General features: G+C 46.9%; 3 protein-coding genes across 15 annotated transcripts; all 3 read left to right on the plus strand.

Annotated features, from left to right (window-relative positions):
* The first annotated feature begins 18847 nt into the window (after positions 1–18847).
* Positions 18848–76963, plus strand: LOC147105034 (lamina-associated polypeptide 2, isoforms beta/delta/epsilon/gamma-like). Of its 7 annotated transcripts, XM_086011060.1 has the most exons (9): positions 19450–19516; positions 42695–42817; positions 53655–53778; positions 55187–55312; positions 55789–55887; positions 60913–60948; positions 64118–64197; positions 72150–72217; positions 72351–76963. In XM_086011060.1, the coding sequence occupies exons 2-9, from the start codon at positions 42815–42817 to the stop codon at positions 72697–72699; spliced, it is 885 nt and encodes a 294-aa protein (XP_085867186.1). In that variant the 5' UTR covers positions 19450–19516; positions 42695–42814; the 3' UTR covers positions 72700–76963. The 7 variants fall into 7 exon arrangements, with proteins under 7 accessions (XP_085867187.1, XP_085867185.1, XP_085867186.1 ...); XM_086011061.1 differs by lacking the exons at positions 19450–19516; positions 42695–42817 and adding an exon at positions 18848–19058; XM_086011059.1 differs by lacking the exon at positions 42695–42817 and having other exon boundaries at positions 19391–19516.
* A 30184-nt stretch (positions 76964–107147) lies between these two features.
* klhdc8a (kelch domain containing 8A) lies at positions 107148–167589 on the plus strand. Of its 6 annotated transcripts, none has more exons than XM_086011066.1 (7): positions 107148–107258; positions 122843–123348; positions 124550–125100; positions 128346–128510; positions 129050–129265; positions 133753–133854; positions 136724–138795. In XM_086011066.1, the coding sequence occupies exons 3-7, from the start codon at positions 124725–124727 to the stop codon at positions 136921–136923; spliced, it is 1059 nt and encodes a 352-aa protein (XP_085867192.1). In that variant the 5' UTR covers positions 107148–107258; positions 122843–123348; positions 124550–124724; the 3' UTR covers positions 136924–138795. The 6 variants fall into 6 exon arrangements, with proteins under 6 accessions (XP_085867192.1, XP_085867189.1, XP_085867190.1 ...); XM_086011063.1 differs by lacking the exon at positions 107148–107258 and adding an exon at positions 107529–107691 and having other exon boundaries at positions 122840–123348; XM_086011064.1 differs by lacking the exon at positions 107148–107258 and adding an exon at positions 107529–107691.
* A 12358-nt stretch (positions 167590–179947) lies between these two features.
* On the plus strand, positions 179948–228197 carry nuak2 (NUAK family, SNF1-like kinase, 2). Of its 2 annotated transcripts, XM_086011070.1 has the most exons (8): positions 179948–180585; positions 181602–181935; positions 199816–199936; positions 210002–210153; positions 215746–215811; positions 220526–220645; positions 221663–221795; positions 223679–228197. In XM_086011070.1, the coding sequence occupies exons 2-8, from the start codon at positions 181672–181674 to the stop codon at positions 224785–224787; spliced, it is 1965 nt and encodes a 654-aa protein (XP_085867196.1). In that variant the 5' UTR covers positions 179948–180585; positions 181602–181671; the 3' UTR covers positions 224788–228197. The 2 variants fall into 2 exon arrangements, with proteins under 2 accessions (XP_085867196.1, XP_085867195.1); XM_086011069.1 differs by lacking the exon at positions 179948–180585 and having other exon boundaries at positions 181360–181935.
* Positions 228198–288358: the final 60161 nt, after the last annotated feature.

Below are 288358 nucleotides of genomic sequence, written 5' to 3' on the forward strand. Positions count from 1 at the left end.
GGACAGAAAATAGATAGCTTAGGTGTATGCAGACTTAAAGTGACAGTCAAAGACAAAGTGCATCATCTCATGTTTTCTGTTGTGGCTGAAGGACTTGATTCACTACTAGGTGACAAAGCTTGTGAGGACTTAGAACTGGTCAAGAGAGTCTACCGTATAAACTGTGCCATAAGCAGACCAGATGACTCAGTGGATTCCGTAGTGAGTAATTTCCAGGATGTGTTCAAAGGATTTGGAGTTCTACCATTCACGTACAAGATCCAGCTAAAGGAGGATGCTCAGCCAGTGGTACATGCTCCACGGAGAGTTCCAGCGCCCCTGCGTGACCGGCTCAAGAAAGAGAACTGGACAGAATGACCACACTAGGAGTCATCAGGAAAGTCGAAGAGCCAACAGACTGGGTTAACTCCATGGTATGTGTAAAGAAAAAGAACAATGATCTAAGAGTATGCATGGATCCAAAGGACTTAAATGCAAACATAAAATGTGAACACTACCAGATTCCCAAGCGAGAAGAAATCACCAGTGAAATGTCAGGTGCCAGATACTTCACAAAGCTCGATGCCTCACAAGGATTTTGGCAACTAAAACTGGATGAAGAGAGCACCAAATACTGTACCTTCAACACACCATTTGGCAGGTATTGTTTCCTCAGAATGCCTTTCGGGATAATATCTGCATCTGAAATCTTTCATAGAGCGATGGAACACATAATTGAAGGTCTGGAAGGAGTTCGGGTCTATGTTGATGACATCATCATCTGGGGCTCCACACTGAAAGAACACAATGAGAGACTGAATAAAGTGCTACAGAGCATACGCCGGAATGGACTGAAGCTCAACAAAGCCAAGTGTCAGTTTGGCGTCCAGGAAGTCACTTTCCTAGGAGATAATCTATCTGGTAAAGGAATAGAGCCAGATATGGAAAAAGTAAACGCCATACTCAACATGCCCCGACCCACTGACAAAAAAGGAGTGCTACGCATCATGGGGATGATAAACTTCATTGGAAAGTTAATTCCTAACTTGTCAGCCAAGACAGCCTGTCTGCGAGACCTGCTACATAAAACAAATGAGTTCACATGGACAGAAAGACATGAACAAGAGTGGATAAACCTCAAAACAGTGCTGACAACCACACCTGTACTCACCACCTTTGACCCAACAAAGAGAATCAAAGTGTCAACGGATGCATCAAAAGATGGCCTAGGCGCGGTCTTGCGACAAGCAGAGGGTGAAGATTGGAAGCCTGTTGCCTATGCCTCCAGGTCTATGACTGATACTGAGTGTCGATACGCCCAGATTGAAAAGGAATGTCTAGGCTTGGTAGTTGGACTAGAAAAGTTCCATGGCTACATATTTGGACTTCCCACCTTCACAGTTGAGACAGACCACTGCCCACTGGTTGCCATCAGTTAAAAAAAAAAAAAATCTGAATGAGATGCCTCCAAGGATTCAACGACTCATGATGAAGCTGCAAAGATATGACTTTGAACTGATCTACACACCAAGCAAACACATAGTGTTAGCAGATGCACTATCCCGAGCACCCACAATGAGTCATGTGAGCTCTACTGAGGAAGACGTGGATGTTCATGTGAGTATGGTCACTGCTGCACTGCCCGTGTCAGACACAAAATCAAAGCAAATAGCAGAAGAAACAGTAAAAGATACTTTTTGTAACACTGTAATAGAGAACATTCATCATGGTTGGCCAAAAGGTTCCTGTCCAAAGTACTATCACATCAGGTCAGAGTTAAGTGTCGTAAGTAGACTATTACTAAAACAGAACAGAATAGTCATTCCACAGGCTCTACGTCAAGACATGCTCAAAAGGATTCATGAGGGACACCTCGGAATTGAAAAATGCAAAAGGAGAGCAAGAGACACTGTTTATTGGCCTGGCATAAATAAGGACATTGAGAACATGATAGGCATATGTGAGACATGTCAGAAGCACCAAAACAAACAAGCAAAGGAACCAATGATAGTAGCTGACTTACCAGGTTGGTATGGACCTCTTTCATTTGAATGGTAAAGACTATCTAATAGTGATTGACTACTATTCTAACTATCCTGAGATGGCGCTGCTCTCAAGCACATCAGCAAGCAGTGTCATAATGCATGTTAAATCCATCTTCGCCAGACATGGAATTCCCAGGATTGCCGTTAGCGACAATGGTCCGTGCTTCAACTGTAAGGAGTGGAAACAGTTTGCAGCACATTATGACTTTCAGCACATCACATCCAGTCCTTTGTATGCTCAGTCGAATGGTAAGGCAGAGAAAGGTGTTCAGCTACTGAAGAAAGCAACAGAAAGCAAGTCTGATCCTTATCTCACCTTGCTGAGCTACCGAGCCTCCCCTTTAGACTGTGGTTCTTCACCTGCTGAACTCCTAATGGGTCGCAAGTTGCGCACCATGCTACCCTGCTGTGCAAAAGAAAAGCAGAGTAAGGAACTGAGACAGAGACTTCAACTGTTAAAGCTGAAACAGAAATCACACTATGACAAGTCATCCAAAACTCTGAAACCATTGACAAGGGATGATGTTGTCAGGATTGAGGATCTAGATGCACGGAACAGGAAAGCTACAGTTCTTGAGGAAGTCGGACCAAGGTCATACACTGTTAGAACTGAGGAAGGACAGATTCTCAGGAGGAACCGCCGTTCCCTCCTGAAAACACAAGAAACTATCCAAGAGCAAATCGATGACAATGCTGCAACTGAATCTTGTCAATCACCACCAGAACAATCTAACACAAACACACATACAGGCTCTCATGAAAACACATCAGACTTACCTGTGCTGAGAAGATCCACACGTGAAGTAAAAAAGCCTGATAAGAAAACTATAATAAAAGAATGAAAAGCTTAGAGTTCATAAAGTAAAGCTTTGAAAATGTGTTGACTGTTGTGAAGATGTTTATGTCGTTATGATTGATTGATAATTGATTTTGTTTAACCTCTAAGGAAAAGGGATGTAATGATCAGTAACATGTCATTCTAGAATGGTACACTAGGTGGAGCTGTATGTTTTGTAATGGGGCTACCCACAAGGCAGTAGTCAAGATGGATGCCTGTACACTAGTCCACATGGCTGAATAAATGACTAGCTCAAGCTAGCTGTTCATAATGAAAACGTCTATTTATTTATGAACATAACAAGTGTCTACTGCTTTTCCCTCCTCATAGAATCATAGAAAGTTACAGCACGGAAGGAGGCCATTTCGGCCCATCGTGTCCTAGCTGGCCAACAAAGAGCTATCCAGCCTAATCCCACTTCCCAGCTCTTGGTCCGTAGCCCTGCAGGTTAGAGCATCCCTAGTGCACATCCAAGTACTTTTTAAATGTGGTTAGGGTTCCTGCATCTACCACCCTTTCAGGCAGTGAATTCCAGATCCCCACAATCCTCTGGGTGAAGAAATTTCCCCTCAAACCCCTTCTAAACCTTCCACCAATTACTTTAAATCAGTGCCCCTTGGTTTTTGACCCCTCTGCTAAGGGAAATGGGTCCTTTCTATCCACTTTATGCCCCTCATAATTTTATACACCTCAATAAGGTCTCCCCTCAGCCTTCTCTGTTCCAAGGAAAACAGAGCCAGCCTATCCAGTCTTTCCTCATAGCTAAGATTCTCTACTCCCAGCAACATCCTTGTAAATCTCCTCTGTACCCTCTCTAATGCAATCACATCTTTCCTGTAATGTGGTGACCAGAACTGCACGCAGTACTCTAGCTGAGGCCTAACTAGTGTTTTATACAGTTGAAGCATAACCCCCCTGCTCTTGTATTCTATGCCAAGGCTAATAAAGGCAAGCATTCCATATGCCTTCTTAACCACCTTATCTACTTGCCCTGCTACCTTCAGAGATCTGTGGACATGCACTCCACGGTCCCTTTGTTCCTCTACACTACTCCGTGTCCTACCATTTAATGTGTATTCCCTTTCCTTGTTGGCCCTCCCCAAATGCATTACCTCACATTTCTCCGGATTGAATTCCATTTGCCACTGTTCTGCCCACCTGACCAATTTATTGATATCTTCCTGCAGTCTACAGCTTCCTTCTTCAGTATCAACCACACAGCTGATTTTAGTATCATCTGCAAACTTCTTAATCATACCCCCTATATTCAAGTCAAGATCGTTGATATATACCACAAAAAGCAAGGGACCCAGTACTGAGCCCTGCGGAACCCTACTGGAAACAGTCTTCCAGTCACAAAAACACCCATCAACCATTACCCTCTGCTTCCTACCTCCGAGCCAGTTTTGAATCCAACTTGACACTTTGCCCTGGATCCCATGGGCTTTTAACTTTGTGACCAGTCTGCCATGTGGGACCTTTTCAAAAGGCTTTCCAAAATCCATATACACTACATCAAACGCACTATCCTCATCTACCCTCCTTGTTACCTCCTCAAAAAATTCAATCAAGCTTGTCAGACACGACCTTCCCTTAACAAATCCTTGCTGACTATCCTTGATTAATCCAATGTAAAGTGTGTCTGTAATCCACCCTTTGCTTTGCGAGGGTGCATATTAGTCACCCCTACTTGGTATTCTTCCTCAGCCCTTCCAGCTATACTGGCTGCTTGGGTTCCCTTCTAATGGTCAAGTTATGTAGAACACTGCAAACACAACAGTTCTTTGAGACTTTCTTGGAGTTGTGGAGTAGGACTCTACATGATTTATGCTTCCATTGGAAGCATTTCTGCAGCATCCCAATAATACGTTCTATAAGAATTTGGATGGAAACATGAGCCTTGTCTTACTTTTTTTTAACCTTGTGGGGATTCTGACTAGTGTCATTAGCCAGGGCAGCAAGCGGTATCTCTGGTCCCCTAGCAATACATTCTCTACTCCTTCAAGTTGTGGTACCATCAACTGTCACAAGATTTTTAAAAAAGCATCATGGCTACTGCCAGAATATCTTGCAGTCACCTACATTATTTGCTTGTGGTGGTCCCAGACCACCTGCATAGTGAATTAAATCCTTTTCAATTCATATATGCCACGGGGTTATTTGCTGTTAAGATGACAACATGAGTAACTTCAGTGATGTCCTGTGCCTTTTGGAACCCAGCTACCAAGTCAAAGTGGTAGGCCCTCCTCTAGTTGTTCCCTTCTTTCTATTGCGAAGTGACAAACATGTTGCCCTTGCCAAGCAAATGTGCAGTGACCTGCTTTATGTAGCGATGTACAGAGAATTGACTTACCTGACAAAAGTGGCTTGGAAAGAGCCTGTTGCATAAAGTTCAATGTGGTGGTAACTTTAACTGCAGCAGCCAGGGCTGGATGTTGCCGGCAGTTCATGCTCCAGTATATGGCACAACTTGGTGACTGCTTCCCTCCTAAAGCTTAGATGGAAGAAAACAGGTCTCTTCTGATATTCCAGGGCAGTATGATGCAATTTCTGAGCCACCTGCAGGAGGGTGCCAGCACATCTGCCAAACCTCCCTTCTTCAGGAATTTCTCTTCCTACAGCTATTGGCAAGCCCAATGGTATGTCCTTGCTCAGTGGTGGCAGCAAGAATCCCACTGTGGGAGATGTGTACCAAAGGAGTACGGAATTAAAGGAAACCAGCAGTCAAGAAAGAAAAAAATCACTAGCTCTAATGGACAAAGTTTAGTCATTCCAAACGTTTTAAATAGTGAAGTTTTTCAACGCACAGCTTGGAGGCCTCGCAGCACCTATTTCACGTGCACTCCTTGAATCTAGCGCTGCGCTGAAAAATACACCTGGAATCTGGAGTGGGACGAATTGACATCCATTAACATATACAGGAAACTTTCGATTTACCGGCACCTAAATAACCGGAAATCTCAGTTAACCGGCAAAATTCAGGAGTAGGTTCAGGTAACTTTTATTACTTGCCTTCCTCCATCTGTTGCTGTGCAAGGGTGTGGCTGCAGCTGTTGCTAAGCTACAGAGATGCTTGCAACTTGTGGCCATTGTTCTGAACCTGTGGGTTTGTTGCTTTATACGGAGCTCTCGGCTCCGTATCTTTTACTATAGCTTTCGGCTATCCGGAATTTTTGATGAACCGGCACCACGTCAGTCCTGTCCGTGCCGGATTTTTTAAAAGTTTCCTGTAATTTAGTGGTGTGCAACAAGACCAGTACATGCTCAAAAGATCATCCTCCAAAATTGAATTCTCCCGCGGAATTGGGAGTTCGGTGCCAATTAAGCTGAGGTCTGCCTTTCCAATTATGTGGGCCATGCACGCTCTCAGCAAGGGGCCATTCCCCGAACAAAGCACTGTGGAACTGGCCCTCTGATACTGACTTCAAGGGCGATGCACATTGGACTGTTTATAGCATAGATTTACCACAGATTGTTTGCTGTGCTTTATTGACCATTTGATTGCTACGAGATCTTGTATTACAGCGCATTTTTAAAAAATGATTTTATTCAGTTGGAATTGGTACATTTGCACAGGTTTGTTGTGTTGGAAGGCGGCAGCGGAGGACAATAAACCTCTTCAGCAGATGGTATTTGTTTTGAGCTGCAGCTGTTCCTTTGTTGTAAGCAAGTCATTTGCGGAATCTCGTACCTGAAAAATCCCTTGCCACATTTAAACCCCTCATTGTATAAGCAGAAACCCAAAACATTACCGAATATTAAGACATTAGTATGCTTTCATTTTTTAAATTTAAAAATAAGTTATAGTATCATAATGAAGTTTTTTTTTAAATAATAATTCGTTTTCAATTTCTTTTTAATAGAGATGTTCTTGAGCAGTTTTCCCCAATCAGCTTATATGCGAGAGGTAGTGTATAACACATCAGGAAGGTCCAAGATTCAATCGCTTGATGAGTTATCTGATCTTCGTAAAGCAGTTAGGAACCTAAATTGGTCTGTGCCCCTGGGTTAGTGACTCCTGTGAAAGTGCACAGTGGACAGAGCAGGGACACACGGAGGTTGGTTGTGATGCCTTTCACAGTTGACTAGTCCTGCTAATGTCCTCAGTCTAGAATTGCCACTTGAGCAAGATACCAAAGACTGTCTGGCTTCTGTGGAATCCTGCCCCAGCATGAGTTAAGTGCCTTTAGGGGAGCAGGGAAGAAAATTGAAATGATGCAAAAGAGAAGCCCTAGGGCATCTCAAAGCCAGGAGGTCTTGACTTCCCTCTGATCAGCTGGAGTGATGCATGTGATAATGAACCTGCAATGTCAGTCACTGTTCCATGGGCAGTGAAACAGACAATGTGTTGATTGATAATGGTCCTGACGCGGTTGGAGGAGTGCTACTTTACATGAAATTAATATTTTAAAATAATTATATTTATGATTGATACATTGGTGGGGCTAGAATCACCTTCCTCTGGTTTACAGAGAAGTCCTCAGTAGTTCTAGCAAGTGTGTAAATATATTCTCCCTCCTCCACCCAGACAGATAAGTGTGTGTGTGTATATCATTACTCCGCCCCCCTTCCCCCCCCATGTTTGCATAGTTTTGGGCATGTAAATAGATATTTCAAGCTACATGGAGAAATAAGCAAGCATTCTTGTTTAGAACTTGCTGCCAGTAAAAATGTGTAATTGATAAAGTTGCCTATTCTTTTGTAGTGCCTCATAATTAGCAGATCCTCCCTCCTGAAGTTAACTGTCTGGACATATTGGGTTTTATTTTCCTCTGGAGTTATGGCAACTCCCTGCTGCAACATCTGAGATTACCCATTGGGCATTCAATATGCTCACCTGAATATTGTGGGTATATTGTAATAACGTGCAAATGACAGAAATGCATCATTTGATGTATTTTCATATTTTGTAGCAGCACTGGACACTAGGAATGCATGTGTTCCTGGTGTACAGCATTGCTATGGCATGTGAAGAGTGACTTAAATTTTAAGTACCCCAAAGGAAGTGTAATCAATCTACCTCTACCTCCTTCTAGATCTACATCTACATTATCTCTGCCCCAATTTTTTAATAAACATTTTTGAGCAAAAAAATACTTATTTTTAGCCTACCCTGGAGAACCTGTCTGGTTAGCTTCTCCTGAGGCTTACCGCAGCAGCTTTACTCCCTGCCATGAGGTGGGCACCTTGATGCAGGCAGGAATCCCGTTGGGAGCCCACAAAACATTAAATTGAGTCTGGCTGCAGGAAATCGGCCTGGATGGGCAGTGGTCCTGCCATGCTGAAGTTAGGGGCCAGAGGAAAAATGGCCCTATGATCTATAGCACATGGTGAACTGGAAATGAAAGCTGCATTGTTCCACATAGGCCTTCATTTTTATTTGAATTAAATTCTCCTTTACAATCTAATTTTCTCCTCTTCTACAATGGATGTGGATCTAGATAATCATATTAACTCATTTTTTGTCTCTCAACAATCTCTCCCAATGTCCTGTTTCAACACCGCTCTCAGGAACGTTGCAGTATCCTGCTCCACGGTGTGACGGGGTACGGGTCGCCCCCCTGTAAATTCCCCACACAATGAGCACCTGATTTTTTCCATCATACCATTGTGGACAGTTGCCAAATTTGACATTAAATTTTGCACGATAAGAGAAAATAAAAGTAGGAGGAATATTTGTATCTAATTTTCCGCGGAATAACCGTGGTTCCGAACAATGATTCCTTCCTTCTTTTGCTGGATAGCAAGAAACAAAGAGGTGGAATAACACTGAATTCTAACCCAATCAGCATCCCACAGCCAGGAATGAAAGCTAGGAGGAACATGAAGCAGTAAATTGGAAAATGATCATAGCAAAAGGAATGGGCCACAAATGGCCCCATGCTGTATTACAAGCAGGGCCAGTGGAAAGTTGGGTCTATATACATACACTTGCATATCAATGGAAATAGTTCAGTATTTTGTTTAGCTTGTGCTGTTGCAGTGGTTATAATCCTATCGGCTCAGTGTAAGGGATCCATCCAGAATGTTAACAAGGGTAATTAAACACATTTCTCGTAAGTATCTCCAGCAGCTTCTGATTACCAACTGTTAGTTTTTAATCACTATTTATTTATCTAAACTGAAATTTTAAAAAACGTCGTGAGACTGATGCAGAAACCTAATGTGGGGCAAGAGAGGATCCGGTGATTTGATATACACAGTTCTTCTGCAGTGTCCAGTGTGTGATGTGCGGGCGCATGATGACAGTTAATAACATATTTAGTTGACAAAAATGGAAAATAAAAATGCTGCTTTCCGTGGTTTTCAAGCTATTGGGTATTTTGTAAACGTTACCAACTCGTGACAGTTTTCGTTTTCAGAATTGTATTCTAATGAAGTTAAAAGTTTGGCTGATAGTATCACCTGGTCCTGTGGGGTTGCTGCACAAACATAGGTTCTTATGAAGAGGAGGTGGCGGGGTTGCAGGTAATAACTAAATTGGTGACCGGGTGAAATTCAGTCCAGTGCTAGATAATCTACCGGTATTGCAATCAAGCTGATCTTGAGGTAATCTAGGAAGTCAGGTGTCTTCAGCTTGTGGTAAGATTCCTATCTACTGATTCAATTTTAGATATTTTTGAAGCATTTTGCACAATGCAACTAAATCCCGATCCAGTACAGGATGAGCGTCCAAAATCTGGAGTTCTGGAATCCGGACTCCAGGATGCTTGGTGGCAGGGTCATCCGGAATCCGTAAAATGTTCCGGATCCGGACACCCTGAGGGAGGCTTACCAAAAACTGGAAATATCGCAACCTGGGCCCAGGCATTTCCAGACTTGGCACGTGTTTCTGATGTCTGGAAATATCACAACCTGGGCTCTGGCGTTTCCAGACTTCGGACATCAGAAACACGTTCCGAAGTTTGGAAAAACATGAAAACCAGCTCGGCCTCGTTCCCGAGGTTGCCGGATTCGGGACGCTCAACCTGTATTAACTCTTCTGTGATTAAAATTTAAATGGAGTTGCAACATGCAGTGTCTTGTCAAAAAGGGTGTGGTGTATTTCTTGGACCTACTAAGTTATTCATTGTTCTTCCTGCTTTTCGACAATGCAGATATGGAGTGGAGTACCAAGGGAGGACAAACAGCTATGACAATCTGTTTGTCACAGGCAGAGATTATACTTCTTTGTCAGAAGGAGAAGTAAAACCTCTGCCTAAGACCAACCGCTTGTGTTTTTTTTATTCATTCACAGGATGTGCGTGTCACTGGCAAGGCCAGCATTTATTGCCCATCCCTTAATGCCCTCGAGAAGGTGGTGGTGAGCTGCCATCTTAAACTGCTGCAGTCCATGTGGTGAAGGTGCTCCCACAGTGCTGTTAGGGAGGGAGTTCCAGGATTTTGACCCAGTGACGATGAACAAACGGCGATATATTTCCAAGTCAGGATGGTGTGTGACTTGGAGGGGAACTTGGACGAGGTGGTGTTTCCATGCGCCTGCTGCCTTGTCCTTCTAGCTGGTGGAGATTGTGGGTTTGGGAGGTGCTGTTGAAGAAGCGAGTTGCTGCAGTGCATCTTGTAGATGGTACACACTGCATCCACGGTGCACCGGTGGTGGAGGGAGTGAATGTTTAAGGTGGTGGATGGGGTGCCAATCAAGCGGGCTGCTTTGTTCTGGATGGTGTCGAGCTTCTTGAGTGTTGTTGGACCTGCACTCATCCAGGCAAGTGGAGAGTATTCCATCACACTCCTGACTTGTGCCCTGTAGATGGTTGAAAGGCTTTGGGGAGTCAGGAGGTGAATTACTCGCTGCAGAATACCCAGCCTCTGACCTGCTCTTGTGGTCACTGTATTTATGTGGCTGGTCCAGTTAAGTTTCTGGTCAATGGTCACCCCAGGATGTTTATGGTGGGGAATTTGACGATGGTAATGCCATTGAATGTCATGGGGAGGTGGTTAGACTCTTGTTGGAGATAGTCATTGCCTGGCACTTGTGTGGCACAAATGTTATTTGCCACTTATCACCTGGAGTGTTTGCAAGTTTTCTAAAGCTATGATGGATACTTCATTTTATAAAGTACTGCTTTTTGCCTTGCTGCATGCAGGCATGGACTGCTTGAGTATCTGAAGTTGTGAATGGAATTGAATACTGTGCAATCATCAGCAAACATCCCCACTTCTTGATGAAGCAGCTGAAGTTGGTTGGGCCTAGGACACTGCTCTGCGATACTCCTGCAGCGATGTCCTGGGGCTGAGATGATTGACCTCCAATAAGCACAACTATCTTCCTTTGTGCTAGGTATGACTCCAGCCAGTGGACAGTTTTCCCCTGATTCCCATTGACTTATTTTACTAGGGCTCCTTGATGTCACACTTGGTCAAATGCTACCTTGATGTCAAGGGCAGTCACTCTCACCTCACCTCTGGAATTCAGCTATTTTGTCCATGTTTGGACCAAGGCTGTAATGAGATCTAGAGCCAAGTGTTCCTGGCGGAACCCAAACTGAGCAGCGGTGAGCAGGTTGTTGGTGAGTAAGTGCTGCTTGATAGCATTGTCAATGACCCCTTCCATCACTTTGCTGATGATTGAGAATAGGCTGATGGGGCGGTAGTTGGCCAGATTGGATTTGTCCTGCTTTTTGTGGACAGGACATACCTGGGCAATTTTCCACATTGTCTGATAGATGCCAGTGTTGTAGCTGTACTGCTGTACTGGAATAGCTTGGCTAGAGATACAAGTCTTCAGCACTGCAGCCGGGATGTTGTCGGGGGCCCATAGCCTTTGCTGTATCCAATGCGCTCAGCCGTTTCTTGATATCGCGTGGAGTGAATCGAATTGGCTGAATACTGACTTCTGTGATGGGGACCTCGGGAATAGGCAGAGATGGATCATCCACTCAGCACTTCTGACTGAAAATGTTTGCACACGCCTTGTCTTTTGCACTCACGTGCTGGGCTCCGCCATCAGTGAGGATGGGAATGTTCATGGAGCCTCCTCCTCCTGTTGGTTGTTTAATTGTGCACCACCATTCACGACTGGATATGGCAGGACTGCAGAGCTTTGATCTGATCTAAAAACAGAAAATGCTGGAAATACTCAGCAGGTCAGGCAGCATCTGTAGAGAGAGAAACAGAGTTAACGTTTCAGGTCGATGACCCTTCGTCAGAACTGGAAAAAGTTAGAGCTGTAACTGGTTTTTAAGCAAGTGTAGGGACAGGGAAAGGGGGGAGGGGAGGAAAGAACAAAGGGGAAGGTCTGTGATAGACTGGAAGGCAGGAGAGATTAACGAGCAGGGTGGATAAGAGTGAGCCAGTGGATGTGGTGTATTTGGATTTCCAGAAGGCATTCGATAAGGTGCCACATAAAAGGTTACTCCATAAAATAAGAGCTCCGAGTTGGAGGTAATATATTCGCATGGATAGAGAATTGGCTAACTAACAGAAAGCAGAGAGTCGGGATAAATGGGTCATTTTCCGGTTGACAAACGGTAACTTAGTGGGGTGCCACGGATCGGTGCTGGGGCCTCAACTATTTACAATCTACATTAATGACTTGGATGAAGGGATCGAGTTTAATGTAGCCAATTTTGCAGATGATACAAAGATGGGTGGGAAAGCAAGTTGTGCAGAGGACTCAAAGAATCTGCAAAGAGATATAGACAGGATAAGTGAGTGGGCAAACATTTGGCAGATGGAGTATAATGTGGGAAAGTGCGAGCTTATCCACTTTGGCAGGAAAAATAAAAAAGCAAATTATTATTTAAATGGAGAGATTACAAAATGCTACAGTTCAGAGGGACCTGGGGGTCCTTGTGCATGAAACGCAAAAAGTTAGCATGCAGGTACAGCAAGTAATCAAAAAGGCAAATGGAATGTTGGCCTTTATTGCAGGGGGTTGGAGTATAAAAGCAGGGAAGTCCTGCTACAACTGTACAGGGTATTGGTGAGACCACACCTTGAGTACTGCGTACAGTTTTGGTCTCCTTATTTAAGGAAGGATATACTTGCATTGGAGGCAGTTCAGAGACGATTCACTAGGTTAATTCCTGAGATGAGGGGATTGACTTATGAAGAAAGGTTGAGCAGGTTGGGCCTATACTCATTGGAATTTAGAAGAATGAGAAGTGATCTTATTGAAACATATGATACTGAGGGGGCTCAACAAGGTAGATGCAGAGAGGATGTTTCCCCTCGTGGGGAAATCTAGAACTCGGGGGGGCATCGTTTTGGAATAAAGGGTCGCCCTTTTAGAACTAGGTTGAGGAGGAATTTCTTCTCTGAGGGTTGTAAATCTGTGGAATTTTCTGTCCCAGAGAGCTGTGGCGGCTGGGTCATTAAATACATTTAAGGTGGAGATACAGTTTTTTGCAAGATAAGGGAGTGAAGGGTTATGGGGAGCGGGCAGGGAAATGGCTTTGAGCCCAAGATCAGCCATGATCTTATTGAATGGCGGAGCAGGCTCAAGGGGCCAAGTGGCCTATTCCTGCTCCTATTTCTTATGTTCTTAAGACAAAAGGGATGATGGTGCAAGACAAAAGGAGATGGTAATGGAACAAGTTAAGAAGTAAAAGATGACTCTAGATGAAGTGTAAATGGCAGTGGCAGAATCACCAACAGCTGCCATGTGAGAGAAAAAAATTGGGGCCGGGGTTATAGTCTGAAATTGTTGGAACTCCGTGTTGAGTCCAGAAGGCTGTAAAGTGCCTAATCAAAAGATGAGGTGCTGTTTCTTGAGCTTACCTTGAGCTTCGTTGGAACCGTGTAAGAGGCCGAGGTTGGAGAGGTCAGAATGGGAGTGGAGTGGCGAATTAAAGTGACAGGTGACCGGAAGCTCGGGGTCACCCTTACGGACTGAACGGAGGTGTTCCGCAAAGTGGTCGCCCAATCTGCGTTTGGTCTCCCCAGTGTAGAGGAGACCGCATCGTGAGCAGCGAATACAGTATACTAAATTGCAAGAAGTACAAATAAATCGCTGTTTCACCTGGAAGGATGGTTTGGGGCCCTGGATAGTGGAAAGGGAGGAGGTAAAAGGGCAGGTGTTGCATCTCCTGCACTTGCATGGGAAGGTGAAGGGGAAGGGATGTTGGGGGTGATGGAGGAGTGGACCAGGGTGTCGCGGAGGGAGCGGTCCCTTTGGAATGCTGAAAGGGGAGGTGAGGGGAAGATGTGTTTGGTGGTGGGATCATGCTGGAGGTGGCGGAAATGGCGCAGGATGATCCATTGAATGTGAAGGCTGGTGGGGTGAAAGGTAAGGACAAGGGGAACCCTATCGTGGTTCCGGGGAAGGGGTGAGGGCAGAAGTGCAGGAAATAGAACCACAATAGAGGGGAATTCTCGGTTGAGGAAAAAGGAAGACATAGCGGAAGCATTGGTATGGAAGGTGACCTCGTCAGAGCAGATGCGGTGGAGACGGAGAAACTGGGAGAATGGAATAGAGTCCTTACAGGAGGCGGCGTAGGAGGAAGTATAGTCCAGGTAGCTGTGGGAGTCGGTGGGCTTTTCGTGAATGTTTGTCAATAGCCTATCCCCAGAGATGGAGACAGAAGTCGAGGAAGGGAAGAGTCAGAGATGGACCATGTGAAGGTGAGGGAAGGAGGAAATTGGAAGCAAAGTGAACAGAATTTTCTAGTTCATGGCAAGAGCAGGAAACTGCACCGATACAGTCATCAATGTACCGGAAAAAGAGCCGAGGGAGGGGAACCTGAGTAGGACTGGAACAAAGAATGTTCCACAATCCAAAAGGCAGGCATAGCTAGGACCCATGTGGGTTCCCATAGCAACACCTTTAATTTGGAGAAAGTGAGTGGAGTCAAAGGAGAAGTTGTTCAACGTGAGAACAAGTTCAGCCAGGCGGAGGGGGGTGGTGGTGGAAGGGGACTGGTTGGGCCTCTGTTCAAGGAAGAAGCGGAGCGCCCTCAAACATCCTGGTGGGGGACGGAGGTGTAGAGGGATTGGACATCCATAGTGAAAAGGAGACTGTTGGGGCCAGGAAACTGTTGGTGGCAGGGGGCGTCGAAAGAGTCGCGGATGTAGGTGGGAAGAGACTAGACAAGGGGAGGAAAAAAGAGTCGAGATAGGAAGCGATAAGTTTCGTGGCGCAAGAACAGGCTGAAACGATGGGTCTACCAGGGCAGTCCTGTTTGTGGATCTTGGGAAGGAGGTAGAAGTGGGCTGTGCGGGGTTGGGGAACTATGAGGTTGGTGGCCATGGAGGGAAGATCACCAGAGGAGATGAGGTCAGTGACAGTCTTGGAAACGGTGGCTTGATGTTCGGTAGTGGGGTCGTGGTCCAGGTGGAGGTAGGAGGAGGTGTCAGAGAGTTGCCGTTCAGCCTCCGCTAGGTAGAGGTCGGTTCGCCAAACAATAACAGTGCCACCCTTGTCAGCAGGTTTAATGACAATGTTGGGGTTGGATCTGAGAGAAAGGAATGCTGCAAGTTCAGAGGGAGGTAGGTTGGATTGGGTGAGGGGAACAGAGAAATTGAGACAGCTGATGTCACGCCGGCAGTTTGCAGTGAAAAGATCTAGAGAGGTTAAGAGTCCAGAGGGAGGGGTCCAGGTAGCGAGAATTCTGAAAATGGGAGAAAGGGTCAACTGTGCGGGGGGGAAGACTCCTGGCCAAGGAAGTGGGCATGGAGACGAAGGCGATGGAAAAAGAGCTCAGCATCGTGCCGAGCTCGAAATTCATTGAGGTGGGGGCGTAAGGGGATGAAGCTCAGGCCTTTGCTGAGGACTGATCATTCGGGGTCAGAGAGGGGGAAGGTCAGAGGGGATAGTGAAAACACGACGGGGTGAGATTGGAAGATGGGATGGGGTCAGAGGAAAGTGAAGGGGAAGAAGGAGGGGCGTTGATGTCCAAGAGTTGTTGAAGCTTACGATCCTTGACACCTGAAAGGAAGAAAAAAAGTTTTTGTTAAAGCGCCAGATGAGGCGAAGGATAAAATGGAACTGCGGACCAGGACAGCTTTGAGATAGTGAGTCGGTGCTGCTGAAGAGAGAGGTCGAGAGTGTACGTGTGGCAGCGCATGGTGTTCAGCGTGGATCTCAGGATACGGCAAGAGCAGTGGTTTGAGGAACGCTGAATATCTCTGAGATGTCTGTAATCCTGGGTGGATCCAAAACATGAAGGGTGGAATTTCAGTTGGAATCCACGTGGAATAAGTCTGATTCGGAGACAGTTGCTGAGGAAAGAGATGTGGCTGTGGAAGCGAGTTTTGGTAGATACCTGATCAAACACGAGAAGGGAAACAGAAAGCAATGACGATGAACAGGCTAAAAGAGACAAACGGAAATTCCGCCGGAGAGAAGAGCAGAACTTCTTCAAGGTGGGCATTCCTAGAAGAGAAGTGACAGTGAATTAAACACTAATACAAAAGCAAAATACTGCTCTGACCTGTTGGTTGTGGGATCACTTAGCTCTGTCTGTAGTATGCTGCTTCTGCTGTTTAGCATGCACGTATTGTAGCTTCACCAGGTTGGCAGCTCATTTTTAGTTATGCCTGATGCTGCTCCTGGTATGCTCTTCTACTCTCCTCATCGAACCAGGGTTGGTCCCCTGGCTTGATGGTAATGGTAGAGTGAGCGATATGCCAGGCCATGAGGTAAAATAGATAAGGGAGAACCAGTGGATGTGGTGTATTTGGACTTTCAGAAGGCTTTCGATAAGGTCCCACATAAGAGATTAGTGTGCAAAATTAAGGCACATGAGATTGGGGGCAAGGTATTGACTTGGATAGAGAACTGGTTGGCGGACAGAAAGCAAAGAGTTGGAATAAACGGGTCGTTTTCCGAGTGGCAGGCAGTGACTAGTGGGGTACCGCAAGGATCGGTCCTAGGACCCCAGCTGTTCACAATATATATTAATGATCTGGACGAGGAAATTGGATGTAATATCTCCAAATTTGCAGACGACACAAAGCTGGGTGGGAGGGTATGCTGTGAGGAGGATGTCGTGAAACTCCAGTACGATTTGGACAGGTTGGGTGATTGGGCAGACTCATGGCAAATGCACTATAATGTGGATAAATGTGAGGTTATCCACTTTGGTGGCAAAAACAGGAAGGCAGATTATTATTTGAATGGCAATAGATTGGGAGAAGGGGAAGTGCAAAGAGACCTGGGTGTCGTTGTGCACCAGTCGCTGAAGGTAAGCATGCAGGTGCAGTAGGCGGTTAAGAAGGCAAATGGTATGTTGGCCTTCGTAGCAAGAGGGTTCGAGTACAGGAACAAGGATGTCTTGCTACAGTTGTACAGGGCCTTGGTGAGACCACACCTTGAGTATTGTGTGCAGTTTTGGTCACCTTACCTGAGGAAGGACGTTCTTGCCATGGAGGGAGTGCAGCGAAGATTCACCAGGCTGATACCTGGGATGGCAGGAATGACGTATGAGGAGAGATTGTGTCGATTGGGCTTATACTCACTGGAGTTTAGAAGATTGAGAGGGGATCTCATTGAAACCTATAAAATTCTGTCAGGTCTGGACAGACTAGATGCAGGAAGGATGTTTCTGATGGCTGGGGAGTCCAGAACCAGGGGTCATAGTCTAAGGATAAGGGGTAAGCCATTTAGGACTGAAATGAGGAGGAATTTCTTCACCCAGAGAGTGGTGAACCTGTGGAATTCTCTGCCACAGAGGGCAGTGGAGGCCAGTTCATTAAATATATTCAAGAAAGAGTTGGATATATTTCTTGGGCTAAAGGGATCAAGGGATATGGGGAGAAGGCAGGGACAGGGTACTGAATTTGGATGATCAGCCATGATCTCATTGAATGGTGGAGCAGGCTCGAAGGGCCAAATGGCCTACTCCTGCTCCTATCTTCTATGTTTGTATGTTACAGTTCTGCTGCTGATGGCCCACAGCGCCTCATAGATGCAGTTTTGAGCTGCTACATGTTTTGAATCTATCCCATTTAGCACGGTGGTAGTGCCACACAACACGATGGAGGGTGTCCTCAGTTTGAAGACTGGACTTCGTCTCCACAAGGAATTGTGCAGTGGTCACTCCTACCAGTACTTTCATGGACAGATGCATTTGCAACAGGTAGATTGATGAGGACGAGGTCAAGTAGGTTTTTCCCTCGTGTTGGTTCTCGCCACCTGCCACAAGCCCAGTCTGGTAGCTATGGCCTTCAGGGCTCAGTTAGTAGTGGTGCTACCGAGCACTCTTGGTGATAGACATTGAAGTCCCCCACCCAGTACATTCTGTGCCCTTGCTGCCCTCGGTGCTTCTTCCAAGTGGTGTTCAACATGGAGTACTGATTCATCAACTGAGGGAGGGCGGTAGCTGGTAATCAGCAGGACGTTTCCTTGCCCATGCATGACGTGATGCCATAAGACTTGGTGTTTGGGGTCAATGTTGAGGACTCCCAAGGCCACTCCCTCCATTCTGTATACCACTGCCGCCACCTTTGGTGGGTCTGTCCTGCTGCTAGTACAGGACATACCCTGGGATGGTGATGGAGGAGTCTGGGACATTGGCTGAAAGATACGATTCTGTGATTTTGACTATGTCAGGCGGTTGCTTGACTAGTCTGTGGGACAGCTCTCCCAATCTTGGCACAGGTCCCCAGTTGTTAGTGAGGAGGGCTTTATAAAATAATAACCAATATGACAGGACTTTCATTATTCTTTTATGTGGATGTATTAAAAATCACAATTTAATTTCACTAGAGTATCTTATTTTTAAATATACACTAGCTGAGATTCCATGATATTCTGCACAGTTAGACTGGGGGTTGCAACACATTTCTGATGTTTAACTGCCAAATTGGCTTTCCCATTAAGGCCATTGATCAGGTACATTCCCTTTCAGGCCAATGGGCAAGTTATGGTAAGTAGGTGCCACTTGATGGCCTTTTTCATGACTCCATCCGTTACTTTGCTAATATTAATTGGCAATGTAGTTCAAGTGGTAGAATGCATGCTTTGCATATGAGGCCCGAGGTGGACGTATAAGATCCCATGGCATTATTCGAAGAGCAGTTCTCTTCAGTCTCCTGGCTAATATTTATTCCTCAACTAACATCAGTAAAATTATCTGGTCATTATCGCATTGCTGTTTGTGGGACCTTGCTGTGTGCAAATTGGCTACCACATTTCCTACAGTACAACAGTGACGACACTTCAGAAGTACTTCACAGTTTGGGACGTTCTAAGGTCGTGAAAGGTGCTCTATAAATCGAAGTTATTTCTTTATTGCGAGTAAGCTGATAAGATGGTAATTAATTGGGATATATCTGTTCAGATTTTTATGGATAGGACGTACCTGAGCAATTTTCCACATTGTTGGGTAGAGGCTTGGTGTACGGCTAGTTTCTGATGTTTTAGTACTACAGCCAGGATGTTGTTAGGGTTAATAGATTTTGCTGTATCCAATGCACTCAGTCCCTTCTTAATGGTCTGAACTCTAGCATCTATGTTGCTGGTGGCCTTGGGAGAGTGTGGTGTTCAGGCAAACCATTAATCAGTGTACAGCGCGTGTGGTTTCTAGACTCTTATCACAGAGTTTTATTACAGTATATATTTTCTTTGATTTGGCTGCGAAGGAGTTAATAAGTTTGTCCAATGGGTTTCCATTTTCAATCGCGCGTCCAATCCGCCTTGAACTTGTTTTCATGTGCAGTGTGTAATTCGTACTTGCGGGTGTGTAGTGGGATATTACATGCTGTTTCCTTGGTTAGTGTCTCACCCTAATTTTATAAATAAAAAGAGCGGTTTGACCCTCGTGCTGAATATGTCAGATATTGGGGAGAATCAGGATCCGTCTCATTTAACTAAAAGCAGACTGAAGAGTGAATTAATGGTTCACAACGTGCCTTTGCCGCAGAGGGAGCAAAAGAAAGAGGTTTATGTGCAGCTCTATTTAAAACACATTATTTCTAAGAATAAGTCAGAATTAAGGGCGGATTTTTCCAGCGACGAGGAGGATTCTTCCGAAGTTAAAAGCACCGTGAGTTTAGGGAACTCGATGTGTTTGTGTATGTTTTGTACGTGAGCGTGGTTGTCAGTATTAAAGCATTTAGGTGGGCTCCGAGTTACGAGATTTGAACCCTTTCCTGGGCCGGGCTCATTGTTAGCATTCCATAAATCTAGGCTGTATGTGTGTGCAGTTCCTTGTTCGAAGGAGATTTGTGAAAAGTTTGTGTCTCTGTGTTGGTTGCACTTATATTTGCTGCTCTTTTTTGTACTATAAACTGGATGTTTGCGTTATTGTGTATCTTAAAATATATATAATTTCGTGAATTCTTTTAAGAGTATGCCGTTATTGAATTTTGTTCGTTTTTATTCAAGCCCCTGCGTTTTCAAATGGCTGAGTTTCATGCATAATATAATCCATAAATTGAAACGTCGAACTTAAATATATTAGGTTTTTATTGGTTGGGGGTGGTAGTATGTAGGATAATGCATAGTCTGCAGTGAATTTTATTTTAAGACACTGACCGACCTAGAGATGATGTCCCAATCTGACAGCAAAGCTTATTAATGACATTAAAGCTACAAAATGGCCGTTACTCCTCGGAGCCGATTCTCGAGTGTGGGGAACTGCAATACAGAAACTTTCTTTTTGACTTGCTGGCAGGACTACACCCAGCAGTTTCCTGCGTTGAATCGTGTGATTTTTTTTTTTTTACGTTTTAAACAGCTAGTGCTAATAACAATCTTGTGGTTGGGGGGAAGAGGACGTTGAGAAATTGCTAAATTGACCTAATTTGTTGAAGCTGAAATATTTTTGGGGTTTAATGACTGTATCCAGTGATAATTGCACAGACGGTTTCCCCATTTCTATTATCAACAGCTGAACCACCTTTCTTTCTCTTCCCCCCCCCCCCCCCAGCGATAAACTTTTAATACAAAAGCAAAATACTGCGGATGCTGGAAATCTGAAATAAAAACAGAAAATGCTGGAAATACTCAGCAGGTCAGGCAGCATCTGTGGAGAGAGAAACAGAGTTAGGTCGATGACCTTTCGTCAGAACTTTTAATGTTAACTATGCTATCCTTTGCCACAGGAAAGTTTACAAACTGCAACTCATAGGCCACCTGTGGCCCCCCAAGCTATGGCAACCCAGCCCTCAAAACCCAGGCAACTCCATCCTAATTGTGGTTTTATTTCTCATTTGTTGGTTTGTCCTATCTGAATTTTGCAGACCTGGAGTTTTGGAAAAGGCTGTTTTTAGCATTGTTGCTGGAATTGGTGGATAAATAATAAATTGGAATGGCATCAGAAACTTGAAATATATCCAAAGTAATCAGAATGTGGACTTAAATTTTATATATGGTTCCTGAGGCTCCATGATTTGCACCTCAGATGCCCACCATGCACAAAACTTGGAGACTTCTGACCAAGACCACATTAGTGGCTAGTTACAGAGTGGCAGTGGCACAGGCATGTTCTCTGTCTCCCTTCTTAGTTCAGAACTAGCACTTGGGAGGATGGAGTGGAGGGAGACAAAATACAAGTGAACTCTTCCCACCCCCCACTCAATCAAATTTGGGACCATTTTTTATACAAATACTTTAAATTTAAAGATTCAGTGGGTAAATGCATTTTAGGTAGACCTTTTGAAAATCTAATCAAAATTGGACAGGAGTAAGTGCAGGCAGAAGTTTTCAATGAGTGATGACGTTCCCCAGCTTAACATCAATTGGATTGAAGATATTGTTTTCGGCCAACGCCATTACTTCCACTTCCCCATCACTGATTTCATATCCCTCGTTGCACTTGCACTCGAGCTGAACCAGACTGTTTGCAATGTTATCATCCTGTTTGACTATAAGCTGAGCTTTAAATCCTACATCCTATTCATCACCAAGCCGCTTACTTCCACTTTTGCAACCTTGACCCTCTCTGGCGTCTCCCACGAAACTGTTCTACATGCCTTTAACACTTCCACTGTTGACAATTCCTAACGCCCTCTTTGTAGCCTTCACCTACTCCCTCTATAAACTACAGCTTGTTCAAAACTCTGCAGATTTTGTCTTGTCCTGCTTGCCTACACCCCCATCCTTACTGACCTTCATTGGATTCTTTCTCTCCCTCTCCTCCCTTTGGCTTGGTATCCTAATCAATATTTTTATTCTAGCTTAGTGTTCACTTCCTTACGCATGTGAGGAAATTTTTCACACAGAATAATCAACGCATGAAATAGACATCCAAAAAGAGTAGTGGAGGCACGAACGCTGGATTTAAAAAAAAGAAATAATTCAATGCTGAAATGGTTTTTTTAGGATCTTTCTGGATGGATGAATTGCGATAGGCTGAATGGCCTGGTTTATCTGTAACTACCTTATGAACTGGGTGTAGATAAGCAGTATGTGAATGGTTTTTACCCAGCATTGGCACATATGGATTAGAGAATTCGCTTATGCGTGTACAAACTTAAAAGGGGCATTCTCTATATTTCTCGCTCGATTTCTCTTTGTTTTCTTTTTCTCTCTCGCTTTTTCTCTCTCTCGCTTTTTCTCTCTCGCTTTTTCTCTCTCTCTCGCTTTCTCTCTCTCTCTCTCTCTCGCTTTTTCTCTCTCTCTCGCTTTTTCTCTCTCTCGCTTTTTCTCTCTCTCTCTCGCTTTTTCTCTCTCTCGCTTTTTCTCTCTCTCGCTTTTTCTCTCTCGCTTTTTCTCTCTCGCTTTTTCTCTCTCGCTTTTTCTCTCTCGCTTTTTCTCTCTCGCTTTTTCTCTCTCGCTTTTTCTCTCTCGCTTTTTCTCTCGCTTTTTCTCTCTCGCTTTTTCTCTCTCGCTTTTTCTCTCTCGCTTTTTCTCTCTCGCTTTTTCTCTCTCGCTTTTTCTCTCTCGCTTTTTCTCTCTTTTTCTCTCTCTCGCTTTTTCTCTCTCTCGCTTTTTCTCGCTTTTTCTCTCTCTCGCTTTTTCTCTCTCTCTCGCTTTTTCTCTCGCTTTTTCTCTCTCGCTTTTTCTCTCTCTCTCTCGCTTTCTCTCTCTCGCTTTCTCTCTCTCGCTTTCTCTCTCTCGCTTTTTCTCTCTCGCTTTTTCTCTCTCGCTTTTTCTCTCTCGCTTTTTCTCTCGCTTTTTCTCTCTCTCTCGCTTTTTCTCTCTCTCTCGCTTTTTCTCTCTCTCGCTTTCTCTCTCTCTCTCGCTTTTTCTCTCTTTTTCTCTCTCTCTCGCTTTTTCTCTCTCTCTCGCTTTTTCTCTCTCGCTTTTTCTCTCTCGCTTTTTCTCTCTCTCTCGCTTTTTCTCTCTCTCGCTTTTTCTCTCGCTTTTTCTCTCTCTCTCGCTTTTTCTCTCTCGCTTTTTCTCTCTCTCGCTTTTTCTCTCGCTTTTTCTCTCTCGCTTTTTCTCTCTCTCTCTCGCTTTCTCTCTCTCGCTTTCTCTCTCTCGCTTTCTCTCTCTCGCTTTTTCTCTCTCGCTTTTTCTCTCTCGCTTTTTCTCTCTCGCTTTTTCTCTCGCTTTTTCTCTCTCTCTCGCTTTTTCTCTCTCTCTCGCTTTTTCTCTCTCTCGCTTTCTCTCTCTCTCTCGCTTTTTCTCTCTTTTTCTCTCTCGCTTTTTCTCTCTCTCTCGCTTTTTCTCTCTCGCTTTTTCTCTCGCTTTTTCTCTCTCGCTTTTTCTCTCTCTCTCGCTTTTTCTCTCTCTCGCTTTTTCTCTCGCTTTTTCTCTCTCTCTCGCTTTTTCTCTCTCTCTCGCTTTTTCTCTCTCTCTCGCTTTTTCTCTCTCGCTTTTTCTCTTTTTCTCTCTCGCTTTTTCTCTCTCTCGCTTTTTCTCTCGCTTTTTCTCTCTCTCGCTTTTTCTCTCTTTTTCTCTCCTTTTTCTCTCTCGCTTTTTCTCTCTTTTTCTCTCTCGCTTTCTCTCGCTTTTTCTCTCTCTCGCTTTTTCTCTCTCGCTTTTTCTCTCTCTCTCTCGCTTTTTCTCTCTCTCGCTTTTTCTCTCTCTCGCTTTTTCTCTCTCTCGCTTTTTCTCTCGCTCGCTTTTTCTCTCGCTCGCTTTTTCTCTCGCTCGCTTTTTCTCTCTCTCGCTTTTTCTCTCTCTCGCTTTTTCTCTCTCTCTCTCGCTTTTTCTCTCTCTCGCTTTTTCTCTCTCGCTTTTTCTCTCTCTCGCTTTTTCTCTCTCGCTTTTTCTCTCTCGCTTTTTCTCTCTCGCTTTTTCTCTCTCTCGCTTTTTCTCTCTCTCGCTTTTTCTCTCTCTCGCTTTTTCTCTCTCTCGCTTTTTCTCTCTCGCTTTTTCTCTCTCGCTTTTTCTCTCTCGCTTTTTCTCTCTCTCTCGCTTTTTCTCTCTCGCTTTTTCTCTCTTTTTCTCTCGCTTTTTCTCTCTCTCGCTTTTTCTCTCGCTTTTTCTCTCTCTCTCGCTTTTTCTCTCTTTTTCTCTCTCGCTTTTTCTCTCTCGCTTTTTCTCTCTTTCTCTCTCTCGCTTTTTCTCTCTCTCGCTTTTTCTCTCTCGCTTTTTCTCTCTCTCTCTCGCTTTTTCTCTCTCTCGCTTTTTCTCTCTCTCGCTTTTTCTCTCTCTCTCGCTTTTTCTCTCTCTCGCTTTTTCTCTCTCTCTCTCGCTTTTTCTCTCTTTTTTCCCCCTTTCCCATGATACCTGCTGGAAGGAATCAGGATTGGGAATACTGGCTAAGATTGGCTAACTCAGCACAGACTGGGAATTCAACCTGTTATCCCTGGTCTGTACATGTTGTATTTGCCATCTGCGCTATCGGGAGATGTGTCTTATAGATATTATTAATCCAATGCTTAGATCTGCATTTGCAAAGGTCTGTAGAAGAGCGTTGCTTATTTTTGGCCTTTGTTGTCTTTAGTGGGGGCAGAAATGTAGCTTTATGGCAGAATTCAACAAGAAAGACTAACCGTGACAGTGAGTTTTTCTAGTCATACATAACTGGAAGGCATCTGGTTCAATCTCTGGCCTGTGTTGAATTAGTTGGTCTTATTTCAGGCAAAGACTATTTCTGATTACTAAATGGTGATTGCTGCTGGAAGTGCGCATGTGCGGTTGTGGAGTTAGTACAGGATCAGATTCAGCTGTGGTGCTTGCCACAGTTTAGTAACTGTCAGTACTTCAGTCAAATTCACACATGAATATTGACCACTTGAGGGAAGTACCAAAGGTTCCCAGGACCAGTAGAGCTGTAACCCAGCAAGCCTGGAGGAGGAGGAACAACAAAGAACAGGAACTTAAATTTATGGTAATTGAGTGTGGTTTTCATCGAATCATAGAATAGTGCAGTATAGAAGGAGGCCATTCGGCCCATCGAGTCTGCGCCGGCTCTTTCGAAGAGCAATCCAGTCAGTCCCACTCCCCCGCTCTGTCCCCATATCCTTGCCATTTTTTCTCCTTCAAGTATTTATCCAATTCCCTTTTGAAGGCTCCTATTGAATCTGTATCCACCACCCTATCAGGCAGTGCATTCCAAATCCTAACCACTCTGTACAGTAAAGTTTCTGAATATTTTGGATGGCAATACTCTTCAGTATTAGTGTGATTACGATGCTAATAGATCTCACTTGATTTTCTTCAATGTTGATTGTATGATGCAGTTTACTGTAGCCTCAATTGCACACTGTAGGGTAGATTACCGGCAGTCGGAAATAAATTTCATCATATGAATGACCAATGAATTTGCATACGTCGGGCGTCAGACGTCGACCACCTTGATGGCACCGAATTATTAGTTTTAAAACACTAATTTTGACTGCAGTGACCCCAGGCTGTGGGGTGGGAGGGTGGAGGAAGTGAGTTAGAGCTGCCAGTCATAATTGCTGTGCAGTAACCAGTGCTGGATATTGCATGGCTGAATTGGTTGAAGCTAGAAATACACTAGGCTGTATTGCCTCCATACTTACTTTCTAGGCCCATGCACGAAGATTGGCTCATTAGGAAAGGTACATGGGGCAGGGCCTGGAATTTCCACAGGGGTTCGTCCAATCTCCTGTTGTAACTATAGCAGAAGATCGGGGAACCCGTGTGGAACATCTACCCCATAGATTGGCAATGAATTTCCAGTGGCTTTTTTTGTCGTCCTATTAATCAATAGATTTCATTCTGGTCCTAGTGAACACCACAGAGCACCAAAGTGGTTATCTTCTGTACTGCGAACCTCTGTCGGCAAAAAGAGAACCAAAATAAAACTACACCATGAATGTCGTAATAAATAGGTGTCTTGCAACTAGCATAAGTTTGGCGTACTTGTACCTGACTTATCAAAATGATATTTCAGCCAAAAAAATTACAACTAAAAATGTATAGAATGTGCCAGTCAAGAAGTAGCTATCTTTTTTTTTAAAAGGTTAATCAATGAAATAGTTCAATATTTTTTTGAAATCATTTTGGGCATCATCTTGGTTTGTCAGTCACCTCAGGAGACCATCGTGAAAGTAAGGTTTCTAAAATAAGAAAAACATTAAAAGTAATTCATGACCAATTTAAACTTGCCTATACAGTTCACTTGTATGCATTTGAATTTCTTCAAGTGTTTCTGTACAGAGGCTTTTCCCTGTATTAGAAGCCTGGGATGTAATTTTGCTGGATCCCCAGGCTAAAGCCAAGCTGGAAGCTCCTGGAATGCACTAGTGTCACGCTGAGAGATTACAATTCACAAAATGCCTCTTGCTGTCCTCAGTCTGCTAGACAGAAAGGGCAGAGCTTACAAACTAAGAACTTGTATTTATATAGCGCCTTTCATGACCTCCAGGACGTCTCAAAGCAATTCACAGCCAATGTACTGTAGTTCTTTTCAAGTGTTGTCACTGTTGTAATGTAGGGAAACGGGACAACCAATTTGTGCACAGCAAGTTTGTAGTGTCCGTGTGTAGATAAAGACACTGAAGACAGGAGTTGGTTCATAGGTATTTACTAAGCAAGTCTGGGGGGGGTTCTAAAGGATATACACAATACACAGGCTTATATAGCCCAAGTGGCAATTATCGGCATTACGCACACCTGGGGCTCTTAAAGGCACATACACCACAATTCCTCCCCTTCTAGCTAACTAGTACATCATATTTTAAGTAATTATTAATTACATGTTATATGCAAAATAATATACATTGCTGTATTAATTAATTATAAGTTAGTCTCTCAGGAGGCTTCCTGACTCGGTCCGGATAACGCCTCGGGGGTGTAGTAGGTTCTTCTGGCAAGGCTGATTCGGCTTGAAGGCCAGTGTCGGGTTCATCGGGTTCCAGTATCACCGGATCGGAGGTAGATATGGGTATCTCTACTTCATCGTTAGATGTATAGCGTGGTGGTGTAGGTTGTCCCTTTTCGGATGACTTGATGATTTGGTCCGCATGGCGCCTTATTATGCTTTCTCCGATGTCCACGGTATACATCAGTGGTCCTAGTCGTGTGCAGATAGTTCCAGGCTGCCATTTCTCGGTATGGTAGTCCCGGGCCAAAACCGGTTGGCCTATCTGGAAGGCCCTAGTTGGCCTTTCATTCATGCCCTGAAACTGCCGGTTCTCCACGTCCCTTCGGATGTTGGGCTTGACCAAATCCAGCCGGCATCTTAGGTTTCTATTGTAGAACATCATGGCGGGAGTTTGGTTTGTAACCATATGTGTTGCATTCCTATATGCAAATAAGAAGTTATCCACCTTGTGCTGAAGTTTTATGTCTTCATTACCCATGGCCTTTATGGCCTTCTTAAAGGTCTGGACAAACCTTTCAGCCAATCCATTGGTGGTGGGATGGTATGGGGCGGACGTGTAGTGCTTTACCCCATTGTTCTTTAAGAACTTTCTGAATTCTTCGGACACAAATTGCGGTCCATTATCAGAACATATCTGTTCCGGCAGCCCATTCCTGGCAAATATGGTCCTTAATACTGTGATGGTTTTTTCCGTGGTGGTGGAGGACATCTTTATTACCTCCGGCCACTTGGAGTGTGCATCAACCGCGATTAAGAACATTGAGTCCATAAATGGACCAGCAAAGTCGATGTGCACCCTTTGCCAGGGAGATGAGGGCCACTCCCATGGATGTAGAGGGGCCTGTGGCGGAGCATTTTGGACCTTCTGACATCCTAGGCAGCTCTTGGTCATGTCTTCGATGTCTCCATCGATACCTGGCCACCATACAAACGCCCTAGCTAGGTCCTTCATTTTCACTCCACCCAGATGCCCCTCGCGAAGCTCCTTTAGCACTTTATCCTGGAGTTTGGGTGGAATCACCACTCTGGATCCACACATCAAGGTTCCTCGGCACACTGACAGCTGTTCTCTTCTTTGTGAGAATGCTGGCAACAGTGGTTCGCCATGTGCTGGCCATCCCTTCATTGTTAAATCGTAGACCCGTGAGAGAGTAGGGTCATTTCTGGTCTCCCTTTCAATGGCAGAATTTGTCACCGGTAGACATTCCACTATGGTAGAGTGGAATATCTCTACTGGGTCTACTGTAGGTGCCTCTTTTATCGTTGGCAACGGCAGGCGCGATAAACCGTCAGCATTCCCATGCTGTTTTGACCCTTTGTATTCAATGTTGTATTGGTGTGCCCCTAGAAAAAGGGACCACCTCTGTAGTCTTTGTGCTGTCATAATGGGGACACCTTTCTTAGGGTTGAATATGGAGATGAGGGGTTGATGGTCAGTCAGCAAGGTAAATTTTTGTCCGTGTAGGTAATGGTTGAATTTCTTCACTCCCCATACCAGGCTGAGTGCTTCCCTGTCTATCTGGGAATAGTTACGCTCAGCTGAGTTCAATGAGCGTGACGCAAAAGCTATCGGCCGTTCCGAGCCATCAGGGAATCTATGGGACAATACCGCTCCTATGCCGTAAGGGGATGCATCGCACGCCAGTCTGATTGGTAGTGATGGGTTGTAATGAGCCAAAACTTTCTCGGATGTGATTAAGTCTTTACATTTATGGAAGGCACGTTTACAGTCTTCGTTCCATTTCCAAATCACTCCTGTGTGTAGAAGATCATTAAGAGGGTGTAGAATAGTTGATAAGTTTGGTAAAAATTTATGATAGTAATTTATTAATCCCAGGAATGACCTCAATTGTGAAACATTTTCAGGTGCTGGGGCTTTTATAACTGCTTCAATTTTTTCAGGTGACTTATGCAACCCTTCCTTATTAATTATGTGGCCACAATATGATATCTGATTTTGGAAAAATTCGCACTTGGGGCGATTTGCTCGTAGGCCCCGTTCTTTCAGCCTAGTGAGCACCTGCTCCAAATTGGCAAGGTGCTCGTTGTCGTTTTCTCCTGTTATAAGGATGTCGTCTAGGTAGCATTGAGTCCCCGGAATCCCTTGCAGGACTTGCTCCATAGCTCTTTGCCAGATAGCTGGAGCTGATGCTACTCCAAAAACCAGTCGATTGTACTGGTACAGGCCTTTGTGTGTGTTTATTGTGAGATACTTTTTAGAGGTCTCCTCAACCTCCATCTGTAGATATGCCTGTGCCAAGTCAATTTTTGTGAAACGTTTTCCTCCGGATAGTGAGGCGAAAATATCTTCTATCCTCGGAAGAGGATACTGTACCGTGTGAAGGACCGGGTTTACAGTCACCTTAAAGTCCCCACAGATGCGAATTTTTCTCTGTTCCTCAGAGTTATTTTTCAATGCTTTTTTCATGACTGGAACGATGGGTGTTGCCCATTCGCTCCAATCTATTTTGGATAATACGCCTGCCTTTTCCAAATTCTCCAGCTCTGCCTCGACTGCCGGACGTATTGCGTATGGCACCGGTCTTGCCTTAAAAAATTTTGGAATTGCTGCATCTTCCACTTTTATTGAGGCGGTGATGCCTTTCAAGGTTCCTAGTTTCTCTTGAAACACTTCTTTGGCGTTGGCCAAGATGTCTTTTAATCGTTCAGGTATGATGTCATCATTGTTTTTTTCCTTACTGGTCACCGTCAGTGCCTGAATGGAGTGCCAGTCTAAACGTATCTTCCTTATCCATTCACGTCCCAACAACAGTGGACCACCATCTTGTAGAATGTATAAATACAACTTTTGTATTTCTTTGCCGTTGTATACCACAGGCACCTTTATTTTTCCTTTGGGGTATACTTTCTGCCCCGTACATGTTTTTAAGATAATGGATGTGTCTTTTAGAGGTATATGCGAAAATAGCCTCTCGTAATCTCGTCGATTTATTACGGTTAGAGCTGATCCTGTATCTAGCTCCATTTTAACTGGGGACCCTGCTATTATGAGGGTAACCCAAATGGTCTGGTAATCTTCATTGGCAATTACATTATGTAATTTGAGAGAGCTTAGTCTCTTGTTCCCGGAGTCGCTATCGCTCTTCTGGTCTTTGGAGCTACTGTCCGTCATCATTTGTACCTTTCTGTGCTTTTCCTTATTGATTCTTTTCCCGTTAGTGGATTTTTTATTTTCAGATCGGCATACACGTGGAATGTGTCCCATCTTTCCGCATCGCCTGCATGCTTTTTCTTTGAACCAGCAATCCCTCTGGTCATGGTTGGATCTGCCGCAGCGATAACATCTCTCGAAACCCCGTGTCATTTCATGGGTGCCGAAGTCCTGTGGCCTTTGCTGTATCTTTGCCGCTCCTATTGCACTGAAAGCCTTGTCCAGTGTTAAATCTTTTCCAGAAGATACCTTTTTTTGTGTTTCTACACTTAGGGGATCGCAGATGAATTTGTCTTGCAGAGAATCTGCCAGTCCTGCCTCGAATTGGCAGTGTAGGGTATCAACAATCTCCTCAAAATTCTTGTCCATCGGTTCGGCTGGAGTGATTAAGTTGCGTAACAGCTTGTATGTTTCTGCGCCCATTAGATCCAGAAGCACTGAAGCTTTTTTTTCATCTTCTATTCCATTTGTGGTGCAAAACACCTCCACTCTTTCTACATATGTGGTCCAATCCTCTATCTTGTTATCAAAAACATCAATATTGCCAAAGTTAGGCTCTGTTTCGTTATCAAAAGCATCAATATTGCCAGACTTAGGCATTTCAAAAAAGATATGGCGCTTCTCGCGCGCTTTTTTTTCTCTCTGTAGCAACGATATGGCGCTTCCTGCGCTTTCCCGCCGCTGTTACCGATAACAACGCTGTTTTACTGTGGTTTCCGTTTATTCACTGTTGGAGACTCGTTCCCGACGGAGGTCTAAACGCTGACCTGTCTCCCGAGTGCACCCTCCCAGTCCGTTATTGCTTGCCTCCGATTTTGCTGCCTGTCTCAGCTGTAGAGCCTGCCACTGGAGCCCCAGCCTGACGCCCAGGAAGGATTAGCGCAGTACCTGCCACCAGCTTGGCCAGCTGGTGAAACCACAGTTTCTCTTACTTCCTTGAGTCTTCTGGACGCTGGAGGAATCGATGTCCTTGAGGTGCTGCCGAATTGCAGGCAAGTCCGTTTCCACTTCGTCGCCACTGTAGTGTCCGTGTGTAGATAAAGACACTGAAGACAGGAGTTGGTTCATAGGTATTTACTAAGCAAGTCTGGGGGGGTTCTAAAGGATATACACAATACACAGGCTTATATAGCCCAAGTGGCAATTATCGGCATTACGCACACCTGGGGCTCTTAAAGGCACATACACCACAAAGTTCCAAACAGCAATGAGTGAAATGACCCGATAATCTGTTTTTGATGGTGTTGGCTGGGAGAACAGCCCTTGTTTGAATAGTGCTATTTGATCTTTTGCATTTACCGGAGAGACAGAAGGAGCCTCGCCTTAACATCTCATCTGAAACTGGAAGTTGTAGCTCATTCTTTGACTGGTTAGTCTTTCTCTCAATTCTTTTATATTTTATAAAGGGTACATCCAGATTATATGATTTGCACAAACAATTTTTTTTCTCGTACAGCTTTTTGATTGGAAATCAGATCGGGGGAGAGGGAACCTCGGAACACCTATTATTTATTATGTTCTCGACACTATTAACCCAGCAACTTCCTGCTTCTCTCCCAGTCCGGTGCTTTTTAAAAAAAATTATTGCGCACACATCTGTTCCCCAGCCCTGGTCTTCCCTTGTGCTGTATTCCCTCATGGTCTGTGCTCTTTATCCTCACCCCCTCTGCCGTGTTCTGTTCGCTTGCTTGTTTGCTTCCTCCCTCCTACTGCCCCCACCCACTGCACATTCCTCTCCAGCCCTTCGCTGTGTAGTCCCAACTTGGAATAAGACCATGCCAAACATCACAACTGCCACAAATCTCAGGCCCATGAGCAAAGTTTAGAATGCATCCATCACACCAGGCGTCACACATTTTCACACATGCAAGTATCTAGTGCTGCTTTGGCTTTTTTTAAAAAGCAGCAATCATTCTCTGTGGTTTCTTCAGAGCTTTGGGAGGAGCCTGAAATTTACATGCAACTGCCAATCTATAGATAAACCGTCACTCTATTTGAACTCAAGTGCACCTAACAGGAATTAGATCTTGATGACATAAAGGGACAGATGTTACTCACAACTACACCTTTTGTATGTTAAATGGTATGCTGCTGCCTAATGGAAAAAAGGTGTATCCTGTGACATACCAAGAAATCTGCTAGCGTATATAATACTAGCTGGGGAGCCCCGCGTTGCGAGGGCAATTTTGGGGCGCTTGGTCTCCCTGCCCCTGTGTGTCCCCCCTCTCCCTGTCATGTCCTCTCCCTGTCCCCTCCCCCCCCCCCCACTCAAAAAACTAGTAATTTAGAGCTTGGAGAAAGGGAAATGTCCAACATAGGCACAAGGTATCTGTGCTTTAAAAAAAATCCATCTTAAAAACATTACCTACTTATTAAACAATTCAAGGCTAAATTCTGGAGCAGTACAGAGGAAAAAATCTAAAGTGGAACCATTTCAAATTACTAGTGAGCTTTTTAGTGAAAAATGGTTGAATTAAATTTACCTAGCCTGATTTTTTTAAACTGCACAGTTATCGGTTTGGGCAGTGTTATCAAAGTATCATTGGAAACCTGATGTATAACGTAGGGATCTGAAACCAGAGGAAAATGTTCTAATTGTAGCGAGATTTGTTTTTGTCTGCTCATCAATGTGAAGGCTGTCTGTACTGGGAAAAGAACATTTTCTCATTTTAATACCTGGTGTCAGCATCCAGCCCTTCAGTGCCAAGTGCAACATGATCAGACACGTTCTGATCATTGCAAAAATGTATCTTCATTACAGCCATATTTTTCTTTGCTGTGTTTGGGCTCACACCCACTTCACTAGCAACTAAGGTAAGACTAATTCCAAACCCATTTCACCTTCCAGCAGCAGAAGGAGCAAACTTTCATTGTCAGTCTGGGCTGGATTCAAACAATACAATACAATACAAATCGCTTTATTGGCATGATAAGGTACATCTTATGTTGCCAAAGCATCAAAATATATTTATGGTTGAACACATAAACGCGGTTCCATTCATACAGTGTATAAACAGGTATATCCCTGAGTTTATAAATATATTTTCGCCTTGTTTATATATACTCTTGTCTTAGTTTACTGGTTGTCCCTCTGTTCATGGCAAGCTGTAACATAGTGTGCCGCCAGTGTTACACAGCTTCTCTCCTCCCCCAGTAGGAATGGGAGTTTTTGGTTGTCAGTCAGATTTCTGAATTCAGGGCATATTTGTGAGAATTTTTGATAGAAATTCTCTCTGATGCCCTGATATTTTCCACAGGCTGTGAGGAAGTGCATCTCTGTCTCAACTACTCCCTGACTGCAGTGAGAGCATATCCTGTCTTCTCTTGGCAGCCTGGTCTGCCTGTGTCTGCCTTTTTCGATCGCTAGGCTATGTTCGCTAAGTCTGTACCTTGTCAAGGTTCTTCTCAGTTTGTTATCCTTTACCATGGTCAGGTAATCAGCTATGTTGTATTGTCTGTTTAGGGCCAAGTAGCAATTGAGTTTGCTTTGGGTTTTTGTTGTTTCTGCCCAATATGACAGATATTTTTCCTTTTGCTTAGCGACGATTGTGTTGGGTCGAATTCTTTGTGTTACCCTGTCACTGTCCTGGGGCTGGTTATTGTTAGTATTGTTATTAGTTACTTTATTGAGTCCCAGGACTAGTTGACTGAGGGTATTCTTCTTTATGGTCAGCTCTTGGCATTTCAGGGCGTCGTAGTGATAGCATTGGGGGTTGCTCATTTGTAGGTGATTCCAAAATTTGGTGGCTCTTTTTTGGATAGTGATTATTAATGGGTATTGGCCTAGTTCCGCCCTGCATGCGTTGTTTACTGTTTTCCTTTGAGTCCGGAGAATACTTTTACAGAATTCCGCATGTAGGATCTCAATTGGGTGTTTGTCCCATTTTGCAAAATCTTGTTGTGTTAGTGGTCCCCAGACCTCACTGCCATAGAGTGCAATTGGTTCAATTACTGATTTGAACATTTTGAGCCAAATGCTAATTGGGATTTCTATTTGGATTGATTTTTTGATGGCATAGAAAGCCCTTCTTGCTTTCTCTTTCAGTTCATTCACAGCCAGTTTGAAGTTTCCCGTAGAACTGATTTTTAAGCCCAAGTATGTGTAGTGAGTGGTTTGTTCAATTTTGGTTGTTCCTACTGTGAAATTTATTGTGGGTCCATGTTGTTTGGATCTTTGCTGGAACACAAGGACTTTGGTTTTTTGGGGATTTATTGTCAGGGCCCAAGTCTGGCAGTACGACTCCAGCAGGTCCAGGTTCTGCTGTAGACCCTCCTTAGTTGGTGACAGCAGAACCAGGTCGTCGGCATAGAGGAGGAATTTAACCTTGGATTCATATAGGGTGAGGCCGGGTGCTGTAGATTGTTCAAGTAGTTTTGCCAATCCATTAATGTAAATATTAAAGAGTGTCAGTGAGATTGGCGAGCCCTGCGTCACCCCCCGCCCCTGTGGGAAGTATTTTGTTTGTTTGTCTCCAATTTTAACTGCACATTTATTGTTTGTATACATTGATTTAATTACATCATATGTTTTACCTCCTACCCCGCTTTCGATAAGTTTCAGGAATAAACCGTCATGCCAGATGGAGTCGAAAGCCTTCTGGAAATCTACAAAGCATGCGTAGATTTTGCTTTTGTTATGGTGAACGTGTTTGTCAATTAGGGTCTGTAGGGTGAAGATATGATCGGATGTTCTATAGTTTGGCAGGAATCCAATTTGGCTTTTACTCAAGACATTGTGCTCTTCAAGGAAGTTTATAAGTCTTTTGTTTATGATGCTACAGAATACCTTCCCCAGGTTACTGTTTACACAGATGCCTCGATAGTTGTTTGGGTCGATTTTGTCCCCACTTTTGTATATGGGTGTTATGAGTCCTTTGTTCCAGATGTCAGGGAAATAACCGACACTCAGAACCAAGTTGAAGAGTTTTAGGATAGCCAGTTTCAGTTTGTCGTCTGCGTGTTTAATCATCTCGTTTAGTATGCCGTCTGTCCCGCAAGCTTTTCCTGGTCGCAGGTCCTTGAGTTTTTCAAGAAGTTCTTTTTCTGTTATTATGGCGTCTAGCGGGTTTTGGTTATCTTTTATGGCCTTTTCAAGTTTTTTGCGTATTTGGTGTTGCTCTGGTCCTAGTGTGTTTTTCTGGTATAATTTTTCAAAGTGGTTTACCCATGTGTCCCCATTTTGAATGGACAAATCGTCGTGTTGTTTTTTGTGTAGTGTTTTCAAGTTGTCCCAGAAACAATTCGACTCAATGGATTCCTCCATGGAGCTGAGTGTATTTTTAATAAATTGCTCTTTTTTGGTCCTGAGTGTGTTTCTGTATTGTGTTAGCGTCTGACAATAAGTAAGGCGTAATTCCTCGTTTTCTGGATGTCTGTGTTTTTGGTTTGATAGTTTTCTAAGTTTTTTCCTCATGTTATGGCAATCATGGTCAAACCATTTTTCATAGTTTTTTGTTTTGGGTTTGTTCTTGCGAGCTTTCAAGTTTGCATTTGTTGCCAAATTATCAAAAATATTGTTTAGTTTACTAACTGCCCGGTTTACGCCTTCTTTATTGTGAGTGTATATGTTATCCAGAAAGGTGTCTAAGAGAGCTTGAGTTGATGCATTGCTAATTGTTTTCTGGTATTTTTCCGTGTCGTTTTTGGCCCATCTGTACGATTTTTTGGTGTTGTACAGTTTACTGGGTTGTGTTTCTATGTTGTTTGTTTCTGTCTTTTTGAGAAACATAGTAATTTGACTGTGATCTGACAGTGTTGTTTGTGGTTTGACTGTGAATGCTCTGAAAGAGGATGGGTCCAAGTCTGTAATCATATAGTCTACTGTGCTGCAGCCAAGAGGTGAGCAGTAGGTCGATCTTCCTAGGAGGTCTCCTATGAACCTACCATTGACAATGTACAGACCCAGGTTTCGACAGAGCTGTAGTAGCTGTTTACCGTTGGTATTTGACTGCTTGTCGCAGTTATGCCTGTATGGAAGGGAAGGGATGTCAAAGTGGTTATTCCCGAATACGTAATTGTTTCCCTGATTATTGGTGAAGTCTGGTTCTTCGCCCGTTCTTGAATTGAGGTCCCCACAGATCAACACGTTCCCCTGGGCCTGGTATTGGATAATTTCCCCCTCCATGTTGGAGAAGGTGTCCTCTTTGTAGTACGGGGAATCGATTGGAGGGATATAAAGTGCGCAAATGTAAACATCTTGGGTGTTTGAGATAATCTCCCTCTCAAGTTTGAGCCACATATGGTTTTCGCCCTTTTTTATAAATTTGATGTAATTCTTAAGTTCTGTTTTAAACCAGATCAGTATGCCTCCGGAGTCTCTGCCTTGGGTTACACTTGGTAATTTATTGGAGGGGACCACTAGCTCAGTGTACCCTTGGGGACAGCCGGTGTGTCCTTTTCCTTTATACCAAGTTTCCTGTAAAATGATAATATCTAGATCTTTAGTTTCCTCTATGAACTCTGGGGTCCTACTCTTCACTTCTCGCAGTGAAGAGCGTAGACCTTGGATATTCCAGGTCGAAATATATAAGGATTTCATGTTAAGTTTTATCTTTTTCTATGATAGGTTAAAGAGTGGTACGTGTTTGTCGTGTCTAAGTGTGGGGAAAAAAAAGATCACCCCAGTTGTCTACAAAAGTTAATACAATTTGGTTACAGTTCTTTCTATTAATTAGTCCTTGATCCATAAGGCGGAAGTAGATGCTGCTGCACTTCTGCTTATTGTCTCTTAATGGATTGTTTCTGTCTGAGGTATTGCGTACGTCCTGTGCATCTCTCCCTCTGTCTGGCTGGTAGCGGTCCTATTCCCCTGTGGGACAGGAGTGGTGCAGGTCTGATAATGTTGTTTTGCATGGGGATCCTCTCCGGTCTCGGTTGGTGTGGTGGTGGTCTTTGTAGTGTTCCTGATATGTACCCCGCTGATCTCTGGTGGTCGGGGGGGGGTCCTCTTGGAGTCTGGGTATGGACCCGGTTAAAAGCGACGTCCTTCAGGGCTTTAGCAAAGATCGATATTTTTTGCCTTTGGATGTGGGCGTGGTCGTAAAGACATTCTTCATCGAGGGTGGGGTGTTGGGCCAGGTGTATGTTGTGGTTTGATTCACATTCTGTTGCTATGCTGGCATTTATCTCATGAATTGTGTTGTTGTTGAAGTCTGTTCTCGGCAATATTGTGGAAACAGTGATTCTAGTGTTTGGAAATGTACTGCTTGCCTTCCTAATCATTGCTCTGAGCGATGTTGCTACCTCTTTCTGTTTGGCCTTTAGGTCATTTGTGCCCGTGTGTATTATTATGTGTTGGGGGGAGCCTAATCTGGCTTTGGTCAGCCATCCCATGGCTCTGTCTGTTGTTGGGCACCAAATCTTTTCTACTTTACTTCTAGGGAAGAGCTTTTTCTCCCATAGAAATTTCCCATTTGAGTCTATGAGTATTACGACGTCAGCCTTGTTTGTGTTTACTGTCTGGTGGCTTTCGTCTGGACTCATAGTGTGTGTGCTGGGCTGGGGTGTCTGGTGTGTGCGTACCTCTTGTGAGCGGCTCGCTTGTGGTTCCATGGTGGTGGGGGAAGATTGCGAGTCAGCATGCTGGTCGGTCTGTGTGGCACCCCTTGTATTGTGTGTCTGTTGCTTTTGTTCCGTGTGGGAGTGCAGCCGTTCCGTCCGGCTCTGTCTTGTCTTATCTCTAGTCTCTGGTTGCTGGTCTAATGGTGTTTTCTCTCCTCTATGGCTCTCTTCTTTTTCCTGCAGCTCTTTCACCTGATTCTTAAGTAGATTCACCTGGTTATCAAGTCTATTCAGCTCTCTCTTGTGTCTCTCCCTCTCCTGCTTTTGTTTGTCATTCAATTTGAGGACCTCCTCTCTAAGTTTAACCATCTCTATCTCTAATTGATAAAATTTATCTTTTGGTTGTATCTGGCTGTGTGATCCCGGGGTATGTGTCTGGTCGGCCCTGGAAGGCTCACTCACTTCCTGGCTAAGCTGGTCGGCCCTGGAAGGCTCACTCACTTCCTGGCTATGCTGCTCTTCTCTTGGTGGGCTGGGAATGGTAGGGGAACTATGTGTGGCTTCCTCCGTGGTAGTTATGCTGGGGTTTGTCAGTTGTATCGTGTGGCTGTGGTTCCCCGGGGTTAGTGTCTGGTTTGAACTGTGTGGCTCGTTCATCCCTTGACTATGCAGATTTTCTCCTGGTAAGTTGTCAATGTTGGGGGGAGTGCGGGCCACTCTGGGGCTGTTCATTCCCCTCGTAGTTGATCTTTTCAGTGTCCTGAAGGCCGTTGCAAATTTGTCGAGGTTGCCTTGCACTAATATTGTTCCGGTATTGTACGCGTTGACAGTCGTGATTGAACTGTCTCCTGGTGTGTTAATTTTCATTATGGACCCATTTGCGGTATTTTTTAGCTTAACACTGGTATAGTGTGATTTTATTGCTCTGATCCAAGCCGCTGGCTGATCTGAGTAGAATATGAGGTTACTTTTTGTCCCATTGTTGTAACAGTCAGTAAAGAGAGTTTCTGGTTTTTCTCTCATCTGAGCATGCTTGATCGTTTTTATAGCTTTTTTTGTGGTGTTGGGGGGAATCTGGAAGCGGGGCTGTTGTGGATCTTCTGATTCGCTCATTTTTGGTAAAGTATTGTTGATCTTAGAATAAGCTTTTCTGGGGCCCCGGGTTTGGTGTTACCCTCTCCCTGTTCGCGAACTTTCCCGGTCCCCCTCTCCGACCCCGTGGTCCCTGGGCCTCGGCTCCTGGGTTCACCCTTCTCAGGTCTGAGTCTGTGAGCCACTGTTTCCCGGTGCCTTCGGGCTGTTCCCCTCCCCCTCAGATGTCTCTGGGCCTCTGTTTCGGCCTGGCTCCTCGGGCCTTTCCCTGGGCCTCCCTCCCTGGGCCCTGTACTCACGGTCTTGGTTGCGAGCCTTCTGGTTGCTCTCCTTCTCCTCAGAGGTCTCTGTGCCTGCTGGCCTGGCTCCTCGGGCCTTTCCCGTGCTGGATTGTTGGGCTGTGGCCCGAGTCCCCTCGGCTGTGCTGATTGCTGTTGCAACCTGCTGTGCCATCCACTTCACTTTGTGAATTGAATAAACTGGGCATTGTATTATTATTTTTATGTAGTGTTACTATTTTGAAACTAACTAAAAGTTAGTCATATAGGGTGATTGTAAAATATTTCAACAATTTTTGTTTCTTGTGGGTGAAATAAACATCAAGATGCAATGGTCTGTGGTTCTTTTTTAGTTTGGGGTGGAGGAGGGAGAAGAACGGATTTCAACCACGATTGTGTTTTTATGAAACTATCTTGCAGATTATTAGATCTGTGGTAAGTGCACAAAACAAATCTTCAAATGTATCCTCCCTTACTGTAAGTGGAATACTACTGCCATATACCATCTGAATAAGGTAGTAAACTGAAGGGCTAATTTAAGGTTGAGGTGGGAGAGGGGAGGGGTAATCCAAACTCTGTATATGTATGTCAACTGGATTTTAGTTTGTAGAAAAATAGCTCTAGTTGTATATGTTTTTCATAGATTTCTAATATACAGTACCCTTTATTTAATCGTGCTATTCTTTAAAAATATTAATTTCTGACCTTGGTGATGTACCCTCTAACTTTTGGGGATAGAAATTGGACACCGCTGCACCTGTTTTTTTTTCAGGTGTAGAACTGGGACAAAAAGCACCAATTTCCCGGTGCTGTCTCCCGCATCCCAAGGACGCCTGAAATAGGGCAGACACTACTCGGGTGCCAGCCTAGAACAGGTGTTGGGCCCCTTGCATATGTCAATTGGGGGGGGTCGCCTAACATCAGTTTTGTGACCTCTTCCAAAAATTTATGACTGAACCGAGCATGCGACCAGCTCGTTTTTTTTTTAGGTGCTCCCTTAAAGGGACTGCTGGAGGCCAGCAACAAAAAAAGCAAGTTTTATCATTTAAACTTGCCTTGGTGAGGGGGGGGGTGCGGCAGGCACGAAGCAGTGCTTCTCCTGGCTCTGAAGCATTACTGCGGGCTGCTGCCAGCCAGCACTAGTGCATTTCCGTTCTCTTTCTTTCCACCCCCATCCCAGGACTTGCCCAAGGCTGCATGGAGACCCAATTTGGCAATTGCCGGAAATATGCTGATGAGGCACATACTTCAATCGCATCGCCTATTTCAGGCCTGAAAATGGGCCTAATTTAATTGTTACCCCTTTTTTGCCTTCACTTTTAATTCCCTGCAGTTGTTACATCAGAATGGGTCAGTGCAAACTTAATTCACAATTAATTTAACTTCATGAAATTTGATCTCTGGATTTTCTGCTTTATTCCCTCATACATTTTTGCTTCACTGTGCTAAAAATTGGGAGGGAAGAATTCTGCGTGGGAATAAACTGAAGCTCCAGCTCGTCGGGACCCTAGGGAGCATAGTTATTTTAGTAACTAGCTCTTAAATGGCCATTATGCATACCTGAGGGTTTAGTTACAGTTTGATGCCAGCCAAATTCTGCTGGCCTTGCAGAGCACAGCAATGTTTTATGTGCAGATAAAAATCAAGTATATGTGTTGACTTATGTAATGAAATTAAAAGTCTAGCTAATTAATCCCTATAGTTGGCAGCCATTCCAAAAAAAGTGATATAACTGTGCAGTGATATAACTGTGCAGAGATCAGTACCAAGTAGCACTTGATTTATTTTCCCTCATTCACTTCTCTTAAATTGGGAATTTTGTGCCAGCTTGTAGATATCAGCTGGGTCTTACAATCATGACCTTTCCAAAAGGGGAGTGAACAGTCGGCGGTATTTTGCTTCTCTCTTTTGAGCAACGATATCCTCATGTGATTTTTGAAAAGGTATAAACGCTTCTAATATCGGCACCACCACAGAAGCCAGTCTTCAGCCAGTTCGATTCACTCCACGTGATATCGAGAAACGGCTGAGCGCTCTAGATACAGCAAAGGCTGTGGGTCCTGACTACATCCCGGCTGTCGTGCTGAAGACTTGTGCTCCAGAACTAGCCGCGCCTCTAGCCAAGCTGCTCCAGTACAGCTATAACACTGGCATCTATCCGACAATGTGGAAAACTGCCCAGGTATGTCCTGTTCACAAAACGCAGGACAAATCCAATCCGGCCAATTACCACCCCATCAGGCTACTCTCAAACATCAGCAAAGTGATGGAAGGTGTCGTCGACAGTGCTATCAAACAGCACTTACTCACCAATAACCTGCTCACTGATGCCCAGTTTGGATTCCGCTAGGACCAGTTTGCTCCAGACCACATTATAGTCTTGGTCCAAACATGGACAAAAGAGCTGAATTCCAGAGTTATGGGGAGAGTGATTTGACCTTGACATCAAGCAGCATTTGACCGAGTGTGGCATCAAGGGGCCCTAATAAAACTGAATTTAATGGGAATTGGGGGGGGGGGGGGGAGCTTTCCACTGGCTGGAGTCATACTTAGCACGAAGGAAAATGGTTGTGGTGGAAGAAGGTCAATCATCAGAGCCCCAGGACATCGATGCAGGAGTTCCTCAGGGCAGTGTCCTAGGCCCAACCATCACAACCATCTTCAGCTGCTTCATCAATGACCTTCCCTCCAACATAAGGTCAGAAATGGGGATGTTCGCTGATGACTGCACAGTGTTCAGTGCCATTCACAACTCCTCAGATAACGAAGCAGTCCATGCCCGCATGCAGCAAGACCTGGATGACATTCAGGCTTGGGCTGATGAGTGGCAGGTAACATTCGCGCCACACAGTGCCAGGCAATGACTATCTCCAACAAGCAAGCGTCTAACCACCGCCCCTTGACATTCAACAGCATTACCATTGCTGAATCCCCTACCATCAATATCCTGGGGGTCACCTTGACCAGAAACTTAACTGGAGCAGCCACAAATACTGTGGCAACAAGAACAGGTCAGAGGCTGGGTATTCTGCAGTGAGTGTCTCACCTCCTGATTCCCCAAAGCCTTTCCATCTACAAAACACAAGTCAGGAGTATGATGGAATACTCTCCACTTGCCTGGATGAGTGCAGCTCCAATAATACTCGAAGCTCGACACCATCCAAGACAAAGCATCTCCCAAACATGCAACTTCTACCACCTAGAAGGACAAGGGCAGCAGGTGCATGGGAACGCCACCACCTCCAAGTTATACACCATCCTGATTGGAAATATATTGCCGATTCCTCATCGTCGCTGGGTTTAAATTCTGGAACTTCCTCCCTGACAGCACTGTGGAAGTACCTTCACCACACAGACTGCAGTGGTTCAAGAAGGCGGCTCACCACCACCATCTCGAGGGCAACTAGGGATGGGCAATAAATACTGGCCTTGCCAGCGACACCCACATCCCATAGACAAATTTTTAAAAAAGACTTCTGTGACTTCCAGTACTGACTAAATGTAGTGGTGCCCTCTTCAGATCAAATCAATTTAATTTTCCAGAGAATATTTAATCTTTAAAAATGGATTTGCTCAGAAGCCATAACTAATGAGAAAATAAATGTTCTGATGGGTTTTATGGGACACCGGGAGAACTCCTGTGCTCTTTTTGAGTAGTACCATGGGCAGATAAAGCTTTTATTTAACGTATTATCTGAAATGCGGCTCTCCCTCAGTACTGCACTGAAGTGCTGGCCTGCGTTGTGGAGTGTCTCGAATCGGGTTTGAACCCACGACCTTCTGGCGCGAAGGCAAGAGTGCTATCACTGAGCCGAGGCTGACTCCATTCGTCGATCATGGTAATGTCTGCAAATTTGAACTTGTTATATTTTAATACCTGCGCGCTATGCCAGTTGTATTTTTGAGGTGTGTGCGTCACCAGATTGTAGAAGTACCACTTGCATTTATGTAGCCCCTTTAACTTAAGAAAATGTACGAGGTGCTTAAAAATAGTGTAATCCGGCATAAATTGACACTGAGCCAAAGAAGATTAGGAGAGTTGACTAAAGGCTTGGTCAAAGAACTAAGTTTCAAGGAGGAGAGAGAAGTGGAGAGATTTAGGGAGGGCATTCTAGAGCTCTGAATGGCTAGATGGCTGAAGGCATGGCCACCAATGATGGTGCGAAGAGAGTGGGGGAAGGCTTGAAGCCAGAGTTGAAAGAACTTTCTGTTCTCTGAGGTTAAAGAGATGGGGAGGAGTGAGGCAATGGAGTGATTGAACACCAGGATGAGAATTTTAAATTTGAAGTGTTGGTAGACTGGGTGCCTCAGTGTACGGCAGCGAGCACCGAGGTGATAGATGAGTGCAAATTGATACGGGTTTAGATACGGGCAACAGAGGTTGGATAAGCTCAAGATTATGGAAGATAGGTCATCCAGGAGAGCGTTGGAATAATTGAGTCTGGCAGTAACAAAAGCACGGATGAAACTTTCAGCAGCAGATACGGTGATACAGGAGTGGCAACAGCTGATGTTACGGAGGTGGAAGTAGGTTGTCTTTGTAATGGAGAGGTTGTGGGGTCGGGAGTTCGACTCCGGGTCAAATAAGGCACTGAGGTTGCGAACAGTCTTGTCCAGCCAGAGACAGTGGCCAGGGAGGGAGATGGAATCGGTGGCGAGGGAATAGAATTTGTTGTAGTGGCAACAATGGCTTTGGTCATTCCAATGTCATTAAAACCTGCCTCTTTGACCACTCATCCAGGCAAGTGGAGAGTATTCCATCATACTTGTGCCTTGTAGATGGTGGCAAGGCTTTGGGGAGTCAGAGGTGAGACACTCGCCACAGAATACCTAGCCTCTGACCTGCTCTTGTTGCCACAGTATTTATGTGCCTGGTCCAGTTAAGTTTCTGGTCAATGGTGACCCCCAGGATGTTGATGGTTGGGGATTCGGCGATGGTAATGCCGTTGAATGTCATGGGGAGGTGGTTAGACTCTCGCTTGTTGGAGATAGTCATTGCCTGGCACTTCTGTGGCGTGAATGTTACCTGCCACTTATCAGCCCAAGCCTGAACGTCGTCCAGGTCTTGTTGCATGCGAGCATAGACTGCTTCATTATCTGAGGAGTTGTGAATGGCGCTGAACACTGCAGTCATCAGCGAACATCCCCCTTTCTGACCTTATGTTGGAGAGTCATTGATTAAGCAGCTAAAGATGGTTGGGCCTAGGACACTGCCCTAAGGAACTCCTGCAGCGATGTCCTGGGGCTGTGATGATTGACCTTCAACTACCACAACCATCTTCCTTTGTGCTAGATATGACTCCAGCCAGTGGAGCGTTTTCCTCCTGATTCCCATTAACTTCAGTTTTACTAGGGCTCCTTGATGCCACACTCGGTCAAATGCTGCCTTGATGTCAAGGCAGCTCACCTCGCCTCACCTCTGGAATTCAATTCCTTTGTCCATGTTTGGACCAAGGCTGTAATGAGGTCAGGAGCCGAGTGGTCTTGACGGAACCCAAACTGGGCATCAGTGAGCAGGTTATTGCTGAGTAAGTGCCGCTTGATAACGCTGTCAATGATACCTTCCATCACTTTGCTGATGATTGAGAGTAGACTGATCGGGCGGTAATTGGCTGGGTTGGATTTGTCCTGCTTTTTGTGGACAGGACATACCTGAGAAGTTTTCCACATTGTTGGATAGATGCCAGTGTTGTAGCCGTACTGGAACAGCTTGGCTAGAGGCGTGGCTAGTTCTGGAGCACAAGTCTTCAGCATGATAGCTGGGATGTTGTCGGGGCCCATAGCCTTTGCTGTATTCAGTGCACTCAGCTGTTTCTTGATGCCACGTGGAGTGAATCGAATTGGCTGAAGACTGGCTTCTGTGATGGTGGGGACCTCTGGAGTAGATCATCCACTCGGCACTTCTGGCTGAAGATGGTTGCAAATGCTTCAGCCTTGTCTTTTACACTCGGGTACTGGGCTCCACCATCATTGAGGATGGGGATATCCATGGAGCCTCCCCCCGTTAGTTGTTCCATGGTCCACTACCATTCACGACTGGATGTGGCAGGACTGCAGAGCTTCGATCTGATCCGTTGATTGTGAGATCGCTTAGCCCTGTCTATAGCATGCTGCTTTTGCTTTTTAGCATGCATGTAGTCCTGTGTTGTAGCTTCTCCAGGTTGGCACCTCATTTTTAGGTACACCTGGTGCTGCTCCTGGCATGCTCTTCTACACTCCTTATTGAACCAGGGTTGGTCCCCTGGCTTGATGGTAATGGTAGAGTGAGGGATATGCCTGGCCATGAGGTTACAGATTGTGGTGGAATACAATTCTGCTGCTGATGGCCCACAGCGCCTCGTGGATGCCCAGTTTTGAGCTGCTAGATCTGTTCTGAATCTATCACATTTATCACCGGTGGTAGTGCCACACAACACGATGGAGGGTGTCCTCAGTGTGACATAAGAACATAACATAAGAACATAAGAAATAGGAGCAGGAGTAGGCCAATCGGCCCCTCGAGCCTGCTCCACCATTCAATAAGATCATGGCTGATCTGATCCTAACCTCAAATCTTCTATCACTCTGCATCCACCCGAACCCATGTGATCTCCCGGGAGAGGCGAAAAACCAGATAAAGACCCAATGGCCAATTTGGGAGAAAAAAATCTGGGAAATTCCTCTCCGACCCATCTAGGCGATCGAAATTCTTCCAGGAGATCACTCTGTCCCTATATTTTCTACAGTACTTACCTTCTGTAAAGGCGATCTCCACCCCAGTCAGGAACAGGAATAAAACCATCTCCTGAAATCTAACAGAATTAGAACACAGTAGGAGCAGAACAAGGCTACACGGCCCCTGGGCCCGCTCCACTACCCACAGGGCCATGACCATTCCGAACCCAGACTCATGTCCAATTTCCTGCCCGCTCCCCGTAACCCTTTATTCCCTTTACTTCTAGGAAACTATCTATTTCTGTTTTAAATTTATTTAATGATGTAGCTTCCACAGCTTTCTGGGGCAGCAAATTCCACAAACCTACCACCCTCTGAGTGAAGAAGTTTCTCCTCATCTCAGTTTTGAATGAGCAGCCCCTTATTTTAAGATTATGCCCCCTAGTTCTAGTTTCACCCATCATTGGGAACATCCTCACCGCATCCACCCGATCAAGCCCCTTCACAATCTTATATGTTTCAATAAGATCGCCTCTCATTCTTCTGAACTCCAATGAGTAGAGTCCCAATCTACTCAACCTCTCCTCATATGACCACCCCCTCATCCCCGGGATTAACCGAGTGAACCTTCTTTGTACTGACTCGAGAGCAAGTATGTCTTTTCTTAAGTATGGACACCAAAACTGTATGCAGTATTCCAGGTGCGGCCTCACCAATACCTTGTACAACTGCAGCAATACCTCCCTGTTTTTATATTCCAACCCCCTAGCAATAAAAGCCAACATTCCATTGGCCTTCTTAATCACTTGCTGCACCTGCATACTAACTTTTTGAGTTTCGTGCACCAGGACCCCCAGATCCCTTTGTACTACAGTACTTTCCAGTTTCTTGCCATTAAGATAATAACTTGCTCTATGATTTTTCCTGCCAAAGTGCATAACCTCACACTTTCCAGTATTGTATTCCATCTGCCAAATCTCTGCCCACTTACTTAGCCTGTCTATGTCCCTTTGCAGGTTTTTTATGTCCTCCTCACTCACTACTTTCCCTCCCATCTTTGTATCATCTGCAAACTTTGATATGTTACACTCGGTCCCCTCCTCCAAATCGTTAATATAGATTGTAAAGAGTTGGGGACCCAGCACTGACCCCTGCGGAACACCACTAGTTACTGGTTGCCAATCTGAGAACGAACCATTTATCCCAACTCTGCTTTCTGTTAGAGAGCCAATCCTCCACCCACGCCAGAATATTACCCCCAATCCCGTGATTTTTTATCTTGAGCAATAATCTTTTGTGTGGCACCTTGTCAAATGCCTTTTGGAAGTCTAAATACACAACGTCCACTGGTTCCCCTTTATCCACCCTGTATGTTACTTCCTCAAAAAACTCAAGCAAATTTGTTAAACATGACTTCCCCTTCATGAAACCATGCTGAGTTTGCCCTATTAAATTATGTTTATCCAAATGTCCCGTTACTGTCTCCTTAATAATGGACTCTAACATTTTACCAACCACAGATGTTAGGCTAACAGGTCTATAGTTTCCAGCCTTCTGCCTACTACCCTTTTTAAATAAGGGTGTTACATTAGCAGTTTTCCAATCTGCCGGGACCTTTGCTGAGTCCAGTGAGTTTTGGAAAATTATTACCAATGCATCCACAATCCCTACCGCTACTTCCCTCAAGACCCTGGGATGCAAGCCATCAGGGGATTTATCCGCCTTGAGTCCCATTATTTTACCAAGTACCACTTCCTTAGTGATTTTAATCGGATTTAGTTCCTCCCCCCCTAGAGCCCCCTGTTTGTCCAGTGTTGGGATATTCTTAGTGTCCTCTACTGTAAAGACTGATACAAAATAATTGTTCAGTGTTTTTGCCATCTCCATGTTTCCCACCATTAATTTCGTCTCCACAATGACTGTCGGTGGTCACTGCTACCAATACTGTCATGGACAGGTGTGTCTGCGACAAGTAGATGCCTATAAACTCGTGGTCTACAGAGCAGCAGTGATACCCGCCCTGCTGTATGCCTCAGAGACATGGACCATGTACAGCAGGCACCTTAAAGCACTGGAGAGGTACCACCAATGCTGCCTCCGCAAGATCCTGCAAATCCATTGGCAGGATAAACGCACCAATGTCTGTGTTCTCGCTCAGGCCAACATCCCCAGCATCGAAGCTTTGACCACGCTCAATCAGCTCCGATGGACGGGTCACATCATCTGCATGCCCGATAAGAGACTCCCAAAACAAGCGTGCTACTCGGAGCTCCGACACGGCAAGAGAGCCCCAGGCGGGCAGAAGAAACATTTCAAGGACACCCTCAAAGCCGCTTTGGAAAAAGTGCAACATCCCCACTGACACCTGGGAATCCCTGGCCCAAGACTGCACAAAGTGGAGGAGAAGCATCCAGGAAGGCACCGAACACCTAGAGTCTCTTCGCCGGGAGCAAGTGGAAACCCAGCGCAAGGAGCGCGTGTCAACCCAAGCACCCCACCCACCGTCTGCCCCACCTGTGACAGGCTGTAGGTCCCGCATTGGACTAATCAGTCACATGAGAACTCGTATTTTTAATGTGGAAGCAAGTCATCCTCGGTTCAGAGGGTCTGCCTAAGAAGGAGAGAGGCGAGGACGAGGTCAAGTAGGTTTCCCCTCGTGTTGGTTCTCTCACCACCTGTTGCAGGCCCAGACTGGCAGTTGCCCTTCAGGGCTCGGTCAGTAGTGGTGCTACCGAGCCACTCTTGGTAATGGACATTGAAGTCCCCCACCCACCAGAGTACATTCTCTGCCCTTGCTACTCTTGGTGCTTCTTCCAAGTGGTGTTCAACATGGAGTACTGATTCATCAGTTTAAGGAGGGTGGTAAGTGGCAATCAGCAGGAAGTTTCCTTGCCCATGATTGACCTGAAGCCATGAGACTTCATGGGGTCCGGAGTCAATGTTGAGGACTCCCAGGGCCACTCCTTCCCGACTGTATACCACTGTGCTGCCACCCCTGGTGGGTCTGTCCTGCCGGTGGGACAGGACATACCCAGGGATGGTGATGGAGGAGTTTGGGACATTGGCTGAAAGGTATGACTATGTCAGGCTGTTGCTTGACTAGTCTGTGGGACAGCTCTCCCAATTTTGACACAAGTCCCCAGATGTTGGTGAGGAGGACTTTGCAGGTCGACTGGGCTGGGTGTGCCGAGGTCGATGCCAGGCGGTCTGTCCGGTTTCATTCTTCTTGTGTTTCGTAGTGGTTTGTTACGAAATGGTCCTATATAAATACGTTATGGTTGTAATTAGAGGAAATTGTGACTCAGCCAGGACTGGATGTTGGACAAGCAGGCTGACAACACCGGCAGTGGAGGTTCAAGAGAGTTAGTGGTGAGGTAGAGCTGGGTGTCATCAGCGTACTTATGGAACATGTCATGTCTTCAGATTATGTCACTGAGGGGCAGCCAGTAGATGAGAAAGATGAGGGCCAAGAATAGATACCGCAGTATTGCACTAATCTTACAGTAATGGTAACAAGATTTGTTTTAATGAGGGGTTGAGGATCTATTCATGTCTGAAGTGATAAACTGAAAATGGATTTGGCATGGAATTGTATTGTGGCCTAATCGTTATGTGGTGTAATTAATATCGCTGAGTTCCAAACTAAGAAAGATGTTGATGCTGTTTGGGATGCATGCCCGTATAAACCACCTGCAGGATTCTTGACTCTGAATTTTGCATATGTACTGCCTGACACTGTTTGCGTGTGTCTGTGGGCGCGTGTCCCACAGCATGCCCTGCACATGCCAGTGCGTTTACTATCCTTAATCTAGCTGCCGCACCACTAAATCTGTACCACGGATTGCAAATACCTGGTTCTTAGAAATAGTTCAGAATTTGTCTATAGTGTACAAACAATGACTTGGCACAGCTGTATTTCTTTTCCTGTAATATGTCCCCGAATGAGACTAAGGTCCTACTTTACAACTTTTATAGAAACATAGAAGATAGGAGCAGGAGTAGGCCATTCGGCCCTTCGAGCCTGCTCCGCCATTCAATGAGATCATGGCTGATCATTCAAATTCAGTACCCTGTCCCTGCCTTCTCCCCATATCCCTTTAGCCTTAAGAAATATATCAACTCTTTCTTGAATATATTTAATGAACTGGCCTCCACCGCCCTCTGTGGCAGAGAATTCCACAGGTTCACCACTCTCTGGGTGAAGAAATTCCTCCTCATCTCTGTCCTAAATGTCTTACCCCTTATCCTTAGACTATGACCCCTGGTTCTGGACTCCCCGACCATCAGGAACATCCTTCCAGCATCTAGTCTGTCCAGGCCTGACAGAATTTTATAGGTTTCGATGAGATCCCCTCTCAATCTTCTAAACTCCAGTGAGTATAAGCCCAATCGACACAATCTCTCCTCATACGTCATTCCTGCCATCCCAGGTATCAGCCTGGTGAATCTTCGCTGCACTCCTTCCATGGCAAGAACGTCCTTCCTCAGATAAGGCGACCAAAACTGCACACAATACTCAAGGTGCGGTCTCACCAAGGCCCTGTACAACTGTAGAAAGACATCCTTGTTCCTGTACTCGAACCCTCTTGCTACGAAGGCCAACATACCATTTGCCTTCTTAACCGCCTGCTGCACGTGCATGCTTACCTTCAGCGACTGGTACACAAGAACACCCAGGTCTCTCTGCACTTCCCCTTCTCCCAATCTATTGCCATTCAAATAATCTGCCTTCCTGTTTTTGCCACCAAAGTGGATAACCTCACATTTATCCATATTATAGTGCATTTGCCATGTTTCTGCCCAATCACCTAACCTGTCCAAATCGTACTGGAGTTTCATGACATCCTCCTCACAGCATACCCTCCTACCCAGCTTTGTGTCGTCTGCAAATTTGGAGATATTACATCCAATTCCCTCGTCCAGATCATTAATATATATATTGTGAACAGCTGGGGTCCTAGGACCGATCCTTGCGGCACCCCACTAGTCACTGCCTGCCACTTGGAAAACGACCCGTTTATTCCAACTCTTTGCTTTCTGTCTGCCAACCAGTGCTTTCTGTCCGCCAACCAGTTCTCTATCCAAGTCAATACCTTGCCCCCAATCCCATGTGCCTTAATTTTGCACGCTAATCTCTCATGCGGGACCTTATCGAAAGCCTTCTGAAAGTCCAAATACACCACATCCACTGGTTCTCCCTTATCTATTTTACCAGTTACATCCTCAAAAAATTCCAGTAGATTAGTCAAGCATGATTTACCTTTTGTAAATCCATGTTGACTTTGTCCGATCCTGTCACTGCTTTCCAAGTGCTCTGCTATTACATCTTTTATAATGGACTCTAGCATTTTCCCCACTACCAATGTCAGGCTTACCGGTCTATAATTCCCCGCTTTTTCTCGACCACCCTTTTTTGAATAGTGGGGTAACGTTAGCTACCCTCCAATCCATGGGTACTGTTCCAGAGTCTATCGAGTTCTGGAAGATGACCAGCAATGCATCTACTATTTCTAGGGCCACTTCCTTAAGTACCCTGGGATGTAGATTATCAGGCCCTGGGGATTTATCGGCCTTCAGTCCCATCAATTTTCCTAACACCATTTCCCTACAAATACTGATTTCTTTCAGTTCCACCCTTTCATCAGACCCTATGTTCCCTGGTATTTCTGGGAGGTTATTTGTGTCCTCCTTTGTGAAGACAGAACCAAAATATGTATTTAGTTGGTCTGCCATTTCTTTGTTCCCCATTATAAATTCCCCCGATTCTGACTGCAAGGGACCTACGCTTGACTTCACCAATCTTTTTCTCTTCACATATCTATAAAAGCTTTTACAGTCAGTTTTTATGTTCCCTGCAAGCTTACTCTCCTGTTCTATTTCCCCTTTCTTAATTAATCCCTTTGTTCTCCTTTGTTGAATCCTGAACTGCTCCCAATCCTCAGGATTATTGCTTTTTCTGGCCAATTTGTATGTCCTCTCCTTGGATCTTATGCTATCCCTAGTTTCCCTTGTTAGCCACGGTTGAGTCATCTTTTTTGTTTTATTTTTATGCCAAACTGGGATGAACAACTTCTGTAGTTCATCCATTCGGTCTTTGAATGTTTGCCATTGCCTATCCACCACCGCCCCTTTGAGTGCCATTCCCCAAATCCTACCCAACTTGCTCCTCAGACCATCGTAGTTTCCTTTATTTAAATTGAGGACCCTTGTTTGAGTCAACTACTTCATTCTCCATCTTAATGAAGAATTCGATCATATTATGATCGCTCCGACCCAAGGGGCCTCGTACAACAAGATTGCTAATTAATCCTTTCTCGTTACATAATACCCAGTCTAAGATGGCCTAATCTCTGGTTGGTTCCTCGACATATTGGTCCAGGAAACCATCCCGTAAACACTTCAGGAATTCCTCCTCCACAGTATTGTTACCAATTTGGTTAGCCCAATCTATATGTAGATTAAAGTCACCCATGATGACTGCTGTGCCCTTATTGCACGCTTCTTTAATTTCCCTTTTAATGCCATCCCCAACCTCCGCCTTACTGTTTGGAGGTCTATATACCACTCCCACTAATGTTTTTTTCCCCTTAGTATTTCTCAATTCTACCCATACAGATTCCACATCATCAGAGCTAATATCCTTCATTACAATTGTGTTAATCCCTTCTTTAACCAGTAATGCTACCCCACCTCCCTTTCCTTTTTGCCTATCTTTCCTGAATATCGAATACCCCTGGATGTTGAGTTCCCAGTCTTGGCCATTCTTGAGCCACGTTTCCGTAATCCCAACCAAATCATATTCGTTTACCTCTATTTGCGCAGCCAATTCATCCACCTTATTACAAATGCTCCTCGCATTAAGACACAAAGCCTTCAGGCTTGTTTTTTTAACACTCTTGGACCTATTAGAATTATTATTTACTGTGGCCATGTTTGATTTAAACCGTTGATTTCACTGATTGCCACTTTTGTTTTTCTCCTTCCTATGATTGCCGGAAATATAGTTTTGATATTTTGCCACCTTTTTGTGTATGTTGCTTTCTCCCCAAGCCTCCCTAGTTGCTGTGCAATTTACTGAAAGATAAATATGCCCTTGAGCACCAATTAACAATGGAAAATAAAGTTTTTATGTAGCATTATTTGAGTATTGACATGTTTTGAATACAATGTGTGCATTTCAAACCTTGTTAACTGTCTTTTAACAATACTGTGCAGATTCTACTGCTCATTAGCTATGGGCTGTGAGTTATTCCACCAATAATGAATGTTAACTATTCCCTTTAATAATTTAAAGCACTTCTCTGAATTCACGAGTGTCCTCGTCACCTGCTGGGAAAATTTCAGTCTTATTTTAACCATTGCCTTTAACACTACAAAATTCTGTTCTGTCTATCACTTGAGGTTCTAATGTTTTTCTAAAGCTACCCACTTTATAGGTTTGTTAAATTATTAAAACTTAATCAGATGTAATGTTGACATTCGTCTACATGAAATTTTAAACATTCATTTAGTTGGCGCTGTGCAGTTTACTGAAAGATAAACACCGCCTCAAGCACCAATTAACAATGGAAAATAAAGTTCTTGTTTTTATGTAGTAGAATTATTGTATGTATTCTATAAAGTATTATGTTTTTGAATAGAATGTGTGCATTTCACACTTTGTGCACAGTATTGTTAAAAGACAGACACAATCTACTGTTTACAAATTGGACACATACACAAAGGCACTGGTATGTGCTTTCAAACTAAATTTTTATTTGATGGATCTATTTGCATCAGTGATTATTTCCTTGTGTCATTGCATGTTTAGTTACTAGTGCGATTACGCTACTGATTTACATAACCCCTCCTGTAAGATGCTTTTTTGCACGTGTGTACTGTTACTCACATCTCTAGACAGCTGCTTTCTGTGTTAGAAGAGAGTTTTTGCTCTGGGTTTGTTTAAAGGCTAGTGGTACTGCAGCCTTTGTTGCAAGTGCTATTAAACTTTCCATTTGCCTTTTTGTTTTCCTTGTAACTAAGGAACTGCCCAAACTAAAAGCGGCAAACGATAACAATACAAATACAATGGATGTCACGCAGCTGAACACTGACGAGTTGAAGGAGCAGCTTGTAAAACATGGAGTTACACCTGGTCCTATTGTGGGTAGGTACAAAATATGTTTCCCTACTGCTCAGTCGCAGCATTTGTTTCTGAACACAAAAGCAATGGGAATTTTTAAAATAAACCTTGCTGTGATGGTTATTGTATGTAGAAGTGGTCACTTGTAGACTATAATAGGACAAAAGGCTACTTGAAGCCAGCCAGTTGGATGCAGCCAGGTTATTGTTCTGATAATGACTCCTGATAAATACATTCGGCAAGGAATCTGTTTTTAGTTAGAGAGCTCCGGTGAGCAACATTAAAATGGTGGCAAAGCAAAATACTGCGGGTGCTGGAAATCTGAAATATAAACGGAAAATGCTCAACGGGTCAGGCAGCATCTGTGGAGAGAAAAACAGAGTTAATGTTTTGGGTCGATGACCTTTCATCTGACGAAAGATCATTGACCTGAAACGTGAACTCTGTTTCTGTCTCCACAGATGCTGCCTGACCTGAGTATTTACAGCATTTTCTATTTCTATTAAGATGGTGGGATTGTCGATGTGTATATAAACCTTATGATTGTGACAAACTACAGTATTTCAAACCTGGCTAACAGTTCGGCATTGGCTGATTTTTAAAATTCTCATCCACGTGTTCAAATTCCTCCACAGCCTCTCCCCTCCTCATCTCTGTAACCTTCTCCAGCCCTACAACCCTCCGAGAACTCCACGTTCCTCCAACCCAGGCTTCTTGTGCATCCCCGACTTCCTTTGCCTCACCATTGGTGGCCGTGCTTTTAGCTGTCTAGGCTCTGGCATTCCCTCCCCAAACCTCTTTGCCTCTCCACCTCTCTCTCCTCATTCAAGATTCTGCTTAAAACCTACTTCTTTTGACCAAGCATTTGGTCACCTGTCCTAATATCTCCTTTGGCACGGTTCAAAATTTGTCTGATTACACCTCTGAAGTGCCTTGGGGTGTTTTACTATGTCAAAGGTGCTATATAAATGCAAGTAGTTGTTGCTCTGTTTCTGTAGAAATGTTCTTGATTTTGAGTAGTGTAATAATTTAGTGATTCAAGTTCGTAGCTGTAATTTCACCCACATGCCAAGTTCTTGCTCTCTATACTAAGTAGTGCCATGTGGTGATCAAGTTTATTCCCTTGCCTTGCATTTGAGCCTGATTGTGCATGTCTGTCTGTGTTAAACAGAAATATAACTTTTAAATGTCATTGCTTTTTTTCCTATTGCACTGTGGTCTTTTATTTTCTCTCTTGATTTCCCATTTTTTCCTCTTCTACAATTGAAATTTGGCCCCAAACGGACATACAAAATCACCCAGATTTTGCCACTTTCCTTGAATGCACGCTTGCCTGCTGCCATTCTTCCAAATATTACACACGATTTTTTTAAAATAATCATTCCTCGGTGTTGATTTTTGTTGACTTGCTGCCTTCTCTACCCACTTGTAGCCACTACCAGGATGGTTTATGAGAAGAAGCTGCTGAAATTGCTGGGACAGGGTCCTGCTGTGCCCCCACTCAAGCAAAACGGAACTGGAGATGTTGACCAATACTCTGACAGTGAAGAGGAAGACGGTAAAGTCACCTTTTTTAGTATAAAGGCAAAATGCTGCGGATGCTGGAAATCTGAAATATATACAGAAAATGCTGGAACTACTCAGTAGGTCAAGTAGCATCTGTGGAGAGAGAAACGGTGTTAACATTTTCCAGTTCTGACGAAAGGTCATCGACCTGAAACATTAACTCTGTTTCTCTCTCCACTGATGCTGCCTGACCTGCTGAGTATTTCCAGCATTTTCTGTTTATATTTCATTTTTAATACCTTTGTATGTGGTCAGCGTCACAGTTGGAGTACATAAGTAGTAATGTCTAAAAGCTGGAAACGCACAGCAGGTCAGGGAGCATGTAAAAAAGAACCTTTTCTAACGTGACTGTTCCTTCAGTAGAGCTCCGGTTGATAAGAACAGAAGTAGGTAGGATCAAGAAAAGGCCTTTTCTTGCCTCATGTTCAAAACTTTCTTTAATGACTCACTGACTGCTTTTGTTTCCAGCCTCCTCTGGTGGCGAGCTTGTTTCTCTACCTCCTGCTGAATCGGAGTGTCACTTTCCAAATGCTTCAGTCAAATCGGCATTCGCTGCACCATGCACAGGTCCGGTCTATAAATTAACAATTCCTTAAGTTGTTCCTGAAAGAGAAATTGCATTTTATTGAGTTGCCATGTGTCATGTGAAAATGTTACTTTTTAATACTGTCTCTTAAAGCAAAGTGTGCTCTACTTTTTAAAAAGGCACCTAGACAAATGGTGGCTATTATCTAAATGGATGTTGTTTCCCGGAGACTAAACAACCAGCAACCTCTGACATTGCAGCGCTGCCTCAGTTCAGCACTGACGTGTCAGCCTAGATTCTGGAGTGGGGCTTGAACCCAGAACCTTCAGAGTCAGGCAAGCGTGCTGCCACTGAGCCAAGACTGACTCTCAACTCAAAAATTAGTTAAGCGATTCCAGTCACCAAAGACTGTTCTGTATGAACATTTTACTGTGGAATAAAGCAGTTTTAGCGTTTCATATCTGGCCTCATCTTACCAAGTATTTGCTCGGTCCACCTGTGAAGAGATTGAAGAAGCACACTTGTGAAAGACATGAGTACCCAGTCCAAATTACAAGGCGATGCTATTATTACATCCTTGGATTGCACTGTCAGATAAGTAAATATAGTGCGGTGTCGGTCTGCTTCCAGGAGTGACTGGCGAGCTTGAACTCTGGAAGGTATCCATGATGGGCCTGAATTTGTAACACTTATGTAATCCTCATGCTAATCCCTATAAAAGGGAGATAGCTGTTAACATCTGGCTGTGCACATGGTTGCTGTGCTTCATGTTTTAAACTTGTGATCAGAGGCAACCTAGGAGCGCACATTTTGGAGTCTGTCCCACTGCCTCTGTTAATTTATAAAGTTAATGCTCAATAAATCAGTGATGTGGCCTTGAGACATCACTACATGTACAGCTATCTTCCATTTCATAGTGTTTAGGATTGGATGATAATTCAGTAGAAAATATTTAATTTGTGTCTTATAATAATGCCACCTGATTCTCTTTTCAATGATGTGAACAAATAAAATGCCTGAGTTCGGGGTGAATTTTATAATTGTCCTGTTGGGGGGGAAAAAAAGGTTGGAGATTTCATTTTTGGCAACTACTGTCTACATCAAAGACGTCGTTAAGTATAAAACAGGTAGAATAAAGTACCTTGCCCCATTTGTATTGCAACCTAAAATGACATCACCAGGACCGGATGGGATGCATCCTAGGATGCTGAGGGAAGTAAAGGTGAAAATTGCGGCGGTACTGGCCATAATCTTCCAATCCTCGGATACAGGGGTGGTGCCAGAGGACTAGGGAATTGCAAATGTTACACCTTTGTTCATAAAAGGGTGTAAGGATAAACCCAGCAACTACAGGCCGGTCAGTTTAACCTCTGTAGTGGGGAAGCTTTTAGAAACGATAATCCGGGACAAAATTAACAGTCACTTGGACAAGTGTGGATTAATTAAGGAAAACCAGCACGGATTTGTTAAAGGCAAATCGTGTTTAACTAACTTGATTGAGTTTTTTGATGAGGTAACAGAGGTTTGATGAGGGCAATGCGGTTGATGTGGTGTACATGGACTTCCAAAAGGCATTTGATAAAGTGCCACATAATAGGCTTGCCAGCAAAGTTGAAGCCCATGGCAGCATGGATACGAAATTGGCTAAGTGACAGGAAACAGAGAGCAGTGGTGAACAGTTGTTTCAGACTGGAGGAAGGTACGCAGTGGTGGTTTCCAGGGGTCGGTACTAGGACCACTGCTTTTCTTGATATATATTAATGACTTCAACTTGGGTGTGCAGGGAACAATTTCAAAATTTGCAGATGACACAAAACTTGGAAGTATAGTGAACAGTGAGGAGGATAGTGATAGACTTCAAGAGGACATAGACAGGCTGGTGGAATGGGCGGACACGTGGCAGGTGAAATTTAACGCAGCAAAGTGCGAAGTGATAGATTTTGGTAGGAAGAATGAGGAGAGGAAATATAAACTAAAGGGTACAATTCTAAAGGGGGTGTATAAACAGAGAGACCTGGGGGTATGTGTGCACAAATCGTTGAAGGTGGCAGAGCAGGTTGAGAAAGTGGTTAAAAAAAGCATACGGGATCCTGGGCTTCATAAATAGAGGCATGGAGTACAAAAGCAAGGAAGTTATGATGAACCTTTATAAAACACTGGTTCGGCCTCAGCTGGAGTATTGTGTCCAATTCTGGGCACCGCACTTTAGGAGGGATGTGAAGGCCTTAGAGAGGGTGCAGAAAAGATTTACAAGGCTAGTTCCAGGGATGAGGGACTTCCGTTGCGTGGATAAACTGGAGAAGCTGAGGTTGTTCTCCTTGGAGCAGCGAAGGTTGAGAGGACATTTGATGGAGCTGTTCAAAATAATGAGGGGTCTAGATAGAGTAGAGCGAGAGAAACTGTTCCCATTGGCAGAAGGGTCAAGAACCAGAGGACACAGATTTAAGGTGATTGGCAGACGAACCAAAAGGCGACATGAAAAACTTTTTTATGCAGATTCAATCGTGGCTTTCAAAAGGGAATTGGTAAGTAGCTGAAGGAAAATTTTTACAGGGCCTCTGGGAAAAGGCGGGGGAGTGAGACTAGCTGAAGTGCTCTTGCAGAGAGCCGGTATGGGCTCGATGGGCCGAATGGCCTCCTTGTGTGCTGTAACTATTCTATGATTCTATCCTTTACTGTGCGAGCAATGCATTTCCATTTCACACACAAGTCCTATCTGGGACAGATTGTCACTTCGTGCCAAATATTTAAGGTGTGGATTCTTACCTAGTAGGATTGAGTCCATGTAAACTCAATTCAATTAGAACCCTAACAGTCTTTTGACTGGTTAGCATTGGTCTAGACTGCAATTTAATTTTCATCCCATAAGTAAAAGAACAATATATAAATCAACTGTGCCACTTAATCTCTATACAGCCTAAAGTTTCAACTTGCCAGTGCCTATCAGTTTGTTGGATGCATCCATCAATTGCTACCAGAACGGAATGAGGAACAAAAGCAGGGTGATAGAAACATAGAAGATAGGAGTAGGCCATTCGGCCCCTCGAGCCTGTTCCGCCATTCAATGAGATCATGGCTGATCATCCAAATTCAGTACCCTGTCCCTGCTTTCTCCCCATATCCCTTGATCCCTTTAGCCTTAAGAAATATATCGAACTCCTTCTTGAATATATTTAATGAATTGACCTCAACTGCCTTGCGTGGTAGAGAATTCCACAGGTTCACCACTCTCTGGCTGAAGAAATTCCTCCTCATCTCAGTCCTAAATGGCTTACCCCTTATCCTTAGACTGTGACCCCAGGTTCTAGACTCCCCTGCCATCGGAAACATCCTTCCTGCATCTAGTTAGAATTTTATAAGTTTCAATGAGATCCCCTCTCATTCTTCTAAACTCTAGCGAATATAAGCCTAATCGACCCAATCTCCTCATATGTCATTCCTGCCATCCCAGGTATCAGTCTGGTGAATCTTCGCTGCACTCTCTCCATGGCAAGAACATCCTTCCTCCGATAAGGTGACCAAAACTGCACACACTACTCCAGGTGTGGTCTCACCAAGGCCATGTACAACTGCAGCAAGACATCCTTGCTCCTGTACTCGAATCCTCTTGCTATGAAGGCCAACATACCATTTGCCTTCTTAACCGCCTGCTGCACCTGCATGCTTACCTTCAGCGACTGGTGCACAAGGACACCCAGGTCTCGTTGCACTTCCCCTTTTCCCAATCTATTGCCGTTCAGATAATAATCTGTCTTCCTGTTTTTGCCACCAAAGTGGATAACCTCGCATTTATCCACATTGGGCAGATGCATGGCAAATGCAGTATAATCACCCAACCTGTCCAAATCATACTGGAGTTTCTCTGCATCCTCCTCACAGCACACATGCCCACCCAGCTTTGTCTCATCTGCAAATTTGGAGATATTAAATCTAGTTCCCTTGTCTAGATCGTATAATATATATTGTGAATAGCTGGGGTCCTAGCACCGATCCCTGCGGTACCCCACTAGTCACTGCCTGCCACTCGGAAAAAGACCCGTTTATTCCAACTCTTTGCTTCCTGTCTGCCAACCAGTTCTCTATCCAAGACAGTACCTTACCCCCAATCCCGTGTACTTTAACTTTGCACGTTAATCTCTTATGCGGGACCTTATCGAAAGCCTTCTGAAAGTCCAAGTACACCACGTCCACTGGTTCTCCCTTATCTATTCTACCCGTTACATCCGCAAAAAATGCCAGTAGAATAGTCAAGCATGATTTACCTTTTGTAAATCCATGTTGACTTTGTCCGATCCTGTCACTGTTTTCCAAGTGCTCTGCTATTACATCTTTTATAATGGACTCTAGCATTTTCCCCACTACCGATGTCAGACTTACCGGTCTATAATTCCCCGTTTTCACTCTACTGCCTTTTTTAAATAGTGGGGTAACATTAGCTACCCTCCAATCCATGGGAACTGTTCCAGAGTCTATAGAATTTTGGACGATAACCAGCAATGCATCTACTATTTCTAGGGCCACTTCCTTAAGTACCCTAGGATGTAGATTATCAGGCCCTGGGGATTTATCGTCCTTCAATCTCGTCAATTTTCCTAACACCATTTCCTTACAAATACTGATATCCTTATGCAAACTAACGTGTAATATGCGGAAGATCTGGTAAGGGTACGAAGGTGGAGCTTTAAGGAAAGATCCTTGCTTACATTTGTATCATTTCAAATTACATTTTTGAATTTTTCAATATTTGTCTTCCCATTCATTTGTTAACTCCGTGTTCAACATTGAGTTCTGAGGATCCCAGATGTGTTATAATAGCCTGTATTTACATAGAGCAGCCACTGTGGAATGGTAGGTTCCTGATTCAGCATATTGATGTACTTGCATGTTGTATCAATGAGTTCAAGATCCCAAAATATGTATGATTTGATCATTTGTTAAATGGATCAAATGTTCGTATCTGCTAGAATTCCTGACTCATCAGTTCTAAAATGTTTACTGTCATTTATGTAGCATCCACTTCCTGAACATTTTGATTTTTAATTGAAAATTCTAATTCTGTTTTACAGACTTTCCTCCTGAGGGCTCCACACACAACATAATTGGTGAGTTGAAACTAAGTTTTGTATTGCAGGCCAGGCATTCTTATTTGCCTGAACAGACTATTTAAAATTTATAATAGCCCCAGTGTCGATTTATTTACTCCATAACATAAGATGCGGTTTCTCTGTATATTGCATTGGAGTCCGCTGTCTATTTCCAGCATTTGTCTGCCTGTTTAAATGCTTGCTTAAAGAGATCTTTTAGAATAAAGACCGTAAGGGAGTTTCAGCTCAGACTTTCTAGTAGCGAGATACCCATTTTGATGTTTTATGCGAAAGGTTGTGTTATTCCATAGATGGAATTATTTGCTTGCAAGAGCAAAAAGGTGCCTTTTAGGCTTTTAGTGCAGCTGGATGTAAACCAGATATTATACTCTCATTGTATCATTGGATTATGCTTGGGATTGTACATTTTCCTTAAGATTTTTGGTAAAATTTCACAATTATTTGGAAAAGAAAACCGGGGTCTCTGCATTTAGGAAGGAGAAAAAATATTGACCCTCTTGCTGAGGTACAGTCTCACAAGCACCCTCCAGTACGTTGTGCAAGCGCGCGAAAGTCATGGTCGACTCTTGATGGTGAGCATCGGTGGGCTGTTTCAGAGCAGGAGTCCAATCCTGCCCTCGCTGAATGTGTGTCTGCAGATGCACTTCGAGCAGTGGCTGGAAAGGCAGCAGAAGCAGGCTCCCTGGTCAACTTCTACCCCCACCCCCCCTAACCTGGAGCAGTCCAGTCACATGTACCCAAATTGCTGCCCTGGCTGACATCAGCTAATTGAGCATGTACTGTGCCCTTCCTCTTTATTGGATGATTCTATACACTTATGGCCAATATGAGATGTTTTTGTTTGGTGTGTGCTCCTCTAAATAGTCACAAAACATAAGCAGTGGCCTGGAGTTTCCTCCGTGGGAGCAACCCAAACGTTCGACCCAAAAATGCACCCAACGTCGTGCTATATTCTTCCTATGGTGTGGTGTCCAGAACTGCTCAGTACTCCAGGTGTGGTCTAACCAGCCTCTGCCCCTACACTTTAAAAACCTGTTGCGTCTCCAACTTTTTCCAGTTCTGACGAAGGGTCATCGACCTGAAGCGTTAACTCTCTGTTTCTCTCTCCACAGATGCTGCCTGACCTGCTGAGTATTTCCAGCATTTTCTGTTTTTATTTCAGATTTCCCGCATCGGCAGTATTTTGCTTTTGTAGTGGTCTAAACAGGGTTTTGTACAGCTGCAGCATAACCTCTACCCCCTTGTATTCTAGTCCTCTAGATATAAAGGCCAGTATCCCATTAGCCTTGTTAATTATTTTCTGTACCTGTTCCATGACATTTTAATGATCTATGTACCTGGACCCCCAAGTCTCTTTGGACCTCCACTGGTTTTAGCTTTTCACCATTTAGAAAGTACCCTGTTCTATCCTTTTTTTTTGGTCCAAAGTGGATGACCTCACATTTGCTTACATTTAAATCCATTTGCCACTGTCTGGCCCAGCCATTTAATCTATCGATGTCCCTTTGTAATGTTATGCTTTCAGCTATACTGCCTACTATACTTTGTGTCATTGGCAAATTTGGATAAATGACTTTCTGTGCCATCATCTAAGTCATTAATAAATATTGTGAATAGTTGAGGCCCAAACATAAATCCCTGTGGGACACCACTAGTCACCTCCTGCCAATTTGAGTACCTACCCGTTATCCCGACACTCTGTCTCCTGCCGCTTTATAAAGGGTTATAAAGTGTTATAAAGGATAATAATTTATAAAGGGTTATAATGATTTATAAAGTATTATAAAGGGATTTTAATGGGTTACAAAGGGATATAAAGTCATTAAGGGTCATAATGATTTACGAAAGGGTTATAATGATTTATAAAGGGTTATTAAGGATTATACTGATTTATAAAGCTCCATCTACAGTGTCCCATCAGATATTCCCACGGCTGGTACAGCACGGGTTAGATACAAAGTAAAGCTCCCTCAACACTGTGCTGATGTCAAGTTACACCTAAGTAGCTTCCCAATGCCATTGGATTACGCCCAAAACTTAAAATGGGTGGAAATCAGCGTAAATAATCGGCCCCAAGAGAAGTGCCAAATCCACACCATATATTTCTGCTTTAAATAGGAAAATTTAAGTTTCAACTCATTTAACCATCATTTCAGGTACAGCATGTTTAGGAACCTACAATCGGGGAAGCTTTTCAATTTATAATGTGACATACTTGTGGCATAAAAATACAAAAGGGACATTTCTCCACTACCTTCGCTGTCGGGAGGGATACCTGTGTGTCTTGTCTCTTTTTTGCTGGTGACCACTGTTCACTGAGTCTGTCCGATGGACCGACTGTCCAGATTAACAACACAGACAATCTGGTGCCTGTGTTAACCTGCACCTTTTACACCTCTACACTCCACAAAAAAACCCAGATAGTGTGAGGAGTCACACTCTACCAAATGATTGGTTATGACCATTTAATGTGGAAACCTAAAGACGGACAAGCATTTTGTTCCGTGCTTTGATTTTAAGAGACTTTGAATTTCTCAGGCTCTTTCTGTGGATTCTGTGCAACCTGTGCAAATTTGGAGCCCTAATTATGATCCATGCTAGTGATCTCGTTCACCTTTTCTATAATTCTGAAATTATGAAACCAAGCTAATCAACATTCGCTTACAATCAAGATAATTTTGGCACTGCTTTTAACTGATTTGCATTGCTTTTGAATTACTGAGGCAATCCATTATAAAGTAGCATGCGATGCCTCTAACTGTTCCCGACTTTTGTCGTCCTCTTTCATGGCATCCTTTGAATCGCCTTGTCCTGTAACGTCTGCCTTGGGTTGCTAGCATGCCAACATTTACTATGTTCCTTCTGAAGTTCCCCTCTTCATTATTTTATAGAAGGCATTTAACTCATTTTAAAATGTGAGTTAACTTCTCCACTTAATTAAAATAGGACATTAAAAGTCTAGATCTTGGACATTGATCATTATGTTTTGGTTTGGGAGACCGCACGTAATGTAGAGTGGCCTTGTGATGGCATAACCCCAACTGCTGATCCTGAATCACAAACTTGCCTCTTTGAATGGTATAGCTGATGGCAATATGGGTAAATCTCCAGTTATGCTCTATTTAGGAATTTGTGATAATCACATTATCAATGTATTTCTGTTTAGATTCTCCATATCAAAGACAAAACACAACGAAAGTCACTGTCACAGCTGCAAGTAGTACAAGCAAATCGGAACTAATCCAGGTAATAATGAACATATAAATGTGGTTCAGTAATGTAACTGAACATATCAGCTCACTAATGGACCCTTTCCATTTGGCTGGTCAGTCTCGTCTGAGTAAATTTCTAAAACGGACCACTCCCATTAAGAAAATATGTGAAGGAAGCAGAAGGGAGGAAGTACTTTTGACTGCAAACTCCTGCTAAGCGAATGCATTCTTTATCATCATGTACTATTTATCAACACCTCACCTTTGATTATTTTATACATAATAAAAATTGAACATGTATTTGGATTTTCAGAAGGCCTTCGATTGAAGTACTGCATAGTAGACACCGATCAGAGCACATGGGACTGTAGGGGACAAGTAGCAGAATGGATAGCAAGCTAGTTACAGAACAGAAAACTGAGAGTAGGAGTTAAGAGTAACTACTCAGACTGGCAAAAGGTGGGAAGTGGTGTTCCGCTGGACCCACTGTTGTTCACAATTTACATAAAACAATTTGGACTCTGGAATTTCAAAATTTGGAAGACAACACCAAATTGGAGTTAGAGTTAATGAAGACTGTGACAAAATACAAGAAGGCATTAATAAACTTGCAGAATGGACATGCAATTGATAAATTAAATTCAGTATAGATAAGTGCGAGATGCTACATTTTGCTAGGAAGAATAAGGAGGCCACATACTGCTTGTAAAATAAGTCTAAATGGGGCAAAGGAATCTAGCCGACAGATACACAAGTCACTAAAAGTAGTCATGCAGGTTATTATGCTTTTTTTTTTAATAAAAATGGATGAGCTACAGAAATTGTTCATCCCAGTTTGGCATAAAAATAAAACAAAAAAGGTGACTCAACCGTGGCTAACAAGGGAAATTAGGGAGAGCATAAGATCCAAGGAGACGACATAAATTGGCCAGAAAAAGCAATAATCCTGAGGAATGGGAGCAGTTTAGGATTCAACAAAGGAGGACAAAGGGATTAATTAAGAAAGGGAAAATAGAATATGAGAGTAAGCTTGCAGGGAACATAAAAACTGACTGTAAAAGCTTTTATAGATATATGAAGAGAAAAAGATTGGCGAAGTCAAGCGTAGGTCCCTTACAGTCAGAATCAGGGGAATTTATAATGGGAAACAAAGAAATGGCAGACCAACTAAATTCATACTTTGGTTCTGTCTTCACAAAGGAGGACACAAATAACCTCCCAGAGATGCCGGGGAACATAGGGCCTGATGAAAGGGTGGAACTGAAAGAAATCAGTATTTGTAGGGAAATGGTGTTAGGAAAATTGATGGGACTGAAGGCCGATAAATCCCCAGGGCCTGATAATCTACATCCCAGGGTACTTAAGGAAGTGGCCCTAGAAATAGTAGATGCATTGCTGGTCACCTTCCAGAACTCGATAGACTCTGGAACAGTACCCATGGATTGGAGGGTAGCTAATGTTACCCCACTATTCAAAAAAAGGTGGTCGAGAAAAAGCGGGGAATTATAGACCGGTAAGCCTGATACCGGTAGTGGGGAAAATGCTAGAATCTATTATAAAAGATGTAATAGCAGAGCACTTGGTAAGCAGTGACAGGATCGGACAAAGTCAACATGGATTTACAAAAGGTAAATCATGCTTGACTAATCTACTGGAATTTTTTGAGGATGTAACTGGTAAAATAGATAAGGGAGAACCAGTGGATGTGGTGTATTTGGACTTTCAGAAGGCTTTCGATAAGGTCCCGCATAAGAGATTAGCGTGCAAAATTAAGGCACATGGGATTGGGGGCAAGGTATTGACTTGGATAGAGAACTGGTTGGCGGACAGAAAGCAAAGAGTTGGAATAAACGGGTCGTTTTCCGAGTGGCAGGCAGTGACTAGTGGGGTACCGCAAGGATCAATCCTAGGACCCCAGCTGTTCACAATATATATTAATGATCTGGACGAGGGAATTGGATGTAATATCTCCAAATTTGCAGACGACACAAAGCTGGGTGGGAGGGTAAGCTGTGAGGAGGATGTCGTGAAACTCCAGTACGATTTGGACAGATTGGGTGATTGGGCAGAAACATGGCAAATGCACTATAATGTGGCTAAATGTGAGGTTATCCACTTTGGTGGCAAAAACAGGAAGGCAGATTATTATTTGAATGGCAATAGATTGGGAGAAGGGGAAGTGCAAAGAGACCTGGGTGTTCTTGTGCACCAGTCGCTGAAGGTAAGCATGCAGGTGCAGCAGGCGGTTAAGAAGGCAAATGGTATGTTGGCCTTCGTAGCAAGAGGGTTCGAGTACAGGAACAAGGATGTCTTGCTGCAGTTGTACAGGGCCTTGGTGAGACCGCACTTTGAGTATTGTGTGCAGTTTTGGTCGCCTTATCTGAGGAAGGACGTTCTTACCATGGAGGGAGTGCAGCGAAGATTCACCAGGCTGATACCTGGGATGGCAGGAATGACGTATGAGGAGAGATTGTGTCGATTGGGCTTATACTCACTGGAGTTTAGAAGATTGAGAGGGGATCTCATCGAAACTTATAAAATTCTGTCAGGCCTGGACAGACTAGATGCAGGAAGGATGTTTCTGATGGCCGGGGAGTCCAGAACCAGGGGTCATAGTCTAAGGATAAGGGGTAAGCCATTTAGGACTGAAATGAGGAGGAATTTCTTCACCCAGAGAGTGGTGAACCTGTGGAATTCTCTGCCAGGTGGAGGCCAGTTCATTAAATATATTCAAAAATTGGATATATTTCTTAAGGCTAAAGGGATCAAGGGGTATGGGGAGAAGGCAGGGACAGGGTACTGAATTTGGATGATCAGCCATGATCTCATTGAATGGCGGAGCAGGCTCGAAGGGCTGAATGGCCTACTCCTGCTCCTATCTTCTATGTTTCTAAAAAGCAAACAAAACACTGGGTTTCACTTCTAGAGGGATAGAATAGGGAAGCGGTAAATTTGTACTGAACTTTGGTTAGACCACACAGAATACTGTGTATAGTTATTGTCTCCCTATTATAAAAAGGATATAGAGGCACTGGAGAAGGTGCAGAACTGAGAGACTGAACAGGCTGGAGCTCTTTTCTCTAGGTGACCTGATAGAGGACTTTAAAATTACGAAGGGGTTGGATAGGAAAGATGTAGAGATGTTTCCACTGGGACCAAAACTAGGGACCATAAATATAAGATAGTCACTAATAAATCCAATAGGGAATTGAGGAGAAACTTCTTTACCCAGAGAGTGGTAAGAATCAGGAACTCACTACCACAGGGAGTAGTTGAGGCGAATAGCATCGATGCATTTATGGGGAAGTTAGATGGTCATATGAGGGAATAAAGGAAGAAAATTAGGGAATAGAAACAGAAACTGCTGGAAATGCTCAGCAGGTCAGGCAGCATCTGTGGAGAGAGAAAGAGTTAATGTTTCAGGTCAATGACCTTTCATCAGAACTGAAACGTTAACTTTCTCTCTCCACAGATGCTACCTGACCACCTGAATATTTCCAGCATTCTGTTTTTATTTCAGATTTGCAGTATTTTGCTTTTGTCGGCCTATGAGGGAGTTGGGAATGGAAGGTTATGCTGATGGGGTTAGATGAAGAGGGGTGGGAGGAGGCTCGTGTGGAGCATCAATGCTGGTTTAGACCAGTTGGGCAGTTGTTTCTGTGCTGTAAATTCTATGTAACTTTTTTCTTGATTGCAATTGTAACCACCTTTTACAATAGAGCTAATAGATAGTCTGGACTTTAGGAATTGCACAGCTCTTAATATGATATTCACCAGTTAAATTAATCACTTCTTTCAAGGCGTGCGCCTACATCTATTTTAGTAACCAGTATGACTTTGTGCCACCTTAATTATACCTCATCAATATTAAATGCATAATTACATTTGCAGTGAGGATGTTCCAGTGGAATCTGCACTTGCATATTAATTTTATGGACTAATGCATCCAAGAACAGAGATAGATAAAAAGGGATTGAAAGTTCTTGCAGCACTCCAAGAACTAAATCTGTATGCTATTTATCAGATCTATAATAAATCTGTTAGCCTGACAGGAAATGCTTTCAGTTAAGATGAGATGAAGAGAAAGTGGTACAAAAAAAACTTAACTAATTCTAAGTGAGATATTCAAAGATGGTAGTAAACTGAATTTGCCTAGGGCCCATAGAGCTAGCAGAGAAAGCAGACTTTTCTCTCATCTGCCTGAGCAGGATTTGAACCCAGGCTCTTTGAGTGATCTCACTCTCGTGCTCTCTCTTCTCACCCCCACCCTGACTCCCAGAGCTGACTTGTGTATATACTGTACTAGGTCTGATGTAATGTACTTGGACTTCCAAGTAAAGAAAGCAGCTCATATTATACTACAGTGCTGTGCAGTGTTTGAGTTGTCTTATTCTTTTTACATTCCAATTCATGTTACATTGAAGCATGTCTCAATCCAGCAAATTGTCGTCTCGTACTTCATGAACAGCAGTTAACCAGTACACATGAACCACTGTCTCTCTGCAGCTTTGTTTGTGTTGCTGAATAAATGGGTCCATATGCAAATATTGGTTTAACACTATGGAAGTGACTGCAGAGTGCTGGTACATGTTGTGGTTCTTACAAACATTGATAAGCAGAGGAAACTCTTAACCATATTCGGTATCCTATGAGGAAGTAACTTGAGATCGCCTATTAAATAGCTTACACCCAACAATCAACAGCAGAGTATTTATCCCTTCCCAGTCTTCCTCTTCTGACTATTATTTTGATTAAAAGAATTCAGTCCAATTTCTATGACTAGCTCTTTGTGAAATTAACCTTAGCAAATATAATTGGCAATTCAAATTATAGTTAAAAAATTTTCAATTGGTGGCTATTTTGTTTTTCCCTAGTTGGTAGATGCCCATCTTTTTCACAGTAATCCTCATTTTCAGAGTGCTGAGTAAATGATATTGTCCCAATGTGTGGGTAAAAAGCACAAGCTGGTGTAGTACTGAGCCGTAAGACAAATCCTAGGTTTGATCCCCTAGTCTAACTTGTGCCTTTTGTCATCTCTAGATTTACTCTAGTGCTCTCCTCCTAACCTCTCCCTCCATAAACTCCACCTCATCCAAAATTCCTGCTCGTATCCTATCCCACACCGTATCCAGGTCACCCATCTTCTTGCTGACCTACATTCTTAGTCCCCCAGCATTTCAAGGTTTAAATTTTGCCCTTGTATTTAAATCCCTCCATGAGCTTGTCTGCCTCTCGCTCGCTCGCCATAGTCTTGTGCCACTACAAGAGCAGAGAAGGTTAAGGGGAGATTTAATAAAGGTGTTAAAAAAATGGCGAGGTTTTAATAGAGTAAATAGGGAGTAACTCTCTCCACTGGCTGAAGGGTCAGTAACCAGAGGACGCAGATTTAAGACCATTGGCAAAAATTCCAGGGGGAATTGAGAGTTTTTTTTACGCAGCGAGTTGTTGTGATCTGGAAAGCGCTGCCTGAAAGAATCGAGGAAGCAGATTTAAGAGTAACTTTCAAAAGGAAATTGGATATATACTTGAAAAGGAGAAATCTGCAGGACTATGGGGAAAGAGCAGGGGGGTAGTGGAACTAATTGGAGAGCTCTTTCAAGGAGCCGGCACAGACATGATGGGCCGAATGGCCTCTTTCTGTGCTGGAAGTTTCTATTCCCACCCACCCAAGAACACTCCATTCCTTTGACTTCAGCCTCTTGTGCATCCTACCTCACCATTGGCAGCTGTGCCTACCGCACTCTCTGGACTTCTTTACCTAAGCCCCTTCTCTTTTGTTCCCTATCCTCTTTAAAACCCACCTCTACGACCACCCTTTGGTCGCCCATTCTAATCACCCCCTTCTCCCCACCCCACCCCCCCCCCACCGCATCTATTTTCTGTGAAGTGTCCTGGGATGTTTTTCTACATTAAAGGCACTTTATAAATAGAGCACAGGAACATGCTTATTGTGATGGTACTTGTTAGCTGATCTGTGATCGAGAGGGGGGTGGGGGAAAGGTCAGCCACACCTCCTGCCCCTCATTCCTATCCACTCTTGCTCAAAAACGCAAGTGACATCAGGTAAGAATGTCATCTGGCATGGCTCTAATGCTCTTTGTAGTTGAATAGCCTGTTAGCAAATGCAGTCTAAGTTTAGACATGAAGAATAGCCACTTAGCAAGATACTGGAGGACTGCCAGAGCCCATGGAACTGTTCCCTAGTACTTCCAGAAAAACAATTGTCCCTTTTGTAACTAGCGAAGAACAAAATATTCTGTCTGGTTTGAATAGTTGCAGAATTGCAGTATGAGTAAGATTCAGATAAGAAATCTGGGAAGTGAATTTTCCAAACTGTTTGATCCTTTCTTGCCAGGGATTCCTAAAAGGGGTTTTAAAGACAAGCTGACTAAAAGCAGTAAACACTTGGCATTTGTTGCAGAAAAGCACCAAATGTTTTCTCTTGATATTAACTAGGATCACCAAAGTAATTATGTTTACCCCCTCTTCCTACTGTCTGTGAAGAATTGCAGGCACAAATCTATTCAGCACGGGTACCTGTGTTTTATGGTTAGAATTGGTTCATTAGTGACCAAATTTATTGAAAATAAGAGTTCAGTCTTGCCACAGGTAAATGCAGTGCTTAATGTGGTACTGAACCATAATGTGGTACTGAACCATATAGACCAGAAGTCTCGGGTACAGGATCGAGGCCTCCCTCTTGTAAACTTGAGGTCATGCAAAACTCTGCTGTCCGTGTCCTAACTCGCACCAAGTACCCGTTCACCCATCTCCCCTGTGCTCACTGACCTACATTGGCTCCCGGTTAAGCAACGCCTTTAAAAAAAATTCTCATCCTTGTTTTCAAATCCCTCCCTGGCCCCGCCCCTCCCCATCTCTCTAATCTCTTCCAGTCCCACAACCCTCCGAGATATCTGCGCTCCTCTAATTCTGGCCTCTTGAGCATCCCTGATTGTAATCGCTCCACCATTGGCAGCTGTGCTTTCGGCTGCCACGGCCCTAATCTCTGGAAATCCTTCCCTGAACCTCTCCGCCTCTTTACCTCTCTTCCCTCTTTTAAGACGCTCCTTAAAACCGACCTCTTTGACCAAGCTTTTGGTCATCTGCCCTAATATCTCCTTATGTGGCTCGGTGTCAAATTTTCTTTGATAACACTCCTGTGAAGCACCTTGGGACGTTTTACTACATTAAAGGTGCTATATAAATACAAGTTGTTGTTGTTGTCCAACTGGAACACTAGTTAGTCTCAGCATCTCTGGGTTGTTTAGGGGGGAAAATGAGACCAGGTTCTCACTCCTGATTACTACCCAGTGACCCAATGCTGGAAAGTGTACATCTGTGGCTGTTGGGTGAGGACAAGGTCAGACTGGCCTGAAATGCCCACTTGTCATATTCCCACGGTGGAATTGGCTGTCCCATACCTACCATCCAACCTCTTGTGAAGAAGTGCCATTGTCTACCGGTGGAATTGTGGCTGTGCACAAGTCTGCACCTACAGGGGAGGAAGGACAAACTTTTGGTGGGGGGGTGAGATTTACTCTGGTGTTAACACCTGTGGAACGGCTGTCATCTTCTGTTTTTGATATTTACTTACTGAAGCTGGGTCCTCTACGGTGTGTTCTATTGCTATATAGAGCCATTTATTGTCCTATGATCTAGTCAATGCTGTATGTTTCCATTTTGTTAATGAATTTTGATGGATTTTAATTGAACCATTTACGGTTATTGGTGAACGGGAACCATTGCTGCAGTGTTGGCATAAAAGTTACATATTGATGTACTGAAGGGAAAAGTTTTACAAATGCTCACTTACACCCACTAGGAGTAAAGTGATGACTACGATTTCTGTTTTGCAAACATCCGAATATATCTCTGGGGATATAAAGCAGATTGCATTTTTGTAGTGGCAGCTCGACTTGTTATACCCACTGGTGCATCACAAGCATTTAAAGCAATGTTTAAAAATCATTTATTCTTTAATTGCAGCCAAAGGAGATGGGAGATGTGTTGACCCAGATGTTTCCAGAGCAAATGAATTCTCCATCAGGAATCAAGTAAGAGATAATATCCTTATTATTTAAGCCTAATGATCCCAAATACCCAGTTGTTTGGGAGGGGCTGGGGGAGGAGGAGGGAGCGAAGAACTCCCCCACTAATGACTACCTATATCTTTGTTTCTGTGCACAGTGCAACACGGCGCCGGCCGATCAAAGGAGCAGCGGGTCGACCCATTCAGTACAAGTTTGATGATCTGCTGACACAGGCCACAGAGAGACGCAACTATAAAGAGAGAAGCACCTATACAGTTGCGCGGGAGAACAAGTCAGCGCAGCGTCTCATCCCAGTGTGGCTACAGATTCTCCTGTTCCTCTTTGTATTGCTGATCCTCTTCCTGGTTTATCAAGCAATGGAAAGCAATCAGGAGAATCCTTTTGCGTACTTCCTGGAGAAAACGGGCAACCAAGCGGCTTCTCAGCCGGAGCAGCTGGATACTCTGACCACACCAGACCTCGATCCGCAGGGGGCTCCGGAGTAGGTGCACGTGCCGAAACAGCGGCGGTCTCACAATTGAGCGGTTTAAAGTAGTTTGAGCACTGTTGAGCTTCACTGCTTTAATCAAATTGAGGGTTATAACATAATATCCGGATATACCAGTACATTTGTACGGAAAAACTCAACTTCCCACCCCTCCCCCATTGCAGCCCCTCCTTTTTAAACCGTGATAAAGCTGTTGGATTTGTAAATGGTAGGAAAAGACAAACTGTTCGATTTGTTCAAACTGAATTGAAAGGAGAAATGACAAAATGGTGGTTTAGCTGTATGTGTTGTGCGCCGTCTGCACCATCTGATTCACATGACACAGTAGCCCTAACATTCTTACTGGCCTACCAGATCATAGGTCAAATTACAATGTCAGTTCTCCACCCCCAAAAGATATAATTTCACACTCTTGCGATTTCATCGTTTAGCAATTCCAGTCGCACCATAACAAAATCAAATTTTCACAGTGCCATTTAGTATGCAGATTTCTAACATGGTGTCTTGGTCATTTTAATGTTTGGCGGAGAGTAAATTTTCAGGCCAGAATAGCTTTTCAACTTTGAATTTTGCAAGTGTTAAGCTTTTCAGTGCTGGCTTAGGACAACAATTCTATATATAACTTACCATCAGTACCAGCTCATTATGTACTCTTAAATGTGGCGTGATTTTTTTTTTAATGTTCAGGGTTAAATTATAATCTAAACTTTAGGGTAATCTTTCAAAAGTGGTTTTTTTTAATCAGCAAATTGTTACAAGTTGTCAAACTTATAGGTGGAATTCTTGTAACCAGGGTATTAAAGCCAGCTTTATTTTGAAATGTCTTGGAAGTCAGTTCTCCCAATTTAAAAAAAAAAAAAAAGTAAACATGCGCACTATTGAAAGATTACATTTTCTTAAGTTTTTTTTCATAATTATTTGTATGTCTATTTGTTGTATTTATTTTGCATGGTTTAATTCAAAACTCTTTGCATTCAGAAGTGTATATATATCCTTCACTTGTCTATTATTGACCACAGTAACTTGGGTGCACCAGGCTATCCGTCCAGTTGTTGCACTTTTAAGAGTAGCGCAATCCCAGTTCAGTCTGCTTTTATTTTGCAGGTTTTCCACCTGTTGCTTGACCCCTCTTGTCTGTAGGGTAAAGAAAATGGGTTAAAGAAAAATGTGTGTTTCCATCTCTCAGGCTGTGAATCTCTCTCGTTTCCCTACCCCTGCTCCATTCCCTATTGGTCACGTGTGCAGTTTCAAGCAGTGGTCAAATCCACTGTTGAGTAATACCATCAACATAAGCTGCTTGAAAACCTATAACATTTGGGATTATTCAATATTGAGATTGGTGAGTAAAGATGAGAAATGGGCAGGAGGGGTGTTAATGCAGTGGGTTTGAGAACTGATGCACACTGCCAGAGCAGTAAGATAGGAATTTCTGATCTTAATTGTGTCTTAGAGGTGGAACTAACTGGCCAAATTACCCAAGCTGCGTTCCTGCCCCTTGTAATAGCAGGCTACATAGTGGTAGTTGCCTAGGAGCAGCATGTCTGCCTACCAGGCAATATGAAGAGAAAAAGACCAATTAAACTTCCATCAAGCTCTTGCAGTTAAAATGTGACTTGACTAGGTTATTGGCGTGAGGTGAGGAGTGTCCAGCCTCTAATAGTTTTGCAAATTTTAGAAACTTCACTTGTGTTCTGTTTTATTTGAAGGAGAAAATTGGTGTCATTCCCATAATGCAGATTCACATGCCTTGCAAATGGACATCTTCCATGTTATTAGCTTATTTGTATCTCTGCTTTAAGTTCAAATTTTAAGTATTACCAAGAGACTCTGGGGTAAATTTTCAGAGATTCTGCTACCAGTGTGGAGTCTAGCTTAAGGGGAGCGGAAATTGGACAATCTTGCGCAGAGGTTAGTGGGCCCAGTTTGGTGCTCCCAATTTTCCAGTAAGATTTGCTGAACTGCGCTCCTGTGGAATGAGACTCCTCAAAGTGTGAGCAGAGTCTCTGGAATGCTTCTCTCCAAAGTTTCATTGCAACGTATGGTGGGGGAGGGGGGGAAAGTCAACAAAGCCTGACGTCTTTTGTATTTTTTCCCCTGAGTGTTGCGCTTTGCTGTGTATTGTGAATGTTGAGAGCACTGGCATGTTTGTTTAGTTTTGGTGGTGCTTTTCTTTGTATTGCATGAGCTTGTGTAGACCACCAAAACTGATGGCCTCTCTAATGTAACCAAGTAATGTCTGCATTTTGTGTTAATAGTCCAAATTTTCATGACCTTGCAAAGGCAACATGCTGGCTCTTCTTTGACTATCTCAAAAACTAAAATGACAAACCGATGAGGAATGAGAGGCATTTGTTAAAGAACTTTATATATTCAATTTTAGTAACCTAGGACTTTAAAACTCATGGAATTTCTATTTAAGTTTTTAAATTCCTATTTCTCTTTGTGGTGCAGGCATTTCAGCTAACTTTTTTCATGGAGGCTGGGTTTACTGTAATAGATGAATAATCTTACCAGCACAAGCCATGTTGATCTTCCAACTCCAAAATAACCTACAATATTCATATGTGCAAAAGCCCCTCGTGTCCACATTTGTGGTGAGGCTGTAGAGTTCGCCATGGAACTTGTCAAGACAGAGTTCCATCTAAAAATGTATTTCAAAGTTAACTAAAACACCGCTTTGCTGTCTGGAAATTGCCTTTTTAGGACAGCAATACACTTCGGGTTTTTTTTTTCGCCAAAGACACACATTTCCCTGGATGGAGGTTGTCTATAAGTATCATCAAAAAGGTTCCCTGCATCCCAAGTCATTTAATGACGCCATTGGGACACTGCATCTAGTAATGCGCAGTGAGCTTTGGCTACACTGTTTTATATCCAGAGGCTGGGGCGACTTCACTGTCTGGATGCTGGTCCAGAAATTCCGATTCCTGTTGTGTGTGTCATTGCACCCTTTTATGATTCTCCTGCGTGTATGTGTGTTTTATGTAATGAATCCTGTTCAATTTTAATTGTAAAAAATGTCTCTGTGTTTAGAAATATTTTTACCGGATCCAGGGAAGAGAAAATTGCTGTTTGACTCCTGCAAACAACAGCTCCTCTGGCAAACATGGTTCATTGCTGCAGAATATTTTTTTTAATTACCCAGGCCTGTTTTGATTTCTGATTGTAATGGCTTATCCTTTAGTGGTGCACGCAATCATTTTATATTTCACATTAGAAATTTGGTCTTATTTTGGGGCAATGGGGAGGAAGGGGGTGAAAAAAGGAATCCCAAGGATGTTCAATCTCAGTCAGAATTTGGGCAGTTTTCAATTCCATCCTCAAGTGGCGAAATACACCGTTCCTGACATACAGCTTTTAAAACACTCCACCTCAGCAAGCTTGACTCCATCAAATAAATAGTGTAGAGACTGTAACAATCTGTACTGTACATCTTCTCGAGCAGACAGTTCCCAAATCCTAAGGACAGACTGGCTCTAGTCTGCAACACTCTGGCATTACAGAACTGGAAAATCTCCAAACTTTTGTAAAATGACCACTTCTAGTATTTTTTTTAATGTACACGCATGCCCTTTGAATGATAGAACCATGTTGTATTAGAAAACAAAACCAGAAAAATTGTTTTTTTTCAATGATTTTTGCAGGTTTGAAAAAACCACCCGTAGCAATCTGGTATTTAACCTGTAGAGACTCGAGATAGAGATTTGCATACTTGGAATGAAAAAAAAAGTTGTCATTAATTCTTGCTATTTAAAGTGTGCCTTTTGGACACTGTTGAATTGAAGATAAATAGAGAACTATTTCCAAACACAACTATTCTGTGTTTAGTGCATTTTCTGCAGATGTTACTGGCTTCGAAATGATTTTCAGTAGCTAAAAGACACCTACTTTTAGTTCCTATGGATAATTGGGAAGATAAATCTTTGCAGATTTCTAGTGTACTGATTAGCACAGGGTTGTATGTAGCCTGAGCTACAGAAGGACTCTTGCAGGCAGCTCAGTGGCTGTATTTCCTATCGGATTGGGTCTGCTTTGCTAATCTACTCTCAAAGCCCACAATCAGGATCTGTAAAATGCCAACTTGTTTTATCTGTAAACAGTGTCCAATTGGCTCACAGTTCATATCTTAAATGTTTTCATTCGGTGATGTTTCTATCTAAAGTGCTTTGTTTTGGAACTTTTTAAATGCTAGCTCTGTCTTGAATGTGCCTTATTTATTAATATTTCTTATCCAAATTTAAATAAAGTTTGTATATTAAAAATGTGGCTTAATTGTGTGTGTGTGCGCGCATATATACACAGCGTAGGGAGGGGTAGGTTATTCTGACCGTGACCCAGATCATGGATGCTCAGGTTTTGTTGGTCGTCTACTTCCACCTCCGTAACATCGCCCGTCTCTGCCCTTGCCTCAGCTCATCTGCTGCTGAAACCCTCATCCATGCCTTTGTTACCTCTAGACTCAACGATTCCAAAGCACTCCTGGCTGGCCTCCCACATTCCACCCTATGTAAACTTCAGGTCACCCAAAACTCTGCTGCCCGTGTCCTAACTCACACCAAGTGCTGTTCACCCATCACCCCTGTGCTCGCTGAACTACATTGGCTCCCGGTTAAGCAGCGCCTCGATTTCAAAATTCTCATCCTTGTTTTCAAATCCCTCCATGGCCTCGCCCCTTCCTATCTCTGTAATCTCCTTCAGCCCCACAAACCCCCCCCGAGATATCTGCGCTCCTCTAATTCTGCCCTCTTGAGGATCCCTGATTATAATCTCTCAACCATAGGTGGCCGTGCCTTCTGTTGCTTTGGCCCAAAGCTCTGGCATTCCCTCCCTAAACCTCTCCGCCTCTCTACCTCTCTTTCCTCCTTTTTAAGACGCTCCTTAAAACCTACCTCTTTGACCAAGCTTTTGGTCACCTGCCCTAATTTATCCTTATTTGGATCGGTGTCATTTTCTGTCTTAAAATACTCCTGTGCAGCGCCTTGGGATGTTTTACTACGTTAAAGGCGCTATATAAATACAAGTTGTTGTTGTCTTCCACAGTATAACAAAACCATGCAAGCAGCACATCTTCACACTGTCGTACCTTAACAATCTATCTTTTGTGGAAATGTGATCGTGCTTCTGACATGCCCCTTGTTCCTCCTGCTCAGAAGGTTGTGACTTAAACAGCGGTGGCCTCCTGGTGTATTGTCTTAAGTGGCCATTTTTTGCATATGAGCTTGCATAGAGTTTGACTGCAGGGACTCTCATGCCCCTGCCCAAACTTGTTCTAATGCTGTTGTGTACACACTTGTTTGTTGAGGAACAGCCAACAACAACTTGCATTTATATGGCCTCGCCCCTCTGTGGCTCTGTAATCTTCTCCAGCCCTACAAGGCTCCAAGATATCTTCAGCTGTCTGGGCCCTAAGCTCTGGAATTCCCTCCCTAAACTTCACCCCTCCTTTAAGAGGTTCCTTAAAGCCTATCTCTTTGACCAAGCTTTTGGTCATCTGCCCTAATATCTCCTTATGTGGTTCTGTCAAAGTTTTGTTTGATAACACTCCTGTGAAGCACCTTGGGACGTTTTAGAAACATAGAAGATAGGAGTAGGCCATTCGGCCCCTCGTGCCTGCTCCGCCATTCAATGCGATCATGGCTGATCATCCAAATTCAGTAACCGGTCCCTGCTTTCTCCCCATACCCCTTGATCTCTTTAGCCTTGAGAAATATATCCAACTCCTTCTTGAATATATTTAATGAATTGGCCTCTACTGCCTTCTGTGGTAGAGAATTCCACAGGTTCACCACTCTCTGGGTGAAGAAATTCCTCCTCATTTCTGTCCTAAATGGCTTACCCCTTATCCTTAGATTGTGACCCCTGGTTCTGGACTCCCCGACCATTGGGAACATCCAGCATCTAGTCTGTCTAGTCCTATTAGAATTTTATAAGTTTCGATGAGATCCCCTCTCATTCTTCTAAACTCCAGCGAGTATAAGCCCAATCGACCCAATCTCTCCTCATACGTCATTCCTGCCATCCCAGGATTCAGCCTGGTGAATCTTCACTGCATTCCCTCCATGGCAAGAACATCCTTCCTCAGAAAAGGCGACCAAAACTGCACACAATACTCAAGGTGTGGTTTTACCAAGGCCCTGTACAACTGCAGCAAGACATCTTTGTTCCTGTACATTTTACTACGTTAAAGACGCTATATAAATACAAGTTGGATATAGGCTTTTGACTCGCATGCGACTGGCTACTAGTGGTACTTCCCTCTTTTTCTCCCTTCCCCTTATTTTTTTCTATCCATGTTGTCCTGCACAGGGCTGTGGAGACGTAACTGTTGTGTTCACACTTCTACCAAGCCAAAGTTGGCTAACTCCCCAGAGATCAAATCGGCAACCTTTCTGGTTCTTGTGAGCCACACTGTACAGTGAGTAGCCACTGAACTATGAGGGAGAATGGAGTTTAAAACTTCTGCATGCCTAGCAACCATGACCGTTGCATTTTATGGTTATGCAAACTTGCTCGAAAAATTAATCGGAAGTAACAGGTCTATAATCTACCAATCATCGGTGGAAGTAACCGGAAGTGTCGGCTGTGGCTCAGCTGATAGCACCCTGCCTCTGAGTCAGAAGGTTATGGGCTCAAGTCCCACTCCAGAGACTTGAGCACAAGAATCTAAGCTGCCAACTCCAGTGCAGTGCTGAGGGAGTGCTGCACGGTCAGAGGTGCCATCTTTCAGATGAGACGTTAAACCGAGGCCCCGTCTGCGCGCTCAGGTGGATGTAAAAGATCCCATGGCACTATTTCTAAGAAGATCAGGGGGAGTTCTTCCCCGGTGGCCTGAGGCTGATATTTATTCCCCAATCAACATCACAAAAACAGATTATCTGGTCATTATCACATTGCTGTTTGTGGGAGCTTGCTGTGCGCAAATTGGCTGCCACGTTTCCTACATTACCACTGATTACACTTCAAAAAGTACTTCATTGGCTGTAAAGCATTTTGGGATGTCCGGTGGTCGTGAGAGGTGCTATATAAATGCAAGTCTTTCTATATCTAGCAATCATGAGGCAGCGTATTTTTAATTCAACAGGAAAATGAAAAATCATAAAATTGGCAAACATTTGATTTTAAGCCATATCTTACTCTGGGACAGGCTCGGGATGGAAGTATGGTTTGTGATCGGGCTGCATACAGACCTGCGGTGATCCAAAGGCTTCAGTTTCTGACTTATTTTACACATACCGGAAAATACATCACCTAGCAATCCTGAATCATTCAAATACCTAGAGATCTGAATCGCACGTGCCTCACTAAGCCAGATAATGGTATGTGGCCAAACGAGGGAAAGGAATGAAATTCATGTTACGATTGAAGATAAGTTGCTAGCAACTTAGTCAGGTTTAACAGTATTGTCTGCCTCCTGGCTTGAGAAAACGCTTCATTTCCATTTTTAAAAAAACAGGTGGTTGCAAGGGCAATGTACAGGAAACTCTTTTTTATCCCACACCGGCGTGCTGCCGGTTGATCAAAAAGTCCGGATTACAGAGAGGTATACTTACTAAGGTACGAGAGCCCCGTACACAGCCACAGATCCAGGCGTCCCTGTTGCATAGCAACAGGTGCAGGAACCCCGGTTACACAGCCACAGATCCAGGAACCCTGGTTACACGGCCACTAATATGAAGTAAAACTTACCTGAACCTATTCCTGAATTTTGCCGGTTAAGAGAGATTTCTGGTTATTTAGGTGCTGGTAAAAAGAGAGTTTCCTGTAATTGGCCTCCGCACCACCAGGGTTTCTTGCTCCCGATCGCTATCCAGCAATTTGTGCTGCAGGGGCCTGTGAGAGTGTTGGGTCAGGACAGAATGTCTTACCTAGCAAAGAGACCTAAAGATGAGTATTTTTAATTCCAAGTCGATCCAATTTTTTTTGAAGTATGTAAATTCTTTGTGTAACCTGATGATTTGTGGGCCAATAAGACTGTACAAACTGTAATTGTATCATCTAGAAGCATTAACCTTTTTTGCAAAAATAAAATCATCTTGCGAGCCATAACCTCAAGCATACTGACCTAGATTAATCAAAGCAGTAAGCGGTTTGAAACTGCTTAGCCAGCCTGAAGCAATTTGAATTGATTCTGTCGGTGACTGCAATAGGAATATATTTGGGAACGGAAGAAAATTGTAGTGAAATTATAATTAGTAAAGCTCACAGACAAAGTACTTTATTGTAATTGCAACTTTAATGACCATTTCTTCCTAGATTTTCCAATCGGCCTTTTTTAACACGGGTTCACCCACTTATTTTAAGCGGGTACTGCAGATCAGTCAATTTTGTGTTTCTTCCATGACTACAATGCAGCTGCAGTGTCGGCCGTGGCTTAGTGGGCAGCACCCTCGCCTCTGAGTCAGAAGGTTGTGGGTTCAAATCCCATTCCGTGAGACTTGAGCACAAAAATCTAGGCTGACACTCAACAACAACAACTTGTATTTATTTGGCGCCTTTAACGTAGTAAAACGGCCCAAGGCACTGCACAGGAGTATTTTAAGACAACAAAGTTGACACCGATCCACATAAGGATAAATTAGGGCAGGTGGCCAAATGCTTGGTCAAAGAGGTAGGTTTTAAGGAGCGTCTTAAAGGAGGAAAGAGAGGGGGAGAGGTTTAGGGGGGAATTCCAGAGTTTAGGGCCCAGGCAACAGAAGGCACGGCCACCAAAAGTTGAGCAATTATAATCAGGGATGCTCAAGAGGGCAGAATTAGAGGAGCACAGATATCTCGGGCGGGGGGAGGGGGTGTTGTGGGGCTGAAGAAGATTACAAAGATGGGGAGGGGCGAGGCCATGGAGAGTTTGAAAACAAGGATGAGAATTTTGAAATTGAGGCGCTGCTTATCCGGGAGCCAATGTAGGTCAGCGAGCACAGGGGTGATGAGCGAGCGGGACTTGGTGTGGGTTAGGATACGGGCAGTCGAGTTTTGGATGACCTCAAGTTACTCCAGTGTAGTACTGAGGGAGTGCCATCTTTCAGATGAGACGTTAAACCGAGACCCCGTCTGTCCTCTCAGGTGGATGTAAAAGATCCCATGGTACTATTTCGAAGAAGAGCAGGGGAGTTATCCCCGGTGTCCTGGCCAATATTTAGCCCCCAATCAACATCACTAAAAAAAACATCTGGTCATGATCACATTGCTGTTTGTGGGAGCTTGCTGTGCGCAAATTGGCTGCCGCGTTTCCTACATTACAACAGTGACTACATTCCAAGAAAGTACTACATTGGGACATCCGGTGGTCGTGAAAGGCGCTACAGGAATGTAAGTCTTTTTCTTTCTCGGACTGGTAGAATTAATGGTTCAAACGATAAGGGGTGTGAGCTTGAAAATTCAACAGCTGAGAGTAAGGAGGGAAGTTGAATTAAAATGTTTTCGCTCAAAGGGTGACAGAGTTGTTGAACAAGTTACCAGGGAAAAGTCACTGAAGCAGACAATATAAATCAGATCAAGTAGATCTATATCTGAAGAGAGGATGAAGTTGATCTACCAAAACAGAATGGCCTTTTGCTGTTTGTAAAAGTTCTTACGGGTTTGCAATTCATTTTGCAGTGCCGTCCGACAGATATGACCTGGAGATTGTTTCATGCTGGCCAGTTGATCAACCTAATGCAAGTAATACGTTTCCTCATGCTCCCAAATGAACCAGATTCTTCAAAGTATAAAATGAACAATATTGAAAAATAATGAATGCATCTTTTCAATGGCACAAGGTGCCATATTCCAAAAGACGTTTCCGGTATATGTGAGCGCAAGGTAGTAATTGAAACTGGAGGTCTGCGGTGTTTTCAGCATTCCATTCAGATGAGCAGTCCTCACTTGGGCTGAAAGATGTGTAATCTAAACTACAAATTGTGAAATCAATATGCCAATGGGCTCAGTGCTTGTCTTGTTGGACAGGTCACATCGTCCGCACGCCCGATACGAGACTCCCAAAACAAGTGGTCTACTCAGAGCTCCGCCACGGCAAGAGAGCCCCAGGTGGGCAGAAGAAACGCTACAAGGACACCCTCAAAGCCTCCCTGAAAAAGTGCAACATTCCCACCGACCCCTTGGAATCCCTGGCCCAAGACCGCACAAAGTGGAGGAGAAGCATCCGGGAAGGCGCCGAACACCTCGAGTCTCTTCACCGGGAGCAAGCAGAAGCCAAGCGCAAACAGCGGAAGGAGCGCACGTCAACCCAAGCATCCCACCCATCCGCCCCTTCAACCACCATCTGCCCCACCTGTGACAGAGACTGTAGGTCCCGCATTGGACTCATCAGTCACCTGAGAACTCATTTTTAATGTGGAAGCAAGTCACCCTTGGTTCTGAGGGACTGCCTAAGAAGTGTTGCATTTACCTGGAGCGGTCAGAGGTAGTGCTCTAATTTTGATCCCAACTGAGTAGGTTTTGAATAATCTGCATTTTCCAAATTTTGGCCTTGCTGTTGGGAGTAGGTGCCAAGTGGAAGCTGGGCACTTGCCCAGGAGGAAGCTAAGCAAGTTGCCCAAAGGTGGGGAGAAGCTTTCACAAAAAAACATTCATTGTAAATTGATTAGATGAGATGATTGAAGCGTATTAACAAAAAAGGCATGATGATTTGCAGCATTGCAAACACTGAAATATCTACTGAATGTACCATCATCAAACTAGTGTCCCAGCAGTTTCTCCTACCACTTGCTTTTAGTGTTTGTATATATAGGTATGTTAAAGAAAGACTTGCATGTCTACAGCAGCTTTCATGACCTCAGTACGTCCCAAAGCGCTTTACAGCCAATGAAGTACTTCTGAAGTGTTGTCACTGCTGTAATGTAGAAAACGCAGCAGCCAATTTACGCACAGCAAGCTCCCACAAACAGCAATGTGATAATGACCAGATTTTTGTTATGTTGATTGAGGGATAAATATTGGCCAGGACACCGGGGATAACTCCCCCACTCCTCTTCGAAATTGTGCCGTGGGATCTTTTGCATCCACCTGAGAGGGTAGACGGGCTCTCGATTTAATGGGCCGGATTTTCCGATCGGAGGCTTCCTGCGTGCGGATGCCTCCGATCTGGAAAAATCTACGAACTTACCTGCTGGCTCCGTAGGTCCCGACACTGCCGATCCTGGGCCTCTCCTGGCACGTGCGCGCAGAGGCCCAGGTATCCCGGGGCGCAGGCAGTTCGCAAGCATCCCTGGGATCACGTGGGCCATGGGGAACCAATCAAAGAAGGGAATCCCCTTCACGCTTTTGACAGGTCTCTCCACATAGACCTGTCCAAAGTATGAATGTGGATCACTCAAAAAACACACTAAAACATTAAAGAATTTTTTTTTAAATCACGTATTTAAAATGAGTTAAAATTACATTAAATTAAATATTTTAAACAAAAATTTAACTTTTTGAAAAAAATAATTAAAGTTTTTTACCGGGCTAAAAATAAACTTACCTTTTTTAAAAGTATTTTTAAATTATAAAAGAGTGAATTTTTAAAATCTTTTTTACCTCTTATGCTCGACAGATCGGAAGTCTGCGAGGCCCCGACAGGTGCGTACACACCCGTGGGGGTCGGAAAATACGGGCCATTGTCTCATCCAAAAGACGGCACCTCCGACCGTGCGGCACTCCCTCAGCACTGCACTAGAGGGTCGGCCTAGATTTTTGTGCTCAAGTCTCTGGAGTGGGACTGGAACCCACAACCTTCTGACCCGGCAGCGAGAGCGCTACCCACTGAGCCATGGCTGATACTGGTATTAGTGCCACTGTGTTTGTTTGAATTAAAACCACAAAAAGTAGGGAGAGAGAAATAATTGATGATCTAAGTATGTTTTGTCTTGGCAGTGAAAGAGTCTCTACCTCATTTTCAATGCAATGTCTACAGTACAGTGGATTTACTGTGGTCTGATAATGTTACATTATGCATGCTCTGCCTCAAAGGTTAGTGCATAGAGTCCTCATTTACAGTTTAAATCATCAGGCACCGGTGATCAGTGTCATTTCATTCTAGTATCCAATAAAGCTTTGGGGAGTCTGGTAGTGTAGATCACTGCTGTTGCAATAAGTCGGAGTCCCTGCTGTGTAATTGGTTGACGCTCTTTATAGTGAGAGATAACACTGAATAAAACAAGGCTGGTATGGACTGTCTCAAGACATTGAATCTTAGTCAACGGGGAACCCATGGTACATAAGAATTAGGAGCAGGAGTAGGCCATACGGCCCCTCGAGCCTGCTCCACAGTGGCAAGATATATTTTTTAATTCATTCTCACAATGTGGGCATCTGGTGTTTATTGGCCACCCCCTAGGTGGTGCTGGGCCTTCTTGAATCGGTTTGATACAGTGGAGTTGCTCGCTAGGCCATGTTGGTATGGGACTGGAGTCACATCAGGTTTCCTGCCCTCTAAAGGACATTCGTGAACCAGGTGGGTTTTTTACGACAATCCGACAGCTTCATGGTCACTTTTACAGATTACTGGCTTTTTTAACTTCCAGAATTTTTTAAACTGAATTTAAACTGCCATTGGTGGGACTTGAACTCACGTTCTAGTTGAGATGATCAGTTTAGTTCTACCTGAATTACTCGTCTCGTAACAAACCCACTACACTACCGTACCCATATTGTGAGCATGTGAACTAATAGTGGAAGGACAGAATGGTTTGAGGTGAATTGGTGTTAAATTCATCATTGCTTCAAGCTTATATTTAGTCCAATTTCCCAGAGCAGCGAGGGTGAACAAGAGACCCGCTCTCTGGTCGTTAGTGCAATCTTGTAAATCCCTCACTGCTGGGTCTCTCTAGTGTGATGCAATCTCCTACGTTTTAAACCGTTTCCCAGGCACCTCTTATTCTTACTCGGCTCAGAACAACATGGGAAAAAGCCGAGGGAGCCAGTCACCCTTTTGCCCTCTCTGTCACAATTGGTATGTGACTAAGGAAGTCTTAAGAGAACCGGGGGGGAAGGAAATGGACAAAGAATTCATAATTTAAAAATAAATGAATTGGTGCACAATCTGTCTAAACATTATATACTGGACTATGTGGCAATATACCGGTTCCATTCTTACCTATCCAGTCGTAGCTAGAGAATCACCTGCAATGGCTTCTCTTCCCGCTCCCGCATCGTTACCTCTGGCATCCCCCAAGGATCTATCCTTCACCCCTTCCTATTTCTCATCTACATGCTGCCCCTCGGCGAAATCATCCGAAAACACAACGCCAGTTTCCACACATACGTTGACGACACCAAGCTCTGCCTCACCACACCTCTCTCAACCCCACCACTGGCTCTAATTTGTCACACTGCTTGTCCAACGAGCAGAAAGTTCCTCCAACTAAATATTAGGAAGACCGAAGCCATTGTTTTTGGTCGCTCCCCCACCCCCCCGCCCCCCCCAACACAAACTCAGTTTCCTAGCCTCTCCCTGGCAACTGTCTGAGGCTTAACCAGACTGTTCATAACTTTGGTGTTGTATTTGACCCCGAGATAAGCTTCCGACCACATATCCGCTCCACCACCAAGACCACCTACTCCCACCTCTGTAACATCGCCCGACTCCACCCCTGCCTCAGCTCATCCGCTGCTGAACCCCTCATCCATGCCTTTGTTACCTCTAGACTTGACTATTCCAACGCACTCCTGGCCGGCCTCCCACATTGCACCCTCCATAAACTTGAGCTCATCCAAAACTGTGCTGCCCGTGTCCTAACTCGCACCAAGTCCTGTTCACCCGTCACCCCTGTGCTCACTGACCAACATTGGCTCCCAGTCTGGCAACACCTCGATTTTATAAAGTTTTCATCCTTGTTTTCAAATCCCTCCATGGCCTCACCCCTCCCTATCTCTGTGACCTCCTCCAACCCTGCAATCCTCCAAGATCTCTGTGCTCCTCCAATTCTGGCATCTTGCGCATTCCCGATTTGAATCGCTCCACCGTTGGTGGCCGTTACTTCAGCTGCCTGGGCCCTAAGCTCTGGAATTCCCTCACTGAAACTCTCCGCCTCTCTACCTCCCTCTCTCCTCCTTTAAGACGCTTATTAAATAACACCTCTTTGACCAAGCCTTTGGTCACCTGTCCTAATATCTTTCTGTGGCTCGGTGTCAAATTTGTTTGATAACGCTCCTGTGAAGCGCCTTGGGACATTTTATGTAAAGGCGCTATATAAATGCAAATTGTTGTTGTTGGGTGCATATTGGCAAAAGGGAAGAGAAAGAAGAAACTATTAGGACATTCTACACATGGTGCTAGGAGCACTACCAGTGGTGAGATTGTACAATGCATTGAGGGGAACTAGAGTTGGGCAGAGTGTGTTTAGGGCAACTAGCAGCAGGGAGAGTATGGCATGCGTTAAGGGGCAACAGGAGCAGGGAAAGTGTAGTGATGGCAATTTTCTTTCAAATCAGTCATAAGAAAAGACTTGCATTTATATAGCGCCTTTAACGACTACCGGATGTCTCAAAGCATTTTACAGCCAATGAAGTACTTTTTTTGGAGTGTAGTCACTGTTGTAATATGGGAAATGCAGCAGCCAATTTGCTCCCACAAACAGCAATGTGATAATGACCAGATAATCTGTTTTTGTTATGTTGATTTGAGAAATAAATAGTGGCCCCAGGGATAATTCCCCTGCTCTTCTTCGAAATAATATCATGGGATCTTTTACATCCACCTGAGAGGGCAGACAGGGCCTTGGTTTAACGTCTCATCCGAAAGACGGCGCCTCCGACAGTGCAGCACTCCCTCAGCACTGCACTGGGAGTGTCAGCCTAGCTTCATGTGCTCAAGTCCCTGGAGTGGGGCTTGAACCCACAACCATCAGAGGCGAGAGAGAGTGCTGCCCATTGAGCCACAGCTGTCATGTGCCATTGAGTGCTCCGAACCAATGAGAGAACAAAGACAGAATCAGTGAATAACATCAGCTGTCTCTACTGAAACCACCTAACAGTTTATTTCAGTCTTGATTTTTTGGGGAGACATTCTGGGGATTTCCTGGATCTTTGTTTCCTGTTTTTATTAGATAATTGGGTGGGGTGGGGAAGTCCTGGAGCATTTTGGAGATTTGTATATGGGCTGGATAAAGGGTTTTGTTTATGCTGCAGAGCCCACTGTGAGGATCGGGTACTGCAATGTGGCAATGAATGTCGAACAGTACAGGGCAGCACGGTGGCATAGTGGTTAGCACTGTTGCCTCACAGCGCCAGAGACCCGGGTTCGAATCCGGCCTCGGGCGACTGTCTGTGTGGAGTTTGCACATTCTCCCCGTGTTTGCGTGGGTTTTCTCCGGGTGCTCCGGTTTCCTCCCACAGCCCAAAGATGTGCGGGTTAGGTTGATTGGCTATGATAAATTGACCCTTCGTGTTAGGGGGATTAAATACGTGGGGTTACAGGGATAGGGTGGGACATGTGTTGGTGTAGGGGTTACGGGGATCGGGTGGGATATGTGTCGGTGCAGGCTCGATGGGCCGAAATGGCCTCTATCTGCACTGTGGGGTTTCTGTGATTCTGTGATTCTGAGTACTTAATTAATATTCACAGCACAAAAAAAATGTTATCCAGATAGCTAGAACAGGAACAATGTCTGCCATTTGAATTATATGTAGCAGAGCATAAGGTGTTTTGGATGGGGGAGAGGGGGCTTTCTTATTCTGGAGTCCCAGACCCAAGATGTCTAAAGTCTAGCTCTGTAGCAAGGTGATTGAGGGCCGGTACGTCAGCCACAGGCCGATGAGGGACCATACTCCCCGAGTAAGGGTATGGCCCCTTTAAGAACCTCCCCTTTAAAGATAATTGCACCTGGAGTGGGCGGAGACTTCCCCCAGCCAGGTGAGCATAAAAGGGGAGGTTCAGGGGAGAAGTAAGGGTGGAGAGAGGCTGGGAGTTGAAGAGCTTAAGAAGAAGAAGAAGAAGAAGAAGAGAAAAAAAAATAGGAAGAAAGACCATTTGGTGTGTGATTTTGCTTTGTTTTATGTGCATTAAAAGAAGGTGTTTGGAACTTGGATTGATCAAGGACCAGTGTTTGTAAAAGAAAGAAGGTTCCACGACAGTGGGACCCTGCCAGGGTAGACACCCACCATCGAGGCTGATAATGTGTGGCATGGGGAGAGCAGGAAAGGGTTAAAATGGGTAGAGTAGTGTAATGGTGGGAACGGGCTGGAGGTTGTGAGGTTCAGATCCCGCCGTGACGGCTTGTGAAACTGCATTCAATAATTCTGGTCATTTGTGGGCTGACATCAGTGGGGGAGAAAAATGACCACGGATTGTGGTTAAAAACCCAACTGGTTCACCAACGCCCTTCAGGGAAGGGGACCTGCCGTCCTCACCACCTGGATGTTGCAATGGAGGGGAATTTTAAGGGTCATTCCGAATGTATGAACTAAGATGGGTCGAATGACCTCCCCCCCCCCCCATCCCTAATTATCTTGTAAACTACAATATAATACACGTTGCTCACACTTCCTCACTAATGCTTAGAATATTCACACTTGTGACATAGCTGTATGGACCCTAATGTGCCTATGAAATTACTTTGTCTATTATTTTAATGGCGGCACTAACACATTTAAAATAAACAGGTTAATGCATCTGTGGGCAAAGTAATTTGGGTACGGTAGCATAGTGGTTATGTTACTGGACTAGTAATCCAGAGGCCTGGACTAATGATCCAGAGACGTGAGTTTACAATCCCACCACGGCAACTGGGGAATTTAAATTCAATTAATTAAATAAATCTGGAATATAAAACTAGTATCAGTAATGGTGACCATGAAACTACCAGATTGTCTTAAAAACCCATCTGGTTCACTGATGTCCTTTAGGGAAGGAAATCTGCCGTCCTTACCCGGTCTGGCCTATATGTGACTCCAGACCCACAGCAATGTGGTTGACTCCTAGCAAGCCACTCAGTTGTATTCAAGAAGGCGGCTCACCGCCACCTTCTCAAGGGCAATTAGGGATGGGCAATGGCCTTGCCGGCGACGTCCACACACCATGAATGAATTTTAAAAAAAATCTTGACCAAAGGCATTAAGGGTTTGCACAGTAATGAACGATCTTCATATAAAATGGCTGGTTGCTTTTTTATGTCACTCCTAAATAGCCTTTTAGACCAAATTTAAGTACAGTATATTGTCATATTCATACAGTATTATATCACTTTCTTCTTGAGAAATGGTCATGAACTTCCACGCTGACCCATAGAACAGCACTGACTGAGCTACTAATGGTGTGAGGATGTGAGGGACTCTCATTCTTGCCAATAACATTCTCTTGGGACCAAGTTCAAGGGCACTGATTTGTTATGCTAGACATTTTTTGCAATCCTACTGTGCCTGAAGGCAGACAGATCTTAATTATGCAGTGTCTGGCTCTCCTTTCTTTTCCCCCAGTCTAAGACTTTGCATGCGCTTGTTATTTAGATTTTTTTTATAAATGAGCACCATTAGGTTTGTGTCATCCTGTGATGTATATGACTCATACTGGTTTTTTTAAAACTTTTGTCAGAGTTTATTTTGAGTGGGCGAAAGCAGAACAGAGACAGTACTGTTAACTCTATCGTGAAAGTTAATGGCCCAGAATTTGCTGGAGTGGGGCATCTCATGGCGTGCACCGTTAGTTAGAAACATAGAAACATAGAAGAGAGGAGCAGGAGTAGGCCAGTCGGCCCCTCGAGCCTGCTTCGCCATTTAATGAGATCATGGCTGATCATCCAAATTCAGTATCCTGTCCCTGCTTTCTCCCCATATCCCTTGATCCCTTTAGCCTTAAGAAATATATCCAACTCCTTCTTGAATATATTTAATGAATTGACCTCTACTGCCTTCTGTGGTAGAGAATTCCACAGGTTCACCACTCTCTGGGTGAAGAAATTCCTCCTCATTTCTGTCCTAAATGGCTTACCCCTTATCCTTAGACTGTGACCCCTGGTTCTGGACTCCCCGACCATCGGGAACATCCTTCCTGCATCTAGTCTGTCCAGTCCTGTTAGAATTTTATAAGTTTTAATGAGATCCCCTCTCATTCTTCTAAACTCCAGCGAGTATAAGCCCAATCGACCCAATCTCTCCTCATACGTCATTCCTGCCATCCCAGGTATCAGCCTGGTGAATCTTCGCTGCACTCCCTCCATGGCAAGAACATCCTTCCTCAGATAAGGTGACCAAAACTGCACACAATACTCAAGATGTGGTCTCACCAAGGCCCTGTACAACTGTTAGAATTTTTTCCCTCATGCTTCAGCTCAAAAGTATATTGCGGGTGCAAATTGCTGATAAGGGCGAGGACGACGGGGCATCTGGGACCCCGGTGAACGACAGGGTCAACAGTCTATCTCCTTAACCCATGAGGCTTAAAGATTGAGAAACAGAGGAATGACGGAGAAGGAAATAGGGCGAATTAGAGTCCAATCAGGTACAGAAAGAGAAATAAAGAGCGGGAAAGAAAGTTTGGATTAAGAGAGAGAAAAAAAGAGACAGAAAGGAAAAGTAAGAAAAAAATGTTTAAAACCTCTAGAAACAATTTACTACCCGCAGGAGTGAGACTCCACAGTTTCAATTGTTCCCTTTCTGGGTCGGAGAGGTTGAGTGGCATTGCAGGTACATAAATCTCATCATTAAAAGGGTCCTTACACTGTTAAGTACTAGGCCTAACTTTCTGCGGTGTGTTTAATTTGTTTTAACAGCGCAAATGCAGCAATTTCCTGACACTCACGGGGAAGTTGAGTGCAAGTTCTGGTTTTTGTGAGGCTGATGGCAGACCAGCCGTAAATCGTCCAGCAATTTGTGGCGACTCGCAACTCGCGTCGTATCTCGCCACAAATTGCAGGGTTATTTATGCACTAATAAGGGCGTGCGCCATTAAACCCGCTGTTATTTCCCCAGCAAATTCTGGGCTAATGTATTTCTGTTTTTGAAGCAACTTAATGTCTTCTCCAATTACCCCTTTTTCAATGTCCCCTGAATTATGCACACCATTAAGAATGTACCACACTGAGCACACCTCACTGTGGGGTAGGATCTGGCTTAAAGTCTGTGCCTCTCTCTGGCTATATGGCAGAAAAAATCATTCTTGGGACATGGGGGGGTCACTAGTAAGGCCAGCAGTTATTGCCCATCCCTAGTTGCCCTTGAGAAGGTGGTGGTGAACCTCCTTCTTGAACCACGGCAGTCTGTGTGGTGAAGGTACTCCCGCAGTGCTGTTAGACAGGGAGTTCTTGGAATTTGACCCAGTGACGACGAAGGAAAGGTGATATATTCCCAAGTCAAGGATGGTGTGTTAAGGAAGGATATACCTGCATTGGAAGCAGTTCAGAGAAGGTTCACTAGGTTCATTCCTGAGATGAAGGGGTTGTCTTATGAAGAAAGATTGAGCAGGCTGGGCCTATACTCATTGGAGTTTAGAAGAATGAGAGGTGATCTTATCTATATATATAAATAAAACGGTATGTCTCTCTGTCTGTCTTTCTGTCCGGCTATACAATCAAAAGTTATAGTGCGTACCTACACGTGTGTTACATCAAAAGAAAGCTTACGATTCCAGAATGGTCGTAAGCATATTTACGTTTCGGTGAGACAAAAATTGTGCCCGCGGTATCCAAAAAACGTTCAAAATTCCGCTCATTATCTGCTCATTAGCATTGAGTGACGTCGAGGTCGACCAATCGTACGGTCGAGCGACCCGACGGTCGACCAATCGCTGCGTGGCGGGGGCGGGTTCCTGGCACGTGCGGGCGGGCCCTCCTAGAGTCGAGTGACGGGACAATTGACCAATCCTACGCTTCGGTGACCTGACGGTCGACCAATCGGTGCGTGTGTGGGCGGGCCTTATCGTTCTGAACCGAGGTGAGTCGCCGCCATCTTGATTCCAAACTTTTCATTTCTTTTTCCCGCTTTCTGCGTGTTTCTTTTCAAATCTACATTTCCAGCAAAAAAAAAGTTGCTTTTAAAACACAAATTGTTTTAAAAAAAAGTTAATTAATTTGTACATCTTTTCTCTAACCTCTATAATTTTCCTACCTTTCACTGTTTTTGTAGGCCTCAAAGCCTGGGCCTCTCCTCCACACCCACGCCCGAGCTAGGCACCTCCCGGCTCCAGTCAACAAGCGGCCCCCGATCGCCACCATCTTTGTGAAGGCTGGAGGGGCGGGCCTCAGCCGAGCGTCGCTACCGCCGTCATCTTAGTAAAGGCTGGTGCGGCGGTAGCGGCACGGAGCTCCACGGAGCAGGTGCGCGGCAGTGTCTCACTCTCCCCCCCAGTCTCTCTCTCTCTCTCTCTTCCCCGCGCCTCCTGAATGCACGGGGGAAGAGGCCCGGGGCACCGTGGCCGCTTTCGGAGACTTCAACTCCGTGACAGGTGAGGAGGGTCTTTCTTGTTCACGTTGGGCGGCGGGCGGGTTCCCTGGGTGCTGATCCCTGGTGGTGTGGGGCCGGAGCCTGGCTCTTACCTTGCCCCGGAGAGCGGGCGGACGACGGGGCCTGGAGTAGCAGAGGGGAACAGTCAACAGACAGACGTCAGAGAGACAGAGAAATAGGGAGGGAGGAGAGGGAGAGGACAGGGAGAGGGGGAGGGAGAGTGAGGAGAGGGGCAGGGAGGGAGAGAGGAGAGAGGCAAGGAGGGAGAGGGGAGAGAGAGAGAGGGTGGGGGAGAGGGTGAGGAGAGGGTGAGGGAGAGAGAGTAAAGCAGGGAGAGACAGGGGGAGGGAGAGAGAGAGGGTGAGGGAGGGAGAGGGTGAGGAGAGGGGGAGGGAGGGAGAGGACAGGGGGGAGAGAGGGAGGGAGAGAGAGTAAAGCAGGGAGAGACGGGGGCGGGAGAGAGAGGGTGAGGGAGGGAAAGAGTGAGGGGGTGGGACAGGGAGGGAGAGCTTACCTTCTTCCTTCCTTCGCAGGGATCCATCGGGCCACCTTCCCCCCCATCTCTCTCTCTCTCTTCCCCCCCCCCCCAGTCACTCTCTCTCTTCCCCCCCCCGTCGCTCTCTCTCTTCCCCCCCAGTCGCTCTCTCTCTTCCCCCCCAGTCGCTCTCTCTCTTCCCCCCCAGTCGCTCTCTCTCTTCCCCCCCCGTCGCTCTCTCTCTTCCCCCCCCCCAGTCGCTCTCTCTCTTCCCCCCCAGTCGCTCTCTCTCTTGCCCCCCAGTCGCTCTCTCTCTTCCAAGAACAACATGCCTCGAAAATGCCTCGGCACCGCCGGGCACTCATAAGGTTCTGAGGGGGCTTGACAGGGTAGATGCAGAGAGAATGTTTCCCCTCGTGGGGGAATCTAGAACTAGGGGGCATAGTTTCAGAATAAGGGGTCGCCCATTTAAAACGGAGATAAGGAGGAATTTCTTCTCTCAGAGGATCGTGAATCTTTGGATTCTCTCCCCAGAGAGCTGTGGAGACGGAGTTATTGAATATATTCAAGGCGGAGATAGACAGATATTTGAGCTACAAGGAGTCGAGGGTTATGGGAAGCGGGCGGGAAAGTGGAGTTGAGGCCAAGATCAGACCAACCATGATCATATGAATGGCGGAGCAGACTTGAGGGGCCGAATGGCCGACTCCTGCTCCTATTTCTCATGTTCTTATGTGACTTGGAGGGGAACTTGGAGGTGGTGGTGTTGCCATGTGCCTGCTGCCCTTGTCCTTCTAGGTGGTAAAGGTCGTGGATTTGAGAGGTGCTGTCAAAGTGTGGGAACTTGTAGAATGAACTGCTAGTGTACTGTGGAGTTGGTGTTCCAGAGCCCTGAACAGTGCCATCTGAATGGTCCCTATTCTTTGCTTTCTAGTTAAAAGGCAGATTCTTCCTCCTGCTGCTGTTCTTTAACCAACCACTAGGTGGCACATCAATTTGGCACTGAGTGACTTGGTTGTTGGGCTTCTTGAGTGCGTATCAAAGAGCGTTTAAAGCTCAATCCATGTTCCCAGTAATTTGCATATATCTTTAGTTGCTGTTGCTAACCGATCTGGCTGTCTGATGTAGGTTTAACCCAATAATGAGGCAAAATCACTAAAGATAGCCCTTTGCAAACTTCTAGGCCCATGAAATTTAAACCGGACAAACCAGCAAGTAACAAACTGGAACTGAATTGCTTAGGCTTTGTAGGAGAGTGCTTATAGGCCGTAGTTTGAACACTAGACTTGTCTTCTGAATTCATCCCCACCGCCCCCCCCCCCCAGGAGAATATCTGGAGCTTCAACCTTAGCTCAACGACATCGCCACTCCCTCCCACCAGCCCACAAATAATTCAACTTCGTATCAGGAATTCACTGTGGATATAGTACGAGTTTCAGCAATCCACAGCCCAGCCCATGTGTACACTGGGCTCCCTGTCCCTGGGTCACTGGGCTCCCTGTCTCTGGGTCACTGGACTCTCTGTCCCGGGGTCACTGGGCTCTCTGTCCCGGGGTCGCTGGACTCCCTGTCCTGGGTCGCTGGAGTCTCTGTCCCGGGGTCACTGGGCTCCCTGTCTCTGGGTCACTGGACTCTCTGTCCCGGGGTCACTGGGCTCCCTGTCCTGGGGCCGCTGGACTCCCTGTCCTGGGTCGCTGGAGTCTCTGTCCCGGGGTCGCTGGACTCTCTGTCCCGGGGTCGCTGGACTCTCTGTCCTGGGGTCACTGGGCTCCCTGTCCCTGGGTCACTGGACTCCCTGTCCCTGGGTCACTGGACTCCCTGTCCCGGGGTCACTGGGCTCCCTGTCCAGGGGCCGCTGGACTCCCTGTCCTGGGGTCACTGGAGTCTCTGTCCCGGGGTCGCTGGACTCTCTGTCCCGGGGTCACTGGGCTCCCTGTCCCGGGGTCACTGGACTCTCTGTCCCGGGGTCACTGGACTCTCTGTCCCGGGGTCACTGGACTCCCTGTCCTGGGGTCACTGGGCTCCCTGTCCAGGGGTCACTGGGCTCCCTGTCCTGGGGTCACTGGGCTCTCTGTCCTGGGGTCACTGGGCTCCCTGTCCAGGGGTCACTGGGCTCCCTGTCCTGGGGTCACTGGGCTCTCTGTCCAGGGGTCACTGGGCTCCCTGTCCAGGGGTCACTGGGCTCCCTGTCCTGGGGTCACTGGGCTCCCTGTCCAGGGGTCACTTGGCTCCCTGTCCCGGGGCCGCTGGACTCCCTGTCCCGGGGTCGCTGGACTGCCCGTCCCTGGGGTCACTGGACTCTCTGTCCCTGGGGTCACTGGACTCTCTGTCCCGGGGTCACTGGGCTCCCTGTCCTGGGGTCACTGGACTCTCTGTCCCGGGGTCACTGGGCTCCCTGTCCCGGGGTCACTGGACTCTCTGTCCCGGGGTCACTGGACTCCCTGTCCTGGGGTCACTGGGCTCCCTGTCCTGGGGTCACTGGGCTCTCTGTCCTGGGGTCACTGGGCTCCCTGTCCAGGGGTCACTGGGCTCCCTGTCCTGGGGTCACTGGGCTCTCTGTCCTGGGGCCGCTGGACTCCCTGTCCCGGGGCCGCTGGACTCCCTGTCCCGGGGTCGCTGGACTGCCCGTCCCTGGGTCACTGGACTCCCTGTCCCGGGGTCACTGGGCTCCCTGTCCCGGGGTCGCTGGACTGCCCGTCCCTGGGTCACTGGACTCTCTGTCCCGGGGTCACTGGGCTCCCTGTCCAGGGGTCACTGGGCTCCCTGTCCTGGGGTCACTGGACTCCCTGTCCCGGGGCCGCTGGACTCCCTGTCCAGGGGTCACTGGGCTCCCTGTCCTGGGGTCACTGGACTCCCTGTCCCGGGGCCGCTGGACTCCCTGTCCCGGGGTCGCTGGACTCCCTGTCCTGGGGTCACTGGGCTCCCTGTCCTGGGGTCACTGGGCTCTCTGTCCTGGGGTCACTGGGCTCCCTGTCCAGGGGTCACTGGGCTCCCTGTCCTGGGGTCACTGGGCTCTCTGTCCTGGGGTCACTGGGCTCCCTGTCCAGGGGTCACTTGGCTCCCTGTCCTGGGGTCACTGGGCTCCCTGTCCTGGGGTCACTGGGCTCCCTGTCCCGGGGTCACTGGGCTCCCTGTCCATGGGTCACTGGACTCTCTGTCCCGGGGTCACTGGGCTCCCTGTCCAGGGGTCACTGGGCTCCCTGTCCTGGGGTCACTGGACTCTCTGTCCCGGGGTCACTGGGCTCCCTGTCCCTGGGTCACTGGACTCCCTGTCCCGGGGCCGCTGGACTCCCTGTCCCGGGGCCGCTGGACTCCCTGTCCCGGGGTCGCTGGACTGCCCGTCCCTGGGTCACTGGACTCCCTGTCCCGGGGTCACTGGGCTCCCTGTCCCGGGGTCGCTGGACTGCCCGTCCCTGGGTCACTGGACTCTCTGTCCCGGGGTCACTGGGCTCCCTGTCCATGGGTCACTGGACTCTCTGTCCCGGGGTCACTGGACTCTCTGTCCCGGGGTCACTGGGCTCCCTGTCCCGGGGTCACTGGGCTCCCTGTCCAGGGGTCACTGGGCTCCCTGTCCTGGGGTCACTGGACTCTCTGTCCCGGGGTCACTGGGCTCCCTGTCCAGGGGTCACTGGGCTCCCTGTCCTGGGGTCACTGGACTCCCTGTCCCGGGGCCGCTGGACTCCCTGTCCCGGGGTCGCTGGACTGCCCGTCCCTGGGGTCACTGGACTCTCTGTCCCGGGGTCACTGGGCTCCCTGTCCTGGGGTCACTGGACTCTCTGTCCCGGGGTCACTGGGCTCCCTGTCCAGGGGTCACTGGGCTCCCTGTCCTGGGGTCACTGGACTCCCTGTCCCGGGGCCGCTGGACTCCCTGTCCCGGGGTCGCTGGACTGCCCGTCCCTGGGTCACTGGACTGCCCATCCTGCCATATTTCACTAAATTATCCCTGTGCCACGCTTTTCACATATTTTGATTTAGTTGAAAATTTTGATCAGCGAATAGGAAGATAAAAATATCTGGCAATTTGTGTGACCACAAATGCATCACCGGATGGGTTGTCGGTGCAGATCTAGAATCGATGTATATCCTAATAGGGAAAATCTGACATTGGAGAAATCCCACCTCAGCAATGTAACAAAGCTCAATGAACTGGAAACTATTCCATGAATTCAAAAAAGGATCTGGCCACAAATTAAACACAGCCCTGAGGGTCAAACAGAGACAAAAAACATAACCACAGCTGAGTTTGTATTTATCTTCCAATATTCTCCAAATTGTTGTCTAATCTCATTTTTAAGAAAAAATGCAGAGGCTGATTCAAAATTAAGTTGAAGCTTACTGTATGATCATTATTACCTCAATAAATATTTTTAAAAGCTTTCATATAAGATAGATTTCTTTCCTTGTTTGGACATGCTGAGCCACTTTTTTGGAAAAGAAAATGACTCATTTTAGCTTAATGGTTCCTTTCCTTCAGGCTCCCTACCATTCTCCAATAGAAAGGCTTTGATAAAGGCTGGTTGATTTTCCTCACTTTTTTAAACTCCTGCCTCCTATAGGAAAGTATTTTATTTTCCTGCGTACATCTCTCCTTTTATAGGAACAGGAGGAGACCATTCAGCCCCTCGAGCCTGTTCCGCCATTCAGTGGGATCATGGCTGATCTGCGACCTAACTCCATATACCCGCCTTTGCCTGATGTCTCTTAATACCTTTGGTTAACAAAAATCTATCAATCTCAGATTTAAAATTGACAATTGATCGAGCATCAATTGCTGTTTGCGGAAGAGAGTTCCAAACTTCTACCACCCTTTGTGTGTAGAAGTGTTTCCTAACTTCACTCCTGAAAGGTCTGGCTCTAATTTTTAGACTCTGTCCCCTAGTCCTAGAATCCTCAACCAGCGGAAATAGTTTCTCTCTATCTACCCTAGCTGTTCCCCTTAATATCTTGAAAACTTCGATCAGATCACCTCTTAACCTTCTAAGATTGAATTTCCATTGCAGGGAGAAATGAAAGAAAAAAGAAAGATTTGCATTTATATAGCGCCTTTCACGACCTCAGGATGTCCCAAAGTGCTTTACAGCCAATGAAGTACTTTTTGAAGTGTAGTCACTGTTGTGATGTAGGAATGGTACAACAGCAAGCCGTCGGATAATTGGCTGCCTTTAAAAAAGAATCTCCTTGTTGCCCAAGTGGTAATGGTGCTGTGTCATTGAGATAGAGAGAGGAAGATCCCAGCATTGATTCGCAGTCTATGCTGAGCCTGCATATCTCAGCCAAGGCTGCTGCAATTAGCTTCAGTGCCAGTGACTTCAGGAGGGGAAAAGGAAGACACGGTTCCGACTGCTGTTCACAATTTACATTAACGATTTAGTCTTAGGAATCAAAAACACAATTTCTAAATTTGCAGATTGTAGTGTATGTACCTTTAAGAGCCCCTGTGTACTATAATACCGGTAGTGACCACTCGGGTATATAAGCCTGTATAGTGTCTTGTATCTTTTAGTTCACCTCCAGACTTTGTTCAGTAAACACCTGTTAAACCAACTCCTGCATTCCGTGTCGCCATTAACACACGGATACAACAGTGGCGACGAATTGGAAACGGACTTACCTGCAATTCGGCAGCACCTCAAGGAGATCGATTTCTCAGACGAAGGTCGAAGAAAAAAAAAAGAAAAAAACTGTGGTTTCACCAGCTAGCCAGGCTGGTGGCAGGTACTGCACTAATCCTTCCTGGGCAGCGGGCTGGGGCTCGATCAGGTGGCTCTGCAGCGGGGCCGAGCAGCGAGTCGGAAAGCAGAGGCAAACAGAGACGGAGGGTGGAGCACTCGGGAGACGGCCGGCGCTGCAAAGCAGGTCGGCGTTCGGACCAAGCAGAGGGAGGGAAAAGTCCCAGAGAGTCCGGCGGGAACGAGTCTCCAACTATTAAAAATATCTGTGTAAATAAAAACCACGGAGAACAGCGTTGTCAGCAGCGGGAAAGCGCGGGAGGTGCCATTTTTTCTCGGCAGGGAAGAAAGGAAAGCGCGGGAGGTGCCATTTTTGATTTTCAGGATGCCTAAGACTGGCAATATTACTGCTTTCGATAGTGATATAGAGGATTGGACCACATATGTGGAAAGAGTGGAGGTATAAATGTTTAGGGCAGCACGGTGGCATAGTGGTTAGCACTGTTGCCTCACAGCGCCAGGGACCCGGGTTCGAATCTGGCCTCGGGTGACTGTCTGTGTGGAGTTTGCACATTCTCCCCGTGTTTGCGTGGGTTTTCTCCGGGTGCTCCGGTTTCCTCCCACAGTCCAAAGATGTGCAGGTTAGGTTGATTGGCTATGATAAAAATTGACCCTTAGTGTTAGGGGGATTAAATACGTGGGGTTACGGGGATAGGGTGGGATATGTGTTGGTGTAGGGGTTACGGGGATTGGGAGGGATATGTGTCGGTGCAGGCTCGATGGGCCGAAATGGCCTCTATCTGTACTGTGAGATTTTTGTGATTTGATTTGTGATATATTGCACAGCGAATGAAGTAGAGGATGATAAAAAGGCATCGGTACTTCTAAATCTGATGGGCACAAGGACATACGGGCTGTTACGAAACTTAATCACTCCAGCCAAACCGATGGACAAGAATTTTAAGGAGATTGTTGATACCCTACAGGAGCACTTAAACCCAACACCGCTGCTGATAGCGGAATGATTCAAATTCTTCAGGAGGAATCAGCACAAGAATGAAAGTAACGCTGATTACCTCACCGAATTAAGAAAGCTGTCAAAGCACTGCCAATTCGGGGCAGGACTGGCAGATTCTCTACGAGACAAATTCGTCTGCGGTCTCCTAAGTGAAGGAACACAGAAAAGGCTACTTTCTGAGAAAGATTTGACACTGGACAAGGCTTTCAGTGTGGCTGTATCATACGAAGCAGCAGCAAGAGGAGCTGCAGAGATACAGCAAAAGCCACAGGACTTCGGCACCCATGAAATGACACGGGGTTTCGAGAGATGTTATCGCTGCGGCAGATCCACCCATGACCAGAGGGACTGCTGGTTCAAGGACAAAGCATGCAGGCAATGCGGAAAGATGGGACACATTGCACGTGTATGCCGATCTGGAAACAAAAAATCCACTGACAGAAAAAAAATCAATAAGGAAAAGTACAGAAAGGTACAAATGATGACGGACAGTAGCTCCGAAGACCAGAAGAGCGATAGCGACTCTGAAAACAAGAGACTAAGCTGTCTCAAATTACATAATGTAATTGCCAAAGAAGATTACCAGACCATTTGGGTTACCCTCACGATAGCGGGGTCCCCAGTTAAAATGGAGCTAGATACAGGATCAGCTCTGACCGTCATAAGTCGACGGGATTACGAGCGGCTATTTCCGCATATACCTTTGAAAGACACATCCATTATCTTGAAGACATATACGGGGCAGAAAGTATACCCCAGAGGGAAAATAAGGGTGCCTGTTGTATACAACGGCAAGGAAATACAGAAGTTGTATTTATACGTTCTGCAAGAGGATGGTCCACCGCTGTTGGGACGTGAATGGATCAGGAAGATACGTTTAGACTGGCACTCCATTCAGGCACTGACGGTGACTAGTAAGAAAAAAAATGATGATGACGTCATACCTGAACGATTAAAAGACATCTTGGCCAACGCCAAAGAAGTGTTTCAACAGGAACTGGGAACCTTGAAAGGCATCACCGCCTCAGTAAAAGTGGAAGATGCGGCAATTCCCAAGTTTTTTAAGGCAAGGCCGGTGCCATACGCAATTCGTCCAGCAGTCAAGGCAGAGCTGGAGAATTTGGAAAAGGCAGGCGTGTTATCCAAGGTAGATTGGAGCAAGTGGGCAACACCCATCGTCCCGGTCTTGAAGAAAACGTTGAATAATGATAAATCTGAAGAACAGAGTAAAATTTGCATCTGTGGGGACTTCAAGGTGACTGTAAACCCGGTACAGTATCCTCTTCCGAGGATAGAAGATATTTTCGCCTCACTATCCGGAGGGAAGCGTTTCACCAAAATTGACTTGGCACAGGCATATCTACAGATGGAGGTTGAGGAGGCCTCTAAAAAGTATCTCACGATAAACACACACAAAGGCCTGTACCAGTACAATCGACTGGTTTTCGGAGTAGCATCAGCTCCAGCTATCTGGCAAAGAGCTATGGAGCAAGTCCTGCAAGGGATTCCGGGGACTCAATGCTACCTAGACGACATCCTTGTAACAGGAGAAAACGACAACGAGCACCTTGCCAATTTGGAGCAGGTGCTCACTAGGCTGAGAGAACGGGGCCTACGAGCAAATCGCCCCAAGTGCGAATTTTTCCAGAAACAAATATCATATTGTGGCCATATAATTAACGAAGAAGGGTTGCATAAGTCGCCTGAAAAAATTGAAGCGGTCATAAAAGCCCCAGCACCTGAAAATGTCTCACAATTAAGGTCGTTCCTGGGATTGATAAATTACTATCATAAATTTTTACCGAACTTGTCAACTGTTCTGCACCCTCTTAACGCACTGCTACAAACGGGAGTAATTTGGAAATGGAGCGAAGACTGTAAACGTGCCTTCCATAAATGCAAAGGCTTGATCACGTCCAAGGAAGTGTTGGCTCATTACAACCCATCACTGCCAATCAGACTGGCGTGCGATGCATCCCCTTACGGCGTAGGAGCGGTATTATCGCATAGATTCCCTGATGGCTCGGAGCGGCCGATAGCTTTTGCGTCACGCTCATTGAACTCAGCTGAGCGTAACTATGCCCAGATCGACAGGGAAGCACTCAGCCTGGTATGAGGAGTGAAGAAATTAAACCATTACCTACACGGACAAAAATTTACCTTGTTGACTGACCATCAACCACTCGTCTCCATATTCAACCCTAAAAAGGGCGTTCCCATTATGACAGCGCAAAGGCTACAGAGGTGGTCCCTTTTCCTAGGGGCACACCAATATGACATAGAATACAAAGGATCAAAACAGCATGGGAATGCTGACGGTTTATCGCGCCTACCGTTGCCAACGGTAGAAGAGGCACCTACAGTGGACCCAGTGGAGATGTTCCACTCAACCATAGTGGAATGTCTACCAGTAACAAATTCTACCATTGAAAAGGAAACGAGAAATGATCCGACTCTCTCACGAGTCTACGATTTAATGGTGAAGGGATGGCCAGCACATGGCGAACCACTGTTGCCAGCATTCTCGCAAAGAAGAGAACAGCTGTCAGTGTGCCGAGGAACCTTGATGTGTGGATCCAGAGTGGTGATTCCACCCAAACTCCAGGATAAAGTGCTAAAGGAGCTTCACGAGGGGCATCTGGGTGGAGTGAAAATGAAGAACCTAGCCAGAGCGTTTGTGTGGTGGCCAGGTATCGATGGAGACATCAAAGAAATGACCAAGAGCTGCCTAGGATGCCAGAAGGTCCAAAACGCCCCACCACAAGCCCCTCTACATCCATGGGAGTGGCCCTCATCTCCATGGCAAAGGGTACACATCGACTTTGCTGGTCCATTTATGGACTCAATGTTCTTAATCGCGGTTGATGCACACTCCAAGTGGCCGGAGGTAATAAAGATGTCCTCCACCACCACGGAAAAAACCATCACAGTATTAAGGACCATATTTGCCAGGAATGGGCTGCCTGAACAGATCTGTTCTGATAATGGACCGCAATTTGTGTCCGAAGAATTCAGGAAGTTCTTAAAAAACAATGGGGTTAAGCACTACACGTCCGCCCCATACCATCCCGCCACCAATGGATTAGCTGAAAGATTTGTCCAGACCTTCAAGAAGGCCATAAAGGCCATGGGTAATGAAGACATAAATCTACAACATAAGGTAGATAACTTCTTGTTTGCGTACAGGAATGCAACACATGTGGTTACAAACCAAACTCCCGCCATGATGTTTTTCAATAGAAGACTAAGATGCCGGCTGGATTTGATCAAGCCAAACATCAGAAGGGACGTAGAGAACTGGCAATTTCAAGGCATGAATGAAAGGCCAACTAGAACCTTCCAGATAGGTCAACAAGTTTTGGCCCGGGACTACCGTGCCGAGAAATGGCAGCCTGGAACTATTTGCACACGACTAGGACCGCTGATGTATACCGTGGACATTGGAGAAAGCATAATAAGGTGCCATGCTGACCAGATCATAGAGTCATCCGAAAAAGGACAACCTACACCACAACTCTATACGCCTAATGATGAAGCAAAGATACCCATAGTATCTACCTCCGATCCGGTGATACTGGAACCAGATGAACCCGACACTGGCATTCAAGCCGAATCGACCTTGCCAAAAGAACCTACTACACCACCGAAAACTACTACACCACCGAGGCATTATCCGGACCGAGTCAGGAAGCCTCCAGAGAGACTGACTTATAATTGATTAACTGCAGTAAATGTGTAGATTATTGTTCTTGTAAACATGTTAATTAATGATTACTTAAAATGTTATGTACTAATTATCTAAAAGGGGAGGAATTGTAGTGTATGTACCTTTAAGAGCCTCTGTGTACTGTAATACCGGTAGTGACCACTCGGGTATATAAGCCTGTATAGTGTCTTGTATCTTTTAGTTCACCTCCAGACTTTGTTCAGTAAACACCTGTTAAACCAACTCCTGCATTCCGTGTCTCCATTAACACACGGATACAACACAGATGACACCAAATTGGGGGGGGGATAGTCAATACTGAGGAGGACTGCAACAAGTTACAGGAGGACATTAATAAACTTGCAGAATGGGCATATAATTGGCAAATGAAGTTCAACACACATTACATTTTGGTAGGAAGAATAGGGAGATCACTTATCACTTGGAAGGTGCAAGTCTAGGTGGGGTAGATGAATAAAGGGATCTCGGAGTACAAATACACAAATCACTAAAAGTTGCTACACCATAAAAAAAGCAAACCAAGCACTAGGGTTTATTTCTAGAGGGATAGGATTGAAAAGTAGTGAAGTTATGCTAAACCTGTATCGAACCTTGGTTAGACCACACTTGGAGTACTGCGTATAGTTCTGGTCACCATATTATAAAAAGGATTTAGAGGCAGTGGAGAGGGTGCAGAGAAGATTTACAAGGATGATACCAGAAATACGAGGGTGTACATATCAGGAAAGGATGAACAGGCTGGGTCTCTTTTCTCTTGGAAAAAGGCTGAGGGGTGACCTAATAGAGGCCTTTAAAATTATGAAAAATTTTGATAGAGTGGATACAGAGAGAAAGTGTCCACTTGTGGGGAAGAGCATAACTAGAGGCCATCAATATAAGATAGTCACCAAGAAATCCAATAGGGAATTCAGAAGAAACTTCTTTACCCAGAGAGTGGTGAGAATGTGGAACTCACTACCACAGGGAGTAGTTGAAGTGAATAGTATAGATGTATTTAAGGGGAGGCTGGACAAGCATATGAGGGAGAAGGGAATAGAGGGTTATGCTGATAGATTTAAATGAGGAAAGACGGGAGGAGGCTCGAGTGGAGTATAAACGCTAGCATGGACTGGTTGGGCCGAATGGCCTGTTTCTGTGCCGTATATCCTATGTAATGTAAAACTAGTGATTCCTACTGGAAAGTGAATGGTGCTGATCACTCCATACCCGATGCTGTAGGATTGCAAAAAGAAAATTAAACATATAATTAAGAGATTCCAACACTCGGTGTGTGATAAACTAACAGGCGTGATCTAACAACAACAACTTGTATTTATATAACGCCTTTAACATAGTAAAACGTCCCAAGACGCTGCACGGGAGTATTTTAAGACAAAGAATTTGACACCAATCCACATAAGGATGAATTAGGGTAGGTGTCCAAAAGCTTGGTCAAAGAGGTAGGTTTTAAGGAGCGTATTAAAGGAGGAAAGAAAGGTTGAGAGGCGGAGAGGTTTAGGGAGGGAATTCCAGAGCTTAGGGCCCTGGCAGCTGAAGGCACGGCCACCAATGGTTGAGCGATTATAATCAAGTATGCTCAAGAGGCCAGAATTAGAGGAGCGCAGATATTTCGGGGGGGGGGGGCGGGGTTGTGGGGCTGAAGGAGGTTACAGAGATAGGGAGGGGCGAGGCCATGGAGGGATTTGAAAACAAGGATGCGAATTTTGAGATTGAGGCGCTGCTTAACCGGGAGCCAATGTAGGTCAGCGAGCACGGGGGTGATGGGTGAACTTGGATCACCTCAAGTTTACGTAGGGTGGAATGTGGGAAGCCAGCCAGGAGTGCGTGGATGCGTTGATCCAGTGGATGACCACATATCAAAAGTTCTTCTTTGGCTGTAACATGCTTTGGGACGTCCTGAGGTTGTGAAAGGTGCTATAGAAATGCAAATCTTTCTTTTATATTCCTATAACTAGAATCTAAATATTGCTTTAAGAAAATTGTTTAAAAGGAAAACATTTGACATGAATCAGTCATTCATGAAAGAAAGACTTATGAAATAATACTGAGCGGCCTGCGGGTGGCGCTGTCCAGGGAGAGTATAAATACTCGGGCACGGGCCCAGCTTGCGCAGGACATTCTTAACAGGAACTAGTGAAGGGCACAACTAGACCTCCGTGTTGTAAAACAGTTGATTAAAGCTTTGTTTAACGCTTAGACCAAGTGTCTAGTAGTTTTCTTACATCAACATTTATTAGCAATGTCATGTAATAAAGATTACAGACCTATAGCTCACCTGAGAACACTTGATGCTCTGGTTGCAAAAAAGGTTCAGCTCCCAAAAGGAAATCTCTTACATTGAGCAGAAAATTCAACACAAAGATTTTCTTAAAAAAGCAGTATATTTTCAACTAGTCTGCCTATTATACACATAGCTTACACATTTAATGAACAATAGTAAACATTTCTAGTACATTGATTTATTTCCACTCCAGAGACCTGAGCACATAAAGCTCGGCTGACACTCCCAGTGCGGTGCTGAGGGAGTGCTGCACTGTCGGAGGTGCCGTCTTTTGGATGAGACATTAAACCGAACCCCGTCTGCTCTCTCAGGTGGACGTAAAAGATCCCTCGGCACTATTTCGAAGAAGAGCAGGGGAGCTCTCCCCAGTGTCCTGGGGCCAATATTTATCCCTCAATCAACATCACTCAAACAGATTATCTGGTCCTGATCACATTGCTGTTTGTGGGAGCTTGCTGTGCATAATTGGCTGCTGTGTTTCAACAGTGACTACACTTCAAAAAGTACTTCATTGTCTGTAAAGCGCTTTGGGACGTCCTGAGATTGTGATAAGTGCTATATTAATGCAAGTCTTTCTTTCTTTCTCTCTTTCCTCCTTCCCTTCCTCCTGTCTTCCCTTCTTCTGATTTCAAACAAATGAAGCAGTCGGAAGCGAGGTGAGAGTTGTGCTCCTCCATGCCCAGACCCAAAAGTCTCCCTCTCAGCCCCAGCTCCGGAGGGGGCGTCCCTTCTATTGCCATTTGATACCAAGAAGATGAATGGCAAACGATTCGCCCTATCGTAGGGATTATTTGTTGTTGCTTGAATAAGGAATGCAGAATTCTGGATCTGAATCCACACCCGTATCTCAAATGTGTGTCGAGGGTTGGCTCCGAATGATGGGCAGGAGTAAGCCCGCCCTCCCCTCGGTCGCGAATCTGATTCAACAGATTTTGCAACTCCAGCTGAATGAGGTGGGTTCGACAAGGAGCAGCCTCAGGTTTGATGGACCACCCACACTGATGTACTCACCGGGCAGTGCGACCAGCGACCTTTCAGGTAGACAGATACTTCGAATATTAATTTCAAACGAAACTGCTTCATTTGAGAAGGAGAATAAGAAAAAATGTAATTCTTGGAGAGAGCTTCCTCCTCCTCCTCTTTCTGAGAGGGGTTTGAAGTTGATGCACTCCCATGGAGTGGTTTTAAGGTGATTTCTGTCGCTTCCATCACTGGCCAGTCCCAGTGTGGGAGGTTCTGACAGAAGCAGCGGACTATTCTCTCTCCTGGAGGGTTGGAATATTTGGGGAGGTTCCCTGGGAATGGGGGAGGAGAGTGGGTGTGAGGGGGACGTGCCTCGATCCCTCCAAACAATGTAGATGCCAGCCCACCCGCACCGAGCTCTAGGGGACAGAGAAATCTCACTCTGTGCAAAGTTCCTGAAAGATGCCCGCTCGCTGGATTGCCCGGGAATCGCCGCCGCTTTAACACGGTAAGAGGGAGAATCTCGCAATGGAACGATCCCTGAGGGGAGCAGCCGCCGATTGTTTAATCCGCGAGTCTGTTTGCTCAGTTCTGTTTGTCACTGGCTGTTTATTGGCAACACTCACAACCGGGGAGAGAGAGAGTGAGAGAGCAAGGAATCTCCCTGCCTGATCTCCGAATTGGATTCAAAGAGAATCGAGAGGGCAAGCAGTGCATGCAAGTTTTCCAATTTTCCTCCACTCTGACTGCAGTCTATCCGACAGTCTGACTGTCCTTCACTCTGACTACAGTCTATCCGACAGTCTGACTGTCCTTCACTCTGACTGCAGTCTATCCGATAGTCTGACTGTCCTCCACTCTGACTGCAGTCTATCCGACAGTCTGACTGTCCTTCACTCTGACTACAGTCTATCCGACAGTCTGACTGTCCTCCACTCTGACTGCAGTCTACCCGACAGTCTGACTGTCCTCCACTCTGACTGCAGTCTACCCGACAGTCTGACTGTCCTTCACTCTGACTACAGTCTATCCGACAGTCTGACTGTCCTTCACTCTGACTGCAGTCTATCCGACAGTCTGACTGTCCTTCACTCTGACTGCAGTCTACCCGACAGTCTGACTGTCCTTCACTCTGACTACAGTCTATCCGACAGTCTGACTGTCCTTCACTCTGACTGCAGTCTAGCCGACAGTCTGACTGTCCTTCACTCTGACTGCAGTCTATCCGACAGTCTGACTGTCCTCCACTCTGACTGCAGTCTATCTGACAGTCTGACTGTCCTTCACTCTGACTGCAGTCTATCCGACAGTCTGACTGTCCTTCACTCTGACTGCAGTCTACCCGACAGTCTGACTGTCCTTCACTCTGACTACAGTCTATCCGACAGTCTGACTGTCCTTCACTCTGACTGCAGTCTAGCCGACAGTCTTGACTGTCCTTCACTCTGACTGCAGTCTATCCGACAGTCTGACTGTCCTTCACTCTGACTGCAGTCTATCCGACAGTCTGACTGTCCTTCACTCTGACTACAGTCTATCCGACAGTCTGACTGTCCTTCACTCTGACTGCAGTCTATCCAACAGTCTGACTGTCCTTCACTCTGACTGCAGTCTATCCGACAGTCTGACTGTCCTCTACTCTGACTGCAGTCTACCCGACAGTCTGACTGTCCTTCACTCTGACTACAGTCTATCCGACAGTCTGACTGTCCTTCACTCTGACTACAATCTATCCAACAGTCTGATTGTCCTTCACTCTGACTGCCCTCCACTCTGACTGCAGTCTACCCGACAGTCTGACTGTCCTTCACTCTGACTGCAGTCTACCCGACAGCCTGACTGTCCTTCACTCTGACTGCAGTCTACCCGACAGTCGGACTGTCCTTCACTCTGACTGCAGTCTACCCGACAGTCTGACTGTCCTTCACTCTGACTACAGTCTATCCGACAGTCTGACTGTCCTTCACTCTGACTACAATCTATCCGACAGTCTGATTGTCCTTCACTCTGACTGCCCTCCACTCTGACTGCAGTCTACCCGACAGTCTGACTGTCCTTCACTCTGACTGCAGTCTACCCGACAGTCTGACTGTCCTTCACTCTGACTGCAGTCTACCCGACAGTCGGACTGTCCTTCACTCTGACTGCAGTCTACCCGACAGTCTGACTGTCCTTCACTCTGACTACAGTCTATCCGACAGTCTGACTGTCCTTCACTCTGACTACAGTCTATCCGACAGTCTGACTGTCCTTCACTCTGACTACAGTCTATCCGACAGTCTGACTGTCCTTCACTCTGACTACAGTCCATCCGACAGTCTGACTGTCCTTCACTCTGACTATAATCTATCTGACAGTCTGACTGCCCTTCACTCTGGTTACAGTCTATCCGACAGTCTGACTGCCCTTCACTCTGGTTACAGTCTATCTGACAGTCTGACTGTCCTTCACTCTGGTTACAGTCTATCTGACAGTCTGACTGTCCTTCACTGTGAGTCTTTTTTTCTTAGGCAGTCCCTCGGAACCGAGGATGACTTGCTTCTACACTAAAAATGAGTTCTCAGTTGACTGATGAGTCCAATGCGGGACCTACAGTCTCTGTCACAGGTGGGGCAGATGGTGGTTGAAGGGGCGGGTGGGTGGGGTGCTTGGCTTGATGTGCACTCCTTGCGCTTGGCTTCCGCTTGCTCCTGGCGAAGAGGCTCGAGGTGTTCGGCGCCTTCCCGGATGCTTCTCCTCCACTTTGTGCGGTCTTGGGCCAGGGATTCCCAGGTGTCGGTGGGGATGTTGCATTTTTTCAAGGAGGCTTTGAGGATGTCCTTGAAGCGTTTCCGCTGCCCACCTGGGGCTCTCTTGCCATGTCGGAGCTCCAAATAGAGCGCTTGTTTTGCGAGTCTTGTATCGGGCATGTGGACGATGTGGCCCGTCCATCGGAGCTGATCGAATGTGGTCAAAGCTTCGATGCTGGGGATGTTGGCCTGAGCGAGAACACTAACGTTGGTGTGCCTATCCTGCCAATGAATTTACAGGATCTTGCAGAGGCAGCATTGATGGTACCTCTCCAGTGCTTTGAGGTGCCTGCTATACATGGTCCATGTCTCTTGAGGCATACAGCAGGGCGGGTATCACTGCTGCTCTGTAGACCATGAGCTTGACGCTGGGTTTGAGGTCCTGGTCTTCAAGCACTCTCTTCCTCAGGTGACCGAAGGCTGCACTGGCACACTGAAGGCGGTGTTGGACTTCGTCATCGACGTTTGCCCTTGTTGACAGTAGGTTCCCGAGTTATGGAAAGTGGTCCACCTTGTCCAAGACCTTGTCATGGATTTTGATAATCGGGGATTGGGGGGCAGTACTGTGTGGCGGGGGCAGGTTGGTAGAGGACCTTTGTCTTGCGGATGTTTAGTCTAAGGCCTATGTTCTCGTACGCTTCAATGAAGGTGTTGACGATGGTTTGGAGTTCGACCTCCAAGTGAGCGCAGATGCAAGCGTCGTCCACATACTGTAATTCGATGACAGAGGATGGGACGACCTTGGATCTGGACTGGAGGCAACGGAGGTTGAACAGTTTCCCGTTTGTTCTGTAGATTAGCTCCACTCCAGCGGGGAGCTTACTGAGGGTGAGATGGAGCATTGCAGCCAGGAAGATCGAGAAGAGCGTTGGTGGGATGACACAGCCTTGCTTGACCCTGGTCCATAAGTGAATTGGGTCTGTGGTGATCCGTTGGTCAGGATCACAGCTTGCATGTCGTCATGAAGCAGGCGGAGGATGGTGGCAAACTTTGGAGGACAGCCGAATTTGAGGAGGACACTCCATAATCCCTCATGGTTGACGGTGTCGAAGGCCTTTGTGAGGTCAAAGAAGGCTATGTACAGTGGTTGGTGCTGTTTCCTGCATTTCTCTTGTAGTTGACGCGCGGTGAAGATCATGTCCATTGTGCCCCTTAGTGGGCGGTATCCACATTGCGACTCTGGGTGGAGCTCTTCAGCCACTGGGAGAAGACGATTGAGGAGGATTCTTGCAATGACTTTCCCGGTGGCAGACAGCAGGGAGACTCCTCTGTAATTACTGCAATCGGACTTGTCACCTTTCTTGAAGATGATCACGATTATGGCGTCTCTGAGATCTCCTGGCATGTATTCACACCAATAGTGCTTCTCTGCCATGTTTTAGTGCCTCGGCGGGGATTCCATCTGCTTCTGAGGCCTATCAGACAGTCTGACTGTCCTTCACTCTGACTACAGTCTATCTGACAGTCTGGCTGCCCTTCATGACTACAGTCTATCAGACAGTCCTCACTATCACAGGTAGTTAAGAAGAATATGTTTTGAAAAATAAAAGTAAGGATATGATGTATTGATCTATGGTACTATGGTCCCACCTATCACTTATTTTTGCTGTGTATGCAATGGATTATTTGCTACCTCAGTGTCTCCCCTCTACCCAGATCTGGGACCTTTTCTAACAGTTTGCTGCCAATTTTGTCACTTCACTGTATGAATCCTTAGGAAAGAGGAGATTGGTGATCAATTTGGCCTCGATTGTGAGCACTTGCCTTCATGGACCAATAACAACTGAGTTCATTAATAGTCATTTTTCTTCTCTCTGTCCCTCTCTCTCTCTCCCTGTACTGCACGTTCCTCATCTCTCCTGGGCCATGTTGGGAGTGAGGAGAGGTCTGAAGCAGAAGGCAGGCAGGAATGAGTTAATAACCTGGGTTGGCCTTGCACACCTGTACGGCCAGTCCTGGGTGCAAGTCAATTTTGTGGCATCTTCACTTAGAAATGATGTGTTGGGTAGGACAAGCCTAAATAAGGAAGGAAGAGCTTTAGAGAACCGAGGGCTTTTTATATAAAATACTACAGCCCATGGGCATCCATATCATGTCAGCTGTGGGTCAGTTACTAGAACACTCATTTCTGTGTCAGAAGGCTGTGGGTTCAAATCCCACTCCAGAGACTTGAGCAGAAAAAATCTAGGTTGATACTCCAGTGCAGTGCTGAGGGAGTGCTACACTGTCGGAGGTGCCGTCTTTTGGATGAGACGTTAACGATGACATGAAGAGCAGGGGAGTTCATCCTGGGGCCAATATTTATCTCTCAATCAACATCACTAAAACAGATTATCTGGTCATTATCACATTGCTGTTGGTGGGAGCTTGCTGTGCACAAATTAGCTGCTGCGTTTCCTACATTACAACAGTGACCACACTTCAAAAAGTACTTCATTGGCTGTAAAGCGCTTTGGGACATTCAGTGGTCGTGAAAGGTGCGATAGAAATGCAAGTCTTACTTTCATGTTTACACTCCATATTAAGATCCAGTTCACTGTATTAAAACTCACCATTGCTTGATATATTGTGAGAACAGTAAATAATCTGTTCAGGAAACAAACTTGGTTTGTACAGAGATGTATGCCAACGACTTATTTGTCAATATTCTCCCTTCCATTGGCGAAGGTGCCAAACCTTGGCTGCAGGCCCGGCTTATGGGCGCTGGTCACTCTCCACTCAAGTGCCCTATGAGCCTAGACAATGACTGTCAGCAGGCTCTTTGACCATGTAAGGTGACATGAATCAACTGAGTGGCCTGCGGGTGGCGCTGTCCAGGGAGGGTATAAATACTCGGGCACGGGCCCAGCTTGCGCAGGACATTCTTAACAGGAACTAGTGAAGGACACAACTAGACCTCCATGTTGTAAAACAGTTGATTAAAGCTTTGTTTAACGCTTAGACCGAGTGCCTACTAGTTTTCTTACGTCATAAGGCATCACACTAGAGCCAAATCCGGCCCTCACGTGATCTCCAAACACATGTATCATCCGGCAGGGGGCATTGGATAATTATCAGGTGTAATTATCAGCCCTGGTTGATTCCCCCCCTCACCCGCTCAGCCCAGCAGGTGCCAAGGCTAATTATGCCAGAATTGTGTCCCCAGCTAGCTGGGCACAGATTGGATACTGATGTTGTTTTTATAGTGCCACACCAAGCAATGGCTTCTTATCCCCCTGATCATTGGGCAACTGTACACTAATCATAAAACTCCAAGGTGGATTCCTCCATTGTTAACACTGATCTGTCCTGACCTCAGACATTGACCTTCTGCCACGACAGAAAGAAAGAAAAAAGAAAGACTTGCATTTCTATAGCGCCTTTCATGACCACCGGACGTCCCAAGGCGCTTTACAGTCAATGAAGTACTTTTTGAAGTGTAGTCACTGTTGTTATGTAGGATTGAAGCTTTGACCACGCTCAATCAGCTCCGATGGACGGGTCACATTTTCCGCATGCCCAAAACAAGCGCTCTACTCGGAGCTCCAGCACAGCAAGAGAGCCCCAGGTGGGCAGAGGCAACGCTTCAAGGACACCCTCAAAGCCTCCTTGAAAAAGTGCAGCATCCCCACCGACACCTGGGAATCCCTGGCCCAAGACCGCACAAAGTGGAGGAGAAGCATCCGGGAAGGCGCCGAACACCTAGAGTCTCTTCGCCGGGAGCAAGCGGAAGCCAAGCGCAAACAGCGGAAGGAGCGCACGTCAACCCAAGCACCCCACCCACCCGCCCCTTCAACCACCATCTGCCCCACCTGTGACAGAGACTGTAGGTCCCGCATTGGACTCATCAGTCACCTGCAAACTCATTTTTAATGTGGAAGCAAGTCATCCTCGGTTCCGAGGGACTGCCTAAGAAGAAGAAGAATGTAGGAAACACGGCAGCTAATCTGCACACAGCAAGCTCCCACAAATGTGATAATGACCAGATAATCTGTTTCTTTAGTGATGTTGATTGTATGTCGTAAACGCAGAGAGTGTGTGTGCAAGCAAAACTGCATGCCAGAACTTTTATAGGGCATATCACAAGTCATGCAGTAGCGGGACTGGGCAAGTAATCATCTTTTTGCAAAGTGCGTCCTGTATCTGTCGTCCCATTGGAACTTATTACACTGGTTTCAGTCGGGGGTAGGAAGCTGCCTCATTGCCTGCCTTCTGTAAGTGGAACGGGGTCCTTGAGACTTGATATTTATTCCTTTGTTAGGAGGCCTGATGCGTTTTGTTCAACTCGCTTCTCCCTCAGTAGGGGCCATAGGATGGAACCAGAATTATGCAGAGTTCCAGTATTCCAATCTGAAAGATGGCACACATATATTCATCTTGTTGTTGCAATGTTAGTAGAAAACTTAGAGGGAGATTTAATCTCTTCCTAATATTTTTACATAATGACCACCCAGGATGTTTAATTTAATTGTGCTGGTTGGTTTTTAGAGTGAACAAAAAGAATTTGCATTTATATAGCGCCTTTCACAACCTCAGATCATCCCAAAGCGCTTTACATCCAATTATTATCTTTTGAAGTGCAGTCACTGTTGTAATGTAGGAAACGTGGCAGCCAATTTGCGCACAGCAAGCTCCCATGAACACCAGTGTGATAATGACCAGATAATCTGTTTTTGTTACGTTGATTGAGGGATAAATATTGGCCCCAGGACACTGGGGACTAACTCCCCCTGCTCTTCTTCGAAATAGTGCCATGAGATCTTTTACATCCACCTGAGAGAGAGCAGACGGGGCCTCGGTTTAACGTCTCATTTGAGAGACGGCTCCTCCGACAGTGCAGCATTCCCTCAGCACTGCACTGGAGTGTCAGTTTAGGTTACAAGGGTTCCATCCACGATCACCGATCAAACATTCTGAGTTTAACTAGGATTCAGGGTCAAGGTCCCCTAACAATATCACTGAAATGTGACCCTTCGTGCCTTCCTTAGAAGAGCTTCCCATTCTGTGCCAACATCAACAAACGCTTGTATTTATATAGTACAACCGTCCAAGGTGCTTCACAGGGCATTACCAACCAAAGTCAGACACCGAGCCACATAAGGAGACATTAGAACTGTCGCTTGGTCAAAGAGGTAGGTTTTAAGGAGCGTTTTAAAGGAGGAGGGAGAGGTGGAGAGGTTTAGCGAGGGAATTCCAGAGCTTATTGACGTCACTGTTGCCCGTTAGGTGAGATTGCCAATTTGTGTTTAATTATAGGCGATTTGCCAAAAAACAGCAACACTTAGATTGTACAAAAGCTATTTTAAAATTCCTTTTGTGATTTTATTGTTGCCCTGCAGAAGTAAATCTCCGTCTATCACAGCTCCGAGATCCAGTTTGAACTTGAGTTATTGATGAATAAGGTTTCCCATCTTGAAGGAAAACCCCATCGACACCTTGCAAAGGGAACCAGTAGTGGGGCCGACGGAGCATTTTAAGACAGCTTTTATATTGCATGAGCAGTTGGCGCCAGGAGGGTAGAGAACAAACTGCTCCTTAAGCCGCATTAATCTGCAATGATTCACACCAGTGAATTTGTTTAAATTATCTTACAAGGTGTCCTTTCATCACAGTTTCTGGAGCTGTGCCTCTCCCTGAACACCAGCTGCCACTGCACTTCTTTAAATGACCCGGTATTATTAGCCAAGCTGTTTGTTTACACAGGATTACACCGGATATACGGCACAGAAACAGGCCATTCGGCCCAACCAGTCCATGCCGGCGTTTATGCTCCACTCGAGCCTCCTCCCGTCTTTCCTCATCTAACTCTATCAGCGTAACCCTTGTGGTAAACCACTGCTAACTCTGTACGTCTGTGTGGTAAACCACTGTTAACTCTGTACAGGTCCGGGCATGTCTCCGCCCCTGGCTCCACCCCTAAGCCCGGGTATAAAGGTGACTCACCACCCTTCCCCCGGGAGCTCTTAGGGTGGATCCACTAGCAGAGGCATGCTCCAGTTCTTAGTCAATAAAAGCCTACTTCGTATAAGTTCAACTTGTAGTCTTTGGTGTTGTTGATAGTGCATCAACCCTCTATTCCCTTCTCCCTCATATGTTTGTCCAGCCTCCCCTTAAATGCATCTATACTATTCGCCTCAACCACTCCCTGTGGTAGCGAGTTCCACATTCTCACCACTCTCTGGGTAAAGACGTTTCTTCTGAATTCCCTATTGGATTTCTTGGTGACTATCTTATATTGATGGCCTCTAGTTTTGCTCTACCCCACAAGTGGAAACATTCTCTCTGTATCTACTCTATCAAAACCTTTCATAATTTTATAGACCTCTCTTAAGTCACCCCTCTTAGGTCAAGAGAAAAGAGACCCAGCCTGTTCATCCTTTCCTGATATTCCTGGTATCTGTACCATTGGACTTTTGGTTCAGTTCTCCCGTGAGTCAGTAGCTAAGTGTTCCCCCCACCAATGTGGAGCTGAGTGATTCAAAGCGGAAGGCCCTAAGGTCAATCCCCAGTCTGTGCTGAGATAGTCAGGGTGGCAGTACAAGCGCTACATTGGGACTCAGTACCCCCTCAGCCAGGGCTCCCCTTCCGAAGCGCCTCGCAGTGGCGCCCCCTGCTGGAAAGTGCGAGGTGCCAACTGCACCATGCCGGAGAAGCCATTCTTCATGGATGAGCTCGTCCACCATGGAGGGGATCACAGTCAACCCTGATCTGATACCCATCCATCCATACATACATTCCATAAGGAGTCACTGGACAGGGATCAAGAGCAGGAACAATAGAACAAAAGAATTTCCATTTCTGTAGCGCCTATCATGACCTCAGGACGTCCCAAAGCGATTTACAGCCAATGAAGTACTTTTGAAGGGCAGTCACTGTTGTAATGTAGGAAATGCGACAGCCAATTTGTGCACAGCAAGCTCCCACAAACAGCAATGTGATAATGACCAGTTCCTCTGTTTTAGTGATGTTGGTTGAGGGATAAATATTGGCCCAGGAGAGAGCAGACGTGGCCTCGGTTTAACGTCACATCCAAAAGACGGCACCTCCGACAGTGCAGCACTCCCTCAGCACTGCACTGGGAGTGTCAGTCTTGATTTTGTACTCATGCCTCTGGAGTGGGACTTGAACCCACAACCTTCTAACTCCGAGTCGAGACTGCTACCAACTGAGCCACAGCTATGACTCCACCAACCCAGCCCAGGGGGCACTGTGGTCAGTTGTGGCAAAAACACTCACTGATTTCGGCTAACTCAGCACAGAGTTGATTAAGCCTGGGACCTCCTGGGCTTCACGGCTCAGTTACTCAACAGATAAACTCACTGAGCCAGCGCGGAAGCTGACTAAGTTAATCTTAAACCGTGAAGAGAAAATTTAGCCTGAAGGTTTAATTTATTCTATGTGGTTTGAACTGTTGCTGCGCCGTGCATGATTCTTGATGTAATTTCTCGCCAGCTGTAACCGGCAGAAAAATGATTGAGGTTTTTTCCCTATTGGATTTAACAAGCTTCACAGTCACTGAGCTTCTAACAAAAGCATCTCCGATGGAATAGGTCAGATTTTATCAGGTAATTATAACCATGACAGCCTGTTAGAGGAACGTGTACAGGAGAACAAGTGACCTACACCAGCATTTGAGATTTTGCATTAATGTAGTTAAAATCCGCTCCTTGAAATTTTGAGATCATGTCAATTCGATGCATAATCCTGGAAATCGGGCTGCATCTATCCTGGAGGATATCACTGTCCTTGTGGGTTTAGCACACTGGGGGCCATGACGTCCAGCCAATGGCATGCCTGCAAACATGAATGCCAGTGATTGCCACACAGGCAATCAGTCAGAGGTGCCAGCTTGGTGCAGCTGGTAACACTCTTGCCCCTGAGCTAGAAGGTTGTTGGTTCATGCCTCACTCCAGGGCTTGTGCTCATAATCTAGGCTGACACTTCAGGGAGTACCGCAGTGTCGGAGCTGCCTGTCTTTCGGGTGAGATGATAAACCTTGAGGACTTGTCGAATGAGATGTGAAACTGTGGCTGGGCCTGCCCTCTCCCATGGCACTATTCAAAGAAGAGCAGTGGAGGTCACTCTGGTGTCCTGGCCAATTTTTATCCCTTAAAAAAAACAGATGATCTGGTCGTAATCACATTGCTGTTTGCGGGAGCTTGCTGTGTACAAATTGATGGACGCGTTTCCCTACATTACAACAGTGACTGCTCTTCAAAAAGTACATCATTGGCTGTAAAGCGCTTTGGGACATCCTGAGGTCGTTCAAGGTGCTATAGAAATGCAAGTCTTTCTTCATTAATGTACCATAGGGCAGGGTGTCCAATCTCTGGAAATAGAACCAGGCGAGGACCTGAGTCCCACCAGCATCCTTGGGCTGAAAGTTGCATATCGTGGAGCTTCACTGGCCATAGATAAAGTTTAAACCCATCTCCCCATTAACTTGTATTGCCCGCGAGTTGCTGCTGCGGGCTGATCTCGGTGTTCTGATTTAGGATTGAGGAGGCGACGGTGCTGAGAACAGCCTTTTCCAAACCTCCAGACCCACAGAACTTAAACTGGGCAAACCATCAAATAAGGAACCTGGGCACTTGGCACTTAAAGTCCTCCTCCAATTGGGCTGGATAGCTAAGGCGTGTGCCTGTAGATAGAAAAAAAAGACTTGCATTTCTATAGTGTCTTTCATGAAATCAGGACATCTCAAAGCGCTTTACAGCCAATGAAGTACTTTTCGAAGTGTAGTCACTGTTGTAATGCGGGAAACGCGGCAGCCAATTTGTGCACAGCAAGCTCCCACAAACAGCAATGTGACAATGACCAAATAATCTGTTTTAGTGATGTTGATTGAGGGAGAAACATTGGCCAGGACACCGGGGTGAACTCCCCTGCTCTTCTTTGATACCTTTTACATGCAACACTGAGAGAGCAGACAGGGCCTCGGCTTAACGTCTCATCCGAAAGACGGCACCTCTGACAGTGCAGCGCTCCCTCAGCACTGCACTGGGAGTGTCGGCCTAGATTTTTGTGCTCAAGTCTCTGGAGTGGGACCCACGGAGCCACAGCAGACCTAGCAGCCCAGCGGCTAATCCTTGTGATGTGCTTAAATCTTTAGTTTCAGGATCAGAATTGGCCTCTGAGAGTACTAATGGTTATCCAGAAGGTTCAAAGTCCAAATCCCTGTCTTTTGCGAGTTGGCTCAACTCAACCAGTGTGGCAGTCGGCTGGACGCACCAAGACTGGGGAGGGAAAACATTTTAATTAGAATTCATTTTCAGGATGTGGGCATCGCTGGCAAGGCTGGCAATTATTGCCCATCCCTAGTGGCTCTGAGAAGGTTGGTGGTGGGCCTTATTCTTGAACCACTGGCAGTTTGATATAAGCCCCTTCAGAGGTCAACCGTGTTGGTGTGGGACTGGAGTCACATCTGGGCCAGGTTTCCTTCCCTAAAGGACATTCGTGAACCAGTTGGGTTTTTACGACAATCCAGAAAGCTTCACGGTCACTTTTACTGAGGCCAGAGTGTTTTTTTAAAAAAACACATGAGCTCAAACTCTCAGACTGCCGTGAAGGGAGTTAAACTCACATTTTTTGTGGATTATTAGTCCAGTAACATAACCACTGCACTATCGTACCCGTTAACGCCACATCCTGCTCCTGGTTGCTGTCCCTGTTGGAAAGTGAGCCTGTGTGGGAGACAGGTGAGGGCAGGATCAGGCGCGACTTGTGATGTCTCTCTTCCCACAGTCAGCAAATGGCCTCCCGACATTCACTACGTGATAGCAAAATACTGCGGATGCTGGAAATCCGAAATAACAACAGAAAATGCTGGAAAAACTCAGCAGGCCAGGCAGCATCCGTGGAGAGAGAAATAGAGTCAACGTTTCAGGTCGAAACCCTTCGCCAAGACTGAAAACTCGCACATGAAGATTGGCCGCTAGGGTGAGGTGCTAGAGGACAACCATCGTCCTGTGGAACTGTACACCTGGAGAAAACTGGACGAGGGGTCTTTTTTTCCCTTTTTTGGGCCCTTCTTATCTTGTTTTTTTATTCTCAGGCCGCACGCTCATAAATTATTCTACATAACTGAGATGGTGACTGCAGAAGATTCAGAGTGTGATCCTGCCGGCACCTCCTCATGGGGCCAGTCCTTCTGACCTGTTCATCTGGCCGAGTGGTGTGAAACCCAATACAAGGCTGTGTTATGTGAGGGAGGCTTCATTAGATGCTGCTCTGAATACAAGCCGAAGAAATTCAGCTCATCAGTCACCGCAGAGTCGAGACAGAAGCTGCTGTCACCTTCTGCAGTTTTGTTTTTCCCATCTCGGCGATGCTTGGGGCAGGTCGCTGCAGATGAGTTACATGCGACCGGATTATTCAGCGGAGAAGTGACGGGATATCAAAGGCGGGGGTGGAAAGGGAGAATCTGTTGCCTGGTTACAGAAGCTCACAACATGACACCTGGTGTTGCTAAGACTCCTCTCCACTGCTGAAAATAACTGGAGAGAGGACAGGCGCTTAACCCTGACTCTACCAGCAGAGAAACCGACCGCTAAAATAAATAGACCAGTTAAAGCGCTGGGATGTCTCACTTGGACCCAGATCGGAAGCTTTGCAAATCCGAGAGGTACCGACGCATGCTGAGAGAATGAAACACGTTACTGTACCTCCTATGAACATGGTCTTCCGGCTAAAAGTTTGCGGTGGGCAGCAGAGTAAACGGGTTCAGGTCTGACCGTTCCCACAATTAAGAGTGGGTTCCATTTAATAGTTAGAGGTGGCTTTCACCTTTTAGAAACCTTGCCATGTTTAAATGGGGGGGGGGGGGGTGGGAGTGAATGCTGCAGAAACAAATATTTCAGTGAGCGAGTGGTCAACCTATGCAACAGGCTCCCGATGGGTGCAAATTAGACAGGTATCTTTCAGAAAATACCATTTTGGGATCCAGTTTGTGAGTAATGTGAGACCTGACGTGTGGCGTGCTCGGGAGGAACAGGTGACTTTGGATAGCAAAATACTGCGGATGCTGGAAATCCGAAATAACAACAGAAAATGTTGGAAAAACTCAGCAGGCCAGGCAACATCCGTGGAGAGAGAAATAGAGTCAACGTTTCGGGCCGAAACCCTTTGTCCTGCAGCCTTGTATTGGGTTTCACACCACTCGGCGAGATGAACAGGTCAGAAGGGCTGGCCCCATGAGGTGGTGCCGGCAGGATCACACTCTGAATCTTCTGCAGTCACCATCTCAGTTATGTAGAATAATTTATGAGCGTGCGGCCTGGGAATAAAAAAACAAGATAAGAAGGGCCCAAAAAAGGGAAAAAAAGACCCCTCGTCCAGTTTTCTCCAGGTGTACAGTTCCACAGGGTGATGGCTGTCCTCTAGCACCTCACCCTAGCGGCCAATCTTCATGTGCGAGTTTTCAGTCTTGACAAAGGGTTTCAACCTGAAACGTTGACTCTATTTCTCTCTCCACAGGTGACTTTGGACCTCTGGTTCTCCAACCTCTCCACCACTGGGGGTTTTCCTCGCCTGGTGCCTGGGTCTGTTGTAGGCTAATCGATAGAGATTGATCGCTGCGATTAATCAACAACTCATTACAGTTGTATGATGGGACTACCAGGATGGTAGAAGGCGAACTGGATGGGCCCTGGATCTTTTCTCATCTGGCAATTCCAGGGATTCTCCCCCAATGGCCTACTGGGTAAAGACACCACCTAACAGAATGGTGGCCCGTGGGTTGGTAGCTTGGCTTAGTTAGTATCACTGTCACCTCTGAGTTAGGAGTGGGCCTTTGGCGCAGCGGTAGCATCCCTGCCGCTGGGCCAGAAGGCGTAGGGTTTCAAACCCCGCTCCAGACAGTCCCAGCAAGTGAAGTCAGAGCTCCGGCTCTAAATTCTGGGTTGACATCCAGTGGGATACTTGCGTCCGTGGGTGTGGGTGGCCCTCCCCCCTCGTATGGGTTGTGGGAGCCCGTAAAACCCTCCCGCCATAGGACTAACCACCCTAATGGCTGGTACGAAGATGGTTATGGTCACGGAAGGAGCGTTAACGCAGCCAGAAATCCTTCCACCACTTCATACAGTTCCCCAAGGGGAACAGTGTGAAGACACGTACGACGACGACCTCTGAGTTAGAAGGTTCTTCGTTCAACCCCTAATCAAGGGATTGAAGGTGTAAACTGGGCTGACTATTGAGTGCTGCATTGTCAGAGATGCTACTCTTAAAGCTTAAGCTGTGACCCCCATCTGGCTGTTCAGATGGATGTAAAAGATCCCATGGCGGGATGTCCTGAGGATGCGACGAGGAGCGATTATAAATGCAAATTCATTCTATCACTACTGACCAATTCCCAGATTGGATTCCCGATCAGTGCTGAGCTAACTGTTGGAGCCCAACACTTTTTATTTTCTGTTTTAAGCTGTTTAGTAATCAGATTTCACAAATATGTCGATCTTGGTTATGTCACAGTGGGTTAACTAGAGTAATTTTTACAGTGGTACAATTATGGTCAATTTGTGGTCACAATACAGTAGCGTGCAGTATCCTTCCCTTCCCTTCCCTTCCCATTACATCCTTCTTGTCCCAATGTGTCACGTTGGCTGCCCGACTCCAGCTCTGCTGGAGTTAGAGGGTTTGGCTCATTTTTTTTCTGTGGTCATGATTTTGTGACTGAGCACCACCAGTGACATAAAGCAATTCACTGATTGATAGGATCCAATTTAATTCCTGGTTATGCCACATGATGGAAGCAAGGCAGGCAATCGCAGATCGAGCTGACAGAGTGATTCCTGAGAGTTAATGTGGAATTAGTGGAGTTGGGGCCTTCCGATCGAAAGCCACGATGGATAAAATATTTTTCCCATTTTAAAAACAAACTTTTTTTCACAGCAGAAGTGACTTTGGACGAGGAGGGTTGATCAGACACATTGGGTGTTGAGGTTTCCTGACTTGATGTTTCCGATGGGAGTGGGTGAGGTTACCTATCGGTGAGATGGAGCCATGCTATTGGATCTGACAGTGAACCAGCTCCCCGCTGAGTGTTGAGGACCCACATAGTGGGGGGCAGAAAATAAACTGCAACTGCAAGCAACGCTTTCGGATGAGATGTTAAACCGAAGCCCCGTCTTCTCTCTCAGATGGACGTAAAAGATCCCGTGGCACTATTCCGAAGAAGAGCAGGGGAGTTCTCCCCGGTGCCCTGGTCAATATTTATTCCTCAACAGACATCACTACAACAGATTATCTGGTCATTATCACATCGCTGTTTGTGGGAGCTTGCTGTGCACAAATTGACTGCCGCGTTTTCTACATTACAACAGTGACTACACTTCAAAAGTACTTTATTGGCTGACAAGCTCTTTGGGACGTCCTGAGGACATCAAAGGTGTTATATAAATGTAAGTTCCCATTCATCCCATCCATGCTGATATTTATGCTCCACACGAGCCTCCTCCCACCCGTCTTCATCTCACCTCATCAGCATGTCCTTCTGTTCCTTTCTCCCTCGTGTTTATCCAGCTTCCCCTTAAATGCATCTATACTATTCGCCTCAACCACTCCCTGTGGCAGCGAGTTCCACATTCTCACCACTCTCTGGGTAAAGAGGTTTCTTCTGAATTCCCTATTGGATTTCTTGGTGACTATCTTCTATTGATGGCCTCTAGTTATGCTCTTCCCCACAAGTGGAAACACCTTCTCTATGTCTACCCTATCAAACCCTTTCATAATCTTATAGACCTCTAGCAGGTCACCCCTCCACCTTCTCTTTCCCAGCCTGTTCAGTCATTCCTGATAGTTAGAATCTCTCAGTTCTGGTATTGTCCTAGTAAATCTTTTTTGCACCTTCTCCAGTGCCTCTATATCCTTTTTATAATATGCAGAACAGAATTGTGCACAGTCTAACCAAGTTCCGATCCAAGTTTAATATGACTTCCCTGCTTTTCAATTCTATACCTCTAGTTTAACTCGCTTCTTATAACATTAGCCTCATGGAAGAGGATTTACACCAAAAGTACTTGGAGAGATGCTTCTTTATAATAGAGATAATTTAATCCAGGGAATTGAGATACTTCCAGAATAACAGTGCACTCCATTAAAGCAAGAAAACTTAAAATTTATACCACATGTATTTAAATGTGGTTAAAACACTTATAGTAGAGCTCCCCCTGATGGCTCAATGGGTAAGTGCAGTGTGCAAGTCGGGCATATGGGTCAGAGAGGTTCTGTTTTCCCCTCTCCGCTCAGTTCGCTGGTTTGAGTGGGTGCTGCAATTGACCCTGATCCAGGGAGGGAGAAAATCAGCCAAACTGCTGCTTCTGACTGTTATTCGTTGGCCCGTGCTGCAAAGTGTGTGTTTGTGTCTGTGTGTCCATGGACATCAGACTTAGCCGTGGTGCCCCAATGCAGTCGAATAGCCATTCACTGTCCCAGGTGAGGTACTGGTTGCCTGTCCCCTCCTGGAACTGTACTCCGGAATGAGTCAGAGGAAGGGTGGAAAATTGGAGGGAACTGTTTTACAGCTTTACAAGTTGTCACGCACTCCGTATTTCAGCGGTGCCATCTTCATTTTTCTTCTTTTTTGTATTTTCTTCTTTTCAGTCTCAACGTTCTTCGTGTTGACGAAGCACTTTGCCTCGGTTGCTACAAGGAAGGTCACCGGGGCTAAAGGCTAGGCTGTGGAACTCATCGCGATGTTCCTCTAACGCTGCCCCTTCGGAGGACCGCTTGACGGAGACAGGGGACGAAAGCCCGCTGGCCCACGCAGTCAAATGCCATGGCTGTGCCCAGCGCCAAGTCATTCCACTGGCAGCCCCTGGCGCCCTTGCCCGTCGGCCGGGTCTACTGCACCCCGGTGGAGTGCGGGGGGCAGCTTTACCTCATCGGAGGCTGCGATGAAGGCGGGACCCCGGTGACCAGCTGTGAGGTTTACTCTCCGGAGGCCAATCAGTGGACCACCCTGCCACCCATGCCCACCCCGAGAGCGGGCGTAGCTGTGGCTGCCCTGGGGAAACGGATGTTAGTGATCGGGGGTGTGGGAGTTCGTCAGAACCCCCTGTCCACAGTGGAGCTGTACAACGTGGAAGAAGGCAAGTGGGAGAAGAAGAATTCCTTGTGTGAAGCTGCCATGGGAGTGTCCGTGACTGTAAAAGGTAACTTTGATCCCGGGGACAATGGACTTCAGCTACGTAGTGAGACTAGAGAAGCTGGGGTTGTTCTCCTTGGAGCAGAGAAGGTTAAGGGGAGATTTAATAGCGGTGTTGGAAATTAGGAGGGGTTTTGTTAGAGTAAATAAGGAGGAACTGTTTCCAGTGGCCACAGTAACCAGAGGACACGGATTTAAGATCATTGGCGAAAGAGCCAGATGGAAGATATAGAGAATTTTTTTTAAGTAGCGAGTTGTTATTACATAAGATTCCATAGGATATACGGCACAGAAACAGGCCATTCGGCCCAACCAGTCCATGCCGGCGTTTATGCTCCACTTGAGCCTCCTCCCATCTTTCCTCATCTAACTCTATCAGCATAACCCTCTATTCCCTTCTCCCTCATGTGCCTATCTAGCCTCCCCTTAAATGCATCTATAATATTCGCCTCAACCACTCCCTGTGGTAGCGAGTTCCACATGCTCACCACTCTCTGGGTAAAGAAGTTTCTTCTGAATTCCCTATTGGATTTCTTGGTGACTATCTTCTATTGATGGACTCTAGTTATACTCTTCCCCACAAGTGGAAACTTTCTCTCTGTATCCACTCGATCAAAACCTTTCATCATTTTAAAGACCTCTATTAGGTCACCCCTCAGCCTTCTGTTTTCAAGAGAAAAGAGACCCAGCCTGGTCATCCTTTCCTGATAGATATAACCTCGAATTTCTGGTATCATCCTTGTAAATCTTCTCTGCACCCTCTCCAGTGCCTCTAGATCCTTTATATGGGAAAAGAGCAAGGGAGTGGGACTACTTGGATAGCTGTTTCAAAGAGCCTGCACACGCACGATGGGCTGAATGGCCTCCTCCCTCTGTGCTGTATGATTCTATGGTCCCATTGAAGAACTGCCACAGTGACACCATTGTAACACAAACAAGCAACATTGGGCATGAAATGCAGGCAGCACAGGGCCAACGTTACCCCGCCCCCACCGATCACCACACACACCAGTTATTGCTCCTCCTCTCCTGAAGGCACTGATTCTTGGTGCTGTTAAAAGAAAATCAAACAAGTTGGGCCCGTCCCCCAACAAAAACCCCATTAATTTTCCTTACTACATTTAGTAAAACACAGCTATTTCACTGCAGAAATAGTGCCCATACAAGAGGAGGCCATTTGGCCCATCGCATCTGTCCCACTCTTTGCTACAGATGGTGGTGAAAGCTGCACAACATACTATAGGAATTAAACTACCTGCTGTGCAGGATATCTACCCCGAGAGGTGCCGGGGGAAGGCCCTGAGAATCATCAAAGATGCGAGCCACCCCAGCCACAACCTCTTTGCCCTGCTCCCGTCCGGTAAGAGATACCGAAGTATACGGTCTCGTACCAGCAGGTTTCGAAACAGCTTCTACCCCCAGGCCATAAGACTCATGAACGAATAATTTATTATTATTTATTACTGTTTTATTTATTATTACTGTATTTCTATTAGTATTTTTATCATTGCTATGCCATATTTATTCCAATGTTGGGAGGACTCGTAAAAATCAACATTTCATTGTGCAGTACACACGCCTGCTGCATATATGACAAATAAAATTGAATTGAATTGAATTGAATTGAATTGATCCAAGGTTAATCCCACAGCCCCAGTCTCTCTTCCATGGCCTTGTATTTTTCCCTGCAAGGTGTTAGCCGTGGCTCAGCGGGTACCACGCTCACCTCTGAGGCAGAAGGTTGTGGGTTCAAAATCCACTCCAGACACTTGAGCACAAAATCTGTTGACGCTCCCAGTGAAGTACTGAGGAACGCTGCACTGTCGGAGACACCGTCCTTCGGATGAGATGTCAAACCGAGGCCCCGTCTGCCCTCTCAGGTGGACGTAAAAGATCCCAGGGTGTCCTGGGCCAATATTTATCCCTCAATCAGCATCACTAAAACAGATTATCTGGTCATTATCACATTGCTGTTTGTGGGAGCTTGCTGTGTGCAAATTGGCTGCCACGTTTCCTAAATTACAACAGTGACTACATTTCAAAAGTACATAATTGGCTGGACACTAGGGAAGTTCAGTGGCATTACCATCGCCGAATCCCCCACTATCAACATCCTGGGGGTCACCATTAACCAGAAACGTAACTGGACCAGCCACATAAATACCGTGGCAACAAGAGCAGGTCAGAGGCTAGGTATTCTGCGGCGAGTGTCTCACCTCCTGACTCCCCAAAGCCTTTCCACCATCTACAAGGCACAAGTAAGGAGTGTGATGGAATACTCTCCACTTGCCTGGATGAGTGCAGCTCCAACAACACTCAAGAAGCTCGACACCATCCAGGACAAAGCAGCCCGCTTGATTGGCACCCCATCCACCACCTTAAACATTCACTCCCTCCACCACCGGCATACCGTGACTGCAGTATGTACCATCTACAAGATGCACTGCAGCAACTCGCCAAGGCTTCTTCGGCAGCACCTCCCAAACCCGTGACCTCTTCCACCTAGAAGGACAAGGGCAGCAGGCGCATGGGAACACCACCACCTCCAAGTTCCCCTCCAAGTGACACACCATCCTGACTTAGACGTATATCGGCTGATCCTTCATCTGGGTCAAAATCCTGGAACTCCCTCCCTAACAGCACTGTGGGAGCACCTTCACCACACAGACTGCAGCGGTTCAAGAAGGCGGCTCACCACCACCTTCTCAAGGGCAACTAGGGATGGGCAATAAATGCTGGCCTTGCCAGTGACGCTCTGATCCCATAAACGAATAAAAACATTTTTAAAAAATCAAGAAATATGGGGATCGTCGGGAAAGTGGAGTTGAGGTTGAAGATAAGCCGTGATCTTATTGAATGGCGGAGCAGGCTCGAGGGGCCGTATGGCCGACTCCTGCTCCTAATTCATATGTTCTGTGAAACTGGTTTGGGACTCCTGAGGTCATGAAAGGCGCTATATAAATGTAAATTCCTTCTTTCTTCTTTTTACGTGTGATCAAATGTGGTTCTGGTTCGATTAAATCTGTGGCCCAATAGCTCACTGCCTAAATTCAGATACAAAGAAAAGCCATTGGTAGATGCTGGAGGGTGACCATATAGCGGTAGCCTTGATGAGTTCCGCCAGAGAGGAGGGGGCGAAGGCAGGTTGCGGGGGTGGGGGCGGAGGGGGGTGGGGGTTTATTTTAACCATGTTTAATGGCTGGTGTACAGAATTGAAATTTGCAATGAGTTCCCCGACTTGTGTAATTCCAGACTGTCAGGTGTATGCGGTGGGCGGAATGGGATCCGACATGTATCCACAAGGCAACCTCCAGCAGTACGATATCATGAAGGACGTGTGGCTCTCACTCCCTGCCATGCCTACACCCAGATATGCGGCCAGCACCTTCCTTCGAGGCAGCAAGATCCACGTGTTTGGTAAGTCCTGGCATATTAATAAAGAAAGACTTGCATTTCTATAGTGCCTGGCACGACCTCAGAACATCCCAAAGTGCTTTACAGCCAACGAAGTACATTTGAATTGTAGTCACTGTTGTAATGTAGGAAGCGCGGCAGACAATTTGCGCACAGCAAGATCCCACATACAGCAATGAGTTAATGACCAGATAATCTGCTTTAGCGATGTTGGTTGAGGGAGAAATATTGTCCTGCTCTTCTTCGAAATAGTGCCACGGGATCTTTTACGTCCACCTGAGAGGGCAGACGGGGGCCTCGGTTTAACGTCTCAGCTGAAAGACGGCACCTCTGACAGTGCAGCACTCCCTCAGCACTGGCACTGGGAGCGTCGGCCTGAAGTTGCTTTTGCGCAGTTCTGATCCTCTCCTCCCTCACCCTTTCTCTCCCCTCCTTCTCTTGAAGGTTTTCAGGTTTGGGATCTGTGACCGTGAAATCCTGCGGCGTCACAGCGCGATAGAACAGGACTGAACTGAAATAACGTGTGTTTCTCCCCATGGCAGGTGGGAGACAAGCAAAGAACCCGGTTACTGCCTTTGAAGTCTACGACACTGAGGCAAGGTCATGGACCAAGTTTCCTAGCATTCCTGGCCGGCGAACCTTCTCGAGCTACGTGATGACTGAGAAGAGCTTCTTCAGTCTGGGAGGCCTGCAGCAGGCTCGAGGCTACAGGAGGCCCAAGTTTGTCAGGACTGTGGAGGTGTTTGACATTGAGCAGGGTATGTATGGGCTTCCCTGGAGAGAGTAATAGCCCAGTGAGCAGGGAGTTCAACCACCCAGAGAATTTTTAATTCATGCTTGGGATATGGGCGTCGCTGGCGAGGCCAGCATTTATTGCCCATCCCGAATTGCCCTTGAGAAGGTGGTGGTGAGCTGCCTTCTTGAACCGCTGCAGTCCGTGTGGTGAAGGTACTCCCACAGTGCTGTTAGGGAGGGAGTTCCAGGATATTGACCCAGCGACGATGAAGGAATGGCGATATACTTCCAAGTCAGGATGGTGTGTGACTTGGAGGGAAATTTGGAGGTGGTGGTGTTCCCATGCACCTGCTGCCCTTGTCCTTCTAGGTAAAGGTCGTGGGTCTGGGAGGTGCTGTCGAAGATGCCTTGGCGAGTTGCTGCAGTGCATCTTGTAGATGGTACACACTGCAGCCACGGTGCACCAGTGGTGGAGGGAGCGAATGTTTAAGATGGTGGATGGTCTGTTGATCAAGCTATATATAGAGGGACTTGTGAGGATATTATACAGTATATAAGAACATAAGAAATAGGAGCAGGAATAGACCACTTGGCCCCTCGAGCCTGCTCCGCCATTCAATAAGATCATGGCTGATCTTGGACTCAAAGCCATTTTCCTGCCCGCTCCTCATAACCCTTCACTCCCGTATCTTGCAAAGATCTGTCTATCTCCACCTTAAATGTATTTAATGACCCAGCCTCCACGGCTCTCTGGGGCAGAGAATTCCACAGATTTACGACCCTCTGAGAAGAAATTCCTCCTCAACCTAGTTCTAAAAGGGCGACCCTTTATTCTGAGACTGTGCCCCCGAGTTCTAGATTTCCCCACGAGGGGAAACACCCTCTCTGCATCTACCTTGTCGAGACCCCTCAGTATCTTATATGTTTCAATAAGATCACCTCTCATTCTTCTAAATTCCAATGAGTATAGGCCCAACCTGCTCGACCTTTCCTCATAAGTCAACCCCCTCGTCTCTGGAATTAACCTAGTGAATCGTCTCCAATGGTTGCCTAATCCCTGTGGTTTATGCTCAGTTATTGAGAGCTCCACCAAGCTGTTCAAGGTGCTGAGTCTTGCTGGGGTACAGTCCCTGCAGTATGAGCTTAAACAATAGGAACGTAGGAACAGGAGAAGGCCATTCAGCCCCTCGAGTCTGTTCCGCCATTCAATTAGATCATGGCTGATCTGTGTTTCAGCTGCATTTACCAGCCTTTGCTCCACATCCCTCGATACCCTTACCTAACAAAAATCTATCGACCTCAGTCTTGAAAGCTCCATTTGCCCCTCTGCATCCACAGCCTTTTGGGGGGAGAGAGTTCCAGTGATCTACTACCCTTTGTGTGAAGAAGTGGCTCCTGATTTCACTCCTAAATGGCCTCGCACTAATTTTAAGATAATGCCCCCTGGTTCTGAATGCCCCCACCAAAGGCAATAGTTTCTGTCTATCTACCCTGTCGAATCCCTTTACCATTGAGTGTGCGCAGGCTATTCAGCTATGCGGGGGAGGGGGAGCCTAATTCATCAGTTGGGACATCCACTCAGGCACGCTTACTAGTAAGAGTCACTAAATGGTGATCAGGAGCAGGAACTTTGACCTTCCCCTTTTCTAGCCCTGGGACTGTAACACACAGTTTCAGTGCCCCCACCTCTGGCCAGCTCGTTCAGCACAGACCAGAGACTGACCTTCCTGAGTCTGCTCCCATTGTGCATGTATTCTATGATATGTTTGTGTTGAGTCTTTTGGTTTTGAGTATATAGCTTTCAATGCGTTCAATACTGAGGTCTCTATGAATGTAAATTGCATTTTATAAAGGGACTATTTTGACTGAACTGAAACATTTATCACCGGACTCCCTGGGGCTAATCTTCAGCTTCCCTCAATAAATTGCATGCCAGGCCAGAACAAGGGGCCATAAATATAAGATACTCACTAATAAATCCAATAGGGAATTCAGGAGAAACTCCTTTACCCAGAGAGTGGTGAGAATGTGGAACTCGCTGCCACAGGGAGTGGTTGAGGCGAATAACAAATGTATTGAAGGGGAAGCTGGACAATCACATGAGGGGGAAAGGAATAGAAGGATAAGCTGATGGGGTGAGATGAAGAGGGGTGGGAGGAGGCTCATGTGGAGCATAAACACCGGCACGGACCAGTTGGGCCGAATGGCCTGTTTCTGTGCTGTAAATGCTTTGTAAATAGATACTGCGGGCCACGCAGCTGTTATAGACTCTGCCTGATTTTCCATTCTCTTGATTTGAATGGAAAGAGTAATCGAGCAGTAACTAGAACAGGAGCCTTACTTGCAACACCTGTTTCAGGCTCCAGCGGAGTGTTGAAAACTCCCCCCTCAGTTCAATTATTTCAATGTTTTAACATTCTTCCCCAGTTTATTTTTTTGAACAATGGCCACTTGAAGGTGCAGACTTAGTGCTACTGCCAGCTTGGCTCAGTAGGTAGTGCTCTCGCCTTCTGAGTCAGAAGGTTGTGGGTTCAAGTCCCACCCCAGCAACTTGAGCACGAAAATCTAGGCCGACACTCCCAGTGCAGTACCGAGGGCGTGCTGCACTGTCAGAGGTGCCGTCTTTCCTGGCAAATATTTATCCCTCTATTAACATCACTAAAAGCTGATGATCTGATCATTATCACGTTGCTGTTTGTGGGAGCTTGCTGTGTGCAAATTGGCTGCCCCATTTTCTACTTTACAACAAGTGACCACACTTCAAAAGTACTTCATTGGCTGTAAAGCGCTTTGGGACATCCTGAGCAATGTTCCCTCCAATTTTTTTGCATGCACAGCCCATTTAACGGGCTGCGCTGCCCATTAAAATTTCCACACCTGCGCGGTTTTTCCATTTAAAAGCCGCTGAGCGGCCTGCGCGGGACCTCCAGACCGCTGCACGGCCACACAGCTTAACGGGAACATTGGCCCTGATGTCATGCAAGTCACGATATAAATGCAAGTCTTTCTTCTTCTTTGTGCTGGAGACCATTGCTCTCCAGTATCTTGCCCAAGGTATCTAGTTTTCACACACGGGCCATGACCATGAGTGGAAGCGGGTTATACAGCTCTGGAGGAACACCACAGCTGTGCCCGGACTTGTCCTTTTAAGAATGTAGGAATTGCCGGATGATAAAAGAACCAGGGTCCATCTAGTTTCGACTTCTACCATCCTGGTAGTCGCACGAGACAACGATAAGGGAGTTGTTGACTAATCACAGCGATCAATCTCCATCAATGAGTCCACAACATACCCAGACATGAGGTGAGGAAAACCCCCCAGTGGTGGAGAGCAGTTTATGCGCCGTTCCTGGCAGAGTCGCTGAACGGTGATCAGGAGCAGGAACCCTGGCTGATTCTATTTCTCTCCACTGGGACACTGGAGCCAAGGACAGCACCCCCTAAAATTAACTAACTCAGCATAGACCAGGGATTGAACCTGGGTCGCTCCTGGCTTGTATCTCCAGGATTTGATTTTTATTGACTTTAACAGGAAATAAAAATGGGGGGGAAATGTAAAGCAGGCTGCCAATTCGCTATCAGCCATTTTACACTATCGCACAAAGTCAAAATCTACCACCATCTCTCTTTTTTTACATTTAGTCTCTTTCTCTTTCTCCGTTTCACTCTTTCTATGAACGGTTTTGGTCTGCTTACCTCAGGAACGATACACTTACCTTAGAGGGGGCGCAACGAAAGTTCACTAGACTGATTCCTGGGATGAGAGGGTTGTCTTATGAGGAGAGATTGAGTAGAATGGGCCTATACTCTTTGGAGTTTAGAAGAATGAGAGGTGATCTCATTGAAACGTTTGACAGGGTAGATGCTGGGAGGTTGTTTCCCCCTGGCTGGAGAGTCTAGAACCAGGGGTCACAGTCTCAGGATAAGGGGTCGACCATTTAGGACTGAGATGAGGAGGAATTTCTTCACTCAGAGGGTGGTGAATCTTTGGAATTCTCTAACCCAGAGGGCAGTGGATGCTCAGTCGTTGAGTATATTCAAGGCTGAGATCGATAGATTTTTGGACTCTAGGGGAATCGAGGGATGTGGAGATCAGGTTGGAAGGTGGAGTTGAGGTAGAAGATCAGCCATGATCTTATTGAATGGCGGAGCAGGCTCGAGGGGCCGTGTGGCCGACTCCTGCTCCTATTTCTTATGTTCTCTCTCACCAACTGTCTGTCACCGTATTTCCCCCTTCTCCCCCCCTCTCTCCCCCTCTCTCTCCCTCTCTCTCCCTCTCTCTCTCTCCCCCTCTCTCTCTCTCCCCCTCTCTCTCTCCCCCTCTCTCTCCTTCTCTCTCTCCTTCTCTCTCTCTCCCCCTCTCTCTCCCTCTCTCTCCCCCTCTCACCCCCTCTCTCTCTCCCTCTCTCTCTCCCTCTCTCTCTCCCCCTCTCTCTCCTTCTCTCTCTCTCCCTTTCATGTTTTGCTTACACTCTCCTTTTGTTCTCTGCCCTTCCCATTGACTAACCAGGAGGCTGGATGAAGACGGAGCGACGCTTAAACATGAAGAAGAGGAGAGCAGACTTTGTGGCTGCGTATCTCCGAGGAAGGGTGATAGTGGCTGGAGGTCTAGGTAAGTCACTCACTTCTCCTATCGGTATATTGTTTCACCTTTTATACAACGTTAAGCTCCTCCTGTATCCTGTGGCATTCCTAGTTGACAGGCCAGGCTGGCTGTCTGTTGTTGTTCTGTTGCTAATGCTCCACATACATCCAGCCACTAGATGGTGCGTGAGACCAGTACAAGTTGAGTTTTGTCTCTTGCTTCCTCGAAGAAAGCTCCTCGATTTTCGCTTGGCACTTTAAAAAAAAATATTAATTTTCTGAATTTTTTAAAAATGTCTTAATTCACGGGATGTGGGCATCGCTGGCAAGGCCCAGCATTTATTGCTCATCCCTAGTTGCCCTTGAGAAGGTGGTGGTGAGCCTCCTTCTTGAACCACTGCAGTCCGTGTGGTGAAGGAACTCCCACAGTGCTGTTAGGGAGGGAGTTCCAGGATTTTGACCCGGCGACGATGAAGGAACGGCCGATATACTTCCAAGTCAGGATGGTGTGTGACTTGGAGGGGAACTTGGAGGTGGTGGTGTTCCCGTGCGCCTGCTGCCCTTGTCCTTCTAGGCGGAAGAGGTCGCGGGTTTGGGAGGTGCTGCCGAAGAAGCCTTGGCGAGTTGCTGCAGTGCATCTTGTAGATGGTACACACTGCAGCCACGGTGTGCCGGTGGTGGAGGGAGGGAATGTTTAAGGTGGTGGATGTAGGTGTCGCTGGCACAGCCGGCATTTATTGCCCATCCCTAGTTGCCCTTGAGAAAGTTTGATACAACTGAGTGTCTTGCTAGGCCATTTCAGAGTGGCAGTTGAGAGTCAACCAGATTGGTGTGGGACTGGAGTCACATATAGGCCAGACCGGGTAAGGATGGCAGATTTCCTTCCCTAAAGGACATGAGTGAACCAGTTGGGTTTTTACGACAGGCCGACAGCTTCATGGTCACTTTCACTAACACCTGCTCTTTACTTCCAGAGCTTTATAAATTAAATTTAAATTCTCGAAACTGCCCCGGTGGGGTTTGAACTCACCCACTCTGGATTACGAGTCTTGGACTCTGGATTGCTAGGCCAGTAACATAACCACGTTAGAGATGGCAGAGGTGTTGGGAGAGTCATCCTGTGGAATCCGAAAGGTTCAGTAGCTTCCCACTCGTTTCAGAGTGTCTCTGGGAAATGGCACTGAGCTGCAGCCACCAACGCACCTTCCCGAACGGGAACGTGTCTCGGGTGAGGAGATCCCAGAAAGGTGGAAGAGAGAAGGAAGGACCTTCCCCTGTTTGATTTTTGTGAAAACATCGGCAGCCTCGAGCTGTAAGGGTGTGCAATTCCAGGGTATCACCAGCAGGGGCTGCTGAAGGCAAAGAGAAGCAAAACATTCACTGGATGTATTCACTGTCACAAGATCATAAGGTGGAGACAGATAGGTAGCCCGGTTATCCGGGGAAAACCTGGTTTTCCTACCACAGCATCAAACTGTCTGTTAAATTATGCCAAAGCTTTTGCCTCCACTGCCCTACCTCAGGGCAGTGTCCTAGGCCCAACCATCTTCAGCTGCTTCATCAATGACCTTCCCTCCATCATAAGGTCAGAAATGGGGATGTTCGCTGATGACTGCACAGTGTTCAGCGCCATTCGCAACTCCACAGATAATGAAGCAGCAAGACCTGGACGACATTCAGGTTTGGGCTGATAAGTGGCAGGTAACATTCGCGCCACACAAGTGCCAGGCAATGATTATTTCCAACAAGCGAGCGTCTAACCACCGCCCCTTGACATTCAACGGCATTACCATCAATGAATCCCCCACCATCAACATTTTGGGGGGGTCACCATTGACCAGAAGCTGAACTGGACCAGCCACATAAATACTGTGGCAACAAGAGCAGGTCAGAGGCTGGGTATTCTGTGGCGAGTGTCTCACCTCCTGACTCCCCAAAGCCTTTCCACCATCTACAAGGCACAAGTCAGGAGTGTGATGGAATACTCTCCACTTGCCTGGATGAGTGCAGCTCCAACAACACTCAAGAAGCTCGACACCATCCAGGACAAAGCAGGCCCGCTTGATCGGCACCCCATCCACCACCTTAAACATTCACTCCCTCCACCACCAGCACACCGTGGCTGCAGTGTGTACCATCTACAAGATGTACTGCAGCAACTCGCCAAGGCTTCTTCGGCAGCACCTCCCAAACCCACGACCTCTTCCACCTAGAAGGACAAGGGCAGCAGGCGCATGGGAACACTATCACCTGGGGGCAGGGGAAGGGGTGCAGGGGATGGGGGAGGAGGGGACAGGGGTGCAGGGACAGGGGCTCCCTTTGTATTGTTTGTGGAAAGAAAGTGGCGTTAGTGTACAATCAGTGTAAGAGGTCCCGGCAGCAGGGGCACTACAATCGATCTCAGTGACCATTAGCCAGGAAGGGTGGGGTTGCTGGGGGTGGGGGGAAATTCAGCCGGGATTCCACTTGCCATTGCTTTCTACCGAGATTGAGATTGTGCATGCGTGTGAGCTTTAGTGGGTGACGGGAATTGGCGTCTGCTGTGATGGTCTCTGCGGTTGAATAACTCACTCCTAAACTCATACACATGAAGGACGGCCGCATGGGCGAGTTACCGTAGGACAGCGTGGTTTCCATGGGGACCGTTACCCAGTGTGAGCCATCGCCTTCAGCACACGAGGGGAATAAAACAGGCAAAAAAATAAAGAAGAAAGTTATGCCTCGCAGACACAACGCGGAGGCTTCCCCAGAATTTTTGCTCCGCCCTTTTGATTCCTAGGTTTCCAATTCGGTTTAACCATGTCATTGCCAAATGCTTGGGGAAGGGGGGAACTAAAAACCTTTGCGCGTCCTGAACGCGAGGTCAGGATGAATCAACAGGTGTGTCTGCTTTTCAGGTGACCAGCCGGCAGTCCTGGGCTCGGCCGAGGCCCTGCACCCGGCGAAGAATAGGTGGGAGCGCCTGCCGCCCATGCCCACGCGCCCGCTGCACCTGCTCCGAGCATTGTCCTTCAAGAAACCGTCTCTTGGGTCATCGGCGGGGGTGTCGCACGGGCCCAGCGACGCCGTGGAAGCTCTCTGCCTGGCGGACTCATAGACCGCGCAAGGCTGATCCATTCCTGGAGCGCGAGGCGGGTGAGACGCGGAGGAGCGGCCATCCAGCGCGGGCTGGAGGCTCTTGAACATAAGAACATAAGAATTAGGAGCAGGAGTCGGCCATACGGCCCCTCGAGCCTGCTCCGCCATTCAATAAGATCATGGCTGATCTTCGACCTCAACTCCTCTTTCCCGCCCGATCCCCATATCCCTTTGATTCCCCTCGAGTCCAAATATCTATCGATCTCAGTCTTGAATATACTCAAAGACTCACCATCCACAGCCCTCTGGGGTAGAGAATTCCAAAGATTCACAACCCTCTGAGTGAAGAATTCCTCCTCATCTCAGTCCTAAATGGCCGACCCCCTCATCCTGTGACTATGCCCTTGCTTGAGGTTTTTAAAATCTTTTGCCTCAGGGTATTCAACTTGAAGGATTTTGCGTTCTCTTCTCAACTGCAATGAAGTGTCGGAACTAAGGAGGGAGCTGAATTCCCCCACCACCACCACCCACTTCCCTCCCTCCAGCACCTGGTAGACGAACCTCTCCACTCCTTCATTTTTCTTGTGCAAAGCCGTTTTACTGGTGCCCAATGTTTCAAAGACATTGCACGCTTACTGACCAGCTCCAGCTGCATAGTGTCACAGTTCACACTTACACTGGTCCTTCCCTATGTAACACACTTTCCTCCTCTCCCATTCCCTTCCCTCCCTCCCTCCCTCTGCCATCTCTTTCCAGAACTCGGGGAGTTTATCCAAGAGGTTTTTTTTTTCTTGGAAGTAGCGCCCACTCGTCTGTTGACTGTTCTAGAGATGCAGTGGATTTTAAAAAAATTGAACAACTTGTATGGCTGGGTCGCTAGGGTGGGGCGTCAATTGCCAACATTGAACCGAGCGCAAGGGGAGAAGAAGATTCGTTACCTGAATCAATCGATCAATCAGGAGAAGATTGGATGAAAATAAGATCCAGTCTCTTACACTTGCGGTTTGGACCCGGCTGGGAACCTGAACAGACCTCTAACAAATCGTCAAGTAATCTTAGACATACCTGAATGCTGAACATCCAAGCTCGGGCTGATAAGTGGCAAGTAACATTCGCGCCACACAAGTGCCAGGAAATGACCATCTCCAACAAGAGAGTGTCTAACCGCCTCCCCCTTTCTCGCCAAGTCACATTATATCCTGACTTGGAGATATATTGACTGTTCCTTTATCGTCGCTGGGTCAAAATCCTGGAACTCCCTCCCCTACAGCACTGTGGGAGTACCTTCACCACACGGGACTGCAGCGGTTCAAGAAGGCGGCTCACCACCACCTTCCCAAGGGGCAATTAGGGATGGGCAATAAATGCCGGCCTTGCCAGCGACGCCCACGTCCCGTGAATGAATAAAAAAAAAAATTAAATTCAGATGATGCCCTTGAATACTAGCACTTCTGGACAAATCCTGACGTTGAATAGCAGCACCGAGTGTTGGGTATGTTGGTCATCGACCAACGAGGCAGGCCTCTTGGATCCCAGCGCGGGGAGACCCCAGATGATTTTGGAAGTAGACACACCACGGGAGGAGATTCCAATTGGCATCTTCTGGCTCTGCCCCATGGCACTGCTGTGCCACAATCCGTGGCAAAGGGCACAACGCACAAAGGCTGTCAACCAACAGGACGGCGAATTGGATGACCTAGCAAAAAAGACATTGTAGGAAACCGCACCCTGATGGCAGACTGCGTCATCCGACGGGTTGTTCCCTCGTACCACAATAGCATTGGTGTGATTACAGTGTTAAGTGTATTGGTGTAGGTGCACTGTTCTCTGTATTGTGACTGTGTACACAGTTGATGTACTTCAGCAGTATTACAGTATACCTCAGCCCTTAGACTATAGTGTTAACTCTGTGGTTATCGCTTATCAGATTAAAATATCATGGGAATTAGATAAAGGTGTTAAGTACCCAGACTGAACACGTACTTTATTTAGATTGAATAGCATTCATGTACATTTGCTTCCACATTTGAAGATGTTTCCACTTGTGTTGGAGTCCAAAACTGGGGGCCATAAATATAAGACAGTCACTAATAAATCCAATAGGGAATTCAGAAGAAACTTCTTTACCCAGACGGTGGTTAGAATGTGGAGGTGACTAGCATAGATACTTTTAAGGGGAAGCTAGCTAAATACATGACGGAGAAAGGAATAGAAGGATATGCTGATAGGGTGAGATGATGAGGGGTGGGAGGAGGCTCGTGTGGAGCATAAACACCGGCACGGACCAGTTGGGCCGAATGGCCTGTTTCTATGCCGTGATTTCTATGTAATCCTATAGGGCATGAGTGTCTCCCACACTTCTTCACGCTGCACTTCCTGATACGGGTTGTGTGCCCAGAAAAGGAGGAGCAATTGGAGAAGAGAAGGGAATCCAGGGATAGGGGGATCGGGCGGGAAAGTGGAGTTGAGGTCGAAGGTCAGCCAGGATCTTATTGAATGGCACAGCAGGCTCGAGGGGCCATATGGCCCACTCCTGCTCCTAATTTTAATGTTCTACAAAGGAGGGGAAGCAGAGAAGAAGTCACCTATCCCATCGCGCATCCTACATTTCATTCTCCAGAAATCAAGTACCAAGACCCATTCTTTATCAGGTGTGCCGAGTCTCGACTTAAATGCGCTGAAGACATAGAGAGGAAGAAAACATAAAATGGTGTATTTGGGCCTTGGGGGAAGAAGGGAGTAAAGTTCAAAGGAACATTGGCCCATTGTAGCTCTACCAGAGAGACTCTAGAAAGATTGCGATGGGGAGGGGGAGGTGTGAAAGAATTTGAAAGGTAAAAGTGAGAGAATGATCAAACGGTAATCATTTCCTTACATTGTTAGTCTAGGCCTCTGTGCAGCTGTGTGTCTGGCTTAAGAACATAAGAACATAAGAAATAGGAGCAGGAGTAGGCCATTCGGCCCTTCGAGCCTGTTCCACCATTCAATGAGATCATGGCTGATCTTCTGCCTCAACTCCATTCACCGGCCCTATCGCCATATCCCTTGACGTCCTTACTAGTCAGAAATCTATCGACTTCTGTTTTGAATATACCCAATGACTGAGCCTCCACAGCCCTCTGGGGTAGAGAATTCCAAAGATTCACCACCCTCTGTGTGAAGAAATTTCTTCTCATCTCATTCCTGAATGGCCTACCCTTTATCCTGAGGCTGTGGCCCCTGGTTCTAGACTCCCCAGCCAAGGGAAACATTCTCCCAGCATCCACCCTATCAAGCCCTGTAATAATTTTGTATGCTTCAATGAGATCCCCTCTCATTCTTATGAATTCAAGAGAATGCAGGCCTAGTTTACTCAATCTCTTCTCATACAACAGTCCCGCCATCCCAGGAATCAATCTCGTGAACCTTCGCTGCACTCCTTCTATGGCAAGTATCTCCTTCCTTAGGTAAGGAGACCAAAATTGTACACAGTACTCCAGGGGTGGTCTCACCAAGGCTCTATATAATTGGAGTAAGACTTCTTTACTCCTGTACTCAAATCCTCTTGTAATGAAGGCCAGCAGACCATTTGCCTTCCTAATGGCTTGCTGCACCTGCACATTCACTTTCAGTGACTCGTGTACAAGGACACACAGGTCCCTTTGAGCATCTGAATTCCCCAATCTTTCACCATTTAGGAAATACTCTGCCTTTCTGTTTTTTCTACCAAAGTGGATAACTTCACATTTATCCACATTATATTCCATCTGCCATGTTCTCGCCAACTCACTTGTTAACTGCTTAACCTTCATTGAGCAAGAGTACCTAAATTCTGGTTCCCAATTGCTCCGCACCTTCGAACTGCACAACCCGTAAGAGGACATGCAGTGCGAAGAACTTTGGGCAGACTCCCGAGCCCCACAGGGGTGCAGTGCTCCCCTGGGATAGACTGGCACTCCCGGTCCAAGCCTAGCTGTTGCTCCTAATGCATTGATTTTGGTTTGTATGGGGGGTAAACTTAAACCGAAATTCTTCTGCTTCAAATGGCTGATCTGCCTCTGGAGGTGCGATGGGCTCCTGAATTATTGACATGAGGCCCAAGGTAGAATTTGTTGAGGCCTGAAACGGGCCATTTACCAATTTCCAGCCTTCATTGTCTGGACTTGTACATGAAGAACGGCTGATTGGGTGAGTCGTTGAAGAGAACTGTACCACCGTGAGTCAACAACAACCACCTGCATTTATATAGTGCCTTTAACGTAGTAAAACGTCCCAAGGCGCTTCATAGCAAAAATTTGACACCTCGCCGCATAAGGAGATATTAGGGACAGGTGACCAAAAGCTTGGGCAAAGAGGAAGATTTTAGGGAGCGTCTTAAAGGAGGAGAGAGAGGCAGAGAGGTTTAGGGAGGGAATTCCAGAGCTCAAGGCCTAGACAGCTGAAGGCACGGCCACCAATGGTGGAGCGATTAAAATCGGGGATGCCCAAGAGGTCACAATTGGAGGAGTGTAGAGATCTTGGAGGGGTGTAGGGCTGGAGAAGGTTACAGATATAAGGAGGGGTGAGATCTCTGGAGAAGAGATTACAAAGCAAATGATGACTAAAAACATAATAAAGAGGGAGAAAATAGCTTATGAGAGTAAACTAGCAAGAATTATAAAAACTGACAGTAAGAGCTTCTACAAGTATATAAAAAGGAAGAGAGTAGCTAAAGTAAACGTTGGTCCCTTAGAGGACGAGACTGGGGAAATAATAATGGGAAACAAGGAAATGGAAGAGGCATTGAACAAATATTTTGTATCTGTCTTCACAGTAGAGGACACTAAAAACATCCCAGTAATAGTAGAAAATCAAGGGGCAAAAGGGAGGAAGGAACTTAAAACAATCACTATCACTAGAGAAAAAGTGCTAGGCAAACTTATGGGTCAAAAGGTTGACAAGTCCTCTGGACCTGATGGCCTGCATCCTAGGGTCTTAAAAGAAGTGGCTACAGAGATAGTGGATGCATTGGTTGTAATCTTCCAAAATTCCCTTGACTCTGGAAAAGTCCCAGCGGATTGGAAAACCCCAAATGTAATGCCTTTATTCAAAAAAGGAGGGGGACAGAAAGCAGGAAACTATAGGCCAGTTAGCCTAACATCTCTCATTGACAAAATACTCGAATCCATTATTAAGGAAGTAGTAGCAGGGCATTTAGAAAATCATAATATAATTAAACAAAGTCAACATGGTTTTATGAAAGGGAAATCATGTTTAACAAATCTATTAGAGTTCTTTGAGGAGGTAACGAGCAGGATGGATAAAGGGGAACCAGTAGATGTAGTGTATTTGGATTTCCAAAAGGCATTCGACAAGGTGCCACATAAAAGGTTACTGCAAAAGATAAGAGCTCACGGTGTTGGGGGTAATATATTAGATTGGATAGAGGCTTGGTTAACTAACAGAAAACAGAGAGTCAGGATAAATGGATCATTTTCAGGATGGCAATCTGTAACTAGTGGGGTGCCACAGGGATCAGTGCTGGGGCCTCAACTATTTTCAATCTATATTAATGACTTGGATGAAGGAAGCGAGTGTATTGTAGCCAAATTTGCTGATGATACAAAGATAGGTGGGAAAGCAAGATGTGAGGAGGCCACAGAGAGTCTGCAAAGGGATATAGATAGGTTAAGTGAGTGGGCAAGAATTTGGCAGATGGAGTATAATGTGGGAAAATGTGAGGTTATCCACTTTGGTAGGAAGAATAGAAAAGAAAAATATTATTTAAACGGAGAAAGACTACAGAATGTGGTGGTACAGAGGGATCTGGGTGTCCTCGTACATGAAACACAAAAAGTTAACATGCAGGCGCAGCAAGTAATTAGGAAGGCAAATGGAATGTTGGCCTTTATTGCAAGGGGGATGGAGTATAAAAGTAGGGAAGTCTTGCTACAACTGTACAGGGCGCTGGTGAGACTACACCTGGAGTACTGCGTACAGTTTTGGTCCCCTTATTTAAGGAGGGATATATTTGCATTGGAGGCAGTTCAGAGAAGGTTCACGAGGTTGATTCCTGGGATGGAAGGCTTGTTTTATGAGGAAAGGTCGAGTAGGTTGGACCTATACTCATTGGAGTTTAGAAGAATGAGAGGTGATCTTATTGAAACATATAAGATTCTGAGGGGGTTGGACAGGGTAGATGCTGAGAGGATGTTTCCCCACGTGGGGGAATCTAGAATGAGGGGGCATAGTCTCAGAATAAGGGGTCGCCCTTTTAAAACAGAGGTGAAGAGGAATTTCTTCTCTCAGAGGGTCGTGAATCTTTGGAATTCTTTACCCCAGAGAGCTGTGGAAGCTGAGTCACTGAATATATTCAAGGCTGAGATAGACAGATTTTTGAGCAACAGGGGGGTCAAGGGTTATGGGGAGCAGGCAGGAAAATGGAGTTGAGGCCAAGATCAGATCAGCCATGATCTCATTAAATGGCGGAGCAGGCTCGAGGGGCCGAATGGCCTACTCCTGCTTCTACTTCTTATGTTCTTATAGCACAGAAACTGGCCATTCGGCCCAACATGTCCATGCCGATGTTTATGCTCCACACGAGACTCCTAAGAACATAAGAAATAGGAGCAGGAGTAGGCCATACGGCCCATCGAGCCTGCTCCGCCATTCAATAAGATCATGGCTGATCTTCTACATCAACTCCACTTTCCCGCCCGATCCCTATATCCCTTGATTCCCTTAGTGTCCAAACAGCTATCTCTCTCAGCCTTGAATATTCTCATCGACTGAGTATCCACAGCCCTCTGGAGTAGAGAGAAAAAGAAAGACTTGCATTTCTGTAGCGCCTTTCATGACCACCGGACGTCTCAAAGCACTTTACAGCCAATGAGGTACTTCTTCAACTGTAGTCACTGTTGTAATGACTTCAGAGAATTCCAAAGATTTACAACCCTCTGAGTGAAGAAATTCCTCCTCATCTCAGTCCTAAATGGCCGACCCCTTATCCTGAGACTATGCCCCCTAGTTCTAGACTCTCCAGCCAGGGGAAACAACCTCTCAGCATCTACCCTGTCAAGCCCTCTAATAATTTTGTATGTTTCAATGAGTTCCCCTCTCATTCTTCTAAACTCCAGAGAACATAGGCCCATTCCCACCCCTCTTCATCTAACCCCATCAACATATCCTTCTATTCTTTTCTCCCTCATGTACCTATCTAGCTTCCCCTTAAATGTATCTATGCTATGCTGAGCGCACAGGATACAGCAAAGGCTATCGGCCCCAACAACATCCCGGCTGTCGTGCTGAAAACTTGTGCTCCAGAACTAGCTGCGCCTCTAGCCAAGCTGTTCCAGTACAGCTACAACACTGGCATCTATCCGACAATGTGGAAAACTGCCCGGGTATGTCCTGTCCACAAAAAGCAGGACAAATCCAACCCAGATAATTATCGCCCCATCAGTCTACTCTCAATCATCAGCAAAGTGCTGGAAGGTGTCATCAACAGTGCTATCAAGCGGCAATTACTCACCAATAACCTGCTCACTGATGCCCAATTTGGGTTCCACCAAGACCACTCGACTCCCGACCTCATTACAGCCTTGGTCCAAACATGGACAAAGGAGCTGAATTCCAGAGGTAAGGTGAGAGTGACTGCCCTTGACATCAAGGCAGCATTTGACCGAGTGTGGCATCAAGGAGCCCTAATAGAACTGAAGTCAATGGGAATCAGGGGGAAAATGCTCCACTGGCTGGAATCATACCTAGCACAAAGGAAGATGGTTGTGGTGGTTGAAGGTCAATCATCACAGCCCCAGGACATCGCTGCAGGAGTTCCTCAGGGCAGTGTCCTAGGCCCAACCATCTTCAGCTGCTTCATCAATGACCTTCCCTCCAACATAAGGTCAGATATGGGGATGTTCGCTGATGACTGCACAGTGTTCAGTGCCATTCACAACTCCTCAGATAATGAAGCAGTCCATGCCCGCATGCAACAAGACCTGGACGATGTTCAGGCTTGGGCTGATAAGTGGCAGGTAACATTTGTGCCACAGAAGTGCCAGGTAATGACTATCTCCAACATGCGAGAGTCTAACCACCTCCTCTTGATATTCAATGGCATTACCATCGCTGAATCCCCCACTATCAACATCCTGGAGGTCACCATTAACCAGAAACTTAACTGGACCAGCCACATAAATACTGTGGCAACAAGAGCAGGTCAGAGGCTAGGTATTCTGCGGTGAGTGTCTCATCTCCTGACTCCCCAAAGCCTTTCCACCATCTACAAGGCACAAGTAAGGAGTGTGATGGAATATTCTCCACTTGCCTGGATGAGTGCAGCTCCAACACCACTCATGAAGCTCGACACCATCCAGGACAAAGCAGCCTGCTTGATTGGCACCCCATCATCCTTTACAACCTTAAACATTCACTCCCTCCACTAGCAGCGTACCGTGGCTGCAGTGTGTACCATCTACAAGATGCACTGCAGCAACTCGCCAAGGCTTCTTTGGCAGCACCTCCCAAACCCGTGACCTCTACCACCTAGAAGGACAAGGGCAGCAGGCGCATGGGAACAACACCACCTCCAAGTTCCCCTCCAAATCACACACCATCCTGGCTTAGAAGTATATCGCCGATCCTTCATCGTCGCTGGGTGAAAATCCTAGAACTCCCTCCCTAACAGCACTGTGGGAGTACCTTCACCACACGGACTGCAGCAGTTCAAGAAGGCAGCTCACCACCACCTTCTCAAGGGCAACTAGGGATGGGCACATCCCATAAACGAATTTAAAAAAAATTCGCCTCAACCACTCCCTGTGGTAGCGAGTTCCACATTCTCACCATTCTCTGGGTAAAGAAGTTTCTCCTGAATTCCTTATTGGATTTATTAGTGACTATCTTATATTTATAGCCCCTAGTTTTGGTCTCGCCCGCAAGTGGAAACATCTTCTCTACGTCTACCCTAGCAAACCCTTTCATAATCTTGAAGACCTCCATCCGGTCACCCCTCAGTCTTCTCTTTTCTAGAGAAAAGAGCCCCAGCCTGTTCAATCTTTCCTGATAGTTTGAACCTCTCAGTCCTCCGATAAACTGCAAAGAACAAGGAGGCCGTGTAAGCCAGAAGGAAACAGCCCCTGGCTTGTGCACTTCATTAAGCTGCTGTCGAGATTTGATTGTTGATCATGATGAGCCATTACAGTAGGGCGAGTCATTTCCATTAATGGGGGGGCTGATTGCTCATTAACGCATCGCCTCTCTTTGATGTGTCGATGCAGTCGGTAGTGAAAGTGGTGATACTTTGTGTTTGCCATTGGCATCTTTTATAATTCCTAATTTACAGGATCTCTTGGAATTTATTTGAAAGGCGACTCAAAGCAGATAAGGTAAACTGACAGACTGTCGCACTGCAAATCAGAGGTGGCAAAGTCATCTCACACCACCACCTTCTCCACAGCCCCGCCCTGTTCCCTTTACATTATGGAGCACCACTTTAACTAGAAATATATACAAGGTCCCAGTTCTGTGAAATTTTCCTCATGGTTTCTCCAGCATCAGTGGCAATGGAGCAAACAAATGCAACATTTACAACTTTCACCGGCTAACTCTTCTTTCTAGTGGCCAGGAATTTACTGAAGCCCGGGGAAAGCCTGCACAGCCCAGCAATGTGAACAACTTGCATTTATATAGCGCCTTTACCGTAGTATGACGTCCCAAGATGCTTCCCAGCAGCGATTACCAAACAAAATTTCACACCGAGCCACATAAGGAGATATTAAGACAGGTGAGAGGTAGGTTTTAAGGAGCGTCTTAAAGGAGGAGAGAGAGGCGGAGAGGTTTAGGGAGGGAATTCCAGAGCTCAGGGCCCGGGCAGCTGAAGGCACGGCCACCAATGGTGGGGGGAGGCTCAAGGGTCATAATTGGAGGAGCGCAGAGATCTCAGAAGGTTGTAGGACTGGAGAAGATTACAGAGATAAGGAGGGGGGTGAGGCCATGGAGGGATTTGAAAACAAGGATGAGAATTTTAAAATTGGAGCGTTGCCGGACTGGGAGTCAGTGTAGGTCAGCGAGCATAGGGGACATTACATTGCTCTCCCATACAAGCAAGACAAATGCCCAGCCTACCAGACAACCAGGAAGATTGGTGGTCAGTGATGGTTGTCCCCTCCTTCGGCATGGAATGTTCTAGGTGCCCAAGGGCCCCAGGAATTCGTAATCCGGCTCTGGGGGCAGAGGGTGAAAGTAATTAGTGATGTTGTTTGTTTTTAACTGAGGGAAGGGGGAGGATCTGGGACCAAACCATCTCGTTGCATCAAGTGTGACTGTCACTGGTGAAGTGCTAGTGGGCAGAGGGCTTACTGATTAGGAAATGTTGATGGTGGAAGGTTGGGGGTGTAATGGTGAGAATGAGATTAGTTCATGTGTCAGCCCGTGACAACAAACCATCAAGACAAAAGCTTTGTAAAGAGGAACTTAAGGAGGAAAATATGAAGCAGGACGAAAGACGAATGTAATATCAATGGTATCACCTCTTTTTAACTCTCGAGGTTTCGGTGGAGTTTGTGATTCTCTACTTTATCGATACCCTTTCGTTTTCTCCACTGATTCTTGCTGGAGTGCAGATCCACAGCTGCTGAGTGTCTCAGCCAAGCGTCCCTGCCTGATCCCAGATAGTGCGTGTGAGGCTACTCAATGGTGGGGAGGGCACGACAGTCACGCCCAACCCTCTCCTCACCCAAGATCCACACGCACGCACTGAGGAGCCACGCGATAGTGATCAGCAACAGGAACCCTGACTGATTTTTCCCTCGTACAGGGGTGCTGAAGCCAATTCTACTCATAGAAGCTCACAGTGCAGAAGGAGGCCGTTCGGCCCATCGTGCCGGTGCTGGCTCTTTGAAAGAGCTCTCCAGTTAGCCCCACTCCCCCCTGCTCTTTCCTCATAGCCCTGCAAATTTTTCCTTTTGAAGTATTTAAAGGAACACCTAACCCGGGACTCAAACCAATGACCCTGGGATTAAGAGCCCAATGCTCTACTGACTGAGCTAGCTGTGCTGCTTAATTCAACACACACCAAGGTTTGAACGTGGGGTCTTTTTAGTCTGTAGGAGGGGTCAGTAACACACTGAGCAGTGCAGGTCTCCAGTAAGCCAGCAGGAGAAACATGTCTGGTATGCGATATCCTAACTCGCACCAAGTCCCATTCACCCATCACCCCTGTGCTCGCTGACTTACATTGGCTCCCGGTTAAGCAACACCTCGATTTTATATTCTCATTCTTGTTTTCAAATCCCTCCATGGCCTCGCCCCTCCCGATCTCTGTAACCTCTTCCAGCCCCACAACCCTCCGAGATCTCTGCTTTCCTCCAATTCCGGCCTGTGGTAAACCACGTTCACTATCGTATCACTGTTAGTAGTTAGCACTGTTCACCACTGTTCGTTATAACTGTATCACTGACCACTATTGTATCACGGTACGAGGTCGCCTCTTGCCACACTGCTATACCTGGGATGACCACTGCCGACTCCGCCTTGGCTCCACCCACCAGGCCAGGTATAAAGGTGAGCGACTGGCTGGTATTCCTCCTGCTTGGATCGGATCACCCACGAGAGTGGGCTCTGTTATTTAATCAATAAAAACCTTTAGTCACCTTCGTAACTCTTCGCCTTTTATTGGAGGAATTGATAGGTATATCAATTTTATTGACTAAATTTAATGATGTCCGACAACGAGTCACAACCGGCGGAGGAACCACCAGCGCAGCTCCCAGGAGCACAGCCACACCAGCCAGCTTGGCTGCGAGCCCTCAGACCGCCGTACCTGGACCTGAACCCACGAGCAGCAAACTCAGCCGCAGACTTTAAACACTGGCTGGTCTGCTTCGAATCATACCTGAGAGAATCCAGCGTCCCTCAGGCATCCAAACTAAGTGTCCTGCAGGCACAACTGAGCCCGAGAGTATACACTCTCATCGAGGACATGACTACCTACGAGACCGCCATCAACCTGCTGAAACAGAAGTACCGGACCCCGGTAAACTACATGTACGCTAGGCACCTCCTAAGATCACGGCCGCAACAGCCAGGAGAATCAGTAGCCGAATTCTCACAGGCGCTATATGCACTCGCCAGGAACTGTGACTTTAAATCGGTGTCGGCAGCCGAAAATACTGAAGATAATATCCGCGACGCATTCCTGAAAGGCCTACGGTCCGAGTACTCACGGCAAAGACTGCTGGAAGCTAAAGACCTCAGCATGGAAAAAGCTGAAGCCCTCGCTATCTCCCTGGAAGTGGCCCACCAAGATCAGGAAGCATTCACCAGGTACTGCGCGCGACCCTGGGACTCGGGCCCGACCCCTACCACAGCACCCTTCCCAGCGCCGCCCCCGGGACCTACCTCTGCGTCGGCGTCCCGGACCCGACCGGCCCCGCCACCCCCGGCACCGGCCCCGACATCGGGCATCCGCGATCGGGCCGCCGGCTGTTTTTTTTGTGGCCAGGAGAAGCACCCGAGGTCGCGCTGCCCAGCCAAGAACTCCATATGTAAAACCTGCCTGAAGAAAGGCCACTTCTCCAAGGCCTGCAGGAGCGGATCCTCAGAGGCCAGCAGTGCCGCATGCGAGTCATGGGGGCGGCCATCTTTGTTTAGGGCAACTGAGGCCAGCATCCCCACACATGAGTCATGGGGGCGGCCATCTTTGATTAAGGCAACCGACCCCAATAGTGCCTCATGGGGCCCTACCTCGTGGGAGACGCCATTTTACTCACCACGCCCGACCGCCTCGCCCGCAGATGACAACGACTCGCTCAGCTACACACTAGCTTCCGTCACCCTGGACCAAGCCCGCCCGCACCATCTGTCCAAGTCAATGATGGACATCAAAGTGAACGGCCACGCCACGACCTGCCTGTTCGACAGCGGAAGCACGGAGAGCTTCATCCACCCAGACACGGTGAGCCACTACTCCCTCTCTATCCTACCAACGCGCAGCCGAATCTCGATGGCATCGAGGTCCCACGCCACGGACATCAGCGGCTACTGTGTCGTGACCCTGTCGGTTAAGGGCACGGAGTATAAAAACTTTAAACTCCTCGTCCTCCCCCATCTCTGCGCTGCCGTCCTACTAGGGCTGGACTTCCAATCCCACCTCCAAAGCGTAACCCTAGCATACGGTGGACCCCTCCCCCCACTCACAGTCAACAACCAGCAAACGTTAAACCGCCCACCGCGTAACACCTGCAGCCTCTCCACCCTCAAGGTCCCGCCACCCTCTCTGTTTGCTAACCTTACCCCTGACTGCAAACCCGTCGCTACCAAGAGCAGGCGGTATAGCGCCGGGGACAGAGCCTTCATTAGCTCTGAGGTGCGGCGCCTCCTGAAAGAGGGCATTATCGAGGGGAGCAGCAGCCCCTGGCGTGCCCAGGTCGTAGTCGTAAAGACCGGCGATAAAAACCGCCTGGTCATCGACTACAGCCAGACCATAAACAGATATACCCAGCTGGACGCATACCCCCTCCCCCGCATATCTGACATGGTCAATCAGATTGCACAGTATAAAGTATTCTCGACCATCGACCTGAAGTCGGCCTACCACCAACTCCCTATCCACCCTGAGGACCGCCAGTATACCGCCTTCGAGGCGAATGGGCGCCTATACCACTTCCTTAGGGTCCCCTTCGGTGTCACTAATGGGGTCTCGGTCTTCCAAAGGGAGATGGACCAGATGGTTGACCAGAACGAACTGCAGGCTACATTCCCCTACCTAGATAACGTCACTATCTGCGGCCGTGACCGGCAGGAACATGACGCGAATCTGGAGAAATTCCTCCGTACGGCCCAACGGCTGAACCTCACCTACAATAAGGAGAAATGCGTGTTTAACACCACGCGCCTTGCCATCCTCGGCTGCGTAGTGGAGAACGGAATCATCGGCCCCGACCCAGAAAGAATGCGCCCCCTCATGGAGCTACCCCTCCCCCACTGCCCTAAAGCACTTAGGAGAACCCTGGGGCTTTTCGCCTACTATGCCCAATGGGTACCCAATTACGCGGACAAAGCCAGACCCCTCCTGAAAGCCACTTCCTTCCCCCTCACGGAGGAGGCGTGCGCGGCCTTCTCCCTCATTAAGGGAGACATAGCCAAGGCCACGATGCACGCAGTGGACGAGTCCATCCCCTTTCAGGTGGAGAGCGACGCATCCGACTTCGCCTTAGCCGCCACCCTAAACCAGGAGGGGAGGCCAGTGGCCTTCTTCTCAAGGACCCTACAGGGCCCCGAGATCCGACATTCGTCGGTCGAGAAAGAGGCCCAGGCGATCGTGGAGGCAGTACGGCGCTGGAGGCACTACCTGGCAGGCAAACGATTTACCCTCCTCACCGACCAGCGTTCGGTGGCTTTCATGTTTAATAACAAGCTGAAGGGCAAAATCAAGAATGACAAGATTTTGAGATGGAGAATCGAGCTCTCCACCTACGATTATGAGATCTTGTACCGGCCAGGCAAGCTGAACGAATCCCCTGATGCCCTTTCACGAATGACATGCGCCAGCGCGCATATCGATAGGCTTCAGACCCTCCACGACCAGCTCTGCCACCCCGGAGTCACCAGACTCTACCATTTCATTAAGGCCCGCAACCTGACCTACTCCATCGAGGAGGTCAGGACCATGACCAGGAACTGCCAGACCTGTGCGGAGTGCAAACCGCACTTCTATAGGCCGGACCGAGCAAGCCTGATCAAGGCCACCCGCCCCTTCGAGCGCCTGAGCATCGACTTTAAGGGGCCCCTCCCGTCCTCTGACCGTAATGTGTACTTCCTCAACATCGTTGATGAGTACTCCCGTTTCCCCTTTGCCTTCCCCTGCCCCGACATGACCAGTAGCACGGTCATTAAGTGCCTGAATGCCCTCTTCGCCTTGTTCGGGTTCCCGAACTATATACACAGCGACCGGGGCTCCTCCTTCATGAGCGAGGAACTCCGGCAATTCCTCCTAGAGAGAGGTATTGCAGCAAGCAGGACCACCAGCTACAACCCCAGAGGTAACGGTCAGGTGGAAAGAGAGAACGCGACGGTATGGAAGGCCGTCCTCTTAGCCTTAAAGTCTAAGGGCCTCCCAACCTCCCGCTGGCAAGAAGTCCTCCCGACAGCGCTGCACTCCATCCGGTCATTACTTTGCACGGCCACTAACACCACCCCCCATGAACGAATGTTCGTTTTCCCCAGGAAGTCGACTACGGGAACCACTCTACCAACCTGGCTGACCGCCCCGGGGCCGGTCTGGCTGCGGAAACACGTGAGGGCCCATAAAACGGACCCCCTGGTCGAGAGGGTGAACCTCCTGCACGCCAACCCCCAATACGCCTACGTGGCGTACCCAGACGGGCGGGAGGACACTGTCTCCCTACGAGACCTCGCACCCTCAGCCGATCCGGAAACACCGCCACCACCCCCCCCACCCTCAGCCCAGGTAGACGGCATGCCGGAACCCCACGAGCCCTCGCCGACCACGCAAACACCAGCATCAACACCGGATAAGGCACCAGCACCGGATAAGGCAACACCACTGCTGCGGCGATCGGAGAGGCTTACGAAGCCTCCGGACAGACTGACCTACCAGAATTGGTAGTACACTTCACCCCGCCGGACTTAATTCTAAACAAGGGGTGAATGTGGTAAACCACGTTCACTATCGTATCACTGTTAGTAGTTAGCACTGTTCACCACTGTTCGTTATAACTGTATCACTGACCACTATTGTATCACGGTACGAGGTCGCCTCTTGCCACACTGCTATACCTGGGATGACCACTGCCGACTCCGCCTTGGCTCCACCCACCAGGCCAGGTATAAAGGTGAGCGACTGGCTGGTATTCCTCCTGCTTGGATCGGATCACCCACGAGAGTGGGCTCTGTTATTTAGTCAATAAAAACCTTTAGTCACCTTCGTAACTCTTCGCCTTTTATTGGAGGAATTGATAGGTATATCACGGCCCCTTGCACATCCCCGATTTCCATCGCTCCACCATTGGCGGTCGTGCCTTCAGCTACTGAGGCGCTAAGCTCTGGAATTCCCTCCCTAAACCTCTCTGCCTCTCTCTCCTCCTTTAAGATGCTCCTTAAAACCTACCTCTTTGACCAAGCTTTTGGTCACCTGCCCTAATATCTCCTTCTGTGGCTCGGTGTCAAATATTGTCTGATAATCGCTCCTTTGAAGCACCTTGGGACGTTTTACTGCGTTAAAGGTGCTATATAAATGCAAGTTGTTGTTATTGTTCTAGTTACATGATTATACTTTAGCTCTATCCATTCTTCTTACCATTGGGTTTTAGCAATCGCTGTCCTCTATCACATGCCCATTCTTGTCGCACATAGACACAAAGGAAGGCTGGAACCCTGTAGACTGATTTCTGTTCGCCCAGACTGCCAGGTGTAAAAGTCGCTCTTGTGCTGTTCTGGTGGCAGTGGGTTCTCCAAACCCAGCCGGCTGGGAACTAAACGCAAAACCGCCGGGACTCTCTACCGCTAAAAATGGTTCTGTCCGGCAACCGGTCTTGGCGAGTCCTGGCGGTTTACATTTGGCTTCCAGCCGGCGGTGTGGAGCCGTGCCTGTGGACACCGATGGCACTGGTACATGTACTGGCACTGGCACTGGCCTCATGCATAATAGAAGCCCCTTTGGTCACTGCCCAGCTGCAGACATGCCATGCCAGAGCGGACCTGCGTGAGGTACAAGCAGCACGGCAACTTTAAAAGGAGGGGCGAGGCGAGGCCCGACCACAGCGGCTGACCTGGGAGTGGAGTGAGCAGCGACACCTGACCAGAGCGGACCTGCGTGAGGTACAAGCAGCGCGGCAACTTTAAAAGGAGGGGCGAGGCGCGGCCCGACCACAGCGGCTGACCTGGGAGTGGAATGAGCAGCAACGCCCGACCAGAGCGGACCTGCGTGAGGTACAAGCAGCACGGCAACTTTAAAAGGAGTGGCGAGGCGAGGCCCGACCACAGCGGCTGACCTGGGAGTGGAGTGAGCAGCGACGCCCGACCAGAGCGGACCTGCGTGAGGTACAAGCAGCGCGACAACTTTAAAAGGAGGGGCGAGGTGAGGCCCGACCAATTCAACAGCAGGGGAGAGAGGTAAAAAGCAATCAAAGTGTGACATCACCAGGAAGCAGGTAAGTGATTGGTTGGTGAGTATTTCTCTCTTTTTTTAAACTTTTACTCTGGTTTATAGTTTCTAAGGTCTCTCTAGTGTAGCAGGGACTGTTGGTAAACCAGTTAACTGTAGTGTAATTAGTGGGATTGATTGATTTAATTTAAATTCAATTAATTAAAGGGTAAGTCATGGCAGGACAGCCGGGCCCCGTGATCTGCTCCTCCTGCGATATGTGGGAACTCAGGGACACTTCCTGTGTCCCTGACAACTACATGTGCAGGAAGTGCATCCAGCTGCAGCTACTGACAGACGGCATTGCGGCGCTGGAGCTGCGATTGGATACATACTGGAGCGTTCACGATGCTCAGGACATCGTGAATAGCACATTTACGGAGTTGGACACACCGCAGGTAGAGGTTGGACAGGAAGAAAGGGAACGGGTGACCAACAGGCAGAGTACTAGGTGCAGGCAGGTAGTGCAGGGGTCCCCTGTGGCCATCCCCCTCTCCAACAGATACACCACTTTGAGTACTGTTGGGGGGGATGGCTTATCAGAGGAAGGCAGCAGCAGCCAACTTCCTGGCACCAGGGGTGGCTCTGCTGCACAGAATGGGAGGAAAAAGAGGGGTAGAGCTATAGTAATAGGGGATTCAATTGTAAGGGGAATAGATAGGCATTTCTGCGGCCGCAAACGAGACTCCAGGATGGTGTGTTGCCTCCCTGGTGCAAGGGTCAAGGATGTCTCCGAGCGGCTGCAGAACATCTTGGAAGGGGAGGGTGAACAGCCAGTTGTTGTGGTGCATATAGGCACCAACGATATTGGTAAAAAGCGGGATGAGGTCCTAAAAGCGGAATATAGGGAGTTAGGAGATAAATTAAAAAACAGGACCTCAAAGGTAGTAATCTCAGGATTGCTACCAGTGCCACGTGCTAGTCAGAGTAGAAATAAAAGGATACTTCAGATGAATACGTGGCTAGAGGAATGGTGCCAGGGGGAGGGATTCAAGTTCCTGGGACATTGGAACCAGTTCTGGGGGAGGTGGGACCAGTTCAAACCGAATGGTTTGCACCTGGGCAGGGCTGGAACCGATGTCCTAGGGGGAGTGTTTGCTAGTGCTGTAGGGGAGGGTTTAAACTAAAATGGCAGGGGGTTGGGAACCTGAGCAGGGAGACAGAGGAAAGGGAAACAAGGATAAAAGCAAAAGATAGGAAGGAGAAAAACAAATGTGGCAGTCAGAGAAATCAACGGTTTAAATCAAACATGGCCACAGTAAATAATAATTCTAATAGGTCTAAGAGCGTTAAAAAAACAAGCCTGAAGGCTTTGTGTCTTAATGCGAGGAGCATTTGTAATAAGGTGGATGAATTGGCTGCGCAAATAGAAGTAAACAAATACGATTTGGTTGGGATTACGGAAACGTGGCTCAAGGAAGGCCAGGACTGGGAACTCAACATCCAGGGGTATTCGATATTCAGGAAAGATAGGCAAAAAGGAAAGGGAGGTGGGGTAGCATTACTGGTTAAAGAAGGGATTAACACAATTGTAAGGAAGGATATTAGCTCTGATGAGGTGGAATCTGTATGGGTAGAATTGAGAAATACTAAGGGGAAAAAAACATTAGTGGGAGTGGTTTATAGACCTCCAAACAGTAAGGCAGAGGTTGGGGATGGCATGAAAAGGGAAATTAAAGAAGCGTGCAATAAGGGCACAGCAGTCATCATGGGTGACTTTAATCTACATATAGATTGGGCCAACCAAATTAGTAACAATACTGTGGAGCAGGAATTCCTGGAGTGTTTACGGGATGGTTTCCTGAACCAATATGTCGAGGAACCAACCAGAGATCAGGCCATCTTAGGCTGGGTATTATGTAACGAGGAAGGATTAATTGGCAATCTTGTTGTACGAGGCCCCTTGGGTCGGAGCGATCATAATATGATCGAATTCTTCATTAAGATGGAGAATGAAGTAGTTGACTCGGAGACTAGGGTCCTCAATCTAAATAAAGGAAACTACGATGGTCTGAGGAACGAGTTGGGTAGGATTGATTAGGGAATGGCACTCAAAGGGTTGACGGTGGATAGGCAATGGCAAACATTCAAAGACCAAATGGATGAACTACAGAATTTGTTCATCCCAGTTTGGCATAAAAAAACAAAAAAGGTGACCCAACCGTGGCTAACAAGGGAAATTAGGGATAGCATAAGATCCAAGGAGAGGACATATAAATTGGCCAGAAAAAGCAATAATCCTGAGGATTGGGAGCAGTTTAGGATTCAACAAAGGAGGACAAAGGGATTAATTAAGAAAGGGAAAATAGAATATGAGAGTAAGCTTTCAGGGAACATAAAAACTGACTGTAAAAGCTTTTATAGATATTTGAAGAGAAAAAGATTGGTGAAGTCAAGCGTAGGTCCCTTGCAGTCAGAATCGGGGGAATTTATAATGGGGAACAAAGAAATGGCAGACCAACTAAATACATATTTTGGTTCTGTCTTCACAAAGGAGGACACAAATAACCTCCCAGAGATGCCGGGGAACATAGGGTCTGATGAAAGGGTGGAACTGAAAGAAATCAGTATTTGTAGGGAAATGGTGTTAGGAAAATTGATGGGACTGAAGGCCGATAAATCCACAGGGCCTGATAATCTACATCCCAGGGTACTTAAGGAAGTGGCCCTAGAAATAGTAGATGCATTGCTGGTCATCTTCCAGAACTCGATAGACTCTGGAACGGTACCCATGGATTGGCGGGTAGCTAATGTTACCCCACTATTCAAAAAAGGTGGTAGAGAAAAGGCGGGGAGTTATAGACGGGTAAGCTTGACATCGGTAGTGGGGAAAATGCTAGAGTCCATTATAAAAGATGTAATAGCAGAGCACTTGGAAAGCAGTGACTGGATCGGACAAAGTCAACATGGATTTACAAAAGGTAAATCATGCTTGACTAATCTACTGGAATTTTTTGAGCATGTAACTGGTAAAATAGATAAGGGAGAACCAGTGGATGTGGCGTATTTGGACTTTCAGAAGGCTTTCGATAAGAGATTAGCGTGCAAAATTAAGGCACATGGGATTGGGGGCAAGGTATTGGCTTGGATAGAGAACTGGTTGGCGGACAGAAAGCAAAGAGTTGGAATAAACGGGTCATTTTCCGAGTGGCAGGCAGTGACTAGTGGGATACCGCAAGGATCGGTCCTAGGACCCCAGCTGTTCACAATATATATTAATGATCTGGACGAGGGAATTGTATGTAATATCTCCAAATTTGCAGACGACACAAAGCTGGGTGGGAGGGTATGCTGTGAGGAGGATGTCGTGAAACGCCAGTACGATTTGGACAGGTTGGGTGATTGGGCAGAAAGATGGCAAATGCACTGTAATGTGGATAAATGTGAGGTTATCCACTTTGGTGGCAAAAACAGGAAGGCAGATTATTATTTGAATGGCAATAGATTGGGAGAAGGGGAAGTGCAAAGAGACCTGGGTGTTCTTGTGCACCAGTCGCTGAAGGTAAGCATGCAGGTGCAGCAGGCGGTTAAGAAGGCAAATGGTATGTTGGCCTTCGTAGCAAGAGGGTTCGAGTACAGGAACAAGGATGTCTTGCTGCAGTTGTACAGGGCCTTGGTGAGACCGCACCTTGAGTATTGTGTGCAGTTTTGGTCGCCTTACCTGAGGAAGGACGTTCTTGCCATGGAAGGAGTGCAGCGAAGATTCACCAGGCTGATACCTGGGATGGCAGGAATGACGTATGAGGAGAGATTGTGTCGATTGGGCTTATACTCACTGGAGTTTAGAAGATTGAGAGGGGATCTCATCGAAACCTATAAAATTCTGTCAGGCCTGGACAGACTAGATGCAGGAAGGATGTTTCTGATGGCCGGGGAGTCCAGAACCAGGGGTCATAGTCTAAGGATAAGGGGTAAGCCATTTAGGACTAAAATGAGGAATTTCTTCACCCAGAGAGTGGTGAACCTGTGGAATTCTCTGCCACAGAGGGCGGTGGAGGCCAGTTCATTAAGTATATTCAAGAAAGAGTTGGATATATTTCTTAAGGCTAAAGGGATCAAGGGATATGGGGAGAAGGCAGGGACAGGGTACTGAATTTGGATGATCAGCCATGATCTCATTGAATGGCGGAGCAGGCTCGAAGGGCCGAATGGCCTACTCCTGCTCCTATCTTCTATGTTTCTATGTCCCAATCCAATGTTCCTTGACCTAAGAACACTATTATTGGCATCAGTGCTCTGGGATAGGGAAGGGAAGGGGAGAAAGAAAGGGAAGGAGAGAGAGCGAGAGAGAGAGAAAAGAATGCTGTTCATACTGGAGTCGTGGCTATGTGACCCTCATGATGAGGACAGCATCGGGCTTGGCTGTGATGCACACACAGTCGAATAGTCCACCAACACTCCCTGTGTAGCCTCACACAAGGCACTTGGACAAGGTGTCGGTAGGAGGCCAGCACCCCAGTCTGTGTCGGGGGAGCTTCAGCAGAGGAAGGAATAAAACTAGAAATGGGAAAGAGGCCGAGTCTAATGAGGCAGCAACAGCGAGTTGGAAATAGATTTAGAAAAAGCAAAGTTTATTGGTCTCATCATAAAGAATTCTTCTCTTCAACACTTGTCCAGATGGGCACAGCAGTGAGCAGAACATCAGCAAACTGAGAAAAAGAAATGTTAATTATTCTTTATTTCCTATTTGCTTTAAGTTAAACAGTATCGCGGTGAGTTAAGCAACCTTTAGCTTTTCTGAAACAGAACAATTGTTTTAAAAGTCTTGTATTGAGGTTAATGACCCTTTTGAATTGGATTTGGTTTGAAAGAGAACAATTGTGGCGAAGTTAACTATTTGTCACAGCAGGATCGTCGATGTGTAAAACTGCAGGCGGGCGTTTCGTGATCTCTAATTATTCCTGTGTCCTTTTTCTTGTCTCCTTCCATTTCATTGCACAGACAGCAAACCTGCACCATGCTGGGGTTATTTTCACCCAGTACTTACAGCTTCCGGAATTCTCTGCCAACTGCGGTGCACTCTGGGTGGCTCCTTTCATAGAATTTTTTCCCTGTGGAAAGTTCCGTCAAAATAAAATTTTTAAAAACCTGCATTTCACCGCCTCGGGACGCCTCCAAGTGCTTTACAGCCAATGAAGTACTTTTTGAAGTGTAGTCACTGCTGTAATGTGGGAAACGCAGCAGCCAATTTGTGCACAGCAAGCTCCCACAAACAGCAATGTCAGCTGTGACTCAGTGGGCAGCACTCTCGCCTCTGACTCAGGAGGTTGTGGGTCTCAAGTCCCCACTCCAGGGACTTGAGCACAAAAATCTATGCTGACACTCCCAGTGCAGTGCTGAGGGAGCGCTGCACTGTCGGAGGTGCCGTCTTTCGGATGAGACGTTAAACCGAGACCCCGTTTGCTTTCTCGGGTGGCACTATTTTGAAGAAGAGCAGGGGGAGTTCTCCCTGGTGTCCTGGGCCAATATTTATCCCTCAGTCAACATAACAAAAACAGATTATCTGGTCTTTGTCACATTGCTGTTTGTGGGAGCTAGCTGTGTGCAATTTGGCGGCCGTGTTTCCCACATTACAACAGTAACTACACTTCAAAAAAAGTACTTAATTAGCTGTAAAGCGCTTTGAGACATCCAGTGGTTGTGAAAGGCGCTATAGAAATGCAAGTCTTTCTTTTTTTTTTAACGTGATAATGGCCAGATCATCTGTTTTAGTGATGTTGATTGAGGGATAAATGTTGGCCCCAGGACATTCCCTGCTCTTCTTCGAAATAGTGCCTTGGGATCTTTTACATCCACCTGAGAGAGCAGACGGGGCCTCGGTTTAACGCCTCATCTGAAAGACAGCTCCTCCGACAGTGCAGCGCGCCCTCAGTACTGCACTGGGAGTGCCAGCCTCGCTTTATGTGCTCAAGTCTCTGGAGCGGGACTTGAACCCACAACCTTCTGACGCAGAGGCGCGAGAGTGCTGCCCACTGAGCCACAGCTGAGAAAATGATTATTTTGCCCTCAAAATCATGGTGCTTGGGTAATTGCAAACTGTTCCGGTAATTGAATCAGACAATGGGAGATTATTTTCGTTTTTAATTGCTCTCAGGATGTGGCCAATTTATTGTCCATCCCTAGTTGCTTTGACCACTCAGTTGGTTTGCTAAGCCTTCCCAGAGGGCACCAAGACTCAACCAAATAGTGTGGGACACGGGCTCCCTGAAGTACATTAGTGAGTCCGTTGGGTTTTTCTGAGAATCCAGTAGCTTTCATGGTCTGTCTGGTGCCAGCCCACAAATAGAAACATACATAGAAGATAGGAGCAGGAGTAGGCCATTCAGCCCCTCGAGCCCACTCTGCCATTTAATGAGATCATGGCTGATCATCCAAATTCAGTACCCTGTGATGTAAAAGACTACTGAGCACTTGGTTTGAATATAAAACAAGGCTTTAATCAACTATTTCACAACCATGAGATTCTAGTTACATCACTAGTTCCTGGTTACAGAAACATCCTGAGCAAGCTGGGCCCACGCCCGAGTATTTATACTCCTTGGACGGCGCCACCAGCTGGCTGCTCCGTGTTACTTCATGAGTCATGATAAGATTCATGACACCCTGTCCCTGCTTTCTCCCCATATCCCTTGATCCCTTTAGCCTCAAGAAATATATCCAACTCCTTCTTGAATATATTTAATGAATTGGCCTCAACTGCCTTCTGTGGTAGAGAATTCCACAGGTTCACCACACTCTGGGTGAAAAAATTCCTCCTCATCTTAGTCCTAAATGGCTTAACCCTTATCCTTAGACTGTGACCCCTGGTTCTGGATTCCCCCGCCAAATTAACACACTCATTGAATTCCATAGGAATGTAGGAATTGCCAGACGAAAAAAGACGCAGGGTCCATCCAGTTCGCCTTCTGCCACCGTGGTAGTTACATGATACGACAGTACTGGAGTACATCACAGCGATCAATCTCCATCAATTAGTCTACAACAGACCCAGACATGAGGCGAGGAAACCCCCCCCCCGCCCAGGGCTAAAAATTCAGCGGTTTAGCGCCGGCTGTTACCACACGATTCAGGGAGGGGAAATGGCAGCCGCCGCACTTTCGCCCGTTGCCGGCGGGCCCCGCCATCTTGCCTGCGCTCGCCGAAAGTATTGCGAGGAGTTGGAGCGTGATATCAATCGACGCGCAACACCGAGTTGACGCCTGCTCGTCCGCTCCTATTGCCGCCCTCCTCCAAAGCACGCCCGAGGGCGCAGCCGCTAAACGCGCTCCAGCGGCGGTAACGGCCATGAGGTGTCTGGCAAGGCGCGGCAGACTGTAGACGAGGATGGAGGCTGACAAGTGGTAAACATCTCAGATGGATGCTGGAACCTTGAACGTCTTCTTTGCCGAGGTTCTTCTTTTATTTTTTTGCCCATCATTGGTGGGGTGGGGAGGGGACGGTGCGGGGTGCGGAGGAGGGATTTGCAACTTATGCCGGCTCTCCGGGAGGCCTAGTGTTTGTGGCTCAGTAAATCAATGGGGGAAACCTTGTGGAACAAACTTTTAGTTCAAAACTGAACGTCTGCACAAAACTGAAAATCCCTCGGCAGATTCCCAGCAAATAAAAAAAAATGATTTCTAAAGAGCATCAGATTGCCCAGAACTCCATTGCAACGTTTGAAGATCATCTCTGATAAGATCTCTTTTATCTTTATGATAGCGTCACCAGAACATCACCCCCGAGCAAATCTGGACTCAGCGGCTTAAGGTTGTAAGGAATTATAACTAATTTATTTAAAATTCCGTAACCAATTATTTATCAAATACCAGGAAACTCTTTGGTATCCGGCACCAACGGGACCGGGATGGTGCCGGTTGATTAAAAATTCTGGATGACAGAGAGGGTTATCTACCGAGGCTATTTTTAACAAAGAAAAATTTAAAAATGAAGAAATGTGCAGTATACAGTAATTGGGTACTCACCTACAGAATGTTGTGTTAAATGGATGGTGGAAGATGCTTGACTAAGTACAGTACTGCCAGTTGAGGGTAATCCATAACTTTAATTACTTAACAGTAAAACAAAACTTATACAGTAAACGACTGTATACAGTACTGTACTCCTGTTATTGAGGTGTTCGGACTTCCGACAGCGCCAAGAAGCCGAGTAGTGGCAGTTTGGAGAACTACCCCCACTGACTAACTCGGCCACCGCGGGAGACTCGGACTCGGACTCGGCAACCTTTCCGATTATTGAGGTGTTGAATTTTTTGGAGAATTCCGGATGCCGTTTAAACGAGAGTTTCCTGTAATTGTTTTGTGTCGACTATGCAAGCCCCACTAAAAGCTGGCACGATCACTACACATTTAAACACTTACAAGAGTAACCATTGGGGGGAGATTAGCGTTACAGAGAACGCAGATGCGACCATTTCATGAACTATTAAAAAGTCATCAAACATCGGGTGGCAGGTAATATTGTTGTAGGAAGTGCGGCAACTGTTCTGTACATGGCCTACAGGTCCGCTCCCATCTTCCCCGTTCTCCTTCACTGCAGGCGGGACACAGACCTGACCTTCGGGCTCCTGCCGAGATTAGCGCTGGAAAGAGCGCGCTGCACCAGAAATTCTCCGTACCGCTAATGCTAATTAGCAGGCAGCACCACAATACTGGTGTTGCCTGCGCTCTCTCGGCGGGCGGCCGTTAGCCTTGGCCGGTGCTGTTACCGGCAGTGTTGGAGAGCAGGAGCAGGAGTAGGAGTCGGCCATTCAGCCCCTCGAGCCTGCTCCGCCATTCAATAAGATCATGGCTGATCTTCGACCTCGACTCCACTTTCCTGCCCGATCCCCAGATCCCTTGATTCCCCTAGAGTCCAAAAATCTAGCAATCTCAAATCTCTAAGAGTTTTGTGTGGGCCCATTGTTGGGCGCTTGTGGAGGGGGTGGGGGGGGCGCTAAGCGTGCAGTAAACAACCCCCGCCGCCTGAATGGTGAGGCCCCTGATTTGCATATGCAAAGGAACGAACCCCCCTTTAAGGCGTGGGCTCTCCACGTCGGTTTTTTTTTTGGCCTTTACCAAATTGCCAGGCAGCTCACTTCCGGCTGTTAATGAGCGTTGCACTTCCTGATCGCCATATCGGAGGCTTAGGTGGCCATTTAGTGCCCGAAAAAGCAGCCCAATCTCTAGGTCCTGATGTTAAGATTTTTATCCTGCAGTCCATGGGCCTGAGTTCCTGCTTCCGGTCACCATCCAGTGACCACTGCTGCCAAGTGTACTGTGTAGAGTCGAGACAGGATCAGGCTTGCTGTGAGCTCCAACCATGGTTGAATAGCCTGCTGAAATTTACGGTTGAGGCTCACACAAGAAGGACGGCAACTTCTCGGTGCTTGTGGTGTCGTCACCAGACTGGTTCCTGGGATGGGGGGATTGTCCTATGAGGAGAGATTGAGTAGACTAGGCCTATATTCTCTGGAGTTTAGAAGAATGAGAGGTGATCTCATTGAAACATACAAAATTCTTACAGGGCTTGACAGGGTAGATGCAGGGAGGATGTTTCCCCTGGCTGGGGAGTCTAGAACCAGGGGTCACAGTCTCAGAATAAGGGGTCGGCCATTTCGGACTGAGATGAGGAAAAATATCTTCACTCAGAGGGTGGTGAATCTTTGGAATTCTCTACCCCAGAGGGCTGTGGAGGCTCAGTCGTTGAGTATATTCAAGACAGAGATCGATAGATTTTTGGATATAAAGGGAATCAAGGGATATGGGGATCGGGCAGGAAAGTGGATTTGAGGTAGAAGATCAGCCATGATCTTGTTGAATGGTGGAGCAGGCTTGAGGGACCAAATGGCCGACTCCTGCTCCTAATTCTTATGTAACCTGACGTAATAAAACTCACTACACACTTGGTTTGAGTATAAAGCAAGGCTTTAATCAACTTATTTCAGAACATGGAGGTCTAGTTGTATCCACTAGCTCCTTGTCTTTACAAAATGTCCCTGGCAAGCTGGGGCCAACGCCCGAGTATTTATACTCCTTGGACGGCGCCACCAGCTGGCCGTCCAGTGTTATTTCATAGGTAGTTTCTCGATGATGAGGTTTATGACATAACCCAAAGTAAGTCACCACTGGCAGAGGAAAACTGGAGAATGAGGATTTTATATTTGAGGCATTGCCGGACCGGGAGCCAATGTAGGTCACCGAGCACAGGGGTGATGGGTGCGGGATCGGATACGGCCAGCAGGGATGTAGATGAGCTAAAGTTGATGCAGGCTGGAGGATGGGAAGCTAGCCAGGAGAGCATTGGAACATTGGAACAGTCGAGCCTGGAGGTGACAGAGACATGGATGAGAATTTCAGTAGCCAATGGGCTTGAGGCAGGGTCGCTGTTATGAAAATGGACGTGGGTTGTCTTTCTGATGAAGAGGATATGGGGACGGAAGCTCAGCTGTGGGTCAAGTAGGACGCCGAGGTTCTGAACGGTCTGATTCGCCCGAGACAGTGGCCGGGGAGGGGGATGGAATCAATGGCGAGGGAACGGAGTTTGTGGCGGGGGCCCGAAGACCTAAGAACATAAGAAATAGGAGCAGGAGTCGGCCATACGGCCCCTCGAGCCTGCTCCGCCATACGGCCCCTCGAGCCTGCTCCGCCATACGGCCCCTCGAGCCTGCTCCGCCATACGGCCCCTCGAGCCTGCTCCGCCATACGGCCCCTCGAGCCTGCTCCGCCATTCGGCCCCTCGAGCCTGCTCCGCCATACGGCCCCTCGAGCCTGCTCTGCCATTCGGCCCCTCGAGCCTGCTCCGCCATACGGCCCCTTGAGCCTGCTCCGCCATACGGCCCCTCGAGCCTGCTCCGCCATTCAATGAGATCATGGCTGATCTTCGACCTCAACTCCACTTTCCCGCCCGATCTCCATATCCCTTGATTCCCCTCGAGTCCAAAAATCTATCGATCTCAGCCTTAAATATACTCAACGATTCAGCATCCACAGCCCTCTGGGGCAGAGAATTCCAAAGACGATGGCTTTGGTCCTCCCGAAATTTCAATCAGTCTCGCACAAAGTCTGTACAATTCCGCACTTGCTTATATTGTCACTTATTGGCCAAGTAACGTCTGATCCTGAAATCCGGTAGCTGAAGAATGGCCACTAGTTGAGAACAGTCAGTGCCCGTGGGACTGTAACGCAGCAGGTGAGAAGGAAAGGACAGGGGAAAGAAATTTTGTGGCGCATATTGGCAGCAGAATAAGGCAGACTGTGAAAAACGAGGCAATTCCCGGGGCACTGACAGCCGGTCATGTCCTGTGAGTGGCCCGGCAATTGTTGGATTGACCAGCAGGTGGCAATTAGAGAACGAGAACAAACACCATAAAACCAACTGTGCAAGTGATAATGTCCAGGGATAACTAAGGACAGCCACAACACTGAAACCAACAAATTGCTCTTTGTCTCATTTTAACTCTCGTCGAAATGTGTGTTTGTGTAAGGGACGGTTGATTTTAAACCTCAAGTTCAAAGCTTGACTGATTAAAGCCATTATTAGCAGACAAGCGGTGGGTGAATCAACATTCGGGTTCTATAAGGAGGAGGTCTGTATCCAGTTAACAAAGCTGGCATTCACACACACACACACACACAAACAGTGCCCTGAATCCACTGCAGTTGTGTATTGGAACAACAGAAAAGTACCTCCAAATAGATTGCATTTGGAGCCTGTTAATGGCACACTTTAAAATTCATGCCTGCACTGTTTTATTTACGCGGTGCTCATATAACTTTAATTGGGCGCTGAGATAAGAGTGTGGAGCGAGGAGAGGAAGTGTTCCTTGTGATCAGGGCTGGCCGCTACAAGGAAGACTTCTGGGGAATTTGAATGACTATTTTCTTTTGGTTCCCCTCTCCCTCCCCCAACCCAGTTTCCCTCTTTTGTCTCCCGGGCTGCTGTCTCTTACAGGCAATGAACGTCTTCCAGAGCCTCACACAGCAGCATGGACGGTGAGAGTTGGCAGGCTAGTCAATCCTCAAGGAGAGCAAAAGAGAAAGAATTGCATTTCTATAGCGCCTTTCACAACCACCGGACATCCCAAAGTGCTTTACAGCCAATGAAGTAATTTTTGAAGTGTAGTCACTGTTGTAATGTGGGAAACACGGCAGCCAATTTGCGCACAGCAAGCTCCCACAAACAGCAATGTGATAATGACCAGATAATCTGTCTTTTAGTGATGTTGGTTGAGGGATAAATATTGGCTCAAGACATCGGGGATAACTCCCCTGCTCTTCTTCGAAATAGTGCCACGGGATCTTTCACGTTCACCTAAGAGGGCAGACGGGGCCTTGGTTTAACGTCTCATCTGAAAGACGGCACCTCCGACAGTGCAGCACTCCCTCAGCACTGCACTGGGAATGTCAGCCTAGAATTTTGTGCTCAAGTCTCTGGAGTGGGACTTGAACCCACAACCTTCTGACTCAGAGGTGAGAGAGTGCTACCCACTGAACCACGGCTAACACGATTGGGGAAGACACTGAGGAATAACGCTCCCCCGCAATAAAAAAAGCTTTTTTTTAAAAAAAAAATAATGTTGGTCAGGACTACCTGATATACTTTGTGTCAACCACCCCCTGTGGCGGTGACAGGAGTATTGGCCCGCAGGACCTGTCTCCCTATTCACAGGGACACCAGGGCGCAGCTTTACAGCATCATTTAGGAGTCAGCCGTGGCTCACTGGGTAGCACTCTCGCCTCCAAGTCAGAAGGTTGTGGGCTCAAGCCCCACTCCAGAGACTTGAGCACATAATCTAGGCTGAATCTCCTGTGCAGTACTGAGGGAGTGCTGGAGTGTCGGAGGTGCCGTCTTTTGACTGAAAAGTTAAACCGAGACTCTGTCTTCCCTCTCAGGTGGATGTAGAAGATCCCAAGGCACTATTTCGAAGAGGAGCAGGACAGCTATCCCTGGTGTCCTGGTGCCGATATTAATCTCTCAACCAACATCACTAAAACAGATTATCTGGTCATTATCTCATTGCCGTTTGTGGGAGCTTGCTGTGCGCAAATTTCTGCCGAGTTCACTACACTTCAAAAGTTCACTGGTCGTGAAAGGCGCTATATAAATGTGACTTCTCTCCCAGGGTTAATTCATCAGTGTTCTGACGCAAGGTCACAGACCTGAAACGTTAACTCTGTTTTTCTCTCTCCACAGATGCTGAGTATTTCCGACATTTTCTGGTTTTTATTTTTAAGTCTACACGAAATGGCTGCCTCCGGCCATTTTTAAGCCATTGAAGCAAAGGAACAATGAATAAGCGAAGGACTTTATTAAGTGTGCAGCTATCTCCCTCATTAAACTTTTAGGAATTGTGTAGAGATTCAGATGACTGTAGCTCACCGTTAAGATAGGTTGTTTTACGGCCAGAATGTAAATGTACAGACAATTGAAGAATAGTTTACAATTAGCAATCTTTTCTAGTCTTCAATGAATGTGATTATTTCATTGTCTTGTGTCATGTGTTTGTGTATTTTACAATCTCACTGAGCAAGTCACATGTTGGGTGGATTGCTTCTTGCCAATAAATATACATGTGCAGATAAATGTCTCACTTTAAATGAAGATGCCCCTCCCTCCCCCCAACAGAGCATGAATTTTAAATTATCACCTCTTAAATAATCACTAATTGTATTCTTACCTCAAGATAACAGTACAACTTTTTTTCCATCATTAACAGAAAGTGCTAGAAACACACACAGCAGCTCAGTCACGATCTGTAGAGAGAAGAAAGGCTTAGAAATGATAACACAACTCATCCAGTCCATGCTGGTGTTTATCCTTCACATGAGCGGAAGCCCTAATCACACATACCCGCCCCCTGTTCCCAAATTCCTTTACCCCGCTTTTCTTCAACCACCTATCAATCCTATTCCTACCTAGACCTCCAGCCACTATCACCCTTCCTCGGAGATACGCAGCCACAGAGCCTGCTCTCCTCTCCTTCATGTTTAAGCGACGCTCTGTCTACATCCAGCCTCCTGGTTAGTCAATGGGAAAGGGCAGAGAACAAAAGGAAAGCGTAAGCAAAACATGAAAGGGAGAGAAAGAGAGAGAGAGAGAGAGAGAGAGAGAAGGGAGAAATACAGTGGTGGACAATTGATGAGAGAGAACATAAGAATTAGGAGCAGGAGTCGGCCATAAGGCCCCTCGAGCCTGCTCCGCCATTCAATAAGATCATGACTGATCTTCGACCTCAACTCCACTTTCCCGCCCGATCCCTATATCCCTTGATTCCCCTAGAGTCCAAAAATCTATCTCAGCCTTGAATATACTCAACGATTCAGCATCCACAGCCCTCTGGGGTAGAGAATTCCAAAGATTCACCACCCTCTGAGTGAAGACATTCCTCCTCATCTCAGTCTTTAATGGCCGACCCCTTACCCTGAGACTGTGACCCCTAGTTCTTTAGCCCTCTTTTCCTACCTATCTAACCTATTTTTAAACCTTGACATGGTCTCTGCTTCAATCACTAACTCCAGTAATGCATTCCACAGCCTCACATCCTTCAGTGTAAAATAAGTGTCTCCTGCTCTCTGTCCTAAATCCCTCATATTTAATCTTATATCTGCATCCCCTCTTTCTAGATCCCTCAACAGGTCTGTTTCTATCTACTCTGTCCCACCCCTTCACAATTTTAAACACTTCTATCAATATACCCTCTGCATCAGCAGGTTGTGGGTTCAAGGCCCACTCCAGGGACTTGAGCACATAAATCAAGGCTGACACTCCCAATGCAGTGCTCAGGGAGTGCTGCACTGTCAGAGGTGCCGTCTTTCAGATGAGATGTTAAACCGAGGCCCTGTCTGCCCTCTCGGGTGGACATAAAAGATCCCATGGCACTATTTCAAAGAAGAGCAGGGGAGTTATCCCTGGTGTCCTGGCCAATATTTATCCCTCAATCAACATCACTAAAATAGATTATTTGGTCATGATCACATTGCTGTTTGTGGGAGCTTGCTGTGCGCAAATTGGCTTGCCGCGTTTCCTACATTACAACAGTGACTACACTTCAAAAAGTACTTCATTGGCTGTAAAGCACTTTGGGACGTCCGGTGGTCGTGAAAGGCGCTATAGAAATGCAAGTCTTTTCTTTCACCCTGTAACCTCCTCTGTTCTAATGAAACAGTGTCCTTCTTCAAAACTGAGTTCTGAAAGAGGACCAGGCATCTATCCCAAACATTAGCCTCTCTTTTGCTCTGCATGGTTGCTGATTTGCAGTGTTTTCCAGAATCGGAGGGGAGATGAGGAAAACATTTTTTTTTGCAGCGAGTTGTTACAACCTGGAACCCACTGCCTGAGAGGGCGGTGGAACCAGATTCAATAGTAACTTTCAAAAAGGAATTGGAGATATACTTCAAAAAGAAACACATGCAGGGCTAACGTGAAAGTGCGGGAGGGAGTGGGACTATTTGGATAGCTCTTTCAAAGAGCCGGCAGCCAATATGCGCACAGCAAGGTCCCACAAACAGCAATGAGATAAATGACAAGAGAATCTTTTTTTTTAGCGATGTTGGTGGAGGGATAAATATTGGCCAAGACACCAGGGAGAACTCCCCTGCTCTTCTTCGAAATAGTGCCATGGGATCTTTTACACCCACCCGAGAGAGCAGACGGGGCCTCGGTTTAACATCTCACATGAAAGACCGGCACCTCCGACAGTGCAGCACTCCCTCACTAGGAGTGTCAGCCTGGATTTTTGTGCTCGAGTCTCTGGGGCGGGGCTTGAACCCACGATCTTCTGACGCAGGGGTGAGAGTGCTGCCCACTGAGCCACGGCTGACACTCGGGAGGCTTCCCGGTATGTAGAGCTCAGCGCCACAACGGTGAAAATGGAGCAAGCACGTGGCCCCGCAGCGGTGTGGAGGTCCCACGCAGGGCGCTCACAGGCTTTTCAACGCAAATAACCGCACGCGTGCGAAAAATTGAACGGGCTGCGCAGCCAGTTAAAGACCCGCAAAAGAAATTACAGGGAACATTGTACACAAGTGTCTCGGGTGAGAACTCAAGGTTCCAGCTATTGTGATCGTCTCATTATGGGATGTGTGAACACTAGGTGGCAGTAAGTGAGAGTGACCCTGTAAAGTTACTGAATCATCTTAACTACTGTCTCTGCAAGACCAATATAGAATATGAGCCAGGACAGACACCCCCGCTTTAAGCCACAATAATCCTTAAAACTAACAAACAGAAAATTCACACCCCCTCCAAGTATTTTGATTACAAAAAAACCCCCAATGGTATGCATTTCAATACTCAAAATTCTTGCACTGTGCTGTAATGTGTAGAGACAGACAGGGCTGCAGTTTGCAAAGCTGAATTATGATCCGTCTTGACTACTCCATCGCTAATGAGCTTCCTGTATATTCTTCCTGTCCATTTTTAATCTCGCTGTGCTGTTATTTTTTTTTAGAACTGCTTCAATGGTTGAAGAGGGGGTGGAGGGGAAGAAGGGAATAGAATTGAAGGAACTGCAGCCCCAGAATTACATAGAATGTACGGCACAGAAACGGGTCATTCGGCCCAACCAGTCCATGCCGGCGTTTATGCTCCACTCGAGCCTCCTCCCGTCTTTCCTCATCTAACTCTATCAGCGTAACCCTCTATTCCCTTCTCCCTCATACGCTTGTCCAGCCTCCCCTTAAATACATCGAAACTATTCGCCTCAACCACTCCCTGTGGTAGCGAGTTCCACATTCTCACCATTCTCTGAGTAAAGAAGTTTCTTCTGAATTCCTTATTGGATTTCTTGGTGACTATCTTCTATTGATAGCCTCTAGTTTTGTTCTTCCCCACAAGTGGAAACACTCTCTCTGTATCCACTCTATCAAAACCTTTCATAATTTGAAAGACCTCTATTAGGTCACCCCTCAGCCTTCTCTTTTCAAAAGGAAAGAGACCCAGCCTGTTCATCCTTTCCTGATAGGTATACCCTCGCAGTTCTAGTATCATCCTTGTAAATGTTAAAGGGTTTGATTCCTCACTCCCCTCCCACCTACTCCTCTCCTGAAGGTGTTGGCTCTTTTTTGCGGTGCTGTTCAAATGATGCCCAAAATATCAGTGCGATCCCGTATAGATTTACGGTCAATTTGTACAGGACAGTGCAATTTACCACTTGTAAGGAGACCTTGTCACACCTCTGCTGCAATCATCCTGCAGTTACCAGCCAATCACCACCAGTCGACCATGAGGGACTTCACAGTTCCCTTCAGCGCCTTTCGTTTAGGAAGTAAAATAATCAGCCCTGGTTCCCGCTTCCAAGTGCCATTCTGTGCGTGGACATCAGGTCAGGGCAGTAATGTCTCCACAGTCGAACAGACTACCAAGCCCTCCTCACCCAGGCCGATGGGCGAGATCTCTGTGCATCCATATCCCAGTGGGAATTGGCACGTTAATTGGACAGAAATAAAGTCCAGGTAAACACATTTCCTGAGTTGCAGTGTTCCTGGAGTTTAGAAGAATGAGAGGAGATCTCATTGAAACTTATAAAATTCTAACAGGACTAGACAGACTAGATGCAGGAAGGATGTTCCCGATGGCGGGGGAGTCCAGAACCAGGGGGTCACAGTCTAAAGCCATTTAGGACTGAGATGAGGAGGAATTTCTTCACCCAGAGAGTGGTGAACCTGTGGAATTCTCTACCACACAAAGCAGTTGAGGCCAATTCATTAAATATATTCAAGAAGGAGTTAGATATATTTCTTGAGGCTAAAGGGATCAAGGGATATGGGGAGAAAGCAGGGACAGGGTACTGAATTTGGATGATCAGCCATGATCTCATTGAATGGCGGAGCAGGCTCGAGGGGCCGAATGGCCTACTCCTGCTCCTATCTTCTATGTTTCTATGTTCCTTGATGATCTAATAGCCGCTACCTCTGCCCCGCGGAACCAGCTTCCTGATAGCATTGGCTGTACTTTTCTTTAACGTTTAACTGTGGTGAGCAGTGTGCTAGGTCGCTCCTTCTTAAAGCAAGTGATGTTGGCCAGCAAGGAGCTATCAGCTCAACATCCATAGTGGAAACGCAGGCTAGGACAGAGTGAGGGTACCAGAGAAACAAGCTTCAGTGTCCTAACTGGTCTTTTCCAGGCCCTTCACTGTTCTTCTGTTGTTAAATGGGAATTTCCAAAAGATTTTGGAAAAAATATTTCCTGCTTTTAAAAAGGGAATATCATGACGTCATCCTAGCTCCAGAGACTTGAGCACAAAATCAGTGCAGTAGTGAGGGAGTGCTGCACTGTCGGAGGTGCCGTCTTTCAGATGAGACGTTAAACCGAGGCCCTGTCTGCCCTCTCAGGTTGACGTAAAAGATCCCACGGCACTATTTCAAAGAAGAGCAGGGGAGTTCTCCCCGGTGTCCTGGGGCCAATATTTATCCCTCAACCAACATCACTAAAGCAGATTATCTGGTCATTGTCTCATTGCTGTTTGTGGGAGCTTGCTGTGCGCAAATTGGCTGCTGCGTTTCCTACATTCCAACAGTGACTACAACTTCAAAGAGTACTTCATTGGCTGTAAAGCGCTTTGGGACATGCTGAGGGTGTGAAAGTCGCTGCAGAAATGCAAAAATGGCACCTCCGACAGTGCAGCACACTCTCGGTGCTGCAGTGAAACGTCAGCCTGGATTGTGTGCTCAAGTCTCTGGAGTGAGACCCGAGCCCACAACTTTATGACTTTGAGGCGAGCGAGTGCTACCCACTGAGCCGCGGCTTGAAGCAAACCCGAAGGGCCGAGGTCCATAGAGCGGGACCAACATTCCCGCTAAGCTGCGCGACCGTGCAGCAGTCTGGAGGTCCGGCCCACCGGCTTTTCAATAGAAATAACCATGCCTGCGCGGAAAACTGAATGGGCTGCTCAGCCAGTTAAAGGGCCCGCCCAGCAACAAAGAAAAATGACAGGGAACATTGTATAGGACACCAACCAAGGTTGCAAAAAGTAGAAGAGAAGATGGAACATATCAAGAACTAACGACTAGAAGAAGCCAAGTTTGGATTTTAAAAGTTTGAAGGCGAGCTTTAATGCCTAGGGAAAAGAATGAATTATAGTAGGGGACTAAGCGATGAATCTTGATTTCAACACATTGTGGATGAAGGGAGGAGGAAGAGTGGCATGTTTGCAGTATAATGCACTGCTCCGGGACAGGTGGGTTTGTGTTGTGGTTGCTGGAGAATGCTTGCCTATACACAACCGAAACACATCGAGCTGCTAATAGCAACACGTCCTGACAGTCCTTTCTTTAACTGGCTCATGCGCGGAATGGAAGGAATGCTTGGGTGTTTTGGAAACAACTTTCCCTGTTACTGTCACGGCAGGTTATGCTGTGGATCGATTTAATTTACTGTAAGATCAAGGGCTGCGAGGCTGGCGAGTGAACTGCTGGTGACTGAGGCAGAGACCGTGTCAACCTTTATGTATAGGTTAGATGGGTAGTTGAAGGAAAGGGGGGATAAACAAATGTGGGAACTGGGCGGCTTAGGTGAAGGACAAATACCAACACTGACTGGTTGGGCCAAATGGCCTGGTTCCATGTTGTAATTTCTACCTAATGCTATGTAACTTACTGCCCTGAGACTCCAATTCAGATGGTTTGACATGATTATTTTTTCAGAGCTTTCATTTAATATTTAAAAAAATAGAAATGAACATCCATTCGGGATAAGCAATGGCAGGCAGTGTGGAAAATGAAGCATTGAGCGACCCCAGGACAGGTGTGTACTCCATGACCTTGAATGGCAAGTGTTATTGTGGTCTGGGTAACTTTTATATTGAGAAGCATAGATGAAAGAAGGACTTGCATTTCTATAGCGCCTTTCACAACCACCGGACGCCCCAAAGCACTTTACAGCCAATGAAGTACTTTTTGAAGTGTGGTCACTGTTGTGATGTAGGAAACGCGGCAACCAATTTACGCACAGCAAGCTCCCACAAACTGCAATGTGATAATGACCAGATCATCTCTTTCTGTGATGTTGGTTGAGGGAAAAATATTGTCCAGGACACCGGGGAGAACTCCCCTGCTCTTCTTTCAATTAGTGCCACCCGCGAGAGCAAACGGGGTCTCGGTTTAACGTCTCATCAGAAAGACGGCACCTCTGACAGCGCAGCACTCCCTCAGCACTGCACTGGGAGTGTCGGCCTAGATTTTTTGTGCTTCAAGTCTCTGGAGTGGGGTTCGAACCCACAATCTTCTGACTCAGAGGCGAGGGTGCTGCCCACTGAGCCACGGCTGACAACTGTGAAAGGAAAAAGGGGAGCACACCGACAGGAAGTAAAAGAGAGCTAATGCCTAGCGATTGGGGGAGGAAGGGTTAACTGAAGGAGGCAAAGAGCTCCACAGTTTCGAGACGCTAGCACAGAATGAGGAGGGGACGGTGTTGGGAGCCTCGATAGCTCCACAGTGGGAATGCAGAGAGGTGAAAGAGCTCACAGACAGTGTACTTAGAGCTGAGAATGAACAAAGGATGAGAGTTCAGAGGAGCACTGGCCTTCGACCCTGAAGGACAATTGATGTCAGATACCGGGTGACCTATGACCCGGGAGGATTACATCATCGGGACTGTGCAGCCAAGGAAGCAGAGGAGAGACGGTTTGTAACCCTGACATCACTGTTTGTTTTAAAAAGATCTATCACCAGTTCCTGAAAGGAATTTACCACAGGGGGGGGAAGATCACTGCAGGACGGCATATAACGAGAGCAAATCAAATAGTTTTAAAATAAATGAGCAGGACTCTTTTTTTGTGAGGAGAAGAACATTTCTGCTCATTAAAAGGAAAGAAATGCTTGCATTTATGTAGAGCATGTTCACATTAGGGAAATGCCTGGGAGCATAACTTATATTTGGCATACAGTGACTGTTGTTATGTAAGGTGTACAGCAGCCAATCTGCACAGCAACATCCCACAGGTAACAATGGATTAAGGGAGGAAGGTTGAGCAGGACATATAGAATCATAGAATAGCACAGCACAGAAGGAGGCCGTTCGGCCCATCGAGTCTGCGCCGGCTCTTTCGAAGAACATAAGAACATAAGAAATAGGAGGAGGAGTAGGCCACTCGGCCCTTCGAGCCTGCTCTGTCATTCAATGAGATCATGGCTGATCTTCTGCCTCAACTTCATTCACCGGCCCTATCGCCATATCCCTTGATGTCCTTACGAGTCAGAAATCTATTGACTTCTGTTTTGAATATACCCAATGACTGAGCCTCCACAGCCCTCTGGGGTAGAGAATTCCAAAGATTCATCACCCTCTGTGTGAAGAAATTTCTTCTCATTTCAGTCCTGAATGTCCTACCCTTTATCCTGAGGCTGTGGCCCCTGGTTCTAGACACCCCAGCCAAGGGAAACATTCTCCCAGCATCCACCCTATCAAGCCCTGTAATAATTTTGTATGCTTCAATGAGATCCCCTCTCATTCTTCTGAATTCAAGAGAATACAGGCCTAGTTTACTCAATCTCTTCTGATACGACAGTCCCGCCATCCCAGGAATCAATCCTTTTCCACCACCCTATCAGACAGCGCATTCCAAATCCTAACCACTCGTGGCAGAAAAAAAGAGTTTTTCTCGTGTCTCTTTTGCCAATCACCTTAAATCTGTGCCCTCTGGTTATCAGGGGAAAAATCCTTGGTCTTCAAGTAGCTTGCTTGGGATCTTAAAAAATCCTTTCTGAGGGGCAGATCCTCCGACAATAAGAATGAAAAAAAAAGAAAAGGAAAGGAAGGGAAGAAAGAAAGTATGAACGAAAGAAAGAAAGAATTTACAGCCAATGAAGTACTTTTTTGAAGTGTAGTCACTGTTGTAATGTAGGAAACACGGCAGCCAATTTGTGCACAGCAAGCTCCCACAAACAGCAATGTAATAATGACCAGATAATCTGTTTTACTGACTGAGGGATAAATATTGGCCCCAGGACAGTGGGAGAATAGCCCTGCTCTTTTTCGAAATAGTGCCATGAGATCTTTTAACTTCCGCTCTTTGGAGTCTCGATTTAATGTCTCACCTGAAAGACGGCACCTCCGACAGTGCAGCGCTCCCTCAGTACTGCACCGAAGAGTCAGCCTGGATTATGTGCTGAAGTCTCTGGAGTGGGACTCATATCCTTCTGAAAACCACAGGCAAGAGTGCTGCCAGCTAAGGCAAGCTGACACCGCTAAGCAAAGGGATGTCAGCACTGGAGAATGCACTGCAAATGACCCTATATTGAGATAACGTACAGTGTTTATTGTATAGTATAGCAGTGCTAAAGATATGCCTTCCTGTCTAAGGAATTCCATTGGAGACTTTTCTGCTTTTGATTATGAGTTCATTGTTTTTCAGTGGTTATGTCACTGGTGATTAATCCCAGGCACCATGTCAGTCAAACAGACTCAGGAAAATAAAACAATGCCGAATTCCTGATGTCGCTACATACTGGAAGTCACACAGCCCCTTCTCATGGTCGCCCGATGTTGTCGCTCTGCCCATATTTGGGCAGTAAATCAATTTTGGGAGAAACCAACTTTTTTCAGATCCCAGTTGGTGCCTCACTGAGTCCTTTAGTGAAACAGAAAGTTCACAAAAACTACTAAATCTGCACCCTCCCCCCTCAACCCCCGGCCCTGAAGCTGCGGACCCTGTGTTAGGATATGGCTCCATGGGCCTCCTGTAAATCGGCCATAGAATCACACAATAGTACAGCACAAAGGGAGGCCATTCGGCCCATCGAGTCTGCGCCGGCTCTTTCGAAGAGCAATCCAGTTAGTCCCACTCCCCCGCTCTTCCCCCCATATCTCTGCAATTTTTTCTCCTTCAAGTATTTATCCAATTCCCTTTTGAAGGCTACTATTGAATCTGTATCCACCGCCCTATCAGGCAGCGCATTCCAAATCCTAACCACTCGTTGCGTAAAACATTTTTCCTCATGTCGCCTCTGGTTCTTTTGTCAATCACCTTAAATCTGTGCCCTCTGGTTATCAACCCTTCATCCGTTGTAAACAGCTTTCTTTATTTACTCTATCTAAATCCTAAACACCTCTATCAAATCTCCTCTTAGCCTTCTCTGCTCCAGGGAGAACAACCCCGGCTTCTCCAGTCTATCCACTGTATTCCCTCATTCCTGGAACCATTCTAGTAAATTTATGGCAGCACTATTTGACCATGGTGGGCAGCACAGTAGCGGTCCAATCCTCAACCGACAGCCAGACATGTTCTCTATCAGATAGTGATAAGGAGTGGCAACCCTCTGATTTTTGTCTTCTGTCTTTAGCCTAAGGGGTGCTGATGCCAATTGCAGCACTACCACCCCACCCCCCCCACCCCCCACTCCCCTCTTATGACCCTGGTTGAGATCACGTAACTCAGCACAGAACAAGGATCCAACCTACGATCTTTCTAGGAACATAAGAGCAGGAGGAGGCCATTTAATGAGATCCCGGCTGATCTGCGACCTAACTCCATCCACCCGCCTTTGCCCCACATCCCTTAATACCCTTGGTTAACAAAAATCTATCAATCTCAGATTTAAAATTAACAATTGAGCTCGCATCAATTGCCATTTGCGGAAGAGTTTTCCAAACTTTTACCACCCTTTGTGTGTAGAAGTGTTTCCTAATTTCACTTCTGTAAGGTCGGGCTCTAATTTTTAGACTCTGCCCCCTCGTCCTAGACTCCCCAACCAGCGGAAATAGTTTCTCTCTATCTACCCCATCAGTTCCCCTTAATATCTTGAAAACTTCAATCAAATCATAGAAACATAGAAACATAGAAGATAGGAGCAGGAGTAGGCCATTCGGCCCCTCGAGCCTGCTCTGCCATTTAATGAGATCATGGCTGATCATCCAAATTCAGTACCCTGTCCCTGCTTTCTCCCCATAGCCCTTGATCCCTTTAGCCTTAAGAAATATATCCAACTCCTTCTTGAATATATTTAATGAATTGGCCTCAACTGCCTTCTGTGGTACAGAATTCCACAGGTTCACCACTCTCTGGGTGAAGAAATTCCTCCTCATCTCAGTCCTAAATGGTTTACCCCCTTATCCTTAGTCTGTGACCCCTGGTTCTGGACTCCCCCGCCATCGGGAACATCCTTCCTGCAATTAGTCTGTCTAGTGCTGTTAGAATTTTATAAGTTTCAATGAGATCCCCTCTCATTCTTCTAAACTCTAGCGAATATAAGCCTAATTGACCCAATCTCTCCTCATACATCATTCCTGCCATCCCAGGTATCAGCCTGGTGAATCTTCGCTGCACTCTCTCCATGGCAAGAACATCCTTTCTCAGATAAGGTGACTAAAACTGCACACAATACTCAAGGTGTGGTCTCACCAAGGCCCTGTACAACTGCAGCAAGACATCCTTGCTCCTGTACTCAAATCCTCTCACTATGAAGGCCAACATACCATTTGCCTTCTTAACCGCCTGCTGCACCTGTATGCTAATCACCCCTTAGCCTTCTAAATTCTAGGGAATACAACCCTAGTTTGTGTAATCTCTCCTTGTACGTTAACCATTGAAGTCCGGGTATCTTTCTGGTAAACTTAGGATGCACTCCCTCCAAGGCCAATATATCCTTCCTAAGGTGTTCTGCTCTGCCTGGCCCACTTCCCCACCAGTGCATTTATCAATTGGACCACAGTTAAATGCTTAACAGAGTGGTAAGACAAGGCTTCGAAATTCTGTACAAGTTTAAATTAATTAGAACAGAAGGGGGCCATTCAGCCCCTCGAGCCCGTTCTGCCATTCAATTAAATCGCGGCTGATCTGTATCTTAACTCCATTTACCCACCTTTGCTTCATAGCTCTTGATACCCCTTACCTAACAAAAATGTAATCGATCTTGGCGTTGAAAATTTGAATTGATCCCCAAGCATCCACAGCCTTTTGGGGGGGGGGAATTCTGCATTTCCACTACCCTTTGGGTGAAAATGCGATTCCTGATTTCACTCACTATTCTCAGCCATTCTATCAGCTGGAGAGAGACAATCGTACACCCGCCCTTATGGCATTTTACCGCAGTGTCGCCTTAAGCGCCTAGGTGTGTACTTTGTTTTACCAACAACTAAATACATGGCAAAAAAATGGAAACTTCACAATTTGCCAAATAATAACAACAACAATAACTGCTGTCTGCTTCACCTGGTAATAGAATCAGTTCCTGCTCCTGACCGCTGTGCAATGACTCCTTCCGAAGAAAATGAGTGTGCCAGGACGTTGGGTCACCACTGCAGTGATGCCTCTACAGTCGAATGGCCGCTCGATGTTCTCGCCACTTTAAAAGTCTGAGATTTTCCACCGAGCTGCTGATTTAAAATACATTCAGTGTGTGCCCCCAGCTAAATCTATTACTAAAACCAGTGTCACTGTAGCATAGTTGGAGCACCCTCGCCTCTGGGTCAGAGACTTCAGCACACAATCTAGGCTGACGCTCCAGTGCAGTACTGTGGGAGTGCTGCACTGTCCGAGATGCTGTCTTTGGATGAGACGTTGAAACAGTCTGCTCTCTCAGGTGGACATAAAAGATGCCATGGCCCTATTTTGAAGAAGAGTAGGGGAGTATTTATGGTTAATCGTTATTGAGAAAATATAATTGTTTTTTTGGACTTTGTGCAGCCAGTCCTCCTGGGTTGGAATACTCACATCTCCTGACTGACCCAGACCACTGGCAATGCTCGAGGCACCTCCTAGTGGGCAGATCAAGATGTGCACTGACAGAGGCAGACAATCAGCCAGAGTCTCCTGCTCCTGATCACACCAGGCACGCCCAAGTGTAAGTGAGGACCAGGATCAGGCTCGACTGTGAGTGACATTTGACAATCATGCAAAAATGGCCACTTTGATATCCGGCGGCGGGGGGGGGCACCCATTGGCCCGTGCCCCAGCATTGGTCAGCCTCTTCCAGAGAGGAGGGGGCCATTTGAAGGGTCAAAGAAAGGGTTGCTCACTGATAAAGTTTCAGATACCAGGAATACTGCATCAAAACAGCTGCTGGTGAAGCTTTAAAATACTAAAGTAAGACCTGCATTTATGTAGCGCCTTTCACGACTACTGGACGTCCCAAAGCGCTTCACAGCCAATGAAGTACTGTATTTTTTGAAGTGTGTCACTGGTTGTAATGTATGAAACACGGCAGCCAATTTGTGCACAGCAAGCTCCCATATACAGCATTGTGATAATGACCAGATAATCTATTTTAGTGATGTTGGTTGAGGGATAAATATTGGCCAGGACACCGGGGAGAACTCCCCTGCTCTTCTTCAAAACAGGGCCATGGCATCTTTTATGTCAGCCTAGATTATGTGCTGAAGTCTCTGACCCAGAGGCGAGGGTGCTCCAACTATGCTACAGTGACACTGGTTTTAATAATAGATTTAGCTGGGGCCACACACTGAATGTATTTTAAATCAGCAGCTCGGTGGAAAATCTCAGACTTTTAAAGTGGCGAGAACATCGAGCGGCCATTCGACTGTAGAGGCATCACCGCAGTGGTGACCCAACGTCCTGGCGCACTCATTTTCTTCGGAAGGAGTTATTACACAGCGGTCAGGAGCAGGAACCGATTCTATTACCAGGTGATTGTGAGGTTTAATTACTAATTCATTCCAGGAAGTGCTCACTGTAAGCACGCGTTCCCAGCGGGGGCATTTTAGTTTCCGTATACACGCTTTCATGACGTCGCTTTCCACTTTTAGTTTTGCATTCTGTTCACATTATGCTGCAATTATATCCGACAATCCTGGTAAGTACCTTGCAAGGTGATGTATTACGGTAGCGTCTTCGACATGCATATTGATGCCAGTACTGATGAAAGGTCATCGACCTGAAACGTTAACTCTGCGACAGATGCTGTTTGACCTGCTGAGTGTTTTCAGCATGTTCTGTTTTTATTTCAGATTGCCAGCATCCACAGTATTTTGCTTTTGTAGTACTGTAACTCAGCCGTCCGTGTTCTGGAGTAGAGGGTTAAAGGGGGTGTTATAATTTGCCTGCGTAACTCTGGGCTAAGTGTGAGGGAGCGAAGGATATCTATATTTTCACTGCTGCTCTCTAACCTCCTGCTCCTACTCGCTCTCCAGCGGCCCCTATTGGCGAGTGTGCGCTTGGCGATGATGCCCCTAGCGGCCGAACAGCCAGTGGAGGCTTCCCTAATCTCAGTTCACAGTGAAGTCCTGTACATCAGCAAAGTAGACGGTGGGAGAGGGGGTGGGTAAGATAAATGGAGCATCTTTTCTTAAATATCAACAACTTTCATTGACAAAAAATAAATACAATTTGGGAAAGAGAAGGGAGCTGGGTGATTGCCAGTGATGACGAGGCAGAGAGGCGGGGCTATTGGCCCGGGACGTAGCAGGGGGGTGGGGTTAGGCTAATTAGGCGGCTGCTGAAGGGTCCACACGCGACTGGGATCTGGATTGTTGCAAGTGTTAGAGAGAGGGATACAGTGTATCAGAGAGAGGGATACATGTTACCTGGACCATGAGGGAATAGTATTAATGTTCTAAACATGTTACTTTACCACGAAGCTCTGATCTGCTAGAATTGCATCGTTTCTTTCTCTTTCCCCCTCCCTCCCCTCCTTCTCTTCCAGTCTCTCGATACTTTTCATCTCTCTTTCCACCCCTCCTCCTCTTCCCGATCTCCTCGCCTTCCTTTCTCTCATGGATCCTGCCTCTCCCTGTCTGAGCCGGGGCTCGGCACTGACCGCCCTGGGGGCCGCCTCTTGCCCGTCTGCAAGCGGCGGCAGGGAGCAGCATTCGCCGCTGGCCGCCCGCCCCTCCTCGCAAGCGGCCGAGATGAAGCGCCAGGCAGTGAAGAGACACCATCACAAGCACAACCTGAGACACCGCTACGAGTTCCGCGAGACCTTGGGGAAAGGCACTTACGGCAAAGTGAAAAAAGCGGTTGACAGATCCGGCCGAGAGGTGAGAATTACTGGAATGTGTGTGTTTAAAAAAAAAAAAATTGCATATCGTTTAAAATTGATCACAAATTAATATCTAGTTTTCTGCTGGAGGGGGAATTACTGCACAGAAGGCAGGTTTGGAGCGGGGGAGATGCTGGCGGCGTCTCCTGAGTGAAGCAGTCAATTTCAGCGAAACTGACTCGGTGTTAATTTCCCTGGAGCCCAGCGCCTTTAACTTAACTCGCGCGTCGCTTCATTTACGGCCCAGTGCTTCAGATCGGAGCCTCTCCAACCTGCCTAATCAGCGCTTCCACTCACAAAGCAACTCGGACACTTTGACAGATCTGGGACAGATATTTATTTGTAAAGCGCCAGACCCAGAATCTCAAAGGCTGCGGTACTCGTTTTCAATCCGTTCCGCCCAAGGAACTTGCTCCAATTTCTCTTTAAGTTTGTAAAAAGCTATATATATGTATGTGTGTGTGTGTGTGTGTGTGGTTTAAAAAAATATATATTGTTGATGTGGGAATGTGTTTCACAGGGAAATTCTTTCAAATCATCATGGAATTTTTTTATATTGCAGACCCAGTTAATTATTAATGCATTTAATATGGGTTAGATGATGGACTCGTTTTAATCAAGAATTAACAATCTGTCTGAGCACACCGTTTTGTTTCAATGATCTCCTGACATTATGTATCCGTGTTCAGATTTGTAACAACAGCGGATACCTGTGGCAAGGGTTATCGGCAGGGTGGCTGTTGGCGATGTCCAAATAAGCCCAATGTTGATCCGATGGATTTCCTGCACTTTTCCCAAGTGTCTGTCTGGGAATCATATTGCACAGTTCTGACCATTTCTAAGCAGGGCTGGTGTGTGACGGTGGCTGAATAGATCAAATGAGTTTTATTGCGCGGGGTTTCGAGCTGCACGCTGCTGGGCCTTGTCTGATCTTCTGTGCAACCTGCTCTCAGCCAGAGGTCCCTTTCCCCAGAGTGCAGCAATGACCCCAAGCGAAATGCTGGTCATCGCCTGACTGCCAATAGCTACAAAGTCCCATATTGATTCTCCCCTGATGCTGTCTTGTTATCAGGGACGGTCTGGTCATAAGGGAATTACCCATTTTATGGTTCTGTAGACATAATATTGGAACCCCCTTATTGCGTGGGACTCCCGAAGAGTCCTAAGCCGTGAAATGTGGAATTTCACCCCCCCCCCACCCCCCCAAAAAAAAGGCTGTGAATGCTTGGGTGGGTGGGTGGGTGCCGGGGGTCGATTAAAATGATCAAGACTGAAACTGATAGATTTTTGTTATCAGAAAGAATGACTTGCATTTATATGGCGCCTTACACGACCTCCGGAAACTTTACAGCCAATGAAGTACTTTTGACTATTCCAACGCACTCCTGGCTGGCCTCCCACGCTCTACCCTGCATAAACTTGAGGTCATCCAAATCTCGGCTGCCCTTGTCCTAACTCGCACCAAGTCCTGTTCGCCCATCACCCCTGTGCTCGCTGGCCTACATTGGCTCCTGGTTAAGCAACGCCTCGATTTCAAAATCCTCATCCTTGTTTTCAAATCCCTCCATGGCCTCGCCCCTACCCTATCTCTGTAATCTCCTCCAGCTCCACAACCCCCCGAGATATCTGCGCTCCTCTAATTCTTCCCTCTTGAGCATCCCTGATTATAATCGCTCCACCATTGGCGGCCGTGCCTTCTGTTGCCTGGGCCCTAAGCTCTGGAATTCCCTCCCTAAACCTCTCCGCCTCGCTACCTCTCTTTCCTCCTTTAAGATGCTCCTTAAAACCTACCTCTGTGACCAAGTTTTAGGTCACTTGCCCTAATTTCTCCTTATGTGGCTCGGTGTCAACTTTTGTTTGATAACACTCCTGTGCAGCACCGTGGGACATTTTACTACGTTAAAGGTGTTATATAAATACAAGTTGTTGTTGTTGTAGTGTAGTCACTGTTGTAATGTAGGAAACTCAGCAGCCAATTTGTGCACAGCAAGCTCCCACAAACGGCAGTGTGATAATGACCAGATCATCTGTTTTGTTATGTTAATTGAGGGATAAATATTGGGCAAGGGTATTGAGGTACAGATCGACCATGATCTAATTCTGCACCATCAGCCTATGATTTTCCAACCCTTTAAATATGAGGCCAGAGAGCCTCAGGCCGGTGGATACAGAAGTGGAAATCCCCGGCAACTGCGTCTACGGGTGGGGGGGGTGTGAGGCCCTTGAATCAGACACAAGCCCCCTCCCAAGGCTAATATAAAAGCCGCTGCAGATTCTGTCTGCGTCTGGACAGGGCATTTTGAGCTGTCCTAGAATCATAGACTGATACAGCACAGAAGGAGGCCATTCGGCCCGTCGTGCCTGTGTTGGCCAATTACTCCCACTCCCCTGCCCTTGCCCCATACCCTGAAAATCTTTCCCCTTCAAGTATTTATCCAATTCCCTTTTGAAGGTTATTATTGAATCTGCTTCCACCACCCTTTCAGGAAGTGAATTCCAGATCATAACTCGCTACATTAAAAATTTTTTATCTTCATCTCCCCTCTGGTTCTTTTGCCAGTTACCTTAAATCTGTGACCTCTAATTACATTAGGGTGAAGTAATGGCGGTCACAAGTCTGACTCTGGTGATGAGAGCAATCTTAGGCAATGAATTGAGGATAACACATAAATATATTGATACATTAAAACATACTGGAGAAGTCTGATTTTATTCTTTTCACTGTATTGGTAGCATAGGAGCGATTCTCTAATCTGGCGCTCCCGCCTGTAGGGATTACATGTTGGAAAATCATGGATTCATAGCATGTTTCACCCATTAATTTTAATTGACAGAAAATCATGTGTATCCATGGTTTCACAAGACTTGCTTCGAATTGAGCTCTGTTGTACTGTGATATTCGAATCTGTGTAGCAAAGACTGAAAGTGGGTAACAAGGTCTGGTGTGTTGAGATGACATTTATATTGGAGCCTTTGCTTCATTTTTGACTCTGATCATAAATATTTTATCTTTTAAGAATCTGTACTGCAGAATCTGTACTGCACAATCTGTCAATCATGCCAATTCCTGACTCACAGTCCCCTACTCGTCAGTTATAGCCTACCTCCCCATGCTAAACATTTTTCCAACTTTCCAAAGACTGCTTATTTTGTTTCTAAGCCACAGAAAGTTGATTTTACACCCACTCAGCTGGTTCTGTGCTGCCACTTTCCCTCTTTCCTACTCCCTCTCCTCTCCCAATTTTCCCCTCCCAATTTTCCTCCCTACACGACCCTGGCTCTTGCTGGGGTCCGGCTCCACAGGATTGGGCACCTGCTGCCAGTAGCTCACGCGATGAGTAATTATTCAAGTGTGAGTCAAGGTGATGAGGTTGAGTGAGCTATTCTGCCACATGGACCATCATGATCCAAAGTGGGGTCCTCTTCCTATGTACAAACGCCCACGTGCCTTCTAAAACTTGGATATGCACTTGAAGTGCTGTAACCTACAAGGCTACAGACCAAGAGCTGGAAAGTGGGGTTAGGCTGGCACAGACACGATGGGCTGAATGGCCTCCTTCTGTTCCGTAAATTTGTATGATTCTATGATTCAACACACAGTGGTCAGGAGTGGCAGCCCGCCCAGGAGCACTAAGGCCCGTTGAATTTCACTTACAACCACTTGCCTCTGATTCACCAAGTCAATGTAGAGCAGCACTATCGGGATACTTGGAACAGGGGAGCCTGGGTTATTCAAAGCAAATTCAATATTTTGGCCAATCTTTGGAACTGAATCTCTTGCAAAAGTGGCTCATGGATGAGTGGTCACTTTGGCTGGACTTATTTAATTGGTCATCACCGCATTGCTGTTTGTGGGAGCTTGCTGTGTGCAAATTGGCTGCTGCGTTTCCTACATTACAACAGTGACTCCACTTCACAAGTACTTCATTGGCTGTAAAGCACTTTGGGACGATCTGAGGTCGTGAAAGGTGTTGTAGAAATACAAATCTTTTATAAAAAATAAAATAGTAACTTAATGCTGGGGATCGGTGCATGTTTAGCTCGGTACCTGGGCTGTGTACTTCGAGAAAAAATTGCTCATTGCATCTAATGGGATTGGACTTTCTCAAAAGGGCTGACCCTGCCCCCTTGTCCTTCGAAATAAATGCTTTCAGGAGGATGAAATGACAGTCTGACACGCGGAGTGATGATTGGAGTCAAGCTATTGAACTTATTAGCAGTGAACATGCACCTGATCTACAGCACAAACGCTAATATAAACAGTGCAGACTTAATTTGGGATTCAAGATTGTTTTCTCAGTGATAACATCAGAGCAAACAATCTTGAATCTCAAAATTCACGCTGTTTAAACAGTTTAAAAATAAACCGAACTGCAATCAAGCTTTATGCTCGCAGAGGTTCAGGTCGCTTTTGAATTTAGCAATAGCAGACTTTCGATTGAATGCCCAGTTTCATTATAAAGCCATTACTGTACATTGGCATTTCACCCAGAGTTGGGTATGGACAGGACAATCTGTCGTTGCCAGTTATGGTCTGCTGACTGAGCACCGAGTGAGTGAGTGAGTGTGTGTGTGTGTGTGTGTGTGTGTGTGTGTGTGTGTGTGTGTGTGTGTGTGTGTGTGTGTGTGTGTGTGTGTGTGTGTTTAGAGAGACAGACAGATATTGAAAGGGATCCTTGCCAAATATTCAACAACAAAAAAATCTTGCTTCAAAAGAGTTTTCTTTTTTTAATTATTCATTCTCGGGGTGTGGGCGTCGCTGGCAAGGCCAGCTTTTATTGTCAATCCCTAGCTACCCATGAGAAGGTGGTGGTGAGCCGCCGCCTTGAACCGCTGCAGTCCGTGTGGTGAAGGTACTCGCACGGTGCTGTTGGGTAGCATTGTGGTTATGTTACTAGACTAGTAATCCAGAGGCCTGGACTAACGATCCGGAGACATGAGTTCAGATCCCACCACGGCAGCTGGGGAATTTAAATTCAGTTAATTAAATAAATCTGGAATAAAAAGCGAGTATCAGTAATGGTGACCATGAAACTATCGGATTGTCGTTAAAAACCCATCTAGTTCATTAATGTCCTCAGGGAAGGAAATCTGCCGTCCTTACCCGGTCTGGATTATATGTGACTCCAGACCCACAGCAATGTGGTTGACTCTTAACTGAGGCTGTTTCAGAGGGCAGTTATCTCTCGGGCAATTAGGGATGGGCAATAAATGCCGGCCTTGCCAGCGATGCCCACATCCCGTCAATGAATAATAAACAAAAGTTCCAGGATTTTGACCCAGCGACAATGAAGGAACGGCGATATAGTTTAAGTCGGAATGGGTTATTGTAGGTTCCCATGGGTGTGTAGTTGAACATTACCCCTCCCCCAACATAGTGGTTCTTTAAGCAACAATTTTCCACTCCTCCTAGTTTATAAATTAAAAAAATATATATATTTATTCCATGAAGATTCTGCATTAAGAGTGAAGAAGCCTTTTCCTTGAATTCTTATTATCATGGTTTTAGAAATTTTAGAGATTTAATATTATTACAATTTCATCAGACGGTGGAAATTCTTGCTCTAGTTCAGAGAAATGCAGTGGCCAGGCAGTCCTCAGTGGCTCATTGTCCTCGTTCGCGAGACGAGCTGCCCCTCAGCACTGTGTCAGCTGGCCTGTGTGATCGCACTAGCTCTTGCAACAGTGCTCTCATTGAGCTGGAGCCCTGGGTGAGATTATTCCAACAGGTGCAGCTGTGTGAAAACCAGCCTGTTCATTAAACATGTAAGACGTTTCTCAAAGAGCAGACGCTGGGTAAACGTGCTGATTAACTCCGCGCTCGCTGTGTTTCTGAAACCTGCTTTCACTTTGGAGAAAGTGCTATTACAGGGAAAGGACAATTAAGATGCATTCGTAATGCTGTAAACTGACCCAGCAATCATGGAGATAGTGACAGGAGAGGGGGATAGTGCAGTGATCTTTGCTAGTTTACTATTCCTTTTCCCCTCCCCACTCCCAGATTTCTATCAGAAGTAGAATTTTTTTGTTCAATTTCATATAGAAATTACCGCCCCCCCTCCTCAGATTTCTGATTTTTGTTATTTACAGAAACTTGTACTTTATTTTCTAATGGGGAATCTGAGGTTCGGAACCTAGCTCCATTGTTTAGGACCCTACCAAGTTTGAAAAGAGTAAGAAGACAAGAGAAATCTAGAAGTAATGATGGGGTGACGCCAAGCTTTGAAATTTCTAAGCCTATAGATTGTAGAAGGAAGGCAAAGAAAGAAAGACTTGCATTTATATAGTGCCTTTCATGACCACCGGATGTCCCAAAGCGCTTTACAGCCAATGAGGTACTTTTGAAGTGCAGTCACTGATGTAATGGCCAGGATACCGGGGAGAACTTCCTTACTCTTCGAAATAGTGCCGTGGGATCTTTTATGTCCACTTGGGGGCCTTGGTTTAACGTCTCATCCGAAAGGCAGCACCTCCGACAGTGCAGCGCACCCTCAGCACTGCACTGGGAGTGTCGGCCTAGATTTTTGTGCTCAAGTCTCTGGAGTGGGCCTTGAACCCACAACCTTCTGACTCTCAGAGGTGAGAGTGCTACCCACTGAGCCATGGCTGACGAGAGAAATCTAGGAGTAATGATTGGGGCGACGCTAAACGTTGAGATTTCTAAGCCTATCGATTGTAAAAGGAAGGTAAAACCGAGGGCGGACTGTGGTATTACATGTAAGGCATCTACACTTGTCTCGCGATGGCCTATAGACAGCCAATATCCCTTATCAGGAGAATTAGGAATGTAGGAATTGCTGGACGATAAAAGACCCAAGGTCCATCTAGTTCGTCTTCTACCATCCTGGTAGTCGCACAGTACAACGATAATGGAGTTGTTGACTAATCACTGCAATCAATCTCTATCAATGTGTCTACAACAGACCCAGACATGAGGCGAGGAAACCCCCCAGTGGTGGAGAGCTTTGGGAACCAGAGGCCCTGAGTCACCCGTTCCTCCCCAGCTCGTCACACTCGCCACACATCCGGTCTCAGATTGTCCATATAATATATCTTGTGTAAACTTACTAACCGGTATACAGAATCCCTGATGTGAGGCAGACGATGGTGCAACAGCTGTACAGTTCTGCGCAAAGTGTTATCGGAAAGTTACAGATCACTTCTTTTGGTCCTTGCGGTCCAATCTGCGCTCACCCTCCTGATGGACTCGCACACCAAACCGTGCGGAGCTTAAGAGCAACTGCCACGGTGCGGGAGCTTGGAGCTTGGAGCACGGCGCACTACAGTAGACCGGAATCGTGTTGTAACTGGGACTGAAACTGGCAGATACCATCCTGGGAGAGACTTTCTCTCCAGAAACACCTCTTCACTCAAAGGGTAGTGGGAATCTGGGACTCTCTTCCCCAAAAAGTTGTTGAGGCTGGGGAGGGGGGAGTCAGCTACAAATTTCAAAACCGAGATTGATAGTTTTTTCTTAGGCAAGTGTATTAAGGGATATGGCACCAAGCCCGGTAAGTGGAGTTAAGATGCAGATCAGCCGTGATCTAATTGAATGACGGAGCAGGATCGAGGGGCTGAATGGCCTCCTCCTGTTCCAATGTAAGCCATCCACTAGCTCCTGATTTCATTGCATGGCACCTGAAAAATTCATGGGGTTGACCAAGCGAAACAATACCTCCCGTGTTCGTTTCTTCCAAGTTCTATTTTTGCTGTGGATTGGGAGACGCTGCCCTTTGATATCGTGTGCAAATAAAAACTGACGGGAACTGCATCGTAAAAGGCTGTACAAGCACAGGATGCAGGACCGAAATGTGATATCTGCAAATAAATGGCACGCAATAAAACGGCTTTCATGTGATTACAGTTAATCTGTTGCTGAGCTGCCCTCAGAGTAAAGAGAGCGAGCAATGAATTGGATGGTAAAGGTGTGGGGACACAGCTGTCTTCCTCTGTTTTATGCTCTCTTCCTGGGGATTGATGCTTGTCCCAGTGCAGTTCCAAGTGGGCCGTCTCCCAGCAACTTGCTCAGGTGCCTATTCTTCAGGTGTGGGCTATTTGGCCATGGTGGAGGGTGGGGGGCATCACAGCCAGGACCGATCCGGTTCTTGCCTGCAATTTGAACAGAGGTTGCTGCACCTCATTCAGGAGTGGGAGCCCTGACTGATTTATTGTGTTTTCCCCCATCCCTCCCTCTCTAGCCAAGGGAATATTGAGCTTCCTAACCACTCTCTCCTTAAGGGGGAGAGCTTGAACCGAAGAGCGGCCTGATCTGAGATGGTTCGGTATCATGGCAGAAGGTGCAATCAGACCCACTGGCGTCTGCAGGTTTAGAGGCTGACCTTGGGTAAAGTTCACCTGGTTAGATTGGCAGCAGTGTAGAGCGAGTCTACCGACTGGCTGTGGCTCGGTGGGTAGCATGCTCTCTCTCGCCTCTAGCTCAGAAGGTTGTGGTTTCAAGTCCCACTCCAGAGACTTGAGCACAAAAATCCAGACTGACACTCCCAGCGCAGTGCTGAGGGCGTGCTGCACTGTCGGAGGTGCCGTCTTTCATAGGAGATGTTAAACCCCATCTGCGCACTCTCAGGTGGATATAAAAGATCCCATGGCACTATTTTGAAGAAGAGCAGGGGAGTTCTCTCTGGTGTCCTGGCCAATACTTATCCCTCAATCAACATCACTAAAACAGATTATCCGGTCATTATCACATTGCTGTTTGTGGGAGCTTACTGTGCACTAATTGGCTGCTGCGTTTCCTACATTACAACAGTGACTACACTTCGAAAGTACTTCATTGGCTGTAAAGCGCTTTGGGATGTCCTGAGGTCGTGAATGGCGCTATATAAATGCAAGTCTTTTGACTGTTAACTGTGGACTGCAGGAGAGCTGCCAAATATCATTTCACAACCGTCAATAATATAATTGCACCTCATTGGAACCCTGTTATACAATGACAGTATAACTATATAAGACCTTGAATGGCTGTTCCAGTGAGATAAGCGGTTCCAATTCATGTGGAATTATGGCGCAGTTAGCCGATAAGAGGCTTGTCCTATTCGGTCGATCAGTGAAGTTCTGGCAGGGTGGGAGAGAGAGAGAGAAAGAATTGGTGGCGGGGGTTGGGTTGGGGGATGAGAGTGAGAGTGTGACTGTGCCAACTGGTGATCACCAGCTCCGTCCTGTAGACTGAGAATTTTGACTTGTTCAGTTAAAGAAAAAGAAACTAATGCAAGCACCAGAGCTGGTGGAGAGCAGCCTCATCCAGACGGACACATCCAGCAGCGTTGGCCTATCGATTATCCACTCCCCACCTTATAGACTCCTCCCTAGCCTCGGAAGAGGAGTTGGACTGGCACCCTCCTGGAAGAAGCTGGCCTCGGGGGGGCCTTTAACTCCCCAGTCAAGAAGGTTCAGGTACTTTTGGGGGGGAAAATGAGCTACATTGGTTCCAGCGGCAACTCCCAATAAGGACTGCAGTCTCTCAAAGTGGTCACCAGTGATTGCTGGGAGCATGGAAAGACTTTGGTGAGCTTGTACTGGGAACCAATGGCCAATCAGAGATCGCCCATATTGTAAAGCATGTCCCAATCATGCTGATTCAACAAGACATTGGATGGCTCTGAATTTGAAGCTCTCTCTGCAAAGGACAGAGTGTAGGGAATGGCATCTGGCAGTCGGAGTCAAGGGAATAATCCCAGTGAATGAAAGTTGGTCAAGGTCTTGTCCTGCACTACTGAAACTCATGTCCTAGTGGGCTGATAAAAGAGCAGGAATGAGGGTGTTTGTGGAGATTACGGTAGATGTGATCATCCAATCCCCGCCACCCCCCCCCCCCCCCCAGATCGAGGAGGGTAGTATAGGTGCAGGGAGATAACTTGGTATAAGAGTAAGGGGGGAACATTTTATTATAAGTGATACATTTATTTTTGTTCACAGTAGGAAAGTCCAACACTGATACATCAACTGATGCATAATTCAGGATAGCACTCATGACGGTGAAATGGAAAATGTCACTGTGATGCATTAAGCAGTGTTCCTCTACAGTTAAAAGAAAGACTTGCATTTCTATAGCGCCTTTCATGACCTCAGGATGTCCCAAAGCGCTTTACAGCTAATGAAATACTTTTGAAGTGTAGTCACTGTTGTAATGTGGGAAACACGGCAGTCAATTGCACACAGCAAGCTCCCACAAACAGCAATTTGATGATGACCAGATAATCTGTTTTTGTTATGTTGATTTGAGGGATAAATATTACCTAGGACACCGGGGATAACTCCCATATCATCTTCGAAATAGTGCCACGGGATCTTTTACCTCCATCAGAGGGCAGACGGGGCCTCGGTTTAATGTCTCATCCGAAAGACGGCACCTCCGACAGTGCAGCACTCCCTCAGTACTGCAGTGGAGTGTCGGCCTAGAAGTTTTTTTTGCACTCATGTCTCTGGAGTGGGACTTGAACCCACAACCTTCTGACTCGGAGGCGAGAGTGCTACCCACTGAGCCATGGCTGACACTGAGTTAGGGCAAAGATACATTGTGTCATCCAATCGTGACTTGGTATATGGAACCAAGGTGTGTAGATGGAGTTAAGATACAGATCAGTCAGGATCTCATTGAATGGTGGAACAGGTTGAGGGGCTGAATGGCCTCCTCCTGTCCGGCACTGACCAGTGTCCTGGTACACTAGTCTGAGGTGGTCACTACCTAACAGTGCAGGAGTCGGGACAGGGGGGAGCGGCATATATATTCATTTATACTTGCATTAATTATTTACATAAGATAAATGCTGCGGTTAAAATTACGGGAAATTGCCCTCCTGCCTGTCGGTTTGAGTCTCGCCTGTTTTATTTGGCCAGTTTGTGCAGGTCAGTTTCGAATGTTGTCTATTTGTTCAAGGTGGGGCATGGTTGAATCCGGCAGTCATACACTCGAGCAGACACGGAGCAGGAGGAGAGGTAAATCATCAATTCGGTTCTGTTTTCCCCTGCTAGCCCTTGCCCAATAGAAAATGTTTTGGGTTTTGAAATACTGAAACCAGCAAATCAACTTGTCCTCTTGCATAACACACCTATTTTAAAAGAAAACAGGCTGGAGCAAGAGAACTTTAACCGCCCTGCCAGTGCACAGTGCCTTTTTCTGGCTCGCTCCTATTGTTTTTGTCCCGTCACTTTTTTTTTTAAGTGTTCCTTAAAGGGGTGGAGTAGCCTCACTCTGGGTTCGGGAAGACCCACGGCAGTGTAACATGGGACACAGTATAATTGCTGCATGAAAGCTTGTGTTACAGCAGATTCTTTATCACCTGCAATGCTAACATTTGCAACACGCTTCAGATTTTTATCTGTCAATTTTTTTCTTAAAGGAGCATGCAGTCCTTGATGAGGGATATAATTTTTTTGCAGTCCTCTACTTGGTCATGCCCCTTTAAAAGCTTTTCTTGTAATGTATTTACTGAATACTTTGTAAATCCTGCCCACTTTCTTCTTCCCTTCTTTTCTCCCCCCACCACCCCACAAACCTCCTGGTGTATTGTGCCCAGAGTGTGATCTTTAATCGTACTGTTAGTTAATTCAGTGCAAAAATAAAAACAAATCAGCAGTCTGCTACGCCTTTCTCCTTCAGGCTTGGGAGCGTCACAGTTCTGTTAATCTGAGCGTATCAGCCAGTGGCTCAATTGGTAGCGCGCTCGCCTCTGAGTCAGGAGGCTATGGGTGCAAGCCCTACTTCAGAGACTCGCGCACAGAATCTAAGCCGACGCGCTCTTTCCTGCTCTGGCGGAGGTGCCGTCTTTCGGATGAAGACGTTAAGCCGAGGACCCGTCCGCCCTCTCGGGTGGGCGAAAAGTGCCGCGGGATCAATTTTTCGAAGAAGTGGGAGGGGGCTGTTCTCCCCGGTGTCCCGGGGCAATTATTTATCCCTCAACCAACATCAAAAAAGACCCAGATTATCCGGTCATTATCACATTGCTGTTTGTGGGAGCTTGCTGTGCGCAAATTGGCTGCTGCGTTTCCCACATTACAGCAGTGACTACACTTCAAAAAGTGCTTCATTGGCTGTAAAGCGCTTTGAGACGTCCGGTGGTTGTGAAAGGCGCTATATAAATGCAAGTCTTTCCTTTATATGTAGGCTCCGATGAATTCCCATCAGAATTACTTTTAAGGTTGCAATCGGAGAAGCTCCGGGCCAACTGAGCATTCCACACGCCTCTATTCCCCTATCCCTTTTATTATGCATTCTGCTCGAATCTGTGCCCTGCTCTTGGGCTGGCACAGCTAAGTTGCAACAACATGCCTCCCTATCGCACTCCCCGGGTGCAGGAAGATGTCTCGGAGTGCTTTACGATGAGAAGGAGGAAGAGGAGGAGGAGGAGGAAGAGGAGGAGGAGGAGGAGGAGGAAGAGGATATGATGGACAACGGACTCGGGCAGACTGGAGGAGAACGGAGGCTGGGCCAGGAAACTGATGACCGGGGGCGGTCGTTTCTGAAAGCCAAGAGGGAAAGTGGTAAAGGAAGGAAGTTCCAGGGAGCAGGAATGTGACGGATGAGCGAGCTGCCAGCAAGGGAAGGGTGAGGGGAAGTCCAGGGTCCGAGGCTGCAAAGCAGGAGATCACCTAGGTGGAACGTCAGTGAGCGTGTACAGAATCGAACTGCACGGAAGGAGGCCATTCGGGCTGTCGTGCCTGTGCTGGCTCTTTAGAAAGAACAGTGCGATTTAGCCCCACACCCCAGCCTTCCCCCACCCCCCCCCCCCCCCCCAATGACACATCGAGTATTGTGTGCAGTTTTGGTCACCTTATCTGAGGAAGGCTGTTCTTGCCATGGAGGGAGTGCAGCGAAGATTCACCAGACTGATACCTGGGATGGCAGGAATGACGTATGAGGAGAGATTGGGTCGATTGGGCTTATACTCGCTGGAGTTTAGAAGAATGAGAGGGGATCTCATTGAAACTTATAAAATTCTAACAGGACTAGACAGACTAGATGCAGGAAGGATGTTCCCGATGGTCGGGGAGTCCAGAACCAGGGGTCACAGTCTAAGGATAAGGGGTAAGCCATTTAGGACAGAGATGAGGAGGAATTTCTTCAGCCAGAGAGTGGTGAACCTGTGGAATTCTCAACCACAGAAGGCAGTGTAGGCCAATTCATTAAATATATTCAATAGGGAGTTCGATATATTTCGTAAGGCTAAAGGGATCAAGGGATATGGGGAGAAGGCAGGGACAGGGTACTGAATTTGGATGATCAGCCATGATCTCATTGAATGGCAGAGCAGGCTCGAGGGGCCGAATGGTCTACTCCTGCTCCTATCTTCTATGTTTTTATGGCCCCCCTGCATTCCATTTACACAAAGTTCTTGGGAGCCACATGCAATGTAATGAGGTGTCATCTTTTTGCAAACTCTCCTTTGTTCAGTGGTTCTTTTTAATAAGTAACAAGGCTACACATCACTGCACAAATTCATTCCCCCCCCCCCCCCCCCCCGCAAAGTTCGGGCAGATTCTTTGAAATCTACTTGTCTGAGCAAGCAGACGGGTCAGCTGCTGTTCAGCCTGAACTCCGCAGCACACCCGCCCCTCTCTCCCTGCGCCTTGGCCAGTAATGCTCTCCCCCTTCATCACACATCACACACTCTCTCACACCACCTGAATCAGAGTGCTCTCTGCGGGATGGTTACTGATGACGCACACCGTCTCCCGCAGAGAGCTGCTAAGCGGTGGCATTTTTCTCTGTTTTGTTTTGGTTTTAAAAAAAAAATCAGCTTTAGAGATAAAAGGCGAATGTTTGGCCCAGCCTGGGTCAGCTTTTGTGCTCTCACATGAGGGTCCGCTCCCCAACGGGAAAGGGGGGGGGGCGGTGGTGGAATACGGTATGGTAGCATCGTGGTCGTGTTACTGGGCTAGTAATCCAGAGGCCTGGACTAATGATCCAGAGACGTGAGTTCAAATCCCACCCCGGCAGCTGGGGAATTTAAATTCAGTTAATTAAATCAATCTTGAATAAAAAGCTAGTATCAGTAATGGTGACCATAAAGAAAGACTTGCATTTCTATAGCGCCTTTCACGACCACCGGACGTCTCAAAGCGCTTTACAGCCAATGAAGTACTTTTTTGGAGTGCAGTCACTGTTGTAATGTGGGAAACGCAGCAGACAATTTGCGCACAGCAATGTTATAATGACCAGATAATCTGTTTTTGTTATGTTGGTTGAGGGAGAAATATTGGCCCCAGGACACCGGGGAGAGCTCCCCTGCTCTTCTTCAAAATAGTGCCTTGGGATCTTTTACATCCACCTGAGAGAGCAGACGGGGCCTCGGTTTAACGTCTCATCCAAAAGACGGCACCTTTGACAGTGCAGCACTCCCTCAGTACTGCACTGGGAGTGTCAGCCGAGATTTATGTGCTCTAGTCCCTTATTTTTGTTAAGTAAGGGATATGGAACCTCCTTCCCCAGCCCCCCTCATTCACACTGCCCTTTGAGCAGACAGTCCAGCTCCCAATCCACCATTCAGTCCCCTAAGTGCGAACGAGTTCCCACTACTCCGAGCTGACAGGTGACCTTTTCAGTTCTTCTGAACCAAGTCCCATTCACCCATCACCCCCTGTGCTCGCTGACCTACATTAGGTTTTTAAAGTTCTCATCCTTGTTTTCAAATCCCTCCACAGCCTCGCCACTCCCTAACCTCCTCCAGCCCTGAAACCCTCCGAGATCTCGGAGCTCCTCTAATTCTGGCCTCTTGCACAGCCCAGATTATAATCGTTGTGGCCGTGCCTTCAGCTGCCTAGGCCCTAAACTCTGGAATTCCCTCCCCTAAATCTTCACTTCTCCGCCTCTCTCTTCCTCCTCCTTTTTAAGAGGCTCCTTAAAACCTACCTCTTTGACCAAGCTTTCGGTCACCTGTCCTAATATCTCCTTATGTGGCTGGGTACCCGATTTTATCTAATAATGTTCCTGCGCAGCACCTTGGGACATTTTGCTACGTTAAAGGCGCCATATAAATGCACGTTGTTGTTCCGCCATTGAAGAAAGTCACACGTCAGTCATTTGGCTGCACACAGACTAACTGCCGGATCTGTGTCTGTTTACATTGAAACTTTTCAAACGCAAACAACCCCAGCTGACTGGCTCCGTGTAAAAGGGCGTCACGGGTTTGCTCGTTCTTTGATGGGCATTCCAAATGCTATCGTCCTTCTGTTGTCAGGGTGACCGGGATCAATAGCATTGAATTAGTTTTTTTTAGTGTGTGTGTGTTTTCGGGATCGTTGGAGACCCAGGTCCTTTCCCAGGAGACTTGTTTCAGTTCTGCAAGAATCCCAGCCCTGAGTTTCTGCCCCGATAAGCTCCAATAAAAAGGTTTGCATAATAGCCCATGACCTCAGACAGATGCGGAGACGCCTTTGCAGTAACAGCCCTGACAAGCTGTCAGTTCGGGTCGAATGCAGAGAGCTCAGTTTAAAAAAAATGTAACTGTGAAAGCAAAGGGGCAGGAAACCCTCCGTATTCAGTGTCCTTGGATTTGTGACATGCACCAGTTTATATACCTGTAGTCTTAGCAGAGTGCTGCTTTGTAATGTTTTACATCCTTCTCTTATTAATGAGGAACATTGGTACTCAAAAGCTCCCAGTGTGAAAGACTCGAGACATCCCAAAGCGCTTTACAGCCAATTAAGGACTCTTCTTTTGGAAGTGCAGTCGCTGTTGTAATGTAGGAAACGTGGCAGCCAATTTGCGCACAGCAAGCTCCCACAAACTGCAATGTTATAATGAACAGATCATCTGTTTTAGTCGGGGAGAATGCCCATGCTCATCTTTGAAATAGTGCCCTGTGGGATCTTTTACGTTCACCTGAGAGGGCAGACGGAACTTTGGTTTAATGTTTCCTCTGAAAGACGGCACCCCCGACAGTGCAGCACTCCCTCAGTACTGTGTGACTCTTTACTTGGTTGCAGTCTGGTTTGGGTGCTGTGTAAAGCTGGGAAAAGTTGCACAGTTCGGGCACTCTGCCACACAAAATACCCCCACTTAATTGTGTTTTTTACAGCGGTCGAGATATGGAATGATTTTATAAATTAATCGGTTGTGCAAGGTGCACCCAGAATATATACATAATTACTCCATGCCTAAAGTAATTGGCCTCGCTGTACCAATGGAGAGGCGATGACTGCAGATAAAACAAGCAGCTGGTAAGCTGTAGGCTCTCTTTACCAAGCGCCAGGGTTTTGAGTATTTTATGACTTGTAACCTACAGTGGAGACCCCCATCACAATACTCCTTGTAGCTAACTGCGACTTTCGACCTCCGCCCTCTGACTTGCCTCTCCGACAGCTGCAATCTCTCCTTGGGATATTGGCTCCCAGTCTGCCAATGCCGCGATTTAAAAAAAAAAAAAAAAATTCTCATCATCCCTCCGTGCTCTCGCCTCTCCCTATCTCTGCAACCACCCCCAGCCCAACAACCCTCGGAGATCTCTGCGCTCCTCCAATTCTGGCCTCTTGCGCATCTGTGATTTTCATCACTCCACCATTGGTGGCTGTGCCTTACGCTACCAGGGCCCTAAGCTCTGGAATTCCTTCCCTAAACCTCTCTGCCTCTCTTTTTTTCTTTTTAAGAAGCTCCTTAAAACCGACTTCTTTGACCAAGCTTTTTGGTCACCAGTCCGAATATCATCTTATCTGGCTCGATGTCAAATTTCCTTTGATAACTACATTGAAGGTGCTATATAAATGCAAGTTTTTGTCAAGAACTGGGAGGAGTTCGATCCCACATCCATCCCAACTCTATGGTGCTGAGTGTTAGCATGCTAATTCTCAGCAACCATTGGCCCAGTACTGTCTCCCTTAACAACAAAAACCCCACCTGCAGTAGGGATGACACCCATCGAGCAGAGGTGAAGATGCCGCAATTGGATTTTCTATAAAATAAAAAGGAAAAACTGCAAATACTGGAAGCAGATCAGTCTGCACTTGTAAAGAGAGAGAAAAACAGGTTCTGACTTTTCAGGTGTGTACCAGTTTTAATGGAAGTTCCACACCTCATTCGGACCCATCCTTTCCCTTTGCAGATGCTGACTGTCTTGCTGTGTATTTCCAACATTTTCTGTTTGTATCTCCTGATTGCCTGTGTTTTGATTGACTGACTGACTGACTGACTGACTCCGTGTGGTGTTTGGCAGGTTCTGAGTTGCTAGTTGGGCCTGTAGAGTCCACCCTGGGTTTAAAGAGAGGATATGCAAACTCTGGGCTTTAATTTAAAACTGCACATGTCAACTTGCCTTTATGCAGTGCCTTTAACGTAGTATAATGTCCCAAGGCGCTTCACAGGAGCGATAATCACACAAAATAAATTGTCACCGAGCCACATAAGGCGACATTAGGACAGGTGCCCAGAAGCTTGGTCAGAGAGATCGATTTTATGCTCCTATTTCTTGTGTTCTTATCAATCGTTGAGCATATTCAAGGGCGATCGATTGATTTTTGGACACTAAGGAAATCTAGGGATAGTGCAGGAAAGTGGAGATGAGGTAGAAGATCAGCCATGATCTTATTGAATGGCGGAGCAGGCTCGAGGGGCCGAATGGCCGACTCCTGCTCCTATTTCTTATGTTCTTAAAGGAAGAGAGAGAGAGGTTTAGGGAGGGAATTCCAAAGCTTATGGCCCAGGCAGCTGAAGGCACAGCCGCCAATGGTGGAGCGAAGGAAGTGGGGAAGGCCAGAATTGGAGGAGCGCAGAGATCTGGGGCGGTTGTAGGGCTGGAGGAGGTTACAGCGATAGGGAGGGGCCTGGCCATGGCGGGAGTTGAACACGCTAATGCCGTTTTATTAAAATTGAGGCGTGTCTCAGTGTGTTTTCAGTTGATTTAAAAGGCGCCTGTTTCTGTTCCCACAGGTTGCCATTAAGTCGATCCGCAAGGACAAGATCAAAGATGAGCAGGACCTGGTCCATATCCGGCGGGAGATTGAGATCATGTCGTCGCTCAGCCACCCGCACATCATCAACATCTATGAAGGTAGGTCTGGGCTTTGCATCCACTGACTGCCCGACCGCACTGGGAGCTGGAGGAGGCTTTGAATCCCCAGCATACTCATCGACCGATCCTCTTCATAGTCACTTTCCCGAGTTGACTCCCAAATAAAAGAGAGTGCATTTCTCCACCCCACCCCTCCTATTTTTCCCTCTCTTCCCGAACTCGCTGGGGGTTAAATTGGGCGCTATGTGACCTCCTGAGGCCCCAAAAATGGCGGGCAGGAAGCGCGCATACTTCCGACTGGAAGTGCGTCGCCCGCCATATTGGGTAAGGACAAACGAGGGGCATCCTTTACCCACACCTGCAGCAGGCGTTGGCCTCCTTGCATATGCCAATAAGGGGCTCAGAGGGCTGCGGATGCTCAGTCGTTGAGTATATTAAAGACTGAGATTGACTGATTCTAGGACACTTTATCCCCACATCCCTTAATTATGCGGGAAAGAGGAGTTGAGGTGGATGATCAGCTGTGATCTTATTGAATGGCGGGGCAGGCTCGAGGGGGCTGCATGGCTGACTCCTCCTAATTCTTGTTCTTGTGTTCTTCAGGTCCCCTCCCCAGCATTGTTTGCCCCCCCCCCCCCGAGGCAGCCGGGGTATAAACCCTGTGTGGGGAGGAGGGGGAGGCTCCCAAAAATCGGCCCACCCGAATTTAACCTCTGCTCAATCTAGTGGAGAAAAATTTGCCCGCCCGATGCGGACAGCCTCCCTGGAGCGCACACAAGCGGCCAGTCTTCGTACGTAGGCCTAGATGGTGATCGTCGCCCAGCAATTGGATTGAGGGGGGGTGGTGAGAAAGGGGCAACACATCTGGGACCAAACCTGCCCCCCCCCCCCCCACCCAGCATCCCACACATCGGAATGACCCCTCGGGTGAGATCCTGGAGGGTCACTTCCCCACTGTATCCTTGGGGTGGGTTGGGGGGGGCGGTCCGCACCTTCAGGGATCAAGGGGTATGTGGAGAAAGCAGGGACCGGGTACTGAATTTGGATGATCAGCCATGATCACATTGAATGGCGGAGCAGGCTCGAGGGGCCGAATGGCCTACTCCTGCTCCTATTTTCTATGTTTCTAAGACTGTTTTCCTCATTTCTCACAAACGATTCGACCTCCACCTCCAAAAGAATGACTGCAACTGAAGCAGTTGTCAGGAGCGGAGCTGCTTAGCCGCACAAAGTTCACCTGTAACTTTAGCTGCCGCTGTGTGCGCGCGAGCGATGGCCTGCGGGGTGAGCAGGGCCTGGTTTGTGTCGAGCGCACAGCTGTCTCCAATAGTCCCAATAACTCCTCTGGCAGTCTTCCCGCCCTTGATCTTTAAATAAAAATGTTGTATTTTTTTTAATGCTTTTAAGTGGGTTGTAAAGCGCACAGCGCTGCTTGATTTATGAAGTGCCTCGTGAACCTTTTTAGCAAATAGCCCACGTCGTAGGAGCCGCTGGATATACCGGCGGTGGCAAGTTTCGTGTGTGGGGCTTGTTTTTTTGTTGTTGGGCGTCTCTCCCGCGACCCACTGCGGTTTGGTGGGCGCAAGGACTTGTAGGTACAGTGTCGCCCTCGTTAACCTCCGTCCCCAATAGCCCCCTCTAGCAACCCTGTGCGATCCCTGGTCTCTGCCGCATCCTGTTCACGATGCCCTTTGGTACCTATGAGCTAGGAACTGGGGAAATCAGCCTAGAGCTCTCCCTTCTTGATTGCCATCATTGGAGACCCCCGCCTTGCAGGCAGGTGCACGTGCAAGGGCGTTGGATGAGGATGGGAGGGGATTGGGCTGGCATGCGCTGCCTGCCACCGTAGAATAGCTTACCGCCACTCACTTCCTCAGCTCACACATCAAAAATGGACACTGAGGCACGAAACTGTGCCCTAGCGAGAGTGGGTGCCTTGGGAGACACTTATTGCTGCTTAGTGTAGGCACTAGACTATAGTGTCGCCACTCAAACTGGTACAGAATGGGTACACAGCTAAGTACAGGAAACTCTTTGGTATCCGGGACCGGCGTGTTGCCAGTTGATCAAAAATTCCGGATGACGGAGAGGGTTATCTACCGAGGCTATTTTTAACAAAGAAAAATAAAAAAATCAAGAAATGTGCAGTATACAGTAATTGGGTACTCACCTGTTGTGTTAAATGGATGGTGGAAGATGCTTGATTAAGTACAGTACTGCCAGTTGAGGGTAATGCAATGCAATGATTACCAGCAGCGTGGGAGACACACAGTAACCCTGTAAAATGGCAGATCAGAAGAGACTACTGGCAGCGTGGGAGAGTCAGACTCCTGTTACAGGGGTATTGAGGTGTTCCGACTTCCGACAGCGCCAAGAAGCCAAGTAGTGGCAGTTTGGAGAACTACCCCCACTGACTAACTCGGCCACCGTGGGAGAATCGGACTCTGACTCGGCAACATTGCCGGTTATTGAGGTGTTGTTTTCGGAGTGAGAATTTTGCCGGTTAATAGAGAATTCCGGATATTAGGTGCCGTTTAAACGAGAGTTTCCTGTAACTTTATATATTTTTTTTAAACTCATGCGCTACCAGTATTGCACTTTATGATTCTGCACATTGGATGTGGTGATAAACAGTCACTAAATGATGGTGACAGATGGGTTTATTGGCTGTTCCTGAATCAGGAGTATGGTGACTAGTCACAATAAGTAGGTGCCCCGTGATTGCATTTCCTTATAGTGCTGAGTGCTTGCTGTAATGAGATAACGGACCTGGCGTGAGATCTATTTTTTCCCCTCTCTCTCTCTCTCTGTCTGTGACGGGAAATTCCACGAATCTAGTGTTTGTTTGGTACTTTAACAAAACCCCAGCCAAGAGGAAATTGGTGACCTTTTCCAAGGTTGGACTGTTTTGTGAGTTTTCGCATTCTTTCTCGCTAGTGCGCATTCCATTGTTCATTATCCCTCCAATCACATCGAGTCCCTATTATTGCCATGACTTCAGTGGATGGAAATGAGGAAAATTTCCATTTGGTTGGCTAATGTCGTCTTTCTCTGGTGTCTGCTCCTCGTCATTAACAGCAGTCTCGCTCGGCCCGAGTTCTTGGGTTTTCTGTTCTCTCGACCTGGCTGGTACAGAGCTCCTTCACCTCTCGGGGCACCAGCCGTTGCTGGAATGCGGTTCCTCTGGTGCTGATGGGCCTCTGTTGTCTCATCCAAATCCCCAGTGTGTGAGCCCAGACGGTGAATAAGAAAGGACTTGCATTCATACAGTGCCTTTCGCGACCTCGGGACGTCCCAAAGCGCTTCACAGCCGATCAAGTACTTTTTGAAGTGTAGTCACTGCTGTAATGTAGGGAAACACGGCAGCCAATTTGCCACAGCAAGCTCCCACAAACAGCAATGTGACAATGACCAGATAATCTGTTTTTGAGTGATGCTGGCTGAGGGATTAAACCGTCCACCACCTGGGATAACTCCTCTTCTTTGAAATAGTGCCATGGGATCTTTTGTGTCCATCTGAGAGGGCAGACAGGACTCGGTTTAATGTCTCATCAGAAATGGAAGAACAATAGAGGGAATTTAAACTGGGGAAACCGTACTACCAGCCAGGTGGATGGTGACTTGTATTTTCCATTGCAAACAGACATCTGCTGGCTTTGCTTAACCAACATTGTAGTGTGAATGTGTAAAGTATAAACAAGGTTCCTGTAACTCTGATGGTTTGGTGGGCCTTAAACCTGGCAGGTCTATCTGGGGAGGGAGCAGAGCCTGCCAGTTTTATGTCTCAACATAAGAACATAAGAGGTCGGAGCAGGAGTAGGCCATTCAATAAGATCATGGCTGATCTGATCTTGGCCTCAACTCCTCTTTCCCGCCTGCTCCCCATAACCCTCGACTCCCCTGTAGCTCAAATATCTGACTATCGCCGCCTTGAATATATTCAATGACTCCGCCTCCAGAGCTCTCTGGGGTAGAGAATTCCAAAGATTCACGACCCTCTGAGAGAAGAAATTCCTCCTCATCTCCGTCTTAAATGGGCGACTCCTTATCCCCTAGTTCTAGATTCCCCCACGAGGGGAAACATCCTCTCAGTATCTACCCTGTCAAGTCCCTTCAGAATCTTGTATCTTTCAATAAGATCACCTCTCATTCTTCTAAACTCCAATGAGTATAGGCCCAACCTGCTCAACCTTTCCTCATAAGACAACCCCTTCATCTCAGGAATCAACCTAGTGAACCTTCTCTGAACTGCCTCCAATGCAAGTATATCCCTCCTTAAATAAGGAGACCAAAACTGTATGCAGTACTCCAGGTGTGGTCTGTCTCGCTCTGTATAGTTGTAGCAAGACTTCCCTACTTTTATACTCCATCCCCCTTGCAATAAAGGCCAACATTCCATTTGCTTTCCCGATTACTTGCTGTACCTGCATGCTAACTTTTTGTGTTTCATGTACGAGGACGCCCAGATCCTTCTGTACCGCAGCATTATGTAGTCTTTTTCCATTTAAATAATAATTTGCTTTTCTATTCTTCCTACCAAAGTGGATAAATTCACATTTTCCCACATTATACTCCATGTGCCAAATTTTTGCCCACTCACTTAACCTAGCTATATCCCTTTGCAGACTATTGTGTCCTCCTCACAACTTGCTTTCCAACCTATCTTTGTATCATCAGCAAATTTGGCTATAGTACACTCGGTCCCTTCATCCAAGTCATTAATATAGATTGTAAATAGTTGAGGCCCCAGCACTGATCCCTGTGGCACCCAACTAATTACAGATTGCCAACCTGAAAATGCCCCATTTATCCCGACTCTCTGTTTTCTGTTAGTTAACCAATCCTCTCCATGCTAATATATTACCCCCAACACTATGAGCTCTTATCTTGTGCAGTAACCTTTTATGCGGCACCTTTTCGAATGCCTTTTGGAAATCCAAATATACTACATCTACTGGTTCCTCTTGATCCACCCTGCTCGTTAAATCCTCAAAGAGCTGTAATAAATTTGTCAAACACTGATTTCCTTTTCATACAATCAAGCAGAGTCAACATGGTTTTATTATGATTTTCTAAATGTCTCATTAAGTTATGCCCCAAGTTTCCACTGTAAGTGAGCGAGAGTGTAAGATGCACCTGCCCAAGCTTAAGGTATGGCCAGGCAAATAATGGGTGTCATTTCTACTGTAGGATCTGCTGATGTAACTAACACGTGCCACTAGAAATCTAAGGGGTAATGAAGAACAGCAGTGAGGGCTGATACTGGAATCTTAAAGACGAATTGCTCTGTTTCATTGCACTGTTAGATAGGAACTCATAACTTTACCTTGAATTGGTCTTCTGTCAGGTTTGTATTGCTCTTTTATGAAGCTCCTAGTTTCATTTGGAACACTTCTCCAAGACTTAAAAAAAAAATCATTGATGGGATGTGGGCGTCGCTGGCTAGGCCTGCATTTAGTGCCCATCCCTAATTGCCCTTGAGAAGATGGTGGTGAGCCGCCGCCTTGAACCGCTGCAGTCCATATGGTGTAGGTACACCCACAATGCTGTTAGGAAGGGAGTTCCAGGATTTTGGCCCAGCGACAGTGAAGGAATGGCGATACAGGTCCAAGTCAGGATGGTGTGTGGCTTGGAGGGGAACTTGTAGGTGGTGATGTTCCCATGCGTCTGCTGCCCTTGTCCTTCTAAGTGGTAGAGGTCGCGGGTTTGGAAGGTGCTGTTGAAGGAGCTTTGACGAGTTGCTGCAGTGCATCTTGTAGATGGTACACACTGCAGCCACGGTGCGCCAGTGGTGGAGGGAGTGAATGTTGAAGGTGGTGGATGGAGTGCCAATCAAGCGGGCTGCTTTATCCTGAATGGTGTCAAGCTTCTTGAGTGTTGTTGGAGCTGCACTCATCCAGGCAAGTGGAGAGTATTCCATCACACTCCTGACTCTGGGGAATTTCTCTAAACTGAAGGGGAATACTGCAGACTGATTTTCCCCATGGGAATTCCCCTCCTTCTGATTTATTTGTTGGAGAAGATCAGCAGGCCGATTAGAAAGTCAGGCTTTTGAGGCAGCACCTCAGGGGATCCAGAATCCCCCTACTGATAGCAACAGCCCCAAAAATTAATTCCTCAATATATCCACGGAGTTATGTGTCCCTGGAGGCCTCTCTGTTCTGTGGGGCATGTGTAGAAGTTTTTGAAGCTATCGCTTGTTCCAGGATGCTCTGCATTGTAGAGAAATCCTCTCTGGTGGTGCCACAAAGGATGGTATTGAACTCTGCCACCATCCCTGGCATCTACCACACATGTTCAGAGTCTTTTCAGTGCCTTCATGTGGTTGTGGTGCCCTGCAAGCATTTGTATTTTCATAGCAGGAGCCCTTGAGATCATCGTCCAACTGCTCAACAGACAGGGTTTGACATCATTGTCCAACTGCTCAACAGACAGGGTTTGAGGCCATTGTCCAACTGCGCAACAGACAGGGTTTGAGATCATCGTCCAACTGCTCAACAGACAGGGTTTGAGGCCATTGTCCAACTGCGCAACAGACAGGGTTTGAGATCATTGTCCAACTGCTCAACAGACAGGGTTTGAGATCATTGTCCAACTGCTCAACAGACAGGGTTTGAGATCATCGTCCAACTGCGCAACAGACAGGGTTTGAGGCCATTGTCCAACTGCGCAACAGACAGGGTTTGAGATCATTGTCCAACTGCGCAACAGACAGGGTTTGAGATCATTGTCCAACTGCTCAACAGACAGGGTTTGAGATCATCGTCCAACTGCGCAACAGACAGGGTTTGAGATCATCGTCCAACTGCGCAACAGACAGGGTTTGACATCACCCAAGCCTCCACTCAAAGTGCATCATGCTCCACCTCCAATTCCTCATTCGCTTATCTTTCTTATGAGCTATGAATCACCCTGTTCCTCATTTAAACTATCCAGTTAGCCTATCTGGGAATGATGAGTGGGAGAGCGTGGACCAATTCCCACTGGCTTAGTCAGATGTTGAAGGCTCTGGCATTGGCTCCTTGCTCTCGCTTTAGCATCTTTCTTGTTTCCAGCCTCTGGTGGAGATAAAGAAGAATGAGAAGTGTCATGAGCTTTCTGCCATCTACTTTCTCCTTCCTATTGGACTCCTGTAAGGTTCTCCTTAGAGTATGGGCCTCAAAACAAGAGACCCATTTCTGATGGTTGACCATTAGCATTTACGACAAACCGTACATGTCTCCTTCCCCTACAGCATTAGTTAGCTAAGCGAGTGCTCGGGTTTCACACTGCTGCCTCCTCCTCCTCCTCCTGTAGCCTGTCCTTCTCGGGAATGGCACACAATCTTTTCCTGCACGACGGAAGAATGCTGCTTATTATCTGTCACAGACCGTTGAATTTGACGAGTATTTCAGAACTTTCATCACTTCTCATGGAATTCACACACAGATAGTGAGGCTTCGATGAACACGCACTGCATGTAGCTGTCCATGTAACCGAAGCCTTCCATGAGCTGGTCACTATAGATCATTTAATATACCAAGTGAAACCCTTAGTCTTGTGAACATAACTTTAGAGGAAATATAGGCCTACTGCCTGAAATGTAGAAAATATACATTAATGGTAGCTTGCAGCCATCATCTAGACCTTTGCTGACCTTGAGGTCATTTAGTCTCATCTTGCATTGGAGAGGGGCCCTGGGGGCTAAGGAAATGCCAACTAGCTCTGCCCATTTCTGCCACAGGAGTTCTAGCTGCTGTATTGGCAGATGCCCCCTCCCTGAATTGCATTCCCTCCACCCGTGCCTAATTTCAGTACAAAGATCATTGGGTTCAAGCCACGTCTTCACCTTCCCTGCACACTGGTCCTGCTTTAAGAACAGTCCAACTTTAAAATTCTTTCCCCAATCCACCCACCCCCACATATTTTCCAGGCCTCACTGGGGTAGTGCGCCTTTGTCCAACCTTCCCCCTCCAGCCCAACAACCCTCCACAGCAATCTATGCTTCTCCAATTTAGGCCTCTGGCAAATTCCTTACTTCCTTCGCCGCACCATTGGTGGCTGTGCCTTCAGCTGTCTAGACCCTAAGCTCTGGAATTCCCTCCCTAAACCTCTCCGCCTCTCTCTCCTCCTTTAAGACGCTCCTTAAAACCGACCTCTTTGACCAAGCTTTTAGTTTCCTGTCCTAATATCTCCTTATGTGGCTCGGTGTCGAATTTTGTCTGATAATCGCTCCTGTGAAGCACCTTGGGACGTTTTACTACGTTAAAGGCGCTATATGAATGCGAGTCATTGTTGTTGAACAGCGATGTTCCAATGGGCCTGAAGCCGTGGTTTCAGGCGAGACCAGAGTCGGGACATTGGGCAGACGGCAGGTGCGTCCCACCGCCCCCCTGACCGCAGGTCATGGGACTCAGAATTTCAGGGGGGTGATTTCCTTTTAATAAGTTGTGGTTTGTTGCTGAGCTAAAAATAATGACTTGAATCCCAGCGAGTGGGCGGTGACGTGCATACTGTTCTGTGTATAGAGAAAGAGGAAGTTTCTTGACCTTTTGCTCTGTGTTGTTGGGATGATTGTGACTCACTCACCTTTCACAAACTTTATCTGGTCTGGTTATTATGTACCGGAAATATTTTATTTTGGATTCCATGAACAACATGCTACATGGGCAGTGACTGCGTGCGACTTAAACCTTGTGAGATGTAACCTCGTCAGGGGGTGGGGGGGTTGTTATGGGAGGTCAAGATATTCCACCGTGAACCGTATTTAACGGCGTATCTAGGGAACAACGGCAGTGAGTGGGCATTGGGTGTCAGTACATTCCCACAGGAACCAGGACTCTTCTAATACCATGTCCATGTTTGAGCCTTAGACACTGAGTCTTGCTGGGCTGTTTGACCATGGGGGGTATCATAACCAAGCCTGATCCTATCCTGACCCGAATCCCGCCAACACGCACTCTCCACCAGGAGTGGGAACCCAGCCTGATTTTAACCCACCCTTTGCCAACCCAGGGCGCAGTAGTAGCACCCCTACTGCTGCCCTCAGCTGGTCTCCGTTGACTTGGGGAAGATCAAACCTGCGATTCTTCTGCTGTAAGTGGCTCGGTACCATGCTGGACTGTGCGTCTGCCAACTGGAGGGGAGAGGAGCAGCTCAATCTAGGAACATAGGAACAGGAGGTGGCCATTCAGCCCCTCGCGCCTGCTCCGCCATTCAATGAGATCATGGCTGATCTGTGACCTAACTCCATATACCTGCCTTTGGCCCATATCCCTTAATACCTGTGGTTAACATAAAGCTATCAAACTCCGATTAAAATTGACAATTGATTCAGCATCAATTGCCGTTTGCAGAAGAGAACTCCAAACTTCTACCACCCTTTGTGTGTAGAAGTGTTTCCTAATTTCACTCCTGAAAGGTCTGGCTCTAATTTTTAGACTATGCCCCCTTGTCCGAGAATCCCCAACCAACGGAAATAGTTTCTTTCTAACGATCCTATCAGTTCCCCTTAATATCTTGAAAACTTCGATTAGATCACCCCCTAACCTTCTAAATTCTAGGGTATACAATCTTAATTTGTGTAATCTTTTCTTCCATGATCAGTCAACTTATTTGAGTGAGTGTGTTAAGGGTAAAAATGCAGATTAAAAAACCACCTTTCATTTCTGTTCCTGAATTCGGGGATTTTTATTGCCTCTTTTGCATTAAAGGGTGAATTTACTTTGCTGAATCTGCGACTCCCGGTGGGGCGCTGCCCTCAAAGGGAGACGATTAGAGGATCAGCTCTCCAATATTGTCCTAGCTCGGTCTCCAGCCCAAGCCAAGCTCCCGTTGACTGCAGCTTGGGAGAGTGGGAACGGGCGAATTTCCCATTTTACCTGAAAGGTACTTCCAACAATTTGAGTCATTTTGAGTGCAGTTATCTAAACCGTGGATTTCATTATGGTCTGGTGAACTCTGAACTCCGACCTCAATGAGAAGAGCTTGTTTCCTTCGTGCCACAAGGTTTGATGATGATGATTACGGAATAGCAAGCGTCTTCGAAACTTCAGAGAAATATTCTGTACACTTAAGGTCATTAAAAAAAATATATATACATAATTTTCTTTTCTTTTTTTTTAGTTTTTGAAAACAAGGATAAAATCGTGATCATCATGGAGTACGCCAGCAAGGGCGACCTGTACGACTTCATCAACGAGAAGCAGAGCCTGGCCGAGCAAGAAGCCCGCCACTTCTTTAGGCAGATCGTGTCTGCCATCCATTACTGCCACAAGGTACGACATTAGGCGGCGTCTGGTAAACAGCTCGTCTCCCTGGGTGGGTGGCATACGGGGGTCCCGACACAAGCCGACTTTCAATGGGCTATGTCTGCAATAGTGAAATTAGTTAACACTTTGCAGCTCACACAACTGAATGCGACTCACACTCACACTCACACTCACTCTTTGTCTCTTTCTCTCAACATCTTTCTCTTTCACTCTCTTGTTTTCTCTACTTCTCTCTTTCTCTCTCATATCTATTTCTCTATCTCTAGCTTCCTCTTTCTTTCTCACTTTCACTCTTTCTTTCTATCTTTCTCACATTCATTTTTTTTACTCTATAAATATCTCTTCTCTCTCTAGCTATCTCTCTTTCTTTTTCACTTTCACTCTCTCTATTTCTAACTTTCTCACAGTCACTCTCTCTCACTATTCGTTTGGTGATTCAGTCCAGTTGCATAGACAGGAACAATAGCAAAATACTGTGGATGCTGGAAATCCGAAATAACAACATAAAATGCTGGAAAAACTCAGCAGGCCAGGCAGCATCCGTGGAGAGAGAAACAGAGTTAACGTTTCAGGTCGAAATCCTTCGTCAGGACTCACGAAGGCTTTCGACCTGAAACGTTGATTCTGTTTCTCTCTCCACGGATGTTGCCTGGCCTGCCTGAGTTTTTCCAGCATTTTCTGCATAGACAGGAAGATCCCCAGTTTGTGTTGAGTTCGCTGATCTCAGTCACGGCAGCAATTGGAGTGCTACATACAATTAGCCTGAGTGCCCTCGGTTAGGGAGGGGGGGGCGGGGAGAAATCAGCCAGGTGAGCCCTGCTGGAGAGTACGCACAGGGTATTGCCTGGCGAGTCAGGATCGGGCTTGGTCGCGAAGCCTGTCTACTCAAATAGCCTGCTGGTGCTCCGTGTTTAGGCTTGAAGAACGGCCACTTGGCTGAGGGGCCAGAGGGCTGTTGGCACCTATGGAACTCGACCCCCAGCGCAAGTCAGTGTCTGCAGGAGAGGAGGAGGCAAACAGAAAGTAAAACCCTCCCAACTGGCATACATTGTATTTTAATGAGAGCCACTGGGAACCAGGGTGTTTTTGAAACAATTATCTAAGGTGTAACCAGATTCTTCACCAATAAAGTCACAAGCTTGGATGATGATATTCTGTCAAAAATAGAAGTGGGTGTGTTGGCGGGCGTGACACAGGCCGGTGTGAATTTCCCGACGGCGGCACTCTCCCCTGGCTGACTTTCCTTGATCTAAATGGTAATAATGTGCTCTTGGGGATGTTTGGGGTTGTGTGTGGGGGAATGGGGAAGGGGGGGAGGGGAATGGGGAAGGGAAGGCATGGAGTGCTCGACAGTTCCAGTATCCGAATTCCCGAGAAAGGTCACTGTGTCAAGGTGACGTATTTTAAAAATGAGCAAGCGTCACGAAATGTTTTCTCTTTATAAAAAACATTTTTTTATGTTTTTCTCTTCTTTATCTGTAACCTAACCCCCATCCTTTTCGAGAGTAGTTAGACCAGCAAGAATGCAGTGACATTCATTGTTGCGTTGAATATAAAACTGAGGAATGCGTGGGAGAGCTGATCGGTTTTTTTGTGCCTATTGAAACCTGAGCTGGGAATATCCGAGATCAAGAAATAGTTTTACTTGTAATTAAAAAACATTACAGTTTTTTTTTTTCTCCCTCTCCCTCCCCTCCACTTGTTCCTGTATCGGGCGTGGTACAATCCGAGTCCAGCGGACTTCCTTCTTGTGTGAGCCAGACAGTTGGCATTGGCAGGCCGGCCGGCTAACTGAGTATAACACCAGGGACCCCTCCCACCCACATGTGTTTCCCTGTAAAGTAGTGATCAGGAACCGGACCCCTGGGCAAAACCGCCCCACCCATGTTAGACAGGCTGCATACACTTGGCTTCTTGAATATAGAAGATTGAGGGGTGGTCTGAGCGAGGTGTTTAAAATGTTAAAAGGATTCAATGGGGTAGATACGGATGAACTATTTCCTCTGGTGGGGAATCGAGAACGCAAGGACATCATCTTTAAAATCAGAAAATCAGAGCTAGGCTGTTTAGGAGGGAAACGAGGAAGCACTTTTCCACACTCTTTTCTCCCCCCCCCCCCCCCCCCCCCCCCAAAAAAAAAGGCTGTGGATGTTGGGGGTCAATTGGAGTTTTCAAAACTGAGATTTTTGTTGGGTAAGGGTATCGAGGGAAATGGAGCAAAGGCGGGTAAATGGAGTTGAGATACCGATCGGCCGCCATCCAGTGGGCGCCGATCGGCCGCCGTCCAGTGGGCGCCGATCGGCCGCCGTCCAGTGGGCGCCGATCGGCCGCCGTCCAGTGGGCGCCGATCGGCCGCCGTCCAGTGGGCGCCGATCGGCCACGATCCAGTGGAATGGTGGAACGGGGCCGAGAGGTTGAAATGACCTCCTCCTGTTGCTATGTTCCTCACTGGGACTGGGAGCACTGAATTTACCCATGCACCAATGCCTGGCATGTGACCATCACCTGGGCACTGACACCATTGCCGTGTACCCCTCTGTGCGTCGACGGGCTAAAAGACCACCTGGCGATGGGCCCTGTAACTAATCCTAGCCCCCCCCTGCGTGCTCAGCCCCTGCTCGAGAGCATTGTACAAAAATAAACGCGTCCAGAATAATTTTTATTCTTTTGAAAGAAAGAGAAAGACACGGGACTTGAATTTCCTGTTTCATTTAATGTCTTTCTTTCCTTTCCCTCCTCTGCCCCCCTCGCAATAATCCAGCGGGGTCTGCAACAAGCTCCTCTTGTGTTTTTGTGACGTTCTTCTAAATGCAGAAAGCCCTTCCAGCCGTCTGGCTCTTTTTATAAAAAAAAATTGAAACAGATGTTGGCAACCCAGCCCAGCCAGCTCAAAATAGACGCTCGTTCCTTATTAGCGATAATTCTATTATTTCAGTCCACTTTCTCGTAATGGGTTGCGCAGGATCTTTTTGGAAGCTGGGTGAATGGACCGGGGGTTGGGGGATGGCGTGGGTGAAGGGGGCGCATTAAAGGGGAAGGTTTGTTTGTTTTATTTATACAGCGGCTGACAATTGGTCCCCCGGGTGCGTTGGCCTCAGTGAAGCAACCTGCTGGAGGAAAGCGAGCGAGCGAGAGAGCGAGCAAGAGAGAGCGAGCCCGAGTGCTGTGTGTCTTGGCATTGTGCTGCTTTGCATTAGCAAAGTACAGGAGAGGCTGTCGTGTACAGGGATCAGACGAAACCTGTTTCCAATTGAGCCTAATTTACAAGCCCAGCATCGACTGCAGGTGGAGAATTGTGGGGGGCGGGGGGAAGAAAGAGGAGGGGATAAGCATGCTGGAGGTGAAAGGTCATTCTGCTGTGCCTCCCACACGTCCCCCACATAAAAGACTTATTTTCCGGTTCTCTTTTTAGACTAGACTCAAGGGGGGGCGAGGGGAATGAAACCTTCAGGGCTCCTGTTCAAACACTCTTTCATTCAAGGGGGCATTCGAGAGTCTTAATGGGCAATTGTTTGGGATTTGAGACCTAGGCTCAAAATGCACACAACAAATATTAGGCCGGAAAAAAAAAAACCAAGCTGGAGATTCATCTAAAAATGTCGCTGTATTTTGTTTTCAGTACGTCTGGCAGTTTGAATCGTTAAGTCTAATGGCTAAAGGCACCATTTGGCATTACGCTACCCCAGATAGAGTCCAAGTTTATTCCCAGATCTGGCTGAACTTGGCCGGAGAATCAGGAGGGAAATCCGCAGTTATTCTCAGCAGACCTGGGATTAGGCAGGGAAAAACCCAACCGGGTTTCCTGTTATTTCTGTAATCCAATGGGCCCCCACCCCCAATGTGGGATTGAGGCCTGTATGATGCTTGTTGGGGTTGGATGAGGACCCAGGAAACCCCCAACTGCGATTGGATGTATTTCCTAGAGGTTTCATCATGTGACCTCACGCCTCCAATCGCCTCGCCCAGTCAAACACCCTTTTCTTTTTTGGCTGTTCCTTCACTGTTGCTGGGTCAAATATCGGTTAAAAAAGCATACAGGATCCTGGGCTTCATAAATAGAGGCATAGAGTACAAAAGCAAGGAAGTTATGATGAACGTTTATACAACATTAGTTCGGCCTCAACTGGAGTATTGTGTCCAATTCTGGGCACCGCACTTTAGGAAGGATGTGAAGGCCTTCAAGAGGGTGCAGAAAATATTTAAGAGAATGATTCCAGGGATGAGGGACTTCAGTTACGTGGATAGACTGGAGAAGCTGGGGTTGTTCTCCTTAAAGCAGAGAAGGTTGAGAGGAGATTTGATAGAGGTGTTCAAAATCATGAGGGGTCTAGACAGAGTGAATAGAGAAACTGTTCCCATTGACGGAAGGGTTGAGAACCAGAGGACACAGATTTAAGGTGATTGGCAGAAGGTCCAATGGTGAGATGAAAAACATTTTTACGCAGCGAGTGGTTAGGATCCGGAATGCACTGCCTGAAAGGGTGGTGGAGGCAGATTCAATCGTGGCAGAGAGCTGGCACGGGCTCGACGGGCCGAATGGCCTCCAACTGGAGAGTTGGCAACCCTGGGGACGATGGGATTGGGATTAGCTGTTGTGCCCTCTGGATTCGCATAGCCTTCCGGCGCTGGTATTGTGCGATCCTTAGCCATCTGGCCAAGGTATCAGAGTGGGACTATAGGGAGCGGGACTGTCGCCCAGCATGAACCAGCGCCTCCAGGAGAGGCGGGGAGGAAAAGTTGGTGGGTTTAAAAACAAGCTGGATGGTTTGATTGTTGGAATCATAGGATCATAGACTCGTACAGCACAGAAGGAGACCATTCGGCCCATCGAGTCTGCGCCGGCTCTTTCGAAGAGCAGATAATTGGAGATTACTGACTGACCGTGCAAGGGCGATGAATTAACATTAACTGATAATGCAGGAGACAAGTATTTACATAACTTACTAAACCTTGGAACTAGTTGTCTAACCGTTCATCTCAACCGGTCATTTTGTAAGCAGCATGTGTTACTTAAGTCAGGCAATAACTTGGAATGTTACCGCACCGAGACAAACTATTCAACCCAGTAAGTCTGCTGTGTTCTCAACACAATTATTCAAAACAATTACAGAAATAGACAGGAAAAAGATGCTGAAACGTTTGCATCCCTCACTGCTGCTGGTGCCACGCCAGCCCTCCTCGACTTCCTCCGGTCGGCACTGGGGGCCGATTCCCTTCCCCGGATCTGCCAGTAGACATCCTGAGCTTTGGGGGAGCTCCGGGATTTCACGCCTGCCTGCTCCAGTTAAGCCGGCTGCCTGAAGCCAGCAAGCGGAGCACCATGGAGAGTGCACAAGCCAATTAAAGAAGTGTGAACAATCGGACAATGAAGTTATTTCTGTCTCTGTGGGAGCTCGGAGCCCTTCTCGAATTAGGACCGTTCGACACTTGCTGCGTGGGGGAGGGGGACCCGAAACTCCCTGGGCTTCAGCTAGCTCAAGCTCTTCAAGTATGTAGTAAAGCCAGGATTAATGCAGAAATGTGTTTGACTGTCACTGAATGCCCTTTTTGGAGCTAAGCTGAAAATTTATGGTCTTGGCTCGGTTTCCTGTTTTCCAGAATGGAATCGTGCACCGGGACCTGAAGCTGGAGAATATCCTGTTGGATGCCACTGGGAACGTCAAGGTAAGGAGCACACAGCTTCACCAGGGCTCCTGCGGAACTGTACCCTGATTGTATATGTTGGGGCAAGCGTTTCTAGGATAAAGGGGTGATGTACCCCTGACTCGTGTGACTGAATTGGTTTCAAGTCCCTCCATGGCCTTGCCCCTCCCTATCTATGTAACCTCCTACAGCCCTACAGCACCCCCCACTGAGATCTCTGCAATCCTCCAATTCTGGCCTCTTGAACATCCCCAATTTTAATCGCTCCACCGTCGGTGGCCGTGCCTTCAACTGCCTGGGCCATAAGCTCTGGAATTCCCTCCCTAAACCTCTCCGCCTCTCGCTCCTCCTTTAAGACGCTCCTTAAAACCTACCCCTTTGACCAAGCTTTTCGTCATCTGCCCTAATCTCTCCTTATGTGGCTCGGTGTCAAATTTTATTTGATAATCGCTCCTGTGCAGTGCCCTGGGACGTTTCACTATAAAGGCGCTGTATAAATACAAGTTGCTGTTGACTGTATACACAAGGGAAACTGTATCTAGAGAAAAGAGGCTATTATACCCCAGATTCTGTGAAGGAACATTAATGCTCCTCAGAACCCTTCGAAAGAGTAAGATTTTCAAAGCTATCCGCGGTTTTTATTTTATTTGGGGAAGGACTGAAATAAGCTGTCCTCGGTCTGGGAAGCTGTTCTGTATCTGCCTCTGTTAGTACAGTGCGCCACAGTTCAATCAATCCTACTTGCTCGGCTGTCGCAGGCTCAACTGGTTAAAATGGTATCTGCAGCCTTCCTGTGTCACTTCCAGACCAATAATGGGATTGTTTTGTGATGGGATCCATGAAAGGTCAGTGTAACAAACACACATGGTCACCTAGCAACTGCTGCAAACACTCCCAACCCCAACTATCCCGACCAGAGCCATTCAGTCCCAGTCCATTTTCTTTTTCTCAAACTCTTTTTTTTTCCAGTTGCAGTGACAGCCTCACTTCTTCCCTCCTTCCCTCCCACCCACCTCCCAAACTTCTAAATCAGCCTAAGTATAGATTGATCACGACCACTACAGACCACCTACCCGCGATCTATGCCCAATTAGAGTTAAATCTGTAGTTGTGACTACCTGTTGTCAAGGGCTACCTGTTGTTAGGGACTACCTGAATTCTGTCCCAAAGGTCTAGTGCTCCAGTTTGCTTTCACAGTCATTGATTTAGATTGGGTATTTCCCTCCCTCTCTCTCTCTCAGCACAGAAACAGGCCATCTGGCCCATCTGGTCCGTGCCGGTGTTTATGCTCCACACGAGCCTCCTCCCACCCTACGTCATCTCACCCCATCAGCGTATCCTTCCTCCCTCATGTACTTATCTAGCTTCCCCTTAAATGCATCTCTGCTATTTTCCTCAACCACTCCATGTAGCAATTCTAACCTCTCTCTGGGTAAAGAAGTTTCTCCTGAATTCCCTATTCGATTTATTAGTGACTATCTTGTATTTATGGCCCTTAGTTTTGGACTCTTCCACAAGTGGAAACATCTTCTTCTCTACGTGTAGTCTATCAAACCCTTTCATAATTTTAAAGACCTCTACACCTGACAGCCTTCTCTTCTTTTAGAGAAAAGAATCTCCGCCTGTTCAATCTTTCCTAATAACTATCAGTTCTGGTAGCATCCTTGCAAATCTTTTTTTTGCCCCTTCTCCAGTGCCTCTTTATCTTTTTTGTAATTATGGAGACTAGAACTGTGCACAGTACTCTCGTGTGCTCTACATAAGAAATGAGAGATAGGAGCAGGAGTCAGCCACACGGCCCCTCGAGCCTGCTCCGCCATTCAATTAGATCATGGCTGATCTTTGACCTCAGCTCCACTCTCCGGCCCTATCCCTATATCCCAAGGGTCTATACAAGTTTAACATAACTTGTGCATTTTTCCTACTACTGACCCTCCCAGGCCATGCACCATGAGTGGCCTCCAGTGATGCCATTGTGGCCCAGACTGCCAGGACACATGCCTTGTTGTGACTCTGCCTCTGGCGTCTCCTCGTGGCCCCTTGTGGGGGAATCGTTTGGCTTCCAACCCAACAGCATGGTTGGGATTGAGAACACTCCCAAGGAGCAGCGAAAGGATGAAACCTCTAAAAGCAACGGTTGAAAGATTTCTTTTGTTTTCTTCACTGCATTGTAATCCCTGTTTTTTAAGTCCTTCCCTGCTCCCCGCACGGATCTGAGAGAGACCAGGTCACCCTCCTATTCCCAGTGCTGTGCCCAATGGCTCTTTTCAGCCAGCCTCTCAGAACTGTTGCAGTTGCCAACCCTCCAGGATTGCCCTGGAGTCTCCAGGAATTAAAAACTAATCTCTAGGACACTGCAGCGAGCAACCCAGGAGAAAAATCATAGGGGCAATAAAACACTGTTTTTATTTTTTATTTTTCTTTGAACATTAGTTATAAAAATGTGGGGGGGGGGTGGTGGAAATAGAGACTATTTGACTGACGGTCAAGAATCATCCAATCGGTTAACGAAGAGTTTATTCGCTTTCCGGTTGGCCGTGGGACGGCGGAGCGCTGCGAGTATAGACATTTTGGGCGGCCAATGGCAGGAGAGTGGGGGCGGGGCGGTTGTAGGCAGGAGGTCATGTGATGAAACCACCAGGAATACGTCTAACCAAAGTTGTCAACCCTGGAGCTATGCCAGAGTGGGCACAAGGGTTCTCTGAGTGGTCGCCTTGTCAGACCTTGGTCTTGGCAGGACCTTTCTGAGATCCTGGCCGAGATAGGGAACTCTTGGGATTATTATTATTGGATTATATCATTGCCCGAGTTTGCATCAACACAGACCAGGGACTGCATTACATCGCTGAGAACTTGATACTTCCAGTGAACCGCTTCCTTTAATGCATTACCACATGTACAATGCAAGATTTAAGGTGATTGGCAAAAGAACCAGAGGCGACATGAGGAAAAAGTTTTTAGTGCAACGAGTGGTTAGGATTTGGAATGCACTGCCTGATAGGGTGGTGGATACAGATTCAATAGTAGCCTTCAACAGGGAATTGGATAAATACTTGAAGGAGAAAAAATTGCAGGGTTATGGTGAATGCCTTAAGCTCTAGAATTCCCTCCTTGAACCCCTCTGCCTCTCTTTTCTCCCTTTAAGACACTCCTTAAAACCTACCTCTTTATCTGCCTTAATATCTCCTTATGTGGCTCAGTGTCGAATTTTGTTTGATAACGCCACTGTGAAGCACCTTGGGATGTTTTACTACGTTAAAGGCGCTATATAAATACAAGTGGCTGCTTTTGTTGTTGAACCTAGAGCGAGAGAGCACTTCACTCAAAAGGCCCGACTGCAATATAACTGGCAGCGCAATGGATTAATCACTCCTCTCAAGCGAGCGTTGCCCATAACTGGGGTGTGCTGTTTGCATTGGTCCCTCTAAAATTTTGCAATGTTGTCTATCCGAGCTACTTGTGTTCCAAGTCTGTTTACATTTTATTTCAGTAATCTGGAGGCCCATGACCTTTGCTCGAAACTGACCTTGACACTCTGATTACCAGTTAATTTTTAATATGATCTAAAATCTTTAAAACAAAATGAAAGCATTGAGGGAGGGGGAAGAGAAGGCGGAGTAGCTGGAGTCAAGGTACAGATCAGCTGTGGTCTAATTGAATGGTGGAACAGGCTCGAGGGGCTGAATGGCCTCCTCCTGTTCCTATGTCCCTTCCTAAGATGCCATCTTAAAAAGGCAGTGGGGAGGCAATTCCATAGATTTCATTGCTTGGTATTTTCACAATGCAGTGCCGTGTTTTGATGGGAATGATGCCCAAGTGTTAGTTGAATCATTTTGGAGCCCTTTGGAGGTTTAGAGCATCCCAGTGGCATTCTGGGTAAGACCAGTGCCCCGTGTGTTACTGAGCACCATATGCCAGAGGTCCAAGGTTAGGTCCAAGGTTTGATCCCTAGTCTGTGCTGCCTAACTGATCTCAACTGGGGCACTAGAACTGGCCTCAACGTCCCCAAGATGGTTGGGGGAGGGGAATCAAGAAGGCAGCCAAGGTTCCCTCTTCCCTACTGTCGTCCAGTAACCCCTGCTTGGATGTGCAAAGACCAAATCGGGCGCGGCATCCACTACCCTCCATTGGGAAAAACAGCCTGCCGACCGGCATTGTCTAGGCTCGCACGCAGGGAGTGGTCACTCGAGACGGGTCCGGTTGGTGCTGTAACTCCAGCAGAGGGCCGGAGAAGAGGAGGTGACGAACTCGCCATTGCTCCCTCCCACCTCCAAGTTCTGATTAAAACAGGTCACAGCTCCTTTTTTGGGGGGGGAAAATATGAAGAAAAGAGTAATTCTTGGCCCGACGCCTGATTGGTGTGTTGGAAACTGGGCCGGAAAGACCCTCTGGGAGACTGCGCAGTCCAGACCCAGTTCTAGCCTCTCCTACTTTTGCCTGCCCTGATAAAAAATGTAATTACATGCATACCATCTGTCGGTTCCCCTCAGCTTGATCTGATCCAAGCACATATAACGCTCCTAAGTGTAAACATACAGCAAATTGCGCTGTTTGGTTGTTTAGAGTCTTTTAGTGACCCTGTGCACATGTTACGTGTTACTTATCACTTACAGCGAGTTGACGTTTGAATTTTCGATGTGACTAAGCTTTACAACGGGCGAAAGTCAAACAATGACTACGGACCTTCTCCACGTTTGCACTTCTAAAGTCTTTTAACTTTTTTTTCCCCCCCCAGATTGCTGATTTTGGTCTCTCCAATTTGTACCACCACGACCGTTTTTTACAGACCTTCTGTGGTAGCCCCTTGTATGCATCTCCAGAAATTGTCAATGGGCGTCCTTACCGGGGACCCGAGGTGAGTGTGCAGTTTCTTCATTGCTCCTTGGAATGGTAGAGATTTACTCCCAAGCTGCTGCTATTTTTTTTTAATGGATTCAGTTAAAGGTTACTTGCTTAAAGGAGATCTGGCACGTTAACTAGGAAATCATGCTCATCCTTCCTCCTCTGCACACCCACCAGGGATCTGCAAAAACCCAACTCCAAAGGAAACCTGAGCTTGACTGTGACGGGGTGTTAGGTGCAGAACTAGGGGCCGTGAATATAAGATAGTCACTAATAAATCCAATAGGGAATTCAGGAGAAACTACTTTACCCAGAGAGTGGTGAGAACGTGGAACTCGCTACCACAGGGAGTGGTTGAGACGAATAGTATAGATGCACTTAAGGGGAAGCTAGATAAGTACATGAAGGAAAAAGGAATAGAAGGATGGGGTGAGATGAAGAGGGGTGGGAGGAGGCTCGTGTGGAGCATGAACACCGGCACGGACCAGTTGGGCCGAACTGCCTGTTTCTGTGCTGTAAATTCTATGTAATTGTGAGGTCTCACGTGACTTTAGCTGGGGTTGGAATAGGTATGTAGAGGGCAAATTTAACCAAGTAACCCTCGATATATAACATTTGATTATGGAGTGTTAGCAAATAAACCTGTGGGGCCTTTCCTTTATAAGATGAATGTTGACATTTTACACTTTGTTAGCTTTAAGCAAATCCGGTAATTAATCCAACTTAACACAAAAGTAATAGCCTTCAGCACATGCAACCAAAATAACGCTGAGATACCCATATGCAAAGAGTCACTCTCCGTAAGAGTTATGCTGAAGATTACCAGAATACGTTATAGACCAAGTTTACGCGAGGTGTTGAGAGGGTTTGAGCTAGGTCCACAGAACTGAACAATACGGTGTAGTGAATCGGCCCGATTTATGGGAAATGTTTTGAAGAGGAAATTATCCTTCAGTCACCACAATTGCGGGCCTCCAAACTCAACTTGATTTGGTTTCCCAGGTAACGTGAATTTTGTTCTTCTTGGCAGGTTGACAGCTGGTCTTTGGGCGTACTGCTCTATACCTTGGTCCATGGCACCATGCCTTTTGACGGGCACGATTACAGGAACCTGGTCAAGCAGATCACCAATGGCGAATACCGTGAGCCAACCAAACCTTCAGGTAACGAAAGAAAGAACTTGCATTTCTATAGCGCCTGTCACGACCTCAGGACTTCCCAAAGCATTTACAACCAATGAAGTACTTTTGAAGTGTAGTCACTGTTATAGTGTTGGCAACATAATGTAGGAAGGGCAGTATTATCACTGGGGATTGATAAACACAAGGTTTATCACTTGCATTGTTCCACGGAAACCCAGCGTAAGCTCGATGAACAGCACCTCATCTTCTGATTAGGCACTTTACAGCCTTCCGGACTCAATACAGGAAACTTTTGATTTACCGGCACCTAAATAACCGGAAATCTCGGTTAACCGGCAAAATTCAGGAGTAGGTTCAGGTAACTTTTATTTCTTGCCTTCCTCCATCTGTTGCTGTGCAAGGGTGTGGCTGCAGGGTTTGTTGCTTTATACGGAGCTCTCAGCTCCATATCTTTTACTATAGCTTTCGGTTATCCGGAATTTTTGATGAACCGACACCACGTCGGTCCCGTCCGTGCCGGATTAAAAAAAAGTTTCCTGTGTCAAGTTCAACAATTTCAGATCATAACCTCGGCCCCTATTACATTTTTATATATTTTTTATCCACACCTTTGTTTTGTGCCCTTCCCCCTTTCTCTCTCTCACACGGCAGCTGTCTCTCATTCTGCCAGCGCATTTCACACTGCATCCATTTAATAAACATCTAGAGCCGTCCTTTGTCTCTCCACTAGTCCTATCACCATCTCGTCTGGTTTTGAATACCTCTTAATGTCTCTTCACTTCTCTTTTGTTCTTTCACCCCCATTTCCCAGCCCCCAAACTGGCCTTTTAATCTGTTTCATTTCCTGTGTTTTCTCTCAGTCCTGACGAAGGGTTTCGGCCTGAAACGTTGACTCTATTTCTCTCTCCACGGATGTTGCCTGGCCTGCTGAGTTTTTCCAGCATTTTTGTTTTTTTTATCACTGGTGGGCCTGATTGTGTTCCTTAATTTCTGTTGCTATAAGGATAAGTGATCAGGAGTGAAAGCCCTGGCGGATTTACTGCCCAGATGAGATCAGCAACTGAGCCTAGGGCAGGGATTAAACCTGGGACCTTCCTGGTGCATGTGACTCGGCTCCACACCAAACAGTGCATTTTCCAATTTAGCTATTAGCAGATTATGTCACACGGGTTGAACAGGCGTTTTTATGTTAACTTGCTGTCACTGTTGAAAGATAGCACCCTAATTCGCACCAAGTCCCGTTCACCCATCACCCCTGTGTCACTGACCTACGTTGGCTCCCGGTCCACCAATGCCTCGAATATAAAATTCTCACCTTTTTTGTATTCAAATCCCTCCATGACCTTGCCCCCTCCTTATCTTTGTAACCTCCTCCAGCCCTACGAGGCTCCCGAGATCCCCGTGTTCCTCCAATTCTGGCCTCGTGCATCCACGATTTCCTTCGCCCCCACCATTGGAGGCCGTGCCTTCAGCTGCCTAGACCCTAAGCTCTGAAATTCCCTCCTTTAAACCTCCCCATCTCTCTACCTCTCTCTCAGGTTTTGAGGAGCGTCTTAGACCAAGCTTTTGGCCACCTGTCCAAATATCTCCTTATATGACTCGGAGTAAAATTTTGACTGACGACACTCCTGTGAAAAAGAAATAAGATAGACTTGCATTTATATAGCATCTTTCATGACCGCAGGACGTCCCAAAACGCTTTTCAGCCAATGAAGTACTTTTTTTGAAGTGTTGCCACTGTTGTAATGTAGGAAACGTGGCAGCCAATTTGCGCACAGCAAGCTCCCACCTTGGGGATGCTTTACTAGTTAAAGACGCTATATAAATACAATTTGTTGGTGGTGTTACTATTACAGTAATTGGCAATGGCAGTGATTCATGTGTTTTTCTTGGCTATGTTTCAGATGCGTGTGGGCTGATCCGATGGCTGTTGATGGTGAACCCTGACCGTCGAGCCACTATTGAAGATGTTGCTACTCACTGGTGGGTGAACTGGGGCTACAAGACCCCAGTCTGCGAGATGGAGTCGGTGCGAGACTACGAATCGCCGGTGACCATCACTTTGGACTGGGTGCAGCGCTCGTCCCGCATTGTCTTCGAAAGCGGCTCGAAGGTGCGTTGCTTCTTCAAGCAGCACAGCTCGCCGCTGGAGCGGCAGAGGTCGCTGAAGAAATCGAAGAAGGAGAACGACATTTCGCACTCGCTGCAGGAGGGGGGGGCTTCGGAAAGCCAGGGCAAGTCCCTGCTGAAGAGGCCGAAAGGGATACTGAAGAAAAGGAACAATTATGAGCATCGCTCGCACAGTGCGGGCAACGTCAGTCACTCTGTGCCTTCGGAGGAGACTGTGTTTGCACAGAAAGACTCCAGCACATCAGCAGCGGAAACCAATAGCCAGCAGGCCAACGCCACTGCCCCTGCACCAAAGAAAGGAATCTTGAAGAAGCCTGCGAAAAGAGAATCTGGGTATTATTCCTCACCAGAACACAGCGAGTCGGCGGACTTGCTGGACTGTGAGAACTCCCCCGTCTTTGAGGCGGTGACTTTTGATACCAACCACGACGCCGGCGACGGCTCCAAAGACGCGGCGTCCAGGCGCAAAGGCATCCTTAAGCGGAACGGGAAGTTCTCCGCCAGCAGCGCCGACTCCGGAATGGGCAGCCCCACCCTGAAGAGCTTGGGCTCCTTCAACGAGCTGGCCTTTTCCGACATCAGGCTCTCGTCTAATCGCAGCTACCCGTCGAGCGCAGTGAGCGAGGACAGCATCCTCTCCTCCGAGTCCTTCGACCGGCTCGACCTGCCCGAGAGCCGTCCGGAGCGGAGCCAGATGCGGAGCTGCGTCTCCGCCGACGACCTGCTCCACCTGGACGGATCGGAGTCGGACTGCAGGCCGCGCCTTTGTAAGATGAAGTGCTTCGCCGACCACTTGGGCGACAGCAACTTCTCCCTCACGGACCTCGATAATGTGACCGAGGTCTACAAAAAGGCTGTGGCGATTTGCAATAAGCTGATCTGAATGGGACAGTCCAGTGGCTCTGTTATATCTGTGTCCTAATGATGGTTCATTATAAATATGATTGATGTCAAAGCAAATGTGCTGTGAGAGGGAAGATAAACTGGACAGAGATGCATCCGAGGTTGCCGAATGTCTCTTTAAAAAGAGGAGGAAGAAGAGAACGTAGAACAAAACGAGGGTACAGAATGTGAGAGAAAGGTTAGGGAAAGTAGAATGGAGCCAAGGCATAGTGCAAGGAGACACTTGTTTCTCTGTTAATCTGATTCAATATTTTGCCTCCAGATACCTGGGAATTGTCTAAAATTGGGCCTAGATCCCGTATTGAAAGACACTAATGGGGTCACCCAGACCTGCACTATGAACCTTGAAATGAGCTGTGGAAGAGAGAAGGGAGTGATGGTTGTGTAAAGAAGGTTGATGAGATTGAAAACGTAAGATAAGGGGTAAGGTTAGGAAATAATGGTATGTGGAGAAGGAAGAGAAGAGATTTCCTTTCCCCCTCATCCTTACTTTAAAACAAAACGTATTGGTGAATTGGGGGGGAGAGAATTTTTGCAACACTTGTGGTAAGATACCACCATTTTGTTTGCCCGTGCGCACTAAAGCCCCATTGTTGAATGATAAATCTTTAGCGAGCACATTTCCGCAATGCTATGGGCTGGTTGAGCATGCCTGTGTCATTGGTCAGGTGATGGGTACCTTGTGCACCCACGCAACTGTCCCTGCCAAAAAAAAAATAAGTGTACAAGAAAATTGGACCGTTACACCAGACTGAAAACTGAGTTTACTATTTATGTGTCAAACGTGTATATATTTTGCCTGTTAATTTATTTGCCCCTCTGTCTTGGACCTTTGGTCGTGTGTAAATAAACGAATGCTGAAGAAGTTTAATATTATAACGAAGTAGATTTTTTGTCTACTGCCCAATTAATTATAATTATGGCCAGGATTCTATGAATATAGTCTTCAAATCGCAATTGATTAGAGCAAGGGAATAGAGTGCGTGTTTCACGGGGGAAGAATTGACACCGTGACCCGTATTCTTTGACTGTCTTCTAAAACGTTGGGCAAGTTTTGGCATTGAGATACAATCTGAAATACTGCAAGTTCGTTTCTTCATGATCTAAATATATTGTTCCATGTTTGGATGTTGCAGTTTTATTTTAAGGGGGAGGGAATGGTGAGGGGGGGATGTGGTGTCTCCTCAGCATTCCTTTGCCAGGTGTATTGTTGTGTACTATCCAATTCATATTGATGTCCTGTGATGTTGCATGCCATTCTGACTGATGTTATTCTGATTGGTGAAATTTTATCTCTTGATATTTTTTTTCTGAATGAGTACTTGAATCCCACTCGGGAGTGCCCTCCCCCCCCACTCCGACTCAGTGTTATTGGTTAAAATCCTTTTTCCTGCTCCCCTCCCTCTCTTTTTCCCCCCCCCCCCCACCCAACCATTTCAAAATGGCCTTAAGAATGCTGGATCTTCAGAATTTGGTATAAAAAGGGGGGAAAAGAGCCCACCATGAGGGAGGGGTCACAAAGTCGATGTCGGCCTGGTGGCGTGTTTGTTGTTTTCTTCTTGCGTTCCATTGTAGATGTTTTGCCGTGTTGTCTACGCAACACGATTGAGTTTAACGGGGTGGCATCGCTTTGTCCAATAATCTACTGGTCAGTTTCAGGCACATATCATGCGGAGTCTATGAAATGGGCTGTCCTGTGAATTTCTGTGCGAGGTGGGTGTGGGGGAGGGGAAGAGCGGACAGGAGTTTGAAAATGCGCCCATTACTACGTTGGGACAATTGGAATTTTTTTTAACCAAGTGGGCAGTAATCTATTTTCATTGATTCCCTGTAGACCAGCATCTGATTGTAGAAAGGGAATGTCGAGACCCCAATTAGATATGTGAATTAATTTCTTTATTTAAAGAGCTGAAAGATGCCATGATATATGCCAATAATTGTCAATCCATTTTTGGTATTGTGTGATGGGGAAATATTGGTCTGGGGGTTAATTTGCTGCTTGTGTTGGCAGAGAGCAGGTATTACCTTATCCGTCACATTGGCATGTTATGGGCACTCCCAGTGGCTTTATTGGCCACACTGTTGATCCCATATGAGTGGGTCACCCTGCTTGTTTGCCCTACTTAATGGGGGGGGGGGGGGGTTTAACAATGGTCTGAGGAGACTCAGAGAAGAGGATAAGATTGAAAGGAGGTGAAGGGAAAAGAAATGTTAAAAACCTCAGCTCCTCATAGGAACAGGAGGAGGCCATTCAGCCCCTCGAGCCTGTTGCACCATTAAATGAGACCATGGCTGACCTGTATCTTAGCTCTATCTACCTGCCTTGGTTCCATAACCCTTAATACCCTTGCCTAGCAAAAATCTATCCATTTCAGTTTTGAAAATTTCAATTGACCCCCCAGCCTCAACAGGTTTTTGGGGGGAGAGTTTTCCAGATTTCCACTACCCTTTGTGTGAAGAGGTGCTTCCTGACATCACTCCTGAACGGCCAAGCTCTAATTTTAAGGTTATTCCTCCTTGTGCTGGACTCCCCCCCCCCCCCCCCCCCCCCACCAGAGGAAATAGAACCTCTCTATTTTACCCTATCAACTCATTTAATCATCTTGAGCACCTCAATTAGATCACCCCTTTTATCTTCTATACTCAAGTAACCACACTTGGAGATGGTCCCCAGGTCTGATATCTGGTCTGCTGCTGAGCTAGCTGATCTCAGCTTGGACCAACGGTTGGCCTTGCGAGGATTGGCCTCGGCACCCTCGGGCTGGGAAGGGAAGAATCTACCGGGAGTTCCCACTCGTCATCGCGATCCATTGACTCCCCCCCCCCCCCCCCCCCCCCTCGATTGCTGGAAGGAGTAAACGTGTAGACATGAGTTGAGGAGAAGATCAAGCTTGGCTGCGATGTTCCACAGAGCTTACTGACGCTCAATGTCTCGATTCAAACTTAAAGAATGGGCGTTTGAGTGAGGGGCTGTAGGGCTGCCTGTTCCCTTAGAATCATACCCCAGCAAGGGTTGGATGCCTTCAAGTGAGAGGACGAGAACATTTATGAGGTGGCGGGCAGGGAAAATGTGATCACGATTACACCAATATTTCTCTCTGCATGATCATCAAATCAACAGACCAGCTTATTCCCCAGTTTCAGTAGCTGAAACTCTGGGATGGAGCAGTCTGTGGCCTTGTTGCCTATTCGCTGTGGATTACATGCTTTGTACATGTGTTCCTTGAGTTACTGAGTAATTTGTATCAAACAGAATGTTGGACTGAAGAAATCTGTGATTTGTGTTTTTTTTTTTGTAAATTGTTAATTTATTTTTTGTTCCGTGTTGAATTTTTTTTAGATGGTTAAAGTACATTTGCCACATTAAAAATGAATCTGCCTTAAACCCGACTGTTTTATGTTTTCTCTCGTTTGTTAATCTGAAGGAATAATGCCATTCACAACCTCGGGATGTCCCAAAGCGCTTTGCAGCCAATGAAGTACTTTTTGAAGTGTAGTCACTGTTGTAATGTAGGAAACGCAGCAGCCAATTTGCGCACAGCAAGCTCCCACAAACAGCACTGTGATAATGACCAGATAATCTGTTTTAGTGATGTTGAGTGAGGGATAAATATTGGCCAGGACACCGGGGAGAACTCCGCTGCCCTTCTTCGAAATAGTGCCATGGGATCTTTTACATCCAACCGAGAGGGCAGACGGGGCCTCAGTTTAACGTCTCATCTGAAAGACGGCACCTCCGACTGTGCAGCGCTCCCTCGGTACTGCACTGGAGTGTCAGCCCAGATTTTTGTGCTCAAGTCTCTGGAGTGGGACTTGAACCCACAACCCTCTGACCCAGAGGCGTGAGTGCTACCCACTGAACTGCGGCTGATATTTTGGTAGCCATGTCAACCCAGATTGTGTGTGAAAAATGTGTGTGTGGAAACCTATTGTAGTCACCTCTCATAGTGGAATCTCCTTTGTCTCAGCAAGTGTTCAATACTTTGGGAGTGACTGTTTCCAGTTGCTAAGCTGGAATGAAGATGGTTTTTTAAAAACGTGGAATGATGCAGCTTTGGCCTCTATCTCCCTTTTTTTAACCCCCATCCCCCCCAATGCTAATGAGTTGCTGATCTCTGCAGCTTTGAAGAGTTGATGAGCAGAAGCTACAACTTATTGCATGAAAGAGGACCATAGAGGTACAAAGAATTACATAGAGTCTACAGCACAGAAACAGGCCATTCGGCCCAACAGCTCCGTGCCGGCGTTTATGCTCCACACGAGCCTCCTCCCACCCCTCTTCATCTCACCCCATTCCTTTCTCATGTGCTTGTCTAGCTTCCCCTTAAATGCATCGATGCTATTCGCCTCCACCACTCCCTGTGGTAGCGAGTTCCACATTCTCGCCACTCTCTGGGTAAAGATGTTCCTATTGAATTTTTTATTAGTGACTATCTTTTATATTTATGAACCCCCCCCCCCCACCCCCCCAACTGTTTTGGAGCCCCTCACAAGTGGAATCATCTTCTCTACGTCTACCCTATCAAACCCCTTCATTATTTTTTTTAAAAGACCTCTATCGGGTCGCCCCTCAGTCGTCTCGTTCCTAGACAAGAGAGCCCCAGCTTGTTCCTGATGGGAAGAACCTCTCAGTTGTGGTATTATTCTTTGTAAATGTTTTTTGCGCCCTCTCGCGCTCCTTTTTTGTAATGTGGGTCGAACCAATCCCTGTCTGCTCGGAGCAGCAGAAAGTCATACAATTCACTTTCCCCATTCTTGGCTGCAAATGACAAGCGATTGAGGGGAAAAAAACCAAGAGATTTTCAAAAGCTGAAAGTACAAAAGTAAGAGATCTCTGGGATATGTTGGCCTTGAAGTGGGTGCACCGTAGATTCAACCGAATGACACCGGGGCTAAAGGGGTTACATTATGAGGACAGGTTGCACAGACTAGGCTTGTATTCCCTCGAGTATAGAAGATTCAGGGGTGATCTAATTGATCTAAGATGATTAAAGGATTTGACGAAAATAAGAGAGAAATTATTTCCTCTGGTGGGCAGTCCAGAACAAGGGGGCATAAACTTAAAAGTAGAGCCAGGCCGTTCGGGGGTGATGTCGGGAAGCAATTCTTCACACACACGGGGTGGAAATCTGGAACTCTCTTCCCCAATAAGCTGTTGAGGCTGGGGGTCAATTGAACATTTAAAGACAGAGATTGATAGATTTTTGTTAGGCAAGAATATTAAGAATTACGGAACCAAGGCGGGTAAATGGAGTTAGGTGGAGATCAGCCCTGATCTGATTGAATTGTTCAACAGGCTCGAAGGGCTGAATGGCCTCCTCCTCTTCCTATGTTCCTTTAGAAGGGCTGCAGTTTTTAATATTTCTTTTTCCTTTACCGCCCTGCAATCTTTATCTTATCCTCTCTAAAGTCTCAAGGGGCTGCTCCTATCTTCTATGTTTCTATTTCTCTACCACAGAAGGCAGCTGAGGCCAATTCATTAAATATATTCAAGAAAGAGTTAGATATATTTCTTAAGGCTAAAGAGATATGGGGAGAAGGCAGGGACAGAGTACTGAATTTGGATGATCAGCCATGATCTCATTGAATGGTGGAGCAGGCTCAAGGGGCCGAATGGCCTACTCCTATCTTCTATGTTTCTATGAATGGTCCACTCTAGTTGCTATATTACTAGTTGCTCTGTGTGTAGAAATCCAAAGATTTCACGATCAGTTTCCATTGATTTCTGAGGCAACTCACTGCTCATAATGACCTGAAGTTTAGCACTCAGATGTTCCCTATATCTGGGCAGTGTTGCTGTAATAAGGCCATTATTCCATTCATTTCCCCCCCCCCCCCCCAAGTCTGGGCAGGCACTAGACTCTCTGCTTCAGCCCAGTTTGCTAAAATCAGCGTTCCTAACGGGCCTCAATTTGCGGTTGGAGGTTTTCCGTGGGCTGATGCCTCTGAACCGCAAGGAAAGTACGAACCTACCTGACGGTCCCGGAGGTTCGGACACTCGCGCTCCTGGGCCTCTACGTAAAGGCCCACGTATCCCGGGGCGCAGGCGATTTGCAAGCATCCCTGGGATCACGTGAGCCGGCCCAACCAATGAGAAAGGGGGATCCCCATCGTGCTTATGGGGAATCATTTATGTACGGAATCCCCATAAACAGGAATAGGAATCACCCAAAAAACACAATTACACACCAGTTAAATAAAAATAAATCATTGCAGTTCAAAATTAATTAAAATACAACGTAATTAAACATTTAAAACAAAAACTTAACTTTTTGAAAAGTAAATTTAAATGTTTTAAAGGGGCTAAAAATAAACTGAACTAATTAAAAAGTTTTTTAATGCTTAAATTAAAAAAAAAATATTTTAACTCTTACGCTGGTAAAAGAAAGCCCTACGCCTGCTTTTACCAGGCGTAAGAGTTTCACGGGCATCCGCCGGGCAAATAGCCCGACTCTCCACCCGGGAATGTCCGTTTCCCGGGGATGCGGTGGAACTGACGAGCTGAAACTTGGCAGATCGCAAGTTCCGAGTTTTCGCGGGTGCACGGCGCACGTGGAAACCCGGAACTTGTGGGGCACTAACGGCCGCGTACGCAGTCACAGGCCCCAGAAAATCCAGGCCATTATTGATGCCCCGCAATACTACTCTCAGTATAAATAGACTGGCTGGGGCGTGAATTGGAATCCTACATAAATAGACAGTAATGTCCCAGTGTTTGCCAAAACAAACACAAATGATCTATAAAGCATTTTTTTTGTCGTAGTTTTACTGTCTCATGAGATACTAAATATCTCCAGCACTTCATGCTGTTACTGGGCTCACCAACCCTCCAGGATTGCCCTGGAGTTTCCAGGAATCGGTGACTAATCTCCAGGACACCGCCCCAAGCGAAAACCCAGGGAGAAAAATCCTAAGGGCTTTAAATCATTTTGTTTTTCATTTGCTTTGAACGCTTTTGTTTATTCGTTGTGAAAATATCAGAGATGGGGGTAAAAAGACTGTTTGACTGGCAGTCAAGAATCATCCAATCCGGCAATGAAGGTTCTGTGTGCTTCCTAGTTGGCCGTCATCGTCTTCTTTCGTATGGTAGGAGCAAAGCAAATATCAATATCTAAGTCGGATATCTGGGCCAAAGCTTCCAGTGTAACAGTGTGGATATCTTGTAGGCTGCCTGCGAATTTCCTCTGAGGGCAGTGCTCAATGATGTGCTCCAGGGTCTGATCAGGAGCTTCACAGTCGCATGATGGGGATGCTTTAAGCTTCCATCTACGGAGAAAGTGGCAGCATCTACCGTGGTCGGTTCTGAGGCGGCTGATGGTTGTCCACTCTTTGCAAGGAAGGTTTGATCCTTCAGGTTGTACTATGGGGTCCTCTATAAGGAATCCATTCTGTATGTCGCAGTTTTTTCAAGCATTTCGCCATCGCTCAGCAAGGTTGAGGGGAGATCCCTGAAGGGCTTCGGCGAAGGTCCAAAATGGCCTTCTAGAGTTGAGACGGGTTGGTGGTAGGTTGTTCAAGTCGGCCTGGATCGGCGTGTCTTTGCTGGGGTAGCGGTTGTATTCTCTGGAGACTGCACATTCGCGGAGTAGGTGTGATGGTGCGATGTTTGCAAGCACGGGCAGCCAAGGTGTTGGTGTCGATAAAAGCGTACCGGTGATAATTCTCATAGTAGAATTCAGCTGGACATCAACGGATTTGACATGCGGACTCGATAGCTATGCCAGAGAGCAGTACTCTGCTGTGGAGCACACCAGGGCGAGTACGGAGTGTTTGCGTGTCTGCTCCCCATGTGGATCCAGAGAGTTTCTGGATCAAGTTGACACTACTCTTTAGTTTATTAGTTGGCTGTGGGAAGGTGGGGTGCCACGAGGATCGATGTGTTGGCCGACCAATAACAACAACAACTTGTATTATATAGCACCTTTAACATAGTAAAACATCCCAAGGCGCTTCACAGGAGTGTTATAAGACAAAGAATTTGACATCGAGCCACATAAGGAGAAATTAGGGCAGGTGACCAAAAATTTGGTCAAAGAGGTAGGTTTTAAGGAGCGTCTTAAAGGAGGAAGGAGAGGCGGAGAGGTTTAGGGAGGGAATTCCAGAGCTTAGGGCCCAGGCAACAGAAGGCACGGCCACCAATGGTTGAGCGATTATAATCAGGGATGCTCAAAAGGACAGAATTAGAGGAGCGCAGATAACTCTGAGGGTTGGGGGGCTAAAGGAGATTACAGAGATTGGGAGGGGCGAGGCTATGGAGGGATTTGAAAACAAGGATGAGAATTTTGAAATCGAGGCGTTGCTTAGCCGGAGCCGATGTAGATCAGCGAACACGGGTGATGGGTGAACGGGACTTGGTGCGAGTTAGGACACGGGCAGCCGAGTTTTGGATGACCTCAAGTTTACGTAGGGTAGAATGTAGGTGGCCAGCAGGACTGCTTTAGAATAGTCAAGTCTAGAGGTAACAAAGGCATGGATGAGGGTTTCAGCAGCGGATGAGCTGAGGCAGGGGTGGAAATGGGCGATGTTACGGAGGTGGAGATAGGCGGTCTTAGTTATGCTGCAGATGTGGTCGGAAGCTCATTTCAGGGTCAAATATGACACCAAGGTTGCGAACAGTGTGGTTCAGCCTCAGACAGATGTTAGGGAGAGGGATGGAGTCAGTCGCTAGGGAACGGAGTTTGTGGCGGGGACCGAAAACAATGGCTTCGGTCTTTCCAATATTTAATTGGAGAAAATTTCTGCTCATCCAGAACTGGATGACCAATGGCGGGACAGTGGGGGCAGGGCATTTGGAAGCAGGAGGTCATGTGATAAAAGCGCCAGGAGAATGTCGAACCAGATTTGGCCACCCTAGCCCTTACCCAGCTGAATAGGCTGGGCAAGGCCCCAGTTTCTAGGCCTAAGTTCGTTTCTAGGCCTAAGTTAGCTTCTGGCCAAAGAAGACCATTGGAGGTGCAACCTGGGGCATCTTGGCCTCGAATGTTCTGTTCCTTTAACTTGTGGTCCCACAGGGAAATCTATTTCAACCTCGCCTGAGCAAATCAGTAGAAAATATATCAATTTTCTTTCTCTTTCGCACAGAGTAGATATGCGTAACAGACATCGAGCAAGAAGAATTGAGGCAGAGTCGATTAATTCCTTCAAGCTGGATAAATATCTAGTTGGAAATGGGATTGCTGATTATGGGGGTAAATACAGACTGAAGAGCGTTTACTTTACAGGAGTGCGGTGGATTATGAATTTGTACCAGTGTCGGAAAGAGTCAGAAAGTTGTGGGATCCAGAGACTTGAGCACCTAATCCAGGTTGACACTCCCAGTGCAGTACTGAGGGAGTGCTGCACTGTCGGAGGTGCCGGCTTTCTGATGAGACGTTAAGCCGCGGCCCCGTCTGCCCTCCCAGGTGGATGTAAGAGACCCCACGGCCACTATTTTGAAGAGCAAGGGAGCGTTTTGGGCCAATATTTATCCCTCAGCCGCCATCGCTAAAAATAAACCAGATCATTTGGTCGTGATCACCTTGCTGTTTGTGGGAGCTTGCTGTGCGCAAATTGGCTGCCGCCTTTCCCTGCACTACGACAGTGGCTGCCCTTCAAAAAAAAAGGTACGTCATTGGCTGTAAAGCGCTTTGGGACGTCGTGAGGTCATGAAAGGCGCTATAGAAATGCAAGTTCTTTCTTTCTTGTTCACCCCCTTGGCTCGTACAAGAAGACTGGGGATTTGGACAAGGCAACAAAGCAATCATAATCCAGCAACCGCTGGTGCCCTGAGGGCTCCTTAAAACAGTGACTGCACTTCAAAAGTACCACAGTGTCTATATGGGGCAATCCCCTTCAAATTCCCTTCCATTGGAATTCTATCAATGAAGTGAATGGGTTATGTTTACACCGTTGGAATTCTATCAATGATCAAACCCTTTTCTATTCACTCTCATTAATAGGATTCCAATGAAGCAAATCCGTTCCCATTCACTCCCGTTGGTAGAATTCCAATGGACTAAATTCCTTTCACATTCACTTGCTTTATGTAAGATTCCTGATTAAGACACAAGAAGTGCCTCGGTTATCTGATTGTTAATGTTTTCACAGAATCACAGAAACCTCACAGTACAGATAGAGGCCATTTCGGCCCATCGAGCCTGCACCGACACATATCCCACCCGATCCCCGTAACCCCTACACCAACACATATCCCACCCGATCCCCGTAACCCCTACACCAACACATATCCCACCCTATCCCCGTAACCCCACGTATTTAATCCCCCTAACACTAAGGGTCAATTTTTTTTTATCATAGCCAATCAACCTAACCCGCACATCTTTGGACTGTGGGAGGAAACCGGAGCACCCGGAGAAAACCCACGCAAACACGGGGAGAATGTGCAAACTTCACACAGACAGTCACCCGAGGCCGGATTCGAACCCGGGTCCCTGGCGCTGTGAGGCAACAGTGCTAACCACTATGCCACCGTGTTTTGGCACAAGAAGAGCATTTGTTGCAACTATCACCCCCCCAGAACAACATCTTAAAAAGTTAATCATTGCAAAGTGTGTTTTTGTGTAGATTGAGATGCTGAATAAATGATAAATGGGCAGTGAGGCGAAGATTTACCAGTTGGTTATTTTTAAACCGGAGTTAGTAGACACTCTTGTCCAACAATAACAGTTCTTGGCAAGCCCGTCCCATGTTTATTGGGATTCAGCTCTCTGCTACAAGCACATTACAGAAACTAAATACCTAAAGAAGGAATCCTAGCCAGCGGAGTAGGGCCAGAGGTGGGCAACGCTGCAAAGAGGCAAGAAAACTTATAAAATTCTAACAGGACTAGACAGACTAGATGCAGGAAGGATGTTCCCGATGGCGAGGGAGTCCAGAACCAGGGGTCACAGTCTAAGGATAAGGGGTAAGCCATTTAGGACAGAGATGAGGAGGAATTTCTTCACCCAGAGAGTGGTGAACCTGTGGAATCCTCTACCACAGAAGGCAGTTGAGGCCAACTTATTAAATATATTCAAGAAGGCGTCAGATATATTTCTTAAGGCTAAAGGGATCAAGGATATGGGGAGAAAGCAGGGACAGGGTACTGAATTTGGATGATCAGCCATGATCTCATTGAATGGCGGAGCAGGCTCGAGGGGCCGGATGGCCTACTCCTGCTCCTATCTTCTATGTTTCTATGTTTCTAAAACACATTGGTGGTGGAGCAAATATGGAGGTGAAGATTCAGCTCGGGATCAAGCAGCACCCCCAGGTCCCACACCACCAGACGTATCCTGAGGTGCCAATGGGGAGATTGATGGATTTAAGGGCAAAGGCACATCGGAGTTGATTGGGGGGGGGGCCAAACTGGATGGTTTTGCTTATATTAAACTGGAGGAAATTTTGATTAATTTGAAGAAAGAAAGGACTTGCATTTATATAGCGCCATTCACGACCTCAGGAGGTCCCAAAGCGCTTTACAGCCAATGAAGTACTTTTGATGCATAGTCACTGTTGTAACATAGGAAACGCGGCAGCCAATCTGCGCACAGCATGATCCCAGAAACAGCAATGTGATAATGACCAGCGAATCTGTATTTTTCTAAGGGTTAATGCGGGAGAGGCAGCTGGACAGTCAAGCGGCATTCTCGGAATCGAAAAACGAGTCTATGTGTCTTCAGCACAACTATGGAACCTGATCCCCTGCTTCCAGATGGGGTCACCAAGAGGTAGCCAGTATGGAGGAAGAGAGAGTGTGGTGGAAATAAAGTCCACTGGACACACTGGACCCCTGTGAGAGATCGCATCACATCGAAACAGAACAGGACTGTTCTGTTTGGTGAATTGGGCTCTCCTTAGAGCAGAGGAGGCTAACGGGAGATTTGATAGAGGTGTTCAAAGTCATGAAGCGGTTTTGATCGAGTAATTAAGGAGAAACTGTTTCCAGTGGCAGAAGGGTTGGTAACCAGAGGTCACAGATTAAAGGTAATTGGCAAAAGAACCAGAGGGGAGATGGGGAAACATTTTTTTACGCAGTGAGTTGCTGTGATCTGGGATGCGCTGCCTGAAAGGGCGGTGGAAGCAGATTCAATAATAACTTTCAAAAGGGAATTGGATAAATGCTTGATAAAGAAAAATTTGCAGGGCTCTGGAGAAAGAGTAGGGTGGGGTGGTGGGGCTAATTGGACAGCTCTTTCAAAGAGCCGGCACAGGCACAAGGGGCCGAATGGCCTCCGTCTCTGCTGTATCATTCTATGATTCTATAAACAATTTAAATTGACAATGAATGAGCAACTCTGATAATTCAAGTACTTTATTAGTTTAGGAGCAGGAAAAGGCCATTTAGCCCCTCGAGCCTGTTCCACCATTCAATGAGAACATGGCTGATCTGTGACCTAACTCCACATACCCGCCTTTGCCCCATATCTCTTAATACCTTTGGTTAACAACAATCTATCAAACTCAGATTTAAAATTAACAATTGAGGAGAGTTACAAACTTCTACCACCCTTTGTGTGTAGAAGTGTTTCCTTATTTCACTCCTGAAAGCTCTGACTCTAATTTTTAGACTATGCCCCCTAGTCCTAGACTTCCCAACCAGCGGAAATAGTTTCTCTCGATCTATCCTATTTGCTCCCCTTCATACCTTGAAAACTTCGATCAATCACTCCTTAACCTTCTAAATTCCAGGGAATACAACCCTAGTTTGTGTAATCGCTCCTCGTAATTTAACCTTTGGAGTCCAGGTATCGTTTTGGTAAACCTACGCTGCACTCCCTCCAAGGCCAATAGATCCCTCCCAAGGTGTGGTGCTCGGGGACACTCTGCTGAAGCAACCCCTCTGAATAATTTGAACATGTGCAGAGGGGTTAAGACGAAATGATGAAGCAGGATGGACTGAGCCCAAGGCCTACTGCGGTTCACCCCGACGCAGACAATTGGAAATGGGACAGTTTCCTGACTGTCTGGTTTCCAGGGTTCATTCCTGTGTTACCGCAACGTGAGTGGAAAATGACACAAACCCGTATCTGGCGTAGGCAAATCTAGGTCACATTATACTTTTATCTTAATTTAAAAATGCAAAATGAATCACCCCGAGTAGACGCTCTCTCTATAGCGCATTCAAAGAGCAGTAACAGTGAGGGTGTTATAGAAAAAGAAAGACATGCATTTCTATCACGCCTTCGCAGCCACCAGACGCCCCAAAGCGCTTTACAGCCAATTAAGTACTTCTTTTTTGAAGTGTAGTCGCTGTTGTAATGTAGGAAACGCGGCAGCCAATTTGCGCACAGCAAGCTCCCACAAACAGCAATGTGATAAATGACCAGATCATCTGTTTTTGTTATGTTGGTTGAGGGATAAATATCAGCCAGGACACCGGGGAGAACTCCCCCTGCTCTTCTTCGAAATAGTGGCCGTGGGATCTTTTACGCTTACCTGAGGGAGCAGATGGGGCCTCGGTTTAACGTCTCATCCAAAAGATGGCTCCTCCGACAGTGCAGCACTCACTCAGCACTGCACTGGGAGTGTCAGCCTAGATTTTTGTGCGCAAGTTTCTGGAGCGGGACTTGAACCCGGAACCTTCTGACTCAGAGATGAGAGTGTTACCCACTGAGATGGATGAGGGTGGGAACGTTACAGTGAGAGGCATGTTATAGTGAGGGTTTTAATGGGAGTGATGTGCCACATTCAGGATGTTGTAATGGGCATGTTTCATTGAGGAGCCAGATTTTGCTTTCAAAATAATGCTGATGGCTAATAGTGCTTGACGTAAGAAAACTGCTAGGCACTTGGTCTAAGCGTTAAACAAAGCTTTAATCAACTGTTTTACAACATGGAGGTCCAGTTGTGTCCTTCACTAGTTCCTGTTAAGAATGCCCTGCGCAAGCTGGGCCCGAGTATTTATACTCTCCCCAGACAGCGCCACCCGCAGGCCGCTCAGTATTATTTTATAAGTCTTTCTTTCATGAATGACTGATTTATGTCAGCACTTTCCGTTGTATATGTGTAAATTCTACAGCAACTTCAGGCCAGGGGCAGATATCGAAAAGTTGCTGCCCGAGTTCCGCCGCTCCGCCGTTAGCTTCGTGAAAATGGCATCTCGCCATCTGGCTCACCATTGAAATGCAGTGAACGGCGTGAAGTTGCTGTATTTGCGCGGTAGATACGAACTAAACCCGCCACAGAAAGTTAAGTCTTGTCCCTTTCAAGTCTAAGTACCCTTTTAACGGCATGATAAATTTCAATTACTGCCAATCAATCTCTCCGGCACTGAAAATGAACTATTACAAGTGTGGAGTCTCATTCCTTCAGGCTTTAATTGTTGTTGGTGATATTAAAAATGTTCTATTTTAATTTTTTTAACTTTTCCTTTCTGTTTTTTTTTCTCTCGCTCAATCCAATCTTACTTTGCCTCTATCTCTCTTTCTGTACCTGACTTGACATTGAATTCACCCGCTCTAATTTACACTCCCGTCTCAGTCCATGCGCTGTTAATTTCACAATTCTTTCAATCTGATTGGTTAGGGAGATACCCAGTCGCTTGCCCTGTTCACTCCAGTCCCAGATTCCTGGAATCCCTCGCTGCGACATTATCAGCTCACACTTTCAGCAACCTGCCCCGCAAACAATTTAAGAACCCAACGGTGCAAGGGGCAGGTCTAACTAACGGCAGACACCGTTAGATTCACTTCTATGGCAAAATTTGACCCAATGTAGAATGAGGGTCTTGTGACAGTGAGGGCGTCATAGAAAGTATCACAGTTAGGATGTTACGGAGGGTGGTAGTTACAGTGAAGTGTTACAGAGAATGTTATGTTACAGTGACAGTGTTATGATGCCCCATTTATATTACAGCCCCATTCTAATATCAAGGAGGCAGTATGCATGCATTCCTGTTATAGTCATTCAATTGAAACCCGAGACTATTTAAAACTCCAAAATAACATTAATCTTCAGCTGTCCGTTACTGGGAATCGTTTTTGCACAAGACACAAATGGCAAAAAGAAAGAAAAGATTTGCACTTATATAGCGCCTCTCACAACCTTAGGACGTCCCAAAGCGCTTCACAGCCAATGAAGTACTTTTGAAGTGTATTCACTATGGTAATGTAGGAAACAGGGTAGGAAATTTGCACACAGCAAGCTCCCACCAAGAGGATTGAATTAAATAACTAGTTACTTGTTGTTGATTGTGGGCTAAATATTGGGCAGGACACCGGGGAGAACTCCCCTGCTCTTCCTTGAAAAGTTCCGCGGGATCTTTCACGTCCACCTGAGAGAGGGTAAGAGTTTAACATCTTACCCTAAAGACAGCACTTTCAACAGTGCGGCACTCCCTCAGCACTGCACTGGGAATGTCAGCCTGGATTATATGCTCAAGTCTCATGAAGTGGGGCTCGAACCCATGAAACTTCAGACTCTAAAGGTGAGAGTGCTACCAACTGAGCCACGGCTGACAGGCATGGCTGGCGTTTGTTTGAAAGATATACAGTACTTTAAACACTTTTCCAATAGAGTGGAGGCATTTGTACTTAGCGCTAATGGGCCTTCGCATTCTGCATTAACTCTCAGAAAGTAGATAACATAACAATGATGAGGTGGTATTAATTACTGGTTCAGTTGGATCTTACTAGGGTGGTAATTATTACCGCCTATAATTGGCTTTCAGTGAGAATGTTAGGCAAATCTACCCAAATTAGTATGCAATTTCCTATTTTATATTAGGTCATAAAACTGCTCAAATATGACTGCACGATGCATGGTATCAGTGTGATATAAAGAACGGTTTATTATAGGGAGAGAATTCACTGTTCATTGTGTACAGACCATAGGAAGATCCCTGGTCTGTGCTGAGTTAGTTTCCCTCAGTTTGGACAGCAGTTACACTTACAACACAGAAACAACCACATCCGTGTCGGGCAAATAGGCCTTATCCCGTGTACCCGTCCTGTCCCCATATCACTTGCCTCACCTTTATCCTTCATCCACCTATCTATTGGGCGCACTCCAATCAGCCTCACTGCTTCCCTGAGCAAGAGAGGGAGAAATAATTATCCAAGGTTCTTGTCCCTGATTGCTGTCAACTCTTGTTGGAAGGAGTGCACATCTGAGTAGAATACTGAGTTTAAATGCGATAACACACCCACCAAAACGCATCTTCTAGACATATACGTCAAGACTATCTAGCTAGATGAGGTATTGAGAGACTGTGGGCACCCAGAGAATTGTATGGTAGCTCGAGTCAACACCTTCAGGAGAGGATAGCAGAGGGAAAATGAATAATGGGGGGTGGGGGAAATAGGTTAATTTATAGAGCTTCCCTAGTATCATAGAATCACAGTACAGCACAGAAGGAGGTCACTCGGCCCATCCAGTCTGCGCCGGCTCTTTCGAAGAGCAATCCAGTCAGTCCCACTCCCCCGCTCTTTCCCCATATCCCTGCAATTGTTTCTCCGTCAAATATTTATCCAATTCCCTTTTGAAAGCTACTGTTGAATCTGTATCCACTGCCCTTTCAGGCAGTGCATTCCAAGTCCTAACCACTCGCTGCGTAAAAAAGTTTTTCCTCCTGTCGTCTCTGGTTCTTTTGCCAATCACCTTAAATCTGTGCCAATAAAAACAGAAAATGCTGGAAATACTCAGCAGGTCAGGCAGCATCTGTGGAGAGAGAAAAACAGAGTTAACGTTTCAGGTCGATGACCTTTCAACAGAACTTAAATCTGTGCCCTCTGGTTTATTCACTCCATCTAAACCCTTCATGATTTTGAACATCTCTATCCAATTTCCTCTTAGTCTTCTCTGCTCTAAGGAGAACGACCCCAGCTTCTCCAGTCTATCCACGTAACTGTAATCCCTCAATCCTGGAACCATTCTAGTAAAGCTCTTCTGTATCCTCTCCAGAGCCTTCGCATAGAAACATAGAAACATAGAAGATAGGAGCAGGAGTAGGCCATTCGGCCCTTCGAGCCTGCTCCGCCATTCAATGAGATCATGGCTGATCATCCAAATTCAGTACCCTGTCCCTGCCTTCTCCCCATATCCCTTGATCCCTTTAGCCTCAAGAAATATATCCAACTCTTTCTTGAATATATTTAATGAACTGGCCTCCCCTGCCCTCTGTGGCAGAGAATTCCACAGGTTCACCACTCTCTGGGTGAAGAAATTCCTCCTCATTTCAGTCCTAAATGGCTTACCCCTTATCCTTAGACTATGACCCCTGGTTCTGGACTCCCCGGCCATCAGAAACATCCTTTCTGCATCTAGTCTGTCCAGACCTGACAGAATTTTATAGGTTTCGATGAGATCCCCTCTCAATCTTCTAAACTCCAGTGAGTATAAGCCCAATTGACACAATCTCTCCTCGTATGTCATTCCTGCCATCCCAGGTATCAGCCTGGTGAATCTTCGCTGCACTCCCTCCATGGCAAGAACGTCCTTCCTCAGGTAAGGTGACCAAAACTGCACACAATACTCAAGGTGCGGTCTCACCAAGGCACTGTACAACTGCAGCAAGACATCCTTGTTCTTGTACTCGAACCCTCTTGCTACGAAGGCCAACATACCATTTGCCTTCTTAACCGCCTGCTGCACCTGCATGCTTACCTTCAGTGACTCGCGTCCTTCCTAAAGTGCGGTGCCCAGAATTGGACACAATACTCCAGCTGGGGACGAGCTAGTGTTTTAATGGGGTAGAAATTCATTTTTGGGGGAAGCGCAAAACGGCCGATAACAAATAGGCAGCTCATTTCACAATCTGCACGATGTTTGGGCAGTGTGTAAAATAGGCTGTCGAATCATTATCACCCGGTTTGTGCTACCGTGCAAGGCGGACTTCACCACAGACAGCGACTTACAGAGGGCGGTGGTATGGGGCAGATTACTAGAGAAGAATCCATAGATAATGTTCCACCGCTACAGCATCGTGGTTATGTGGCTGGACTAGTAATCCAGAGGTAACAACAGAAAACGCTGGAAAAACTCAGCAGGCCAGGCAGCATCCGTGGAGAGAGAAACAGAGTTAACGTTTCAGGTCGAAGACCTTTCGCCGAAAGGTCTTCGACCTGAAACGTTAACTCTGTTTCTCTCTCCACGGACGCTGCCTGGCCTGCTGAGTTTTTCCAGCGTTTTCTGTTGTTATTTTGGATTTCCAGCCTCCGCAGTATTTTGCTATTGTAGTAATCCAGAGGCCTGGACAAGTGCTCCGGAGACGGCAGCTGTGGATTATAAATTCAGTTAACTAAATAAATCTGGAATTAAAAAGCTGGCGTCAGTAATGGTGACCATGAAACTACCAGATTGTTGTAAAAACCCATCTGGTTCACTTAAAGTCCTTTAGTGGAAGGAAATCTGCCGTCCTTACCCGGTCTGGCCTACCGGTGACTCCAGACCCACAGCAATGTGGTTGACTCTTAACTGCCCTCTGAAATGGCCTAGCAAGCCACTCAGTTATACCAAACTGCTACACAAAGAAGTATACTAAGAATAAAACCGGACGAACCACCTGGCATCAACCTAGGCACCGGACACGACAAAGGCACACCCGGCCCAGTCGACCCTGTCAAAGTCCTCCTCGCTAACAGCTGGGGACTTGTGCCAAAAATGGGAGGTGGGAAACTATATCGGAGAACTTTCTGATCAGTAAAGCGCTCAATCCAAGGCCCTGGTATATATAACCAAGGATGTTAAAACAAGAGGCTGCTGCTGGGTATAATTTTCTCATTAACTATTGTTCGGTGTAACTGATTGGCAGGTAATGTGTGGATGTGGTTGGTGCAGGAACCCGTCACGATTCAGTGAAGAGAGAGCTGGAGAAATGCTGATTCAATGGGTCGAGACAAGCTCTGGGAAGGAATCTATTGACTGCAAAGCCCACGATTTTGCTTGACCTAGTTTCTTTTTTTTCCTCTCTCCCTTCTAACACGTTTAGACAAAGGAAGGATTACACACACCCAGCTGTCTGGAGGAAATTCTAATAGCACTTTCAGAGAGAATTGATTTTATTCTCAAACAATGCAGGGCCTTGTTTAAGATGCAAGCTCCGATGCAGGTGTTGACATTAAAGAGAATCCAAAACCCTTGCTATCAATAGCCAAAAAAAAAAGTTTTGCTTTAATATGCCGTAACCGCAGACTTCCTTCTTTGAATGAGCCTTTGAGCTGTGAAATTCCACTGAAGATATGAATGTTTTCTCTGTTATGTGAGACCGCTTTGATATTTATTCCATGCTCATCAAACTGCGAAAGGGCATGGTAGAGGGAAGGTATGGTGACACAGCATTCAGCTCTCCCCGAGGACAGGAGGTCCCCGATTTCCCGCAGGATGGGTTTTCCGAACCTGGCTGTGCCATTGAAGGATGAGGTCAACCCAGACGTCCCTATTGTAGAGGAAAATCAGCCAACCCTGCCCACCCAGCCCGTCTCTCATCTGCCTTTCAGTGCCCAGATCAAGAGCAGCATTAGCAGGGGTCTGAGAGCAGGGCAACTGCCCACCCACTCTGCCAGGATATGGTACCTAATGGCAGGGCAACACAAGAATGAGAGGTTGGTTCCCCCGGCTGGAGAGCCTACAGCTAGGGGTCACAGTCTCAGGATAAGGGGTCGGCCATTTAGGACTGAGATGAGGAGAAATTTCTTCACTCAGAGGGTGGTGAATCTTTGGAATTCTCTACCCCAGAGGGCTGTGGAGGCTCAGTCGTTGAGTATATTCAAGACTGAGGTCAATAGATATTTGGACACTAAGGGATTAGGGGATCGGGCAGGAAAGTGGAGTTGAGGTAGAAGATCGACCGTGATCTTATTGAATGGCGGAGCAGGCTCGAGGGGCTGTACAGCCTACTCCTGCTCTTATTTCTTATGTTCCAATGTATGAGATGAAAGGAAACATCGGCAAACTCGCGTGAAAACATCTGATAGAATGAAACATGCAAAATCATTTGAAAAAAAAATTATTTCCCTGCATTCTACTATCTTCTTCTGCAGAATTACAGGATCACAGGTTAGGAGAGGTTCGGATGAAGGAAGCCCATTTGGTTTCATCCTTCCAGATCACTGACCAAATCGACCTTATCTTCCTCAGTCAAGCAGGTAACTCAATCCATTCTCCTATACCATCTCCAACGGCACGTTTGGTACAATGGGTGAAGGCTTTCCAACTGAAGCATTAACCTTCCTGACCCATTTCTAGAACTTTCTGTTTCAATTTTACCTTTCTAGCATTTTTCGTTTTAACCCTGTAGTGTCCGTAGCATTTCTTAGTCGACCTGAGAGTGGTCCACCTGTGCTCACCTCCTCTCTACTCTTGAAATGACCGGGACATGGATTTGCCCAAGTGTTGAGCTCTTGGTTTCAAGTAGGTCTTCATTAGAGAAAGGTGTCACCTGTAGTTGGCAGGGAGGAGGGTGGGTCTCTTTTGGCTAGAGGTTGGGGGGTGAGCTGATGGGATGTGCACCCCAAGCCAGTGATACCTCCACTCACAAAAGTCATGGGGGGGGTGAAATAGAACATGGACGGGGAAACACAACAAGTGGTATTGCATCAGTCATCTGTTTTACGCTCCGCCCAATATTCACTTCAATTGACTTCAATGGATCTCGGCGGGGCGTATAACACACAATACCAGCCATTTAACACTACTGCCCAGGTCAAAGTGCTACCCCTTGGAACTCTCAGGAACCTGTCCAGTTGGCTGTGGAATATTGAGTAGTGGTTTTAAGAAAAGGAAGAACATGAGAGCCCTATGATAGCTTAGTGAGTAAATGGAGCATGTGGTGAGTGAAAGGAGCCATAGACACCAAAAAGGTCCCAGCTTCAATCCCCAGTCTATGTTGGGTCTGCTGATCTCAGTTTGGCTCAGTGACTTATACAATCATAGAATCAAAGGATGGTTACAGCACAGAAGGAGGATATTTGGCCCGTCGAGCCAGTGCCGGCTCTCTGCAAGAGCACCTCAGCTAGTCCCATTCCTCCTGCCCTTTACCTGTAGCCCTGCAATTTTTTTTCCTTCAGATACTCATCCAATTCCCTTTTGAAAGCCACGATTGAATCTGCCTCCACCACCCTTTCAGGCAGTGCATTCCAGATCCTAACCACTCGCTGCGTAAAAAGTTTTTCCTCATGTCGCCTTTGGTCCTTTTGCCAATCACCTTAAATCTGTGTCCTCTGGTTCTCGACCCTTCCGCCAATGGCAACAGTTTCTCTCTGTCTACTCTGTCCAGACCCCTCATGATTTTGAACAGCTCTATCAGATCTCCTCTCAACCTTCTCTGCTCCAAGGAGAACAACCCCAGCTCCTCCAGTCTACCCACGTAACTGAAGTGCCTCATCCCTGGAATCATTCTCATAAATATTTTCTGCACCCTCTCTAAGGCCTTCACATCTTTCCTAAAATGTGGTGCTCAGAATTGAACACTTAACAAAGAAAGACTTGCATTCAATGTTCCCGTTAAGCTGCGTAGCCACATGGTCGCTCAGTGGTCTGGAGGTCCTGCGCAGGCCGTTCGACGGCTTTTAAATGGCAAAAAACGCTCAGCCCATTAAAATGACCGTGCACCCAAAAAATAATTAGCGGGAACATTGCTTGCATTTATATAGCACCTCTCACGACCTCAGGATGACCCAAAGCGCTTTACACCCAATTAAGTACTTTTGAAGTGCAGCCACTGTAGGAAACGCAGCAGCCAATTTGCGCACAGCAAGGATCCCACAAACAGCAATGTGATAATGACCAGATAATCTGTTTTTTAGCGATGGAGGTTAAGGGATCAATTTTGGGCCCCAGGACACTGGGGAGAACTCTCCTGCTCGTCTTCAAAACAGCACCATGGGATCGTTTACACCCACCTGAGAGGGCAGACGGGGCCTCGGTTTAACGTCTCATCCCAAAGACGGCACCCCCGACTGCGCAGCGCTCCCTCAGCACTGCACTGGGAGTGTCAGCCCAGACATTGTGCTCAAGTCTCTGGCGTGAGACGCTAAACCCACAATCTTCTGATTCAGAGGCAAGCGTGCAACTCACTGAGCCACAGTAGACACCTAGAAACAAAAAAAAAGGGAAGCTGCCGGATTGTCATAAAAACCCAACTAAACACGCAACATTACCCCACTTTGATGAGTCATCTTAAATGAACTTAAACAGAATGTCCACTCTGCATTCTATCCGATAGTCTGGGGTGGGGCAGAGCCAGTCTCCCTTCATGGCCTTTAGCTTTCTGGTTGTCTGTGCAACACTGGCTCTAAAAGCCAGACTCATTTTTTTGGTGTCTGCGTCTCGTTTTTATAAAAAACCGGACTGCAGTGTCAGCTTTCAGTCAAAACTATTTACTTCTACTCTCAAGGGCAGAGTCCGCCAGCTTGACCTGGCAGTGACCCCCTCTGCTGAGTTCAAACGTATAGGATTGCCGCTGCAGTGTGAGCGGCCGTTGGAACGTCAGGCTATCTCTCTTTGTCTCCGGGATGTCAAGTTCAGATGACCCCCGTCTGAAACCTGACGCACACCCGCCAGCCCCGCTGTCCTATGAATTTAAACCCCTTTAACGCGAGCTTTAACGACAACTTGCATCTTTAACGTAGGAAAACGTCCCACGACGCTTCACCAGAGCGTAACAAGACAAGCAAAATTGACACCGAGCCACATAAGGAGATATTGGGTTGGTAGACCAAAAAGCTTGGTCAAAAAGAGCTAGGTTTTGAGGGGCGCCTTAAAGGAGCAGAGAGAGAGGTGCAGAGAGAGGTGGAGAGGTTTAGGGAGAGAATTCCAGAGCTTGGGGCCCAGGCAGCTGAAGGCACGGCCGCCAATGGTAGGGTAAAGGAAGTCGGGAATGCACAAGAGGTCAGAATTGGAGGAACCCAGAGAGATGTCGGTGGGTTATAGGGGTGGAGGAGGGTACAGAGATTGGAGATGCATGGCCCTGGAGGGATTTTCACACAAGGATGAAAATTTTAAACATACTTGTGGATCTCCAGTCAGGTTGCTCATGGTAAGCCAGATGATATGCAGTTTAAAAGGACCAGGATGTTATACCATGTAATACACCGTGTATTATTCTGTGGGCTTCCCGGCCAATTAACAGGAAGCGGGTCTGATGACGCCATTTCATGACACGTCATCAGCCGGTTTCCTTAAAGGAACCACGGCCACATTGAGTTTGACAGTTGTTCTGTCAGTGTTTGACAGCATTGAGGTGCTGCAAACACTGACAAGCACTGCACAAAGGTGGATGCTTGCACCCAGGCTCTCCAATGACACCCTCCATATGCCTATGGAGGGAATCACAGCAAGCAGGGAGGTTCTCTTCCCTTCCAAGGGTGGAAGAGACCTCCACAGGAGACCAACGCAGCCTGGTTGCACATTGCACAGGAGGGCAAAAGCAGGGATGTCGTCAGGGGTCCTTGGCTGCAGTGGCGCCAACCCTTCAATGATCTCAGTGGATCACGAAACGTTACTGCAAAGCCACACTCAAACTCACCCTGCTGTGCCACTCAACACATCCCCATCACTCTGCCTTCCATAACCTTCTCCTGCACATCCTTACTCACACCAACCTACCTTGCACCTCCACCCATCCCTCTCTATCTACATTATCACTTCCCCATCTCACTAGCCACTGCTCACACTCACCCTCATCCTAGTGCAAGCATACCAACTAACAGCACACAAGGGTAGGCACTTGAGAGGTTTAGCCAATGTCCATGTGAAGTTTCTGGTAATGTGGTGTCATACAGATCTATTTTTCTAACACTGCCCTTTATTGGGCAGATCTGAGCGCACCTTGAGAAGTGTCTTACTGAGTTCCAATGAATGTTGAGACATAACTTCCTCCCCCACACCCCCGCTATAGTGATGAGCGCAGATGGAATGGTTTGAACATTAAAGGGATGTTTCACGGTGCTGGTGTGGGGTGGTATCAACCTGGCGCATCATGTGGCAGTCAGGGTTAACAGCGTCAAGTGAAGTAAATCTGGCCATGGTGATGCCATTGCTGGCCTCCTGGGCAGCAATGTTGTCAGGTGCTGATGTCCTGTGCAGTATCAGGTGATGGCGGATAAGGTTGGTGTGGTAAACCACTGTTTGTATTCCACTGTGTACATGCCTGGACATGCCTCGGCTGACTCCTCCCACAAGTCCTAGTATAAAGGTGACTGCTCCCCAGCCCTTTGTATTTCTGGACTGGTCGACCACTCGAGGCAGACCTTCATTCTTTTGTTAATAAAAGCCTTTAGTTACTCTCTTAACTCTCAGTCTTTTATGAGTAATTGATAGCGCATCAATTTTATTAACAAAATTTTTATAATGGAGAAGATCCTCACACCAGCATGCCTGGACTTAGATCATCGGGAGGCGGACTCATCCACCAAGTTTACTCACTGGCTTAAGTGTTTCGAAAAATTCCTGACCGCCTCCGCAGCAATCAAATCGGACGAGGACAAACTGGATGTCCTGACCTCCAAAGTGAACCACCGAGTGTACTCGGTCATCCAAGACGCGACCTCGTACGCAGACGCTATCAAGCTCCTCAAGGACCAGTACACGCGCCCAGTGAACGAAGTGTACGCCAGGCACCTTCTGGGGAGTCGTAAACAACAACCTGGGGAATCGACCGTGGAATACCTTTAGGCACTGTCTGTGCTTGGCCGGGCCTGTGGTTGTAAGGATGTAAAGGCCGCCGTGTACACAGAGGAACTTATCCGGGACGCTTTTGTAGCGGGCCACAGATCCAATTACACCTGACAGCGACTGTTGGAGCAGGGTGACCTCGACCTCAACAAGGCCTCTGAACTCGCACTATCATTGGACGCAGCCTACCGGGGCATGGATGCCTACTCCTCTGCACCGTGGACGCCGCGGGGAATGACAGCCTGGGACACGGTAGGACCGCCTCATAGCGCCGTGCCACCCCAGCCACACCCCAGCAACGGCCCAACTACCGCAGCAGTGTCCCAAGGCCAGACAGCAGTGCCCCAAGGCCAGAAATGCTACTTCTGTGGCCAGGCAAAACACCCCAGAGCGTGCTGCCCGGCGAAAAACGCGATCTGCTCGGGCTGCGGGAAGAAGGGACACTACGCTAATGTCTGCAGGGCCAAAGCCACCCCGAACCCCAGCAGCGCCGCGTGTGGGCCATGCGGGCCGCCATCTTGGGCCTCCCCGGCCATGTGCGAACCACCGGTACAGCAGCCATTTTGGACGCCTCCAGCCACATGGGGATCATGGACGCCGCCATCTTGGACGACAGCCGGAACGCAGCAGGCCCCCAACACCGCCTCATCTGATACCCGCAGCGACACACCGACCCCTACGCTGGCATCCGTTACACTGGACCAAGCGAGACCGCACCAGCTGGCCAGTTCCACAATGGACATTAAGGTAAATGGCCACGATACAATCTGCCTTTTTGACTCTGGGAGCACGGAGAGCTTCATCCACCCCGACACGGTGCGGCGTTGCTCTCTCCCAGTCCTGCCTGCGCACCAGCGGATTTCTATGGCCTCCGAGTCCCAGTCGGCGGACATCGGCGGCTACTGCGTAGTGACACTCGTAGTAGATGGGACCGTGTACGATCATTTTAAACTTCTGGTCCTGCCCGACCTCTGCGCTGCCGTCCTGCTGGGGTTAGATTTTCAGTGCCACCTTAAAAGTGTTACGATGGTGTACGGTGGACCCCTACCCCCACTCACAGTCCGCAGCCAGCAGCTCCCAAATTGCCCGCCGCGCACCAGGTGCAACCTCTCCACACTCAGAGTCACCCCCCCCCCACTGTTTGCTAACCTCACCCCCGACTGTAAGCCCATCGCCACAAAGAGCAGGCGATACAGTGCCGGGGACAGGGTTTTCATTAAAACCGAAGTGGAGCGGCTCCTGAAGGAAGGGATTATTGAGGGCAGCACCAGCCCCTGGCGAGCCCAGGTTGTGGTCGTTAAGACCGATGAGAAGCAGCGCCTGGTCATCGACTACAGCCAGACAATAAATCGCTACACCCTGCTGGACGCCTACCCACTCCCCCGCATAGCTGATATGGTCAACCAGATCGCGCAGTACCGCGTCTTCTCGACCATTGACCTGAAATCAGCGTACCACCAGCTCCCTATCCGCCCTGAGGACCGCCAGTATACTGCCTTTGAGGCAAACGGCCGCCTCTACCACTTCCTTAGGGTTCCCTTTGGCGTCACCAACGGGGTCTCCGTCTTCCAAAGGGAGATGGACCGGATGGTAGATCAAAATGCGTTGCAGGCCACTTTCCCATATCTGGACAATGTGACCATCTGCGGCCATGACTTGCAGGACCATGACGCAAACCTCGAAAAATTCCTCCGCACCGCCCAACTCCTGAACCTGACATATAACAAGGAGAAGTGCATATTCCGCACAAACCGCCTCGCCATCCTTGGCTGTGTTGTGGAACACGGAGTCATCGGCCCCGACCCCGACCGGATGCGTCCCCTTATGGAACTCCCACTGCCCCACTGCCTCAAGGCCCTGAAGAGGTGCCTAGGGTTTTTCTCTTATTATGCCCAGTGGGTCCCCTACTATGCGGACAAGGCCCATCCGCTGATCAAGTCCACCTCTTTTCCCTTGACGGCAGAGGCCCGCTTAGCCTTCCACCGTATCAAGGAAGACATTGCCAAAGCCACCATGCACGCAGTGGACGAATCCATCCCCTTCCAGGTGGAAAGCGACGCGTCCGACTTTGCCCTGGCTGCTACCCTCAATCAGGCGGGGAGACCCGTGGCCTTCTTTTCACGAATGCTCCAAGGCCCAGAGACCAGACACTCCGCTGTTGAGAAGGAGGCCCAGGCGATTGTGGAGGCTGTGCGTCATTGGAGGCACTACCTGGCCGGAAAACGATTTACCCTGCTCACTGACCAACGTTCAGTTGCTTTCATGTTTAACAACAAGCAGAGGGGCAAAATCAAAAATGACAAGATCTTGAGGTGGAGAATCGAACTTTCCACCTACAATTACGAGATCTTGTACCGGCCCGGGAAGCTCAATGAACCCCCGGATGCGCTATCGCGTGGCACCTGCGCCAGCGCGCAGATCGATAGACTGCGGGCCCTCCACAATGACCTCTGCCACCCGGGGGTCACCAGGTTCTTCCACTTCATCAAGGCCCGCAACCTGCCTTACTCTATTGAGGAGGTCAGGACCATGACCAGGAACTGTCAAGTCTGCGCTGAGTGCAAACCGCACTTTTATAGACCAGACAGGGCCCACCTGATAAAAGCCACTCGCCCCTTCGAGCGCCTGAGCGTTGATTTTAAAGGGCCTCTCCCCTCCTCCGACCGCAATGTGTACTTCCTCAATATTATTGATGAGTACTCCCGTTTCCCGTTCGCCATCCCCTGCCCGGACATGACCAGTGCCACGGTCATTAAATGTCTGAACGACCTCTTCACCCTGTTCGGTTTCCCCAGCTATATCCATAGCGACCAGGGCTCATCGTTTATGAGCGACGAACTCCGTCAGTACCTGCTAACTAGGGGTATTGCCACAAGCAGGACCACCAGTTACAACCCCCGGGGGAACGGACAGGTGGAAAGAGAAAATGCGACAGTTTGGAAGGCCGCCCTGCTAGCCTTAAAGTCTAGGGGCCTTCCAACCTCCCGCTGGCAGGATGTGCTCCCCGATGCGCTCCACTCTATTCGGTCACTGCTCTGCACTGCCACTAACGCCACCCCTCATGAGAAAATGTTTGTCTTCCCAAGGAAGTCCACATCGGGGACATCGCTACCGCCATGGCTGACGTCCCCAGGGCCGGTCCTACTGAGAAGGCACGTGAGGACCCATAAAACGGACCCCCTGGTCGAGAGGGTCGACCTCCTCCACGCCAACCCCCAGTATGCTTACATTGCATACCCGGACGGGCGGGAGGACACAGTCTCCATAAGAGACCTTGCACCTTCGGGGGCCGCAGTAACCCACTACTCACTACCACCCCCCCCCACGATCCGATATCCAGCCCCAGCAGACGGCAGGCCTGGGCCCCGCGACCCGCTCGACATCTACGAGGACGACACGCCTGTGCCACAGCCCACGCAGGACTCGATGCCGGAAGCTCCACTACCCCTGCCGTCGCCACGCCGATCACAGCGGCAGACAAGACCTCCGGAGAGACTCCAATACACTAACTTTTAATACACTTCACCCCGCCGGACTCAATTTTAAACAAGGGGTGAATGTGGTAAACCACTGTTTGTATTCCACTGTGTACATGCCTGGACATGCCTCGGCTGACTCCTCCCACAAGTCCTAGTATAAAGGTGACTGCTCCCCAGCCCTTTGTATTTCTGGACCGGTCGACCACTCGAGGCAGACCTTCATTCTTTTGTTAATAAAAGCCTTTAGTTACTCTCTTAACTCTCAGTCTTTTATGAGTAATTGATAGCGCATCAATTGGTATTGTTGTTGGTGTGTCTGGTGATGTTGGGGTTGATCGTGGAGGGATTCAGAGGACCAAAGTGTGAGTTTTTCCAAGGGCACCGATGTTGCTGGATTAGATGGCAACTGCAGGTGAGATGACAGAAGTGATCTGTCAATGGTGAGAGAGGTTGTTCCAATGAGGTGGCACTGGACATACAGTTGCCTCTAAACACTTGCAAGCTAAAGAAATCTCTATATGTATTACAAATGCAGTAACCAACAGTTTCTGCGCTCTGAAACTGACCATCTGCAACATGGCATCCTTTACATCACTTCTGCAGCTGTCAGCTTATCAGAAACATCAGGGCAGGCTCAAATCCCACCAGGGTGAGTTGGCATGTTCCCTGAGCAGTGGGTAACCCATGGGGAAGAACGTATAATTGGAAGGAAGCCTCAAAATAGCTTTAAATTGGCTCTTAACCAGCCATTTAATGATCTAAATTGTATTCCCCGCTGCTTGGTGTCGGGTCAGTTCTCCGCTGACAGACTCGACACCTGGGAGACTCGCGTGGAGGCGGGTTGACGGCGGGTTTCCTACCCGCTGTCAATCTTTGCGATTTTGATAGCGGACCCGCCTCCAAACCTGCACTCTGAGCGCCGGCAAAATTCCGGCCATAGTGTCTGTGCAGGGAATGCCATAGCACTTTAACACAGTGTGGTGTAATGTATACAGGAATGTTATATCTCTGTGACACTCAGTTCCGCTGGTGATGTTATGGGTTGAGTTGTAGCTGTGTCCTTCGCATTAACTGCTGGCATCGTCCAAGGGACTCAAGATATAAATAAGAGCGATAGAATCCAGGCAATTTAATGCGAGGAGCACAGTCAGGGTCCAAAGTATCTGAACCATGCGTTTCCATAAGGGAGACATTAACTGTCAGAACCAAGGCCAAGAATTCACTTCAAGTTTAGTAACTTGTAAATCAAAGCAAACGTTAATAGATCGTTGGCACCGCGCCGAGAAAAGAAATACCGTTGTAACAAGATAGCACCTGAAGTCAAGGCTGTGGTGGGTGGAGGAGGGGAGGGTAGGGATGGTCTCAGTGTCTTGGGCTGGGAGAGGATAAGCCAGCCAGGGCTCCCTCCCCAACCAGCTGAGTAGCTTTCAGGCACTCCTTGTTTAGAATCAGACCTCAAGAATGGTGAGGTAGCTGGCAGCTGTGGAACTGTACCCCAGCGAGTGCTAGCACCCTGAGGAGAGGAAAGGTGAGGAAATTGCAAAGAGAAATGTTATTATCTGGGGTGTTGCGCTCCGAGCTCGTGAATCGAGTTTCTTCACGTTTCTCAGTGAAACATGCTTCGGGCTGAGCGTTGGGTTGGGTAAGCACCTGTAGTACTGGGCCCTGTTCCTTGGGCACACACCCTGCTCAACCCCAGCACACAGACCTGCCAACACCCACCAACAACAACTTACATTCATACGGCGCCTTTAACCTAGTAAAACCACCCAAGGCGCGAGACCTCTCACGGGAGTGTTACCAAACAAAGTTTGACTCCAAACCACGAGGAGATATTAGGACAGGTGACCAAAAGTTCGGTCAAAGAGGTAGGTTTTAAGAAACCACTTAAAGGAGGAGTGATAGAGTCATAACGGCACAGAAGGAGGACATTTGGCCCATCGAGTCCATGCTGGCTCTCTGTAGAGCAATCCAGTCAGTCCCGTTACCCCGCTCTATCCCCGTAGCCCTGCAAGTTTATTTCCCTCAAATGCCTATCCAGTCTCCCCATGAAAACATTGAGTGTCTCTGCTTCCTCCACTTCCGTCGGCAGCGAGTTCCAGGTCCTCACCACTCGCTGCGTAAAGAAGTTTTTCCTCACATCCCCCCTGTATCTCTTGCTCAAAATCTTAAATCTGTGTCCCCTAATCCTTGTACCATCAACTAATGGGAATAGCCTTGTAGGAGAGAGAGGTAGATAGATGGAGAGGTTTAGGGAGGGAATTCCAGAGATAGGGCCCAGGCAGCTGAAGGCACAGCCGCCAATGGTGGGGCCGTGAAAATAGGGGATCCGCAAGAGGCCTGAACTGGAGGAGCGCAGAGATGGCTCGGAGGGTTGTAGGGCTGGAGGAGGTTACAGAGATGGGGAGGAGCGAGACCAGGGACTGGAAGGGTAGCAACAAAGAGACCACACAGTGCCCGAAACTAGTGCACATTGGGCTCCATTAACCCTCTCCTTGCCCCAAGCAAGCACAGTTTAAGCTCCTGCCGGTGAACAAGTGTTACCAAACTGTGTTCAGCCCCTCAGTGTGGGTGTCTGCAGTTACCATGTGTTCTATAACATATCGTTCACATATTGAATGGTCATCCGTCTCATGTGCGATTTTGCAAAGTGGCTGGTGAACTAGCTCACATAAGTTTGAAACAGTTCATCGTACGCGCAACGCTTGGAGATATTTTTGAGACATATGATGAGACTCAAAGAAAGCTAGACTTGCATTGCTACAGCGCCTTTCATGACCACCAGACGCCCCAAAGCGCTTTCCAGCCAATGAAGTACTTTTGGAGTGTAGTCACTGTTGTAATGTGGGAAATGCGGCAGCCAATTTGCACACAGCAAGCTCCCACAAACAGCAATGTGATAATGACCAGATAATCTGTTTTCTTTCATGATGTTGATTGAGGGATAAATATTGGACCAGGACACCTCCCCCTGCTCTTCTTCGAAATAGTGCCGTGGGATCTTTTACGTCCACCCGAGAGAGCAGACGGGGCCTTGGATTAACGTCTTGTCCGCAAGACAGCACCTCCGACAGTGCAGCGCTCCCTCAGTACTGCCCTGGGAGCATCAGCCTAGACTTTTGTGCTCAAGTCTCTGGAGTGGGACTTGAACCCACAACCATCTGGCGCAGAGGCGAGGGTGCTACCCACTGAGCCACAGCTGACACTTAAGCCGAGAAATATATATTTTACACAACTCAATGAAATTGGGTACCCCATTCATTACTAAAGGCATTGTATTAACAAGTAACCAATCTGAGAGGTTCCCAAAGGTTGACCATTCCATTCTTTACAATACCTACACTGCACTGCACAGGCTGTCACAGAAGCTGTGTCATATATATATATATATATATTTATATTTCAATGCACTCTTGGTGGGTAAATATAACAACTTGTCAAACAGATTATTTGCCTAGCTGCAGATCAAGCAATTAAAACAATATTTCATATTTTCATACACCCTACAGTTCTTAGCTAAAGGAAACCAAGATGCCAATCTCGTGTCCTGTGTTTGAGTTCGTACAAAGTAAACCCCATCAATTTTGTCCGACAGGCCTGCAGAAATCCGTGGAATTCTGTCTGCACTATTTCGACGTCCCAGTTTCCTGAGCTCACTCTGCCTGTGAGCTGCATTCCTCTCATTCTTGGTTTCCATTAAAGCTGCTCAGGAGCTGGAAAGGAATGTTTATCGCGGTCGATTTGTTACAGCCACTTACCGCTCTGGGACTAAGTAGCATGTGATCCATTCCTGCGATGATTGAAGGGCAGATTATGAGAGGAAATGGCTACCTCATGTGGAGGGCTGGAGCGTTTAACCCCTTACAACACCCCCCCACCCCTGTCCACTCCTCACTACAACCCCTTCCTGTTTCAGCATGGTTCCCCAGTTTTAAAGGGCCCATCACCCTCACACCCAGAAAATAAGTGGTTCGTAAACCCTGTGTTGCTTGTTTGCCAAACATTCAATGTGAGGACACTATTTACAATGAAATGCCTCATCAACGCGCCATCGTGTTGCTTGTGTCTGGCATCATTGCAATGGGAATGACATGGGGATGCTCTGGGTCGTCTTCTAAGTGCAACCAACTAATCGCTCCTTCAGTTAACCCCTTCCTACCCGGCGATACTCTAGATGCAAGAAACAAATCGCTCCTTCAGTTAACCCCTTCCTACCCGGCGATATAATCTGCTGTGTCCTCACAGGATACTGCGAGTACAGGTGCTGTGCTCAGTAATGCCGTCACCGCCCCCCCCCCCCCCCCCCAACATCTCATCCTCTACTAGGTCGCACTCTACCTATCCACTGGCTCCGCAACCCCAATGATTTCAAGATCTTCATTCTCATTTACAAATCTCTCCAGGGTCGAATTCCAGCCTGAAAGGGCGGTGGGAGCAAATTCAATAGTAACTTTCAAAAGGGAATAGGATAAATACTTCTAATGGAAGATTCTGCAGAGCTATGGGGAAAGAGCAGGGTGGGGTGGTGAGACTAATTGGATAGCTCTTTCAAAGAGTCGGTATAGGCACAACGGGCCGAATGGCCTCCTTCTGTGCTGTATGATTCTATGATTATACCTCAGAAATGTCTTCCAGTTGTAGATCTCAGTTCACTCCTTCTGCTCCTCTGATTTTTCACTGCTGTGCATTTTCTCCCTCTTCCATTCCCCTGTTGATGAGATCCCTCAGGTACCATGGCTGTTTATTGACCAAAACCATTGATGCCTCTCTCTCCACCTTCAAAAAGTTTCCTCAGAACCTAACTCTCTTATCTCATTTTCACAGAATCATAGAATCATACAGCACAGAAGGAGGCCATTCGGCCCATCATGCCCGTGCCGGCTCTTTGAACAAGTTCTCCAATTAGTCCCACTTCCCCCTGCACTTTCCCCATAGCCCTGCAAATTCTTCCCCTTCAAGTATTTATCCAATTCCTTTTTGAAAGTTACTACTGAATCTGCTTCCCTTTCAGACAGCGCATTCCAGATCACAACAACTTGCTGCGTAATTTTTTTTCCTCATGTCGCCTCTGGTTCTTTTACCAATCACCTTAAATCTGTGTCCTCTGGTTACCGACCCTCCTGCCACTGGAAACAGTTTCTCCTTATTTACTCTATCAAAACCCTTCATGATTTTGAACGCCTCTATTAAATCTCCCCTTAACCTTCTCTGCTCTAAGGAGAGGCTTTGAGTCATCTCCCCTAAGCCTTCTCCCAATTCCAGTTGAGTGTCTGAATTCCTGCCCCCCAATCCCCCTCCGGAGGAGGTTACAGAGATAGGGAGGGGCGAGGGCCATGGATGGATTTGGAAACAAGGATGAGAATTTTTTTAAATCGAGGCATTGCCGGACCAGGAGTCAATGTAGGTCAGCGAGCACAGGGGGTGATGGGTGAACGGGACTCGGTGTGAGTTAGGACACGGGGCAGTGAGCACAGGGGGTGATGGGCGAACGGGACTGGGTGTGAGTTAGGACACGGGGCAGTGAGCACAGGGGGTGATGGGCGAACGGGACTGGGTGTGAGTTAGGACACGGGGCAGTGAGCACAGGGGGTGATGGGCCAACGGGACTCGGTGTGAGTTAGGACACGGGGCAGTGAGCACAGGGGGTGATGGGTGAACGGGACTGGGTGTGAGTTAGGACACGGGGCAGTGAGCACAGGGGGTGATGGGCGAACGGGACTGGGTGTGAGTTAGGACACGGGGCAGTGAGCACAGGGGGTGATGGGTGAACGGGACTGGGTGTGAGTTAGGACACGGGGCAGTGAGCACAGGGGGTGATGGGTGAACGGGACTGGGTGTGAGTTAGGACACGGGGCAGTGAGCACAGGGGGTGATGGGTGAACGGGACTGGGTGTGAGTTAGGACACGGGGCAGTGAGCACAGGGAGTGATGGGTGAATGGGACTGGGTGTGAGTTAGGACACGGGGCAGTGAGCACAGGGGGTGATGGGTGAACGGGACTGGGTGTGAGTTAGGACACGGGGCAGTGAGCACAGGGGGTGATGGGTGAACGGGACTGGGTGTGAGTTAGGACACGGGGCAGTGAGCACAGGGGGTGATGGGTGAACGGGACTGGGTGTGAGTTAGGACACGGGGCAGTGAGCACGGGGTGATGGGTGAACGGGACTGGGTGTGAGTTAGGACACGGGGCAGTGAGCACAGGGAGTGATGGGTGAACGGGACTGGATGTGAGTTAGGACACGGGGCAGTGAGCACAGGGGGTGATGGGTGAACGGGACTGGGTGCGAGTTAGGACACGGGGCAGTGAGCACAGGGGGGTGATGGGTGAACGGGACTTGGTGCGAGTTAGGACACGGGGCAGCAAGCACAGGGGGTGATGGGTGAACGGGACTGGGTGTGAGTTAGGACACGGGGCAGTGAGCACAGGGGGTGAGGGGTGAACGGGACTGGGTGTGAGTTAGGACACGGGGCAGTGAGCACAGTGGGTGATGGGTGAACGGGACTGGGTGTGAGTTAGGACACGGGGCAGTGAGCACAGGGGGTGATGGGTGAACGGGACTGGGTGTGAGTTAGGACACGGGGCAGTGAGCACAGGGGGTGATGGGTGAACGGGACTGGGTGTGAGTTAGGACACGGGGCAGTGAGCACAGTGGGTGATGGGCGAACGGGACTTGGAGCGAGTTAGGACACGGGGCAGTGAGCACAGTGGGTGATGGGTGAACGGGACTGGGTGTGAGTTAGGACACGGGGCAGTGAGCACAGGGGGTGATGGGTGAACGGGACTCGGTGTGAGTTAGGACACGGGGCAGTGAGCACAGGGGGTGATGGGTGAACGGGACTGGGTGTGAGTTAGGACACGGGGCAGTGAGCACAGGGGGTGATGGGTGAACGGGACTGGGTGTGAGTTAGGACACGGGGCAGTGAGCACAGTGGGTGATGGGTGAACGGGACTGGGTGTGAGTTAGGACACGGGGCAGTGAGCACAGGGGGTGATGGGTGAACGGGACTGGGTGTGAGTTAGGACACGGGGCAGTGAGCACAGGGGGTGATGGGTGAACGGGACTGGGTGTGAGTTAGGACACGGGGCAGTGAGCACAGTGGGTGATGGGCGAACGGGACTTGGAGCGAGTTAGGACACGGGGCAGTGAGCACAGTGGGTGATGGGTGAACGGGACTGGGTGTGAGTTAGGACACGGGGCAGTGAGCACAGGGGGTGATGGGTGAACGGGACTCGGTGTGAGTTAGGACACGGGGCAGTGAGCACAGGGGGTGATGGGTGAACGGGACTGGGTGTGAGTTAGGACACGGGGCAGTGAGCACAGGGGGTGATGGGTGAACGGGACTGGGTGTGAGTTAGGATACGGGGCAGTGAGCACAGGGGGTGATGGGTGAACGGGACTGGGTGTGAGTTAGGACACGGGGCAGTGAGCACAGGGGGTGATGGGTGAACGGGACTGGGTGTGAGTTAGGACACGGGGCAGTGAGCACAGGGGGTGATGGGTGAACGGGACTGGGTGTGAGTTAGGACACGGGGCAGTGAGCACAGGGGGTGATGGGTGAACGGGATTGGGTGTGAGTTAGGACACGGGGCAGTGAGCACAGGGAGTGATGGGTGAACGGGACTGGGTGTGAGTTAGGACACGGGGCAGTGAGCACAGGGTGATGGGTGAACGGGACTGGGTGTGAGTTAGGACACGGGGCAGTGAGCACAGTGGGTGATGGGTGAACGGGACTTGGAGCGAGTTAGGACACGGGGCAGTGAGCACAGGGGGTGATGGGTGAATGGGACTTGGAGCGAGTTAGGACACAGGGCAGTGAGCACAGGGGTGATGGGTGAACGGGACTTGGAGCGAGTTAGGACACGGGGCAGTGAGCACAGGGGGTGATGGGTGAACGGGACTGGGTGTGAGTTAGGACACGGGGCAGTGAGCACAGGGGGTGATGGGTGAACGGGACTGGGTGTGAGTTAGGACACGGGGCAGTGAGCACAGTGGGTGATGGGCGAACGGGACTTGGAGCGAGTTAGGACACGGGGCAGTGAGCATAGGGGGTGATGGGTGAACGGGACTTGGAGCGAGTTAGGACACGGGGCAGTGAGCACAGGGGTGATGGGTGAACGGGACTTGGAGCGAGTTAGGACACGGGGCAGTGAGCACAGTGGGTGATGGGTGAACGGGACTGGGTGTGAGTAAGGACACGGGGCAGTGAGCACAGGGGTGATGGGTGAACGGGACTTGGAGCGAGTTAGGACACGGGGCAGTGAGCACAGGGGGTGATGGGTGAACAGGACTCGGTGCGAGTTAGGACACGGGGCAGCAGAGTTTTGGATGAGCTCAAGTTTACGGAGAGTGGAAAAAGCAAGGACAGAATGTGGCTGAGTTGTGACATCCTCAGTGCCTGAAACAACCATAAACACGCAAGTCTGGATTTTCCCATCGGTTTTATTGCAATACCGGCGGCAACCCGGTTAAAATAAATGGTTTACCGCCAGCATTAAGATATCACCAATCAGAAAATCCAGGCTTCAGTGAAGAGGCAGGCAATCGGATGATTGATGTACTCAGGGAGCTGTTGTACAGTACCCAGCGAGAGCACGCTAGGGATCTTTACTCTACAAAAGAGAAGGCTGAGGGGGTGACATGATGGAAATCATTAGAATTATGAAGGGGTTTGATAGGGTTGTCATAGAGAAGATATTTCCACTTTTGAGGAACTCCAAAACTAGAGGCCATAAACAAAGTTCCCGTTAAGCTGCACGGGCGCGCGACCACGCAGCGGTCTGGAGGTCCCGCGTAGGCCACTCACCAGCTTTTCAATGGGAATAATCGCGCATGTGCGAAGATTTGAATGGGCCGCGCAGCCATTTAAAGGGCCTGCGCACGGGAAGAAAAATTACAGGGAGCCTTGGCCATAAATATAAGATAGTCACTAATAAATCCAATAGGGAATTCAGGAGAAACATCTTTACCCAGAGAGTGGTGAGAATGTGGAACTCGCTACCACAGGGAGTGGTTGAGGCGAATAGTATAGATGCATTTAAGGGGAGGCTGGATAAGCACATGAGGGAGAAGGGAATAGAAGGATATGGTGATGGGGTGAGATGAAGAGGGGTGGGAGGAGGCTCGTGTGGAGCAGAAACACCGGCATGGACCAGATGGGTGAATGGCCTGTTTCTGTGCTGTATATTCTCCTGCAGGGTCCAACAGGGTATGAGCAGGAGAACCAAACAAAACAGGTGAAGTTATAAAGAGCGACGTTAGCTCACTTGTTCCCCCCACTAATGCTGCCTGACTTCCGTTTCTATTGTAGGTTGGTCGCATACAGGTCTCCAGCTGGCAATGTTCGTTCAGGGAGTGCCTGATAGTGAGCTTTAAAAAAAAAAACAGGTCCTTGTTTAACGCAGATCCAAAAATTGTTCAAATAATGGTCTGTCATTTCTGGGAACTGCTGCCAGTTATAAGCATGTGACCATTTAATCTAGGTGACTAGCTCCTTTGTGGTCACTGTGCTGACCTAGACAAAAGGTTGTCTTCAAGTTGTCAACATCAGTAAATATCAGGAATGAGATCTTCTGATCAAAAAGACTGATTTAAGCTCTGTGTTTACTTTTTAAAAATCAAAATAGGTCACATTTTGAAATCCAATGAGTCACACTTGTACTGTTCCCCTTTTTTAATTACTTTTTTTATCTCGTGCTCATCAAAGGTGCTGCGTGTTCATTCTGGGAACAGGAATACTTTCCACTTCAGACACCCTGTCATTATCAAGGATTCCCAGGCCAGCTACAGCCCAACCAGAAGAAAAATAAGAAAGACTTACATTTATATAGCGCCTTTCACCTCTTCAAGAAGTCCCAAGGCGCTTTACAGCAAATGAAGTACTTTCTGAAGTGTAGTCACTGCTGTAATGGAGGAAACGCGACAGCCAATGTTGCGCACAGCAAGGTCCCACAAACAGCAATGTGATAATGACCGGGTAATCTGTTCTTTTTTTAAGGTATTAGTTGTGAGATAAATATCGGTCAGGACACTGGGGAGAACTCCCTCCTGCTCTTCTTCGGAATAGTGCCGTGGGATCTTTCATGTCCACCTGAGAGAGCAGACAGGGCCTCGGTTAAACTGTCATCAGAAAGACACACCTCCGACAGTGCAGTACTCCCTCAGCACAGCACTGGAGTGTCAGACTAGATTTTGTGTAATTAGATGTAAAGCTCCCTCTACTTTACCCAACAACATGCCTCAGGCCCAACCACAGTAGAATATCCAATACTGCACCGGTACATTTTTTCCATTTCCCACAAGAGCCTTTCTGAGCAAGTTGGCCAAATTAGTGGGACACTTACTCTGTCAGCCATGGCTCAGTTGGTAGCACTTGGTCGTCTGAGGCAGAAGGTTGTGGTTTCATAGCCCCTCTCCAGAGACTTGAGCACATGATCCAGGCTGACACTCCAGTGCAGTACTGAGGGAGCGCTGCACGGAGGTGACAGCTTTCTGATGAGACATTAAACTAAGGCCCAAAAGATTCCATGGACCTATTTCGAAGAAGAGCAGGGGGAGTTCTCCCTGGTGTCCTGGCCAATATTTATCCCTCAATCAACACCACTATAACAGTCATTATCTCATTGCTGTTTGTGGGACCTTGCTGTGCACAATTAAAACAGTGACTACACTTCAAAAGTACTTCAAAGCGCTTTGGGACGTCCTGAGGTTGTGAAAGTCTTTCTTTTCTTTTTACAGCCAACAGATAGTGCTGGGTTGGAACCCATGTCCCAGAGAGGAAAGGCAAGTGTCTAAATCGCCGCCCCACCCTGTCCCTCGGACAACTCCCTCTTAACCTTGTGTGTGCAACTCAATTCCTCCAACAACAAAGAACTTTACAAATTACAGGAAACTCTCGTTTAAACGGCACCTAAATCCGGAATTCTCTATTAACCGGCAAAATTCTCACACCGAAAACAACACCTCAATAACCGGCAATGTTGCCGAGCCCGAGTCTCCCGCGGTGGCCGAGTTTGTCAGTGGGGATAGTTCTCCAAACTGCCACTACTCGGCTTCTTGGCGCTGTCGGAAGTTGGAACACCTCAATAACAGGAGTCTGACTCTCCCGCGCTGCCGGTAGTCTCTTCCGATCCGCCATTTTACAGGGGTACTGTGTGTCTCCCACGCTGCTGGTAGTCATTGCATTGCATTACCCTCAACTGGCAGTACTGTACTTAATCAAGCATCTTCCACCATCCATTTAACACAACATTCTGTAGGTGAGTACCCAATTACTGTATACTGCACATTTCTTGATTTTAAAAATTTTTCTTTGTTAAAAATAGCCTCGGTAGATAACCCTCTCCGTCATCTGGAATTTTTGATCAACCGGCAACACGCCGGTCCCGTCGGTGCTGGATACCAAAGAGTTTCCTGTAAAAAGCAGGAAATGCCAGACATGCAAAGCAGGCCCATCGACGGAGAAAAGTCAGGTTAACATTTCAGGTGGTGACCCTGCCTCTGAACTTCATCACCTCAAACACCAATCTACATAAAACAATCACTGTACTTCAAAAATAATTAAAGATATATGAAGAGTGAAGTGGATTGGGACATTCCTGAGAGACATGCAAAGGCAGCATTTCTATAATGTCTTATCATGTCTCTCAGAAACATCCCACACACAATTAATGACTTTGTAAAGCAGCCAACTGTTATAATGTAGGCAACAATGGCTGTAATGCTCATATTAATTAATTGAAAAAACAGGAAATTGCTTCTCTAGTGGTGTTGGATCAGAGATGAAAATTTATGCCTTTTCTCCAGGGTGTTTCCACGGATCTTCTGTCAAAGTTACGGTGGACGATATAGGAACATAGGAACAGGAGGAGGCCATTCAGCCCCTCGAGCCTGTTCCTCCATTCAATGAGATCATGGCTGATCTGTAGCCTAACTCCATCCACCTGCCCAGGCTCCATATCCTTTTATACCCTTGTCTAGCAAAAATTTCAGATTTAAAATTATTAATTGCGCCCCAGCATCTACTGCTCTTTGTGGGAGAGAGTTCCACACTTCTACCACCCTTTGCATGAAGAAGTGTTTCCTAACTTCTCTCCTGAATGGCCTGGCTCTGATTCTAGACTCCCCCCACCAGCGGACAAAGTTTCTCTCCATCTACCCTATAAATCCCTTTCACAATCCTAAAATCCTCAACCAGATCACCCCTTAACCTTCTATGTTCCAGGGAATACAAGCCTATTTATGTAATCTCTTCACATAATCTAACCGTTGGAGCCCTGATGTAGAGGATCCCACGGAAATCTATGTTGAATGTGTCTTTCAAAGGGCGGGGAGTTGGATGGGGCACAGTGTCTCCTTGGACTGGATCCAGTGGGAATAGAAAGTCTCTGTGAACTGGGGTGGGGGGATTGGTCAAGGGAGAACGACCATTGAGGTAGCTTTTAAGGAAGTGATGATCTGATTGGTCTGCTGAAATTCCAAACATCACTTTTTTTTTGCGATTAAAGTTGTATCAATTGCGAAGTATGAAAGTGTTTTAAAGGAACCAGAAAGTACCAGTTTTAGTGTAAAATGTTGAAACTTCTACAAGAGACTATGCCCCTGGAATTTCCCCCCCGCCCTCACCCGCCCCGGAAATGTACCACTGACTTTGCGCCTTTAACACTTGGATTTCTCCTTCAGGCTTCCCCGTACTTGTGGTTATTTTCCATTCCTACACAAATGAAAGAATGTTGGGTGTACCTCCTGCTTAAGTTACAAAGCTAACTACTTGTTTTCACATGCCATAGACTTATAATTAGGGCCGATCTTGAGTTGTCAGCTGTTTGGGACAAGTGTCGGCATATTTAAGCTGTTGATTATCTTGTCTGGTACACCGCATGGCATCTTTCTTTTAAAATTTGTTCTCGGGATGCAGGCGACTTTGGCAGGACCCCATTTATTGCCCGTCCCTGAGAAGGTGCTGGTGGGTCTTCTCTTTGAACTGCTGTAGTCCTTGTGGCGATGATGCCGCTACGATGGGGGTTAGAAGGAGAATTGCAGGATACTGACCACCCAGTGACGATGAAGTAAGTCCAAGTTAAGATGATGTGTGACTTGGAGAGGAACTTGGAGGTGCTGGCGTTCCCACGACATTGTTGCACTTGTCCTTCTTGGAGTTGAGGTCAGAGGGGAGGGAACTGCTGTTGAAGTCACCTTGGGGAGTTGCTACAGAGCATCCTGTTGACGGCACGTGACGTGCACCGATGATTGAGGATGCGGACATTGGGTTCCGTGGAAGGGGTGCCAATCAAGCAAAGGGATCTGTCCTGGGTGGCGTTGAGTTTCTGGAGAGTTGTTCTGGGCACCTGCTGACAAATGCCTCTCCGCAACCAGCCATTAGGAGCTGAACAAACATAATTAACTTTGAAAGAAATGCAAGGTCTTATCTTTTCTGTACAGTGTCACCTTACCTCAGCTTGGCCTTTGTCTACAGGCTCAAGTGACCCTAAGACTTCAGGCTCGTGCAATGAAATTCTAAACATGTACCCACACCCTACAACCGTGCCACAATACAAGTTGGCAAGTCAACATTTTGGGCCACTAGGCAACCGCTAGAATATTATGAAATCCGATTCAGGAAGGAAAGAGTTAACCTGTTCCGCCAGGTGTCTGAAATGCCTCACTTCAACTAAGCCTTTATCAAAACAGCTCTCTTGAAAGCTTTGTTGACATTTATCTGGTCCTCTTAATCACGCTCGAACATGTACCTCAGTGCTCGTGTCTACTGCCTCAGCCCCCAGCGGCACATGCGAGTGGTAGCCACCGCTGACACACAGGGGAGCTATTATTCATCGTCTTGAACTTCCAGTCCTATGGTTGTCTACCGAGCATTAAAATAATAACGCACAGCTGCATGTCTTGCAGCGTGCTCCCCTCTCCCTGCCTCGCACCGCTGGGAGGGGTGACAGTTCCCGCCTGCTTTGAACTGACGGCGCAAAACTCGACTTAGACAGTGCCCGACTCACAAGGCCAGGGTGGGTAGCAGGTGTCACGCATTCGAGTTAGTCAGCATCTACTGCTAGACAGAAGATAGGAATCTCTGCAAAATTAAACCGTTGCACTTTAAAAAAAATAAAAGCACTGCTGTGATACAAATCAGGCAGCACTAAATGCTAAATAGCACTTGCATATATACTGAGAGACAGATTGCATTTCTAGAGCGCCCTTCATGACCTCAGGACGTCCCAAAGCACTTTACAGCCAATGAAGTACTTTTGAAGTGTAGTCACTGTTGTAATGTAGGAAACACGGCAGATTTGTGCAGAGCAAGCTCCCACAAACAGCAGTGAGAAAATGACCAGATAATCATTTTTTTTTTTAAGTGATGTTGATTGAGGGATAAATATTGGCCAGGACACCGGGGAGAGCTCCCCTGCTCATCTTCGAAATAGTGCCATGGGATCTTTTGCATTCACCTTTTTTTTAAAATTCATTCTCCTGGATGTGGGCGTCGCTGGCAAGGCCGGCATTTATTGCCCATCCCTAATTGCCCTCGAGAAGGTGGTGGTGAGCCACCTTCTTGAACCACTGCAGTCCGTGTAGTGAAGGTACTCCCACAGTGCTGTTAGGGAGGGAGTTCCAGAATTTTGACCCAGCGACGATGAAGGAACGGCGATATACTTCCAAGTCAGGATGATGTGTGACTTGGAGGGGAACTTGGAGCTGGTGGTGTTCCCATGCACCTGCTGCCCTGGTCCTTCTAGGTGGTGGAGGTCGTGGGTTTGGGAGGTGCTACCGAAGAATCTTTGGCGAGTTGCTGCAGTGCATCTTGTAGATGGTACACACTGCAGCCACGATACGCCGGTGATGGAGACAGTGAATGTTTAAAATGGTGGATGGGGTGCCAATCAAGCGGGTTGCTTTGTCTTGGATGGTGTCGAGATTCTTCAGTGTTCAGAGCTGCACTCATCCAGGCAAGTGGAGAATATTCCATTACATTCCTGACTTGTGCCTTGTAGGTGGTGGAAAGGCTTTGGGGAGTCAGGAGGTGAGACACTCACCACAGAATACCCAGCCTCTGACCTGCTCTTGTTGCCAAAGTATTTATGTGGCTGGTCCAGTTAAGTTTCCGGTTAATGGTGACCCCCAGGATATTGATGGTGGGGGATTCAGTGATGGTAATGCCATTGAATGTCAAGGGGTGGTGGTTAGATGCTCGCTTGTTGGAGATAGTCATTAGCTGGCACTTGTGTGGCATGAAAGTTACCTGCCACTTATCAGCCCAAGCCTGAATGTCGTCCAGGTCTTGCTGCATGCGGGCATGGACTGCTTCATTATCTGAGGAGTTGTGAATGGCACTGAACACTGTGCAGTCATCAGCGAACAACCCCACTTCTGACCTTATGATGGAGGGAAGGTCATTGATGAAGCAGCTGAAGATGGTTGGGCCTAGGACACTGCCCTGAGGAACTCCTGCAGTGATGTCCTGGGGCTGTGATGATTGACCTCCAACAACCACAACCATCTTCCTTTATGCTAGGTATGACTGCAGACAGTGGAGAGTTTTCCCCCCCGATTCCCATTGACTTCAGTTTTACTAGGGCTCCTTGATGCCACACTCGGTCAAATGCTGCCTTGATGTCAAGGGCAGTCACTCTCACCTCTGGAATTCAGCTCCTCTGTCCATGTTTGGACCAAGGCTGTAATGAGGTCTGGAGCTGGGTGGTCCTGACAGACCCCAAACTGGACATCAGTGAGCAGGTTATTGGCGAGTAAGTGCCGCTTGATAACGCTGTCGATGACACCTTCCATCACTTTGCTGATGATTGAGAGTAGACTGATCTGGCGGTAATTGGCCAGATTGGATTTGTCCAGCTTTTCGTGGACAGGACATACCTGGGCAGTTTTCCACATTGTCGGATAGATGCCAGTGTTGTAGCTGTACTGGAGCAGCTTGGCTAGAGGCGCAGCTAGTTCTGGAGCACAAGTGTTCAGCACGATAGCCAGGATGTTTTCGGGACCCAACAACAGCTGCCGTCCGAAAAAATGGGGGACAGTGGTCATGATCTGAAATTGCTGAACTCAATGTTGTGTCTGGAAGGCTGTAAAGTTCCTGATCGAAAGATGAGGTGCTGTTCCTTGGGCCAGAAATGTCTCCTGAACGATGCTCTGTCTTTGGTCAAGTGTCACCTCTCTCAGCCCAGGGGTTAGTCTTTCAATTTATTCTCCAACATCCATCTAAAAAAACATTCATACCTCATTGCTTTTGTCACCTCTTGTCATTCTGACCTGCTTCTCACCCATCATGCAACATTTTTGACCTTTCACTTTAACTCCTTGCTGAACATCACCTCAGCGTTCAATCTTTTTTTCCCAATTCTATTTTTATTAACTAATTCCCTTATTTTTTATATATATATACAAATAATCTGCCAGAACTGTTCCATAATCTATAGAATTTTGGAAGATGACAGCCAATGCATCCACTATTTCCACGGCTACCTCTTTTAGTACTCTGGGATGCTGATTATCTGGCCCTGGGGATTTATTAGCTTTCAGTCCCATTAATTTCTCCAGCACTATTTTTTTACTAATACTAATTTCCTTTAATTCCTCCTTCTCACTAGACCCTTGGTTCTCTCACATTTCTGGGAAGTTATTTGTGTCCTCTACCGTGAAGACAGAACCAAAGTATTTGTTTAATTGCTCTGCCATTTCCTTGTTCCCCATTATAAATTCTCCCGTTTCTGACTGTATGGGATCTACATTTGTCTTCACTAATCTTTTTCTTTTTACATACTTGTAGAAGCTTTTACAGTCCACTTTATGTTCCTTGCAAGTTTACTCTCATACTCTATTTTTCCCCTCTTAATCAATCTCTTGGTCCTTTTTTGCTGAACTCTAAACTGCTCCCAATCCTCAGGCTTGCTACTTTTTCTGGCAACTTTATATGACTCCTCTTTGGATCTAATACTATCCTTAATTTCTTTTGTTAGCCATGGTTGGGCAGCTTTTCCTTTTTTGTTTTTGCGCCAGAAAGGAATGTATAACTGTTGCAATTCATGCATTCGTTCCTTAAATGTTAGCCATTGCCTGTCCACCATAATGCCTTTTAATGAAGCTCCCCAATCTTAGTCAACTCACTCCTCATACCATCGTAGTTTCCTTTGTTTAGATTTAGGCCCTGATTTCGGATTTGACTTCTTCACTTTCCATCTTAATGAAGAATTCTATCATGTTATGGTCACTCTTCCCTAAAGGACCCCGCACAACAAGATTATTAATTAACCCCTTCTCATTGCACAATACCCAATCTAGGATAGCCTGTTTCCTAGTTGGCTCCTCAATATACTGGTCTAAAAAACCATCTCGTACACACTCCAGGAATCATCCTCCACAGTATTATTGCTAATTTGGTTTGGTCAGTCTATATGTAGATTAAAGTCTCCCATGACTACTGTAGTACCCTTGTTACATGCATCTCTAATTTCCTGTTTGATGCCATCCCTTACATTACCACTACTGTTTGGCGTCCTATAGACAACTCCCACCAATGTTTTCTGCCCCTTGGTGCTTCTTAGCTCCACCCAGACTGATTCTACATCTTGATTTTCTGAGCCAATATCCTTTTTCACTATTTCATCTTTTACTAACAACGCCACCCCACCTCCTTTTCCTTTTTGCCTGTCCTTCCTAAATATCGAATATCCTTGGATATTCAGCTCCCAGCCTTGGTCACCCTGCAGCCATGTCTCTGTAATTGCAATTATATCGTATGTGTTTACATCTATTTGCACTGTTAATTCGTCTACCTTATTACGAATGCTTTGTGCATTCAGATACAGTGCCTTTAGATTTGTCTTTTAACATTTTTAGACATTTTTTTGTACTATGGCCCTATTTGTCTTTTTACCATTTTTTCTTACCCAGATCCTATTTGTTAGTGCACTCTTTTGTTTGTATGCTCTATCTACCTCCCTAGTTATTTGATTCACTAGAACTCTGGTCCCAGCATGGTTCAGGTGTAGTCCGTCCCAATGGAACAGCTCTCTCTTTCCCCAGTACTGGTGCCAGTGCCCCATGAATCGAAACTCACTTCTCCCACACCAATCTTTGAGCCATGCATTCATCTCCCTGATCCTATTGACCCTATGCCAATTTGCTCGTGGCTCAGGTAATAATCCAGAGATTATTACCTTTGTGGTTCTGCTTTTTAATTTAGTCCCTAGCTGCTCAAACTCTCTCAGCAGAACCTCTTTCTTTGTCCTAGCTATGTCGTTGGTACCTACGTGGACCACGACAACTGGATCCTCACCCTCCCACTCCAAGTTCTTCTCCAGCCTGGAGGAGATGTCCTTTACCCTGGCACCGGGTAGGCAACACAGCCTTCGGGACTCACGCACTTGGCTGCAGAGAACAGTATCTATCCCCTTAACTATGCTGTCCTCTACCACTACCACATTTCTTTTTGCTGCCCCCTCTTGAATGGCTCCCTGTACCACGGTGCTATGGTCAGTTTGTTCATCCTCCCTGCAGTCCCTGCTCTCATCCACACAGAGAGTAAGAACCTCGTACCTATTGGACAAGAGCAAGGGCTGAGGCTCCTCCACCACTACCCCCTGGTTCCCCATACCTGCCTTGCTTGTAGTCACACTCACCTGTCCCTGACCATGGACCAAATTTGAATTAATTAATCTAAGGGGTGTGGCTGCCTCCTGGAACACAGCATCCAGGTAACTCTCCCCCTCCCTGATGTGTCGCAGTGTTTGAAGCTCGGACTCCAGCTCATCAACACGGAGCCGAAGTTCCTCGAGATCAGTAGACAAGCAATGGCTAGCATTTAAAGAATTAATACATAATTTACAACAAATATACATTCCTTTAAGGCACAAAAACCCCACAGGAATAGTGGTTCAATCGTGCCTAACAAGAGAAGTAAAAGATAGTATTAGATCAAAGGAAGAGGCTTATAATGTTGCCAAAAAGAGCAGTAAGTCTGAGGATTAGGAGGATTTTAGAATTCAGCAAAGGAGGATCAAGAAATTGATAAAGAAAGGGAAAATAGAATATGAAAGTAAACTAGCGAGAGAAATAAAGATAGGCTGTAAAAGCTTCTATGGTATGTAAAAAGGAAAAGATTAGCAAAAGTAAATGTGGGTCCCTTATAGGCTGAGACAGGAGAAATTATAATGGGGAATAAGGAAATGGCAGAGAAATTAAACAAATACTTCAAGGAAGAAGACGCAAAAAACCTTCCAAAATACTGGAGAACGAAGGGCCGAACGAGAATGAGGAAAAGAAAGAAATTAGTATCAGTAAAAAAATAGTACTGGAGAAATTAATGGGACTGAAAGCCGATATATCCCCTGGACCTGATGGCCTACATCCTAGGGTTTTGAAGGTTGTAATCTTCCAAAATTCCATTGATTCTAGAACGGTTCCCATGGATTGGAAGGTAGCAAATGTAACCCCACTATTTAAGAAAGGAGGGAGAGAGAAAACAGGGAACTACAGACCAGTTAGCCTGACATCAGTAGTAGGGAAAATGCTAGAATCTCTTATTAAGGACGTGGTAACAGGGCACTTAGAAAATAATAATAGGATTGGGCAGAGTCAACACGGATTTATGAAAGGGAAATTGTTTTTGACGAATCTGTTAGAGTTTTTTGAGGTTGTAACTAGCAGAATAGATAAGGATGTGGTGTATTTGAATTTTCAGAAGGCATTCGATAAGGCGCCACACAAGAGGTTATTAAACAAAATTAGGGCTCATGGGATTGGGGGTAATATACTAGCATGGCGTGAGGATTGGTTAATGGACAGAAAACAGAGAGTAGGAATAAACGGGTCATTTTCGGGTTGGCAGGCTATAACTATTGGAGTACCACAAGTGCTTGGGCCTCAGCTATTCACAATCTATATCAATGATTTGGATGAGGGGACCAAATGTAATATATCCAAGTTTGCTGATGATACAAAGCTGGGGGGAATGTAAGTTGTGAGGAGGATTCAAAGAGGCTTCAAGGGGATATAGACAGGCTAAGTGAGTGGGCAAGAACATGGCAAATGGAATATCATGTGGAGAAATGTGAAGTTATCCATTTTGGTAGGAAAAATAGAAAAGCAGAGTATTTTTTAAATGGTGAAAAATTGGGAAATGTTGGAGTTCAGAGGGACCTGGGTGTCCTTGTACACGAATCACTGAAAGTTAACATGCAGGTAGAGCAAGCAATTAAGAAAGCAAATGTTACCTTGGCCTTTATTGCAAGAGGATTTGAATATAAGAGTAAAGACGTCTTACTGCAATTATATAGGGCCCTGGTGAGACCACATCTGGAGTATTGTGTACAGTTTTAGTCTCCTTACCTAAGGAAGGATATACTTGCCATAGAGGAAGTGCAACGAAGGTTCACCAGACTGATTCCTAGGATGGGGGGATTGTCCTATGAGGACAGATTGAGTAGACTAGGCCTATATTCTCTGGAGTTTAGAAGAATGAGAGGTGATCCCATTGAAACATACAAAATTCTTACAGGGCTTGACAGGGTAGATGTAGGGAGGATGTTTCCCCTGGCTGGGGAGTCTAGAACCAGGAGTCACAGTCTCAGAATTAGGGGTCGGCCATTTATGACTGAGATGAGGAGAAATGTCTTCACTCAGAGGGTGGTGAATCTTTGGAATTCTCTACCCCAGAGGGCTGTGGAGGCTCAGTCGTTGAGTATATTCAAGACAGAGATCGATAGATTTTTGGATATTAAGGGAAACAAGGGATATGGGGATCAGGCAGGAAAGTGGAGATGAGGTAGAAGATCAGCTATGATCTTATTGAATGGCGGAGCAGGCTCGAGGGTCCGAATGGCCGACTCCTGCTCCTATTTCTTATGTTCTTAGGTTCTTATCTTGGCGTTGGGGGGTCAGTCTGGATGCTCATGTAATGAAAGGGCCCCGGTCATGGTCATTAGGGGCATGTCCCTTTGGCATCACGCACAGCACCAGGGGTCAACGCCACACCTACAAGTAGATATATACAACATCAATGATATCAAGGCAAGATCTTCATTGCCACACCCGCACTTTACCTGGTTTGTATTTACGGTAATGTGAGGGGTTTCCACTGACTTAAACCAACTAACCGTGTTGGTGATGAACTCTGCTATTTGTCAACCAAATAGCCTAACGGGACAAGGACATAATAAGACTGACTCCAAAGAATGTCTGCCAAACGTGAAGAAATTCCAGTGCAAGGGTGTCCTGACTCAACCAGCTGCAGAACAGGTAAGATGTTATTACAAAGTATGTCCTGCACAGAAACAGGCCCTTCGGCCCAACAGGTCCATGCCATTGTTTATACTCCACACGAGCCTCTTCCCGCCCCTCTTCATCAAACCCCATCAACTTCTTCATGTCCCCTTCGTGTTTTTGTTGTGTTACGCTTGATTGGCACCCCATCCACCACCTTAAACATTCACTCCCTCCACCACCGGTGCACCGTGGCTGCAGTGTGTACCATCTACAAGATGCACTGCAGCAACTCGCCAAGGCTTTTTCGACAGCACCTCCCAACCTGTGACCCCTACCACCTAGAAGGACAAGGGCAGCAGGCGCATGGGAACACCACCACCTCCAAGTTCCCCTCCAAGTCACTCACCATCCAGACTTGGAAGTATACCGCCAATCCTTCATCGTCGCTGGGTCAAAATCCTGGAACTCCCTCCCTAACAGCACTGTGGGAGCACCTTCACCACACGGACTGCAGCGGTTCAAGAAGGCAGCTCACCACCACCTTCTCAAGGGCAACTAGGGATGGGCAATAAATGCCGGCCTTGTCAGCGACACCTACATCTTGTGAATGAAAAAGAAAAGCCCTCTGGTTGACATAAAATAGAGTTCATCACAAACATGGTTAGCTGGTTAAATTCAGTGGAAGCCCCCCTCATTACCGTAAATACCAACCAGGTAACGTGGGGTGTGAAAGCCCCAGTGGCATTGAAGCTCTTGACGTGATGTTGATGCATTATTTCTTCCCTTCTCCTTTCCATTGACCTGCCAAGGTAACCCAGACCACCTCTGAGGCAAGTTCTAACAAAACAGCACAATCGCATCCCATAAGGGTTGAGGCCCAGTCATTTCAGGTTGCCAATTCAAACTAGATGTGCATTGGGTAGTTTTAGGTGTAAATCAATGGCACCGTCTGAATCTGACTGTCACACCTTTAAAAAAGCCCACAAGTTAACTAGAGCTGCACTAAAGAGACAATAAAGAAATCCAAAGATCGGATTCATTGAGAATTGGAAGACACTGATGAGAATTGGAATTCGGGGATGCCGTTCGTCTGACAGCACTGATCTTTTTTACGCAGCAAGTTGTTATGATCTGGAATGCGCTGCCTAAAAGGGCAGTGGAAGCAGATTCAATAGTAACTTTCAAAAGGGAATTGGATAAATACTGAAAAGGAAAAATTTGCAGGGCTACGGGGAAAGAGCAACGCAGTGGGAGTAATTGGAGAGCTCTTTCAAAGAACCAGCACAGAGACACGATGGGCTGAATGGCACCTTTCTGTGCTGTATCATTCTATGATTCTACAATACAAAGTAGCTAACTGGTCAATGGCACCACATTGGCCGGAATTTTCTTCACCTGGGCGGGTTCGGAGCGGGTGGTCGCTATGGCAGGTCACGAGCCCATTGCTGGCTCCATCTCGCTCCACCGAACGACTTTACGTTAATGGGGCCTATTAAGCCCGCCCAGTGCATTACCCGGTCCAATTAAAAGGTGCGCATCTGATGATATTTAAAGGAACCATGGCCACATTGCATTTGAAGGTTCATCTAGGAGTGTGCAGGTAGTGCAATCACAATTCCACTGCTGCACACACCACCAGAGATGACTGCACAGAGGCAGAGGGCTGCACCCAGGTTCTCCGATGACTCCTTCCATATGCTTGTGGAGGGAGTCAGAGCACTCAGGGAGGTCCTCTTCCCTGCTGATGGGAGGAAGAGACCTCCCCAGTAGAACAAAGGAGCCTGGGTCCAAATAGCAGAGGCGGTCAACAGCAGGGATGTAGTCAGGAGGACCTGGGTGCAGTGCCGCTAACGTTTCAATGATCTCATTAGATCAGGAAACGTTAGTACAAAGCCACACTCAACTGCATCCTGCTGTGCCTCTCATCACATCCCCATCACTCTGCCTTCCCAACCCTACTCCTGCACATCCTTACTCACACCAACATACCTTGCAGCTCCACTCATCCCTCTCTCTCTATCAACATTATCACATCCCCATCTCAAAGCGACCCCTCACACTCACCCTCATCCTAGTGCAATCATACCAACTAACAACACACAAGGAGGTCACTTGGAATTGCCACCCCACTCCATCATAGTCACCCTCTACAGATGTAAGACATCCATTCCTTACACTCATTCCATCACTCTCACTCAACCTTCTCTTCTTTCCCTCCTTGCAGGAAAAGAGAGCTGACAATAAGAGGGAGAGGGAGAGAACTGGCGGTGGAACGGCATCAATGGCCACACTGACCACAGCCTAGGAGGCTGCCTTAGAGCTGGCGGGAGTCGCCAAGCACCTGGAAGTTGGAGACGGAGAGAGGGGAACATCTCAGCAACCTGGTGACAGAATTACATAGCATACAGCTACATGGCATACATCAGTCACTCATATGGGGACTGATGTTAGCAGCCATTGAATGATCATTATGTGCATAATGGTATCTGTACTCAATCTACATATGACATATCTAACTCATCTCTTGACTCTCCCACAGGTCCATCAAGAGCCCCCACCACTGTCCAGGAGCATGATGAAGACGACTCCTCAGAAGAACATCCAGCCTCTGAGGGCGCACCATCACCAGACAGAAGCGCACCCAGCACCAGCGCAGAAACGTACATCTCAGTGGGTCCCTCACGAGATAGCGTAGTGTTGTCACCTGGCGTCTCACAACTCACAAGTGAGCAAGAGCAGATGGTGGAGACAGGGACAGCAGTGGAGACTCCTCGTCGGAGGGTGCAGGAGACTCCCAGCTCTGTTCAGCTGCATGCAGACGCTGAGCCTCGGGGGCCATCCAGAAAGAGGGCGATCCTGGAGCTGCAGGAACAAGTGCAGGAGGCTCTGACAGGTTTGGCGACCGCACTGACTGCCATTGTTCAGAGAATGGGGGAGTCCATCTCCAACATGAGCACCACCGTGTCGCAGGCGATGGCGACTGTAAGCTCTTCCATGGATTGGATGGCCACCTGCATGGAGCAGCTAATGCACCACTCACAGGAGCACATGGTCTCTATGGAGGATAGATGGCTATCTATGGAGGATAGATGGCAGAGGCTCATAGACGTCCTTTCTAGGAGGGATGTCAGTGTAGACGTGGGTCCGCATGGCCCCACTGATGTGCGGAAAGGTGCTCTCCAGCTCCTTGCTAGCAGGGAAGTGCGGGTGGCCCATGAGAGGGATGATGGTGAGAGGGGACGCGGAAGTGCAGGCTTCTCTCAAAGCGCTCCCACTTCTCCCCTGTTGCCAACCCCTCAGTCAGAGCCCCAGATGTCTCCCTGGACAGCGATGGCCAAGTCTGTCCCTGCACAGTCGCAGGATGAGCAGACTTTGGCGGGGCCATCAGAGGCTCCAAAACCCAGAGGACGACCGCTAACAGTGTCTAAGCAGTCGCAGCAGGGATGTGAGCAGGCTGCCTTTACCTCTACTGAAGCCACAGGGGTAGCACCACGTAGAAGCACACGGAAAAGAAAGATGCCACACAAGTAGATTCACAAAGGTAGCCACTTGGGTGTTTTATTCAATGTTAATGTGAAGTTTTAGTTTATTTAATGTGAACCATAAATTTCTTTCTTTTCAAAACTTCCTGGTCTTGGACAAATTTGTGTGCACCATTGGAAGTGGCTTAGTTAGTTGGAGCGAAGGGTCAGAATTTACCTCCAGCAATGGTGGTGACTGTGAAAGGAATGGATTGGTCATTGAATGGATGCTTTATGGTGTGGCTGTGGGGTGTTGCCAACCTGGCGAGGCATGTAGCAGCTATATGGGTGTACTGCGTAAAGTTAAGTAAATCTGGCCATGATGAGGCCATCCCTGACCTTCCGGGCAGCAATGTGCTTGAGTGCTGGTGCCATCTGCACCGCAGATTCCTCCAGATTTTACTGCTCCTCCTCATCTTTCAGCTGATGCTCCTCCTCCTGTTCCTCCTCCGAAGAGGCTGTGCACTCAGTGCCTTGCTCCTCATGCAGCGCTAATCCTCGCTGCTGCGCTATGTTGTGCAGGGCGCAGCAGACCACGATGATTCTGGAGACCCTGGCTGGTGCGTACTGAAGGGCTCCTCCAGATCTGTCAAGGCATCTGAATCGCATTTTCAGCATGCCTATGACACATCTGGTGGAGATGTGGCTTTCATTATATCTCTCCTTGGCCTCAGTACTTGGCCTCCTCAAGGGTGTCAAGAGCCACATCTTTAGAGGATAGCCCTTGTCTCTAAGCAGCCAGCTAGGAAGTCTGTTTGGAGGTGTGAAGAGCTGAGGGAGGGTGGGCTGGCGCAGGACGCAAGAGTCATGACAGCTACCAGCAAATTTGGCGCACAGATGCATGATGATCTTCCTATGGTTGCAGACCAGCTGCACATTGAGGGAGTGGAAGCGCCTGTGGTTGACTCCTGGGTGATGATGGGGTGCCCTGATGGCCACATGTGTGCAGTCGATGACGCCCTGCACCCATGGGAAGCCAGCCAGTGCGGCAAAGCCAAGCGCTCGCTCAGTCACACTGGCTTCATCAGTGGCAAAGTTGATATAATTGTCAGACTTGTCAAACAGAGCATCAGTGACCTGTGTGATGCATCTGTGGGCGGCCGACTGCGAGATGCCGCAAATGTCTTCTGCAGATCCCTGGAAGGAGCCTGAGGCGAAGAAGTTGAGGGCACTGGTGACTTTGACAGCCACTGGCAAGGCGTGTCCAGCAGGACCTCTGGGCTGCAGGTCTTCCTCCAGCAATGTGCAAATGTCGGTGATGACCCGGCACGATAGCCTGAGCCTCCTTTGTCACTGCTGCTCAGGCATGTTGAGGAAGCTCATCCTCTGCCTGTATACCCTGTGGTGGGGGTCTCGCCTCCGGCGCAGTGCAGCCCTGCATTGTTGCCCTCTGTCCTGTGAAGCATCAGGGTGTTGAGGAGAAAGTTGGTAGTGTTGTTGTTGGTGCTGCTGGTGTGCCTGGTGCTGCTGGTGTTGGGGCTCATCGTGGTCAGATTCTGAGGACCAAGGTGAGACAGTATAAATGGTACCCATGCTGATGGAAGAGAAGGCAGGTCAAGTAGAGTTAACAGAAGCAATCTGTCAATGGTGAGAGAGGTTCTTCCAATGAGGTGAGACTGGATGGAGACTTTGCTGAAAAGACTTGCAGCCTGCAGAAAGCTCAATCTGTGCTGGGAATGCAGTGAGCAACAGCTTCTGCCTGAGGAAAGTGATCAGCTGTCAGGTGGGAGCTTTTACTGTACATTTCATGCTGACAAGTAATCAGCTGGAGCAATGGCCACTCAACTCCTGCCTCTGGTTGACAGACATGGTTCCTGAGCTGCGTAAATCCTGTGGCCATGCAGGGAAATTTAAAATCTAGGAGGAAAAAGGCTCTTAAGTGTCTGTAAACAAGGTTATAATGATTTCAATTAGGTTGCCCGCCTCTGCTGGACGGGTCGCTGTCACACTGGCAAATGCACCTGAGGAAAAGGCGCATGGGGGCGGGATGACGGTGGGTTCCTGACCCGCTCCCACTTTTTTTAAAATGTCCCACCCGACCCGCCTCCACTCCCGTCCGCACAGTCCCCAGAATTCCGGCCATAGAGTTTGCCAGCTGACCCCTCCCCCACCCTGATCTTCAGAAATGAGGAAGAAAATAGGATGGCAGGAAGGAAATAATACATTTAAAAAATAATATGGGGGTAAATAAAACCCTTTTTGATGTGTATTAATCTTAAAACTAAGCACAGTGTCAGCTGTGGCTCAGTGGGCAGCACACTCGCCTGAGTCAGAAGGTTGTGGGTTCAAGTCCCACTCCAGGGAGTTGAGCACATTAATCTAGGCTGACACTCCCAGTGCAGTACTGAGGGAGTGCGGCACTGTCGGAGGTGCCGTCTTTTGAATAAAACAATAACCCGAGGCCCCGTCTGTTCTCTCAGGTGGACGTAAAAGATCCCATGGCACTATTTTGAAGAAGAGCAGGGGGAGTTATTCCTGGTGTCCTGGGGCCGACATTTGCCCCTCAATCAGCATAACAAAAAACAGATTTTCTGGTCATTATCACGTTGCTGTTTGTGGGAGCTTGCTGTGCGCAAATTCACTGCCGTGTTAACCACATTACAACAGTGACTACACTCCAAAAAGTACTTCATTGGCTGTAAAGCGCTTTGGGATGTCTGCTAGTCACGAAAGGCGCAATAGAAATGTAAGTCTTTCTTTCACATAAGAACATAAGAAATAGGAGCAGGAGTAGGCCAATCGGCCCCTCGAGCCTGCTCCACCATTCAATAAGATCATGGCTGATCTGATCCTAACCTCAAATCTTCTATCACTCTGCATCCACCCGAACCCATGTGATCTCCCGGGAGAGGCGAAAAACCAGATAAAGACCCAATGGCCAATTTGGGAGAAAAAAATCTGGGAAATTCCTCTTCGACCCATCTAGGCGATCGAAATTCTTCCAGGAGATCACTCTGTCCCTATATTTTCTACAGTACTTACCTTCTGTAAAGGCGATCTCCACCCCAGCCAGGAACAGGAATAAAACCATCTCCTGAAATCTAACAGAATTAGAACACAGTAGGAGCAGAACAAGGCTACACGGCCCCTGGGCCCACTCCACTACCCACAGGGCCATGACCATTCCGAACCCAGACTCATGTCCAATTTCCTGCCCGCTCCCCGTAACCCTTTATTCCCTTTACTTCTAGGAAACTATCTATTTCTGTTTTAAATTTATTTAATGATGTAGCTTCCACAGCTTTCTGGGGCAGCAAATTCCACAAACCTACCACCCTCTGAGTGAAGAAGTTTCTCCTCATCTCAGTTTTGAATGAGCAGCCCCTTATTTTAAGATTATGCCCCCTAGTTCTAGTTTCACCCATCATTGGGAACATCCTCACCGCATCCACCCGATCAAGCCCCTTCACAATCTTATATGTTTCAATAAGATCGCCTCTCATTCTTCTGAACTCCAATGAGTAGAGTCCCAATCTACTCAACCTCTCCTCATATGACCACCCCCTCATGCCCGGGATTAACCGAGTGAACCTTCTTTGTACTGACTCGAGAGCAAGTATGGCTTTTCTTAAGTATGGACACCAAAACTGTATGCAGTATTCCAGGTGCGGCCTCACCAATACCTTGTACAACTGCAGCAATACCTCCCTGTTTTTATATTCCAACCCCCTAGCAATAAAAGCCAACATTCCATTGGCCTTCTTAATCACTTGCTGCACCTGCATACTAACTTTTTGAGTTTCGTGCACCAGGACCCCCAGATCCCTTTGTACTACAGTACTTTCCAGTTTCTTGCCATTAAGATAATAACTTGCTCTATGATTTTTCCTGCCAAAGTGCATAACCTCACACTTTCCAGTATTGTATTCCATCTGCCAAATCTCTGCCCACTTACTTAGCCTGTCTATGTCCCTTTGCAGGTTTTTTATGTCCTCCTCACTCACTACTTTCCCTCCCATCTTTGTATCATCTGCAAACTTTGATATGTTACACTCGGTCCCCTCCTCCAAATCGTTAATATAGATTGTAAAGAGTTGGGGACCCAGCACTGACCCCTGCGGAACACCACTAGTTACTGGTTGCCAATCTGAGAATGAACCATTTATCCCAACTCTCTGCTTTCTGTTAGAGAGCCAATCCTCCACCCACGCCAGAATATTACCCCCAATCCTGTGATTTTTTATCTTGAGCAATAATCTTTTGTGTGGCACCTTGTCAAATGCCTTTTGGAAGTCTAAATACACTACGTCCACTGGTTCCCCTTTATCCATCCTGTATGTTACTTCCTCAAAAAACTCAAGCAAATTTGTTAAACATGACTTCCCCTTCATGAAACCATGCTGAGTTTGCCCTATTAAATTATGTTTATCCAAATGTCCCATTACTGTCTCCTTAATAATGGACTCTAACATTTTACCAACCACAGATGTTAGGCTAACAGGTCTATAGTTTCCAGCCTTCTGCCTACTACCCTTTTTAAATAAGGGTGTTACATTAGCAGTTTTCCAATCTGCCGGGACCTTTGCTGAGTCCAGTGAGTTTTGGAAAATTATTACCAATGCATCCACAATCCCTACCGCTACTTCCCTCAAGACCCTGGGATGCAAGCCATCAGGTCCAGGGGATTTATCCGCCTTGAGTCCCATTATTTTACCAAGTACCACTTCCTTAGTGATTTTAATTGTATTTAGTTCCTCCCCCCCTAGAGCCCCCTGTTTGTCCAGTGTTGGGATATTCTTAGTGTCCTCTACTGTAAAGACTGATACAAAATAATTGTTCAGTGCTTTTGCCATCTCCATGTTTCCCACCATTAATTTCCCGGTCTCATCCTCTAAGGGACCAACATTTACTTTAGCCACCCTTTTTCTTTTTATATAACTATAGAAACTTTTACTGTCTGTTTTTATATTTTTTGCTAATTTACTTTCATAATCTATCTTCCCTTTCTTAATCAATCTTTTTGTTATTTTTTGCTGTCTTTTAAAGACTTCCCAATCTTCCATCCTCCCACTAGATTTAGCTACCTTATATGCCCTTGTTTTTAGTCGGATACTATCCTTAATTACTTTACTTAGCCACGGGTGGCTATCTTTTCTTTTACACCCTTTTTTCCTCAGTGGAATATATATTTTTTTGGAAGTTGTAAAATAACTCCTTAAATGTACACCACTGGTCATGTACCGTCTTACCCTTTAATCTATTTTCCCAGTCCACTCTAATTAATTCCGCTCTCATACCTTCATAGTCTCCTTTATTCAAGCTCAGCACGCTTGTTTGAGATCCAACCTTCTCACCCTCTAACTGAATATGGAACTCAACCATGTTATGGTCACTCATTCCAAGGGGATCCTTTACTAGGACATTTTTAATTAATCCTGTCTCATTACACAGGACCAAATCTAAGGTTGCTTGCCCCCTGGTCGGTTCAGTTACATACTGCTCAAGAAACCCATCCCTATTACACTCAATGAACTCTTCCTCAAGGCTGCTCTGCCCAATTTGATTTGTCCAGTTAATATGATAATTAAAATCCCCCATAATTATAGCTGTTCCCTTATTACAAGCCTCAACTATTTCCTGATTAATACTCCGTCCAACAGAGTTGCAACTGTTCGGAGGCCTATAGACTACACCCACTAGTGTTTTTTTCCCCTTATTATTCCTTACCTCCACCCAAACTGTTTCACTATCCTGCTCCTTTGACCCAATATCATTTCTCTGTATTATAGTGATTCCTTCCTTTATTAACATAGCCACCCCACCTCCTCTCCCTTCCTGCCTGTCCTTCCTGATTGTTAAATAACCTGGTATGTTTAATTCCCAGTCATGGTCACCCTGCAGCCATGTTTCTGTAATGGCCACAAGATCATACCCATATGTCATTATTTGTGCCGTTAACTCATTCATTTTGTTACGAATGCTACGTGCATTCAGATAAAGAACTTTCAAATATGTTTTGTAACACTTAGTTCCTGTTTTTTCCCTTTTTAGTACTTTACTTTTTACTCCATACCTTCTGTCCCTTCCTGACACATTCTGTTTTTTAATTCCCCCACTGCTACCTAAGTCTATGACCTTCTCTGTTGTCATTTCTATTATTTGCTCTCTAGAAACCTCCCCCCCACTAATTAGTTTAAAGCCCTCTCTACAGCCCTAGTTATATGATTCGCCAGGACTCTAGTCCCAGCACTGGCCAAGTGGAGTCCGTCCCAACAGAACAGCTCCCTCCTGTCCCAGTACTGGTGCCAGTGTCCCAAGAAGCAAAACACATTTCTCCCACACCAGTCTTTGAGCCACCCATTTAACTCTTTAATTTTATTTATCCTAGCCAAATTCGCTCGTGGCTCAGGTAATAACCCAGAGATTATTACCCTTGAGGTTCTGTTTTTTAATTTGACCCCTAGCTGCTCATACTCCTTTAACAGAACCGTCTTCCTTGTCCTATCTACGTCGTTTGTACCAACATGGACCACGACAACTGGATCCTCCCCCTCCCACTGCAAGTTTCTTTCCAGCCCAGAAGAGATGTCCTTAACCCAGTTCTGAAGACTAGAATTTACTGTCAATTATGTTACCACATGAACATTTTACCAATCCCCCTACCTGCTAGTTACTGAGTTTTCAGGCCATATAAAATAAACAAGTAAATGTCTCCACTAAAACAGCGGGGAGGGGAATTAGGTATCAGCATGTGCAGTGCTTGTATGATAATATTGGCTTAACCCCCTTACTCTTTCCCACCCTGGTCGTTCCCCCGATATAGCCACCATCTTCACTCCCTTGCCCAAATGGACGCAGGCTTGACTATACTTGGCGGACAACTGGTTTAGCCATTCATCTCCAGGTCTGGCTGGACCACTGTCGGGTCCTGCTCTCCTCTGACAAGACTGCTCACTACTCCAGGATCATCCTGGAATGCAAAGATAATCCCTGGCTTCTTTACCCCACTACCAACCACCTTCTAAAACCCCTCTCCCCTGCCACCTCCAACAACAAGTGCAGGGAGCTCATGGACTTCTTTATCACGAAGATTAAGACCATCCGTTCAGCTGCTCCTGCCGCATCCCCCCCCCCCCTTTCCCCTGCCCTAGCCCTGAACTTGCATCCTTCTCTGGTTCCTCCCTTACCTCACCATCACCTCTCTCTGACTGGAGCCTCACAGTCAAATCCGAATCCTGTTCTCATCCAATGTCGACACATTGATTAACAATCAGGGACGAGAAAGCTGACTGATTGGTCCCCTCCCTAGCTCAAGGGGTGCTGAGTCCAATTATAACATCCCATCTTCCAGTCGAACTCACAAGTCTTCATGCCACAGCAGATAAGAGAAACCTGATCTAAAATTGTACGAAGCCACTGGCCAAGTTGTACTATAATATCTTTTGATCCAAAACCACAAAGTACATTCTTAAATATCTTCAATGGGTATTAATATGACATAAGCTCCCTGCACCCTGTCTTGGGTGGTGCATTAGAAAGTGTTTGGGGATTGTGCAACCACACACCAGCATCAGTCAGCACCTTCAGTACAAGAGGAGAAGAATATTGGCGACACAACAATTCCAGAGGGGCTCCTCTCTCCTCCCACAAAGCAGGTTCCCCAGCAGCAAGCTGGATTCATTCCAAACGTATCACAGCGGGCCTGGGAGTGAGAAACACTCGGAACAGATGCTGCTCAATAAATACTTGAACTAATTTTTTTTAATCTGTTCTCTAAAGTAAACAAACACAAGTGAATTTTGAACATCCCTTCAGCGTATAGCAAACTAAAAGAAAGGACTTAATAAGAACATAAGAACATAAGAAATAGGAGCAGGAGTAGGCCAATCGGCCCCTCGAGCCTGCTCCGCCATTCAATAAGATCATGGCTGATCTGATCCTAACCGCCAATCCACTATCACAGAACCATCTCCTGTATCTAACAGAATTAGACACACGAAATAGGAGCAGGATCAGGCTACACGGCCCCTGGGCCCGCTCCGCTACCCACAGGGCCATGACCGATCCGAACCTACACTCATGTCCAAATTCCTGCCCGCTCCCCATAACCCTTAATTCCCTTTACTTCTAGGAAACTGTCTATTTCTGTTTTCAATTTATGTAATGATGTAGCTTCTACAGCTTTTTGGGGCAGCATATTCCATGGACCTACCACCCTCTGAGTGAAGTAGTTCCTCCTCATCTCAGTCTTGAAAGAGCAGCCCCTTATTCTAAGACTATGCCCCCTAGTTCTAGTTTCACCCATCATTGGGAACATCCTCCCCGCATCCACCCGATCCAACCCCTTCACAATCTTATATGTTTCAATAAGATCGCCTCTCATTCTTCTGAACTCCAATGAGTAGAGTCCCAATCTACTCAACCTCTCCTCATATGTCCATCCCCTCATCCCCGGGATTAACCGAGTGAACCTTCTTTGTACTGACTCGAGAGCATGTCCTTTCTTAAGTATGGACACCAAAACTGTACACAGTATTCCAGGTGCGGTCTCACCAATACCTTGTACAACTGAAGCAATACCTCCCTATTTTTATATTCTATCCCCCTAGCAATGAAAGCCAACATTCCATTGGCCTTCTTAATCACTTGCTGCACCTGCATACTAACCTTTTGAGTTTCGTGCACCAGGACCCCCAGATCCCTTTGTACTTCAGTACTTTACAGCCAATGAAGTACTTTTTGAAGTGTGGTCACTGTTGTAATGTAGGAAACGCGCCAGCCAATTTGCGCACAGCAAGCTCCCACAAACAGCAATGTGATAATGACCAGATAATCTGTTTATTAGTGATGTTGATTGAGGGATAAATATTGGCCCAGGACACCGGGGATAACTCCCCTGCTCTTCTTCGAAATAGTGGCCATGGGATCTTTTACATCCACCTGAGAGAGCAGACAGGGCCTCGGTTTAATGTCTCATCTGAAAGATGCACCTCTGACAGCGCCACGCTCCCTCAGTACTCCACTGGGAGTGTTAACCTAGATTTTGTGCTCAAGTTTCTGGCGTGAGACTTGAAACCACAACCATTCTGACTCAGAGGCGAGAGTGCTGCCCACTGAGACACGGCTAACATAGTAATGTTTGGGTCAGGAGAAGAGCATTGGTCCATCCCAGCTAGCTACCCAAAGCTCCCATCAGGTTTCTCTCCGTGATTCTCGAACAATGCATGAACAGAGAGACCTGGGGGTATATGTGCACAAATTGTTGAAGGTGGCAGGGCAGGTTGAGAAATTATTAATTAATTAGCCCTATCTCATTCCACAATACTAGATCTAAAATAGCCTGTTCCCTAGTTCGTTCCTCAACATAGTGATCTAGAAAACTATCTTGTATACATTCCATGAACTCGTCCTCCACACTATTATTGCAAATTGGTTTGCCCAGTCTATATGTAGATTAAAGTCCCTCATGATTACTATATCACCCTTGTTATATGCGCCTCTAATTTCCTGATTTATACTCTGCCCTACATTACAACTACTGTTACGGGGCCTATAAACAACTCCCACCAATGTTTTCTGCCCCTTGCTGTTTCTCAACTCCACCCAAACTGATTCTACTTCTTGATTTTCTGAGCCAAGATCCCTTCTCACTACTTTTTTCCATTTTTCCCTGATATCACCTTGGTCACTAATGCCCTATTACCTTTGTTACTCTCTCTGTCCCTTCCTGACCCCCTCTGCTTATTTTTACCCAAAACTCTACTCTGCTCTAGAGCCTTGACATTTCTCTCGCTGCTTTTAAATTTACGCTTTCCTGAATCCTCCCCTCCCCCCCCCCACTTCATTAGTTTAAAGCCCTGTCTACTGCCCTAGTTATTCGATTTGCCAGGACACTGGTTCCAACCTGGTTTAAGTGGAGTCCGTCCCAACGGAACAGCTCCCTCTTTCCCTAGTACTGGTGTCAGTGCCCCATGAAGCGAAACCCCTGCCTCCCACACCACTCTTTGAGCCCACGCATTTAATCTTCTAATCTGCTTATCCCTATGCCAATTGGCACGTAGTTCAGGTAACAATCCAGAGATTATTACCTTCGAGGTTCTGCTTTTTAATTTGGACCCCAACTCCTCAAACTCCCTCAGCAGAACCTCATTCCTAGTTCTACCTATGTCGTTGGTTCCTACGTAGTCCACGACAACTGGATCCTCCCCTTCCCACTCTAAGTTCTTCTCCTGCCGTATGGATATGTCTTTAACCCTGGCACCGGGCAGGCAACACAGCCTTCGGTACTCCATGTCGCGGCTGCAGAGAACAGTATCTATCCCCCTGACTATACTGTCGCCTACCACTACCACATTCCTTTTTACTCCCCCCACTTGAATGGCCTCCTGTACCACGGTGCCATGGTCAGTTTGCCCATCCTCCCTTGCAGTCCTTGTTCTCGTCCATACAGGCAGCAAATACCTCGTACCTGTTGAGGAGAGGTTGAGTAGATTGGGACTCTACTCATTGGAGTTCAGAAGAATGAGAGGCGATCTTATTGAAACATATAAGATTGTGAAGGGGTTGGATCGGGCGGAAGCGGGGAGGATGTTCCCAATGATGGGTGAAACTAGAACTAGGGGGCATAGTCTTAGAATAAGGGGCTGCTCTTTCAAAACTGAGATGAGGAGGAACTACTTCACTCAGAGGGTGGTAGGTCCATGGAATATGCTGCCCCAAAAAGCTGTAGAAGCTACATCATTACATAAATTTAAAACAGAAATAGACAGTTTCCTAGAAGTAAAGGGAATTAAGGGTTAC

Source organism: Somniosus microcephalus, chromosome 18 (assembly GCF_052327205.1).
Source record: "Somniosus microcephalus isolate GS21.2 chromosome 18, FLI_Smic_1.0, whole genome shotgun sequence".
NCBI classification, from domain to species: Eukaryota; Metazoa; Chordata; class Chondrichthyes; order Squaliformes; family Somniosidae; genus Somniosus; species Somniosus microcephalus.

Excerpts from the sequence above, each read along its gene's own strand:
- nuak2 (XM_086011070.1), top strand. The coding sequence starts at position 181,672 with ATGGATCCTGCCTCTCCCTGTCTGAGCCGGGGCTCGGCACTGACCGCC. Across the intron at positions 181,936-199,815 it reads TTGACAGATCCGGCCGAGAG|GTTGCCATTAAGTCGATCCG; the intron begins GTGAGAATTACT and ends CTGTTCCCACAG. Across the intron at positions 220,646-221,662 it reads GTCCTTACCGGGGACCCGAG|GTTGACAGCTGGTCTTTGGG; the intron begins GTGAGTGTGCAG and ends TCTTCTTGGCAG.
- klhdc8a (XM_086011066.1), top strand. The coding sequence starts at position 124,725 with ATGGCTGTGCCCAGCGCCAAGTCATTCCACTGGCAGCCCCTGGCGCCC. Across the intron at positions 125,101-128,345 it reads AGTGTCCGTGACTGTAAAAG|ACTGTCAGGTGTATGCGGTG; the intron begins GTAACTTTGATC and ends GTGTAATTCCAG. Across the intron at positions 128,511-129,049 it reads CAGCAAGATCCACGTGTTTG|GTGGGAGACAAGCAAAGAAC; the intron begins GTAAGTCCTGGC and ends TCCCCATGGCAG.
- LOC147105034 (XM_086011054.1), top strand. The coding sequence starts at position 19,503 with ATGCTGTTTCCTTGGTTAGTGTCTCACCCTAATTTTATAAATAAAAAG. Across the intron at positions 60,949-64,117 it reads CTCCACACACAACATAATTG|ATTCTCCATATCAAAGACAA; the intron begins GTGAGTTGAAAC and ends ATTTCTGTTTAG. Across the intron at positions 72,218-72,350 it reads AATTCTCCATCAGGAATCAA|TGCAACACGGCGCCGGCCGA; the intron begins GTAAGAGATAAT and ends TTCTGTGCACAG.